Source organism: Manduca sexta, chromosome 26, assembly GCF_014839805.1.
Source record: "Manduca sexta isolate Smith_Timp_Sample1 chromosome 26, JHU_Msex_v1.0, whole genome shotgun sequence".
In the NCBI taxonomy this organism is placed as follows: Eukaryota; Metazoa; Arthropoda; class Insecta; order Lepidoptera; family Sphingidae; genus Manduca; species Manduca sexta.
The window spans coordinates 19092700-19381057 of NC_051140.1; the positions used below are offsets into that span (position 1 = coordinate 19092700).

At 35.4% G+C, this 288358-nt stretch overlaps 6 protein-coding genes and 1 long non-coding RNA gene across 12 annotated transcripts in view; 6 read left to right on the top strand and 1 right to left on the bottom strand.

Moving 5' to 3' along the window:
• Window positions 1-7639: 7639 nt before the first annotated feature.
• On the top strand, window positions 7640-7953 carry LOC119190788. Its single transcript, XR_005113101.1, has 2 exons — window positions 7640-7676; window positions 7823-7953. It is a non-coding gene; the product is annotated as an uncharacterized LOC119190788 (long non-coding RNA).
• A 22601-nt stretch (window positions 7954-30554) lies between these two features.
• Window positions 30555-190780, top strand: LOC115451336. Its single transcript, XM_037443175.1, has 7 exons — window positions 30555-31910; window positions 101788-102334; window positions 183028-183196; window positions 184897-185054; window positions 186084-186180; window positions 186953-187011; window positions 189907-190780. Exons 1-7 carry the CDS (start codon window positions 30555-30557, stop codon window positions 189927-189929), a joined length of 2409 nt encoding a protein of 802 aa, XP_037299072.1. The 3' UTR covers window positions 189930-190780.
• A 2068-nt stretch (window positions 190781-192848) lies between these two features.
• LOC119190793 (mitotic spindle assembly checkpoint protein MAD2A-like) lies at window positions 192849-195373 on the bottom strand. The gene is given in 4 exon segments (XM_037443679.1): window positions 192849-194689; window positions 194851-194877; window positions 194880-194996; window positions 195119-195373. Coding segments are annotated over 4 exon segments (621 nt in total). The 5' UTR covers window positions 195189-195373; the 3' UTR covers window positions 192849-194282.
• Window positions 195374-196503: 1130 nt separating this feature from the next.
• On the top strand, window positions 196504-198061 carry LOC115451341 (SET domain-containing protein 4). The gene has a single exon (XM_030179631.2). The coding sequence runs from the start codon at window positions 196681-196683 to the stop codon at window positions 198049-198051; it is 1371 nt and encodes a 456-aa protein (XP_030035491.1). The 5' UTR covers window positions 196504-196680; the 3' UTR covers window positions 198052-198061.
• A 639-nt stretch (window positions 198062-198700) lies between these two features.
• Window positions 198701-225875, top strand: LOC115451335 (ATP-binding cassette sub-family B member 7, mitochondrial). Of its 5 annotated transcripts, XR_005113070.1 has the most exons (16): window positions 198701-198878; window positions 198984-199089; window positions 200171-200301; window positions 201048-201255; window positions 202043-202209; window positions 202859-202988; window positions 215236-215384; window positions 215706-215880; window positions 218038-218060; window positions 218211-218645; window positions 219003-219166; window positions 219576-219705; window positions 220993-221121; window positions 222528-222674; window positions 223637-223911; window positions 223990-225875. XR_005113070.1 is itself a non-coding variant. In XM_037443215.1 (15 exons), exons 1-15 carry the CDS (start codon window positions 198723-198725, stop codon window positions 223850-223852), a joined length of 2466 nt encoding a protein of 821 aa, XP_037299112.1. In that variant the 5' UTR covers window positions 198701-198722; the 3' UTR covers window positions 223853-225875. The 5 variants fall into 5 exon arrangements, 4 of the variants coding, with proteins under 4 accessions (XP_037299112.1, XP_037299113.1, XP_037299114.1 ...); XM_037443215.1 differs by having other exon boundaries at window positions 223637-225875; XM_037443216.1 differs by having other exon boundaries at window positions 200201-200301; window positions 223637-225875.
• Window positions 225876-230344: 4469 nt separating this feature from the next.
• Window positions 230345-238591, top strand: LOC115451340 (lebercilin). Of its 2 annotated transcripts, none has more exons than XM_030179629.2 (7): window positions 230345-230528; window positions 231722-231935; window positions 232436-232500; window positions 232976-233167; window positions 233960-234179; window positions 234562-234711; window positions 237639-238591. In XM_030179629.2, exons 1-7 carry the CDS (start codon window positions 230482-230484, stop codon window positions 238563-238565), a joined length of 1815 nt encoding a protein of 604 aa, XP_030035489.2. In that variant the 5' UTR covers window positions 230345-230481; the 3' UTR covers window positions 238566-238591. The 2 variants fall into 2 exon arrangements, with proteins under 2 accessions (XP_030035489.2, XP_030035490.2); XM_030179630.2 differs by lacking the exon at window positions 230345-230528 and adding an exon at window positions 230811-230898.
• An 18851-nt stretch (window positions 238592-257442) lies between these two features.
• Window positions 257443-288358, top strand: part of LOC119190721 (QRFP-like peptide receptor) — a 102776-nt gene continuing 71860 nt past the window's right edge. Inside the window, exons 1-2 of the mRNA XM_037443176.1 lie at window positions 257443-257606; window positions 276904-277293. Of these exons, the coding sequence (XP_037299073.1) occupies window positions 277100-277293 (194 nt within the window). The 5' untranslated portion in view covers window positions 257443-257606; window positions 276904-277099. The remainder of the gene's footprint in view (window positions 257607-276903; window positions 277294-288358) is intronic.

Genomic DNA, 288358 nt, shown 5'->3' on the forward strand with positions numbered 1-288358 from the left:
TCACAGCTTTGACAGATAGATAGATAGATATTCATTTGTTTTAATTTAAATGTAATTATGTACTTATTAGTATATAAGTTTTTTTTTCCAAAGGCCTATATGTCTCTGCATTTCTATCTATGACAAATAAATTAAGTTTACTTTCTTCTTTTCCAACACAACCGTAAGTAATCGTGTCGGATCCGCCCCGTCTAATGCCGATCTCAAGTGTCCACTTGCCACTTGTCCATCCCGGTCACGTGTGGGAGACGATTGCGCGCTGAACATTCGCCAATTGTTCGAATCTTTGGGGCTTAACCGCATCAGGCGGTTGCTAGGACGGAAAACCGATTAACCACTTCAGTTGTAGCTGTTTTTGTACCGAAGGCGTAAGAGGTAACTTAGAACATATCTCTTGAATACAATGTATACCAATTATCCAGTTAGAGGTTTAGGTAGATCTCTTTTATGAGTGTATCACTGTATTTTTTTATTGCTTTGATTGTTGAGACGAGCTTGCCGTTCGCCTGATGGTAAGTGATACGACCGCCTATAAACAGTAGAAACACCACCCAACAATTGGAATTACAAAGTATTGTTTGGTAATCCACTGCGCTCGCCATCATAAGACATGAGATGTTAAATCTCATTACGTCCAGTAGTTACACTTGCTACAATTTCCTTCAAACCGGAAAACAACAGTGACCAGATACGGCTGCTTGGTGGCAGAAATAGATTTTGTGGTGACACCTACCCAGGCGAACTCGCACATATGAGAGACATACGGCTCTCATATGGTGGTGATAGCACCGATAATAGTTGAAACCACCAGTAATGTATGGACGTGTTCTAAGATGTTCAAGTAATTATTATCCAACAGTTAACATAATACAGTTAAATCATATAGTACTCTTTTGTTTACCATTTTTTATGGAAACTTGGCTTTTGTATTTGGTCGACTTATATTCGACGACTAGCATTTACTCAGACATCGCGAAACAGGCTATTAGTAAAATAAAACTGTTGTGTTTGAACATAAATTAGCCGGCATAATACTTTACACTCACAATTCTAAAAGAAGTTACGTGTGTGTTCACGTTTATTTTCTATAAAATTGCTGTGCTATAAAACGGTCGAGCCGGGCCCGTAGATTCTGTAGACAAATTAGTCTACAGCGTGGATATTACGTTTATTTACTTTCTTTCTTCGAATTGAAGAGTCTATATAATTTTGTATAAGTCAGGGGGATGAACACAAAAAAAATTTAACCCAATGCTTTTTAAAAAAAAAATCCTGTTGTTATTCGACTGTCGTATAGTTGACCATCAGGCGAGCGGACTCATCATTTGTACAAAAAGTCATGCAACACTGATTAGTTAATCACTTTTTATAATAAGACCCTCTATCTATTCCATCATTCACACGTGCAATGACTTATGCCTTAAAAAAAACAAATAACACTTTTCATAAAGAACCAGCGCAGCGTAAAAATGCCATCAGCTTAGTCGGAAAATAATAAAATATTATTCGCGTCCCAAAAACCGATACGAGATAATCAGATAAAGGTTTTAATTCTGAACGCTTAAAAAATAAAATTGTTATTGCTCATTCGAACTCTGGGAGTGTGGACACTTGCCGTTCAGAATTGCTCGGGCGTATTTTATAGTAGAGCAAGTTGCTCGAGAACTTTGAATTATACGAGTATAAAAACATTCGATTTAATTATGGTGGCTTTAATTTGTTTCATACATCGATATACCATTATACCTCGGAACGACAGTGATTGGACTTAGTGAAAAAGAAACAGTATTATTAGATCATGATATTATATAGAAGACAATTGAACCAAAATGAAAGTAAAAACGTGCCATTTTTACTAGACACTTAATTCAATGCGTTCATCAAAAAGTTATGGATACCTACAAGAAATTTCGGTTAGCGAAAAAACATCGTATTAAAAAATATATATTTTCTTATGATTCCAGATTGTGTTTATTATTTAATATTAATATATTTAATTAATGTAAACGTCTTAATTACAAGAAAAAAGAACAATATTTATTTTTGATATATTACAAAAATGAATTTCCATTTGAGCTTATAAAAGATAAAACTAAGGTGTGTGCACAGAGACGCTGTGAAGCGAGGTATAGCGTGTGAGTCGCGATGTGTGCGCGGTAATCCGCGAACATTCGTCTACCCTTTAACCAATACGTGACCACTGGTGTCGAGCGTGGAGCTGAGAAGGATGGATGCGGCATTTCAATCAACACAAAAGTATAATACTGGTTTATAATATTCATAAAATATACTTTAGAGTATTACAATAAAGTAGAGAGCGCCTTGGCAAATTATTTTTATTTTAGATGTTTCAAAGAAATACGGCGTTCGTAGATGGGGATATTTGGAGTTTCAGTGACTGATAGCTCATGTTGTTTTAACTAAAATATTTAGTGATAAGGCGGTCAAAGAGTGAAGATAGCTAATTTGATAAAGAACAACTCTTAACCTAACGAGTAACTATCACTATAATTATACGTAACTTCCGACTCTCTCTAATAAGCGTAATTACTGGGTACTCCTGATACTGTCTTTTTATACTTGGAAGTTCTAAGTCCAATCTCCAAGCCAAAAACAGCATGCAACTAAATAAAAACTGCCCTATCCAATAATTCTGACACAACGCGAACAACCACAGCAGGATTGTCTCGTGTCTCCCACAATCGGCTCAGAGTCCACCGTGCCGTAAAATTGTGTTTGACGTGCGCTCGGACGCGGCGGGCGGGCGCGGGGGCAGCGCGCGGCGGGAGAGGGAAATTAACTCGGCTTAGGACGAAATCTCCGTGTTATGATATTGCGTCGGGCGACCGTCCGCGTGATCGCTTTAAGTATGCCACCGGATTTACGTTGTTAGATTTTCGCGCTTACGTTTTTGGAGTTTAAATTAATATTTTGTTTATGAGCTTTTATTTTTAAATAGAGAATGTTGGTTCGAAATTCTAATGTTGTTTTTGATGTGTTTTAAGTAGCCTAATACTTTACAATAGAGTATATGATTCGAATTTAAATTTTTTTATGTTTTTCGAATCCAATTTCGGCACTAGTGGTCCTTTTACTTACCGCTAGGGAAATTCGAGCTTAAGCTGATATAGGTAATCATGAAGTATGGGTATTGTGATAATAATCAAATTAAATCTATCCCTATTCATCAGTAAGCCTATGCCCAATGGGCTACTGAATACAGAACACACCATTAAAGCCTTTAATCAAGTGAACTATAAATATCAATTGAGAATGCACTTTAGTACATAAAATAGTCCCATATTCCCGTCGCGAACAGTCTGCGGAGCGGGTCTCCTGGGGCCTGCAAAAAGTGGTGCTAAAACGTCTCTCATCCTGCGGGAGAGAAAATCATATTCTGTTAAACTCGTTATGTGTCCACGCCTTGTCGCGCTGACCTGGCACGCGGCAGACTAACGGGGACACGCGGGGTTCATTTTCAAAAGGCATCAAACATTTTAAAGTCTACGTCCATTCACCTAAGAGTACTCAAACTGTGCTTTTATATATACTTGCTATATGTAACTTTTACTTTCTAGAACACATGTTTTGGGTTATAATTATAGTGCAGGAATTATTGTTCATGTCATATGTTGCATACATGATTGTAACCTGTTTCATCTTTAATAAATGTATTTATTTATTTGGGCAACAAAACAGATTACAATTAGTATATTCTAATTTACATGTATATGCGGTTTTACTCTAAATTTCAGTACTGACTACAGATAACGTGTGTATTGGATTTTATTCTAGATTGCAGTCTATGTTGACACATCATTGTTAATTAGTTACTGAAGTGTTAAAGCAAGTTCTTGACGCATAATATATAGGACTTTGGTCTATAACATTTGAGTTTCAGGGTAACATTTTGTGTGGGATTTTCTAATACTAATATTAATAGGCAGTTGCTAAGTCGAGAGATTACAGTATCCAATACGCAGGTGTCTTCAGATATATACTGCAGGGACGTATACAAAAAATAATATTACCCTGGTTTATATCATTTGGAAGAAAAGTTTGAAAACTAGACATAAACAAGCAATTTTTAAGCTATTTTTGAGCGAAACATGACGGGTTATTTAAACATGAGTTTTGTCCAAAAGTCGGATACAAAATACTCTCAAATACGGGACCTTTTAAGTATTTAAACTTAAAAGGTCCCGTACTTTACTTTACTACTTTATATTTACTTTATATCACGCAAAAATAGACGAACACTGACGATGACGACGAACAAATGAGTAGTAGTAGAGTATTTTTATGCTGGTAATGTGGGATGTGGAATCTTAGGCTGATGCTATGCCATTGACTATGGATCCTTCGTCGTTCTTAAAGAAAAATAAACACATATTATAGAGATTGTTGTTTAAACATTGCAATATACCCAAAATTATTCAAAAGTGAAAAACTTTTTAAAGTCTGTCTCGGCAGCGTAGTTGTATTACGGTACGACTGTAGTGCTGAGGTGTCCGGTTGAATCTCCAGGTCGGACAGTGATATTGGATTTTTCTATTCAGTATCACCTCGGAGTGTGGAGTCTGTGTCCGATATGGAATAGGCTAGCCCCTTATCACATCATGGGTCGGAAACTCACGGCTGAAAATGGGTCCACTAGTTGCACCTATGCAGATAAAGACTTCGGAGTGTGTGTGTGAGTGCTATTTAAATTAAAAAAATTGATCTGGTCGGTCCATACAATTCCAAACGCTAGCACTTCGCTGTGAAAGCAATACTGTATTGAGTTTTTAGTGGCAGGGCTCCGCTGTGGCCGATAGCGCGAAATATTGAGTTGGGAACATTTTTAGAACCCGCTTCTCCTCACTTTATTACACAACATTTAGAATAAGCCTTATGAAATTTATAAAGCATTTGATAGTATAAGATTTGATGGCGCGCTTGTCGCGTCAACGATGTTTTTTAAAGATTGAGAAGAGAACTTCTTACTAAAAATCTTTGTTTTATTAAACGACAAGGTGTTCGCGGCTTCTTCGCGTGATAAACCTTTCCTGCTACATTTTTCTAAAACATAAGCAATTCATAGGTCCAGCTAGCTACATATACGAAGAATTATATTAAAAAATAAATAATTAAAAACCACGGGAAACATTTCAAACTACGGGGATAAAAGTAGCCTATGTATTAATCTAGGACATGGGAATTGGTTAAGAAACCTATGCGCCAAATACATCCAAATCCGTTCAGCCGTATCTGCGTTTACCTTTAAAAAATATCCAAACATTCTCACAACCTTTGGTATTATAGTGTTAGTAAGATAAAACGGTCAAAACTCAGTAAGGAGTGGAACAGCCTGCCCAGATCAATGTCCGCAGTTTCAAAACCCAAAGCCATCTACCAGCCATCAAACTCTGACTTCTAAAAGTTATGTGTGTATTTATAAATTATCGCTGAAAAAAAAATAGCGATGAAACTAGCATACCTGAGGATTTCTCCTCAAGAATTTCGAAGGTATGTCTGCCATCCCACACTAGACCAGCGCGGTCATCTAAGGCCTGAACCCTCTCAATAGTAGAGGAGGGACGTGCTTAACAGTAGGGCAGTATATAATACACGGCTGATTATAAAATAAGTTATATAAGTGCCTAACATATGAAGAATGTTTTTGCTTTTCGGTATGATTCTCGAGTATGAAAACACGCATCTATCACTTTGCTTTTTTTTATTTCTGTGATGCAGACGGTTATATTCCGATATTATGGCCAGTACAATCAATGATGAATGAAACCTAAAATTCGATGTGTTTACTTCTTAATGTGTATAGTAAATAAATATTGTCTTTTCATTATCCAGTTGCATAAAACATATTCTTCGTCTACAAAAACTGAACACGATGTGTCAACTTAATAAAGTTAGTCAAGAAATGTAAATACATTATAATTTGTTGTAACACTTATATCTTCCTTTATTTCTCTACATTGTCATCGACTCAACACATAATCCTTACAATATCGCCAACCAAATTAGTTAAAATCCAATATTCTCACGGAAAATCAGCCAACGGTCAGCTCTCAAACAGCAGGAGTTTGATATGGGAGAAAATAAAAACAATGTCATCTACAGAACGCAGTGATCCGATGTCTCTTGTAATTAATTCTTTGTTCATTTTATTTTGATCGGGCGGTCTATGAAGCACCTATCGCATTGCACGGTTGAGAGGTGCCAAATTGTATTTGCTAATAAGGAAATAAATCACTGCCTTAATAGTGTAGTATAAGGGTGATTTTTGCTTGGCGTATGTGTAATGGTAAGATTGTATGGGGGTGGTAAGTGGTAAAGGAAAGGCTTTGACTCAAGATATAAGTACACTTCAAATTACAATGGTTCGTGATTTTTATAAATTAATGCTGCATTGACTTTTGTTGTGGGAATTGATTTTCGATATCAATTATAAATATAGTATTATAATTTTATTGGTATATACGTTTGATATTATTAGAAGAATCTTTTATTCGTAATTCTATAATTAATGTAGACCAAGAAAGCGACATACAAATTTAGTACAAAATACTTTTATGTACAATCTCAAAATACAACGCCTACTTCGTTTAACAATAAATTTATAATATAGTTGCTTACATCTCAATATTTTCCAACTAGAAAAAAAAACATATCTTAACCGATTCTCACACCAATGTTCATATCAAAACCCGTCACTCCTGAAATAAGGCCCAGGGAGGGCTTTACAAAAATCCTGCTATCACCCGGCCCAGTTATTAATAAGCCAATATTTTTACGAGGTAATTTGGAGGAGAGAGGTTCCGCTATCGACCGCCGCCGTGGTTTGACCAACATATTCTTAAATGCTTAACCTTCTTACTCTTAGGAACAGAGAGATGTGTTGACCTGCTCTGGTATGTTTTGGTTCATAGTAGTGTAGAGAATGATAGAGACGTTATATAGAAATTATTGGCTATAGTATGAATATTATGTACTTTCCTAAAAAGGCTTTATTTAGCACCGTCTTACAGTAAATAGACGAGTAAAACAGTAGGTGTTACGTTATTCGTCCATCCCAATTGGGTAAGGCTCATATTTTTAGCGAATTTTGTAAAATGTTTGTGTCCGAAGAGTTAGACTCCAAAAAATATAAAAAAAATATAATAAATCTACTTTTTATAAAAATGAAATATAGTACGTACAATTTTTTATTATGTCAAATTTTTTCATAAACATATTTCTAGTATTTATTTTTCCACATTAAAATAAAAAAAGTTCGACTTTTTCCTTCCATACATTTTGTTGGTGTCTGCATACGCCCACTCCACACAAATCATTACACATATATTTTTTTATCATTATAACTTTTTATTTTTCGTATATATCTTATTCTATAGGATATTAACTACGAAAAAAAAACGACAACAACTACAATTAATCACCCCGTATTGTTTATATTAACAACTTAAGAGGTGTCCCAAATTTTATTCTCTTGTAACACGTCAGTTGTGTAACGAGATATTTCCTGGTCTTGTTTATAATCTACCATAAAGAATTAATTTATTTGAAGTGACAATACTAGCTCATCGTACTTGACACATTCCTGAACAATTCCGCCATCTTGTTTTCGTGTTAGTTGGATGAACGTGTTGGAGCAGACTGTTTGTCGTTAAGAAAAGGTAAGATTTATTCCTTGGAATTATCATTAATTAAATAGTTGTCCTGATTTTTTGTTTTAAATCATACAAAACAATAATTTCTTTGTTGAACTATGACAGTTTTTGAAGGCTATATTTATTACTTTACATGTTATGATTTTTTTTAGGTTAGTTCGTGTTGTAAATTACATCCGTTGTGCGACAGAGTGACACAAATTGTGCGACGTATTACAACGGAAATTATAAAGGAAAGTGTAGATTGTAATATTTTAGAACAATTAAATTTTTGATCACTACACAAACTGTATTTATTTTTCCACAACATTTATAAAACATAATTTAAAAATAAGTCAGCTGAATCTGAAAATAAACAACTTAATAATACGTCATATATAATAAAAATATATACAAAAAATCATGTTTTTAATTTAATATTATTATTTATTTTATCAATTTATTATACACAAAATAATTCGAAAACTAAATATACATACTAAATACAAACATACATAAAAAATGAAATATATATACCACTCACTTATTTAAAATGCAAAATAAGCTCTGTCAGTGTTACTGTGTAAAAAGGTTTACAAATTCTGTTGTAACACATTATTTCAGTTGTGACACCTTCTGTTGTGATCTCCTGTATAGCGCTAAAAATATGAGCCTTACCCAATTATCATTTTATATTTTGTGACAGTTTGAGTATTCCCGATTACTTCTTGGTTAATATCTACTTCTTTGTTACATACGTCCTGCTCCAAGTAGAGATTATTAAAATTCATTTGACACTATTTTTTTATGATGAAACAAGATTAATTAAATTTATAACTATATAAGCTATTTATCAGCCACTATGATTATAATAGAGGTGTTCCAATGTTACAATTCGCTGTCCGCTCTATATCTTTTCTATTTTAATAAAGGAATATATTTTTACGATTCTCGCGCCATCTCACACAATCCGATGAGTTAGTGTCTCGGAGCGTAGGCGACGTATGCTCTTATATATTCAAATTGAACGGCGCTGAGAACGCGCGAGCCGCCATTTTGTCGTCACGCGGTTCGAGAAAATGGCCGACCTTAAGCCGCTTAGCGCGGGAAATGTGCTCGACTTGTTATTTTCGTTACGTTGAAATATGTTTAAAATACGTTTGGCTGATAATTTAATGGGGAAGACGATTTGAGATATACATATTGAATAAGACAACAAAATTTAAATGGTTATTATTTTTTCTTAAGCGTGGTTTTTTGTGCGTCGTAAATAGCTGGTGAATGTTATGGGTACCTTTAAGTTTTGAGTTTGAAAGATGAGTTTCATAACTTATATTTTTATTTGGTTCTTGATCACTATGCAAGTCTTTTCTACGTTCGTTTTTCCACGGGGACACGAATCAAAAACAATCGGTTATATTGCGTTTTACAAGTTTTCCTCATATGAAATAAATAGAACTAACTTTTCCTCTGTGATATATAAAGACTTGTTTGATTTCAGGATTTTTTAAATTTCCTTGAACAGCTGCACTATTTTCAAAAATTATAATGTCACTAATAAGAAGGTAAATAATACTTGAGTTGTGCAGGCGTCTTTTCACTCGAAACCAACATTGAACCGTGAACAAAAGCTACTTCTTATAAATAATTGAAATAAAATTGTCTCGTCTAAAAGTAACCTCTACGTCTAAATATAAGTACTAAGCCTCGGGCGCATAGTTGTTATACGTACGCGGTACAGGTTGGTCAAGGTGATATTGGTTTGTTCTAGTCAGTATCAGCCCGGAGCCTGAAATTTGTGTCCTATATGTAGGTACCATCACTCCAATCACGTCTTAGGCCGGAAAATACTTGGTGAAAAGTAGGTGCCCGATTATTACCTCTACAAATATTCAATCAAATTTTAAACACAATAATGTTCATCGATCTAAAACTTATTGAAATTCGATTAAAAAGCTAACTTTAAACAGTTGTTCCGAAATTTATTCCGTATAATAAATACATTATGCCACGCTCGTTTGCCCGAGTCACGGGAACTGCAATCGATGGCGATTTTAATTCGATTATATAATCGTGATATTTTTTCATCGATTCAACAAATGGTTATTGGTTTGTGGGGTAATTTGTTTCTATAATTTCCACTATGCGCCCGAAATGGGTTTTTAAAATGTTTATTGAATAAAGCTTAACCATTGATGTTTTATTTCGTAGTTGTTGTGGCGTTATAGTTTAAGGCAGCTGTGGTTAAGTGCATATTTAATCTCTCTCCGGTCATATCAGATTGCCGTCTCACTGGACTATGAGAGTGAAGGAACAAGAAGTACCTATGTATTGCGCACACACTTGTGCACTATGATATTATGTCCTACGTACCTGACTAACTTTCGTTGAGATTGGCCGCCGTCGCCGAAGTTCGACAAAGAAGCATCCATTCATTCATTATACACGAAGATTTCTCGTCACCTTATTATTGATAAAAAATACCTGTTGACGTTGTTACACACTAGCGTGCTTGCTATGCTACTATGTTACTAGCAACTCCACTCGCATCATAGGCATGTTTAAACGTTTAACTAAAATTTATTTATCAATTAAATAAGAGTAAAGTGTTTTTGTAATCATTTAAACATAATCATGATTACTCTATTCAACCTAGTTGACATAATACGCCGCTCCAATATAAACGCTAATAACTAGTATTTTGGCGGATTATTGTTTTAGCATTATCATCATCATTTTATATATGTTAAATATGCATATTATTATTTTTCGACCGTCACCGAATCTAATGACCATAAGATTGTTATTGCTTAGTATCTCAGACCAGGATCTCTAATTAAGATGGCGGAGTGCGGACCGTCAGGTGCGCGGGCACATGTGGCTCCCACCGTCTTCGAGTTTACATAATCCTGATACCGGACGCGTCTTCAGTTATACAGGGTGCTACTTAAGAGAGATTAGTTGTTATTCATGAAAATGCACTAGGACAGTTTGGTGGACTAAGGCTTGGACCTTTAAATTAACATGCCGATTGTTTATCAAATATCTTTCGCTTTAACAGTGAGGAAAAACATAGCGAAGAAAATTTAGAATTCTTCATAAAATTTCATAGGTATCTCATGAGAGAGTCCGCCTGGATAGCTACCACCGCATTGCCTATTTCTTCCTCCAAGCAGCAGTGTGTAGTCACTGTTGTGTTGTGTACAACACTTTGTAATTCAAGGTGTTGCATGGTGTTTCTACTGTTTATGAGCGGTCGTATCGCTTACCATCAGGCAAAGGACAAGCTAGTCTCGTCAATCAAAGCAAAAAAAAAAAAAAAAATAGATGAGGTGCGTGCTCGGCAGTGGGCAGTATATAATACAGGCCTGATATTATTATATTTATTACTATTATAAATAATGTTCATTTTATGGAACACCCTATATACCCCTACATACATATGCGGGCGGTAAGGCGCTGAGCTCCGTACATGTCTAATCAATCTAGGATTAACATGTTGAATACTAAACCGTTCCTGCTGAACCGCACAAGTTTATTCACAGGGTAGACAGATTTAATAACAGTTGAGATCACTTTGTAATGCTGTTTGTGAGGCAGAATACGAGACAACGATAATTCGTCTTTCTTTTTTTTTTAAGATATAAACTTGCGATATGAACTCTTTGATTTACACATTAAAAATTATGAAAATGTATTTTAATTCATTACGAGTCAGCAATGCATCCCATTCTCGTGATGGGAAATGACCCCTTATCACGTAGCACAGAAATGCGATTTTCTCTTAAATAAAAAATCTTGTTAAGTCACAAAACTCATCCATAAACCTCGCATCTTTCAATACACATATCCAACTGTCAGCTAATTAAAAAATCCGCATCCGCCCGGGGCAGTGGTGTCCGCAATAAATTATCCGCGCGCGAGTTAATCCGCACTTTTGCGAACGTCCAGCACTATCTGTTGGGAGCACGCTGCAACCTTCCGCGCATCGCGGGGAATACGGACCGACCTCCGCGCGCGGATACTGCCTGCAAAAAAGTTCGGATATTACTAGTTGAATTGTAAAGGATTTGGTTGAGTTTATGATTTAGGGCGAGTATTTATTGCCGCTTTAATATATTAACTTTACTATATTTGTCTATCGTTATGACACATGCCAAGACCTAGAAAAAGGGGATCAGATGAATTAGACATGTGTTAGACAGTATGAAAAAAAGCTGTAAACAGCGATTTATGGCAGACTTATAAGGCACGCCGTATAGTGGGACGATAAATCCTGACGAATGAATCAATTTTAAAATATTATAAAAATCATGACTTGTATATAAATCTAAAAAAAATTACATGCCTTTCTTACTGTTACAGAAAATTTACCAAAATATTGCTGGCGGTAAATTATAACCGTACATAATGTTGTAATTCAAAATTCCGTGTTTATTTCGTTTACTGCCAATTTATTGATAGTACCTATTTTTAGGTCAGTAACTTGCTTACACCTTTATTCACATAGAAAATAATAAAATAATAAAAAAAATACGAAACGTCCTAATTTGCAGTCGGTACATGCTCGCCGGCGCGCCTATTAATCATGGTTTATCGAGTGCTAATCCAGGTTTAAATAGATAACTATTTGAGCCGCCCATTGTCAAGCTCAACGCTGGGATAGGGTTGCCATACTTATCATTTGTAAATTGTATTTTCGCTTTTATAGGGCATTGGGCAAACAAAACGTTTTCAATACGCGTATATATTTTTGTTGACAATATTTTTGTCAAAAGTAATTCTATTTAAGGCGATACCTCAAGGTCCATTTTCATACATTTTGTTTCACCTTTAATCTGGGTAACTAAACAAGTATTGGCAAGTAAAGAATTTAAATTCACGTCTAGTTAGTGATAAGTTCTCGCAGTTGAAAAAAAAACGTAAAAATAATTAATAATCATGGATATTTCGGCCTTTAAAATTTAATATGACGAAATTACCATATCTCGACGTGGTAAACGTAGTCTAATGCAACATGCAGTGTTTTATTTTGCTGTCACGGAAATATAACCCCACCATTGCCCTTCATGGTATGCGGAGCGAGGTCTAGATGCAATCAGATGACGGATGATAATCCCTCGCTCGACAAAATTATGCCGGCCTGATTGAACAGGATATACACAGGCTAACTTCAGAAAGCAGCATATGTGTGTGGGCCACGATGGCGGATTTTTCACGTTGTATAGTAGTCGCTATCCACATGGATACAAATATCCTAATACCACCATGATTTCCAAATGTGACGTCTCTTAAGTTGGAAGATACTCGATATATCTGATACCCAATTGGAAACCTAGGATTCGCACGAAACACATCTAAAAAATACCAAATAATGTATGGAATCAGTTTTAAAAATTAACTATATGCAAAAGGAGGTCAATAAAGTCTTGACCATCTTACACTCTATGGCCCGTATTAGATGCCACTAAATTCTGCTCGGGATTGCCATATCTTGAGATGCTGTCACGTTAAATACAATATCTTATGATCGTCGTTATATAAAGATCGAATCGTGAACCCTTTTGGGTATGGCAAAATTTCAAAAGACGGAGAAAGGAGATTAAGTAATCAGTTGTTTGGAATATAATGCGCTTTTTGTTAAGAAGACGAGCAAACCTCTCCCTAGTCAGCTACATTCGTCTGTATACAGTCTACGTGATATGTAGTACATGGCCCTCGACACCCTAAGACATTAGATGATAATGATAATTCATTATTCTGGATGCAATGCCCTAAAAACTGTAAAACATCGCATCCAAGACACATACTATCATGAGGATATTTGTATCTGGTTAAAAAGGTTAGATTCCAATAATTGTAGAATGCTATTATTTAAATTTTAATTTATTTGGTACCTGTGACTTTTCACTTAATATAATGTTGTCAATTATGAGTCCACCCGTTCAACCCAACCCTAATGCAAACTCCTTAACAAAACCATTGTTTTATTTTCCAATATTCCCGTTAACGTTAAAAGTTTTGATACTATTTACGTTTAGAATAACAATGTTTAAAAATAATCGAAATAGCTATTAAGTATATTTTTTTGTGATATCAAATATACGATTAGATCATTTTAATAAATAAATTTAAAAAACTATCACAACCGACCTGCAACTGGTAGGCTAAATAAAACATGTTATTTGGGGTTATGTACATACAGTAGTTATTAGAAGTATTACAAAGTAAGCTAGCTAATGAATTCAGAGCTATATCTTGAATACAGAAGGCATAGATGCTGCTAGTATCAAGCCACAGTTTTGTAAAGTTATTTCGGTGCACAAAATTTGAAAAGTCTATATATCTGCCATTAATTCCAAATTATTAAAATCATTAAAACAATGTAGGAAAAGAGTCCAAAATCTTAGCTATGCGTCCACTATTGAACATTTACAGGTAACAATATTTTATTTTTAAGTATTTTTTAAATTAAACTCCTAAAAAATTATTGATTTTTTTAACTATTTTTACACGAAATATCCACTCGCCATCACATACGGCTACATTAACTGCAGTATAACAGGGGTTGCGTTCCCCTCATGCTCAATCACTTGTAGCTCATTGGCCTTTCATATTGTCCACAATGTTTAGAGAACGACACCTGCCCTTTGCGACTGTTTTATGAAGAGAGCATTAGTTAACTAATGAAAGTTATTAATTACCATTACACTCTGTTCCTTATCCATACAATAATATATTTTTTTGGTTCATTTAAGTAACAGTGGTTTTTAAAGATATAGTCATATACATACATATAGTTTAAGCATAATTGATAAAAAAAATAAAGACAATTTATGTTTCTAAGAACTAAAATATTTCGATCTTATTATAATCGCTGGATTAATATAATGAAATTAAAACTTGTTGACCACTCCGTACGTAAGTAACGGTCAGAAGGTAAATTTATATTATAATGAAATCAAGTTCAATCTATACCTAGCTGATAACAACTTCATTAGATACAGGTCACTTCTTAACATTCGGCACAAATAAAGAGGTCTATTCAATCATTAGTGAACGAATTATTGTTATCTCCGCCTAAAAACCCGAAATGTTCCGAATCAAATCATTTGAAAAACACATCAAATAAATCATATTTAAAAAAGGAAGCTATCACAATCGAAACGGCGCATGCCGCTAAGCGCGATCAAATCTGCAAAGGCATAAATTTAAATTTAGAATACCCTTTAGAACCCTTTGTACATTTTAAAAATCATCAAGCGATGGAAACGCTTTAACTCATCACTATATCCAACCTTATTTGTATCGGAGTACAGTTGAAATTGCTGCGAAATGTAAAACGGATTGAAGCGCTTCAACAAAAAGAGTTTAATAGAACAGCCCGTATCTTACTAATGGAACGTTGGCGTAATGAAATAAGGTATTTTTGCTGGTAATGGCGAATGTTCCCGGGATGCGATTTGTTAAATTCTTTTTTTAATGCCAACTGGCAACTCGGAGCTTGTGTTTTATTCGATTATTGATTTCGGTCGATTATTTTTTATTGCGTCACACTGATCATGGATATTTCAGCTGCCGATTTCATAGTTTCACGTTGTGTATTAAAGCTGAAATATTATTTGTAGAATTGATATTATGATACGGATAAATTACTTGCCTGAAAACTGTCCTTAAACTATAGCAACACTACTAGTTTGGGACTATATTGTACTACATAACACTACACAGGTGAGTGATCTGCAGATCACGTTATTCTATTTCATAAAAAGTTTTCACTTTTCACAAAGCTACAATTTTTCATCTCAATATTTTTTTATTTCTGTCAACCCCACAAAGGACATGGAAGTCAAGTGAGCAGAAAAGAAACCAGCATTCGAGTGAAATAATTAAGCGACGTAAAAAACACCTCGAGAGCATTATCTTAATCTCAGTCCATATACCAACTGTCAGAGTGGAGGGAAAGTGGAAAAAATGTGAGATTCGCGCAGTACTCAGCGAGAAATGGAATGTTCCGTAGGATATTTTGAATTTGGAATGTGGTCGCCATGACAGTTTTAGACTGTACCCTAAATTGGGGTAAATACGAACGAAAGAGCTGAATAGAAAAGGCATTGTTCGTCTTAATACGTCGTTTCTGTAGTATTCAAAAATATTTAAAACAATATGAACTCGAAACTCATATCTGTAAAAGTAGAATTGTCATTAGAGTACCAGACTAATGAGAGAGAGACTACTTTCAACCTTGTTATGAAAGCTTATGAACATAATTACAAATTATAAGCCCGTCTACGCACTTATATTGAAGAACTCACAATAATTTCAGTTAAACATTCTAGAATTAAAACCCAGGCTTCTGCTGTTTTCTGAGCACGTTTAGAAACCAATAATACATCTAAAACAAAAAAATAATGAACAAAAACCATCCACAACAAATCTATCCAGAGAACCCCGAAAAAAATCCCCAACGCTTATCAAAGATCTCGCTTGAACAAAGGGGAGAGGATATTTAGCATAATGAGTGACATCGCCGCAACGTTTAGCGAGAGCGAGATACACATATCAAACACAACGAGTCAGAGCGAGACAGACAATGATTTAGAGAGAACAATAACGCAATCTTGTTTCTAGACCATTTCCTTTAATTAGTAGTAGAGGACAGCGAGTAATTTATTATAACGGTAATGGTTTAGATAGACGTTCGAATGTGTCGCTAAAGGGTTGTGAGTTGTCGTAGTTTTATGATACTATAACTTTTAGAAATTATAACTTGAGTCATTTACATGTATCTGAATTTTCAGTTATTGAGTTATGTGGTGGAGTAAGGTCCAGATAGTGTTGACGAGAAATTCCCCTTGCCAGTCGACATAATTATGTTGGCCCGGATGAATTACTTAGCATTAGGTTGTAGGTGGACTTTAATACACCCTTCCATTATTCTTGTTCTATAAGGCCAGCAATGCATCCATGGTTTATTTGGAGTTGTGGGTCATAATGAAAGATGAAGATCAGGCGACCTACTTGCTCGGATACAGAAAAACATGATAATACAATATCTTCATAAAAAATGCTATATAACAAGAAAAACTTGGACCAATGCGAGCTGGACTCGTGCACCGAGATTACGTACAAAGTATCTTTTTTTTGTTGTTAAAGTTTTTACATATGCAGAGTTTTCAGATTTTTTCTTTATATAAGCTGTAAGACGTTGCTTCTTGATAAAATATATGATTTTAAGACAACAGGAAGTATCTTTACAATATAAATTTTTTACAGCTGAAAAAGACCTTAGACCCGAGTATTTGATATAAATTTAAACTTGGTACCTCTGCGCGTACCTGAGTAATAAAGTAATCTTATATGAATTATAAACAGCGCACATCACTTTTATTTTTGAAGAAGTAGGCGGAAGTGCAACCACGGATCCCAGGCCATTTGCCTTCCATCCCATTATGACATAGAGAACAAGCTGATCGACACATCGATCACAAATTCCAGACTCCGGGCTAATACTAAGTAGAGAAACTGAATATCACTTTGCCCAACCTGGGATTGGAACCAGGACCTTAGCGATGGTCGTATTGTGCTCGCAATACTACACTACCGAGACCTTTCAAATACATATAGTAACCAGTGCACCTAGATGAACAGACTGGGTTGCACATTGTGTCCACGGTAAATCACTGAGGCCATAAGATGTGGTTCCGAGCGATGATAAACGACGCTCGCTTCGCTGGAGCTTCGCGGAGCGCTGACTAGCGGATTGTATCGGCCTCACTGAGTTTGAATAATATCAGCCCAGTATTATATACTGTCCCACTGTTGGGCACGGGCCTCCTCTACTACTGAGAGTTTGAATGGTACGTTTGTTTCAGGTATTAAATTAAACCGGAAAATGTGTTATCTAAACTTATTTCCACAACCAGTCGCACAAATTCAGCGGTATTTAGGTCTTAAGTTCTTTCATGGTGGAAGATATTTTAAATCATTTAGCACGGGCTTTGCCAATAGATATTTTATGATAATACCAGCCCTGAATTCTAATATATTGTCCCACTGTTGAGCACGGACTACTGATTGGGTTGGCTTTAATACACTACGCCGGTTGGCAAACTTCACGTACATACGTTCGAAATTCTTAAGAATTTTCAGTATCATGTGAATACCTACATACCTTCGAAATTCTTAAGAATTCTCAGGTATATCAGTTTCAGGTATTCTCATGATGTTTTAGTCACCGTTAAAGCGTACCATATTCATGATAAATACACCGATAACTTTGAAAAGTCAGAAATGTGTGCATGTGTGTGACTTTAAACCTGCAGAAATTCGTTTCGGCAGTCCCTTCCATTCCTGGCTGGTTGGAAGCTGTTACACTTTTAAAAGTATTAACATAATCATCGGATTGGCCATTTTTTTAAACAATTCAATAATTTGCCTGTCCAAGTACCACGACTATAAGCATACAGTAGCAACACACACAAAGGTAAATTTAATATTTATATAACTGTTTCCAAGTCTGATGTTTTCTGCACGTATGCTTTGCGCCTGCTCTGAAATAACTAGCGGTGGAATTGCTAATAGTTTTATTTTATTTCTAATGTGTAAACACCTGTATATTGTAATGATTGTAATTTCCGATGGTGATTACTAAATAAATAAATTTCAAAATTGCATTGCACTGAACTGTATAATATTAATAGTTCTAAAATGTTTAATTCTTTTGGTCTTATTCTGAAACACTGTTAATCATGTATTATTTACACATTTCACTGAATTAACCCTTTCGCGGAGTGGGTAATAAAGACCGCACGCTGTCCGACGCGGTTGTTACGATGAACTGAGACGTCAGCGCTGCTAATACGTCAAAGCAATGTCGCAAAAATTGATTATAAACGCTCACGTGGTTTGAACTCGACGGCAATCTAGTCAATTTTAATGAAGGGTTGATGTTTAATTTTGGAATGTTTATTTAAATTGATAAATTGGTAGATTTTTTGACTATTCATGTGTCGTGACTAGAAATATTATAATAATATTGCATATCTGATTTTTATAAGTAAGTCTGCATAAGTATTTCAAAGATGTCTGAAGTTTAACCAGTGTCAGAACATAGCGCACAAAAGCAGATATTCTCTTGTAAATTCATGACTAAAACATAATATGGACTTCATGAAAAATCTTACAAAGCAAAAAAATATTAAAACTCACGCCAAAAAACCGAATCGATTAACTCTGTTCTATCAATATGGTGTTGAATATAACGCGTTTGGCAGACGGCTAAAGAATCTTGGCTGTGGCGAGAGAAAAAACTACTTCATAAATCATATCGGCCCAGACGGCCCGGCCCGCTGGTTTGTATGCATAATGAGGCCCATTCATTTGAGGGTTACTTTTTTATCATTTCGTATGGATTTCCACACGCGAAAAATTCCGTATCTTGTTATGTATAATGTATGCCTTCCTGGGTTTAGTTATATTTGTAATGCCGACAATTCGTGTAACCATTGAGGTATGCAATATTTCTCATTGCCATCGTCTGTCTAGAAACAAAACACGACGCCGGTAATTGACAAGAAAGTTTTCAGTGTAAGAAAAACTGAAGAATTTCAACAAAAAATATTCCTTATAATTTATAATACAAAGACTATAACAAACACATATGTAATATCTGCACTGGTTAGAAGTAAGATCAAACCATGGTTTGGCGCTTCGTCTTATCATATATTTAGCTTCATCTAAATTATATCCGCCCGGATAGCGACAACCGTACATACGGTGTTTAAACTCACCATAATGGCACACGTTAGTGTGTCGTGTTGCGGGATCAGCCCATGTCTATCCGGTTCCAACAGGCCGGCATAATTATGTTGACTGCCAAGGGGTAATCATCTCTCGTCAGTTGACATTCTATTGGACCCCACTTTACTTAGCGTTAGATTCAGTGGGGTCACTTTGTAGTGCTCGTATACTCGTAAAAATGATCACTGGGTTTTCTAAAATGCTTACAATTTTCGATAGTAGCGTACTATACAAAAATGGCAGTAGCGGGCATTAGGGTGATAGATTCTTATTATCTATCTTCTCACGCCCAATAATATTCGAATTCACTACATCAAATATTACAGCAACATTAATTATATTACGGCACTCGCGATTCCATTAAACAAAAACGAAATTAAATATATAAATAACCGCTGAATATTAAGCAGGTAATTATAAGCTCGAAAAAGCCTTATAAAAGGCAACTTTGCCCACAATGGTGGGCAGTTATTCACGCAGTGCTTCCTGCCCTGTGTTCTGGCGACATTGTTTCTTTTACTTTGCTGCGGAACTTTTTCTGTTCATTTGTTTTCGTTTTTTTTACGCCAACAATGTTCAAAACTCAGGATTTCTCGAACCCATATTTCACGTTCATATTGTTCGCGATTTGCATCTGAGTTTGTGTCGCTTTTGTTATTTTACTTGTGTAATCTTGAGGGTTTTGTAAGAAAATGTAAGGTATTTTAAAACGTGATGTAGTGTGCCTTAAGAATATCTTAACTATTATCATATTAGATAACCCATATACTTAGTCTGGCCATAAATACTGTTACACTTAATTATAAAAAAATATTACATTTGAATTTCGAATCTGTCATTTTTATACGATTGTTCATTGTGTTTTCTCATTTTGGCGCCAATACATTGTAAAATATTTTGCGATATTAAAATGGTGTGGGGTGATAAAGAGAACCGAATCGCTGTGATAGCATTACACAAAGTAGGTATGGAGCCAAATGCAATTTTTAAAACTCTCCATACACTTGGTATTAGTAAAATGTTTGTGTACCGGGCTATTAATAGGTACAATGAGACCTCCTCTGTTTGTGACAGAAAAGATCTGGCCGTCCACGTAGTGTTCGTACGAAAAAGGTGGTCAAAGCAGTAAGGGAAAGAATTCGAAGAAATCCTGTCCGAAAGCAAAAGATTTTATCTCGGGAAATGAAGATAGCACCTAGAACCATGTCGCGTATTTTAAAAGATGACTTAGGACTTGCAGCCTATAAGAGACGCACTGGCCATTTCTTAACTGATAATTTAAAGAAGAATAGGGTGGTAAAATCGAAACAACTACTGAAGCGGTACGCAAAGGGAGGTCACAGAAAAATTTTGTTTACGGATGAGAAAATTTTTACAATTGAGCAACATTTTAACAAACAAAATGACCGTATTTATGCTCAAAGCTCTAAGGAAGCTTCCCAATTAGTCGACAGAGTGCAACGTGGACATTATCCGACTTCAGTGATGGTTTGGTGGGGTGTTAGCTATGAAGGAGTGACTGAGCCATATTTTTGTGAAAAAGGTATCAAAACATCGGCACAAGTGTATCAAGATACCATTCTTGAGAAGGTAGTTAAGCCCCTTAACATCACCATGTTCAATAACCAAGTATGGTCCTTCCAGCAAGACTCGGCGCCGGGTCATAAAGCTCGGTCCACGCAGTCTTGGTTGGAATCGAACGTTTCGGACTTCATCAGAGCTGAAGACTGGCCGTCGTCTAGTCCCGATCTTAATCCGCTGGATTATGATTTGTGGTCAGTTTTAGAGAGTACAGCTTGCTCTAAACGCCATGATAATTTGGAGTCCCTAAAACAATCTATACGATTGGCAGTGAAGAATTTTCCCATGGAAAGAGTGCGTGCTTCTATTGATAACTGGCCTCATCGTTTAAAGGACTGTATTGCAGCCAATGGAGACCACTTCGAATAAGCTTTTTATATTTTTAATTGTTTTATATTTATGTATTAAACTGACACACTGTAAAAGTAATAAATGTTATTTGCAGTTAACAATTTTCTTTTTTCTTTATTACAATATTTATGGCAAGACTAGGTAGATTACTAAACGACTATTCACGAAACTTCTGCATGAAATCGTCCTCAATGAGTATTATCAGAGATTATGTCGGATTCTGAAGAAAACTTAGCCACCAGAAGATACGTTCTACTAATGTTTTTATTATATTGCTTTGAGTGACGAGACGTGCTTGCCGTTCACCCGATATAAGCGGTAAGACCGCCCATAAACAGTAGAAACACCATCCAATACCTTGAATTACAAAGCATTGTTTGGTATTCCACTGCGCTCACGATCCTGAGACATGAGATGGTAAGTCTCATTATGTCCAGTGTTACACTAGCTTCAATGTTCGTCAAACTAGAACACAACATTGACTACACATTTCCGCTTGCCGACAGAAATAGACAATGTGGTGGTACCTACTCAGGCAACCTCTCAAATATGAGGAACTTACCACCAGTAAAACGTGTCAATTAGACTAAACATTTTATTCAGACACAGCATATTCATAAGCATATTAAGCGGCGATAGCCTAGTTGGGTGTGGAACGGACTGCCCAGACGAATGTCCGCAGGTTCAAATCCCAAGGGCACACACCTCTGACTTTTATAAAAAATCATGTGTGTATTCTTTGTGAATTTATCGTTCGCTTTAACGGTGAAGGAAAACATCGTGAGGAAACCTGCACATCTGAGAAGTTCTCTTTAGGAATTTCGAAGGTGTGTGAAGTCTACCAATCCGCACTAGGCCAGCGTGGTGGACTAAGGCCTAATCCCTCTCAGTAGTAGAGGAGGCCCGTGCTCAGCAGTGGGCAAGTATATAATACAGGGCTGATATTATTATTATTATTATTACAGCATATTTAGGAACTTCACTCTTCATGATTCATTTTGGTCCTTACCATATATTAATAAGGTCCAAGATCAAAAGCACTCCGTTGCAATTCATTCAGTTCCCAAAGTCCCCACAAAGACATTCAAAAGTATTGATTGTCTACGAATGGCGAGTGCAGTTACCACCACATATGTCTAAGTGGGATGTATAATTAAGCGCGTACTCTGGGGTAACTTAATGAAATTAGAGTAGAATTTTTCGCGGCATATGGCAGTACGAGTTGAACTTAGGGTGCGCGGTTTGCGTATTTGTGTTTTAAAGCTTTCACTGGTGGTTTTTTGTTGGGTATTTCGGTTCTTACGTGCTTTATTAAAAATCATGTATTGGGTTCTTAATATTTATTTATCGACATATGTTACTAAAATATACAAAGGATCCTTCTTCTTTCATCTTTCAAAGGAGCTTTTAAGTTTGGGATATTATCACAAGGTTTCAAATTAAAGAACTTGATATAACGCCTAAATAAGAATAAATCAATATAGAAGAAGCTTCTGGTAATTATTTATATTAACTATTAATAACCCAATTTTATGTCAAATGCAAATATGTACATTTTGAACTTTATCGATAAACAATCTAATCAAAAATATTTCATACCGAATCGATAGAATCCTCGAAAACGCTAAAATAAATAACGAAGACCAGAACACAACCATAGCGCATTAGGTCCACAGTCGAGTGCATTACCATAGCGCCTTGTCCCTGGAGAGATAAGCCGACGTGCATATGGCGAATAAATGCCCTTCGCATTGCCCTAGGGGACTTCAAATGCTTTTGATGAGTTCAGAATAATGCGGCTTACAAAATGGGATAAAGTTACTGAATCTTTAGTGTTAATATGGGACTCCTATTGAATCATATTGTCTACAGAGGACTACTGTGCGCTTGCGCATAATATAAACATAATTGTCAACATAAGTTTAATACTAAATAATTAGACAAGTAATCACTTTTTCAACAAACTATCCCAATCTCTTTTGTCGATTCGTTGCGAAAATGGACCAATCCAAGATTTTGACATGTTCACAAATAACTTATTTTAATTGATTCAATCTCGGGATTGGAGATTAAGTAAGAGTTCCATTTGCGACCATTTTTTTAAACTGCGCATAAATAGTAGGATCGGCCAGAGTTTTGTTTTACAACTATGTCTGAAACGAACTTCGAACTCCTTCCTATTTTTATATTTGATTAATTTCGTTGCGGGATAAAGACAAATAAGTATTCCCTGAGACTCGCCGAGCTTCACCACTCGGTGTCAAAATGCGTGCCACTGCTGATCCTGACTTACAGGAGTTGCATTAGTGGGTGTTAAGGCAGGAAAGGTCTCCAAACTATATAGGATAATACCATCAGTGTTATCCGACATTATGATAATCTAGAAACAAGAATTTAATTTGTATTTACTCCTAGAATCAATATAATAATAATATCAGCCCTGTTGTATACTTGCCCACTGCTGAGCGCGGGCCTCCTCTACTACTGAGAGCGATTAGGCCTTAGTCCACCACGCTGGCCAAGTGCAGATTGGTAGACTTCACACACCTTCGAAATTCCTATAGAGAACTTCTCAGATGTGCAGGTTTCATCACGATGTTTTCCTTCACCGTTAAAGCGAACGATAAATTCACAAAGAATACACACATGATTTTAGAAAATTCAGAGGTGTGTGTGTGTGTGCCCTTGGGATTTGCACTTGCGGAAATTCGTCTTGGCAGTCCATTCCACACCCAACTAGGCTATCGCCGCTTTTTTAAGCCTAGAATCAATGCTTTTTATCAAACATTCGTCAAATACTATAACCACAATCATTTAATTTCCATCATGCCATGTGAGTGCTGAATGGTCTGATTACGCAGATAGTGGCGGGGGATCAGAGCATCGGCTCATTGTGATCAGATGGCAGGTCGCCACTAGCGCATATGTTGTGTTGGTGAACCGACTGATTGAGCAGTCTTGGTCATTGAAGTAAGTGAATTGATAAGTTTGAATATAACAGGAGACCTTAGAGATTTTGGATATTTTTGGATTATATTTTTTCTTTGTTCTAAACTATTTTATAGATTAGCTTTGTTTTATTGAAAGTATTTTACTGTTTATCTCTATGAAACGATAGAAGGAATGAAAAAAAAACCTTCAATGATGAAAAAACTATACCGTCCCTATAAATTTATTTATTTTCATACTTAAGATTGACAAGTCATATTGCCAGCAAAATATTTTTTTAATTAAATCAAATTAGCTCGTTAATTATACATACATGACACACATCACTATCCAACTTTGTGCCCTTCAGAATAAATCTGCAATATATATTTGAAAAGTTACAACGCCGAATGCAAAATATATTTTAAAATCACAAGTACCAAAACAATCACCCCACGCTATAATCACAGAGTGGTGCCATACAATATGCATTATTGCATTTCTTTGTGCAGAATGTTTATTTGCGCGGGCGCATCGGCCCTCGTGACATAACAAGTGCCCTAGAGTAATATTGAATTATAATTAATATGTATTTTTGTAAATCATAGATGCATCTGAAATGTTCTTAGGCATAGACATTGGAACTAGTAATTCGACTAACATCATTACCAACTAAAATTGTCAGAATACCAAAAGAATTAACGTTTTCTCCATCTTCGAGAGACAAGCTTTGAGGTTCCTAAGTCATAAAGGAAGAAAAGAATAGAAGAGTCTGTAAATGCAAGCGAAAGTTAATTCCTTAACAACATAAGGGGTGTAAGGAATAAACCACAATTATCAATCGATACAAAGACCATACGCAATACAATTCTCTTAGAAAAGCATTTAACACATCCCATATGGTTAGTATGGCTCATAGGGGCGCATTGTCCACCATCGCTTTCACACCATATGCCATGGAAATTCATAAAACAAGTGTTCCAATCTTATTTTAATACTTTACGATTACTCGTAATCAGTAAAACTTAGACAATTTTGCACTTTATAATAATAGTGATAAAGTTGAAATATTGTTATATGACCATGATGAATCTAATAATGCAAATATAGACTCTATCGATGAAGTAATAAAAGCTATAGTTAACGATGGAAATTTTGATGTTAACGAAACCCTAGCTGTAAATCCAAGCGAACTACAATAAACAAGCTTGTAAAATTAATCGTTGTTACAAACAAAAATGAATCCAAATAGTGATTCAATAGAGTTAAACTCGCATCGAACGATCACAAAAGAGATTTTGACAATTAATAGGGTGAGTGAACTAAAAGAGTGAATGGGTATGATTGCAGTCCAGTCGAATCGACATTATTACCCATTGTCAGGGATCGGGACACCATATGTTGTGTTGGTATTAGCACTCTGTTGTGCTTTGAGGATTATGTTAAACATATTTTAATGCAGGGTACAGGTGATGCCCCATTCATGAGATGATGGACTATTCTGTTTTTTTTTCGATGCATTTATTTATTGTTGTGATTACAATACCAATATTTGAATGCTGCATTTTATACTATTATACTGTAATGGTACATTTTTTTTGTATACGTGGGTTGTCTTAAAATTAAGACGCTGGCCTATCTTAGACTTCAAAATCATTAAAAATTAATATAAAATAAAATACGAAATCTTCCTCCAAATTAGCGATAATTAGAGTCAGGCTTTAGATGGACAAAGATAATATCTCGTAAAATTCAAAAATAACTATATTAGAACAAATATAAAATCCTTTAATTGTTGTAATTAAACATTTTACATTTTTCAGAGTTTATAAACACGCATCAATAAATCTTAGTTATAATTCATGATAGACACTATGAGATCGCTACATAAGTAAAATGTAAAACGTTTCACGTATAATGAATCTGACAATTTCACAAAGCGGCGATGTTACTACAAAACCAAATTCCTGGAGATCCAAGGAAACTACACATTAATTGCAACACCAATCTTATAACAATAAGATAACAAAATTCCAACATCGATGGATCAATGTCACAGGTCCCAATACTAATCAAGACATCGCCTCGGGACAGGAACGATCGGCCCGTGACATCGTCCATCACGCGTCTCAACGGATTGAGCGCGACGCAATCAAACTTACAGATGCGGCCTGCAGTTATATTATTTGTATCTTCAGATTGATCTGTAAAATAATTGAACTTTATATATTAGACTGTAATACCTATTTTGTGTACCTTTTTTTTGTTTTTTGACTGCCTCGGTGGCGTAGTTGTATTGCATGTCCGGTACAATAGCACTCTGAGGTCCTGGGTTCGAATCCCGGGTCGGGCAAAGTGATATTTGGGTTTTTCTGCTCAGTATCAGCCCGGAGTCTGGAATTTGTGCCCGATATGGCGTTAGGCTCGCCCCCTATCACATCATGGGACGGAACATACTTGGCGAAAAGTGGGTGCCCTAGTTGCACCTCTGCAACCCCTTCGGGGATAAAATGCGTGATGTTATGTACCTATTTTTTGTGTTGGTGCGACTGCGACTTGCAGTTTTAATATTTGTAACTTAATATGACTGATCTGCAAAATAATTAAACTTTATCTATTAGACAACTGTAATACCTATTTTTTGTGTTGGTGCGACTGCGCCCTGCAGTTTTATTATTTGTATCTTTAGATTGATCTGCGAAATAATTCAACTTTATCTATTAGACGACTGTAATATATATTGTGGTGCGATAAAGTGATTACTGAATTTGATGTTAAGTATGGAATCAGTATTCGCATGTCGAGACGTCATTGTCGAATTGCAGTCATCAAAATCAATACAACTATTCTTACTGGATATGATTTCTAAGTGAGAATGATGCTATTCAAATCGAGTGATTATGGTGATTTTATTTCTATGTACAGTGACCGATGCAATTCTACTAACCAAAATTGAAATAGAAGAAATTTTCATCCATCAACCTAATAAACGTTGCATAGATCATTCAAAACAAAAAATCCAAAAACCATATAATTTAATCCATCACCCTTCCAAACCATAATTGATAGATAATACTAATAAATAAAAACATCCGGGTTTATCTTATCAGGCGCGTGCGAGCGACGCGTGCCGTCGATTACTTGGGTTCCCGGGAGTTAGCATTCGACGTATTGGATAATTAGATGATTGGGAGAAATATTGATATTCAATATTGGGGTTGAAGCTCATTGAAGCTAAGGTTATTATAAGAAGAAGAAGGTGTCCAGCGTGGTGGACTAAGGCCTAATCGCTTTTTATAGTAGAGGAGGCCCGTGCCCAGCAGTGGGACAGTATATAGTACAGGGCTCATTTTATTTAAGAAGATGTTACACAGTTAATTAAGTTTTTCTGCTCAGTATCAGTCGAAAGGCTAGAATTTGTCTCTGATATGGTAATATATACTTGGCCCTCATAACACGGGAAAAGGGAATACATATGATGAAAAGTGAGTTCACTGGTTGTACCTTTGCCTACCTCATCTGGGATAAAGGCGTGATGTATTCAACGAGTCTAGGTTTCGTAACATGGTGATGGGAGCAGCTGAGGTTATTCGCAGTACAGTGGAAAATTAGATCGTAAAAAAAATATAAGCACGCTTTTACTCTGAACATTATGTAGTTTAATGAGAGATTGAAACACGATCTCAACATTCTAGTCCAATAAGATATGTTAGATTATAATACCTTATTGGTTGGGAACGTGCCTAAGTCCACCACGGCTTCGTGAGATCTACGGTTGAGTGAGGTCTAAGGGTTTGGTTCTCATTTATACAATATGTTGATACGATCCTTAATTTCTGACGGTTTTCTATTCTAAAAATAATGACTTAGTTATTCGCTTTAAAATTCAAAGATACCAACTGAAAAGAAATCTCTGATGAAATTCAAAAACAGATCCTTCCTCAAGCTTAGCTAATAGAAATCTAAAGCCGAAAACACAAAGCAAATTACATAACATAAAAAATATCCACTAATTTTAAGAAGACCGTAAAAAATGTGTTCCAACGCGTAGAATCAGTTTTCCCTGCTCGCGGCGGATCATTTGTCTTGCCTCTGACATAAAAGACTGTAACCTCAGCCCAAGTGATTCCACCACGAATAATATGTTAGTTTTATTCCATGACTATTACTTTTTATAATAAAATAGGGTTATTATTCATTCATACTATTTTCTTAGCAATTCTTTTGTAATTGTACATTTTTATATAAAAAGGTTCTACAGTATTATCTTCTTTGATTAATTGGCTCATCATTGTAATGTATGCTTACATCAAGAGAATCCTTAAAACTAAATAGTTTAGATTTACCATTAATTAACTCCACCTCTGACTTTCAAAGTTACGTTAAGAATTTTTTATCATCTATGACTCGCTTTAATAGTGAATGTACACATCGTGAGGTATGCAAATAACAATCTGCACTTGATTTGCATCGTGCTGGATTAAAGCCTTAAACACTTTAGTACAAGAAGGTACCAATATTATTATTATAATAAGGAAATAATAAAAAAAATACTTCAAAAAGATTTGTGATCACAGTCAGAAGAAAAAGACGTTGCTATCCATCAGTGTGTAAGCGAAGTACCACTGTGAACATTTGTCCATTCTCGTTAATAAGGTGTCACTCTGACGGCCCCGCCTGGCCTCCAGATTGATGAATGTATCGCTTCAGGGCAGTGTCGAGAAATCTCTCTTGTGTAAGAAACTTCAATAGAATAATTACTTTTAAAACATCCTTAATTTTAATATCCATGATTTGATTTTATCTCTATTTAAGTATCCTTAATAAGTTTTTTACTATAACCAATAAAATAAGAAGTACTGACTTAACTTTTTTATTATTATCATTTGCAAGAGCAATGATGAAAGATAAAATCATAACAGACGCCCACAAATATATCAGAAAGTAAAAGATTTATATTTAAAAATCTGGCATTAAAAACGATTTACCCCGGTTTTAATCCAGCGAGCAATATCTGTAATTCAATCAGCTGATATCAAAAACATAAACGTTTGAGCCTCATCAGCGGTCCCCAGCTAAAATAAATGGAACAGATTTTCATTGAGCGCGAACGAATTGCCAAAAAATGGCCGAAGCCTTACAAATGGCTTTCCTTTAACTTCTGCACCCATCTTATTATCATTACCCGCTGCCGAACAGAACTCATTTGGATCTTCTTTTGCCTCGTACATTGCATTAACTTCATTGAAATTTGATCTTTCTTTTTCAAGTAATAGGATTCTATTTGGTGTGAATTCGTTTAGTCTATTAGCCTAGAAATATGCTTTGCTATTCTTTATCTTGTGCGCTTTAGGATTGAGTTCTATTTTGTTTGCAGCATTATTAAGAGGGATATCAATTTAAGAAGAAGCGTCTGTGTTAATAGCATTATACGCAATCTCATCCATACACTCGAGGGTTATGGCGGCTAAGATGGAATTATCATTTTTTATGCGACATATAAAACATATTTATTGCAATTGTAATAGTTTTAGTTTTTTCTATAGCCGTGTTTTTGCTAGATAAATAGATGATAATGGGTGAACAAACTTTTTTTTATTGATTAACTTATTTTTATAAGTCGTTCAGTCTCTACGATAACTGTATGCTTTAATCTTAGTTTGATATTAGTCGTAAACTTTTAGTACTACTTGTGAGTATTATTAAGTTATAAAAAATGTTTTTGCAATCTATACGTACTTGAGAAAGTACTCTTATGTTATGGGGTAGAATGAATGAGTTCATGAGGGTCTAGTGGGATTTGTTACATGCGTTCGACATTAATCTGCCGTCGGTACACATTTAGCGTCGAAATAAACCGCAGTTTTCAATATCACACAGCGACTGTAAAGCTGACCCTACCACAACTCAATGCGCTCTCAATTCACGCCAGTTATTATTATCTTGACCCGGTGATTGAGCTCTCCTGCTCTCGATCGTGTCGCACTCGCCGATTGGCCATCGCTTTCGTTTCCCGCCTCTCGCTCGGCGCTCATTGGCCGACCTCGCCACGCCTTCGCAACTTCAAAGGCTCTGCTAAGGGTAGTTCTGAACCCCAGTTATATATTTTTCACCCTTATGTTATTCCAGCACTCGTATTGTATCCGCCGGGTAGTACGCACGCGTCCCGCAGCCGCCGCCGCGATATAAGTGTCAAAAGTTTTCGTCTCGTGTGCAAATAAATTAAATGAGAAAACAATGACAATGGACGTTCAAAATAATTACCAAAATTATAAAGAAACATCGCCGGACTCTAAAGAGTCCAATTTGAGTGTAGAAAGTGCTAGAACTTCGCAGATTGGGAAAACTGAAATGTCTTCTGTAAATCAGAATAAAGGAGCGAAGAGATCCTTCGACGTCGCGTTCTTGATGATGCCAGATGACAAGCTCCAGCAAAAACATCCAGAGAAGCAACTTCGTGTCTCTAAGCAACTCTTCCATAGCGAGGAATGGGAACAGCCGCCGAAAAGGATCCCAGAAATTTACAAGCATAGTGAATATTCTTCGGACAACGCGATTGACCTGAAAGATCAAGATGATGATAGAGTTCGCATCAATAACAACATATCACCAAGTTTTAGCTCCGATATTAACATTGACGTTGGCACTGATGAATACCCGAGTAAGCCGATGTACTATAGTGATTCCGATAATTCTGAAAGGTCTCGTAGTCGCCCTAATTCCAACGAGAGCGCTACACGTCCTCCAAAGTTCCTTCCCGAGTATAAGAACAAGATTTTTGACGACCCCACTATAATCAGCATGCAGTCTCGAGCAAGGTATGAACGAACATCTGACGTATCTCCGAAAAGTGCGTTTACAAAAGTTTCGAGCTATGCTATACGGTCACCAAATCCATCAGTTAGTCCCGATAATTTGCTATACCAGAACTCTGTGAGTCCACCGCTGTCTGCCGCGAGCCCTCCGAGTTTTAATAAACCTCCAGGGTTCAACAACTTGTTAACTCCGGCTCATCTATTAAATGGCAACAATTTCTTCAAAGGGCAGAGCACTCCGTCGTCGTCGCCCAGTTATCCCGACTCTGCTCTGCAGCAACGTCCAGCAACATTCACTAAAGGTATGGAATATCCAGACAAGGCATCAGATCATAAAGCATCACCGAACAAACTAAGTTTTTTACCGTTCAGACCAGACATTCCATACTTGCAAGGGAGTTCTTCTTATCCATTCGGCGTGCAAAATTTTCAGCCGACAAATTCTGATTTTATGAAGTTTCCTGTACCTTCGAGAGAACCTGTGAATCCTCTGATAGCGAACCCTGCCGCTGCAATTCTCAGCACTCTACTGCCACCGACTCTCGCCGCGTTCTCTCTACCAGCACAGAATGTATGCGCGAAATGTAGCATCAGTTTCCGAATGACATCAGACCTGGTGTATCATATGCGAACACATCACAAGAGCGAGACAGCTACTGATCCTAACAGAAGAAAAAGGGAAGAGAAGTTAAAATGCCCCGTCTGCAACGAGAGCTTCAGAGAGAGGCATCATTTGACCAGACATATGACCGCTCACCAAGATAAAGAAGGGGACATGGATGACGTCAGTCCTTCGAATTTTAAGAAATCCAAACAATTTTATCCACACAACGGAGGATCGGTCGTACATAAATGAAAAATGTAAATTTAAATGATTTAAAATGTTTTTCTCGGACAATGTCGTTTGTATATTGCTCTAGGTCTCGATGGCGCAATTCCACGTTTACCAATAAATTGTTCTATTATAATTGTTGTTACTTACATATTTAATATCATCGATGTGCAATATTAGTTGTTAGTTATTTATTTTGTAAATATATAATTTAAGTAGTGAAACATTAAATTAATTGACAAATTAATTGTTCTTGATTTTATTTTCCTGTCTTTGTCATATCTCTACTGAACTTCACACAATAGAAAAAGATTTATTTTCCTTAAGCGGTCAGTGTCAGTAAATGAATATTGATAATATGCAGAATATAATATGAACACACATTTATATTGTGGGCTAAAATATTTTTTTTCTCATAAAATGTGTAATCTATTCACTTGAAAACAAAGTAAAATTTTCCGATTAATAAAAATCAATAAAAAAAATGAAATAAACTAGAGTTTATCGTTTGGTTCCTCATAATTAAATTTCATTGTAAAGACTATAAAATATGATTTTAATTACGTAAATAATAATATAATCACGATTGATTTTAATACAAGATGTGCGATGTAATTTATGATAGTTGTAATCGTGTTTTTAAAGTATGGTTTATGTGGGACAGTAGCTGAAGTAAATGTACCATAATATACCATATGGGATGAAAGACACTTAGCAAAAAGTGAGTGCCCTGGTTGCACCTCTGCCTACACTTTCGGGGATATAAGCGTGATGTATGTATGAATGCTTCAACACGCAATAAAAAAGAACCTAAAATGATTCCTATCTTATACTTTGAATAAAGATGTATGTATCTTGAAAATTAAATACCATTTTCATGAGAGCAATTTAAGAAACAAATAATTTTCAAAATATTGGAACACGAGTAAGTAGGTAATTATTCAAGTATTTTGGGATAATTGAAATCTAACTTCTTATATTCATGTGGAACTCTTAATAGTAATTTTTTTATGTCATCAAAAGCAGAACATATTATTTTAGTATTAAATTAAGGAAGATTTAAAGTGAATTTTATTTTCCTTCTGTAAAAAAAACATAAGACTATATCATTTATGTTTATAACAACACACTTTTTATTATTTCCATAAAACATCGAAATAAATAAATTCATTAATTTAGATTTTAAATAGTATTTAACCTTTTGAAAAAATACCTTATATACTTAGTTTATTATATAGTTATCAAATGTAGTATATACAATATTTTTGATTATTTCGAATGATCCATGAATGAATTTGACATTGAATGAACATTAAAATTTTTAATTGTTTTTACTAAATATTATAACCTTTCAAAAAATAAATTTGGCAAACAGATAATTATACATGTATATTGATAAATTCTAACTCGTTTCTAATATAATGTTTTTTTAATTAGAAAGGCTTTACTCGAGAATTTTTATAATATGTATCAAAACGATAAATTATATCATAGATTGGCATCTAAAACTAAAGGCCATGAGCGTAGTTTTTTTCATTAAATACTTTGTTATTCAAAGTGATTAGATTGACATCAGGCAAATTTAATTGCCCTGTCTCGTGGTAAATTTAATAAAAATCCCATAGACCTAATAATATCTTACAAGGCTAGCATAAAAAATATCCATTCCAAACTTTAAACATACGATAGCAACTATAAATTAAAATCAAAGTGATATTAATGCTCGAAATCTAGTTTAATATGATCCTGTATCCATAATTAAATAGATAGATCCTGAAGCGTGTCGGAGGGTGGATGATGGCTTTATCTCCTCGCCCTTCATTCACCACGCTACGCCTTGTTAGCGACATAAAGTGTAACTATTAGCAGAACTATACGCATGGGAACAAAAGACGCATTCAAATTGAGTGTAGCTAATCGCAATGAAAGAATAACACTCTGACTTTGTGGTGGATTAGTTTGGATCTGGTGATGTTGGATTTGGATTGTCAAGTTTGCTAAATAGAAGAGACGGAGGTATAACAATAATTTCGAGATATTTTATAAATTTTGAGATAATATTGAATACATACATCATATTATTATGTATCATTTTGCTTATATCTCTCGGGGTTTAAACTGATAGACATGATGTTTATATGATAATATAATTCAAGGTCAGTCCTAAAAAAAGAAAGCTTCATGCCTTCAATGGTTCCTTTGGAAAGTTTTACTATTTAATATTCTGATAAAATGAATTTTTGGTTTCAGTTGAACCAAACTATGTCGTCGGGTTGCTCTGGTCAAGTTACTCGCAATATCGAGAATAATTTGCTTTTAACAGATTTTAAAGACCTTAACCGAAAAACGTAGGTACATCTCTATTAAAAAAAAAAAAATAATATAATATCTAAACATTACAATGATTTGCAAATAATTAGGATGAATCACCATAATTTATCCATAACTCCAATACAAAAAATTAAATCATAACAAGACACAGCATGACTAAAGTCCATGTCGAAAGAGCTGCGAACGAGCCAGTTCCCATGTCAGTGGGTGCGTGGGCCACTGACTCGAAACCCGTGGAGAATGCCATGGGAAGCAGATTGTTTTGGAAGGGATGTAGTTTATGGAAGATTAATTTAATTATCACATTTAGGTTTTATTAGATTCTAAGTTGCAAAGGATGTATTAATATGTTTTCAGACACTACTGTTGGAGTATCTTTCTAACGAGTATAACTAATCAAAAAAGACTATTTGGCCCTTTTAAAAGATTTGTGATTTTTTAAAATAAATTAAAGTATATTTTTTATACTTACTGAAATATTTTTACTTTATAAGGATCCAATAATTTAACTGAATATATATTACAAAAAAAAGCGGATCAATTCTTATTTTATATCCAGAAACTCTAAAATTTTCCAGTCTTTTCTATTTAGTAGATACACCATGTTATCATGTAACATGCAAATTACAATAAGATTTTATCAAATTTTCTTTATCTTCATTTTTCCAAGTTTATGTACCGTGCATGTCCTGAAAACAAGTCGGTCATTACAAACACGATGGAGCGAAGTCGCGCGAATGCGAAAAGTTCGCGACACACAGATAACGACGAGCTGAACAATATTTTTGCTCGTCCGACGAACCGTGAGTAATTCAATAGAAAATATTCATATTGGGGACAAAACGCGGCGCCCCCTGACGTGTTTCCCGTATACATGGTGTTCTATTCCGTAAACTTTGACTTTCTTTGTGATCATACGTTGATAAAGTACTTAAATATGTGTTTTATTGCTTTGTTTTAAGGCAGCGTTATTGTCATTAACTTACAACATTTTAAAATCTACTTTAATAAACTACTTTCCAAACCAGTGACTATAAACCCGAACTCTTACAATCATTAAATCAATGCATGGAAATAATCCAAAATATGATCCTAACAAACCCGACCACCCTGTACACAGAAGCACGTTATAAGACGCCAGTCATGACGAATGCGTCGCGTAACACTCGCCGAGGCACATTTGAATACTCGCCACCGCCTGAAGATCTTCATTGTGAACGTACGGTGAACTGTCGTAAAAGTGGGTGAGTTCGGGTGGAATTATTTCGATATCTTGGGCTGCGTTAGCTTGGAAATTTTTGATGTCAACTTTTAGTTATTAAAAAGCTTTAGAGGTCTAAGGCTCATTGTTTGAATTAGTTAAACTATAATAATAATAATATCAGCCCTGTATTATATACTTGCCCACTGCTGAGCACGGGCCTCCTCTAGTACTGAGAGGGATTAGGCCTTAGTCCACCACGCTGGCCTAGTGCGGATTGGTAGACTTCACACGCCTTCGAAATTCCTATAGAGAACTTCTCAGATGTTCAGGTTTCCTCACAATGTTTTCCTTCACCGTTAAAGCGAACGATAAATTCACAAAGAATATACACATGATTTTTAGAAAAGTCACGGCAGTCCGTTCCACAACCTACTAGGCTATCGCCGCCTAGTTAAACTATAGTGTGTTTCTATTCCTTAAAAGAAGTGATCCCAAAATCTTCAATTTCAATCTGATTGGCAGCAAATACATGCTAAAATATATATAAAATTCGTGAACCCACATAACCGTACCAATATTTATGTGATTTTCATAAATAATTATAAAATCCCAAAGATTAAATTATGCAAATCCCAATACCGAAACATAAATCATATCTCTCGATACAGAACAACGAAAATCACGCGTGATCAATGAAAAAGAACAATATTTTCCACTCAAACGGCGACGGGGAATGAGTAACATCATAAACTAGATCTTACCCCCGACTTCGTTCGCATGTTTAACATAATTCTCGAATAACATTCGTAACGGTGAGACAAAATATGTGCTTCGATATAAACGGGGATATAAAATATTACTGAAAATAATTTAACTAGACTCGATGTTACTAATGCTATCTATTACAATGAATTAGAAATGGAAACATACCTTTCAATGTTTTAAACAGAAAATATATGTCGTCTGATGTTAAATCATCATGAATTTTGGTAAACTTATCGAAATTAAATAATTAGGAAGTAAGAAACGATTTTGTGGGTCTGGAAATTCACTGATAAACTACAAACCCCCACACTGACACTTCGTCTCTACGTTCTGTGGAACATTAGTATGCTTATTTTATGTAAGCTCACTTATAAAATAGACAAAATTTATTGTACTATAAATTAATGTTGTATAGAATCTTCCTTAAAGTCCAATATTGCCTACATCATATTAACTTTGCTATTATGTTAAAACGTAACGTTATTTTACTCTCAAAAATGGTTGTATGACCACAATCACATTATATTTGTAATTAGTATTGAACTTGAAACTTCTCCAAACAAGACTGGGCAGATAAATAATGTATACAGTTTTCATTTGCAACATTATGTAGTTGTTAGAGAGAGACGTCCGCACGGCACGGCCGCGTCATCACGAATGATGAATGGCGCGCACACTTCGATAATCAAATTCTAATTTGGAATCTGTTCTACCCTCCGTGACTTGTTTAGGGGTACGTGGTTTATTTTCGTAAACGTTTTTTCTTTATGTCTGTCATTGTTTCGTGATATAACATTATTTAACATGATTAATTAATGTCTATTGGTTTAGGAGTAGGTGTTTATACTTCCTCTTACCATTTGTTCTTTAGCTATTAAGTATAACTGATTAATAAATATCACAGCCTTTTATCCCCGAAGGGATAGGCAGAGACGCGACTGGTGTAGTCACTTACGACTGTGTGTATTCCCACAATGTGATAGGAGGTGCGCCAAGCGCCATATCGGGCACAGATTCCAGACTTCTGGCTGGTACCGAGTAGAGAGATTAATTATTTTGTCCGACCCGAGCATCGAACCCGAGCCCTCGGTACTGTAGTCGTATCGTAATACAACTACGCCATCTACCGGATTAATAAATAAATATATCTAATGATGCCCATGATAAGAAATAGTTTCCAGATATTTTTATACCACGATATTTTTGCCTGAAGCTGGATTCCAGAAACATAACTGACGTGAGACAGTTGATAAAACTAAGCAAAACTTATAAGCAACATCTTCGAAAGTACGTAACCTGGACCTTACATTAACCCCAGAGATAGTTTCAAAAACATTAAATATCCCACAGAACCCTAACCACTCGTTTCCCCAAGCTACGCATTGTGAAAAGCTTGTAGACTTTATTAACCGTGAAGGAATTCTGTTAACGGATCCGCCACGGAAGGCACGTGACCCGTTGTTACAAATCTGTACAAATTCACTTGGGGTGGGGTCATTTGTACCCGCTTTGTGAGCAATGTGAAGAGTGTTTAAACAATTGTGAATGTTGTAATTAGATCGTTGTTATGTAATGCAATAAGTTTAAAATCAATTGTAAGATGGTAGGTCTTTCGTATGTGAGGATTTGTATGGCTAAAATGTCTATTTCTATCGACAAGCAACTTTATAATTATTAAGTTATGACCTTATATCTAATATCTTAGAGTGCAGTGCAGTGTTTAATAATTTAATGTTCTAAACGTCAGAGATGCATAAAATTGTTCTTTTGTTATGAAAAGATCGAGTCTGTGACTTCGAAGGTTAATCTCCCTCAATAAATCTAAATATACTGTGGACCAATAGAAGATGTTACGTCTCCAGACTGTCGCCAGATGTATGCTTTTCTTTCTAGTTTTACACCTATTGACCTCGGAAACCATCACAGGGTTTTTACTATTCTATGTCGCTCTCCAGTTGCATACAAAATACACATGTTGCCCTTTTTCCAGTACTACTTCCTATTTTGAGTGCAAATATAAGCCATATTACTTTCGGTTTAAAGGACCACTTATTCATATACATTTTACAAATTAAAACAGCAATTTTATTTTACTTTCATAAGCTAATATTCCACGAGTACTATCGAGCATACCAGCATAATTCTTTGGACTAGTGAGGAATAATCTTTCGTCTAGCAATTCTTTATACGTCCCTCCACTGAACATAAAATGTAATGTTTTCCATGGACACATAAAAAGGTACAAAAATACAACAAATTTAGAAAATTATTTAACTCTTATTTTTTCCGGCTCGAAGGACCACGAATACACTATTAATTAGCACAATAATTTAAACAATACACAAGAGCAAGCCGGGTTGTTTCCTGCAGAGACATAGGGTAGAAGACAATGCTACTAGCAGACGGAAGACGTTGGCCATGCTCGCTGGGCACAGATTTCACTTATTTAAAATTATTCTCGCGGTTTAAAGTATTAAATGCAAAATTGGAGTATGGGTTTACCCATTTTTAATCGCTTAGACAATCTATTGTTTTGTAACCGAAATTTTTGATTTCAGTCAAGCCAATTTAAGACATAACGTAATACGCCGACGGGATAACCTCTTTGTACGTTAATTTCAGGATCCCTCTGTAGACTGTATTGAGTAAAGTAAGACCATCAAGTCAGAAGTAAGACAAGGCTATAGATCTATATAACGCCCAATAAAAGGAATTTCCATATTATATACGTTTTCTGTATCTCTATGACGGGAACTACATACATACATAACATCACGCATTTATCCCCGAAGGGGTATGCAGAGGCGCAACTAGGGCACCCACTTTTCGCCAAGTATGTTCCGTCCCATGATGTGATAGGCGGCGAGCCTATCGCCATATCGGGCACAAATTCCAGACCCCGGGCTGATACTGAGCAGAAAAACCCAAATATCACTTTGCCCGACCCGGGATTCGAACCCAGGACCTCAGAACGCTATTGTACCGGAAATGCAACTACATAATCCAAATTTACTTACCGTCAGATAACCACATGCTCAGGAATCCCTATTGGAATAAAAAGAATATACATCTACAAGTTAACCTATTAACCTAAGGTATATTAACAAATATATTACTTAAGGTATATTATTAAAGCTGTAGTGAAACGCTGAAAGTGTATCAGAGGCGAACTAAGACTCCGTTATAATGTATTCACTGAATATTGCCGCACGAGAATGCTTATTATTTTCAACTTACTTAACGTTTGTTCCGCTTGTGGCTTTATAAATGAATTGAGATTTTAACCTATATTATATGGAATATTGTATTATATTTTTAAGTCTTTTAATAGAAAATGAGCCTTAATTTTAGGTGCAGCATGAATCAAAATAGATGGACATTGAGCGTCCAAAAACCCCGCTGGATGATCGATACGAGTTGGCAAATTTGCTGCCATTTCCAATTTTCTAGGAGAGTTGAACCTCGATTGAATTAACCTATATATTTTATAGAATTTTGTATCTTCAGAGGTTACCTTTACTGTAATTGGCTGGTCGTATAGGTACCTACTACCGCAGCGTCTATTTCTATCGCCGAGCAGCAGTACGCTTGTCTTGTTGCATTGATGTTGCTATTTTTATGAGCGGTTTTATCAATTACTAGTAGAGCATACCATATGCTCATCTCGACAATGAACAAAAAAAAATATGACTCCTACATTTAAGTTTTCATTTTGCAAGAACCGAATATCTTTTATTAAAAGCAAGGTAAGTAGCCTATAACGTTCTGACATAATATAAGTTGGTAGACCTACGTTCTCGAGATCAGTTATACAACTTTCTAAAACATTGCTTTTACAGACCAAAAAATAATATTATAATTATTAATTAACACACACGCAAATTTATAATAAGAGCTCTGAAATATATTCAAAGAACTTCATTTAGGCAGTGAGTTCATATACTATGCTACTAATCAATTGTTTAGATTAATACGTATATATTAATTTGCTTAAAAATAAACAGCCCGCAGTGGAGTTGACCAGATGACGCTCGAAGCGGCGGCATATATCCATATTTATTTGAACCATATTTCATTTCACTTAATTCATATGCTAAATATATTCGGCGAGCTTTGTCAACTGTTCGCTATTTTGTATCGTTTTGTTACGAAATTTTGTATTTAATTGCTTATGTATTCAATAGGCGAATGGGATGAATTGGTAAATAGGGGCAAAGCTTATGGTGAGATTTGATAGAAATATAGTTACGGAGTTATTAAAAGCAATTTGTAGCCAAAAAAATATAATAGCAGATTATATAGTTTATTCGTTGAAAAATTATATATTTTGCGACTGCCTCTATGACGTATTTGTTATTTTACACAGTATGAGTGCGACAATCGCGCTGAGGTCCTGGATTTGGATCCCGGTTTGGGCCAAATAATTGTGACTGAGTTTTTGCATCTTAGAAAAAATCAGTTGCAGCTCAGAGTCACGAAGTTGGCGACGTGATACACCCTGAAAGCACGTAAAGCAATCATTTTTATGATTATTGAGAATTCTTAATTAAAATTTTGGGTATATACACATTTAATTATAATGTTACCTTCACCATTTAACGTACGACAATTATTCAATTACACATTTGAAGTAAAAGGTTACTTGGGAACTGATTCCCATAATATCTATAAAAACAAAAACCATTGAAACCTCAATGAAACATTAATCCGTAGCTAAGGGTGTAAGATATTCAAAATTACTGGATCCCTTCCTTGCAGCGGAAGGGCGCGTAGTGTTTTATACCCTATTGTCTAAGAGATGAGCGGATATGGCGGAAGTGCGTTAGTTTCTGTTATTTATTATACTATTGTTAGTTTAAAAACTGAGGGAGTTTCCACTTATGTACTACATTTGGTAGCACATATATAGTGATAGTTCGAGGCTATTAAAATTAAACTAGTTTTCGGATTTGATCGCGGTTTTTTATATTTTAGTTTTCCTCGACGTTTGGAGACTGCAGCCTTCATGGTCACGGGGGGGACCATCGTGGCTAGTTCGTTACATTTTTTGTACAGTTTTACAAGGGCTACCATGTCACTACAAAGTCGTTTGGGTAAGTTGAATGTGTTCTATCAGCAATCCGTCGGCAAGCGTTCGTTTTTATGCTACTTTTGTACGGTTAATAGACTGATAATATCTATGTCATTCTTCCTCCACAATTATTAAAAGTCCAGTGTTGATAATAATAAAATCATGAATATAATTTTAGATGTAGATCCACGATTTTGTTCATTTAAACAGCATAAGGTTTATTTTTAATTACCACGTACTGTAAATATGGAACCAATTCCCGCCGGCAACATTTCAGAACAGATACGACCTGGTGATCTTAAAAAATGTTGTATTAGCACCTAGAAGGCCGGCAACGCATTTCTTTGCCTCGTGGTATAGCAGATGTTCATGCCGGTGATCACTTACTGTCAGTTGAACCGTACATTCGTTTGCCTCCTATAACATAAAAAAGGTTATAAAACTTGTATAATAAATATTCATAACGAATTTTATAACCTCAAAAATGAAGTTTTATTAACAATATTTTGGCTTCGGTTAGTTTAATTTTTACAATACAAGTATAACTTTATTATATAAAAACCTCAAAAATGAGGCCTAACAATATTTTGGGTTCGGATAATCTAATATTTACAATCCAAGTATAATTTTATTATCACCGACTCTTAATTTACTGCACCTAAAATATTATGTTTTCTTCGAACCAATATTGATTGTAATAATTTTAAAAGCAGTCGAAGTTGAGGAAGCGAAGTGCAGTTCCATTTGTCGCCACTCGAATAAAACGTGGCGTCCATTAACTGACGATTTGGAATCATAAATCGGTTTTCACATTAGCTTGATGTATGGAGTGACGACGCGTTGAGATTATACTTATCTGTTAAGGCGCAGATGTTAAAGAAATCTTTGTAGTGTCTTTGTCTATCTATAAAGCGCAGTACAATCTACTAATCAAAGGCATTTTTAGTAGCTAAGGTCGCTATTTCAACCCGCTTTGAAGGCATTTTTAGTTTAGTAATTAAATATTGTGTTATTATATTATGATGTCACAATGCAGACAACAAACAAATGCTGTTCAGGGTTAGGTACAGGTTTTCAATTTAAAGTGTAGGTCGTGTATCATGGTTTATGTGCTGGCGCTTACCATACCACTGTTAAACATAAGCCTTATCTGAATATTTAAAAAATATGAACACCCATAGTAATAAACCCATTTTACCAGTTACCCATTTTACCAATACCAGTGATATTCTACAATTTTATACAAATATTAGATACCGAAGGGCTGATGCTTAAATAAGATGTGATTACCCGAGTGTCAAACGATATCGGCGAGGCGTCTGATCGTTGATTTATATTACGTGTAGCGCGCTCTCTTTGATTGCTTTCGAGACAAACTGCCGTCTTATTAGCGGGCAATGTATCACTTACTATGTTTTGAATCAGTTTTCACATGATTAGATTGTTTTCAAATTGATTTACTGTTTTCGTTGGTAAAAAATTTAAGAAGCAGCGAACTTAAGGCTAGCCCTTACCAAGTGGATGTCAGTTTAAAACAACTGCTCTAAGTTTTCGTGATGACCTTAGCCCTAAATTTTCTCATTAATCGAGGCTTGTTAGAGAGCGACATAAGGTATATAACACAGAGCTGCATACATGGATATGTTTGTACTATGTACTAGATTTGGCGTTCCGAACATTCACTATGTTCAACTGAATTGAACTGCAATCCATTCAAACTGACTTTAGTATCGTCAATATTGGCAGAATATGGTTGTGTACGGAGTGATGCTCATGATATAAGAAATCGAGTCTAAGTGTAAACCTGGATTTGAATAGAAATTACTAGGGAATTAAGTAAAATTATTTGTCGTAAAATTGAATAAACACGTTATTATAACAGTGATGTTTTGGTTGCCATTTTAATTCAGATTTTGAACCAATAGTTTATATGGACGTTCGTGTCTATAGAATATACGTCAATAGCTGACGAAACATTTTTGACCATCCAATTAGACCTCATTATCATCAGCCACATAGTGTACTGAACATAGGCTTCTCCTAAAGATGTTCCAATTAATTAAACATATTATAAAGAAGAAAGAAGATCTCTCAAATCTTTTAAAATACCACAGCTTCACACTCAGTTCGCAAACGTTTTATTGCTAACATATTATCAGTGGAATACTCCAATGGTTTTTATGTTCGGATTGAAGAACAAATCTACTCGAAACAATATTTCCCTGCGGTTAGATCTCTTCCTACGTCGTTTAGGATATTTTTTGCTTCGTACTAGCGGATGGTTTTATGCAAAAGTGGTAATAAATAGTACATAAAGTTAAGCATTAGGTGAGATTTTAGAGACTTTTCGATAGCGTCATAAAAATTAAAAAGGAAAAGAAAAATGTATTTACCACGAACACAAATCAACACATTAAGTATCAGCTTATAATAGAAACACATTATTTATTAAAAGAAAATAGCTATATATTCTTAAATAGCATGGACCATGCCACCAACCTGTCTTTTGAAGACTGGAAAAAGATATAACAAAAATACTTGCAATTAAGCTCTAATAAATAATATATTGTGAAATGTGTTGCCGTATTGCGTCATTAGCATAAGCTTTAACGTTTAGATCTTAAGCTATATAAAGCTCTAAAAATTTTTAAATGCCAGTATAATTGTACACAAAATAATTATTTCTCGTCAGTCGATACTCTATCTGGATTATGGACGTCACTTATTATTAGGCGCAATGGTCGAGTACCATGCCCGTATTAAAAAAACTCGTCTACAATGCAGCTTAATAAGAATCAGACAGAATTTTAGTACCAATACACAAGTAACTGTCATACAATCAACAGAATTCGTCATTATGACAGGTTGTGTCGAACTGCAAACTCATCCCTAATTGTATAGAGAAAATGTTCGCATGTTTTTTTGCATATTATCGTTATTATATACCGCGTCATACCTAAAAACTAAAAAAAATGCCAAAATAAACGGCCCATACATCACACAATACAGGAAAGTCCTGAAATCTTTTTTTCAGCTCTAAGCGGATGCGAACCGCCGGAAACGACTGCCGTATCCATGGCGACGGGCGCTCACTTAATATTCGCAATTGACGGATCTTGCCATCCCTCTCGCACAGTATGGAATAGAGAGAGAGGGGAGATCGGTTTTAAAGCGAAAATTGAGTGTGGTGTCGTTGATGGTGCCCCACAGGAAACAATACTCGATGCCATGAATTAATGACTCGCGGCGCGGCTGCCAGGGGCGCGCAACTTTTGGTACTACAGGTATATTTATTGAAAATTTTATTTTTATTTACTTTTAAGTACTAAAGACTGTAGTTTTGGTTTATTTGTGTATGACTGGGGCTTAATTCTACGTAGCTTAAAGTATTTTGAACTTAGGCTATTTGGTTTGATTTGACTTATGATTTCGCGTAAAATATTATGCGCCATATTAGCTGTATTTATGTTCACCTACTCTTATAGAAAAAACATGAAAAAGAACTCTAGATCATTTTCCGTTTTTATAAAACTTTGCATGTAGGTTGCTTTCGACAGGTCCGTCTGGGAATCTTAGAGAGAGGCTTATGTTCAGCAGTGGACTTTATTTAGCTGATGATGACGATGATGACGATGATGATGATGATAAAACTTTAAGTTTTAATTTTATTCTAATGAATCATAATGTTTAGATGAATAAAATATTCGTCTTTAAATAAACATGATGTAATTTTTCAACTTTTCTAATCTGTTGCCAAGCGGTTGGCGACCGCTGCGGCCGGCAATATTTCAGCGGGACAATAGACGCGGCCAGAGCGGTTCGTTTGGGCTCACCTGCGGATATTAGCGCCGATGGCTTTGTTGTTACACCGCCCTTGGAGTACATTCGATTACCGTTTTTGTCGTCTTACGTTTCCTTGTTTCTGTTGTGTAACTGATTAAGTGAAGTGGCTTTTGGAGATATCCACTTATTATGCTATCGAAATAGATAATATGTTTAGTAGCTTTAACTAATAGTTCGGATGCGGGAAAATCATTTTAATGAATGAAACAAACGTTGGCAAACCAATGTTTCAAATTCATCAATTTCAAATTATGAATTGTGGAAAAGAAAAAATACTTAAATGAAACATATTGATGACATAAATTGGCTCATTATTTATGTCAATCATTATTCATATATTAAATGCAGCATAATCTAAAGTGCTAGCCCAAGCAAGAAGGCCTATAGGGCTCATTTTTATTACAGGACAGGTCGGCAAACGAAAAAGTTACCCATCGGATCATTCCTACAATCCAAATAGATATTACAGGAGTGAGGAGAGCAATAAATATTTACATCTTGGCTCTACCACTTCAGTATTAATAAAAGCTCAGTTCCACACAAAGTGAAGCTTCCAATTCTAAAACAATCGAAGCCAGGTCGTCATTAGTGTTTTCCGGCGCGTGCGGTGATCCGTTGCACTCGTATATGTCTCCCGCCCGTTCCGGTGCGCCGGACAATTGTTTAGTTTCTAGTTTAGGTCGGTTTTGTTTTACGATCCGGTTTGTAAGTTTGATGGTTTTGTTGTTAAGGTAAACATTTGATGGTAGAGTCAGTCAGAATACTGCCTGTGGTGGGTCGAAATTGGCTTTTAATTTTTTTTTTATGTTTATTCTTATAGACAGCTGTGAGCTATCCAAATAAAGTAAAATATAATAAAAAGTCATTCAAAGATATTTGCATTTGCAAGACCATTAAGATACAAGGACATCCGTTTAAAGAAACGTACGTGATGGTAGTAATAGCCCAAAACAGTGGAAGTCCAGGCAATGTTCTGGGTAACGCACCATGGTTCTCGCTAGCACCAAAATTGCAGGCATAAAGTGCTAATGTACTAGATATATATTTATGAATTTGAAAAACAACAGCTTAGAATCTTTATTCCGCAAATATCATCTCTGTCATTATTGATATCCCTGACCGTTAATACAATGTTTATCAGAATTACATTTAGTGGTTAAAGCCGAATATTTTAAATTAAGAATTATTTAAATACGATTCTATAATTTAAACATGGAACTATTAGCGGAAAGGCGCGCGCTCATTCGCCGACGGCGCTATCTTATCGAGCGCACAACGAATCAGTGAGCACGCAAGTTACGGCCCGAACCGAACGCGGCCGAAGTTTCACTCGGCAACGTTTCAAAATTCGAATACGAAAAACTCTTGTTAAAGCGACGTCTCCAACCGATAAGTTCGTGTTCTTTTATTTTCCAAATCCTATTCATTTTTAGTTCATAAAAAATCGAATAAACGTATTTTTACTCAAAATTGAAGAAAAACGGCCCGCAGGTTTGTTTAAAAATCAAGCTTATTTAAAAATTAGCAAAGAGAACAAATAAAATTAAAAAAAATCAATTGGAGATCTCGAAAACTTTCAAAAGACGTTGTTCTGAAGGCATAGGAGAAAAATTTACAATATTTCATAAAAATAGGAGCAGGTGAAATAAAAGACGTTAAAAATGGAGGACTTTGCCACCCATCGACAAAAATATAATTCGTTTGTACTGTGTAAATGTTTTACATTCCAACCGAATAAAATGACATGTATGTCTCTGCATCACACCTAAATATGAGCTGTCAAGCTTATTACAGTTTCGTTCATGTCTAATTTTCAGAATTATATAAGCACATTGAGTTTAATCACTAAGGAATAGGAAACTAATATCCAATAACAATGCAATGGAATCATTTGTAAAACCTTAATCGCACTTAATAAAAGAATGACCTATTCCAAAATTTATAATTTGTGTGAATTGTCAAAAAACTCATTTCAGTTTGCGACCTTTTTATTTAATTCGCTACAAAATTGAACTTGTTAAAGATAAGTCAAAAATGAAACCTATAGCAAGAAAAAAATAAAAAAGGTCGCAAACAGAAATGAGTTTTGTGACGATTCCCACAAATTAACAATATTGGAATAGGTCATTATTTTATTAAGGCTTTACAAATGACTCCATTGCATTATTATTGGACATTTGTTTCTTATTTCTTAGTGATTAAACTCGATGTGCTTACATAATGCTGAAAGTTAGACATGAACAATTGTAGTTAGCTTGACAGTTCATATTCAAGAGGTCCGATACAGAGATTTGTTTGGCTACTATTAATAAAAGAAGCCCGTGACGTTGAATATGGAAACAAATTGCCCATCTTAAAAAACAATTGCCTTAGCACCTGTACCTTAATAGAAGATCACCTGCTAATGGCTTATGGAGCGTACATCAGTGTGGAGATACGACACCAGCCCAACGGTCCACGACTAATGATATGGAAAGGATTCGAGTGTAATTCCCAATGTTTATTCGGATTTAATTCCATTCGTCTAAGTCAGTAACGATTTCTTCCTCTTATCAGAAGAGGCATCGATTGAAGTCATCGACTCGATAATGATAAGAGAAAAAAGATGTGCCTGACCGGCAATATAATTCCAAAAACTTGTAGAAAAAAAAAACTGAACTGGAAATAAAATCCGATATCTCCAAGCCTATATCTCATCCACTAAAAGACAGAAGCGATCATGATTGTCATGTTTTTGAGGATGAGACGAGAAGCCTGGTTCCCAGGTATGCCACTGAACAGTTACAAGTCCAAACAATTTCAATAATTAATATTAAGTTTCATAATTCTCAGTACGACTACAATGACAATAAAAACAGCCTCCTTAGAATGTCCCATAAGACGCAACTCGTAAGTCGATGTATAATTGTAATGTTTGTGATTGATCGAGAGACCAATGCATCAGTATTTCTCTTCAGTCGCTCTCGTCGTCAGTTCTCTTAACCAAGCCGAATAAAACGACGCGAAGTCGTGTCCTGTTTTTCGCCATACTCTAAGCACCCTGATTCAATAAATAATGCTGCTTGACAACAGAAGTAGCCATTGCGATGCTATGCTACTAGTCTATTTATCTATTGTATCATGTGCATATCTATAATATATATCTGAATGTAATTCTTAAAAATCAATTGGCTGTCCTCTCCGAGAGGGGCGCTAAACGATAACTGCTTACCGTTTAATATTTATGAGTTTCGCAAAACGCATCAGCGTGCGGTTTGTTTAATAACGTTGTTTTTAAACCGCTCTCCGACGGGGCGCCAAACCCTTTAGGCTACGGGCGGGGTGCCGTAGGGCTGTCCGGTCCCGTTTCTTATTCACATAGGCCATTTTAAATAGTATTTGCAAATTCTAATTGTGGTAGGATATTTCAATATGATTAGTTTCCTGCTGTATAACGTCTAATGCATATGTTGGAACCTCTGGTGGTAGCGAGTATTTGTAAATTACTTTTTAGGTCAGGTGCATTATATTTTATTTGATATAGTCAACAATTATGGTTTAAGACTTTCACTGTTAAAAATAGTATAGGTATTGGCAGAACTGTCGACATCGGCACTAATTACCATAACAATAAAAAATATATATAGGTAACTTAATAATTACCAAACCTTCACCATTATCCACTCAGTCTTATAGGTCTATATGTATCGAGTAAAACAGGTCGACATATCTGTTGACCGATAGGGAACTCTTCTATCCCTGATCGATATATTTATTTTGACTCCACCGTACCAACAAATCAGTAGTTCAGAATAAAAAAGAACATTGTAGCCATTACCAGGCATTATCTAAAGTTCTATTTTCAAAATTATGCGAAGCGCTTGCAATGCCACGATTTTTTTAATCCGAACGTAACAAAGAAAATAACTAACTTACTATTGTTTGAGAAGACACCTTTTGACCATTATACGCCACGCTCACATATAAAAAATATAATTCCTTCCTAAATAAATTGCGTGGCAACCCTAAAATTGTTGGCGCAGTGTTTAACAGTAGCGCGGATGCTCACAAACCACGTTACGTCGTCATCAAGCGAAACAATCTTCGCTAACTGTTTTACGGAGATACAGCGCCCGCAAACGGTACATCAGATTTTCATTTACAATCAATGGGTTTGGAATTGGAGAGTTGGTGTAAGAAGTTGTGTTACATACTATCTATACGTATTTTCTGTCTGTCTGTATGTTATCGATTTTCCCAAAATCTACTGAACGGATTTTTATGAAATTTGGTATGGAGATAGTTCAAGACTCTGAGAAGGTTATAGGGTAATTTCTATTCCGTGAAGATATTAATAATAATAGCTTAACTTTTATGGCGGAAAACTCATTTATGCGGGTGAAACTACGAGTAAAAGCTAGTTAACTATATTAATTACGTTGTGCTGTAGCCTATCTATTTTCACTTATTGTGGTTCGGTTTGGAGGGCATTGTAGCCAGTGTAACTTCTACACATAATAAAACTTAAAATCTCATGTCTCAGAATGACGAGCGGAGTCGAATACCAAACGATACTTTGTAATTTAAGGTATTAGATGATATTTCTACTGTCTATGGGCGGTCGTTACGCTTACCATCAGGCAAACAGCAAGCTTGTCCCGTCATTCACAGCAATAAAAAAATAAACATTAAATAACTTTCTAAACCTAAGGAGGCGTAGAGCTAGAATGTACTTTCTCTAAAACAAACAAATATAGACTACAGTTAGTTATCGTAAGACAAGGTCTCATATCGATTAGTTATAAAACTCAAACTTAAACACTTATGGCAAAACAAGACAAAGCCGTAGGACTATCTCACAAAAAAAGTTAAAAAATTTAGAAAAGCCAGAGGTTTGTGCCCTTAGGATTTGAACCTGTGGACATTCGTCTCGGCAGTCCGTTCCACACCCAACTAGGCTATCGCCGGTTTAATTTTTAAGTATAGGTAAACATAACACAATTTGACCTAAAAATAAACGACTGATCTACAAAACAGATGGACAAGTTATCGCTAGTTATGTAACGTAGGTATATAACAATGTAAATAAGATAACGCGCGACCCAACTTTGTTAATTGTAGCGGGAAGTTGCGAAATCCGTGTTTTAGTCAAACATTTTATACAATTACTTCATTGATATTGAATATTTTTTCTTAAAAACTGTTATTTACTTTAAAATTATACATTATGAAACTCCCGTTATCGATAAAATCGATAACGGGAATGCAAATCCATCACATAAAGATATTAAGAATTACAACAACTGGATAAGCCGAATACCGCTTCCATAATATTGTATCGTCGGTAAACACCATCAGAGCAGTTGTCGAAGCTGAACCGGATCCTGTTTTGCATATTCCAATCCCGCTGCGCCCGAGGCTCGAACCTTGTACCGACAGCAGGAAAGAATAAATGTTTTTATAGTTATGGCAAATACGGGGATGTCTTTGTTATTTTTAAAATAGCGAGAGTACAGCAAAGGATTTTATGGAAAGGAGATGTTGCATACAATAGAATAAGGTACATAGTTCAGTCATATTTTAATGGTATGTCAAACTTAACCATAAGGAGAAACCACACTAGTGCAACAAATTATAAAGTACATATTAGAAACTAATCGTCTGATTGCTATTTACTTGTGAGCATATTTGACAATGTGACTTCTTTACGGTCGTCTCATATTTGATTGGATACGTCGTGAAATAAGAATTATTTACTAAGATTTATAATGACCAGTAAATATGGTAATGCCATCAAACACAAGTACATTACTACTTCGAATCATTATTTATTTAGATACCTCTTACAATGCATTAAAGGATACAACTCACGTTACACACTCAGTTTTAAACTTCCATCGTACATTATTACAAATGAACAAAACAATTTACAAACATTTGGACGACTCAGGTCCTAATTTTGCATATATTAATACACACAGACGGACGAATATCTTACACGACCATTTAAATAAAAACATGGACATTATGTCCTAATCTATCCCTATATTATCCTGAAAATGCCGATGCAGCCCCCGCCCATCGCTTCATTGCCCGCCCCAGGAAGGGTTGCCAATTAAACCGGTTTACACCAACTTACCTTCGTTTAACTGCTATAAAAATTTACATCACAATGGTCCCCTGTATCCTGGTTGTTTGGCGGGAATTTGGGAATTTTGATGATGGCGGAAATTTTGACTTAGTGCTACTGTATTTGGATTTAGGATGGTTAATTGATAGTGATAAAACTAATTATAGGGTTCTAACTATTTTTTAAATATATTATACTTAATAACAATCTTAAATAGTACAGTTTAATTCGTCATTACATTGAAAATAGCTTAGACGAAAATAAAAAAGGGTATTAAAACACAGACTACTTAATTGTTTTTAAATTATAATTTGCAACATTAAACGCATAGCTGTTAAGAGAAGAATCTCCAAAATTTATATACTTTAAGTATTAAATTGATTCAAATTAAATTTACAAAACACTTCCTACTTAAATGTGAAAACCAATTCCCACTTTATAAACTCAATGTCGAAACAACTAACGCCATCTGTTATTCAAACAATGTAAACGCTAACAATATTACCGTCCGGTATGATGAAATATAGCGAACCGAACGTCTTTTACGCTTCAACAGCCGCGCGTGAATCATACTGCGTTATGTAATGAAATGCGTCGCTACACTCGTATACGCACTGTACCCAGAAAACGTCAGGATAATATCAGACTTAATGTCTGGTTGCTGGATAATGATTTTATTCTTAATTACAAGTGTTTTGGACGGCTAAGACCTGATTTTGTGACGTAAGCTTAATGAAAATCTGTTTGAAATTACAAAATGTGAAAGGAGTTTGACGTCTAAAATACAAATCTCAGAATAAATTAGATATTTATCCATTGTCAGAAAATCATATTACTATAAAAATATCTATATATAATGTTGTGATTCTAAACCACATATCTAAACCTCGCTAAACCATTCTTTATTTTAGATAGTTACAATTGTAAACTTAACATACGAAATAAACGCTTTGGACAGCTGCCAGAAAAACGCGCGATTTCCCAGGCCAGTGCGTGGTCCACCCTCCGGCCATTAGCGGATGACACGATGGAACCGCATCAATCATAGGCCAGCCAATTCATTACCACCACTCGGCGCAGATTGCTACCACCGGCAGATTACATTTACTGTTATGGATATTGCAAATAAATGTTTTTTTATCTGAATGAAGAGATAAGCGTTCCGCTTGATGGTGAATGCCGTCACTGCACTCTAATAGAAGCAACCCTGACTTCAAATTACAAATAATAATTACTTTGGTATGTATTCTTTTTATCATAAGATATTGAAAGTTATGGCGCGTAATACCCAAAAATTATATAAGCTGCAATTTCCTTCAAATTGGGACTTAAAGTGAAATTATGAAAATTGCAATCATTATAACTAGTCATGTTCTATGAGTATGTATCGACGCTTTGTTTACTGCTGCTATCGAGCAACAGCGGCAAGCACTGTTGTATTAGAGAACTTAATTACTGTGTTCCATAAGACATGAAGTCTAATATCTCAGAATGACAATAGCATTACTTCAAAAGAACACTTCATTCAGAGAAATTGATATAGTTTCTAGAGACAAGTTCGTTTCTTGCTTTGATAAAAAGAACTTTAACCACATTTGCTATTGCTTCGACATCACTCTTAAGAGAAGTCAGCAGCTTGGCATACGCCATGTATCGTGTACGGCAAACACATCAATAATCGTCGTTCATATTGTCAGCGAACTTTGCCTTTCGCCCATATGTGTCAACTCTAGCCTCAGCCCGCAATCTTCTAATGGATACATTGAGGTAGAAAGATTTGCGGTCAGTTTTGTCGGAGATTTGCACACCTGATAAAGGTTTTTTTTATGTTGAGAAATGTTAGGCGGATTGCAGGTAGGTGGATGCTGTTTTGTTTGCTCACTATTTAGTAGAACTACAGATGGTAGTGGCAAGCTCATTGTATGGACATCTCCTTAAGGTCAGCAGGACTACACTGATTTTAAAATGAAGACATAATTTTAGATGTCATAGAAAGCCCTGGTACTATCTCATTTTAGTCTCCGGATTCAAACATGCTGGTAATTGTATCGACTAACATGGGTTCATCTTCTGTCGTCAGTCGACTCTATCTAGACCCTACTCTATATTCCAACAGGTACAGTGGAGGCATTTTGCTTTGCCTGCATAAAAATACAATATTTTATCATATAACCGCATTCTAATAACCTAGCAAATTGTATACTCAGATATTTGTTTCATTGTTCGCGCGGGCAAAATTACTTCACTGAGAATGATGTCAGTGAAATGAACTATATGACAAATATCAACTAGAAATTATGCATTGAATATAATAGAACTAATGATGTCTTGTGTTTAGACATTGAAATATAACTAGTTAGCGGATTTATCGCATTTTTTATATTATAATTTTGTCATTTGTTTGTAATTTGTAAATTTAAATCCGACCCTCGACCACGAAGGCTGAAGCCTTTAAAACGTTGGGAGAAAATTATAATATAAAAAACCGCGATAGAATCCGTTAAAAAGTTTTATTTAAATGTAATAGAATGTCCACTCCAAACATTTCGCTATTCCCCGTACACATCTCGTGTCGTGACAGGCGCACAGTGCGCCACTGTCCAATTTAATTATATCTGCCAAGTTTTCAGCAGATTTTAATATTTTTCCACATTTCTAGTGTCTCGCTGGCCAATTTCGTATTCGTTTCTGTTGTATGATTTAACTTTGCAAAAGCTTAGTTTAGACAAATATTTTGAATTCTTCTTACTATGGGAAAAAAGTACTAAACATAGACATATATCCGACCCAGGGATCGAACCCAAAACCTCAGCACTGCAGACATACCATAATTCAACTACAGTACCCAGACAGACGTATAAAATATTTCTAAATAGTATGAAATTTTCTCTGCCTACCTCTAAAGAACACATGCCTAAAATTATCTATTATATTAGTAAAAATGTTTTGTAACATTCCCACCTTTATAAAGTGATAATCACTAAGTAACCTGATATAAAGAAAAATCTGTTATAACTAAATGAAAACACTAAGCCAAATGTAATAACGGACATAACAGTAAATTTAATAACTAAAATGGCTTATTGTAACATTGTTACGGGCCCTCTGTTCAACGGAAAAGCAGTAAATTTTAATCAAAATGATGCTAGCTGCCGGACGAGTAGAAAGGTTTATTCTGGTGTGTGCAAGCGAAATCGAAACTGCATCGTTTGTGAAAATATGTATAAAACGATATAATATGTAATGTATTATTTTGTGGCCAATAATGAACAGCGTCACACAGGTCGATATTATACTATGACGTTTCTTACACAATAATAACTATATAGCTAAGTTAACCAGGATAGAATAATATAAATAATAAAATTCCAAAGTAGTATTGGAATTTCCGCAGGCTTAAACGCAAGGTCACGTACCTTTAACTTTACCAAATTAATGTGTGTATTGAACATAATAAAGGTCATGAGTTCTCCATAAGAATTATGAAGTTATGTGAAATCTGCCAACCCGCACTATGCCAGTGTGATAGGGTGAGTGTTCGAAGAAGTCCTTACCTTGTAGTTGGACAGTATATAATACAGTTCTGATATTACATTATTGGCATAGGTAATCTTTCGTATGCGAGAATCCGTCTGCTTGGGTAATACGTATACAACTATGTACACTTCTTCCAGGGAAAGTATACTTCTGTCATGTTTCTAACTCTTCTTAAAACAACTATAAGGCAATATTATTTGTATAGACTAGACCACGATAACGCATTATGATTTAGGATTGTGTTAGACTGGACCAGTGATTTAGAAAACGCATCAGATTTTGAATAAAAAAAATCAAAATACAAACTGCCAAGTTATTAATCCAAACTAACGTAACTTAAGTAAGCCTCAAGTAAATAATATACTTACAAATTTATAACTATTCTTTATTTCCTTTATATTTCTATTTATTTATTTAAAAACACAAACAACCATTACAGGGTACACCCAATTCTAACAAGCGGGACTATTAACAACAAGATGAATAATACAACTAAATACTAACTAAATAACTATTTATAATTTAATTATATAACATACTAGCTGACCCGACAGCCGTTGTTCCGTCTTAAATATGAATTTGCAGCGCGCATTCTGTCAATCGATGACAGTTATTTCAAACAATTGACAGTTATATAAAATTAATATTTTCGTTAAATTTTCTTAAATTTTCTAATTTGCCGCGCAATTTTTAGAATTTTTCTTTCATAAGAACCTTCTCCTGACAATAACAAACACAACAAAGAATAGTGAAGTCGGTCCAGCCGTTCATGCGTGATGGCGTGACCAAGGGAAACAAGGATACATTTTTATATATATAGATATTCTAATAGTTTATTACAGTTGGGTATAGAATAGTACCGCGGCGTAGTGCAGACGGCCGGATGAAATATGCGACGGGCGCAACAGAGTACACGACACAACACTTTAAAATATTAACCTCGTATCATATAAACTAATATCTTTAGTTATCGCATTGCGGGTTTAAGAAGTAGAGAAAATTTATAAAAGATTTTGACTCTTATTGGTTCCAAGGATATTAAAGATTTTATGGGATTATCGGAAGAAAACTTTGTATTTTTTTAGTACTAAATAATTTAATACAAGTGACTACTGATAGAGGAACTGCAACAGCTCTGAAAGATAAAGTGATAGAGGAAAAGACGAATATAGAGGTTTCCAGGATAGGGGAGAGGAGAAATATTTATGCCTTTATGTGCTTGGACTTGCTTAATATATCCCTAGATAAAAATATCCAACAAGCCGCGAAAATAACCAGGGCTTAATACTTACACACACACTCCTTTTTATACCCGAAGAGGTAGGCAGAAGAACTGGAGCCCACACCCATACCATTTATTACCCATAATGTGGTAGGGAGTCTATCGACATATCAGGCACAAATCCAGACTACGGGCTACCACCAAAAAATACAAATAATATCTTAATGTATTTTATTATACCACCATCATCATTACCACAGTTGTCTACTACTGAACATAGGTTCTTCCAAAACTTGCAAATTTACCATTATTTTACTTCCAAGCGACCACTTCCATACTTTCTAGGAATTTGGCAACAATATGCGCATCCAATCATATCTAAAAGCATTTCCTTATGTTAGTAATGTATGCACACTCTGCGCATAATGTTACACGGCACGCGTCGCTTTAATCATTTTAGTTATTGTTTAGTACTTTCCGCTACTATTTACTTGTGTTGTTAGTCTTATATTAAATTTAAAGGCTTATTATGGACTCGATGACGTAATAAACACACAACGCTTATCCCTGAAGGGGTCCGCAAAAGTCTTAACAGGGAATCCATACTTTACACTATGTATGTTCCGTCTCAGGATGTGATAGGGGAAGAGGCTGTCGCTACTTTGGCTAATTTCCTGAACTAGAGAACTAAATTACTGAGCAGATAAACCCAATATCACTTCACCGAGCCGGGATTTGATCCTGGGACTTTAGAGTGGTGTCGTACCCCGCAAATAATACTACACCACCAGGAAACAAACATTATATTTGCTATAATTCCTGTAAACCAGAACACATCGTTGCTATTACTGCTTAACGGCACAAATAGACAACACAATGGCACTTAACCCGATGGAGCTTCGCATACAAGGAACCTATCTTTTAATATCAAGTCTTACCTAAAATACATACATACATACATAACCCACCATATCCCCGAAGGGGTATGCAGAGGCGCAACTAAGGCACCCACTTTTCGCCAAGTATGTTCCGTCCCATGATGTGACAGGGGGCGAGCCTATCGCCATATCAGGCACAAATTCCAGACTCCGGGCTGATACTGAGCAGAAAAACCTAAATATCACTTTGCCCGACCCGGGATTCGAACCCAGGACCTCAGAACGCTATTGTACCGGACATGCAATACAACTACGCCACCGAGGCAGTACCTAAAATATGAAGATTTTTTTTACCTTTATTATACACATAGAGACAACGTCCCATAAACTACAACCTGCCGAAGGTTGTGGCGCCGCGCTTCCGGCGCTGGTCGCCGGTGCTTCCCCCGCTATGTAAATTCTGCCGATATCTTGTTCACATGATTTAATGCTGCTGATGAGCTTTATTTGTTTCCTGATTGTGACGTCATAGTTTGCGTATAACCTTATATGTTATATTAATTTGACAATAAGAATATATAACCCTGAGTCTATACACAATTTTTGAAGTCAGTCTGATAATTTTTCACTGCCGACCATAAGTTAAGTTTTGTACCTAAGATAAAATGTACGTACTAGAATTAAAACGTGCTCAACCGCGATATAAAATGATTTCAAAATGTAAAAACAACAATGTTTAGAATTTACCAGTGCCAATCGAAATGCTACAGTATAGTTTCTAATCGTTGATGTTTCATCCTCTCCAGTGGTCGTCCTGAGCTAAAGTTCGTAACCTATTAGAGAGTTAACCCACAGCATGATCGCTTAATTTACAAAAGTTTGTATAAATCTACTCTTGTCAGGCGACCAAGGGAAGACATGTAAAAACATACCTACAGCTACACTGCTGTTGGAAATAAACAGACAATGCAAACATATACACTGTTGCTACAAATAAATAGACAATGCGGTACCTACGCGCGGTACCTACTAAGTCTCTCACATATAAGAAACCTGAATAAAATCCAGAAAAACAAAGTAACTACATAACTACTTACGTTTATAAGGAAACTAGTAAGTAAAAATGCTAAAATATGTTATAAGGTTGTATTTGTAGGAAAATGAGCGGTCGGTAATATAAGGTGTACGCCCGGCGCCGCCCCTCTATTACCTTCCCGCCGCGGGCGACGCGAACGAAACAACTTCACAGCGATGTAGAGTTTGTGGAAGTGAATTTGTCGGTAAGAGAAACGATGTTTATTAGTTTGGTACATCGGCTGGTAAGTCTACGACCTTAGCTACAATATGGGATCGAAGAAACATGCTTTTCTGATCATTCTGCAGAAAGGAATCTGATTGGAAGATTTTTTGACCTCTCATAAAAGCTTTTAAGCACCTACACTATTAGTAAAGATTTTTTTTGTACGGGCGCGTCTAAGTATGAAGTGAAGTGAATGAAGTAGGGTCCAATAGAATTTCAGTCGACGAGAGATGATTACTTCTCGACAGTCGACACAATTATTAAGGCCTGTTGGAGCGAATATACAAAGTTCATCGATATAAATGTACTTAGAATATACGTCAATAACAAAATGAAATTATTCATTAATATAATTTTCATATATAATGTGCATAATCTATTTATAAAGAACTTCAATAAATAGAAACCCATTAATACTACATGACATCTCTATATATTCATTACTGAACTGCCGTTATGCTTATTTTCACTTCTTGATCCAGGTGTGGTACATAAATGTTTTCTTTCGAAGACACTATTCTCACTACCATAAGGACCTTATCTTCTTTCTTATACTTTCATAAATCTATTTTGAAATGTGTTGGTAGCATTTTCATAAAATGCCCACTACACAAAAGAATGGCAATAAAATTGTGTTCAACGAGCATTCAGATGCTTTGAATTTGAAGGTATACATTATGTCAACTTTTGTTTTAAAATTCGCACAATAAAAAGAATCTATTGTTCGAACAATAACTTTCTTTGTTCTAACAACTCTTTGTCATGCGGAAGAGGAAAATTGCGTGAAATACACTTCTAGTTTTTCTAAGGCCACGAGACCTGAGCGGAGGGATAAAAAATATGAAACGGTCCAGTGTGAAATATGTAATATCCATATTGGGAACGCGCTGCGAGCCCATATTGGGCGCTGTTCTACTTACAAGACACGCTTGCTTGGAGAAGGGTGGACAGATTAGTAACTATCGGTAATTTGAATTATGATACCGATAGATAGAAGAACAGCGACTGTCCACCTCATAGTGAGTGTCTAAATTAGCCTTTGCTGGTAGGTGCTCTCTATTCGAGTACCTTTTTTCCCTATATAAAAATCGTAGAAACTCGGATGCACGGCGCTATTAACAGGTTGATCTGGAAATCTTTAGGGGAGGCCTATAATATTTAACAGTGGACATCCAAAGGTTGAAGATGATGATTTTAAAATAGAAGCGCGGCGGTGGATACAGTTTTATCTGGGATATGCGTTCATATCTTGTCAAAATCAACGCGATTTGGAAGCATTTTTATTGCATTTCGCATGTTTAGTAAGATTTCAGAACTCATTTAAGTCCTTTCACTATCTCCATTCCTTCTTCAAGGTTTTAACATTTCTTTTAACTATGAACATGGTTAGTGGCGAAATTTTTACCACGAGATAGGACAGGATTTAAATAAATTGCCAGCCACTTCACTCGCTATAAAGGATTAAGTAACACGCTTACATATTAAAATGATACTCGAAACAATTCCATATCAAAATTACATTATTCTCTCTAAAAATCAGAAGGTCCCTTTTAAAAAGCTTTTCCCTTCACTTCTTTATAAAATATATGATCAGACAACGGACCGGCTTGCGATCCAATTTTCTCCCAATCGTACCCCAATATTGAGTTTTATAAGGACACACCTAGTAAACAAATTGACTAGAGAGTTGGTCATTCTACAAAGTTCTATATTTCTTTAAATATGGACGATGATGCTGAGCTGTGCGGTTTGTTAAAAGGATATTGGAGTATGTAGAACAATGGAACTACAAATGATCTTGTATTTTGCATTGTTCCTCCTAGCAACTAAGATGAATCAACGAAATTCCTTAATTACACATTTTCTTTGTAATTCCTTTAATCCTAGAATTTTATGATAGAACAGCTTCTTTGACTTTCTCTTATTCCACTTCAATATGACGACACGCCAAATTTTGGCTTAGATTTTACGACCGCCCATCGGCCTAACGTCAAAACTTTCTTAAAGATCTAGTACCGAGTAAATCATTAAAACGAACACAGTTTTGTCAGCATTATAATTCCAAATTAAGAGCTCCTTCTCTACAGCTCTTTAGAAAACCCTGACTAAATTTTTTCTCGAAATATGATTAGAATCCAGGACCTGCTGATATGTCTTCACTAGACCAAACAACGTTCTCTTATCCCACTTCATACTGACGACAACGCAAATTTTGGCTTAGATTTTACGACCGCCCATCGGCCTAACGTCAAAACTTTCTTAAAGATCTAGTACCGAGTAAATCATTAAAACGAACACAGTTTTGTCAGCATTATAATTCCAAATTAAGAGCTCCTTCTCTACAGCTCTTTAGAAAACCTGACTAAATTTTTCTCGAAATATGATTAGAATCCAGGACCTGCTGATATGTCTTCACTAGACCAAACAACGTTCTCTTATCCCACTTCATACTGACGACAACGCAAATTTTGGCTTAGATTTTACGACCGCCCATCGGCCTAACGTCAAAACTTTCTTAAAGATCTAGTACCGAGTAAATCATTAAAACGAACACAGTTTTGTCAGCATTATAATTCCAAATTAAGAGCTCCTTCTCTACAGCTCTTTAGAAAACCTGACTAAATTTTTCTCGAAATATGATTAGAATCCAGGACCTGCTGATATGTCTTCACTAGACCAAACAACGTTCTCTTATCCCACTTCATACTGACGACAACGCAAATTTTGGCTTAGATTTTACGACCGCCCATCGGCCTAACGTCAAAACTTTCTTAAAGATCTAGTACCGAGTAAATCATTAAAACGAACACAGTTTTGTCAGTATTATAATTCCAAATTAAGAGCTCCTTCTCTACAGCTTTTTAGAAAACATGACAAAATATTGCTCGAAATATGATTCGAATCCAAGACCTGCTGAATATGACTCCACTAGACCAAACAGACGTATATTACGCAATACTAACTCTTATCAAGACGGCGCCCTCCGACACAAACAAAATTATGCACACATCTAAGTTGAAGTGGAGTTATGTACAGCAGTTGTACCGGATGTGGGTGCGCGCACCGTGTCTTATGTTCAAGCGAGCGGATTTAACTGGAGCGTAGAAATTATGGAGGAGGCAGTTTACTCTGTTTTGGGAAATTGTGTATGAAATTGATAGTGCCAAATGTGAGAATAATAATGATTCCTACCTAACTGAATTTCGGCTACGGCGGCTAAATATTATAGTGCACAAGTGTGTGCGCAATACACAGGTGCACTCTCTGTTCCTTCACTTTGATAATCAGGTGAGACAACAACCAAAAACATAACCGGAGAGAGATCAGGCGCAGGACGAACGGCTTTAAGTGCTTTCCAAAGCACGGGGATATCACGCCGCCAACTTCCTGACTCTGAGCTGCGACTGAATATTTTTTTGATGGGAAAACCCATTCACAATTATTTTGAATTATCGTACTAGTACCGTGTACATTTACAACTACGCCACCGAAGCAGTCAGGACGGAATAATCATATTATATGCGTAAAGGTTGACAACAGGTAATACAAAGATGGTGACCTGAAGACAGCTAAACGTAATATAAGAAAGTTTTTATTTTAAATCACTCGTCTTACGATTGGCGAATGTCTATCAGTAACCTTAAGTCAGACGCTCTATATTTTGCAACACGACCAAGACCGTTGCGCTGGAGTCTACTAAATAAAACTACACTGAACTCATAATCCTGAGACTTAGACCAAAACCCAAACATATAATAATGCTCTTTGCTGTACAAGCAGAAAACTTTAACTACCTATAGTCCAAAACACACACAAAAGACCTATCATTTACTACACTCATAAATCATCTAAAACCATAACACAAACTATGCTATCCCCATTCTAACTATGCCACATCCACATGTTACTCGCTGAACGTGTAGCTTCCGCGGCACCCCAGTCGTAAAGTGAACTCACATTCGCCAGTATTTATCATCAAAGTTCAACAGATACGACGTCGCGAATCTGATTCCGTTTGCGTATCCGCGAGATTTATATAGGGAGGTGCCTTTATAGTACCTCCCCTAGATCGTGGTTCCATACTGTGGAGAGCACATATAATATGTGTATACCTAGTTTTCTAGATAAATAATCCAGATAGAAAATCATAAGGAAAGTTAAAAAAAGAAATAGAATATAAAGTACAAAAACTGTCTCTGGCCACAAAGCCAGCCGAAGGAGAGAAAAAAATATACTTAAAAGAAACTGATCAATGTGTTCTCGGGTTATTTAATGTTTTTGAATAAGGGAATTACCCTGTGTATTAAACATATAATGAAGTCTCAACTGACACGTTAGCCTAGTTGAGAATAGAACGGACTACTGAAACAAAGTTCAAAACCCAAAACACACATATTATTATTATGACTTTTCAAAATTGTGTATTGTTTCCGATCTTGTAGGAAACCATCGTGAAGAATACATACCTAAGAATTCTCTGTAAGAGTTTTTATGGTTTGTGAAGTTTGGCAGCCTGCACTAGATCAGCGTGGACAAAGGCTTCAAACCTCTTCAATAGTAGAGGAGGCCTTGCAGAATATAATACGGAACATGTATTATTATATTTCTTTATATTTTTAAAGTTATTTGTTTACTGTTTTATATATATTTCTTGAAAACATCAATGGATATAAAAATATTTAACAATCATCACCCTCCAATGCCGAGGCTCAAAACCCAAGTCACCAGAAGTAAGTGTGGAATCTCCTAAAAATGCGTCCCGTGTCCACAAATACTGTCTTCTTCTCCTGACTTTTATTTATTATAATCTCTACCAGCAAAAACTGTATTTTCTTCCATATTTTATCGATAAAATATTCCATATTAATTTTATTATCGAACCACAAAGATCGTAAAACCATCGTAAGTCGCTATCAAGTCTGAAAAAGAGTAATGCCAGTAGTTAAACGTTATCTCCTCTCTTGTATTCAGAAGGTGCTCTCACTCATTACTCGTTGCAATATAGATGTATAAACGTTTAATGTTTTATTCCGGCAAGATTCGCGCCGAGCGCTGACTTAGGGTTGACATTTTTCGTTATTTCTTATATCAATTTCTTGTAATTATTTCTAACATCTCTATTTATGTCCCCTTTTTTTTTGTCTGTGTGTTATCGATTTTCACAAATTCTACACAACAGATTTTTATGTAATTTGGTATAGAGATAGTTTCAGATCCTAGGAAGGTTATAGGCTATTTTCTATCCCGGGAAAATATATAGCGGGAATTTTGTCCCGGGAAACTTCTTCACGCGGGCGAAACCACGAGCAAAATGTAGTACGTACATATATAAGATCCAAATAGGTATCACTGTTTATTTTGCTGCTAAGCAACTTTGCATTGTTGTGTTCCAGCTGAAATATTATAATCAATTCCACTGCTGTAAGACGTGCAAACTTTCCGAGCATTAGCCGTTGTTAATATGATCGTCATTATCGTCAAAAATGTGGTTAGTTAGAAAAATAATCAATAAACCTACACTTAAGAGCCCCTGAGACAGTCACATGGTCTGTTTCCAAATCGTAAAATTTAATTATTCAATTCAAACTGATAAATTATGAAATACCTTCGGACAAGGATCGCGATTTCCTCACGTTTATAAGATAATGTCCTACTTCAAGAGAAATAAAAGAATATCGTCCCAGAATGATACAAATGAAGACATCGTTTCGTTCAAAACTGTGCCGTGTTTTTAAAACACAACAGAAATATGATATTTCACCAAATGAGCTCTAAACCCGTAAAAGTTTGAAAACCTCTCAATCTAGAAATGTTAACGATTGCAATAGTTTGAATCAAATGAAAATCTACGTGTTTTAATCAAACTATTTTATCGTCTCGGAGACCCTTTAGGCGAGCGAGAAACTACTTAATAAGTTTTATATAAAAAAAAAAATCATATATTTCTAACCTTAAATTCTCTTATTCAGTGACAACCCTATATCCTAAGACGCGCTCTGTAACCCGTTATCTAGATCACGTTTCAAGCAGCGCTCGCGTCTTGCATATTCGTGCCACTTAAAACCTTATCGTTTTATATAAATTAATTACTCGGAACAGAGATTTCGGCTCGTGTGCGCGGCGCCTTATCATTGTTTGCGTAATTGAAGTAGGGGGAGTTCTAACGCTTATCTTCTATGAAAGATGTTTCGTATTCTTCGGTCTTCTTAGACTATCCTTGTCTAATGTCTTTGTAACTTAAGAAACGAGCTAGTTGCTCGCCTGATAATGAGTATTAAGGCTATATATAATCAGTACCAATAGTTTATGAGACTAAATGACGAGCCGAGCAAATTGCTCGTCCGTTTGTAAGGACTTTAAGAAGCCTATATCTAGTAAGAGCATCAAGATGGCTGAGCTCTTCATCGCGAAACCGTACATGGATTCGAGGCATTAAATATTAAGTCTCATAATAACTTGTAAACTGTTTTCTTCAAACCATAATACTTGTAGTCGACATTCTATTGGACCCGACTTCACTTACCATCAGATGCAGGTCACAATGCCGTGTTGGTAGAAAAGAATATAAGCTCTGTTCCCAATTATAAAATGTTCACAAAATCTAAGTAATTCAAACATTAAAATTTAAATATCCCAAAACATCAGAATTATTCATCATATATTATTAAAAAAACTGAGTGTGAAGCTGTAAACAGTGCCCTGTCTCCCCTCCAGAGGCAATATCGCGTTTATAGTGGCAAAACAATCCCCCGAGGACCCACTGAGTGGCCAATGATTATTTTGTTCTATGCCGAGACGGCTTATTCTGGTAATAGGACAATATTAAACTTACCAAGTTTTTTTAAGGGTTTTGGTAAGGCGGTCACGTGATTTCAAGTGGGCATCACCGCCTATGGGTTGATAACTTTACTTTAAAAACATTTCAAATTTACTTTTAGAGTTAAAAATTTAATTCTCATTCGTGAAAATAATTTATTTGTTTAGGTGAAAACTTTATCTATACTTATAATAAATCTGTAGAGAGGTCAATTCTGTACATGAAATATATTTCCAAAATAACTACCAGGGGGTGATTAGGGATCGATACTGATGCCAAAAATGCAATTAGTAAAATTTTTGTCTGTCTGTCTTTCTGTCTGTCTGTCTGTCTGTCTGTCTGTCTGTCTGTCTGTCTGTATAACCGTTATAGAAACAAAAACTACTCGACGGATTTTAACGAAACTTGGTACAATTATTTGTCATACTCCTGTGCTGGTTATAGTATACTTTTCATCACGCTACAATTAATAGGAGCAGAGCAGTGAAGGGAAATGTTGGGAAAACGGGAGAAGTTACTCCATTTTTTAAGCTTCCGTCGCGTGTGCAACCTTAATGGTTAAAGCTACGCAGAAATCATGTATGACGGAAATGTTCTCCTTAAAATTATGTAAAAAATATCCCACGACAGCATATGTCTATCTTTTATGGTTGACTCACAATAACACGTGTAACTCCCGATAGCTTAGCAGTGCGAAGCTTTCTCATTATATTTGACTACTCTTACGTTTATAATACTCTCAGTCATCCCTAATTAAAAAAGTTAACATTATTAAATTTTCCATAAAAAAGAATCATAGAAATCGGTATAGAAACACCAAAGTTATACATGAAATACGCTAATAATAAGCCATCACGCGTGAATACTGAATCATGCTATAAGCTTCCTTCGATTTCACCAGGATCCCATCATCAGACCCTGACAGGACAATCGGACCACCTGCATACCACCATACTTAAAAAAACATCCCGACAAATTGAGCACCTCCTCCATTTTTGAAGTCCGAAATCCACGCGGGCGAAGCTGCGAGCGGAAGCTAGTACAATAATAAAAAGGTTCAATACTTAATTATAATGATTTAGAGATGTATATCAAAAAACACTATACAAAATACTACTTCCAATTAAGGTCATTATATTATAAGTCTATATTGTGTACCTAATATAACTATTTTATGCTTTTCAGACTCTCTCTTTGTTGAAACTGCTAGATTTCATAATAAACATACGACGAAGCTCACCAAAAAATGATTGATGTTACAATAAACAACATTAATCATAATAATATTTTTCTAACAAATAATTTGTCGCCTAATTCTTATTTCGAAATTTAAAAAAAAACGTTCTTTTTAATGACTCAAAGTATTTTTATAACTATACTTTATGTTTTACAATAGTATTTATTCCCAGAATACGGCGGTGAGCGCCCCAAACTCGCCCCTCTTAAGATTCTCATAAACATGTTTTTGACGCAATAAAAATGATAAATCAACCGTTTTTTATACGCTCAATCAGTAGATACAGTGTTTTCGCAGATATCACAAAATAACTCGTATTTGATTGATAACGTTGATAGTATACATGATTTAGGAGATGAAAGTTATGAGTTTTATCCTGATTAAGAGATACTGGACTTATAAGTACGATAGGGAATATGTAAACCAATTTTTTTAGTGACGATGAATATTTTTTTTAGTATTCTCTCACTTCAAAGTTGAAGTTTTGATGGTACATTCGCTTCGATAAAGCGACCACTGTACAGATGTTAAACCCACCATAACTGCCCAGATAAGTTTTGCATTCCGAAAGCAGTCTGTGTATATCTGGTTTTAAGTAAACCAAATTATATAGCGATTATGTAAAATTCTTTGGCATTCTGTCACTTCAAATTTGACGTTTTGATGATGGTTCATGTTCTACCCATATAGCAACCACCGTACCGATGTTAAACCCACCATAGTGGTCCAGGTAAATGACGCATTCCGGGATTAGTCTGTGTATATCTGGTTTTAAAGATGCCGGCATAATTGTGTCGACTGGAAAGTTAATCGTTTTTCGTCAGTTGTCATTATAGGCTCACTCCGCTTACCATCAGGTTCGCTTTGTTGTGCAGAAAGAAATCCAAAAGTATTTGGTTTAGTTTGAAGGACCACCTGACTAGCATCAACTCTCCAGCGCCTACAGTCCTTAGCAAACCGAGTTATGAAAACATATAATCACACGCCTTTATATCAAAAATAAAAAAGAGCTAACTCATCTAAAATGATTTTTGCACATATACCAAAAACATCTAAAGGATAAAAAATATCCCATTAGACATTAACATGAGTTATGTGATATCTCAAGCAAAGCTTACGTTATGCCTTATTGATTATGCGAGGAAAACAGAGTGAGTTATCGAGTAGTGCGTCGGCAACCTTACTCAGTATATCACATATTTAAATAAGGACATCTTATTTGTTTTTCGCAAAGATTTTTAAATCACAAGTTATTCGTAGAATACAATACAAGATGAATAAATTAAAAAAAGATATTTCTGTAATTACAGCTATCTCGCTTTTATATTTCATGAATTAATGGTTACTTAAAAAATAAGCTCTATAATAAGAATAAGTCGCTGTCTTGATGTGATATAATAACATTTAATTACGTTCTACAAACCTTTTATTTTTAACAGAACCACGTGGGAATTATCTGTTTTATTTCTTTATTCCAAAGACACATTTTAATTTGAAGTCATTTAAAGATCTGACCCATTTTTACGTCAAAGTAGGTCCTAAACACTCCAAAATAGAGAAATCGCGAGGAAAGAAACGAGTATAGGAAGGGGCATCTTTGGACTTCCATATATCTCACCAACTATGGGCATACAACAACAGTCATATATATATATATATATATATATATATATATATATATGACTGTTGTATATTATGCCACGTAGGATTTGGACTTTCGAAAGAGTAGAGAGAGATCATGTAGAGTCTACATGATGGAGCGCTTGTCATCCGAATACTGGTTGGAATATCAAAAATGAACTGCACTACACTTATCATAAAGTACAATATACGCCAAATCTTCATTACTATTGCTTTCTTTTTTATTTCCAAACCCTAGAATTTTTCAATACACAAACTGTCCTTAACTGTATTAACTGTAAATACCACAAATTTTTAAAGGCAACTAAAACTTAAGCAACTATAAACTAAACCAGAACGAACATAAGATTAAAAAAAGGAAAGAAGAGCCTAGCATACAAGCTGACCTAAAATAACAGAGAAACTTAAATTGAAGACCACAATGAAATCAAACAATAAAACAATTTCAAACAAGAAACAATTCATGATAATAACTTCTCATTTCCAAAACTAAACTAGTTAACGTAACGACACAATAAGTCGGTCCGATGAACTGACGACTCGAAATCATCGAGACAAAACAAGATAAAATGTAATTGTATTTCATATTTTTATTGTTTTACCACTTATCTGGTAAGCTTTCCTACCACTGTCTCACTGTGGTTAATTGTGTTGTAGGTATTTTTATAAATAAGGTGTTCGGAGAATTGTCTTTGTTTAATTTTTCATTCAGTTTGACAGTTATATAATAATTAAAATAACATTTAACTCTTAGGATTTTGTGATAAATTGTTTATAATTTAACATGCGGCAATATAGCATAGTTATTACAAAGACCTTTGATCGTTATTACAAATACATCGTTATTACATTAATTTTCTTTCGCTTCTTATAAAACATTGTAAATAACGAAAACAAAATCTCACGTCGTACAATAACTAGGTACTGCAAAAAAGCAACATCTCAGAATTTATTCAAGAATCCATTTCATTACCAACTAACAGCAACATGAAATAATTGCGTGCCAAAATAGTAAGTCCCCTGAGCTATAGCTAGTGTTTTTAACGCGACGTCGCTCGCATTATGGTGTTGGCTTCGTCGCCAACTTTTCATTACTATTGCTTTATTAACCAATATTGAGTGGCGTTTGACTTGGGCGGTTGTACGAACCTCCGTTAGGGATACGTTAGTTTTTAGTTAAAGACGGTGGAATAGTAACTTGCTCATATTACTAATAATAATGTTATTTTTATTGCTTTGAATGACGAGGCAATCTTGCCGTTCGCCTGATGGTAAGCGATACGCTCACCCAGATACATTAGCAACACCATCCAACTCCTTAAATTACAAAGCAATGTTAGGTATTCCACTGCGCTCGCCATCCTGAGACATGAGATGTTAAGTCTTATATATTTTATAGAACACAAAATTGTCGAGAATCAATATTTTTACTAATTATGACTAATATAAGCTGATAGTATATAGATAATATAATAATATTATTGTAATTAGTTTTTAGATTACTAAACTAAATCACAGGATCTTTCTCCGGTATAAGAAGATTATTGACAATTTCTTTATTGTCGCCATCCAAGTACGATTTTATAATTCCTACACTTAATAAAGCAATGTAAAATTACGTAATAATTATGAGAAATAAATGACAATAGCAATATTATTAAAAAAATATTATACCAAATAATTCCGATTGTTTTAACATATAACATGAAACTAGCTTTGACTTTAACATAAAACTAGCTTTGAGTTAACCAATGGTTAAAAAGTTAGTGTAATCGAGCTTTACAACCTCGTCCCTAGAGAGCGGCAGTTAGCAGCGGCGCCGCTCGATCGGGCCCGCTGTAAACCGATTCAGAACTGGTGATGTCGCGTGTCGATGTGGTGTAAAGCCTCGATGGAAATCTGGAAAAACAGTCTCTAATCATCAGTTCTGTTGTAAATGTGGTATATGTTCTTAGTAATTAAATAAAGTTAGTAAAAAGATGTTATTGACATGAGTGTTTATTTCGGACTAAAAAGAAGTAACTATGGCAAACAAAATACAATTAGTTCTAAAAATAGAACATATAAAAAATAATAAGTCACGACGAAGGTTACAATCTCCAACAGCCGCCCTTAATCGCAGTTGTGACAGAAACAAAACAAATAAAATAATTAAGTTTCTAAACCTAAGTTAACTACACATCGTTTGTGTGCTAGAGGTCCGAGGGCCTTCGTTAGTACATCAGCAGGCATATCGTTACTTTTTATATATTCTAACTTAACAATATTATTAGATACCTTTTCCCTAATAAAGTGAAACCTAGTATCTATATGCTTCGTCCTGCTGTGGTGTACAGGATTTCGAACAAGATTAATGGCACTTTGGCTGTCAGAAGCTAAGTTAATTGAACAAAGTATACCTGTTATCTCGTATATAAACCGACGTAAGTAACACGCTTCCTTCGTGGCAGACGCTAATGCCATATATTCTGACTCGGCCGAACTTAACGCAACAGTAGGTTGCTTCTTGGATTCCCATGATACTGGACCTCCACTTAACTTGTAAACATAACCGGTGTATGACCTTCTGTCGATTGGACAGTTTGCCCAGTCTGCGTCACAAAAACCCTTTAAATGGTTCTTCATTCTTATGACTTGACCATCCGTTCTTCTTGCCATATTATTTTAAACTAATGCAGTATCCACGGTCTTACACTCCTTCATATTAAACTTTTCTAATATAGAAAGAATATAATTCAGAGATCTTTTAATGAAAAATATCTCGACAAATCTTCTCAAAAATTCAAATTCTTGACAGTGTCAAATGTCAAATTAGATTTAAAGAAGACTATTATGTCATCAACAAAATTCCCAATATCATAAGTTCTTTACCATAGAGTTTGGTAGTTTAATTTTGTAAATCCATTTACATGGCATAACCTTTTTTAGGCTTATCTACTAAATTCCATGTATGGAGTTTCATTAAAGAACTATACTCACCAGCCATATTATGGTGCCACTTATCAGCATCATCGGCATGAGTAGCTTCGTAATATGTCGTAGGTTCATTAGAATCTACCATTGACGTATTGTAAGCTTTATAAAAATTTGTTGGTTTTCTGTCTCTGGAAGGGTATCTGCGCTCAGGGTGCGATTCCTGTTCCAAATTCGCTGTCTCTTTTTCCACACTAGGCATCCTTAAGTCACTGAGAGACTCTCGCTCTTCCAGAGTCACTGACTCTTTTGCACTTTCTAGATTTACTGGTAAAGTTGCTTCAGCCGCCGGGCTGATACTCTCATCACAGTCATAGAATTGACAGTCATGATCAAACTCAGAATCAATCTCTTTTGCTCATCAAATAACAATATAGATTCTGACTGTGCGACAGATTGCTTCTGCTTTAGCGCTGTAAAGCAATTTTCAAAAAGGTTGCATCTCTGGATATAATAACTTTTCGTGGGTTAGCAGGGTCCCTAAAAATATAAGTGCCTGGATTTTCAGAATAACCGACGAAAATTGCTTCCTGTGCCTTGACATCTAATTTCTTCCTGTGACACGAAGGTATATGGACTAGAGCTCTACAACCAAATACTTTTAGATGGCTAAGATCACCTTTTCGTCCATACCATTTGTCATAAGGAATTTGTCCACCTAAGGCTCGATGAGGAGACCTATTCTTAAGGTAAATGGCAACTTGGAATGCATCTTCCCAGAATGCTTTCGGTAGTGAACTTTCAGCTAGCAACGTTCTTGCCTTTTCTGTAACCGAACGATGGGTGCGTTCCGCTACTCCAACTTGTAGAGGACTATAAGGCGTCGTTGTTTGATGTTCAATACCTTTTGAAGCAAGATAATCAACAAACTCTTTATTCACGAACTCCTTACCTCCATCAGTCCTAATTGCTTTAATTGTTTTATCTAACTGATTTTCAACAAAACATTGAAACACACAAAATATATCTTTGACTTCTGTTTTAGAAGAAATAAAATAAGCAAACACTTTTCGCGTATAATCGTCTACTATTGTCAACATATATCTATTTCCTTGAAAAGAAGTTGTAGACACCGGTCCCATCAAATCCATATGGATCAGTTCCAAAGGGAAGTAGCCCTATTAAACGCTAACCTTTTGAAAGGTTTTCTTGCTTGTTTACCTTCCACGCAAGCGATACAACTAGTTTTATCTACTCCTGTATACTTTATACCTACCTTGTGATTTTTCAGTTGGTTCATGCCTATACGACACAAATGTCCTAACCTCTTATGCCAAATTTGATAACTATCCTGACAGCCAGAGTGCACATCTTGTGTCAAAAAATTATCCGCCACATTCTCGGAAACATTTACAGTTCCATCTAAAACGTACAGTCCACCACAGGGCGAGGCATGAGCAACAGATTCACCTGTAAAATTAAAAGTATCAGATTTATAAAAGTTACATCCATTTTTATCAAAAACACAAATAAAACCCTTTTCAACAGTTTTATATACAGATAACAAACTAGCTTTCAAATCTGGTATATAAGCAACATCACTAATATTGTTGACCACGTTCTCGGGCGTGTTTATTGAAATATTTCCAATTCCGCAGCACTTAATCTGTTCTCCATTTGCGACAGTAACAGAACCTTGATTCTGTATCGAGATATTCTGAAACCAGTCCCGTCTAGAAGTCATGTGTCTAGTACAACCTGAATCTACATAAATTATGTCCTTTCTTGGGTTTCCAGAAGTATTAAGACTTGTAAATATCGTATCATTGGTATTTACCGCATTGCCTTTCTCCTTCTTGTTTCTCAGTGGACAGTCTGGTCTCTTATGTCCAGGTGTCTTGCACTCATAACAAACTATATTCTTCTTCATTGACTTAGGCTTCTTCTTCGCATGAAAAACAGAGTCTAATGATGTAGCCACATCTTTGGACATTTCATTAAGCAGTTTTGTTTTCACCAACTCTGTAGTCACGTCTACATTGCAATTTTCTAAAGCCATAATGAGAGGTTCATACCTTGGAGTTAGACCTCCCAAAAGTATTGCAGCAATAGACTTGTCCTCTATGACTACATCAATATCCGCAAGATCCTGTGCGGTTGACATAACTGCGTTAATATATAGTTCAATATTTTTGAACTCTGATAGACTCAACCTGTACAGTCTACGCTCCAAAAATAATCTTCGTCCTATTCCCTTATCTTCAAAGGCTTTTTGCAAACAAGTCCATGCCTCAGATGCAGTTTTCGCACATCTTATATGGGTTATCGCTGCACCTTCTACTGATAAGCATATCTTTGCTAATGCCTTTGCGTCTTTGCGTACCTTTGTAGAGGCAGGGGTTGTGTCTCCATTTGGGTATCCACCGATTGTTTCCCACAGATCCTCATGCATAAGGTAATTGCGCATCTTAAATTTCCATGTAGGATATCCATCTTTATTCCTCAAACATGAAAATGTAAAAGATGAGCTCGACGACGGGGAATTTTTCACACTCGAAACATCTCCAGATTCATGTGACATTTTCAGACTATTACTATTTCCTAGTCACACAAAAAATATATACAACTTTATTTTACCAAATAACGTGAAAAAACTAAGAACTAAGCGTTCGTGCTGATAACGTGTTGTAAATGTGGTATATGTTCTTAGTAATTAAATAAAGTTAGTAAAAGATGTTATTGACATGAGTGTTTATTTCGGACTAAAAAGGGAAGTAACTATGGCAAACAAAATACAATTAGTTCTAAAAATAGAACATATAAAAAATAATAAGTCACGACGAAGGTTACAATCTCCAACAAGTTCATCATAGATTTACATTTCAAACATCGACGAAAAAATATTTATTTTTATGACGTAAGAGCATATTTCACGATGTCTAAGCAAACGCTTTTCCTTTAACACTTACTAAATCGTATAATTTTCGGGTATAATTCAATCACTGGGAGCATTCATAATATTATTTAAATGTCTCACTAAGAATACCTAGTGCATATCAGATTCACATCTAGTAGGTATTAACAAAATGATTGTACTGTTTAAAAGTTTTTACCTCATCTGTTCGGCACCTCGAGGTGTATAAATTACCAAAAAATATTTTACAAAATTACTTATCAATCGACTCGCTCTCATCTCTACTAGAAGCTTTGATTTGAACGGCGCGTCTTATATCTATGCTTTTTAGACTTTACGATAATATCGGCCCTGAAGTAACTATTACAGTGCTGTGCACAACTTCTATGTAAGAATAGACTTTATGTCATAATGGTTAGAATGACTTAACTCTATTTACCTATAAAAAAAGATATTCGAGATCTCGCAGACAATATTATTTGGCACTATTGTTCTGGGTGCTTCGTCTTAAAGGTAAGTAAATTTCACATTATTCAAAACTCATATTAGCTACTTTTTAAGTATACAATAATACAATACGATATGTCGTCAAATCGTATCGGATGTTTTAAAACTCGTGACTACAAACTTTGAATATTCCGCCAAACCTATGTATTTTGTTTGAAACTTATTGGCAGCGGGAACACTTTCATTGCCGCTGTTACAATACGAGCTGTTTGTTTTGTTACAAGACACTTTATTGTTTTGAGTTTATGGCTGTTCACCTATTTCACCGTTGTGGTTTGTCATAAATGTTTACAAAATTTTATAAATACGGAAATTACAATGTAGAGTAAAATTCAGACAGATAGAGTTTCTTGTATATGTTTATAAAACTGAGTTAAATCTAAAATGTACTTATAACTTTTAGCGTACATTTTTTTACTATTTATAAATTAATATAAAATAAATATTATTCAAATGACAATTATTGTATAAAAATTCTAAAACAATATTAACAATTTATTTAAAGATAAAAATGAAGAATTGAAGCTTTACGACTTACACAATATTATGTCTTAATTTAATGTATTTTGTTTTAGATAACAAACATTTTACTGTACCTTTGTTTAATATTGGGCATTCTAAACCTACAAAAGTTTGCTTGAAGTTTAAATGACAAAGCTAGCATTAGCGCCATCTATTACTCCAAGTAGTATTAACTACTGAATTTATAAAATTCAAACAGCGCCACCTATGATTTCATTAAACAACTTTTACACGAGTCTTACAATTGCCAAGTATATTTTAAAATGATAAATATAATAACCGCTAGATGGCGTTAAAATAAAAATTATTAGTGCAATTTATAAAGTTTTTTTAAAGATTCCTAAACAATAATACATGTGACTAATATTGACTGTATTTGCTTAATAAAGACGAAAATGGAATATCAATCGGAACGTCATTATTTGGGATTAATGATCATTCTAAAAGCCGTTAACCTACTCGAACACGTTGCAAAAGAGATAAATCAGCAGCATCCTATATTTGATGTAGAGGCAATATCGCCCATTATCCGACTGTTGACTAACTAACCGAGCCATAATTTTTTTTACCACCGCGGTGCGAGGATAAACTTTAACTGGAAGCGCGAACACTATTTTTTATTGGCAGGTTCTCGATATTTGATTTTTTTTTCCAAAGCTTCATCAATTGTTCACGGCACTTTATGAGTGCCTCAGTAGCATAGTCGCATGCTGCATGCACTATATGCGTATGACCACTACTCTGAGGTGGTGGGATCGAATGCCGTGTCGGGCAAAGTAATATTGGATTTTTCTGCTTAGTACTAGCCTACAAACTCGTGCCCGTTATGGCAATAGGGTTGTCCAGTATCACATCACAGGATGGAACACATAATATGGCGAAAAGTGGATGCACTTCTTGCACCTCTGCCTATTTCTTCGACGATAAAACTAATGAAGGGTGTGTGTTTTTTGAAACACCTAAACGGCTGCTCCACTAAGCGTTAGGTCTCTTTTATACTAGAGTGCTGCCTATATTATACATAATTAATTTAATTATTTCGCTACTAAATACTGTTAACTCCAGTTGTTTAAATGGTGCTGTAGCCTCTTTAATTACTAGGTATTTTTAAACTGGAACCTGACATATTTTTCTAGAATCATATTTTACAGTCACAGAATAACCAGCGCAGGTCAGTGCCATGTAAAGCTTTTTATTTCAATTTAATGAGTAGAGCAGGTTCCGTAAATCAACAATATTATAATTAGACGCAAATAGCATTTGACAGAACCCTAGTCTCATATAGTGACCAAATATAAAAAACTCAGATTACGAATTATTAGTTCTTACCACATGACTCATAATGCCATATGTTTTTTTAAAGTACAGGAGTGTATATTTCGATAATTTTCCGCTATTAAATTATGAAGGCAACTGTAAACCAATTAATTATACCTATGGCTTTCCTTAACCAGCAATCACCCCACGGAACCCCACAATCTAATGGGCCGTTATGGCGTCGACGCGATAAAATATCCACATATATGCAATCCACAACTTCCGTATACTCCGAACGGCGCCTTTGATCGTCCATTTATATATAGCTCACGTGGTCTAAATTGTGAAAATAGAAACGAGTTACGTTACCTACCACGTGTTGACTTAGATCGTCTGCATTTAAGGATACGTTGTTCGCGGAAATTGGTAATAGATGGCGCTGTAAGAGAGTGCGGCGCGCTTGTGAGGTCGTGAATTGGATTATTTAGTACCCTACCGTGTCGATGGAATTTAAATAGACTATTTATAATTGATTCTTTATTTAATTGTATTAGTGGTAATTATTAAAATATTATTAATAAATACCCACTTAAAAATAACTTTATTTGAAAAAGCCTCTGTAATATATTTAATGAATAATGATATGTTTGGCACTATTCAACATATACCTATAAAAAATATTTCAAATCGCTGCTCTATCTACGCGTGATTCGTGTAAGGAGGACAAACCAACAAACAAACGAGCTAACGATTAACACAGACGATTACTTTCAACGCAACGAGTCTATAAAATGTTCTTGTAATTAATTCATTGAATTTATGTTTCTCTTAAACACACATTGTCACACGAAAATAGATTACACACTAAAATATAAGACATTGAAATGTTCTTCGCAAATCTCTAAAATAAAATTATAAGTACGCTAGCTTTTGTTCGCGGCTTCGCCCGCGTGAAAGAGTTTTCCGGGATAAAAGTCCAGCTATATATTTTCCCGGAATAGAAAGACTTATAACCTTCCAGGGATCTTAAACTATCTTCATACCAAATTATATAAAAATCCGTTCAGTAGATTTTGAGAAAATTTATCACATACAGACAGACAGCTTTTGGAGACCTTATTCATAATATGTATAGATAAGAGAGTAAGTATAATGATTTCTTATGTTTATGTGTATATTAGACATTGAATTAAAATATTTTTCGAATTTTAATTATACAAATCATATAACTGTAAAATGTACGCAGACTATGAAGGCTGCAGTCTTGAAAACCGCAATAATATTCGAAAAATATTTTTATTCAAAGAGAGTAAGTAATAAATTACATGAAACAAGATTTCAAGGATAGACAGAAATAGTGATAAAAATCACAATGCATGCTGCAATGGGTGCCCCAGTTATTGTGGACGCGGACGAATATAGCCCGCGATGATCACAGGTGGCCCAATCAATAATACAATGATTTGGGGCGCTACTTGTACGGCGATTTTGAGTTAATCGTTGAATAATGATTACTTATATTTACGCGGAAATAAGATATAGAAATAAATTATTTTTCAGGATTTCATCGCGGTTATTTATATTCCAGACTTCAAGATACTGTGAGCTCATTCTGCGTAGAACGGAGCATCCACGACAAAAAAAAAAGTATAATTGTAAATTGTAGATAGATATTGGTAACTTACTTTTCGAACCACCAACACCTCAGTTCCCCTCTGTGAAATGAAGGCTGCATATAAAATTTCTCATGCCCAGAAGTTCACGCAAACAAAGTTGCGGAGACCGCGAACATAATTAGTTACTTATTTTACTCTCAAGTGTACGTATGAGTCTTTTTTCGGAATTAAACTCTTCTTGAACATTGTGACGAAATAAAAAATTCCTTTCACCTATGTTAACCTACGACATGATCTATCCCATCCCAAATTGCATCCAAATCCGCTCAATAGTTTTTGTATTTACTAAAAAAACAACACTTAAGTATTCGCAAAACCTAAAAGCGAATAGATAATTTTTCAAGTACAAAAAATAAATTCCCATCATTAATTATCTTTTATTTCAACAAATTATAGTTAAAATATTCACTATTTTCCGCAATACAAACAAACACTACACAAACTACCGTTAAGCCCAAATTACCCACATATTCACACCAAACTCCCAATAAAAAGTCAAGGAATGCGCTCCAGAATCTTCGTGTGATGCCGATGGCGCGACTCGCGTTTAATCAAAATAATTAACCACCCAAATGATTTATTGCCTGGCGGGTGGTACGGGGGGGGATGGCAGGTGATCCACCCGTACCACCTACGTAGAGACAGTTACTCTGATAACTGCATTATCTGACATTTTAATTTGGCACAGCCACTTCGACGGTGGTTGCCAGTTGTGTATTTATTGATAGCTTTTGATTTATATGAAATTGATTGTCGTGGTATTAGTATTGCATATGAGGGTAATATGTATGTAGATTTGAAGGTTTGTTAAGGAAAATGGTTTATGATAACTCCTGATGTAGGATAATAAGAAATTAAATGACACATTTATGTAAATAAAGCTAATAATTAAATATTAGTAGGAATTATGATGTTTTGCCTAAAAATTTTGATATTTAAGATAAATAATATTTAAATTTCAGGTATTAAAACTTAGGAATTAACAAGTAATTTTTTACATTCGTTACATTCTAAAAATTATAAAATATTCTATAATAATTAACTCACTATTATATTCTATTATGATCGCACATACTTAAACTTACATTTGCCTTTACTGTAATGTGATGTTTCCTATTAATATTACCCAAAATATTTCGCAGTTATCTTATTATACCAATAACCATTTGAAACGCAAACACTCGAAGTATCGAATAGAAAGTCTGACAACCGCTAATCGATTTTTTACAAACAATATCCTAATATTGTTTAAAATTGTTAGGCCCTGGTTAAAATGAGAAGCTGTCATGATTACACAAGGCCAAGAAAAAAAAGTCTTCTAAACCTGACATGGATGTTAAAATTGCGTCCTTTTATTAATCATTACGTACATCTTTACGTTTGTATGTTTGTATAAATGTTCAATAATTTTATTACCTAATATTATTAAACTGCCTTACTCGTTACTGACTGCCTCGGTGGCGTAGTTGTATTGCATGTCCGGTACAATAGCGCTCTGAGGTCCTGGGTTCGAATCCCGGGTCGGGCAAAGTGATATTTGGGTTTTTCTGCTCAGTATCAGCCCGGAGTCTGGAATTTGTGCCCGATATGGCGATAGGCTCGCCCCCTATCACATCATGGGACGGAACATACTTGGCGAAAAGTGGGTGCCCTAGTTGCGCCTCTGCGTACCCCTTCGGGGATAAATGCGTGATGTTATGTATGTATGTATGTAATATTATTAAAACTTACGCGAGACATATTAATTTAATTTTAACGATCTTTAATTTAAATACTTTTACGGATACAATTATTGCTGAATTAATTCTACAACTATAAAAATAAATGAACTAGATAATAAAAAGTTGTTGAAGACAAACATTTTCATTTTTAACCAAAGTTCTTTTTGGATTATTTTTATTTAATAGGTAATAAAATTAGTCGAAAGCAACACGATTTTACTCACGTACTAAAGTAGTCTGAATTACCGACCAGCAAAACCGTGTTGTTTTCAACTAATTTAATAGCCAATTGAAATTATATTCAAATTATAAATTTGTGATAATATTATAAAAAACATGAAATATTACCGTAAAAGGTCGTTAATGCAAATTATTATATAAAATTTAAATTAAATAAGCAATTAACGTTTAACCCATAATTATTATCTGGATTGTTGCTAAATGAAATGCAATTAACAAAATCTCTAGAAAAAACAACTCTCAACATTATTCTACTAAAATAAATTATTTAACCCTTCAAAAATTCTCACCTATCAAAAATATAACCGCACGGATATGAACCCGCGGGCGAACACAAGTCAATAAATAAATAAACATATAAGGTGATTACCGACGAGCCGACGACCGCCGCGGAGTTGCAAAAAGAAGCGAAAAAACTCCAAAGGCGTACAACTCAATTTTGGAGGCACAACGCGGTGGATATAAAGTTGGTAAAAAAATCAAACGGGCGTTTATTAGTGTGCCGAGCAACGGGACGGGAATATTTTTTTATAAGACTTAAAGGTTTGGTAATGGTGTGCTATATTAGATACTATACGAAGGTTAGGTTAGGATAGGTTAGGTCGTGAACAAGAATTTGTTTTTTCATTTGTATGGTATCCTGACTACTTTTATTTTATGAAAATTGTACGGAGAATAATTTAATTGCATGTTTCGCCTCCTTCATTAACTTCTTGAGTAAATTTTTATTATACAATATTCTTCACCTTTATAAGAAAGTTAACTCTACATGCAATTAGCATCAAAACTCAATACACTAATGGTAATAAATTCGTATTCATAATTTACTGGAATAAGTTCCAGATTTATAATAAAGAAAATGGGTACATTATGTACTTTAGCGTTCACAAATAATTTTAAATTTTATTTAAGTGTTAAAAAAATAAGATGATAAAATAGAGTTAGGTTATAAGAATATATTTTGATAGGCATCAAAAATAGCCGCTCAGTTCAAAAGAATATTTTACTTTAATTAAATATAATTTATTTTTTAATACCTAATATAAAATAATTAAAAAACGTACAACTAAAATGACAAAAATATATTTCGACATTCCATTTTCAAATAATATTTTGCCCTATTAAACGCAAAAACCGCAATATCTGAGTGCACGTTAATAAAGTGTCGGCGCAGAGCGCACTCAGATTACAGAGAGTGAAGCCGGCGTGCGCGGTGGTCTCCCTCCGAGCCCGCCGGAGCCCTCCCGAGCCCTCCCGCTCCCTCCCGCTCCCGCCCGCGCCCACCCGCGCCCGCCTAACGAGCCGGGATTACCTCCATTCGCTACACTTTGCTTGTGTTGATGGTTTTTGGGATACTATTTGCGCATAGCTCGGGACGGAGTGACGTGGACGGATTAAATGTAGTGTTAGATTTCTCTCCCAGGATGTCGAGTTCTTTTTGGTTTAAAAGATGGGAGTTGCCCAGGTTTGATCCATGGTGATGGACTTGCGTCATATCATAAGACGATAAACTCAATTGTAGACATTGGTTGCATCTTTATGAATTAATATTATTGAAGCTAAGTTTTCTCAATTTAGATTGTCATAATTAAACCTTTATTCCTGACCATAAAAATTTACTTCACAGTAGAAAAAAATATATTTTTGAAGTTTATTTTATAGCAAAGTCCATGTTACTATTATTCTTTTTTTTCTTTATAAAGTCCACTAAACTGATTACAAACAATTAAAATTCATAAAACAGTGTTATACAGTACACCTTAAAATTATTTGCAACCTTCTTAAAGCTAACGACATGCACAAATTAGAAATAGCAAAATTGATAAATCCGTATAAGGTGCGCGGTACAACTTGTATGTCTAGATTAAATTATATATTCAAATATGTTTACTATGAAAAATATTTAATGCAATTGAAAACAAAAACACAAAAAACAATAATTAAGTTCTTTTTATACACAGTACAAAATGACGTCCGTATTTTATTGTAATTAATTAGACTTACGCATGTCAAGAATTTTATAGGCATTTGAGAAATTAAATTAATAATTACAATACAAAAATTCTCACAATTAAACTGTGCATGAATAATATAATATTATTTTGTAAATCATAAGAAAATTGATAATCGTTGAAACTATACTATATAATAAAGTATAAACTGACAAATTGAAACTAGTATGCAATTTATATTTGTTGAAATTGACTTAAATATTTTTTTTTACTCAATATCTCAAATATCTCTGTATTATATACTGTCCCACTGCTGAGCACGGGCCTCCTCTACTACTGAGAGGGATTAGGCCGTAGTCCACCACGCTGGCCTAGTGCGGATTGATAGACTTCACACACCTTCGAAACTCCTGTAGAGAACTTCTCAGATGTGCAGGTTTCCTCACGATGTTTTCCTTCGCCGTTAACGCGAACTATAAATTCACAAAGAATACACACATGATTTTAGAAAAGTCAGAGGTGTGTGCCCTTGGGATTTGAACCTGCGGATATTCGTCTTGGCAGTCCGTTCCACACCCAACTAGGCTATCGCCACTTATTTTATTACATAAACATCAGCTTTATTTTTTTTTAATGTATTTTATAAATTACACCTCTAATTTGCAGTAAACCATAAAAAAATACATGTGTTTATAATGTGAGAGCTGACATCATGAAGCAATATAAAGTGGCGCCTATTTCGAAATGATAGACAGTATTGGCGAAGAATCCATACATCCTCATTCTTACCGGCTTCTCTTTCGTAATTTATGTAAAATCTAATTATCATTCGAACCATTTATAGACTGCATTTATATTAGTACTTATAAATTGTGTAGGGATCCCTGTCGGGAAACATCATCCATCGCCACTGATAGGCAGAGAATTAAAACGCCAAGGAAAACAGACATTTATAGCAGATAGGTTATGTCCTATAATTGTCAAACGCCACTCAAAAATTTTTTTGCAAATAACAATAGCGCGAAAACACTAACAAACTTTAAAGCACATTCGCAATAACTAGTAAGGATTAGTCACAAATTGCCCCCGCGGGAATCGATCCCGCTACCATCTCTCATACAGTTTTTTCTTCACATATAGAAACGTGTCGGTCTGTCAGTCACACAAGGGGTCCATAATCCTTTTCTAGGCGGGGTAGGCACGTATCATATTGTTCGGGTGGCAATTCGAAACACAGGTATTTTTATGACGCCGTGAGAATATATGTTTTTGGCTAAAATTTTGTGTTTATTTTTTCATACAGTCGAATGCCGACATAAAAGTATTTTTATACAATTAAAATAATAAAAAGATAAAGTTGTTGCTGTTATTACTTAGGGATTAATGTACCAACTATCCCAAGAAATTAAAATACGGTATAATTAAAACTCCAAATTAATGTCAATTTATGTTATCAAATTATAACGTCTGGTGATCATTCAGTGGCTACTTGTAACACATGATTTATTTTCTGCACTCCTCTATCCGTTGTTTCTAATAAACGATCCCAATCTCAATCAAAATAAGCTATTTGTAAGTAGTCGAGTACTGGTGGTAGGTCTCTCATATGTGAGAGTCCGCCTGGGGAGATACCACCGCAATGTCTATTTCTGCTGCCAAGCAGTGTGCGGTCACTGTTATGTCCAGTTTGAAGGACATTGTAACCAGTGTTATTCCTGGACATAATAAGACTTAACACCTCATGCCATCTTCATGTCTCAGGATGGCGAGCGCAGTGGAATACCAAACAATACTTTGTAATCCAAGGTATTGGATGGTGTTTCTACTGTTTATGGCGGTCGTATCGCTTACCATCAGGCGAATGGCAAGCTCGAATCGTCATTCAAAGCAAAAAAATAATAATAAAATCCTATGTTCTGATTGGTCCATGTTTGAGATAGTACGTAAAAATCGATACTTGAAAATAGCAGTACATGGATTCCAATCGTATAAAATCTCACACTCCGCCGAGAAATGTGCTTAAACAAGGATACGAAGTTTTCACTTCACATATTACTATAGATAAACTGTGTCTTCATACTTTTCGATCAACGCAATAATTAATGCCATAAAAGGTTAGCGGAATTGCTAAGATCTACAACCATATTATTACCAGCAACAACCGAATTTCTAGGTGCACCAGACGGGCATAATTGTATCGCCTACCACCTCTCGTCAGTCGACATTCTATTGGAACCCACTCCACTTACCATCAGAGGCAGTAGGGACACTATACCGTATTCACATTAAAAAATATTTAATCTAATGCGAGGATGACAAGAGCGGTACCATGTTGGTTTTTAATTCAAAGCTCCGAAAAGCTCTAATGCATGCATATGGTGTTAACCATCACACGAGCTTCTATCTCGTCTCGTTCAAAAACAAACCGACAGATAAGCTTTCATTATTTGAATAAAACTGAATATTTATTACCCATTATGAACAATTAAAATTAATTAGGCGTTAACGTTGTAGTTAACTTAAATATTAATATTGTAGTAATATCTATTCCCACGGTAACTTCAATGAATTATAAAGTTCATTGTACTTGGGATCATTGTAAGCCTCCTTGGCCGTGGCAGAGTATGTAGAGTCCCTAGTTCAATTCCAGGGACTACAATTTGCGGCCCTAAGCATTCATAACAGGTAACAGTTCAGTATGTATACCTCAAGCGGAGATAGCCTAGTTGGGTGTGGAACGGACTGCCAAGACGAATGTCCGCAGATTCGAATCCCAAGGGCACCTCTGACTTTTCTAAAAATCATGTGTGTATTCTTTATGAATTTATCGTTCGCTTGCCGGTGAAGGAAAACATCGTGAGGAAATCTGCACATCTGAGAAATTCTCTATAGGAATTTCGAAGGTGTGTGAAGTCTACCAATCCGCACTAGGCCAGCGTGGTGGACTAAGGCCTAATCCCTCTCAGTAGTAGAAGAGGCCCGTGCTCAGCAGTGGGCAAGTATATAATACAGGGCGGATATTATTATTATTATGTGTACCTCATGGTTGTAATAACACCTTGACATCTATGAGGGCTCGCAAACATTTCCTGGCCTTCATCCTAAGAAGGTTCCTTTACCTTCCTTCACGCTTCCTTCCTCAGGTGTCCCCTCCCAACATTCCTCCAGGGCCTTGCAGTTGCTAAACCAAGGAATTCCAGTATCTCATTTGCAGGTTTCCCCCGTTATCGACTGCGGGGTCCGATAATAAAAAAAACATCTTTGTCACTTGCGTACTGGTAAAATATTTACGAATCTTTTAGTATTGTAGATGTTTATCGGTGGTAGAAATTGTATTCTAATGTTATGACGTGATGGCTCATATGCTAAAATCCTAGAATAATCTATTTTACTTCTTGTTAATAATAAATGCACAAGTTTCTGAAATCGCTTAGATTTGAATGATATGTGGTACACAGTACATGTCCTAGATTAAGATAAAGGTTACTTTATATTCCAGTAAAGTACACAATGAGAATTTTAATTCCGTAAAGTTCATTATCGCGAGCAAAGCCTAGTTAGAAATATATCCGGTACCCGCCATATGGTTGGAAGTAGGTGATCTACCTATTCAGATAGTAATGTATAGTGTACATTAATGAGATACAAGTGACGTAAGAGCCAATGTCCAGAGGCTGCGACGCACCGGCTCCCATTCGATGCAAATGCTTACATCGGTCCTCCTTGGAGGGTGCAAGGGAGGGATATCTAGCGGGCTGGCGTGAAGCAAAAGTATCGTTCTGATAATATAAAAGAAGTTAAAAAACTATTTATTTCTGTTATCCTTTTATTTCCCCCTAATTGCCAACCCGAGCTGGCTACTTCGGTGTGTACCTTGTATTTCTTATAAATTTTATCCCTAATTAAAATCTCCATAGTTATATAAGTTATTTTAATTGATATTTAGAAATAATTATAATTATTCTTATACATTGTTTAACGTATCATAAGTGCAAATTTTTTCGCCTACGTGATAAATAAAGCATTTTATTTATTTTTGTATTATTAATGTTTCCTTAAATATTTAGGCAATTCTAATAATTAAATAGTGGGTAATTAATTTATAAAAAAAAAACATCGAAAGTCAACTTAGAGATTTAATTTAGTTTTGAGACAAATTTGTACCTAAGGAATTTTATTATATTTTCTTTTAATGAAATATGTATTTATTGTTCCCCGTCTCAAATATCTGCCCTGTAAAATCATTTTAATCTCCTTACTTGGTCACACCACGAGTAACCAGACCAAAACATTATACTTCAAATTGTATTATGAAGTTATACTAAACTAAACTCTTCCCAATTATCGACACGCGATAAGCTACCAACTTAACCCCCATCTCGAAGTATGCGAGGAATGCAATATTCACCGCAGCGTAAGGATATAGCGTTGCGAGTTAGCGCTGCGAGCCGATTGTTTGAACGTAATTATCTGTTAGCTGATAGATTTTATACTTGTGACGATCTATGGACTCCTGGTAGCCGAGGCTGTCAGTTGGACAATATACAAGGCTTTTGTGAACTTTATCTTACCTTTTTGGTACCGGTGCTTGGTGGAGTATTTGAACTGTAAATCGAAAGGTCCCGGGTTCAATTTTCCGATCAATACTTTTCTAATAGAATTTGTACAGACCTACTAAATATAATCTAATTTTTAGTGTTCCGACTCTGGCGTTAGATGTAATTATTCACCATCAGGTGATCCACCATTGTACCATAAAAATAGTACTTTATAACGAAGTACGCTACCACATTTCTAACATGGGATATAAATAAAGCATGCAAAGTAGTGGAAAGCATCTATAGAGTTTAATCTCGCGAGGTTCCCACGGCAGAGGGGATGTATTACGGACCACTCGATATTAAGTAGCGGTATCGCGACACTGTTCGAGATTGTTGCAAAACCTGTGGGTATTTTAGGAATTTGAGCAATATTGTGCAATAATTGGTGTGATATGAGGAATGTCTTTGAGTTTAGTTTGGTTACGTGTTTTTAAAGATTTGGTAAAATAAATAACGGAGATGGACTTTCGGATGCTTTGAAAATGTGGTGTTTTGGATTTAAGTTTCGTTAACAGAATAAATTTTAGAAGTAAACGGCTTCCATTATAATCTTAATTACTCAAACATATTTCTTTGAATTTGATAGGGCGAATTGTCACTTTGTTTCTTCATAATCTTAATCTCATTCACAGCTCAAACATATCCTACATATTTTATTTTACTCATTGGTAGTCTTTACAAATTCTTCAGCTAAAGACTGAAGAACTTGATTATGGAGACTCAATTTTCTCTTTTGCAACTTTACCAATAACCACCCCTCACCTCGATTAAATATCCTCTTTTTGCAACACATAGCATCATTGTTATTATATCAGAATCGATTGATTGAGAATACTTTATCATTGCTACAATTTTCGACATTTATCGAACCTCCCCTAATAGCCCATAAAATCTGCAAACGCACACAAGTGTAAATTGCCTGGTCGAACGACGGCGGGACAATGGCTCTGGGTGGTCGCCGGCCGGCGGGGGATAACGGACGACCGGGGAGAGGGGCGGGAGATCCGGGGTGCGGGAGGGGGGGACACCCGGCCGTTTCTGACTCTGCCCAATTCGACCACTGCGCGGCCACATTGGTATAGTCGTGGGAAAGCCGCGCGCTTTTTGCGATGGTCATACGTTACGATACGTCTTGATATTGTTTTTGTTTGTACATATTAAACAATTTATTCAACTAATGGCTAATTTTTTAATCGTAATAAAATTTATTTTTGAAATTATAATCTTACTGAATATAAAAAAGAAACAATTGAACAACTATATTAATACAGCATTCTCATTCGTTTGTATTGGACTTTATCATATGAATAAGTTTTATTTGATAATGAAAAATCACTCTTAATGGTATATGATAATGATGGTTTACCGCTAAGCGCTGCCACAGCTCTTAAAAATTGGCAAGACTTATAAAAAAAAATATAAATACTGCGTTATGCTGCGCTTGTCCTAAGCTACAATGTTTTCTATATATTTCTGTTCACTATGGTATTCTTTTCTCGTTAAGTTTACTAAAATCATATATTAGATCCACTACTTTTATCTTTAAAATGTTCTTTTTAATTTTATCCGTCAAGGTATAATTTATATAGATATTTTATTGATATATTTAAATTCCAGTAATTACACTATAATCAAAATATCTTGTCCTGTGGTTATTATATCATTATAATCTAGTTTATCCTTACTACCTCCGTGACTTAGTTATATAACATTTGCGATACGACCCCACTCTGAGATCCCGAGTTCGAATCCCGGGTCGGGCAAAGTGATAAGGAGATTTTCTGTACAGTATTAGCCCAGAGTCTAGAATTTAATAATATGGCGATGAGCTCGTCTACTGTCACACCATAGGACGAAACATACGTGACTAAAATTGAGCGTTCTTGCTTCTCTCCTTACCCCTGCAGAGATAGAGGCGTGATTCTATTGGTTTTTTATTAAAGTATTCTCGTATAAAAATATATCGTTTCGTAGAGTGACAGACGCTGTCATTTTATAAATTACCGTTTCTACAATCCATTTAAAGCGATATCATCGCTAAATAAAGATATAAAATATATGGAAATGGTCTTCCCAATACTACGTCAATAAAAATGTTTGTATGTTGTAAAGATTAGTGTCGGGTCTGTTATTGGACTAGTATAATTGATATCCATAAAAACAATTAACCCTTATATATTATTTGTGTGTTTATCATTAAGTCAATTGCCTATTATTTGTCTTTTTATGTGTCTTCTGATATAATATGTTTGATTGCGAGGGTATTACTAATTTCAATGAAATTCCAATCCTAAACAACTTCCTTCCCGAGACCCAAACCTAAAACCTCTAACTTCTCACCTCAATCAACCACTAAACCATAGACATCCCGTCCATTATATTATCGTCTGTGAGCAGGCGTCGCGGCGCCTGATCCGCCGCCGGCGCCACGAAGGCTGCCACTGCCCATAACCAGCTTAACGCGTTTGAGTCAATTAATTAATGGAATAATGATTAAAGTGTTTGAGGGTGCGTATACGGCTGGCGAATGCGCCTGTGATGCCCACCACAATTATTGCTAGCAATCATCGTCAGAATATTATTGCATATTGTTCAGATATAAATGAGAAATAAAGCATTTTGAATATTTTTCGAATCAAAGACTCGTATACGATTATGATTTTTCATGTTTACGCGAATGTTAGAATTAAAATTAAATTATTTTTTGGATTTTATCGCGGTTTTAATTACACGATTATTATGGCCAAGCAAGGATTGCCTGTCATTTCCATTGCTCATGTGCAGAAGGGGCAAAATTTGTATGTTCTTTCAAAAATTTTATGTGTTGGAAAAGAAAACTACTCCATCTAATGGAGTCTTTAGCGTGAACCTAGCCCGATAATCAAGCTACGTTTGATATGATCGAAAGCAACTTAAAACTAATTATACTTATTTGTTTATTTATAATTGGGACATTCAGTAGTTGTATTATAACTAGCTCCAATAATATGTAAAAATATTGAAAAAATTAAATTCACACCATTCTAATGCGTCACAGCGAGTATAGAAAATCAATAACATAAATATTAATATCATACAATGATATAACATTTTTATTTATGAAATAAAAGTAGCAACTATTTTAAATTCATATTATGATAAAGTGAATGAAACACAACTATACTTACCGGAGAATACAATAATTAAAGCGAACTGTACCCCGAGCAAGAACAATTTGCCCTATAGTTAGTTTCTTTAAACATTAATTTCTATGTTATTGGAAATGACAAAGAAAATAATATTTGATTTGTTTTTGTTTTTAATGAAACGGATCGTACTGTCTCCGTTTCTCAAATTGATAAACAATTGACAGCGTGAAAAAACAAAATTTATTTATACATAGATTATATCGTCTTCATTCAAACAACGTTTGTTTTTAAAAGTATAAAAAGCAACTACGTTTCAATTAAACTCATGTATATGAAGCTCTAACAAAGTCATTATCAAAGTACCTTTTCCCTTCCCAACACCTTTCACAATCCATCATCGATGAAGACATTAACAAACTCCAGAGACGAGTGCATCTGCCCATAACAATCTTTTATGATATAAAACCTCCCATCCGTGACTCTCGTTATCAGCGCCACGCTCTGCGGAACCTTGATTTGCAGCAGATAGGCCATGCCGCCTGGACTCTTATGTGCTTTGAACTGAGTAATAGTGTGGACGGCAATATTATGTACTTCTTTGATGACTAATCATGTCAAATAGTATGGATATGTTGTATTGAATTCATGGCTCGACTCTACTCTGAGGTCCTGGGTTTGAATCCCGGATCAGGCAGTTACATGGGGTTTTTCTACTACAGTATCAGCCTTTTGCGGATTGTGCCCGATATGGCGATAGGCTCACCTCTTATCACATCGTGGAACGAAATTGTACATGGCGAAAAATATATAAAAATTGTTGCCTCTGCCTGTCTTCGGGGATAAAATGCATGTGTACGAGCTTTCAAAAATAGTAATATTTTAGTCCGTAATACACACATAATCAGTATTTGTTTTGTGATTTTTTATTTATTCCATTCTCAATTTATATATATTTCGTTTCTCCTCATTACTTTTCCCAATCCTTTGCTTGCACCATTTGCTTCAATAATATTGTGAAAAACTGATTTAAATGGCAACTTCGCAATTCAACATCAACCAGGGACACCCGTATCTATAGTTGCCAGTATTCTACCAGCCTATCTAGTATCGCAGTGATCACAACTTCGAGCTTTTGCTGCACGAATATAATGAGTAGAAATGACAAAGGATGTTGATCAAGATGCGCGTTCCGGTCGGCTGTTCGCTGCACTGGTAATTAGTAACTCTGACGCCGCGGTGCGTGGCGAGTGCTGGTGGGAAGTACGTGGACTGTCATCGGATGTACTTTATAGAAGAAAGGAGGAAAACTATACTAGAGAAGTTGTGAGTAGGTTTATAGAATGGAGATTTTGAGCTTTTGGTGTTGTCAAAAAGGTCCAATTTCGCAACACGTTTTAAAATGAATCTCGATCGGAGTACAACTATTAGAAAAAACCAACGCGAAGTGAAATCATATTGTTATACGCAACATGAAAATTTTGGAAGCCCAAACTCTTTTCTCTTTTTTCTTCAAGCCCGGCAACATCCATGATCGTCACATTATGTGTGAGCTGTGATCAATTAACGCGCCTAGATTATTTTTTAATAGATGAAGCTATGTACAATTTTAATTTTCTCTAATGTTTTCCTTACATTGATTTTCAATATTGGGTATTATGGGTCATCCTGGCGCTTACTATGTCGCTGGTGATATAAAAAACGCAAGACATGAAGAGCAAAAGACCAGCATTAGTCACAATAACCGCCGCGGCAGAATGCATCCGCGCGGCTCCCACGCATTCCCTACGCCTTTTTGGACAGTCCTTATTTTGTTTATTTTCGTTGAATATTCACACCTTTGCAGTGTTTAGGTTTGCAAAATATCTAAATTTTGTTAAGGGTTAATTATTTTAACACTAACTTTATAACTGACCTTGCTTGATAATCTAAAAAAATTGGTAAAATATTAATAATGTATGTACCTATCTGGTGGTTGGTAAATTGTAGACGAGTATTAGTCTGGATTTACGAATTTCTAGCCTTGGTGAGTACAGCCACATATACGATTGAGTATATACCTATCCTCTAAGAAAGAATTTTCAGAGGAAGGAGATTATTAGGAATTTTACAATGATAATGACTACGAGACGAAAACTATCACTTCATGTCGACTTTCTGTAAGACAATATAAGCGTCAAGAGCGCCCACAGATAATATTGTTTAAAGAGAATGCCTTTTATACTCATAAAAAGTATATTAAACACACTATACAACGTAATTTATCAAAATTAACCTTCAGAATCAAACCGTGGCCTTAAGAGCCACCTACGTGTCAAAAAAAGTAAAGTAAAGATTTATTACGTCGCAAAGAGACCTAGTTTAGAACTGGATTTTAAATTGACCCAATGTTCTAAGAAACTGGCCACTTTTTACATTGTTTCAATTAAAAAAACAGTTGATTTATTAAAAATCCCGCGTTATATTTTTAATTAACGACCACCGACGTGTTGGCCAGTGGTTGTTAACGATCGGCTCGAAAAATAAAGTCTGAGAAGTATTTATTTTATCGTATCCAATGCGTGACCATGGTATATGCAAACAGCCATTTGGCTTGCAAAAGAATAATAAATTAAGGCGACATTTTACCTGCCTAATCGATGTTTTATCTCTTTCTTTATTATAATTTTAGAGTCAAGTGCAAAGCACTGATTCATTTAATCACAATTTAAAATTGTTTATTCATGGGGCTCATATTTTTAAGTCACTGCAAAGTTTTCAAATCAAACGCCAAAAACACTTAATCATTAAAAACAATGCAATTTAGCACACTTGCTAAGTGCTTCCTTTTATTTTTGTTAGGCCGATCGCACTTTATATACGAATTTAAATATGCTTTATAATATGATTCTTGTTATATAAATTGAGCTCAGTGTGTGCGTTTTTATCCATTATGATAATATTAATAAAACGGGATTCAAGTTGGGTGATACAACTTCACGCGTACGTAAAGGCACAAAATCATCTACCATTGAGAAGCTGTATTAGTGGTGAAAGGGGACGTGTTACAAAAAAAAACCGACACAACATATAATACTAATATGCATAAATGCGACTTTAAATCGTTCGAATGATAATTATATTTTACATAAGCAAGAAAGGAAACCGACAGCAATCGGGTAATATGGACCTTTCGACACTGAACTGTACTATATTTCGAGCATCGCGTCGAGAAGTGTCAGGAGTTATCGTACGAATTCGGACGAATCAATTTCGCACGAAAACGTGCGATCGGCCTAATATTGAAAATGCAATTCTTCAATCAAAAATAAACCGCGAAAGTCTAAACGGAACGAGACGGGTCGTTTCCATAAACAAACAAACATCAACGTCATTTTAAGTGGAATATGATTGAAATGATGTTTACTTACATTGACGTCACAGGGTCGATTTAATACAAATATTTTAAAAACAACATCAAAAGTAAAAGGAAATTTCGTTAGGATATTGACCTAGTAATGTCATGATTTGAAACGCGTCTTAAAATCTAAAACTGAGCCAAATCAAAATTCTATAAAGCTAAATTAAAAATCATAACCCAAACTATACAGGTTAAAATGATCTCACGTTATAGCATTTTGAAAATTGTGATTATTATTTTTTTACTGTGAAAAAGATTAATAGCAGAAAGTATACAAACATAATACAGGTCATCTGGTGTCCCCCGGGATGGACGGCAGCGTGTAGTTGGCCTCATGCTGCCGTAGAAGCCGAGGGCGTCCTTCGGTGCGTGGGGGCTTCTGAGCCCAATTGGTTATCGTTATTTCAATATCCAAACCACCAAAAAAGTAACATTGACTGGTAACGAGGAATGGTTTTCAAAAGAAACAGCGGTTAGTGGGTTATCTCAACTTAGATTAATATTTATTTTTTGTGTAATTACAGAAATAGATGAAATAATATTCACAAATTTTGTTACAATAGGTAAAACAGAATATGATGCAATATGACGTGGGGATTAATCATTGTCTCATTTAGAAGATTTTTATTCCCCATAAATTTCTGGAACCTAATAATAAGTACAATGTCCAGCAACGAAAGATGTGACACGTACATTTGAGAGACTTATTTCCGTTCTTGGCCTACAACATGGATATCAAACAGGCATAATTGTGTCGATCAGCGAGGGATACTTATATCTCGTCAGTTGATACTCACTCTTGACTCCACTTCGCTTACTATCAGGTGCAATGGATGCAGTGCCTCGCTAAAAATACACTAATTTTGCACAGGGGTGGTTTCAGAACTTTACATATTAATGATTGCTCGATCATCAAACCTCGGACCGCACAGGTTTCATCCAATGACTGTGATTATCCACATTACACCGCATTTCTCGCAATTCGGTAACACGTTGTAACTTGTCATAAACGTATTTATTATATGACATCCAAATAACGTACTTCGATGCAAAAAATCGATTTATAAAGTTTACATGACGTTTATCGATCAGATAAACTTACCGATTAATGCATTCTAAATAATATTACGGTTAACACTATGCACACTGAAAGCTAAGCTATTTCAGTAGTTTATAATATTTTTTTCGTTTTACTACGAAACGAAAGGGGAAGAGCAAGTCCATAATCTAAATAGTGAAAACTTCATCAAAATCTGTTTTGTAGTTTTACGGTAGAATAAAAATTCGAAACTTGTAATTATTATTTAGTAAAGAAATAAGTAGTAATAATTTGCTACCTATTTATTGATAATCTCTACTGTGTTTGTTGTCTTTTAAATTAACTTTTTACAAACATAAACAATATATTAAAGATGTTCCTATTTTCGAAAAGCTATAATGCAGTGTGCAACACCCTAATGTCAGTATAGCCCGGAGCAAATCTGCGGTCACCTGCCGAATTTATGAAAATAACTTCTTAAGGTATCATTCAATACAGTTTTCATTCGGAGTCCGTCATCATTCAATGTGCAGGTGTGTTCTAGACGTTTATGAATAAGAAATTATATGGAGTGGTATTACAGATAAAATTTTGTTGGTGATAATTTTTATATACGATAGATTGCTTTATAGTAATGGTAATTCGAAAATTGTATAATAATACCATTTTAATTATTATTCTTCGATTAAAGGCACGAATTTCATCTATTTACAACTAATTCAATAATAATTTATAATAAAATATTTAATATATAAATAAAATATAATAAAAAGATAAAGAAAAATCGTGTTATTGTTGAAAATGAAAACAAAGTCTTGCATTAAAACTTTAAAAATATATGTATTATATATTAAATTCATTGGTCGCGCTACTGGTCATCGATTCCTCTCGTATTATAAGTGAAGAGATGACGACGATCACTTCTTAACAGGGATCAAGCAAACCCTTGATCATATTACTCTCTTCAAATACATAAAATTAACCAGCCATACTTTAAAATTTCCCAGAACTATAACACACACCGACTCTACGGCATTCGTCTCGTCAAAGCTCGACGCGACACGCGCCCCGCGCACGGTCTGCGCCCGCGCACGCTGCGCCGCATGTGAACGCCCTTATTGTGTTCAATTTTTAATTACCCCTTTAATATCGCCGCCACTTGATAACCTTTGACGCACCGTCCACCGCTTTTGCCCGCATATGCACTTGTTTTTGCTCATAGTATTCTTAATTTAATTTAATTGCAACAAGCAATTGGTAAGTTGATGGTACATAACTCCCTCCCAGTATTTATAAATCTCACTCAGAATTTTGAAGTACCTAAGTCATCAAGCCCGCTTGGACTAAGGCCCAAACCCTCACAATAGTAAAGATTAATTCTCGGCAGTGTGTTACTATATTAAAAGAGCCAGTATTATTTGCGGAAGAGGGGTTTCTGAAAGGGAACGCCACACAATATGAGTACTAATTATATTCATAAATTTGGTTTGCAAACCGTTGTAACGATAACTACATTTTATTTAAATTACGAAAGGGAAGCCGGCAAGAATCGGGTTATATGGACTTTTCGCCACTGATATTTGTTATACAAAGGTATTTGACAATTTTGCAAACGTAAGCCGACAAATATATTATATGGAGCATGAATAGTTCCTCGCTGAAATAGACCCTTACTGTACCAGATAACTGGAGTAAAAATGTACTGATAAATTGTAAATGAAAAGATCAAAGCATACACAGTGAAACAGTTGCCTAGTTTGAAATATGCTTCAATCTAATACCCACTTATGGTTAATAAGCAGATGGAGATACGTCACAACATCACGTGGTGAAGGTGAGAGAACCACACTACCACGACAACTCGCTCAATACTCGCTTAACAAAATAAAATTAAACTCTCAATCAAAATAATATTTTTTTCTATCTTATTCCAGCTTAATGTCAGCATAAACGAATTTGTTTATAATAATGCCAGTGCCGAATTATATATATAACTCAATACCTACCGGCTTCCCTTTTTATAGAATTAATATAAAAGAGATCAGGTGTATGACGGCTTTACGTGCTTTCAGAGGCACGGGAGTAACACATCGCTAATTTCCTGACTCTGAGCTGCAACTAAATAAGTTTTATAAAAAAACTTACTCACACGGGAATCGAATCCTTAGCACGGTAGACGTACCGTGTATGTATTACAACTACGCCACCGTAGCAGTCGGCAGTCAATATTATATTCGAGTACGCGCACCGGTAGTAAGGATGCGATCGCTCGGTTATATTTACTTCGAGGCGTGAGAGAAATAAACCAAAGCTCCTACGCCTAGCGCTAAATGTAGGTGATGCTTGAGTACTGAACGGCAGTTACTACGGAAAGGGCAGTGTATGCCTTGTTAGTACACGCGAGGAGTAGGCAGAGATGGTCAGCTTTGAGCATATGCCAGCTAATGGGTCATCTATGTGGTCTCTATCTGCTTCAAGGTATAGATACATCTTATGGGAAAGGAAGAAGGTTAGTATTGTTCCGATGACATAGAGTGCCAGTTGTCCCTTTTTTTAAATTTTCTGTGATAATGTATATGTATGTATCTAACTTCCCAAGATAATCTGTGTCGCACATTATCTTGGGATTATCTTTAATCCGTACATTATCTTTTCATTTCAAGTCAGCTCTGAATGAAATGAATAATGAAATTAAATGAAAATGAAAAAGTAAATAGTTTTTTATTTGGATAAAGTAATAATTGAACTTGCTTATCTAGTCATATCACAGTTTAAAAAAAAATGTATATTCTCTATAAATTCTGACCCATATGGTATATGCGTGGTAGTTTATGTTATTAAGATTTGGTTATTTTCGCATGAATACGTCCTCAGCTCCAACATTACGTTCACACATTGTATAACATTATGCAATTTGGTCTAAATAAAAAGAGAGTCAAAATTGAATTAATTTATAAATGTCGCTCGTTAATTGAAAGGTGAGAAACTTTCTTATCTGAAATGTCATGCGAATCCAATGAAATGTATAATACTTATCTGATATTTTTAAAGTATTGAGTAATGAGACCTGCATGTCGAGGGCTTGTTTCATGATGTTCAAGTTAACTTCGTTTTTTTATCATTTATTTGGGAGTTAGATGATAGTTTGACTGAAGTTTTATGTTTAATCGTCTGATATTTGACGAGTTGCATTTACCTAGATGTCGTGAAACAGGCTGCAGTTTGTATAATAATTTTCTAGTTTAGAGAACTTTATAAACAGTTTTTTGGACATTGAGATATTAAATTAATGTGTTAAGGTTATAAACGAGGAGAGTTATACAATGCTTTGTAATTAATTTTTGAGTGGTTGTTACGGCTTAAACTGCATTTAAGTATATGCAGTTAGTAAGAATTTTGTTGACAAATTCTTAGTTCATCGAAACTCTACTATCAAACATATTTACCTAGAGGTTAGCCTAAAGCGTTTTTAGTAAAACCCAACTCTTTAAACTCTTTAAACATCTCGCTCAATACTGAAAATTCGGTGAATCCACCCTCACTTCCATAAACATATAATTTTCATTAAAAATCGGATTAATTAATCCCTTGATATTAAAGTTTATATCATTGGTTGCCAACATTTCAAATACTTGCTCGGCTGCTAATTTTTTGTACACTAATTCTAAGTAGCCAACGTCAATCAAAAAGTTGATTTTGTTGTAAATAAATCTTGAAAACGTCCGGTCACCGGCAATTACGTTTATCACAACGAAAACGATAAATAAATATTTATGTGGCAACATTATGCGGGCGAAATTATGACAATTTAAACAATTATACGCTTAACAAGAAACGGCGATCGCCGAGGGTGGCCGATACACCGGCGAGGAAGCTGCTCTACATAAGTTGTTGCAAATTTTAAACCACTTGTATGTGTGTAGCATTCTATAGAATCTATGTATAGCCTAACCAAGATAATAAAAAGCCTCATAAGGGTGCCATTTTTGCTTTTAAAGTTAAGATTATCAGTACAAGAAATCAGTGCCATTTTTTATCAACGTAGCGAGGTTTTTTGCTTTTCTAGTCCGACATACGAGTACATAGTACCCATGCGAAAAAAAATATTTACAACGTTAATATACTATAGGACATTTTAAAAACTATTTTTTGGATCAGGAGACTTTTATCAACGAAATACAATGATATTTTAATAAGTATTGTATAAAAGGTATTTCAATATTAAAGTTATTTATGCAATATAATTTAAATGAAAAATCTGACTTTCCAATATTGTCTGAATATCTATAAGACTAAACTAGATGTGATAGTCTATAATATGATATCAGGTATCACTGCTGTGCTGTTTTTTCGCCAAGCATCGTTTGTTCTAGTTTGAATGAAATTGAAGTGTAATTAGTGTAAATTACTGTTTAAAAAAAATTAATACAATTTATTCTAATATCGTGAACACCGCTTGTTAAATAAAAGTATGATAAATTTAAATACCATCTTTGGATTTGATATGAATAAAAAAATATATAAAAATTACCCAAGTAGAGCATACTTCAATCCATACAACCCAAACGTTACGTTCGCGTGGTGCGTAATTTATTTTGTCATTTTGTAACTCAGTGACTTACCACCAGGATAATGAAGTCATCACGATTTGCCAGCACTTTACCCCTTTAGGAAATCTAGGACATAGATCTAGTACGCAATAATAAATCTTGATAATGGCTTAGTCTATTCCTGCCGCGGAGCTACTGCTTTCTATTTTATTGTGAAGGACATTAGTCAAATATGTATTGACGAAGAAGATCCAGGTCATAGTTCTAATAATACATTCAGTCTATTTAATCAGCTATATCTTTCTCACAGTCGTGTTGACAAACATCAAGCTCCCTGTTTTAGTTCATATGACCATAGCCAGAATGAAAACTAAATATCGTGTGTCACTGTATTAGACTTAAACTTTGCTGGTAGAAGGATATATTTTTTATCCGCCCGGAACGTGACCACCGTACAAGGTATTAAAACCCGCCGTAATGGCCCTCGTAAGTGCGTCGCGTTCCGGGATCAGCCTGTGTATATCCGGTTCCAACAGGCCGGCATAAATGTGTCGACTGTCGAGAGTTAATCATCTTTCGTCAGTCAACATTCTATTGGACCTCCTCCACTTAGCTCTACATGTATACAATAAGTTAGAGGCTTCTAAAAAATCGAATCCTTGACTATCTGTCTGTGAGGTACATTTCCTTATTAGTCTCTTTTTCACGACACCTTTTCGGTGCTAAGTATAATTTATAAAAAAGAGCTATTCTTAACAGGTGCAAAAATGAAATTTCTCTATTCTCCTTTAGAAAGTTATTTTCTTAACAAAGGCATTTGGCAAGCATAACTACGGTCCCCACTAATTATTCTCACGTGCGCTGACAAAAGACTTGCGAGGATTACATGTTTTGTTCCTACAGGTATTTGAAAATGTTGTGGCTCATTTGTCAATTATTTAGACATTTGTAGCAGCGGACGCGAGTTACTATACTAAATAACTATTTTCCGATTAAATAAGGGAGATTTATATTAAAATTAATTTAATGTCGTACTAGTCGATATAGGCATTTTAAAATAATTAGCATTAAAAAGCCAAACGATACTAAAGCCATAATTCGCTTTATAATGGCATTGAAATATATACAAAATAAAATTCGGCAATTTGTTTCAGTAAAAACTCTCACGAATTCAATCATACCTCGTGATTTAAGTAAACTTCACACGTTCAAGTAATCTAACTCTACAGTTAAAGTAGATCCTGAGAGTACTCAGGATCTACTAACAATGAGATCAGATTCTGGTAATTAAAATTAGCAAATTGAGGCATTGTGTGGATTTAACTTCAAAGTGTAAAAAACAAGAGGACTGTCTTACCCTGCAATTGCTCACTTATAAATAAAGGTATTATTTCCGTAAAGCATTCGTTGTATTCGGCAAATTACTAAAAATTGCACCGACTGTATCGTTGTAGAGTCGTAAAAAGCTGGCCAAATTATTACCCAAGGAAAAAAATAGAAACGTATAAAAACATATAAATTACCTCACGCCGTGGCTGTTTGTGAGAAAAGCACGTGCGTGCACCCCGGTGTACTACAAAGGTAAGTTCCGGGCAGGGTCCGGGGCAAAAAATATGAGGTAGAGTCCGAACTTGGCATCAAGTATTTAAAAAAAGAATTCATGTGTACGATATATCAGTTTGTACGGTTGCATAATATTTTTATAAAAATTTTCAGCGGTATTATTTTTATTTATATTTTTAATAATAAAGAATTTAGCATATTCTTACAAAAAATATTAAAATTAAATAACTAGTTTTAACTGTGCGTTATTCCGTAAAATTATCATGAGTTAGCAGATCTATTTATTTAAAAAATATTATATTTAAGTAACATATAAAAATGCCAAAGTAAATAACTCAAAACGCCATTTACCACTGCACATCATGAATGAATTTGTAAAACATTAAAGAGTAGAACCCCAAATCCGTCGGTCATTCATAAGCGTTTATGAATGAGCCGTCTACCTGAGCTCTTAGGGTGCCGAAATAAGCTTGTTGTCATACTGTTTACCTTTTTTTGGCCGGATGTGAGGCAAATTGGTGCGGACACCGTTAGGTCTTGCATTTAGCCATTCATTTCGCTGTGGGAATGATTATTGTATGATTTTCGGAAACTATTTGTGAATGGAACGTATTTTTTTGTCACATCATAAATAGTTTTATTGTAAGTGAGAGTGAGAATGCTTGTATTTAGCGTTGTGTTAAATTCGCAAGTTGCTACTGCTGTGCCAGCGTTATATGTCACTGTTTAATGTGATGGAGAGTTCATCTGCTTCTTATGACGTACACGGCTATACACTGCGTCAATAGTAACGTCAGAGCGGTCATCAACTACGCCACGTGTGACATATATTGCTGAACGAGTACTAAACAAGTGTAGACAACTTGTTATTGTTATTACGTGTGCGTTATATCTTCTTAAAGATCTTAATTATGTTGTATACAGACATTAAATAATTGTCAGTATATCATGTCGCCGTGACAGTGATATTAAAATGATGTCAGAGAGTATCCTAAAAATCAATGTTATTTCTTGTCTTGTTAGTTAATATAACTTGCTTTAACTTTAAAAGAAACATCAAGGGAATCGTAATACCGGAGAAGTCTACATAAGAATTTTTAATGTAGCCAAAATTACTAATACCCATTGGAGCAACGCGGAGTGGTAGATCAACGGCTTAGTCCCTCTTTTTAATAGACCTCTGTGCCCACAATGTCTATAATATAGAGCTGATTATTGGTTATTTTTGACTCTTTAAAATCATCTTCATAGACACAGAAACGTGTGAATTTCATTTCGCTGGTAAGTGCGAAAGGAAACCCAAATGTAATCATATCACGTAACGTGTAGTCACAAGGTCGCGGGTCTACGTCAGAGGTCACAGCTACGAGACTACGCGCTACACGACGTAGACGTCGCTACGAGGCGAAAGTCGCCGATGGAAACCTTCGCTACAACATACCTCTCAGAACTAGCCTATACTTTCCTATTTTCACAAAACTAAACACTTGAAGAATTGTTTAAATCGTAATCTTATAAATGGTATTTAATTATATTTCATTAAAGATAACAGCATCAAAATATTTAAATGCGTTTGAATTAATTCCATAACTTAATTATAAACCATTAAGATGTTAATCATAAAACTGTTCACCCTAAACAGAACCGTTAACACACCCCTGCACGTTACAAAAAGCAGTATCCATTCCCTAACGCCGCCCCAGCGCGCTGCAGCGGCGCTGCGTCACCACAGTCGCACCCCCGCTAATCAGCAGTAACGAGTGCGAATTAATCATCGCACGAGATAAATGTTAACGCGTGTCGAGTGGCGGCGAGCGTCGACGAGTGGCGGCGAGTGGCGGCGCGGTGAGCGGTGGCGCGACTATTTCGGTGTGGGCGTAGAGTGATTCAGTAGCGGCGTAGCGGGGCCAGTCGCGCGCCGACCGCCGACGGAGACACAGAGCGGCAGACGCGCGGGCGTGCACTGTGCGAGCGCTGCGATGGCGCGATGAGGACTCGCGGGCGCGCGGCGGTGTGCTGGGCGCTGGTGTGGCTGGTGCGGCTCGTGTGGCTGGGCCGGCTGGCGGGCGCGGGCGCGCTGGCGCCGCGCCGGCTGTACTGCGAGCGCGCCGACGTCGCGTGGCGGGCGTACCGCGCGCCGGCCGCGTTCGAGGCGCGCGTGGTGTCGCTCGCGGCCGACGCTGCCGACGCCGCCACCGTGCAGGTGAAGCGGGTGCTGCGCCGGCAGGGACACTGGCCCAAGGACGACGCCGTCATCCGGCTGCGGCTGCCCGAGGACGACCTACAGTGCTTGGGACGGTTCGAAGTGCCATTGAAAAATAGACGGAACTATATCGTGTTCGCGGAGAGGCGAGGCCACTCGGCGGTCGCGCTCGGCCCGCCGCTGAAGAGGACCGGCAAGTTGCTTAAGAGGATCCGGGCGGTCTACAAGCCCGGTTACAGTGAGTGCTCGTTCCAGCGCGGCCGCGTGCCGTGCGATGCATGCTAGCCGTAAGCCGTGACTCGTGAGACGTCGATAGTGAGCGAGTACCGACCAGAGTATAAATAGATTTTGAGATACAAACGCATGTATCGGCTGTGTACGGCAGCAGGTGTACGGTCAGAACAAGTAGCCATTATGAGTCCATTTTAGGATCAGCAGTGAATAGTGGTCGAGGCGGCGTGCGCAGGCGCAACGGCGCAGCTCATTTATGCACCCCTCGGTCAGCTGCTGAGGGCTCGCCGCCGCCTCGCGCCGCCGCGCTGTGCGCCGGAGCCTTTGTTAATGTTACTAGTATAATTGAGCCGCGTGTTGTGATCCACTTGGTTATTTACGTTACCGACCATCTGTACGGGCCGCCTCGTCTATTGCGCAAGTCTTCTAAACATTACGTCTTACTTAATTTCTTTACTTTAAGGCTGGAATTTATAAAGCCACTTGTGACATTGAATCCGAGTCAAAAAAAGGTGAGAGCCACCTGTTTTGAATAGAAAATCGTTGTTCCTTCAAAAATTTACAGTATTAAAATATTTTTTTATATTATTATGAAGATATTTGTCAATTATCGACATGAAATTGTGGGAATAAGACAGTCCTAATCAGTTTGCTCATTCTTAAACATAAATCTAAGATTGATTTATAAATTTCAGCCTATGTTAAGGACTCTCTGTGCTCCACATTTTTTTTATTCTACAATATGTCCAGTCTAAATTATATAAAAAGTAGGTAACATTTCCAATCAATTACTTTAATCAACATTTTTTCATTGAAACTAACACATCTACCAAACATCATAAGTTAATTTGTAAAGTGCGCGTGCAAACGATACGATTAATACCCGCAATATTATAAAATTTCGAAAATACATTTTCAAAAATGGCTTCTGAAATATTACCAACTGCATCAAACCATAATGTTCTACGTACATCATAAGCATTCTAAGTACAATTTATTTACCTTTCTTTCTATATTGCTAATTAGCTCTTATTTCCACACATTGATTATTATCTGAATACACAAAAATCTTTTTCTCATATTACATATCCGAGAACATCTCACAAATTTTATAGTGTTATCTTAGTTTACGCGAATTGTAGTCATGAAATAAAACTAGCTTTCAGTTTTTATTGCGGTTTATTTATTTAAATTTTCGTTTCGTTTCGAAGACTTTACAGCCTTCATAGTCTTCGAAACGTCTGGAGGAAATTTAAATATAAAAATACGCGATATAAACAGTAAACTAGTTTTATTTCGAGGTTAAAAATCACAAGTCGCATACTTGCATCTGAACTCTAGAAATACCCTTAAATTTCTTATCTATCATAGATCAAATGAAATCTTAGACATTACGTATCAATACATTCAATTTAAAAAAACGGAAACACGCGAGGAATTAGTTATGGAACTTAAAATGTGAAATAATATTACTTCATTTATTATGAGAATAGGTTCGCTAGTGAACAAAAACCTGGATAAAAGCCATAATAAAGGCCTTATCAAGATAAAAGTACCCTATAATCATTAAGACAATGTTCTAAAAACGTGCCAAATGTCATCAAAAGCCGTTTAACGGCTTCTGTGTTTACTAACAATATCGAAACATCACAAACTTTCGTATTAATAATATTACTAATATTAATAGTAAGATTTGAAATAAGTTTACCCTTTCAAATAATTGAGTAAGACGTTTAAAAGCATTTTGACATATAACATTAGATTTATCAGTAATACTACCTCTATCTTGAGATTTTAATATCAACAGGACTTCAAATTAAAGAGTATCTTTAAAGATTACTTTTTAGATTCAAATTTCCTATACGGCTTTTAAAACTGCCTTTCGATTAGAAAGCTCGTGATTTAAAAAAAAAAACAGATACAAACGTCCCTGTGTTTTCTGACTATATGTAGCGTTTCATTGTCCCATCACCCTACACTTCAGGGTAATTCTTAGATTCATAATGACAAAATTTAACATCTAATGTGTTTTGAGAAATCAGTGTATTGCCCTGAGTAATACTGTTTGCGGGCAGTCATGCGGCTAGTCCGTCTGGCGTCTCGTTCAGTAAAACTATAGTAACTACAAATATTTTTGGCAAACTACGAAAAGGTAATTTTAAAAAGTTTTATGATCAAATTTGAAATAAGTTGTAAAGTGATGCATTAAATTTACTCATCTACATAAATTAATAAGTGAAGGTTGCCCCAAACTACATATTTTGTACGTATAAAAGTAAAAAAAATCTCGAAATTTTAAATAGGAACCCTAAAATGAATATTTCTTACGAACACGAATTGTTTAAAACAATATGTGAATATTTTCAAAGCAACTTAAATATGGATAGATTTTATACACTCAGATCTGCTCCTCATTTAAGATACAGTTCAGATAGCGCATGATGCATAAACGCAGCCATCCGTGCAACGTGACGTCATATACACTTAACTAAATTTATTGCGGCTTCTATAATTAAGTAATTAAAGGTGAATTTCCGTTTACAACAGTGTTTATTAATCTTAATTTAAGTGGCGTCAAAATCAGCGTACCATTTTTAAATAATGTGAAAACATGCGAATAACTGCGTGTACAATTAAAATAATGATCATTATATAATTCAATTAAATAAATGCGTAAAAAGAAAACGCCACGATCAATCAGCACATTCCAATTTCAAAATAAAAATACGCTGGACATAAATTCGAAAATCAAATCTGGCGAGCAATTAATCCAACACTGGAAATAGCCGGGCAAGTGTCAAAAAACAATAAGAACTCGACGCGATCTCGTAAGATGCCTCCACGGTACATTTGAGTGGCGAGTCCAAACAAGTCGCAACTAGAGCGTGCGGTGACGTCATCCATTGAAGCGCTGTCGCCAATGACATCAAATGATGATGACTACGATCGCTATCTGATATAACGCGATTGGTGGCGTTTTAAATCGGTCACATTGTACACACAATGGGACGAAATAGACGATAACCAGACTGATTAGGTAAAAACTTGAGGAAGTTGTTGAATGCGGTAGGTATAATTCTTTACTCATACTAATAATAGGTATGTCTGTCAAAATGTCCTTAAAGTCTTGTTTGGTAATAATTATAACTTGTTATATCGTTGTAAGCATAAAATAAAGTAATGTTCGTAATAAATTATAATAACTAAATTGTATAAATGCTGTAGATTTATAAAATAATTTAGTTAGTAATGAAATTAACCACAAAAAATGCCACACAGCAAACAAGAAACAAAAGCACTCGAATCACTGGCGAAATTAAAAATTGACACGAAATTATTCTTTTTACAAATGCGAAAGAATATCCAAATTTCAAATTTCGAATCGCGAATTCTAAAGAACACTATTTGAAATGTCGGTAGAACGGAGTGGCGCCACGTTCAGCTGTGTTTACAGTGAGTATAGCCGCTGGCACAATGTTTACCGGTCTGGACATCGTCCGTTGCTTTTCTTTTGTTAGGCACGGTCGCTTTCTTGCGTTCGTAAATTTACGTCTTCATAATTTTATTGTAATGTTTATTGATTCCTTGGATTGGATTTTTACGGAATTTTTCTTGTAAGAGAAATAGGTGCCTGCTAGTATTTTGAGCTCTAGAGAACATTATTATCTCGATTAAAAATTATGTTTGATTCGAGGAATTGTCTGTTTCAAGCTTTTTTTTTTCTCTTACAAACATTTACAAATGCACATACAAAATTATTGTAGTCGATTCTCGAACAGTGCGACATGAACTTTTGGCTTGTTCTCAGATTTTAGGCAACAATTGGCATAATTTCTTAAAATCACAAATCCACAAATCATACAAAACTTGCAATAAAACAACAAGGAACAAAATATACCGAAATGCAATAAAATTAATATAGAATATTGCCGAAAACACAAATCAATATCCGCGTACGATTCTCAGACGCGAAAACGCATTAGTCACGAGATATTCTCGAAAATAATAGAGAATAAGTCAATCCACTGATTCACAATGAGTACTCGCGGGAACAATTTAATTTCGTACGTTGGCTTGATGCCTGTTGCGTACCAGGGCAACAGAGACGCTGATAGCTGTCATTTACTAGTGAAGGAAGATGAATGTAAATATTACACTAACACCTGAGATTTCAACAATTATGTGTTATTTTTGCACAAAACGAAGATAAAAAGATATCTATGTGGTGTTGGATTCGAACATCATAAGAGAAATTCTTTGAAGGAAACTATATCTATATATCCTCTTATACTTACATATTTCGATACAGATAGTAAATATATTATTATTAACATTAATGTTTTTATTTTAAATTTATTTCCATGAAATAGCATTAGAATTTTCACATTGGTAGATTTGTATCACATCTACATGACGTCAATTATATAATAAACTAGCTTTTGCTCGCGGCTTCGCCCGCGTGAAGGTGTTTTCCAGGATAAAATTCCACTGTTTGATAAAAGTCTTGCTACATATTTTCCCGGTACTTATAGGTTCAAACTAATTTTATCCCCAATCTATAATTTCAGTTCAATCAGTCGAAAATCTAAGAACATTTATACAAACTTTCATCCCCTATTTTATCCCCTTAAGGGTAGAATTTATCAAAATCCTTTCTTAGGGGATGCCTACGTCATAGTAGCTTTATGCATGTAAAGTCTTAGCCCGATCCGTCCAATAGTTTGGGCTGTTCCTTGATATATCACTGTCAGTCACCTTTGAGTTATATATTATATTAACAACTGAAGTTAGCTAAAATTGAGTTTCTCGAAGCCGACCACTATTTATGTACTATGTATTTTGAGACTATGCAATTTTGTCGCGTTCGCGATTCACTTTCACTTTTGTTGAGTTTCAGAACGCGATATTAGATCCTCCAACGCGCACGCGAATTTGAACTTTATGCAGCGGTAATAAATTACAAATTGACTCTCCATTTTATTTAGAAAACGTTTGTATGGGAAATAGAAAAATGCTGTTTTGAGGATTTTCCCGGCAATTATTCGAATTTTTCTCACCTTTTAAATCTTCCCTAGACCTCCACGAATAATTCAAGACCAAGATAAGATAAATCCGTTCAGCCGTTCTCGAGTTTTAGCGAGACTAACGAACAGCAATTGATTTTTATATATATAGATAATCCCACGTAAGGGAAAAGGTCCTATCATCTTTTACCTAAGATCGAATCCAAAACCACGTCAGTCTTATCATGCAGTCCACTGAGACATTTAAAAAATATTTTACACAAATTTATTGGTAGTTTGAAAAATGCACGAACTCTGAAAACGAACCTGCGACCTCAAACAATTTATATTTTTTTCCAACTCCTAGCTTCGTTACGGTTTGGCTGCCATTCATTATGGACGACGCGCTTCGGTGAATTTTATGTACTGTATTATCTTAGTTTGAATTTTATTGTCCGATTGTTGGCTCACTTCAAAGCTTACTAGGCTCTCAACGCCATTTTTATCACTTACAAGGGACTTAGATTTGAAAATCTAATTACGATCTTTCTGCTTTTTAAACAAATATTTTATCTTTGAACTCATTATTAATTCTGGAATTTGGTCGTTAATTTAAAAATATGTCTTCAAATACCCCAGTTGCCGTTTTAGATCTCGCAGTGACCTGGGTAACCCAAAACTTATATAGTATAGCGTTCGGAATTACCGTCTAAATGTACGCTTTGAGGCCCAAGTCCTTGCGCAGATGCTGTTTTTTTGTAGTACATTATTTAAGTTTTAATTTCCTAAGAAAGGTACGACAGTGGTACACTCTCTTGAACTAAATTTAAAGTTCAATACTAGACAGTTGGCTAAGTGGCCATTTTTGACGAGAAAATCTAACCAAAAATTGTAACTTGTGTAATGGTATTAATATATATTTTGGTGGTGGTAGGATATATTGTACATCCGCGCAGTCAGCGACTACCGTACGCAAGGTGTTCAAACCCGCCATAGTGGCCTAGTTATGTGCGCCGCGTTCCGGGATCAGCCTGTATATCCGGTACCAACAGGCCGGCATAACTGTGTCGCCTGCTGAGGAGTAATCATCTCTCGTCAGTCGACATTACATTGGACACCACTCCACTTACCTACAAGTGCAGTGAAGTCTTTATACCGTGTCTCTATAAAACAAAATTGTCATAGAAAGTAATCTCACACAAGCTAAATTTAATGGCATGCAGAGTTTCCTAATGCAAAGTTTACAGGCGATCAACTCGCTAGACAGTTGTAAAAAAATTACTGATCATAAAACATAAACGATTAAATACAATTGTTATGGTCGCCTGCAGAAATCCTCATGACATGTCATAAACGCAGCATCAAAGCTCCCGAAAAGCTCTTAATAAGCAAAAACTTGGCAGCTACAAGTAGGACATGAAAAAAGAGTTCCGCGCCTAGATTTACCTTCATTAGTTTCGTTGAAATGACCCATTCAGGCGTATTTTAAAAATATAAACCCTCTGCTTCAGAGGTTACTAAATTTTCTCACTGTTCCTCATTTTCTTACAGGCCACTTCCTAAATATTACTGATTCCGGTGGTCTGGACAGTTTTATTGGTGTTTTCACAATGATAGATGAAGTCATACTAATATTTTAGTACTTTACCTTTCAAACCAAATAAATTTTTAAGGACCCCCGCTTACGAATTGTGGACCGCCATTTTTGGGTCTCGCCAAGATAGACCCTGGGGGTCCACATGGACTACTTTGGGAATCAATACTCTACTAATTACCGTTCAAATGACCCCTTGAAGTTCACATAGATCACAATATTATCTTTAATAGGGTTTCAAATAAAGTTTGTATCCATTTCTGGATACAGAACCCTAAAAAAATTGGCATGCGTTCCCAAATCAGGTATATCTCAAGATTTATTAGCACCGTTTAAATTCACTTTCGCAGACATTTAACATTATAAACAGCGGATTGTAAAGAATAGAAAAATGTTCAACGTTAATAAGTTAATGCGTATGTAATTAGGGGATAAAAAGAGATCTATGCTGTACTAAAAATGTTTATTTACATGTAATTATAATTTCAAAGGAGTTTAAAGCGTTGTTCTTGGGAGTACCGACTCTATTTTTAGTTAATAGCTGACTTTATTGTACTAATTATAGAATTTATTTTACGTTCGCAGATCAGTAGGGGTTCGAAAATTATATTCAAATGGGATTATTGAACCTTTAAAATGTTTAGGTTAATGTTTTATTGCACATAAAGTATAAATTTTGTGGCAAGGAATATTTGAATATAGGAAATGTTAGAGTTTTTGTTGCTTTATTATAGTATATTCCCAAAAGAATCGATCTCAAGGAGATGGTAGTCGAAAAATCTAGAAGTGGATAAGTTATAATGCTTATTTCTAATACAGAATGACAAAACGATATCAGACAGTAAGTAAGCATCGTTGCTTCCAATTAACACCTGTAACAGCACTCAGAACTTTGAAGTATGCTCTATTATAAGGATTTAAGTATTTCCTAGCTTTGACTTTCGCAGTTATATACTTGTTATCTCATTATTGTTTATAGTCGCATTAGGGTAGAAAAGGGTAATGGGAGTCACTTAAGCAAGTTTTCAAATAAAAGCTTATTTCAATATCAAATATTTATTGCTTATGTTTTATAACAAAAAACACTTATTTGTCTAACAATTGAGATCAGTTTTAATCATTTGGTACATTAAACTTTGGGAAAAAATTAAGATTAAAAAAAAAATAGGTTTGACTCCCATTGCACTTACTTCGGGGCAATGGTGGTCAGCCTGTGGGAAATGAAGATCAAGTAAAACTAACACATATCGCAGACGTACCCTTCGGCAGAATCCCATCCAGTGCATTCTGCGTGTGCCTATTAATCCACATGTGGTACAGCGGTACCACATCTCATTGTTTCGTCCAAATTCACAGCATATCAAGCATCTATTTCCTGCGTCTTCTGCGTCATCATTTTCGTCATCCTGGCACAAGTCGTTAGTGTTAGTGTCTGAGACTGATGTATCGTTTGAATCTTGAAGAACCTGTCTCTTTGCCCTTTGGGGACCATCACCCTTCTGCACCTTAGTCTTCTTCCCCTGACCCTTACCTTTCCATTTCTTTTTTTTCCTTTCTCTTGCTCTTTCTGTATTTTTGTTATCTTTTTATTTTCCTTTTCTATCAAATCTTTCTTCAGTGGAGTTGAGGTTAATACAGTAGCATGCTGCTTCTTTCGACGCTGTTTCTCTTTAGCCACAGTTGTTTTCTCTGGTAATTTTATAAAATCGGAAAATTGAACATTTGACGTAGGATCAGACGACTCTTTGTCTTGTGATGTCGGGGAAGAGATAACTACTTGCGCTGATTCACTTACAGCTGATAAATCTAATAGTTTTGATGTGCTCCTTACTCGTACTTTCGGCATCTAGAAACAATAATATTAACATTAGTCTTTTGCGGACAATGGGGGTCACTTGACTCTTATTAGCCGCTACTATACTGCCAACAAAATAATAACAATATAAAAAAAAACCTAAGTTTGAATCGTAATATAAGACGCTTATCACAATTTTAAACATACAGACTACCTTTCTACAATATACAAAATTTGGTAAACTTAAAAAAACGACACTCACCTCTAATAATATTTTTACGTAATATTACATTGACAACGCGCGAAAACAACACACTACTATCTCTCAGCGACGGGCAGCGGTAACTGGCGGGGGGCGTTCGCGACGGGGCCGGCGGGTGTAGAGGGGGGTGTTATAGGCATGTTCCTAGGTTTCGGGTGCGTAGTTTCGTAGGTATGCGTGTGATTCCGATTGCCCGCTGACTCCAATTACCCGCCCTTCCCCTACTATCGCAAATACAAATTGTTGGTAAACTAATAATTTCGACGTTATATGTCCACAAACCTGTATTTAGGCAACGTGATACAAGAAATCAACATCTCTCCCAATAAATATAGCCTATCCATCTGAAAAATATAATTTTAATAATTTATTTTGACTTTTAAGAAATATCCAACCTTCTTCACGGAACTCTACATTTATCATTATAATCAACATGAAGTTAACGGCTAAATATCTTCCCTAAAGATTTCCAAACGGATCTGTCAAAAGCACGTTTACATAGTAGAATGACTAGGCAGTTTCTCCCCTATAATCCAAAGTTACCAACGTCAGACAAGACCCATTTTACCTCATATACACACAAAATAATTTAGCATTAAGTAATGTCGGATCCCCGCCGCGCTGCGCCCGCGCCGGGGCGACAGCGTTCACTGATCAGCATTGTATCGGCGGCCTTGTCATTAACGCGTGCATCCGCACTCGCCCAGTCTCGATTCGATGCCCGGTTAATAACATAATAGACTATCGGAGCCGCTGTCAATGTACTGCGCTGTATGGTTTTCAGTTATTTAACTTTGTTCGTTTGTAAATTTTGATAGTAATACCCATTTTGCTCTACTAATACAGAATGTGTTTATAGGGACTTTACGTTAGCGAAATCGTTAACAAAAACATATTTTAAATTAACATATATCGTGAATAATATATTTTTTAACAACTAAATATCGAGGCAAGAAGCTACTAATCTTGTGATAAGCATTTTCATTTACACTAAGAGAACACTATACAGAACATTATATTACAAACCGCATGGAACCTTACTACGCTTGGCACATTATAAGTTCAATATTTTAATTTTCTTCGAAACGATACACCTTGCACACTTCTCAATGTCAGAAATAGACAAAACAGCGACACATACCTAGGTTTCGATATACGAGAACATGATGTGTTTATTGCTGAAGGTCTAAGTCGTATTATTACTGTTTATGGGAAGCTAAATGGCAGCTGGCACACACGTTCGTTTATCAAAGATTTAGGAAACGCTGCGTTTAATTTATGCTCTATCATGAATTCTATTCAATAATTTAAATCAAGAACTAAACCAGTGGCAAATTTTGGCACAAGAAGCGCAATATATTATCAATAACTGGCACTGCACTTTAATACTAATAAAATAGAAAACATATTGCTATTTGCAAAAAATTCAGCACCTATTTATGTTATGACATAACGCGATCTGGTAATCTCTAGGATAATGTCAGCCAAAAAGCAGCGTAAATAAAACGTTCAAACCCGGCGAAAGAATCTTTAGTTAGGGTTATCAGCTGTTGAGTCCAGAATTTGTTTCTAAGTGACGAACTCATGAGGTCTCGCCTCACTGGTTTTAAAATATTAAGTTTTATAAGAGAGGGATCTTCGAGGAATCTTACCCCATGCAGATCTGTTTTTACAAAAATTTACAAGTTTGGTAGTAAATGCGATGCAGTCCAATTATATAAGGAAAATCAAAGTCAACGTCTTTTGAATGGACATAAATCTAGTAATAGAATGCCTTGGATCTAGCAAGTTAAGTCTAATCCTGTGAGGGAATCCCAAGAGTGCGTTTAATATTGGTAATAAATATATCGGTATCTTTTCAAAGCTGATCTATTAAAGCATATGTAACTGTATGTAGTCTAACTGACCTTGACGCCATCCACTAAAAATTTTAACCATGTATACGATCGTTATCTAATTTCAAATAATATTAGTCAATATTAATTTTATGACTCAAGGATTTTGAATAACTTATTCAAATAACAAAACTCACCAACAGCCATAAACCGTACACTATATTTTAATAGTGTTTCTTTGTTTTATTAAATATAGTGACCCGCCCCGGCTCCGCACGGGTGCAATATTTCTCCACTATTTAATGGATGTTATTATACATATAAACCTTTCTCTTGAGTCACTCTATCTATTAAAAAAAACCGCATCAAAATCCGTTGCGTAGTTTTAAAGATTTAAGCATACAAAGGTAGGAGCAGAGAAAGCGACTTTGTTTTATACTATGTAGTAATTCGCTGATGGTAGAATATATTTTTTATTCGCCATTATAGCGACCGCCGTACAAGATGTAAAACCCATCCAACAACAACGCAGTGTTGCACATTGGGTGAAGAGGGGAGGTTTCGCTGTTGGATATGTAATTTGCTTCACCCATAGTGGATTACGAAATTACTTGCATTTCGGGATTAGCCTGCGTACATCTGGCTTCAAACGGATCTGCATAATTATGTCGACTGGCAAGGGATAATCAACTCTCGTCAGTCAACATTCTATCTGTACCCTACTCTCTTACTTATCAGTGCGGTCACTTTGCCGTTTTAAAAAATGAGATGAACTTAGTTGACAACCCTATAGCAGCAGACAATCTCCCGATTATATTTATATTGTGGAATTTTTATCTGACGCGCAAGTCCGTCTAGACATTCCTCACAATTAGACTGCGGGACGTCTGTCTCGTTGATACAGTTTTAGTTTTATAAACAAACTGTTGGCTATTGACTCTCAACTTCTGTTCGTTAATAGAGAGAAACCTAACAGGAATGAGCGGTTAATTTTACATGATCTGATAAAAGGAAAAAATATTAAAAGGGTTGGAGTTATGTAAATTATAACTATAATTTCAACATTGCTATGAATTGCTTTAGTTTTTAATACTTCAGAATTATTGTCAACTGTGGTTTATTTCAACTTCTTATAATAATTTCAACAACACTTATGATATTAATATAACAGACTAGCTTTTGCTCGTATTGCTCGCATAAGAACTTCAAACGTGACGATAGAAAATCTAAATGAAATATATCCCATACTCCAAGAACAGTGCTCATCAATATTATATTCAGTACCTAGATATAAAGATTATTTCCAAGAAACACAAAAACTCATCACAATCAGTCATAAAATCGAACATAAACACAATAACATCGACTTCAGTTTTATATTGTCAACAATAAATAGTGTATTTAAAACTGTCAATTGAGAATAATGAACAAATTGCGTATCCAACTCCCACGACAATCAACGAGATAGTTTTACTACAGTAATATAAAGGATCGTTTGGTGCAATTGTGTGCTAGGTCATTATCAGTGATGGTGACGTGGCTAAAGAAATATGCATCGAGCAAGAGCAAGATGTAAACCGAAGTTGATGGTACGCATTGATGTTTCTAAGCTGAGGTTTGTTGAGCTGAAGTATATGACAGAAGTTAATTTCGTTAATCGTCTATATAAATATCTCTTTTTGTATAAATGTAAAGCGACCCCACTGCACTTGATGGTAAGTGTAGTGGGACTAATACTATGTCAACTGACGAGAGATCCCTGACAGTCTAAACAATTGTGTCTATTGGAACCGGATATACACAGACTAATCCTGGAACGCGACACACTTACGTGGGCCACTATGGCGGGTTTTAACACCTTGGGTACGGTGGTCGCTATCCGCGGATATAAAATATATTCTACCGCCAGCAAAATCCACCACCTCTAATGAAAGGCAGTAAAATAATGGAATTCCCGTTGGAGGGATTTTTGTCTTTTACAAAGGGCTAGCTAAACTCCGGTAACATAGTCTTATCACTCATGCGCACTAGAAGCTGTTTCATTTGTAACATTCAGTAAGGTTTACGTCGCCCTACTCACATATTTTTTAAGGTCAACAGTAAATCTATAATTCTTCTGATATTAGACGTATATCCATTAACCTGAGGTGATCGCCGTACTTTCAGACCACATCCCAAATATTTTGGGACCTTGTCGAGGACTATCTAAATCAATGTTTTATCATTAACCAAATCGCACCACTTTCGTACCGCATCCCAAATATTTCGCAATATTTTTGAGCATTGTCTAATTCAGTGTTCCATCTTTAATTTTATGTCATCAAAATTGAATATAATTATTATGATTATTGAATAACTTGGTCTTGTAGAAGACTTATGTGGTTAAATAATTGCCATAAAACAATCTACTTGCTTGTTCATCTCTCCTAAAAAGGTAGAAACTGTCAAGCAGAAGTTAAACAAATCCACAGCACTTATTGGTAAGGGGGTAAATGTGTATTAGAGCAGAGCAACACAATCATTGGAAGACATGCCGCATGTAGACCGACCACGGCCGATCAATAATCACTCGCTAATATGGCGACTGCAAGTTTTTGTAAACGCGCTGCCTCTGCCACAAATACTTAGCGCGGCCGTACCGTTAATACGCTAAGATTTTATTAATTCACACGTCATTTACAACTTTCGACCTTAAGAGCAAGCATTTAGTGCACACAGGAGAGTATGTTGAAGGATCCTTTTCTTCTGCTAAGATCCTTCCTAGGGTTGCTTTTGTAGCATGGGTCTCAAACGAGCTAGTAGGTCATTCGATGTCAATTAACCATTAAGAGTCAAGAACACTCTCAATATCAGAAGAATCGTGGACGTGCTATGAGCCTAAAGATCATAAGGATTAGAGAAAGGGGGAGGAGAGGAATATAACCAGAGACGTAAATAAGGCAAGATGTCACTTAATGTTATTTTACTTGAATATTAGTAGTAGGAAAGAAATGGGTTATCATATTTTTAGTATTAGTTATAACCCCTCATCTAGAATACATAATATATCAGTCTTATATAATTTAACCAGCCTAATGCTGAATACAGATTTACTAAGATAAGAAGACAACAAGCTCTTGCGCACATAGCTTAATAGTAGGTACTCTTCATATAATCGTTATTCCTCTTAATATATAAGGTACAGAATTTACCTCAGATTTCCTTATATTTGACACATGAATACCATAAGAAACGTGATAAGGAATCAATTGTAGAACTATGTTTCATTCTTGTAAAGCTAAATTAACCATTAATTATAAAGTACCATTAGCTAACCCATGTAAAATATGGTTAAATCATAGTTCATCGCGTCAACTAAATACTATCATATACTTTAGTAAATGACTAGGCAAGCAAGTCGGTCACCTTATTGTAAAACATCATCACTACCTACAACCAGTATCAACACGTCCAGAACTTTACAAACCACTCCGAGGCGCCACACGTCACTCGCTATAATTTCTCAAAGTATCTTTACCCGAAAACACTTATTTTAACAGACACTTCCCCAAACCTCACCTTACGATCTATCCGTCGGTCCCAATCCAGCGTCAAACTTTTTTTCTTATTAAAAGTCCAAAAGGAAGCGTCTCGCTGAGTGATATGCGACATATGATGCCCTCTTATTTACAAAGGACACAAGCGACTCACCCATCCATATTGCGAAATAAATTTTATGTGTACGTATAAAAGGTCGAGAGTTGTTTGTGACGGCACCCGATCTCCCTCTTAAAATAATATTTTCAGTTTAAGCCCACTTCAGATGTTACGTAAGCGGTGTTATAATTATAAAATGCTAGATGTTTAAAGGCAACGCAAATTGTAAGCGTTTTGTTGATGGTACAGAGAACAAGATATATTCAGTTTACAACCTATATCATGATATAGTTTTAGGGCAATGATAATGATATATGTTCTAACGCCTATGTATTTAGGACAATAGCCCATGTCGCTTAGCATGTTCTAGGTTAACATTTGAATGATGAGATGAACGTAAACTTAATGGTAAATCATTGACCATAAACAGAAGTTAAGGAAGAACTGTAAATGTCGTATCGTCTCCACAATTCGCTCATAAGTCATAGGATAATTCTTAGATGTTAAATACCGTAGTACGCGGTTAGGAGTGAGCCCTTCTATACCCTTCTATGTAACTAATATTATTAACATAATTAATTTTTATAGCAGCATTAGCGTATAAACAGTACATCATTCGTGATATTTCACAGCTCAAATTCTCATGCATTCATGGCGTTAGGAAATGTTAATTATTTGGTGTGCCTCTTTTGTTTGATAATGATTGTACCATTTTATTAAAATTATTTGAGCAATCTAATCTCTTTTACTGGATTTTGAATCTCCTATCTGAGAATCCGATAGACTTCACTGGTATATCTAATTTTAACTGTAGTCAGCAAAATCAGTGCTATGAGACATATTATAATGTTTTTGAATTGTCGTAAGCGCATTTTGTATTCTAACGTCATTAATAGAGAATCTATAACTTCTCATTGCTAAGCGCTATACATTATCATTTTTACCCAAGTGCAGATATTGCTATTGCCTTCAGATTATTATGAGGCAAACGGCTCGACGGTCTCGTCTTTAATTGTATAAATCTGAGTACTGGCTTTGATTCGCAGATCGGCCAACCATTTGTTTAGACACGTGTTGTTCCCGGCTGATTTGTGGTGTTTATTATACAAACGAGTATCTTAGAGGGGATATCCCTTCATACATTCATATTGAGAATACGTATTCAGCACATGTATTCCAGTGTAAGATACGTAAAACCAAACCCATCGTAAATTCAGGCATTCCCCCGTCGCACATAGGCACTAGTACTTTACTAAGCACTTCTGCCCCATTCGACCTATTACGTCATGACGTCATTGGCAAGTTAGTCGTTTAAAATGACTACCGGCTAAAATTCAAAACAATTCGATTTTCAAATATCTGCCCCAACCTGGAGATCTAATCCAGGACCGTACAATCGAAGTACGCTTCGAATGAAGATAATAACAATAAATACTCAAGGCACGTACGTCGCCGTGGCGCCTCGCCATACGCGGCAGCATGGTCTAACGACTCGAAAATTAGTCTTGACATTAATGGAAAAGGATAGGAAAATGCGAGGTTTATGAACTCTAGTACTAACGTACTATAAACCTACGTATCGTGATGCCATATACGCCGAATGTCTGGCTGGCTAAAAAAAGTTATACAGAAGACTTTTTTGTGATGATGACATTCTTGATTTAAATTTCATATTGTTCTTATTTCAATTTCTTTATGTTTTCTTTAACATATTGGCTATTTTAGGACCGCAATTGTATATTATTATTTCCATATTTCTTTCTTGAAGCAATATTTCATGAATTTTATATTTTGTGTAAAAAAGTCACTGAATGACATTTTTATCTTTCAACTCTTATCTTAACTATCCAAAGAAAATTGCACAAATCGTTTTTTGAATTAAATATATTGTTACATGTTGTAGTAGTTGTTGCATATCGAGATATTTTTTTATGATGCGACCGAATAGGAAAAGCAAACCACACCGAAACGAAAAACTAAAAAGGGGCATAAACAGTTCCAACCCTAGATCTTTAAATTAGCATTACACTTTTCAACCTGTGACATAAAATTAACGTTGATTTTGGGTGTTTCATTTTTTAGTACTGGTGGTGTAGCGTAACCTTGTAAACTCATAAATATAACTTAATGTGGGGTCTGGACGTGTTTGTTATTATCGAAAACAAATTCAAAATTTCCAATTTTGGCACCGCAACCTTAATTATTCGTACGTTATCTTGAAATTAATCTTTGACATTTCAAATATGAAAGTAAAATATATCACCTTTCAATAAAACACCGACATTTAACCGACATCCCCCCTCTCCCGGTGTCCCGCTTGGTAACAAAATTGACCACTTTCTTCCATGACACCGACCTACATTTTCACTCTTCGGACCGCGCCCTCCAATTAATTCTAAATGTCATATCGGTTGTTTACGCGTGGTGTGTTGTGTGAGATGCGAGCGACTAACTCTACCTACCCATAAAAAATACATTTACTGCTACATATTATAATAACTCAATCAAAGTTGCTAGTTCCCTCGTATAGTTAGAATTCTGCTGGTTTTAGAAATATAGTTACAATCCATAGAAAAGAGAACTACAGAAAATACAATCCTTACTACCCCCCAGGGTTTTACAGTTCTGTGCAGCAACAAAGCACAAGCACGATATTTACGTTATAGTATAATATGTTAAGTTATGGAGCCGTTTAAATAATGTATATGTGGAAATTTGAACAGCGCCCCGTGAGCATATTCAGAATTAAACTCAGCATGAACATTGAGCGCGTGAAAACTTCGAAAAGTAAATCGTGTTACCATGATAACAGTAACTTCATTTGGAATTGACAGTACGAGTCTCTTGTTTGACGGATAGTATTGTCAATCTATAGAACAAAACTGAAACATCAACTTAATCTATACATAATACACTTCAAACTCACAATTTCCAACACTCATCCATTTGTTTTTAATTAAACCGCCATCTCCCCTCCCTTGAATTCCCGTACCATGCCCTCGACATTTGCACGTGGTAAATTTTACCGAAACCAGCCCATAGGTCGCCGTTACGCAATATGTCGGCCGATTATCATTCATTAAAACCATGTAAAAATAGAGTGATATGCAAATACTCGTAAACTTATATAAACATTGGTATTTTAATTGCCTTCTTCACTTGGTATTCTAAATTTATTTTATTTCATAACTACGGTAATAAAACAATAGTTTATGGATGTAAAAATACTGAACGAATTTCGATGTAGAATTCTTTGTTAAACGTAACCTAAGTCCTTGTTTAGTCAAATTACAAGAAGAGGGATGGAGAAAATACACAATGTAAATAATAGTTCATACACGAATTTGCTACCATAATTAGTTGTTAAACTATCTTAATGGCGTCATACACCCTACGATAGATTATAATTATTTAAGATATCTTTGTTTAACTCCTCAAAAGTTTAATATATGATAAATGACTACGCACGGCTCAGTTTGAAAAGGCGGAGATATTTACTGGATGAAATTTTGAGATTGATAAAAATCGTTTATATCGTAGTTTGCATTATAGTTGAAAATGTAATAGTATGTGTTTACAAATCCAAATTCAAAATTTTGTAAATTTGAATTTTGTTCTCTTTCTTTTATCTTTATTTTTACATTACCATGTGTTATTGAAATGTATTAATATTTTTTGTTTAAAATGATGTATAATTAATGGGAAAATACAAGCTATAATATTCATTATAATATTTTAATAGAATAATTAACAAGATGCATCGTAGTTTAGATGTATTTTGATCGTATTTATTGTATGGAAATTTGATGGATTATAAAAAAAAAATATTTGAATACTTAGTACTTAACGCATAAACAGCAAACTATAAAAACATATAATTAACTGGATAAGAATATTAACAATAACTACCATGGTAGCTGAGTATAAAAATATCTAGATAATATTGTTAAAGTTTTGTTTATTAATTTTTATAATATGCAAACATTTTAGGCACCACTCCAATATGAAGTATTTTCTAATACTTTTTTATCTTACTGGAAATGCTCAATGCTCATGTTACGAGATTCCGCGGAATACCTTTCGAAGTTTAACATATCCTCTGAAACTACGAACTCTGATAAGCAAATCCAACTGCATAAGTCTAGCGAAATTGTCTAATATATTGACATAGCTTTTGCTCGCGGCTTTACCCGCCGGAAAAAGTACAGTAAAGTACGATACGGTACAGTAAAGTAAGTAGCCTATAGCCCTCAGGAGTAATGTAACCTATTAGTGAAATAATTATCAAAATCGGTTCAGTAGTTCCAGAAATTAATCCCTACAAACAAACAAACTTTTCCTCTTCATAATATGGCATACAGCGCGATAGCCTAGTTGGATGTGGAACGAACTGCTAAGACGAATGTCCGCAGGTTCAAATCCCAAGGGCACACACCTCTGACTTTCTAAAAAATCATGTGTGTATTCTTTGTGAATTTATCGTTCGCTTTAACGGTGAAGGAAAACATCGTGAGGAAACCTGCACATCTGAGAAGTTCTCTATAGGAATTTCGAAGGTTTGTGAAGTCTACCAATCCGCACTAGGCCAGCGTGGTGGACTAAGGCCTAATCCCTCTCAGTAGTAGAGGAGGCCCGTGCTCAGCAGTGGGCAAGTATATAATACGGGGCTGATATTATTATATTATTATTATCATAATATCAGTATAGATGTCGAGAATATAGTTCCTTGCAGTTCTTAATTCAAAATTCCGTTTAGCTTTTTGACATTAGACTAGCGAAACGATATAATGGTTTCTCTTAATTATAATACAGCTTTTAATTCTCTAAATTCTGAATACTTACTACTGTTGGCGAAATAATACACTCTCTGCATATAAAAATAATTTTCCTTACGCAATTCTATTCCGCTCACGCGAAATGGCCACACAATAACCCTTAATTTTGCCGTTCAGTTATCTTACCTGCGCATTAACTGTTCGCGACGACTTAATCATGAAGTTCTCAATTAAAACATGCGGGAGCGGCGAGCGCCCGTGGCGGCGCGCGGGTGGCCGTGTCCGACGCTCAGTGTTGCACGCGTTAAAAACACTTCAGCGTTTTATTTAAATATTTATTGTGATCTATATGATGATAGGTATAGACTGTTCAGGGATTTAAGGTCGCTACTGTGCTTAATTACCTCTTCTGTCCAATTCAAATGTTTCTATACAAAAAACCTTAAAAATAACACGCAAGATCGTTTATAACAAGGCAATACATGACAAATGTGTTTAACAGTTACCCAATGGTGGGGAAGGGTTGCTATTTAAAATTCGAAAGTTAGTTCACTTTTCGGCCACGACGGTTCTCATTCTGAACAAACTATAAACACTATCTTATCATGGGTCGGAATACATATAGCGAAAAGAAGGTGTATTAGTTGTGTCTGCCTTTTGTAGATAAACGCCGCGAATGTAAATATTATAGAAAAAGAAATATTATTTATCTGTTAATAGGGATTGCTAGATAGACGAAAAGGATTATGTTATTTTGTTTATGGTAAATGAGTCAGTCTCTAGCCAGTATTACTTACAATAATATGATTGTTGTAAAGAGTTGTATAACTTTAATAAATTTCGAGTATAGATCGCGTATTTGGAATTCCAATTTTTTTATTAGTGGATAATTAAGGCATTTGGTGAATTCATGGGAAAAACTACCCTAATTACTTATTCATATACCTTTTCTATGTATATTTACTATCTGCTAATATTATTATATTATTTAGAAACTTTCAGGTAACGAATTCGTGATTAAAATCAGTTAAAATACAAGTGGCGTAATATAATGAACATCCAATGTGACATTATGATTTTTTTCATATCAGAATCTGAATGACACCTGTTATACGCTCGCCCACTCGCCTCATGCATCATGCGATTTTTGTTCAATGACACATTTTTTAATACCATCTATTATTTTCAAGCTTTAAGATCCAAATTTAAATGATTATATTTGCGATTAAACCAATGATTAATAAGGCAAGTTAAATCTCTGAACATAGATAGATTTCAACAGATATATCTTGTTAAATAAGTAGAGATGAAAACGCAAATATAGGTGTAGTATAATATTTTATCAAAAATAAATAACGATTTAATTTTAAAAAGCCAATGACCACTTAATAACGCACATAGTTTTTATTCCAAAAGTCGTTGAACTCATAACATGCACTTTAAACGTAAAAAAATGTTTACTGGCATGTTTTTTCCAAATTTAAAACGTGTAACTCCTCATGCAATAAATTAATTCTCTAAAAAATATTTAAATAGTGAATTATTTGCATAAATATTTTATAATTTATCTGGCAACACCGCCGGCCGCACTATGCGCAAGCGCATGATGTACGGCGCGTATCACCTCGTTTATCCCATGTTACAAACATTATGTCATTTCGCATTTTCCCACAAACGCATACGAGTACGTCCACATTCTTTGTTCACAAGTTGTGTGAAGTTTAAAACTTATTATATTAGCAAGCCGCGCCACTTGTTCAGCAACATTGTTTGACGACATAATTAGATATAAGCTTTTTTTTAAATTCAATGGTGAGATTAGCAAGTCTCTCGCATGATATTATAAGTCCTACTATTATGGAAGTTTAATTTACAAAGCATTGCATTGCGCTCATCACTCTTATACATTAGACCTTAAGTTTCAATAGTATTAATGTCGTTCAGACTAGGACATAGTGCCTGCACATTGCGTGGTGGCAGAAATAGGCATAGCTGCGTATCATTATCATCAGCCTTTATCTTTGTCCACTGCTGGACAGGCGCCTCCTCCAATATACGCCATATTAACCTGTCTTTAGCCTAGCTGCGAATCTAGGAAACTAATTCGCATCCGCTCATCGATTTAACGATGTTGCAAGACATCGAATGAATACACAACGAGTAAGTTCAATCGGTATCGACTACTCATAAACTAGATGCAAAGACATTAACCCAGTATCAACATACAGATGACCGTTGAACCATTTTACTGATGCGATGAGTAATAGAATTTATAATTGGTAATCATCCGAAATTAAAATACTAGATATACTGTGATAAGTAAGGAAAGTGTTGTGTTATTAAATCGTGAGAGGCCATAATAACGAAACTAGACCTAGAGTTTAGTATATTTTGGTCCAATGTTGATTATCGGGTATGATCGGGACTGTCTTATTGGAAGTACATCTGCTGAACCCAGGACACGACTTTTAAACAGCAATTATAGTATGTATGATTTACATGGGTACAGTGCCTTAAATGTTTTGTAAAATTCGTGAAGGGTTTAGAATTTACAAAGAATTCGCTTGTTAATAACTAGGAGATGTTTAAGCGTGAAGTAGAATAATTAAATGTCACATGGACGTATTTATTGTCGGTGCTATCAAATAACTTTGTCAAATTAGATTTACTTAGAAATGAGACTAAAGACCTTAACAGTAAAATCATGAACAACAAATTAAGAAACTGTTTATTATTGATAAATTATAATTGTCATGGTAAATTAATGCTCAATACCTATCGTAGTATTTTTTTTTTCTACTATTATCATGTATCATTTTTGCCAACAAACTGTATGTACTATTTGGCAATTTTCTTTAAATTGTTATTACTAATTAATCTATAAAAATAAAATCAATACTGGATAATTATATTTCGCGTAATCGCGTTCCGGCTCAGCCGTACATTGCGACTCAACGTCACAATCAATATTACTCGTACCATCAAGTTAGTTCTTACAATAAAGAAATAAACACGTAATTTCAACACAGAGCGGTCAAGATGAAACAAAGCTTACAAATCAATACAACAATAGCACAATTGCGGAATGAATCAAGCTTCCCTCGTTTACTAAAAGGTATTTTATGGTCGTCATCCATCACCTCAGATCATGACATCAGAGTGCCGCCACAAGCTGACTACAAGTAAATACACGCCTACTGTACAGATAGGGTTGCCAGGTAGTATGTCCAGTAGCTTTATTTGGTAAAAACGTAGAGAAAGAGGTGATAGCACAGTTTGGTATTAACCGTACTGCTGAGACCAATGATACAGGTTCAAAACACTAAGACATTCTTCACTTTTGGAATATAAGTGTATTTTGTCTTTATAACTTAAAAAGGTATTTGTATTGTATTTTATAATTTGTCCTCAGTATGGAACTCGGCTTGATCAGGATAGATTTCGCGGAAAATAGCGTGAAGCGGCTTTAATTATGTTTCTCGGACGGTAGTGTCAATATTTAAAACTCTGTTAATTTATTGAGGATGGGAATCTATTTTTTTCTACAGAAAGAAAAAAATAGATTCCCGTCCTCAATAAATTAACAGAGTTATTTTACAAGATAAAAATTAATTTAACACTGCATTTCATTGCGGTCTTGTTTTTAAAAACGTCGAATTTATGTCTATATTCAACAATGTCATAGCAAATAATAATAAACACACTTTATTTCTAATTTATGCGTCTGAAAGTGTCTATAGCAGACACCAATGACCAATCCAAGCATTTTTGTTTTACGGGCAAAGTAACCCCACTGTACCTGATACTAAGCAGACGGGGGACTACTGGGGACCATATCAAAATTCGACTGACGAGAGGTGACACCCCTTGCCAGTCAACACAATTATGCCGGCCTGTTTGAACAGGATACACACAGGTTGATCCCGGAACACGACACACTTACTTGAGCCTCTATGGCAGGCTTTAACATCTGTATGGTGGTCGCTTCAGACGAATACAGAATATATCCTAACACCAGCAAAACCCACACGTTCAAATCTTCTTCCGAGAAAGGCCACAATACGAATAACAAATCTTCTAAGAGCCTTCTACTGGACCTATCTCCCGTGCTTTTCCCCTACTCGCCCCTCCCACTGGACCTATCTCCCATGCTTTTCCCCTACTCGCCGAAGCTGGCAACCCTAAATCCGATACAATCGCGGAGTGAGTACGCTCATTGCTCACACAAGTCACACACGCCTCAACGCCTAATATGTAGCGACCTCGGCCACTCTCAGCAGCAAGTCATGGTAGATTAGCGGTTAATCGCAACCACCCTGTAACCTCCTTGGGTTTGACTGTGTGTTATGAATTATGTATTTAAAGGCAATCTTTCAATCGTTCTGTTTTGTGCTAACACCTCTATTTTTATACAACTTAATCTGGAAATATGTATAGCTTGATGGAAAGAATCCTATCTGCCGTTAAATTATAGCATCAACACTCAGCTATAAGGTCTACCAATTGGCGGAGGGAAACATTCTCGGCAAAATGATTCCACTGCATCTGATGAAAAGAACAGTGAAGTAGATAGAATGTTGACTGATGACATATTACCCCTTTCTAGTCGGCACAAATATGCTATGTTTGAACCGGATATACACAAACGCATCCCGAAACGCGACACACGTGAGCAACCATGGTGGGTTTTACACCTTGTGGAGGATGGTCGCTATCCGGGCGGATACATAATATCCTACCACTAGTAATGACATTTCTCACGCTTTTATAACCCATAATCACATTTATCGCGTATAATAGTGTCATCGACACGAATGAAATCATTGATTAAATCAGTCTATGGTCAACATACTCTTATCCATGCGAAATCTCGTTACCTGAAATTTCCTAGCTTCATTATTAAACTTTGCAAGTGTTTATTTATTTATTTGCTCTTTATACACATGTAAAAGCGGACTTAATGCCATTCTAAGTGCCAAGACATTCTCTAGAGTCTCTCGGTCCACCTGAGACGGTACCGAGACAAAGTTTGAGTTTTACGAATACCTTTTAGAAAACTTGCTGTGGGTACAGTGCTCAATGTAGGCGAATGCACGCTGTACGCCGTTATTTAAGTATGAATCTATGTTCTCTTTTATTTGCTATCGCTAATTTTATTTTATGCCGCTCCAGGTTTAGTCGATTGGATTTCATCTTATCCCATGTTAACGGTGATGTGCGTGCATTAGCTTATATAACTATTGTGACTATGTACAAGAAAGACTTGGAAAAAATACAAAAGAAGTACTGAACAATTGATGACAAAAAGCAAGCCCGGAGTTTCGTTCTGCCCTACTTCGCCGGGTAGTCCTCACTTAGGTAGCTAGTGAAAGGCTGGTAGGTTAGCTAGGCTAGGGCTCATGTCCTCACCGGTGAGGATCGCGACGCGTTACCCTTCTATTTCACCCTACTTGCCAGCCCGAGCTGGTTACTTCGTACTTTTGTACCTAGTCTTTTGTATAAACTTTATCCCTAATTTAAAATCTCCATAGTTATATAAGTGATTTTAATAGTTGTTTAGAAATAATAATTATTCTTATTCTTTGTTTTGACGTATCATAAGTGCAACTTTGTTCGCCTACGTGATAAATAAAGTATTTTATTTTTATTTATTTATTTTTAATGCGTCTTCGACAGTTCCCGAATTTTGGCACATTTATTATTAGCCTTATTTTTCGAGGTAATAAACGTGGATATTAACATAACTATCTCCTTAGTTACTTAGGATTCCGATAAGAGTATAAGGTCCCTGTATTGCTACGATTTGCATGTCCCGGGGGAACTTTAGTTATTCCCAAGCGTTAATTCATCACGCTTGGCTGCTCGTCTGTGGCGCAGATAACAAATAAATTAACTTTTAGATTTATATCATTATTGTTTTTATTATGCCGCGTGAAATCGCTAGTTGCTAGGTCTTATTTGCGAATGTGCAGACTTTAGGTACCCATGTACTATTGCTGTATACTTCTATCAGGCATCTATTCCTAAATCATTTGTAAAATGAAATAGTTTCGTTTGTGTGTTATGGCTTCAAACTCTGTCTTTTCCTTAGAGTGGACATCTACCATCAGTCTTATAACAGTTTATAAGTGATTGTCATTTCTTTCTGTTAAAAACTATTTTATACGCAATGTCATTACCTATTCCGCATGACTTTAAATTTTTATGTTGGTTTATTTTCCATCGCTGAAACTTGTTCTTTACACCACACAAACAAGTTCTAATCAATCTGCTGTTTATAGAATTACAAGTTGACATTAAAACATTAATCTTTTATAAATAAGAAATGTTTGTCTCATCGGAACGATTTTCAACAAATTATCGGAATGTTTGGAATCGTTTCCCATACAATCTGAATATGGGATAGGTCAGCAGTGTCTAATGCGTCAGTTCATGACGTAAACTGTTGTGTTTTAGTGTTTATGACAATATTGAGGTATATTTTATTACCCGATCCCGCTACTTTTGATCGACAGTAAATTTAATCAATTAAAATAATTTTAGAAAGAAAGAAAGAGAAACATTTATTCGCATGATTCGCGCGTAATTGAAGGTTTTCTTACACACGTTTGGCTTTATACGTTATACAGAATTATGTTATAATTGATGTATATGCTCATTTATGGCAAAAATTGCTCTTTATAGGACAATGTGGACGTTCCTTTAAGTTTCCTATGAATAGTAAATATACGAGTATTAGGCCATGTCCGCAATAGCAGCATGCTTAGCTTCTAGACCTCTGTGAATCACCTGTCGTGTAACGATGTAAAACAAATGTTCCAGATTTTTTTGTGCTAATATAACTTTATATGCATTAAAATAAAGTACAAATTACAAAGTTCATTTTGTTAAAATGTCAAAATTTTTAGACTCAGATTTTTGTAATGTAACTCAGATGCGTTTTACCAAAACTAAGTTATATTGGGCGAAAGTTTGTAAGATATATGTAATCTCTGAAACTACTGAGCTGATTGTAATTTTTTTTTCCAATAATAAGAAGATTTATTAATTATTTTTATGAGTGCGATAACCTATTCTTTATGAAACAGACGCAAATCAGCAAAATGACTTCAATATTTAGGAGGAGAAGGCATAAAATATGGCGAAAGGTTTAGCCACAGCCTTTTTCGAAACTAAGCTTTAATAGCCATCACTATAAATCGTTGCCGAAAGGTGAATCTCTACTTACCTTACAACAATACAGTGTACCATCAGGTGTGAGTAATATAACAAGCTTATTAGTAATCAGAACATTTGGCACACCAAATGATTCAGATGAGGATAATGTTTTATCGGAAAATTTGAACACGCAAATATTGTAATGTGTTATAAATATAAGTGTTTTGTTACATTTTTCTAATCTATACTAATATAAAGCTGTAAAATATGTTTTTAAGTTAACATGTTACTATCTATGAAAATGCGAACTCAACTTTGAAACCTTTCATAAATAGAAAATGGATTAAGCATCCCAAAGTGATACTTTATTCCAGAACAGACTTTAATACTAGCAGAAAGAATACGTCAATTTATTTATTGAATTTGGAAGTCAATATGAAACACTGACTCAAATTATTGTCTTTTTCACAACTTCTGAGTAAAATCTATTTATGAAAATAACTGGATGGTTGTAAGAAGTAAACGGAATAAATAGAAAATTAAAAATAAATAAAATGAAACACACCAAGCGTAGCACACATGAAGTAGAAACAAATTAGTTGTTTTTATTATATTCGTAGCAAATATTTATAAACAATTGAGAAGACATAAAAATCATAACTAATATATTATAAATGTAAAGTATAGATCTAAATATAGATCTCAATTAACAACGCACAAAAGATACATCAGTCAGTGTGTTTACGCGTACAGCAGAGCAGTCTGCAGGGCCGATGTTTAGTCTAGACTGGCGGAGTCTAGGATGTCAGGAAATCGTCTGTTGATGTCAGAAGACATTGAACTTGAAACTATATTCGATGGGATGATTGATGTGTATACGAATAAAATCACAACACTGGCGGCGTGCTACTGGAAATATGCAAAATTATAGTGCATACCTTGTTGCTAACTTAAATATGATTTTACACCAAATTTTTCAATTTCAAATTAATAACTAAAGTACGCTATGAGAATTGCCACAATACTTTACTTTCAGCCTCTGAAAGTCCACTGAACAGATTTTTATACCAACGTCCTTATTTGACCAAAAGTAACAATAGATTTGAATGGTTACGTGAATTAAAACTGGCCGTTACTCATGCAATGCTTCTTTTCTATAACTCAAATAACTCTTTTTTTCTACTTAAACCCCAATATATCAAGTCAATATTAGTATACGATTCCTTTGGAATAAACGATCTCAATCTTAATCTTCGAACCGATCTCGAGAATAAAACAATCAAAATAATCATTTGGAAGCGTATCAAAAAACTAAGTGGTAAGTTTTCGCAATGAATAAAAAAGCGATTGGGATCATTTGTTGAAAACTACGATCAATCATTAATCTCGTTCCGATTCAGAAACTTCTATATTCTTTAAAAGTAAACGATGAAAATGAAAATTCTAACCATCTGTTGAGCCAACACGAGTTAACAATGTTTAGAATTGGGTTGATCGTAAATGTAATGTGAAATTGGGCCAGCCCACTCGAGCCCCGAACGGTGTATAAAATTAATCGCCTTTCTAGTCTAGTGTATGCAATGTTTTCATCTTGAAATATAAACACGGCCGAATAAATTACAAAATGTTCTAATTGTTAAAAAAATACTGTCTCTAGTGCGAGGTTTTGTCTGGTTTAAACCGATTTGTCTAAATACTTTTATTTAGTACTGGCTTTTGCTCGCGGCTTCGCCCACGGGAGAAAGTTTTTCTGGGAAAAAAGACCCGCTTTATATTTTCCCCAGATATAAAGTAGCCTATATTCTTCCCAGGATATCAAGCCATCTCCATAAAAAAAATTATCCATATCCGTCGGATAGTTTTTAAGTTTATTGCGATTAGACAGAAAAAGATAGACGTAGCGGGGGACATTGTTATATAATATTATGTAAGGATTGTGAACTGTTTAAATATGTAGCCAATATTTCTTGATCTTTGATTTATTCAGTGATTGTAAAGTGTTCGTGAACAGACTGCCGTTCTAGGCGGTTATGTAGTTATGTTGGATTCTTCTATTCAGTACCAGATCGCCATTAACTTTCCGTAAATAACAATTATTGATAGAAACAGCTTCTTCAAGACCAGTTAAATTGAAATATTGGGTGTTATTACTCTCTAAGGCCCAGCGTTTACAATGAAACTAGATTTTTTATATCAGTTGTTATACTACGGTTGTAATTCTGCCCTATACTAAGTAAAACCAGGTCTCTACCACATTAGAAACTACCAAGATAATATCGGCGCGAAATAGTTCAAAGAGTATTTGTTTGTACAGCCACAGAATGTTGGCGCCGGCTAAATTCTCGGAACATAGCGCGCTATATCATACCTTAGCGCTGTAGAATTAGGAACTTATATAGCAAATTAGCGACTCGATGTTTTGTCAAGTGTTGTTTATTGTAAGGTTCGGTTCCCATGTTGAGAAATCTTTTAAGATATTTTAAAAAGATTTGTCATTAATTAATTTAATTACATAATTCAAATCTGAGAATGCAACCCCGTATGTGAAGTTTTTTGAAACATTAATTTCCGTCTCATTAAATGTTTCGTTTATGAAAAAAAGGTCAGTTTCACTGGAAAATGTCCCAAAGAATACCAGTATTTATATTTTATTTTTGTACAATTTTTTTTCTGAAAACCTAATGTCCCTTTAATTTAGTTTAGCAGTGACCTTTGAGGCGACAAATTATGACCCCAGAAATACACGAAATAACTAACTTAACGGTCAAATGCGTGATATATCTAACCATAATAACTAACTTCTCAATTACATATAATAAACGCTACAATTTCTCCATAGTGTTAAATAACATTGTAACGCGCGAAACAGACAATATATCATGTATAATGAGGTAATGAAGACAATTCCTCAGTCGACGATAATTTTATGTGGGTGAAGGGCACAGCTCGCCCATAAATTGTGATCGAATTGGGATCAACTAAACTGATACCTATCAAAGGTAATCGCGTCATTAAAGTAACGGATAACTTGGTCGTGTGCCACGAGGTTCAGGGTTCGATTTGTTGATCAAATTCTGTATCAGAAAGTTTTTTTTTAAGGTTCGCCAACATGAAATACAATAAAATTAGTAATGAGTATATCAGTTAATAATAGTCACAATTTATAGGCGAACGGCATGCACACGAAGAATAATAAATGTTAGAGTTGAAAATTACTAACAAAACAATTTTGATTTTTTGGATAAATAAAGACTATATTATTATCCCTACCGATCCATATATAGATGAGAAGGGTCTAGATTATACATGGTATATTCCTTTATATTTTGTTTTACTTTAACTCAAATATATTATAAATAATAAATCTTTCTTCCTTTTATCTCGATACACAAGTTTTTAATGATATCATGGGACGGAAATAAGCTCTACTAATTGTAGACGCACTAATTGCTTTACCTAACCCTTCTAGGATACAAGTCGTGACATTATGTTATGTGATCGTAAGGACTACGTATAGGCTTGGTATTTGAACTCATTACAAGTGTTTGATGCTTTGTGTTGGTTGAAACCCTTGAAGAGTTCGTAAAATTATATCTTAAACTTAAGTAACGCTTTTACTTGTATATTTTTTGTGCGTTTAAGTCCAGATGGGCTATGCATTATTTAGCAGATCAAAAGTTTAACACGATGGTTGATAAATATATATTATATCCTGTGTTATTCGGAATCATACAATGAATATCTAATATATAAGTTTAAATAATTCAGAGTTATTTGCAGCATTATTTCCATTGAGGTTTTTTTAATAAACGTTATACACACATCATTACACTACAAACGCGTAACGCGACCGTGTCATGTTATCTTCGTGAAATTTGTGTGGAATGGTATTCTGTATACCAATTTCTATTGTAATGAACGTGACGCGATGCGTTACCAACTTGTTACGCACTGTAAAAATAACGTGTCGCATAGAGAATAAGGTCCCAGTAGTTACACTGGCTACAATAAATGGCACTAAGCAAGACAAAATACTCTATGAGATAATGCATTATAGTAAGACAATAAATAACTGTAGACCATACCAGATCAGTTCAGTTCTAATATTGGTTAGCTTCAGTAAAGAACACTGTATTTATCAGGTTAGCGTTCCGTATAATAACACTGTCGCTCTGCTGCAATAGACAAAATGCAATAGTATTTAAAGAACAATCGACAAGTCACATAACGATAAAAATAATGCAATGGTGCATAGATAGATGTGCATGAACAATTGTGTTAGTCAGTACTGGTTGGATGACTAGTGGGGTATTATTAGCTGGTAGCGGTTCACGAAGTATTTATAGTGCGTGGACCGCTGAAATGCATTGCGATTTTTCGATAGAGGATAGGTCAAGAGCTTTGACAGAGTTTTGAGGTTATCGTCGGAGTGTAACACGTGTTTTACACGTTTTGCAAAAGTGATTCAGAATTTACGTAACGCTTGTGGCGTACATTGTGGAATTGTTAAGAGTTTTCGATTCAATTATAAGGGATGTATTTAGAATATTTTTAATTGTTGCTCGGCTTGAAAATTTAATCCAAAACTTTTCATAGCACTGTGTACGCCGCTATATATATATATATATATGTGATAAGCTCAGCTTTTAATTGTAACTTTAATATGGATAGCTAATTGTCTATTTATTCTCAATAATATTGCCTTAATCAGTAAAAACAAGTATCAAAAGGAGAAATAACCTCTCTGCTTGCCTGGAACATGATTTGGCTTATGTCCAGAACGCACATCTTCCACTCAATGTAGAAAATTCCCTTGAAATGACTAGCTAAAACGATATCAGGCACGTCTCTAAGCGTTATAGTTTATGCCCAATAAAGGAATCCTAGAACTATAGACAGTTATATCTATAGCTCTAGGATTCCTTATAAGACGTTCGCCTTTCTACAATCGTTACCCCTAAAAAATGTGTCGGAATAATATATGCTAATGATGGTCTTATAGATCGGAGGAAACTTGTCTATAACATGTTGTTTCATTACCGAAAATGACGTATTATGACGTACGCCATACGTATTCTTATGGCTGACTAGCTTTTGCACGCGACGCCGCGCACGTGAAAAGGTTTTTGGAGATAAAAGTCCCGCTTTATATTTGCCTTGATAAAATGGATCCTATATTTTAAGTTAGACCTCTAACAAAACATTATTGAAAATTTAATGCTGTAGTTATTGCGAGATGCCGGTACAGACAGACAAAGAATTAAAAACGGTTATTTGGCTTCATTTACTCTAATAACGCCCTCTCCCTCCTATTTTAGTATTTCTTCAATATCTATATTGAACAGACATCGGCCTGTTATAATTTTGTTATATATAAAGTTATCCAAACGTATTTGTCAAAACATTCCATCATAGTTTCCACCATATACAACTATCCCGTCACATAAGTAATTTATCCTATTATGTACAGTCCAATAGTGATGCAACACGCATGTCCGTACATCGACTCCGAATTTTATTTAGTCTACCGATGGGTGCTTCTCTACGCATTATAGTTCAGCTGGTTTGAAAAATATATTTCCTACGCGTGTTATTTATGTTTGGATCAAACTCAGTGCAAATACCGAGAAATAGTGGAAATAGTTGTTGGTTTACATGTTGGAACGGTTTGGCATGTGATTCTGGTTCAAGGGCAGTCAACTTGGTGCATTTGATGCCCACACTTGGATGATTAAGCTTTTGGTAGCGTGCTAAAGACTTCTTGTGATTTGTAAATTTTAGATTACGTAACATCAAACTTATGACCATAAACACGAAATGCACAATGTAAACACAAGTATTATAGAAATTAAAATTGCTGTCATATATTTTGACGCTGGAATCTTTCCACAAGTTCCACAAACTTTAGTTTCTCAAGACATAAATCGCGGGCACTACCGTGTCTGTCGTCCCTAAAATCTAAACAGAAGACTTTGATATCTATAATGTCAATGTCCTTTGCCATAATAAATAAGGGCGAAAATACTGCAAATCACGACCCAAATTCAATATCAAATCTACATCAATAGATGTTAATGATTACAAAACACTACTCAGCTAACTTATCAAACCCATGACTCAAATGCACTCATATCAGCAATCCCTCCAAATCGACTGAGACTTGACTGTCTTCCCAATCTCACAAACGTCAGTGAAAGCCCCACATCCAAAAATACTCGGTTTATACGAAGTGCGAACATGTCCCACCCACACCCTCGCGGCCGACTGATCAAAGCGCGCGTGCGAATCACGATAACACGCCACGTGGCTTCATTCTTAAGGTTCATAATAGCCGGCAAACAACTTGAGCACACTGTCGAAAGATTAGTGTTCCCTGAGACTGCGAGCCTCACCACACGGTGGTTTGACCCTGGCTTACAAGAGGTGCTGTAGGCGATGTGATGGCGGGAAAAGTCTAATACCGCGTAGTAAGTGTGTGTGTTTTATAGTGTAGCTACACTTATGTACAAAAAGTCTCGTACTACGGTACTGAGTTGTTTGCTGGAACATACTATTTTAAATCTCAAGTAGCTGTAATTGTTTTGATGTCTTGAAATATAGTCGGATAAATAAATTATTTCTTATTTCCTCGCATTAATTAACTAACCTTCATGACCTAAATTATGACTTTTTAAAAACTAATGTCAATTTTGCTACCTGGGTTATTTATGAGTTCGTTTGGTCTCTTTTGGTTTTTGTATACGTTGTCTCATTTCTACATCACCAGAAGACAGGATCTTTTTAGACATGATTAAATTAACTATATAATAATTACATAAAACACCTAATCTACAAAGTTAATCAACCTAGCAACTAAATAGATTAAATTAACTTGGTCTGCCTCAAAAACGAACACAGTTTATCAGTTAAACTGCTATATAAATGCAGAAATATTCACGTAATGTGATTTTCCACTGCTTTCAATACACATTAAGATGTTTCGAGAAATGTAAAAATTCATTCAGTATTTTCGTATGTTCCCACGATATATTTACATAAAATGTTTCATTATACGTTGGCTAAATTTCTTTTTTAACTATTTAGGTGGCATGGGGTTAGTCTATTTTGCAACAGTCTGGATTAGTCTATTCCTGGTAACGAGACGAGCAAGTCTCTCGCCTGATAAATGACACCAATAGTAGCATCATAACCGGAACTTTGAATCACAAAGCACGGATATTTCACTGCGCTTGTCAACGTAAGACATAAGATGTATGGTCTCAAAATGCTTAGTAATTGCATTGGCTATAAAGTCCGTCATGCCAGAGCACAAGGACTCGTTCATTATTTGGCAGTAGAAATAGAATGTGAGGAGGTTGGTACAGCCTCTGGGTAGGTACCCCAGTCGATCGCATATGTGAAATCTACCACCAGCCATTGGAATTTAAATCTTCTGCAAACTGGATTTTTGGATATTTTATTACCAATGCATAATGTGACTTGTATTCCGGGAGCCGCGGACATCCAGTAGTTTATAAATGACAAAATCCAGTGAATAGAGCGATACAAGCCGAACAAAAAGTGATGCGCCACGGTCCGCCGCGTCGACTATCGATTTCGTTCGTCGGTCGCCGTTCAACAAAAACCATCGACCATCCGGCCGCGCGGCAGCTGAGACAATGCTTTCATTACCATTGGGTTAAATTGTTATGCTACTAAAGTGCAAGAGACTTGATAATGTATTTCTGTAAAGCGATGTCACTATAATTGCGAGTATTTTCTTTGCCCTTTAATTCAGTGTGGACGCAACACGCTTTTTCATGCATGGTATAGAAAGGTTTGCTTATTATTCAACTATCATTATGTCTTGATGTCCTGAGCGCATTGAATCGATATTTCCTGTTAGTATTTCAACCGATTAATTTGCACTGTTTTGTTTTAATCTGAAAGACTCGTTATAATTACTAGACATTATCAGATGTCTAACGTCTCAGGATGACGGACACATTACAGCACCATAATAAAGCTCTGTAATTACGAAGTCCTGCATGCTACTGTAATTCGAGGTACTGGATGTTTATAAGCAGTCGTGACGCTTGATAATAGGCGAATGACCTTTCTGTGTAGTCCAAAATATTATAGTTTAATTATGTCAGATGTAACCTACGACTGTTTATTTATCATTACCATCACTTTATCCATGTTTAATATCTGATCTCACTTTAATAAAATACTCGTTATATTTATACACATTTAAACAAATACCTTTAGAATAATGTTTCCGATACACCAAGTTGTATTTTTAGCGGTTATATATTTTTGTAATGGGCAGTTATGTTTATATTAAATTCATTACCCTCATTAATTCCTTTATTGCATTGCTTTGATTACATAATCGACAACCACCATCGCAGCTGGCTGAGTCGAGAGGCCGAAATTTCCTGTAAAGAGACAATAAATACTTGCAAATATTGTTAGATTATAAATGATGTATGGTTTCTAAAAGTTTCTTATACCTCTCCTGGATAGCGACCACCGTACACAAGGTGTTAATACTCGCCATAATGGGCCATGTAATTGTGCATTTCGGGGTTAGCCTGTGTATATCCCATTCCAACAGGCAAGCATAATTATGTCAACTACCGAGGGGTAATCATTTGTCGTTAGTGGAAATTCTGTCGGACCGTACTCCACTCATCATCAGGTACAATGCGGTCACTTGCCTTGCTAGTAAATAAAAACCTCATAGATACGTTAATGTTCGTATTTTTTCAGCACTAGGTGAAATTTTACGTTGATAAGTTGCCTGATTTTAAAAAGTATGAGTTTCGTGCCTTAGATTTAAAGTGATTGACACGTATTGCTGAAATATTATGATTCCTTGTATTGTTTATCATAAAAATAGTTTCGTTGATCCGTTACTGCGTGAAAGAAGAAACCAGCGAACTTACTTTTTTTATTTCATAAAATTACTTATTAACCTATGAAAGATGGTACAAATTATGTCGGCATGACACAAACCTTAGCGTAAATAGTAAAAAGGATGTGTACAACTAGCAGACTAACAAACGCGACCTACCTAGTTACCAGGCAGGTACAAACAAATAGTTATAACATAATTACAAATGAGTTTTGATAAGTTGAGCGTCGATTAAGCTCGGCCATTAGTGGCGGCGGGCGGGTGGTAATTAGTGCCGGCCCGGTGGCTCACGGTCGCGCGTTTCCGGTCGTGCGAAAAAACGTCCGTGCAGTCACAACACTAGTGATGGGACGCTGTCGATGTGGAAAGGTGTTTGTTGAGGTATTAATGTGTTATCAGGGGTTTTGGGTTCCTGTTTGGTCGGAATTGGATTCAGTAGTTCGATCTTAACTAGTTTAATAATTTTATTATTTACAGTAAGTATTCAGTATAAATACCTGCAAAATACTAACATACTCACAATATTACATCTAATGTAAAACAAGAAAAAAGTTTATCTTAAATAGTAGCTTCAAGTTCTCATTATCAATAGCACTTAATTTCGCTTTGGCATGGAAGGCCGTACTTTCATTTCATTTCCATAATTTTGTGAATACGTACACACATTGTTTTTTAGTGTTCTTAGCAAAATTATAAAAATAATAGATTGAATAAGTATATTTCGAAATAAAAATATACAGCTAACCTCGTTTGAGAAAAGTAACTAAAATAATAAATGCGTCTGACTAAGCCTAAATAATGACATGTATTGAAAGGTGTTTTCCAAATAAATTTTAGCCAATTACTCACTTGTTACTTGGAACGTAAGTGTTATATTTTTATTAACAAATTCTGATTGCAATGAGTCATTTGATAGCTCAACCGTATTCTTCTTTATAAATAAAACAAAACACCTTTACCTCAAAGCGGCAGACGTGCGAGTATGGTTTTTATTGCTTATAAAAATTTATAAGAATAAGCATAGTACCATACCTGAAATAAGCTCTAAACCATTGATTTTTTTGAACTCTAAAACAAACAATACAGATCTGGAGATAACACAGAATATCACCTATTTCGCAAGATACATCGTCAGTACACCAAGGTGACCCTTATAAATAATTGTGGCAATATAAATCTTAATTGTATGTTAATTAGTACTAAAGAATGTTAGATCGCGTTCCTGCAATCTCTTAAGTGATAAAATGAGACAATTAACTGAAATCATCGCTGTAGGTAACTAAAATTAGACGTGATATATGGGTAAGATTTTGCTAGGAAACTGTGATGGTTGGTTGATTCAGCACTTTTAAGAAATTTTATATTTCAGACATATGTATTCATACTTCCATACTACAAATGCGAATGAGTCCCGATACGTTTTACTAATCCACAGTAAAGCCGTCGGGGAATGAAAGATTATAGGTTTTAACCGGTACAATTCCGCAATATTTTATTTGAAACGTTCATAAGATTTTGGCAGCTGTATCGGCAACATCAAATCAAATATGATAGGTCAACGTATGAAATTTTTCAAATTCCTATAAAACACCGAACCAGTTTGTTTGGTAAACACAGACGTATTATAGACCTTTGTTTATAGTTTTTTGGTATTTTTTATATTCGCACTTTGTTAATAATTTAGCATTCTGTAGATGGACGAACTGTCTGTCTGGAATCTGATATTAATGATTGTTGACGTTTTGTTTACGAGAATAAAAACTGCTAATGGTCGGTTGTAATTAAAATTGTTTCTTTACATTCCACATGTCACGTGTGTTTGGAAATATTCCACAAATGTTTGATATTGTAATTTTTTTGTGAACAATGCTATGATAGCCTTGAGTTGGTTCGTAAAGATTTTAGGCGATAATTTTTCGCTATGTTCTCATAAAATCTTAAAACGTAAATGATAGGGTCATTATTATATTTCTTAAGTCAAATAATTAATAACAAAATGAAAACAATGATAAAAAGTGTAAATGAATAATTTAGTACGTGGTTAGATTATTTGAAGTACTGTAATGTCAGCAAATCTCACATTACAAAAATTAAAATGATCGTAAAAAAGTGATAAATCTCGAAATATCTTCTAAAAATAATAACATCTCTGACGTAAAGAATTATGTTACACAGTAATTTACCGTTTTTCCCATAAAGCCCCCAGGCAAGGCCAAATGCCGCGAATTGCTACGCAGTGAGTACAGCTAATACGCATGTGGATTAGACTATAGAACTTTCTATTTTAACTCTGGCCTCCGAAAGGTCATGACCTACAGGGTATAATGGCCAATTAAATAAATTCACAAGTATGTTATATGTTAATGGTTTCCGAATTATTCCCTTGGTTTCGATTTTTGCAATGTTTTCTACATTCTATCATATCTAGTTTTATGTTTAACGAACTTTTTGTAACATAGCATAATGATAATATCAGCTCTGTATTAATTACTGTCCCACTGCTGTGCACAGACCTCCTCTACTGAGAGGAATTAGGCCTTAATCCATCATTCTGACCTACTGTAGATTAGGAGATTTCACATACTCTCTAAATTCTTATAGAAAACTTCTCAGATATGCAGGTTTCGCGACGATGTTTTCCTTCACCGTTAAAGGAAGCGATAATTCATAAAGTATACTCACATAACCTCAGAAAAGTCAATGATGCGCTTGGGTTTTGAACCTGCAGACATTCGTCTAGGCAGTCCGTTACACTCTCGACTAGGCTATCGCCGAACATTGCATTACTTGCATCGAAATCGAACATTGGAAGCTCCTTATGCTTCCTGATAGCCACTACAGAAGTCATATTACTATTGAGTCGGTGTGACTGTGAAACGTATTTATTTACTTCATTTATTTCTGAGAAGCTGTGTGAACCAAATGAGACTAATAAATTATGTTTAGAATGGTTAGTTGTCTTTCCTGTTAAATATAGTGAATCAATTTCAGTGATTAATATTTTGGCGCCATGTCAAGACACTGTTTGGTTTACAATACTAACATCGGCTGAATCGATTGTAATCATTCTCCTGCTGTGGTCCCATTTTATTTGAGGTCGACGTCTTTCTCCTTACTTATTTTGTTTTTGTTTATATATCAATAACAATAAATTACAACATAAAGTTTTTTCAAATGTAATTTATGGATCGCAATAGAATTTACTCCTCAACATTATATTGTAATGATTTTATTTATACCTTGCATAATTTATCATTCAATCTGCTGATCATGGTCTACAAATTACCGTAATTTATCTCTTAAATATCTAAAATCATATGTAATAAAACGTCAGAACTCATATCATAAAAATGATGGCTACTCAAACAAATTCATTCATACTGAAATAAAACCACTTAATAAATATTAAATTATAAGTACGTTATCGACAAAACACTTCATCTCGCAATCACATCAATCCGTCATCGTCCGAAGCAATCCACTCGAGCTTTTATCGACAGTCGATATCGGCGCGCGCGCATCACTACTCGCGGCTCGATAAAATTGATGACTGATCCCCGAACGGGTGTTGAATCATTGTTTGTCATTATGAGATTAATTCTATTAAGATGTTACGTTTAATATGGTTTATGCGTTATTGCAAACTATTTTGATGGATGGCGGGAAGAAAACGAAATTCGTATATTTTCTTTTAAATATAGGCAGGCAATGTATTTATGTTTACTTAATATTATTTTTCACGCATTAGTTTTATTTAGATGTTTCGTTTAAATATTTTGATAGGCATTTCGTTTGGTTATTGCAAATAATTTTGATGAATGGCGCGAAGAAAAATCGAAATACAAATTATTTTTTTCAAACTTACTAATTATTTTGAATGATATTGATATGATATTCGAAAGTTTCCTTTTCTTTATGTACCCACTTAGTGAAAAAATACAATATCAATATAAGATTAATTTTCTTTAGACGTTCCATTTCGAGAATAGTTTATGCGATTCGTTTTGTTATTACAAACTATGTAGTTTGATGGATGGCGCGAAATGAATTTGAATTACGAATTTGTTTATTTTTTAAACAGATGTACTTGGTGAGAAGGTATACTGCCGAACTAGTTATCGATTTATGAAATAACCAAAATATTTAAGTAACCTCGAAACTCGGACCTCATTGGAGATGCTTATACAGAAACGAAGGGTTGGGAGAGAAGTAATTAGAATAGAACATAATACCTTGTCAATTTCATTATGTGCCACCGTTGGACTAATAGTCATCTAATTATATAAATATCAATACACGTGGGACTTTATCCCGAAACATCACATGTGTTTAAAATCCGGATCTAGGGGTTCTTGACTTTAGAATAGGCTATTCATTACAAACAATAATTTTCAGAAGCCATCCCGGATAGCATATAACACATGTTACAACTATTAATTAATTGACTATAATAAAAAGCGATAATTTAATGTCACGATTTTGTTCGTGCTGGTTTTCAAACCGAAAACCAGCGCGACAACGCTTGCCATGTTGCAGCATTTTAAGCTGAGGTGGGACTTGCTGACTCACACAACTCTTCAATAGGTATTATTCACATTGCCTGGTTTACCTGTTAGGCTTTTAGTGTCTTATCGTTTTTTATTTCTTTTATTTTAAATTACTATAATTTCTGTTCATACTTAAAATTTATGTTTAGTGTGAGTTACCGCAATAAAGGTATTTTCTTTTATGCTTTCAAACCTGACTGGGATTGTGTCTGTAGTAATAGGTGACAAATTTAGGTTGAGCATAAATATTTAGAGCATTTTTTTATTTAATTTAATCGCCATTGATGGTGACACATTAAAAACTAAACAAAAGAAACAAGCACTTAAACCATACTATCCAGTTACAGTCAACTAAAACTAACTATGAATATGATAACATAATGGCCTCCCGAAGATCCTATTTACTTACATATTGCTTAACGACAGAAATACACAATCCAATAGCACATATCAATACTCGCTTACCGAAGCCTACCGCGCAATAGAATTACATTAAATCACTTTTATTACAACCGACAGTTTATAAAACATTACGCACGCGGATTGGTAATAAAACATGAGTGTTAATATTAATTGGTTATAAACTATGAAAATATCGTGATGGCACGCGCTTATATCTTTGCTTTTAAGGAATAGATGGAGTATTAACCATTGTACAACGTAATTATTAAGTACAAGTTCTCTAGTTTAGTCAGACGCAGATTTCGAAGGTAGCGGACTGGGTAATCGCCCATGGCTTTGCGTTTGTAAGAGCTACAAAGAAAAAATTCAGGCTCCTTCGGAAATTAAGTGTAAACTCCAATGATCGTTTTTCTATCCTTTGTTGTAAGAACTAGGTTCTTAGCCATCAATTAGAATCTTTTCTATATTTCTATAAGCAATATTATTGTGTAAAGATTTCTTATGTTTACGCGAATGTTAGACATTGAAATAAAACTATTTTACAGTTTCCATATTATAAAGATGATATAAAAACTGTTATCGGTATCGGGTTTTATACTATCGCTATAAAATCCACAAAGTAGATTTATTATCATATTATTGTATCTTAATTTTCCAGGTGATAAGTTTACTGTAACGAAGATAAATGTTTTTGGCACTTTCATAGTCTGTTAGCAAGCATCTGCCGCTTTGAACTGCGCATTAGTTAACGCCAATACTGCGTGTATTCTACCTTGATAAAAAACCCATTCGATGACCTTCAATCTGCAAGCACTGTTGTGTTTAATTGAAAGACATTATAGGCTGTTAAGCAGCGATAGCCGAGTTGGGACAACGGACTGCTGAGACGAATGTCCGCATGTTCAAAACCCAAAACACCTCTGACATTTCTAAAATTATGTGTGCATTCTCTATGAATTATCGCTTGCTGTAACGGTGAAGGAAACATCGTGGGTAAACCTGCATACCTAAGAAGTTCTCTATAAGAATTTTGAGGGTATGTAAAGTCATCCGCACTAGGCCAGCTAGGTTGACTATGGCCTAATCCCTCTCAGTAATAGAGGCATGTGTCCAGTGGGACAGTATATAGAACAGGGCTGATATTATTATTATCTGTATTGGCGGAAATTCTGATCGTTATAAAAGTTATCCAATGTCTAATAATAGTGAGTGCAGTACTTTTAATTTAAATTCTGCTATTATTTATAGCAAATTATGGCGTTAACGGACAAGCAACGTGCTAGTCTAAGTTTTTCAGTTGACTAAACTATTGAAGAAGGTTACTTCCTCCGTGGCGTAGTCGTATTACAGTACAACTGCAGTGCTGAGGTCATGGATTCGATCTACGGGTTCAGCAAAGTATATAACTTTGTTGAACCAGGATTTTGCTGGTCAGTGTCAGCCCGGAGTCTGGAATTTTTGCCCGATATGGCGAAAAGCTCGCCCCCATCACATAATGTGTCTGTTCCAATAAGGTATATTGAATTCGTGTTTGATATATCAATTGGTATGAGATGATTATTAATATGTCGAGTTACTTGCAATATAATCGTACTATTTTTGAATAGAAACAAGACCATCTGATAATTTAATTAATAATCGTCATTAGATAACAAAAATACAATTTATCGTAGTAGTATAATTAAGCATAAAACCGTGTAGATATTTATCAAATATAATTTAATTTAAAATAAATGGGTGTGGGAATAATTTTTTCGGGAATTGTGAATACAATCCGTTGAAAAAATATATTAAAAATATTAAATACACAAAAACGCCAGAATAATGTTTATTTACCACCGCGAGTGCAAATTAAAATGGAATTATGATATTTAAATTTAGAATAGAACATCAAACGAAGCGCCGTTCACTCAGAAACATGCCAGATTTTATACAATGGAGGGGTTAAGAACCTTTTATCATTCGTTCGCGTTAAATTTATTTCACATTTTTAAGTTATGACTTGTAAAAAAATAAAATCCGTCAAAAACTTTACACGTGGCGGAATTTGATTAATTATAATTAAGATTGATAGTGTATTTATTCTGTTAATTCTGAATATTTAACACAAATTATATCTTTACATATTCATTGCGTTTAATTTAATATATAAATATGAAATAAGAATATGTAAAGTAGCAGGCTTTTCACGCAGCGTTGAGCGTTGACTTCAAACTCAAATTCAAAATTATCTTTATTCTTATATTCTTAGAAGCCCTTTTCAATCGTCATGAATTTACTACCGCTTCGGAACATGTTATCGCTAGGAAAAAATCTCTCGATAATACGATCTGTCAAAATTACATTACAATATTTTTTTTTCTAAAATAGACTATCACAATATTTAAACAAAACTATAAATAAATAGCATAATAATACAATCAAAACAAAATAATCTAAAATATTGTACGACGCTAGCCCCAAAAATGACCGGGATAAAAAGTAGTCTAACTGTTAATTCAGAACATAATCTACCCGTGTCGCAAATTTCATTCAAATCCGTTTAGTCGTTAGTGCGTTTACTAATAACAAACATCCAAAGATTTCCAGAATTTTTCCCATTAATATTAGTAAATAGTAAGATTATGAAAATCAATACGTAATACTTAAAGTTTTGCAGTATTTTGGTATTACTAATTATAACGTAGTTGTATGACTTATGAAATGATTATGTAATAAAAAAAAATTATAAATAAAATATTCATTCTATTTATATTTCTTGTACAGAGTTTATAATTAAATTATACATATTGCAAACGCAAGGCAGTTCATTATACCTTACGATTTTGTTGAGACGATTCTTAATGTTTGTATTTATTTGTAGAGGATAGGCAGTATTAATGTTTTATTAAATAAATTTGAGAAAACGTAAGTAATATGTAGCTATAAATATCATAAAACTCAATGCTTTCAGACCACAATCATAAAATAATTACCCTTATGCAATAAGCACAAAACAAAATAACACAATTCACACCGATATCTAAGAATGGGACAGCAGAGATGCAATTAGACACTGTATTGCGAACGAGCCTATCATAAGCTCCAGGCCCCGGGCTGACAATGACCACAAAAACAATAATATAAAAGCACCCCATCATTATTAAAGTCATCTTACGTCATTAATTCTCCCCTAGAAGAGTTTATGGAAACCGTTAAATAAGGTTGTTGAACTTAGGATCGTTTTATGGGAACATCAAAATCAATAATTCTGAAGCGAGAGCCACCGACGTTGATTAATTTTGGGTGGATTTTTTATGAGTAAACTAGCTTTTGCTCGCGGCTTCGCCCGCGTGAAAGAGTTGTTCGGGATAAAAGTCCCGCTATATGCTTTCCCGGGATAGAAAGTAAATTAACCTTCCCAGAGTCTTAAACTATCTCCATACCAAATTTCATAAAAATCCGTTATTATATTATCAATGTTCTACCCAGGTTAAAGTTTGGATACAAAAGGCCAATAAAATTGGAATTAACGATTGATAAATGAAATTATTATTTAAACTATACTGTTATCAAACATCTAACTAGTCACGTTTGTGAGGATATAGTTCTTGCTCTGGTAACTCGGTTGTAACAGCAGTTATAGCAATCTTTACATTATGATTTTATTTAAGTAATTTTTTACTTGGAAAGTTAAACAGCACCCTGCTACGGTATTTCGCAGTAAAAGCTACCGTAGTAGCATGAACTTTGGGTTCGTGTCATAGTAAACACAAGTTTAGGTATTGGCAATACGAATCTCTTACTTAACGTATAACAATCGACCGTCAATAGTTAAATATAAAAAACAAAATTACATAATTGTAAAATGTAGATAGATGTGACTGACTTCGGATAACCAACACCTCAGACCGCCCCGTGACTACTAACACTGCAGAGACTTCGAAACGTCGGGAGAAACTTATAATATAAAAACCGCTATTAAATCCGAAAAATAGTATTAATTTAATGTCTAACATTCGCGTAAATATAAGAAATCATTGCGTATAGTATTGTAAAAAGACTATAGAGAAATTCTCAAACGTCAACTTACTTGATACAAATATTTGACTCATTTTTTTATTATTCGTGCTCGAGGTACTGATCATCAGAACCTGAATCATCAGCAGATAAGCAGTGTAAACATTAAGTGCGTGTCAAGTGTCTGCCGTACATCATGAGTGTTCAGTAAGGCAACACGGATTGATATTGTTTGTTAGTGGGTTGAACTATCGTATTGGTTTATTTTATTGTATTGATTTCCGGCAAAACAAGTGATAAATTCGTAAAATGTCTGTCTGTTAATTTTGTATATAGCACAATCTTGAAAAAACGTTTTTTTATCATTTATAAAAACCAATATATCTTATAATTTGTTCTAATATAAAAAGTAGTTTGTTCATACGTTTTAGGTAATTAACTTTGTTATTGTTGGATCGATTTTAAATGCACTCAGTAACGCCTTACAAACTACAAACCGATTCTTTACTAGTGTAGATTTAGATTTAGCAACACTTTGATACACATTAATATTTTCGTTTCTCTAAATAATTTGACAAATCTCTTTGTAACTCATTTACGACTTACATTGCTGGTGGTAGGATATATTTTATATCCGCCCAGATACCGACCATCGTACACAAGGTGTTAAAACCTGCCAGAGTGGCCCACGTAGGTGTGTCGCGTTCCGAGATCGACCTGTGTATATCCGGTCCAACAGGCCGGCATAACTGTGTAAACTGTGCGGGCTAATCATCTCCCATAAGTCGACTTTCTATTGGGCCCCCTCCAATTACCATCAGGTGCAGAAGGATCACTTCGCCCTGATCGTATAAAAATACAATCAAAAGCCAGTTGCGATACTGTCACTTACAATGTGCGTTAGGTGTCGTATGAAACGCGCTGTGAACTTTAGAATGGGACGTTTTAATTTCCTGTCTGTGGCGCGTCTAGACCGTCCTTGTTTACAATAACGCGTAGAAACATACTTACTATATACGTACATAGTCGCTATAAGAAAAAATATTGCACAAAGATCATTAAGAATGGACGTACTTGTGTTATATATGTAGTAATATGTTTAGAGTTACTGTTTATAGCAGAAATGTATGATATGTTGGAAAATTATTAGAAGTAAGATTACACAAGTAATTTGACTGGGTTGGAATTTATGCTCAAAATTTTACTTCAATCAGTGACAGAAACTAATGGCAAAGGGTCCATATAATCGGATTCCTGCCGGCTTACCTTTCGTTTTCATATGAAATCTAATTATCATTAGAATGATTTGCAAACCGTATTTATGTATACTGTACTTATGTTGTGTCGGATTACCTGTCGGAAAATTTCACTCTTCGCGACTGGCACAAGCTACGAAAATGTATTAAGAGTTTGCACCGACGATTATTTTTACAGCTAATAGTTATTCGAGTCACGCAGTCATGAATTGGCAAAGGTATATATAAATGAGATCCTTCCTATAACCTATTTATATGTTTATCAATGATTTTTGTAGTTTTTAAAATAAAAACTACGCACGCGCAAAAAACGCAAGCACGCATAGAAATAATTTAATCATATCAAATTATTTTTTACTTAAAGAAACAAAAATACTTTTTTGCTAAAAAGAAAATTATAAAAACACTGAACAACTGCTGATAAATTAATCTCTTCCTACCCATTTCCTACAGGTGACCCTATTACTCTCTCAAAACAAACGCGAAATATTTATTTACCGTTGTTTCAATGATTTTTTAAACGGTCTCTAATTATACCCAGTAGATGGGCCAAGGATGCTAGTACACGAACGTGCCAATAGAGACGACACGAATCACTAGGGACGCATGAACCACTGGAGTAACTCAAAAATATACACACACACATCACGCATTTTATCCCCGAAGGGGTATGCAGAGGCGCAACCAGGGCACCCACTTTTCGCCAAGTATGTTCCGTCCCATGATGTGATAGAGGGCGAGCCTATCGCCATATCGGGCACAAATTCCAGATTCCGGGCTGATATTGAACAGAAAAACCCAAATATCACTTTGCCCGACCCGGGATTCGAACCCAGGACCTCAAAGCACTGCCGTACCGCGAATGCAGTACAACTACGCCACCGAGGCAGTCTCAAAAATATAATATACGAAAATTACTAGCTGGTGTCACATAAGTGCGCCACAGCCTAGTTGGGTGTGGAACGGGCTGCCGAGACGAATGTCCGCAGGTTCAAATCCCAAAGGCACACACCTCTGACTTTTCTAAAAATCATGTGTGTATTCTTTGTGAATTATCGCTTACTTTAACGGTGAATGAAAACATCGTGAGGAAACCTGCATACCTGAGAAATTCTCTATTAGGGATTTTCGAGGGTGTGTGAAGTCTACCAACCCGCAGTAGGCCAGTGTGATGGACTAAGGCCTATTCCCTCTCAGTAGTAGAGGAGGCCCGTGCCCAACAGTGGGACAGTATATAATACATTGCTGATATTATTACATATTTACACTATATAACAATCAAAATTTGTTCCGCAAATTTCACTTACGCATGGGATTAATGAAGCTTAGAAAAAATTTGCCAGATTAGAAAAAATAACGCATTATTCCACCATACATTTTTCGCTAAAATAGTACCTTATCTATCTAAGCATTGGAGCATTAAATGTGTGAATTTATTTCACATTACCAAGGTTAACTTGAACATTAAAAGTTACATAACAACTTGACCATGACACGGGACACAAAAATATAACCCTTCAAACACAATATTATATAAAACAATCCGGAAACGGCTCAATAACATACCTAACCCTATAACAAGGCATAAATTATACATGGTTTTAAAACCAACAAGAAATTATAACCATAACTTGTCCGCCGTGGGAAAGCTAGCATAGACAATGGCCCCGCTCTGTAAATACTTCGCACTACTTTTCTGCTAATTAGCTCGGATTGGAGGGCATGTAGACGCGGGCCGATTAACGCTGCGGCTTTAAAAACGTATGTTAAAATGACTATTACGTTAATGACTAGTATGAAAATATAACAATCCAACGACTTACATATTAATCATTGTCTCACATATAGTGGCCCTCCAGTAAAACGTCATACAGGCAGAGAGTTTGCAAGGAAAGACAGCATAGAAAGAATTACTTGACCATTGTGGCTACAAATAGCCAAATGTAAAATTATTGAAAATTGATTTATTAAATTAATTGTTTTTTTATTAAATTAGAGAAAAATAATAATAATTAATTCCTAAATTATGTAATTTTTTATAATTTTTACTTTCTAGAAAATAATAAAATAATAGTTGTCAAATGTGAAATTAATTAGTGTAAGTAATTATTAGCGTGAAATTTAAGGATTTATATTTGATTGTTTATTAATCGTATATTGGCATTTTATACTAATTATTATAACATAGTTGAATTGTACGGAAATTGTTATCGTGCCTGCATAGTGTAAAAATATTTTATCTTACGCAACAAATAATATTAAATTATTTAATTAAATATAAAGAGAAATCAAAATGATATAAAATAACCAAATATCATTTAAGTGTTCAATGCGTCTTTTTGTACAAAGTTTTATATAATAAGAATAAAAAAATACATTTATATTCTTATTAAAGCACATACAAAAACAATAAAGTACACACATCTTACTATCAACCAGCTGAAAGATTTAAAAGCCTAAAAAACGTTATTACAAGCGGAAAATATAACAATCCAACGTTTTACAATTATGATTTAATTGTATGCTATATTTATGCTAATATAATTATGTTATTAACAACGCGAAAGCCCGTGTACCGTGCTATAATTATTATACAATTAATATTTCCTATTTAATTAGTAACTATATCTATACGAATCTAAATAGTGTAATAAATGCATTATAAAACATAAAATACTTTATGTGCCAGCAAACAAAATTCCTCTACAATTTTGAAGGAAACAATATTCGGATATTTATTTGATATAACGGACTTACAATCATTGCAGTGCTCATTAATATAAATACAAATTGATTTATTTATGTGAGTAATTAAGAGTTAATTGAAATATTAAAAAGCTACTCGATGTGACGTCATTTTGTTTTATTGTTCGTAATGAGCGGAGGTAAGATGCGCATGAGTGGGCGGGACGCACCTGCTAACTCTGCCCACTATTATAGTAAGTTTTAATAAAAATCCTCATAGTATTTTGTCTTGTTGGTCTAGTGGCAGTTTATATGGACTGTGGATCGAAAGGTCCTGGCTTCGAATTCAAGGTTGGGTAGCAATTTGTGTGGGTTTTTTACACGATTAACCCAGGCCGAAACTCTCGATAGAATTAAGAAGGCAGTTAGTCGTAAAATATAAGCCAATTGCTTTCTGCAATACATAATATATTTGTCAAGGTACGCATTTTTTTATTGGTTCACGGTTAATTTGTTTTAATGAATTGCTTTTTTTTAATTTCCCACTTTGCTTTATAATTTGAATTCCATCCCAATATGAGAAAATAAAATAAAATTATAAATCAGCTTTCTTGTCCATGAACAATGTTCTTAGGTTGAAACATTAGTTTCCATTACATCAATTTCAACAGTTAAAATCTACGTAAGTTTTTCATTTGAAATTCTATTTCATGCCGCGGTTAAATTTTATTCCCAACGTGAGTTCATCCATATCACATCGAAATAGGAATCAACGAACTTCACAACTTCACACTAGTTGTCAGCCTACCCCTCGGGGCAGGCGTGTGCCTACAAAAAAACACAGAATTCGCCCGAGCCAACTGGCAGACTGCAGCTGTGAGCGCATCTGTCGCGTGCTGGGCAAAAAACATCTTCCGATTAGTAGGGGTGCTCGAACTCCGATGACTGGCCGAAACGCGACCTTTTCGCTTGGTTGACCGAATCGAGTGGTTTAAAGGAGTCATGAGCTATGTAGAATAGTATTTACTATTTTTTTTATTTATAGAAGACATAAAACGGAACACAATTAAACATTTATCAAACGATTTTCAATTGTTCTGAACGCAAACATTTATTAAAATATTTTTAATTATTCTAATATAGATTCTCTTCCTTACTTATATACCATAATTAAGTTTAAAGCGGAAAATGTCAAAGAAACATTAAACTATTGTCAACTAGAAATAAATATGTTACCCATATCGTACGCTCTATCCCAAAAATATATGAAAAATAAAAAATTACCAATCCATGTATTCTTAATCTTATAATGATATGTCTCTAATGCTCCGCAAGAATGGTTTAATTACATTTACTTTATACATAGTGTTTTTATATCGACTTTAGTAGGGATATCACTTCATGGCGTCCTTACTTTTCATTAACACTAAGACTACTTCGCAGACCTTCGAGTATCAACTGCATTGTACTACATAACCCTAGACACGCTTATCTATTCTTTTTTTTTTCATAATATCCCGTAACTAAAGCTTCAATGGCCTTCGTATGGTATTACTAACCCAAACGATATTTCACCAACAGGAAACATTCCATCTATAAAAATTTCAAATCCAAACTATATACACACATATATATGTATATAACATCACAGCTTTCCCTTATCAGAGGAGATTACATTTGACTTAGATAAACACTGATTCAGTTTACGCGCGTAGTCTAAGCCGACCCGGTGCAAAATAAATGTTTTAAGGCGTGTTCAACAATAACATGAGCAGCAATAAGGAATATTTACCAAAAGGCGGGTAACACGATAGCCACTCGGCTCCCATTTGTGTGAAAACATGTAATGTCTCAATCTGAGTGCAAACTATGGGAAAAAGAAAAGAAACACCGTACCGTCCGCATAAAAACTTTTTGTTCTTTTTGTTGAGATTTTCAAGCATTTTTTCTTAATGATTGATAGCTAGTAATACTACATATCGTTAAAATTCGTAGTCAAATTAATAACAATTTTAACAAAATAAAATTAATGACATTATTTCCTTTACTCGTTGGCATTATTTATAATTTTTATGGTGTTATAGAAATAATACATTGCACTGATGATTAAAATTGATACCTTTATCTAATTCATGGCGTCTTGTTTCAGCAACAGCTTATATGTATAAAGTCAGGGGCCTAATCCGTCCACGGAGGCATATCCGTATTTTTGCAATAAAATCGTTCTAATCGAAAAACAGTTTTGAAAGCTGTAAATAGATGATTATCTATCTTTTTTACAAGCAAAAAGATGAATTCCCGTAGGTGAAATAGATAATAGGGCCCCCAGATCTTACCATAGAATTTAACTTATACAAAACATTATTAACAATCATAATCAATCATAATCCCAATGAACATAGTGTAGTGTTATGCTGACGGTACGCGTCTCGCCGTCTCGCGCGCGCTATTTCTAGAGCCGCCCGCCCAGACAAGTTTATTGACACCTGACGTTCTGTATGTACCCGGATTTTACTGCCGCGGCCACTTCGCGCCACTTCACCCCGGTTCTACCACTCACTAAGTTACACTACGGCGTATCACAAACGTTACTTACATAAGTACGGAGCAGTGATGTGATAATAAGACTGTGTGTTACTTTCGGTATGACTGTTTTCGCAGTGTGAAGGCGTAGGGAAGCTGTGATTGGCTAATACTGTGATAGAACTTTACTTCAGTTATCAAAGCTGAAGAAGGCCAAAGAAAACTATTAAATTGCCAATACTATGAGTATGGATGTATGTCAGTAATTTTGTTTATAAGAACGCACAGAGAGCCTGAATGTAGAGTCGACAATTTCATAACGTCCTTTGGCCTTATTATAGAAGTTATGTATTAATAATATATAGATATTTGGATACTCGGTTACAGTATTTTCTTGCTTACTAGCAATATAGGTCGTTTGTAGGCATATGATTTACTAATCTCAGCATTTAGTAATAAAAAAATTAGTTTACTTGATAACTCAGCATAATTTATAATCATCTTATTAATTCGATTACGTGTTAAAGACAAGACTAAACACTCGCTGAGGTTCAGTTCTCGATCTGGTTTTAATACGCGCCGTATGTCCCAGCTTACAGGACTAATACTATAAAGGTGGGTAGGCTTGGATGTCGTCATAGTAATCCAAATAATCTGTATTCTTAATAGCAAGCAATTTACGCACACAAAAATAAATTAAGAGTATTTTCAGCTGCATGACTCCATTATAAAGTATCACTCATTGGTTTTGAAAGTAATCCCCGACGCTTAAGTGAAATAAATAGCTCGGATTTGAAGATTAAGCGAACACATCTCCCCTAAATATCAAACATTTAATAACTCAGAATTCCGTCATTTTTCCGAAAATTTGGCGTCATCTCAATATAAATAAAAAAAAATCGGGTCACGCGTACAGTCGTGCGGAACGGTTTTAAATGGTTTAATTATTTTTGGTGTAAATTAATTTGGTATTTCAAAATTGTTGATGTAAGCTATTTATCTGTTTTTTTCTGGTGTAATGAATGTCGGCGATGCAGGATAATGAACATCCGCCCTGTGGAATGGGGGCGTTTGGAGAATTCCACCACGGTATCCCCTGCTTGTCGTAAAAGGCGACTAATAGGGGCCATCGGGGGATCGTCGGCGGGCGGCTGGGGGCCGTCCGCCCTTAGTGCACATCTCGCACAATGTGATGACCCCCGGGATGGACGGCAGTGTGGAAGGTAGGCCTCATGCTACCGTTGACGCCGAGAGCGTCCTTCGGTTACGCGGGGGCTTCTGAGCCCCCCCCCATAGGAGACGGGCCGCAAAAGGCGGCATCGCGCAGGGACGACTGCGGACGAAAACTTAGGCATCTCAGTCAGAGGAAGCCCACAGTCGTCCCTAATGCGCCGAAGAGGGCCACCGCGGAGTCTTAGTTGGTATGCCGTGCGTTATATAGGTTAGGGACTCGGCCCGGCGGTCACCCGAAGGTAAAGATCAAATCCGGGTGGCTCAACGCCGGGCCGTAAGGCACGGTGACCCCAACATAACCGCTCAGTCGCTCCCCCCGAAGGCTGGGCGGTAGTCATAAGGCACTTTCTCCGCGAAAACAAAAAAAAAAGGATAATGAACATACAAAAGCTCACACATTTTATATCCCTAAAGTATCGAGAAAATAATCAGCTAGTATTTTCACTTATCACTAAGCTTATTTATATGAGGCACGTGTATTGTTATATCGGGCTAATTCCCAGACAACTTAACAAATATTTACAAGCTTGCGGGTTACTTATAGTAAGCAATCACCACATACAACAAGATATCAAAGATGTGGACGTCAAAGTATGAAAATGAGAATTAGTCCTTCTCGACTTCTCCCACACAATACAATTTTACGTTATTTTGTTTAAAATAGTACAATCTGACCCGGTCCATTCATGCGACGGATAGATCTCGCAACAGCGTGACTCTTTCACCTACAAAAATACACTGAAATATTATCGTTTTTTGACTGTCATGATGAACGTACCATCCGGTTAGTTGAGATATATTATATAATAAAACGGTATTAACTGAAATATGGCTTAGTGGAATTTATATTGTTTTACGGTAAATATACGTGTTGTTTATTATTTAATTACCTAGTGTAAAGTAATATGTAGTACATTACAAATGTTTTTGTGAAATATATTTAACCAACGTTTTATTATTTTCTCTACACCCCATTAACACTAGAAGATAATTAAAAAAAGAGCGTAGGGTGACTTCGAGTAAAAAATAGACATAGCTTTTACTTACTCATCATAACTAAACAAACATAATAAAAAAGATGAATCTTAGCTCAAATTACGAAGCCTAGTCATTAAAATTAAACTATTTTTCTGATTTTATCGCGGTTTTAATATTTTAGTTTTCTCCCAACGTTTCAAAGACTTTGCAGCCTTCATGATCACGGGGGGACCACGTCTAACATTCGCGTAAACATAAGAAATCATTATACAAAGCCTAGTATTTACCTAAATTAAACAATCATCACGTGAGATGAAACATGACGTTCGACACGTAATCGTAGATTTTCACGATAGATACACAGAAAGTGTATACTGGTCTGAAAATACATTGACGGAGACAAAAAAAGGTGGCTCTAAATATAAATCGTCTGGAGTTGTGACCGAGACGGCATTTAACGGAATATGCACTCGGCATTTGGTATTTTACTCACGGAATTTGAGTGGATTGATATTTTCAGTTTTGCCTTGTTCGGGGGAAAAGTTTGCTAGTATTCCTATCATTAACTAAATGTTTCGTTAGGTGGATGGAACTTTGGCGATTATAGATCTATAATATCTTTTATACAAAAAAAAATACTGAACCATCAAAGCCAATGCATCCTATCTGTGATATCGACAAAAGTCTCTGTTTAATTCACTATGTGTTGTTAGATTGTTATAAATTAAAAGTAGTCAATAATATATTGTGCAGATATAAGAAAAATGTAGCAAATTTAAGGCGACTCTAATTCTTTTTATAGTGGTTTATAAATATGAATTACTTCGAACATCACTAGTTCATTTTTAGTACACACAACAGTTGTTTTCGATTTCTCATATATTTTTAGCACGAAAACCGAAATATTGAAAAATATAATCACATTAAAACATAGCGTAGTAAACTTTACAGTTCTAATTACATTCGTACTACTACGCAAACTCCAATATATCAAAGAAAAATATAAACCCTAGCGTAGGTTTTAATTTTACCGTCACAATAAAATTCAAAACAGTTTTATTAATATAAAATATGGCGGCTGGCATTAATTCCAGGTAACGCTATTTGGCAATAATATTTACAAATAATTTTATTTGTTTACATTAACACTTTTTCGTATGAATGTACTCGCACGACTTTAGATATTGTATATTCGCGTTTATTAGGCCGACTTGGATAAAATTTCAGTATATTTTTATCAATAATGATTACCTCGTAATATAGCTACAGTGGCTTGTGCCCAACAGTGGACACGTCCTTGGCTGATATGACGATTACTACTCACGCATCGACACCAGTTAGCAGAAGATCCAACCACTATCAAGTTTACCAAACAATGTGCAAGCATTGTTTCCAGTTTCATCATTATATACGACTCGGTGTCATTTCATTTGGATTGATTGAAAGATTTACACGTGACTGATGTATTGGTCTCTCGATCAGTCACAAAACATCAAGTTAAACATGGACACAAGGCACGTCTTTTGAGACATACCAAGTTGAGCATAATTAGGCTTAACAACTAATGATTCAATTTTAGTAGTTTTAGACACGATCTCATAGAAATTGTACTTCAACATTCTGGGTACATGGATAGTAAGAGATTAAGAAAATAAAAGATCTAAGATAAATTTCAGATAAATGGTATCGTCATCAGCTAAGTAAGAAGTCATAGACACTATGGAGTAGTGCGTCTGCTCATGGATAGGTCACCTTGTAGGTCCCACCTCTCACCTGTCTCAAAGAAAGCCGGTGTGACGCAAACTTGCAGTTAATTTCGTAATATTTTCGGAAATTCATACACCTTCCTTAATCTCTTCCTATTTTAAACCGATAGTGAATCTATGATTGACCTCTGGTTAATTTCGTTGCAGTAAGTCAAATTAAATAGTTTATTTAGTTTATTACAGCATCCTTACATAATGTCTACAAGTCTTATTATTAATTAAATAATACTAGTCATTAAAAGTACATAACTAGTGAATTCTATGAAACTCGCCAAACTCCTTCCATCGGTGTCATAAAATGCGCGTCACTGCCGATCTTGGCTTACAGGAGTGGCAATGGAGGATATGAAGACACCAAAACTCTGTCTCCTTTGATCGGTGTCATAAATTTCGCGTCACTGCCGATCTTGGCTTACAGGAGTGGCAATGGAGGATATAAAGAGTCCAAAAGTCTATCTAACTGACCCACTTGTCTGCCTCCCAGCTCTTAAAAACCAATACAACAAAGATGCACTCCTCCAATTACCCCCCAATAACTGATTCCAAACACTATTCTGTAACAAATCAACGCGCAACCACTTTGATCTATTGTTTATTATATTCATAGATTTCTACACTTTATTTTTAAATGTGTTTAACCCACATTTCCCACAAAAATGACTCACTCGCTGAATCCGACCGATGATAACCAAACCACAATTGTTTATTCGAAAACATAGAAAAATATAAATTGTAATTACTTGGATAGTGTGTGTGTTGTATACTGGCCGGCGTTGTGAGGGCAACTAGCGATTCTTTTGTTATTTAGTTGGAATTTGATGTTTTTATCAATGGCTTAGGGGTAAAGGTTGCTTTTCAATATAAGTTCCATTTTAATTCTACTTATTAAAATACTTAAAATTTCATAACTATTTATGTGATTTTACCGTATTTACATTATTTTTGCGGGTGGTCGGTTTTATTTTACTAATTTTTATGATCATTATATTACAGTTATCAAAATAGTTATCATTTATAATATAATTTAAATAATTCAAAGAATTAATTGACCACAAACTCTAAATCCTTCCGGTGTTATATTAAAAGTTATATACATTTGATGCCCAACATCCGCTCAATTATAACTCAAAGAAATATATAATGATTAAAGCCTGTAACTTATTTAGCAACAGCATAATATTATGACTACAAAAATTCTAAACGGTAAAACATAAGTAGGTCTAAAAACATAATGAAATAAATACAAAGCCAAAATAAATTAGTAATAATTATGTAGTAATTAACAATTTTGTTTTTCAATAGATTATTAACGATAACCATAAAAAATATATCACATTCCACTTTTAAAAACTGTAATTAAAAATATAGACGACTATAACAGCCAGTACCTACGAACAATTGTGAAGTGATACATTCGATTTTTAAAAAGTATAATTAAAACGTAGCGAAATATAACAGCCAGTACGAACAATTGTGAAGTTATACGTTCGATTTTTAAAAAATATAATTAAAACATAGCGAAATATAACAGCCAGTACGAACAATTGTGAAGTGATACGTTCGATTTTTAAAAGATGTAATTAAAACATAGCCGAGTATAACAGCCAGTACGATTGTGAAGTGATCCCAGACGGGCTAGCGGCCGGTAGGGTGAACAGACGAAGTTCTGCACCTGTCTGCCGACCACCTGTTCTATAATTGTGTATCGGGCACGCGATAGACAGTAGTAACAAGTAACACTGCGCGTAGCGTTGCTTATACAATTTGAAGTCTAAGTATACAAGTTTAAAGTCTAATTAATATGGTGTAAAATGTGATGCCTTACATGATTAGCCTTTTTGGTTGAATGATCTACATTGCATTTTTAGTCTCCTAATTATCTTCTAAAAATTAATTATTGCTGTTCTGTTATCCATCAGGAGCTATGTAGTGGTTCTTAATGGTTTTCAATAAATTCTTAGTAGGTAATGCGTGAATTGTAGCCAATGTAACGACTGGACATAATAAGGCTTAACATTTCATATCAGGATGGCGAGCACAGTGGAATAAACAATACTTTGAAATTCAAGATGTTGGATGGTGTTTCTTCTGTTTATGGGCGGTCGTATCGCTTACCAACAGGCAAACGGCAAGGTCGAACTTTAGATTAAAATTCCATTAAAATGATCTGATTATGGCCCTTATGAACCTTACATTTAATATCATACAGTAACGAGATCAGTGCAATGCCATACATTACATTGTAATTCATATTTCTGGCATTGCTCCAGTTTATAACAACTTTGGCGCTAATCGAGCGAGCAATCTGCTCGTCTCTTGATGAGATTATGTCATTAAAATTACGCAACACGCCTTTATCTCCTAAGGAGCACGCAGAGGTGAAACCAGAGTGCCATATCACGAGCTGGGGAGCCTATTCCCATATCGGCCACACATTCCAAATACCGGAATTCACAATTCCCATACTTAGCAGAAAACTGAATATCACTTTTTGCCGGCTCGGGATTTGAACCTGGGACCTCAGAACGGTGGTCGTACGAAATGTGTATTATAAATTTGTGATATCTATTTTTTACTAAATTAAATGCAGAGAAAATTCGTCGCTTGCCGTTTATAAACTATAGCCATACAATACGTACTTTGAAGTGCATACAAAGCATTGCATAGAACAGCTGTTACTGTGATACGTTAAATTTGATTTGGCTTCATTTTTTTGATAAACCCCCTGTTTTACATTAACCTGTAGAAGATACGATCTCAAACAATACTAGAAAAATACATACTAATTACTACCAGAATTATCAAACTTTACCTCCTCCGAACCTCTAGATATGCAAATACGCTAAAACCAAGGCGATACTACGCAGTTTTCACCTGCCACTAACAACACTACGCATTAATTGCTGTTAATTTTCACCTGCCGCTAATAATTTTCCATATAATTCCATATTGATTGTTTATGAGAGATGCGCGAACACTCGCTCTTCAATTGCATAGCGTATACAAACAATTTGCACAAACATTACAGTTCTGATGCGAAAATTGTTTACAACTACCAACAGGTGGTGGAAGTATTAGTAAACGAGTTCTTAAGAATTGGATTACTAAAGCTAATGTGATTCGTGATTCCTTCTTAGCCGAATTTCGGCCACAGCGGCCAATCTGAACGGAGATCAGCCAAGTATGTAGTAGATATTGTAGTGAAGAAATGTGTGCGAAATACACAAGTGCACTCTCTGTTCCCGCGCTCTGATAGTTTGGTGAAGCGGCAAACAAAAGAGAAAAGTCTCTTTACATTTGCAAGTACCCGAAGCAGATCGAGAGTCTTGGCGACTATTCGTTATTTCGTCCGCCATTAAAAAAAATAGAAAGTCATATAGTTTAGAAAAAACGGTACCGCAAAAATGAAACAACATTAAACATAATGCACTAGATTATGATAACCCAAAATACACTAACAGACTCTATCATAAACATTTGACCGAATTCCCGTGTCACAGCAAAGTCGAAAGCAGTAAAACAGATTAACGCAATTCTTTAAAATATTTTGTATAATATATTTTATTCTATTCCAACAGTTTGCATGATTTATGGACACACAATGCACGTATATTTACGTAATGGCGCGGAAGAGTCGTAATGAGGATCATCGGATCTCGACTGTTTGCCAAAAGGGAGAAGGGTGTAAACACTGACCACCTAATAATATCGTAAATATAAAAGTTTGTAAATATGGTTGAATGTTTAGAAGTTAACACAAACTGCTAATAGGATTAGTGTTTAAAATAAATAAAAAAGAGGACTTAGCTGAAGAACCCTGTTAAGACTTTTTTAAAGCATTTGAGTGTAAAAAAAGAAGGAATAAAAATATGTGGGACAAAAGGAAAATTCAAAGAATGTATCCTAAATCAATCGATTTGCGGCAAGAGCTAAAATAGGTGTTTAAGGCATTTTAGGTCTCATGCGGAAGAACAGACATTATATAAAGTTATATGTTAACAGATTCAGATCCCAATGGGTAGGCAAAGGTGCAACGCTCTGGTTGCCCCGTAGTAGGTACCTCCTAAAGTGGTACCCCTACTTATCGCCTAGTATGTTCCGTCTCATTGTGTCATAAGTGGCGAGTTTATCACCATATCGGATACAAATTCGAAATACCAAGTTAATAGAGCAGAAAAAGCCAGAATAACTGCCCGACCGGGATTCAAACCCGTGATCTCAGAGCGCTGTCGCGCCGCACATGCATATACACCACAGAGGCAGTCATAAAAGATAATAACTCAAATACCTAAATCTGTTCGGTTGCCGTAGTTAATTTATAAAGTAAACAGTGTCAACAACACGGTCCCACACCCTCCCAGCGCGTTGCCAATGAGATCCGTACGCCGAGTTGAGTCATCGCGGTGTGCCCCTGATTTTTATAGCTTACAACGCATTTAAAAATATTTCTCTACATGCTGTTACTATCTTCACATGCCGTGGAAAGCATTGTGATTCATTACGAAAATATATACAGTTTTGTCTCTGAAGGAGTAGTATATGTGTATATTTCGTGCATTATTTCCTTGTTACCTTTATCAATCAGATGGGCCGTATCCATGTCTGGAATTTTTATCTCTAACCATTTACGTGATCGAAAATATAGATTAATTTTAACTGTCTGCTTCAGGAATCGAATTCAGACCTGCCTTCAGAGCAATGACGCAATAAATCTATTAAAATTACAAGTTCGGTCAAAGAAAGTTTGATAATGTAACAACGTAGTCGAAATTAAATAGCAATCACAGAGAGAGGACGCTTCCTTCGATGAACGTTACTTAACATGCTGCTCTTGTCACGACTAGATAGGTACTAGGTACCATTATGGTACCACCAGGTAATAGGGGGCGATATTGACATTCTCTATGTATAAAAATTATCTATCAAAACATTGACTAGATCTCAAGCGACCTTACACTAATGTCAAACATTAGATACACAATGTCAAACGCGTCAGTTGTTTATTTCAGTTCGGGCTTCACTCAGCGATTTTAAGGCCATGCATTCTATCCTTACATCATATATTCTCTGTATTAAATACTGCCCTACTCCTGTGTAAGGCCTCCTCTACTAATAAGAGGTTAGGCCTTAGTTAACAACACTTGCCTAGAGCTGATCGGGTAAACTGTTTATAGAGAACTTCTTAGGTATGCAGGTTTCCTCACAATGTTTTTCTTCACCGCTAAAGCTTGCGATAAATCACAAAGTATACAAATGTAACTTAGAAAAGTCAGAGGTGTGTCTCTTAGGTTTTGAACTTGCGGCCAGTCGTTTCTGCAGTTCCACTACCGCCTAGGCTATGGTCACTTTTATTTGTGATTATCTTACTTTTTACCAATATTATGAATACAAAAGTTTGAGATGTTAAGAAGTTAGAATTGTACAGAAACTGCTGAAGGAATTTGAATGAACGGCATTAATATACCCCATGTACTGCATTAACATAGGTTGTTTATTGCAAGAGACATAAGATATCTTTATTATTTCATTTTCAACGAATAATACAAAATGCTGTTATTTCTATAACGAAACTCATTTGACTTCTCTATTTATTCGAATTATATTTTTTTGGTAAAATTATAATCTTTAGACCATAATAAATTGATTCCATGTTTTGTTTACAAACTGATAAATAAAATGTCACTGTAAGTCTGCAGTTCGTCTCGGCTAATTAACACTGAGCTTGTGCAGACTTCGTGCCTTGAACGTGGTGCATCACAGGGACAGGCAGAGAAATCAATTAAGAACTTAAAATACAAGACACTGTCTCATTGGTATCAAGAGGGTCTCTCAGACATAAGAGTTATAGATGTCACTGACATCGGAAATCACAGGTTTGTTGACAAAGTCGGATTTTTATAGCAGAAGGTACATACGCACGAAACACCAGATGAGAAGATTAGTAGTCATTATCAATCGCAGTAACTATAAATGTAAAGTAGCATTCTACTCCGGATTTTGTAATGGTACTAGCCCGGTCGAGCCGTTGCACTCCCGCAGCAAACAAAACTGCACAGGTTTACCACTTAAAACTCACTTAACAGCCGACTATTGACTCTCAACTCAATATCGTCGATCGCAAAACAAAACGTGGCAAACGCAAAAATCGTAAATTTAAAATTCACTCTGTTTTGTTTGCTACACATTCTGGCGCCGGCTTCTGACAGTCGGCCCCTTTGCTGATTTCCAAATGTCAGAATCTAATTACCAAACACGCTCGCGTTTTTTACATTGACAACATTCTTGTTATCTACAACACAGAGGCGAGTTTCGATTGGCCAACGGCAGGTCTGTGTTGCCAGAAATATTAAGGTTTTTGTTACCCATTCTTTATAGTAGCGTGGTTGTTTTTTTATTTTTATAGGGTGTTGGGGTCAGTGAAAGACGGCGCCGCGCCCGTTAAGATTGATGACCTGTTTCGGTTCCTCCCGGTTTAAATGGTAAATTATTGCATACTAGTTTTTGTTCGCGGGTCCGGGCGTGCGCATTTCTGCAAATATAATTTCATATTTTGGAAGTATACTGGTTTGAGAATCCATAATGTATTTTAAATGTACTTTTTACTAATTGTTGAATAAAGATATGATAAACGTAGAAATGTTAACTGTACGTTACATTCTTCGGTAGGTTCAAAAATTAAATTTAAATTGAAATAAAATAGCCCTGCATATATTTGGACTGGAATAATGAATGAGGCAATAAAAAATATAGGAGCTCCTAAAATGTAATTTATGGGATATCTATTTCGTCTTTGCGTATATTAATATTTAACTACTTTAAAATTATTGTTTTTTTAAATCTACTTCTTAAACCTCCTCTTTAGTAGTTACATAGTATATCAATATAAAATATAATAAATATAAAATAATATATAACTAATGGAGTAGTGTTTTCGAACCTGATTGCGTACCATTCAAATTGCATTCATTTTCAATGTAATTTTTTGAGTAGACACTGATTGTAATTTATGCAAAATTTTACAATAGATTTACTTTCATTACATTATACTTATACTTAACTTCTGTTCCGAGGATACATATATTTACGTTACATAACTCCATAAAACAATCAATTTTACACAATACCCACATTCCCAATCAACAAACCAGCATTCCAATAATAACCAACAACCGTTACCGCCGACACAAACTTTCGAAACTGCGTGCAAAAACAGAAAACAAATAAAGCTTACGAGATTACCATTTAAGTTCATACAAGGGCCTTACACGCGGCCGGCTCGCTCCCTATGCGGCGCCTTAGTGGCTGAACAAAGGGCGATTGGCATTTATGTAAATGGCTGAATACCGAAAATGACCGCAACGTACGCGCAAAAACACGCGGGCACGCAAAAAACCCGTGGGAGGCGAAAGTTGGTGTTTTTCGGGTTTGCACGTTTTGCACCAGTGGCGACCTTTTATGGGACGGGGTTGGGTTGCTATATCACAATTAATTTATACACAGATAGTTACATATTAAATTTACCTATTGGTTTTCTAATACTATTTTAAATAAAAAAGTAATTTTTAAATTTCAACATTGTGATAGAATTAACGTTGCTGAAAGTTTGCGTCGATTTTTCCCCCAATAAAATCTATTTTAGTATACCTGATTATATAACATTAATGTAAAATTTTCTAATTCTCAGTATTTTATGAGTATTATAATTACTAATTGTGTAATATTATTTATGTGGAGTGTGAAGAAAATGGCATGGATAAGTCTTAATAAGATAGCGCTCAAAGCTCCACTTCTCTTGTTGGTAGTCATTATATTAAAAATATATAAACCACCTAATCCATGCTTTGTAAATCCTAAAATATTTTAATAAAATTGTTAGTGTCGAAGATGAAATGTAATAAGATTGTCTCTTTAAATAATAATTTCACTGTCAAGCAATAAACCCGTAATAGTCGATAGAATACTAAGTTGCACAGTTTACCGTCCAAATTGATATAATTTTAAAATCCATCACTTTATAAATCAACAATGGAGATGAAAAAATTCGCCCTCGCCTCAGTTTGGCGAGCGTCACTCAGGCGCCGCTAGAGACGCGATCAAATGAAATCTGTCGACGTTTAACTTTTAATTCTTTTCATGTAATCACCGATGAAAAGATTTACATTATTTCACATTAAAACTATAAATAAACCCAAAATGACTATAGGAACCAAAAAAAAAGTTTATTCGTCAAATACTGTCAGCATTTAAAATGCAGTCTATTTCCAGTACTTAAAAAATAATGATTATAATATTTTAATTTTAGTTCTTTGACAGAATTATAAAAAAATACATATTAATTTCCACAAAATATCCATAAAAATATCGATATCGATAAACCTCGTGTCATCTAAAAGTATCGATAGTTTTTCAGTGTCCCTAGGCGTCGCCGGGAAGGACTAACGGAATGCTTTTTGCTCGGTCTAACAGTAACTCAATTTTGTCCGCGATTCTTTTGTTGTGTTTTGTTGGCGCACTCCGTTTTAGGGATTTATTAAATACCATTTATTTTTCTGTTAGTCCCGGAATTGGATATTGATATTTATTATAAGAAACAATGTCAATGCTGAAGACTCTACTATGACAAAGGATGTGTTTTCGGTTTCAACACGAGGTTCTTACGGTTACTCGACACTCAGAATTTGAATAATGGCAACCACTTGACGTGAACCAGTAACTTCATTGATTCAGTATGGGAATCAAAGTAACGTTCTCATTTTATGTCCATTGCTATACCATGGAAACTGATGTTTTTTTTTTATTAAAAAAATTATCAATATTTTCGTTTATTATCGGTGTAATTTTTTCATTTAAAGAGATATACTGTAAAATAACAAGTTAATCATTCGAATACTCTCCGTTAAATAAAAGTCAAACAATGCTAATCATAAAACAATCAATAAATATTTTATTATGTCACAGTGACTGAAACACACGCATGTAGAGTCAAGGCCCCGTTTCAAAACTAGGTTACACTATTTTCAATGTTCGCAAGTTTCACAATAAATTGGGGTTCGCGCACCTGCCAAAATAATTTTAAATCCAATTAGATTTTATTTATCGCTAAATATACGATAATTTCTATGTATTTGTGCGTAATATGTGATTTTGCGAAGATTTGTTTAATGACCCTAATAGTAAGATTTAGTTCTACATATTTTATAAATGGGAAATGTTTTCTTTTGCTTAGCAATAAGCTGAGTTTCCTTAAATATTCTACAGATATTGGAGTCAGTCCCGGCAAAATTTATACCTAAATCCAGATATTATACAATAAAAAAGGATTACGTGAAATATGTCGCTGAACCTGTTAGCTTATTATCAGCCTATCTTTTCTCGAACGTAATTGGTTTGTTGTGTGGCTTTCATGATATATGAAATAATTAAATTAATAGGAAACTCAATACTTCTTAGTGCTATAGGCATACCGGGAAAATATTTATCCTGGAAAAAGGAAATAAAAAAAGCATACAGAACCACATCTCAAACTTCAGAATACAACATAATTTTAACTCATAAACAATGTTTACATTCGCGTTTCGGTCGCGTGTAAAAATATTACGGAACCCTCACGTAATGTCTTCGTTTACGATTATTGTTTCCTCTTTTCTTTTGAAAAGCTATTTCGCATTACCTTCTCGTTTTTTCGTGTAAAAACTAATTAAAACTTCGTGCATTAAAGACCTTCATACTTTTGTTTTGTTTTTTCAAGGCCTCCGGGATTTTTGGTAGATTAATGTTTAATAATTGCGAGAATAAAACTATTGTTTCGGAATTTTGCGCGTTTTTTATATTATAATTTTCTCCAGAAGTTTCGAAGACTTCGCAGCCTTCATAATCACGGGGGGAATGAGGTGTTGGTCATCCGAAAAATCGAACCTACCTACATTTTACATAGAACTTTTCAAATTTTAGCCGTTGGTGGTCGGATCAACGCAGAATGAGCATGAGAAATGAATAGTTTTATTTTAATGTTTTACATTCGCGTAAACATAAAAAATCATAATTACGAGAACTTATGCTATTTTGTTAAATCATTATTTATAAAGTTGTCTTCAGAACAGAATAGAAAAAAATGTTACATCACTAATTATAAAGAAAAATTCACACAAACATCCTTAACTATTGTTACAAAAGGCGATCTTATCTCCTCTAGATAATCTTAGAGCAGAAATATTTTAATCTAAAGTTAGTGATATTTCGAAGAGATACATCTTAAGATATTATTGGTCTTCACAATTTTTTTTTAAATTTCCTTCGTCACTTTTCCTTACTTCAGTCGAGAAACAAAATATTTAATTTGTGTACCGTAATTCCTATGGAAAGCAACTAAAATTAAAGAATATACTTTTATGCTTACTATGGAAAATCTCGACAGAATTAACTTGACGAAAATACCCAGTTACATTTCTACCTACCCCTACAAATAACGCGTGATTAACAACAATAAAAAGAGTTTGCAAGGGTAATTCCTTACTATGTATTTAAGCGGTAATATGGTTGTTATTTTTTTGCGATGGTGCAATTAAAGCGGTTTGTATCGATTGTGTCTCGCTGGAGATGCCTTCACGGACCCTGGCTCAAACGATCGCCTTTTAAACTTAAACATTTGAATCGTTGTTTTTATTGTTTGTAATAGAAATTTTTGTGTTAAATTTATATAAATATAATAAAATTTTATTTGGTACTTGATATTTGATTCGTATACAAGTCTGGATGGTTGGATACTGTCACTTTATGCCAGAGTATGATATAGTGGTTCAATCGGTCAAGACTTAGCCAAATGATTCATGCCATAGACATAAACAAACAGCGTGATTCTACCTTTCTTGACTTCTACTATAACTATAAGGGTAGTCAAGATGTTATCCACTGAAACACTTAACAAAATACATCCTTCATTTAATTTCATCGATTATGATTTAATGTTAGATATTAAAATAAAACTATATTTCTTAATTAATCGCGGTTTTCATGTTATAATGTTCTTCCAACGTTTCGAAGACTGCTTTCATGGTCCCTTCCGTGACCGTTATTTCAAACTTCGATTATGTTTTCGCATCAAATCATTTGCATAGCTATGCTGTAATTGTAGCAACCAGCGTATTCACCTTTTAACCCACATGTTGGCATCCACATTGTCGGCACTCATTTGTATTCGACAAGCGCTTTCATCACAGCCCGATGTGGTCACAAGTGTTCAACGGTCTCTCACTTTCTTGACTTAAGGCTGGGATATTGGAGAAGGTACCTTTTTATTTTTGTATAATTTTCAAAGGTAGTTAATCGAACTTTTCGGACGATCCATACTTCAGTCCATCCCGTGACTATGATCGCTGGGAATCCATCGAAACTGCAAGGTTAAAAGGGAAGAAAAACACGCGATAAAATTTTATACTTAGGTGAAAAAAACTGAAAATATTACTTTTCGTAGTAAGCATTACTTAATAAAATATACAGCTTACAATTTTTATAAATTGCAGCAAATCTAAGAATGAGTTATTTTTAACTAAGCACTGTTTTACCACTTTCCTTCCTATATGAAAGACAGAATCAAACTATTAACTATAAATTCATCAATGCTCTTTATAATTTTCTTAATTTGCAGTTTTAACTTTTTATCAATAGTCACATAATTTATTTTGTAAACCATTACCATATTATGTTTAAACTGACAAAGATTTTAATCGATAAAAACTATCCTATTAATGAACAAGCCGATGTTCTTTACTTTCGCAAATATTTGAAGTCCTTACAAATTAAATTATATCAAAAGTTTTGCATTCTTACCCTTAACCATTCCCGTCACATAATACTCCCAATCCGTAACACGAAATAAGCCAAACTTGATCCAACAAACTCTACAATAGAATGCTTGCATAGAAATGCTTCTTATCTGACCGATGTTTGTCTTCTCTGTTTGCACAATTGGTTCCTTACTTCTTTATTTATTTTAATTGTTATGTCTTTACCTTTTATTGTATGAAAGTATTGTATTAGAATTTCTTATCTTCATTTTTGTTGAATTTTTATTACGGCCATTGAAAATCCTTCTCAGAGCGAAAGATTTACAGAGCTTATTGTCAATTAAATGTAATTTAGTAACTTTTGCTTGCACTTTCACCTCGCCTTATTGTAACCCTCCAGGGAATGAATTTCCAAAAATAACCTCTTACTGGTTACTTACGTAAATTTGGGGAATATTTGCGGATTTCATATTTCTGGACTTAGCTGTTTCACATCAGTCAACATTCCAAGCATCAAAATTCTATCATGCAACACCCAGTGCTGTTTTTCGAAAACCCTGAATTCCACTAGAAGAATGGTTCACCCAGAACTTTACGTGACGCTTCTGTTTACGATCAGATATTGCCAGTCAGTTATTGTCTCCTTAAAAACATCCTTAACAAGCGAAAGCTACACTCCAAAGTATGGGTGACGTTTATTCCTCAGTCTTATATTCAGAAGAAGTCATCTCATTCAAATAAAACATATAGACGTAAACAAAAACACAATCGAATATACGAAGCAAAATACATAATCCCTTCACTCCTGTGCCAAGTCTATATCAGTAATTGGGCAGGTGTGTGACGTGCAGAGAGCATCCTGGCGTCGCATGCGACCTCTAAAGTCATCGAACTTTATTAATTTCCTAAAACGGTTAACGTCCCGATATGGTTCCCATGCTCCTTGTGGTAGTTGGGACATCGTAAACGTTGTAGAGAGATATAACTAAAACGGAAACTATTAGGGATAAAAGCATTATGATTTCTTATGATTATGCGAATGTTAGACATTACAATTAAATTATTTTATGGATTTTATCAGTCTATCTACAGCTAAATCTAAAAAACAAAATTGTATAATTGCAATATGGAGGTAGATATTGTAACTTTGACTTTTAGAATGACCAACACCGTAGTCGGCCGGGTGACTACGTAGTACGAAGGCTGCAAAGTCTTTGAAACGTCACGAGTAAATTATAATATATAAACCGCGGTAAAATCTGAAAAACAGTTTTATTTTAATGATGAAAGCATTGTCAAGTTTGAGAATGTGAAACCCTATTTGTTTCACTAGTAATATTTATTCTACACAACTTATTACCCCAGCGAAATACAGTTTCTTACTTCCAAATCAGATATGATCTATGTTTATCCCGTGTATCTTATAAATATAGTAAACGCATCCCGTTTATTGGACTAATAGCCGAATTCATTGTTGTTGAGAATGAATGCATCAAAATAAATTATTTGTAAGAATGTCAAAAATAGGTTGAAATGGTCAAATTTCGTAACGGATAGAAAAAGCACTTGGGACAGTTTATTGAAAACTGCAGGATATTGACTAGAAATATATAGTCTTTCAAACCAAGATTATAGTATTCTGGATTAAAAGAATCTTCAGTTTGTCCACCAATATTTTTATGTGCCGCAAATAGAAGCGACCACAAAATATCCTTCCTTGCTACCATGGTCACCCTAGCTACGTCATCACGCGACGTCTAGATCCCAAAATGCAGGAATGATAGGAATTATCAGTAAATCCGCTACCACACGCCTTGATCGCTCGCAGCCCGGAGGTTGCATACATAATGCGTCTAACATCTGCGCAGGGGCAGCTCATGCCAAACGCATACGAGTTAATGCAGCTCCTAGTTTAGTTAGCCAGACGAAATATGGACAGATGTTTTTTAGTTGCGTTTAAACAATTTTTGTAGAGAATTTTAAGTAAATCGAAATAATCACAAAAAATGTGATCTCGTGATAGTCTAAAGATAACTTACGAGCAATTAATTTCAATCACAAAATTCTTTTTTTTATTAAACCCTTTGAAATTGAAAATAGTAAAGAAACAACGACTAATGATAGGGACACAAAAGTTTAAAGGTGATACAATATTTTGATTTCTTCAACTAGTTTTGTGTCTGACTATACATAAAAGTTCGGTGTCAGAAATAAAGAAAGTGATACCCAAAGATTTATAATAGATATACCTACCAAACTACCTAATCGCTTTTTCAACTCTAATAGCAGACCTTAAACAGTGGAGTCACGTGACCGATAATGACCACAACCATGCGATGACTCCAATTCACCAGACTTTGAACCAATCTTATGTTAATTTGGACATATTTGAAATTATTGAACACATTTTTGAGCTGCGTGTTTGTGAGACTGTGCTGTTGCTAAGTGGAATTGAGCTCTGATCCCAGATTAAGCACCTAACGTTTGTGTTTCAATTAAGTAATATACACCGAACTGCTACGGATTAGAGTTTTTTATCGAAAAAATAGTTCTTGCATCGCATAAAAACTTAAACACATTTTAATACCTGAGCAGATTAATTTCTTTTTTATGTCATGAATTAAAACAATAGTTTCTCAGGATCATTTTGCTGATGCGAATCTGTTATAAATAAAATGCTTCCACTAAAATAAAGAAAAACCTCATCAACCCCATATTAATTCGCAATGACACATACATGAAGATGTTGAGAAATAAATAAAGATTATGTATGAACAAGGAAAATATGATAATGTATTGAAGTAAAAAATGAAATGGCCCAACGGAGTCCACAGCTGACGGCTATCGTACCTTCTGTGGACTCACAAAACGATTGTATTTGTCTCCTATAGGTCGATGGCTCGATTGTTGTGCGAGCTGGCGTAAATTTACGATATTAAAAGTAATTTCGCTGTTGACTATGATCCGATAAATGATCTAGAAAATATTTTGGTATATTAATGTGATAAATAAATAAGTTAGTTTAGACGCAATGATGATAAATCATTGTAATCACTATAAACCACAGGCAGCTGTGATGATTAGACAAAATATAAAAAAAAAGAATAGTCGAAATTTACATACATCCCAAAACTGTTACACAGCATCAAATATTTCCCCCATCAAAGTGTTATCGGCTAATAAATTTCTTTAATACTACACATTGAAAAATACGTTAACATGCACCAAGTGCATCCAGTAAATTACACACAACGATCCGAACGTTGTTTATTGTTAACAAAACACCTAAACTGCAGGTGTTGGAGTTATGTTTTGCGTATAATATGCAGCGCTACTCGTTCTACTGAACTATAGTTACGTGTTTTCTCACATAACGGGCCTTAACACTTTTAACTATACACAAACTCCCATTTTACGCGCATCATGCCTTTATCTCGGGGTTAGCAAATTACCAGGGCATCAACTTTCCCTCATGTGTGTTGTGTCCCATTATATTTTGGAGGACGAGCCTGTTGCCATATTAGACACAAGTTCCGATCCTGGGCTGACCTGACCAGAAAAACCCAACATCACTGCCTGACGCGGGATTCAAATCCAAGAATTTATCAACGCCGCACACAATAGATATAACTACGGCACCGAAGCAGTCCAAGAAAGATTTAACGTTAATCATGTCACTTCTAAATCCTTACGTACTTACCTATCTATTCACAAGCAATACTATTAGGACGTGCATGCTTGTAATTTTATTGTCTGCTTTGGCCTTGTTTACTTTTATTTATCTGGCAGCCAATTGAAATAAAGTTATATTATCTCAATTTTAGCCAATCAAATGTCTTAGTTCTACGAATGTTCTCATGCCAAAAGTACTGCGAAACAGACTTTTAATCATAGCGTTGCTCCGAAGTTACTTTGTGAACAGGGGTCTTAGTCTGTACGAGAGTTTCTGGGTTTATCTCCCCAGATTAGAGTTTCCTTTTGAATAAACCCACCTAACTTGCCCGGTATACCTCTCATTATAAGATACGTAAAAACTTGGCAAAATGTAGGTGCACTAGTTGTTCCTCATTTCAGATACTTTGAAGAAAAGGCGTCAGTTTATCTTATAATATCCTAGGGACCATGCCAAGACGCATGTCACATAGTGACTAGTGTTTGACAAGAAACATTTGACTAGCGAAACATAATGACCTACACCTGAACGAACATTTATTATTGTGACATAATTATCAGACTTTCAGTTTCACTACATCCCAGTCGCGAAGCGTAGCTACAACCCGATTCCTACCGGCTTCCCTTTTAGGTTTATTTAAGTTTGTCTTAGTCTTTAATTTTTGTTAAATTCACCGCGATATGTTAACTACGGCATTTTTTTTGCATCGGGTTACCTTTAGAAGAGTTTCACGTTTCGCCACTGCTACATCCACATTTTTAACTTAAAATATCTATAAATATTCAATAATGCAAATATTTGTGTTCATCCATCTTTAGATTTACAGCTAAATCACCAACTGCGTCATATAAAACTTACCCCATCATTGTAAACATTTTCAATATATTCCCGTCATTTCTGTGAGCGAAAGAGACAATACAATGAGGTTAATTAATACTAATCATTTAATCAATACTGATTTTTCTCTATACTGAACATGGAAACCGATCTAATACCTAATCAGTGCGTTAAACAATTATAAAGCGTACGAGCTAATCAAAAGGCGGCACCGTGTTGGTTCGCACACCGCGTCCGCCATTTAAAACAATTCACTGGGGTTGCCTCGCGTCCATAACTGTATAAGGAGTTGTTGCGCCAAACTGGGCGCTAAATAAAAAACAAGACGTTTGTATCAAAAGGAAACCCGAAAGATGTAAAAAAGGAATCCATCGCCGACGTAGCTAGGGTTGCGTTCCAAATTTGAAGTTCTAAATGGTTTCGAAATGGATATTTTGAAACAAAACAATGTCGCGTGCGCAGTATATTTTACGATGATAATAAATGATTTAGTAATAATTAAGAATAATATTTTTTTTATTAAATCAATGCTTCAAATGCTCTTGCACACGTTTCCACATAATTTAATCAAGGTAGCAAAAGATTCTTAACCAAATTTTAACGATTAACTCCATTTAACGCTATAATAAATGCAATTAACAGCTCCTTAAAACCAATCAAATAAAAAGTATTCGATTACCTTTCCTTTCCTCCACGGAGCGGACAAGTCCTTCAGTTGGTAACCCTGGTTGTATCGTAGTAGGATTCCAGCGGTCCCGCCCCGCTCCCCGGCCGCGTACTACGCCCGTTTTTTCCCCCTATACGAGTAAACAGTTGTGAGTTGCATACGTGTTTGTCGTACGATGTTTACAGTTTTAATTTTACTCGTGTGCCCGATGGCGTAAATTGTTTTAGATCGCGGTTTGTATTTGGGTTATGTATAGCGAAGTCTGAACGCCCTTAATTGGAGATTAATCTGAGCAGTACTTTGTCTCTATAATGTTGACGTTAAATAAACAATGACACGTTAAAATTTGATTAATTTATTGCACTTTTAGTTGCATAATATTTTCTTAGTGTAAGTCGAGTTTTTCTAAACAAAAAAGTAATGTTTATTCACACGTAATTTAAGTAGAAAAATACCTTTTCCTTTATTAGCATTTTATGGGTTAACAACCATCCTTGTATAAGATAGCCGGTGTAAATACTCTATCATACTTAACATGTCACTGAGAATAGAATTGAACATATCCCATTAATATACATGATGAATAAAGAAAAATCTTCAAACAATATCTAAACTAGAAAAAAATACGTCATATTGTGTATCTGAACACATTTATTATGTAAGTCATGCTAGATATCTTTTGATTTCTATACTCTAAAAATTGTATAGCCAAAATCTTATTAGTGTCAGTATTGTTCTTTTAAATTGTGTCTAATTATCTCCTACGCGTCTCAAAAATATATTTCGTGTCCTTTAGTGCAATGACCTTAAAAGTGGCTTTCCCGAAACACCTTAATTCGATTGATGATGCTCATAAGTCTGGCAAGTGGAAGATGCCAAGGTGACGATGGTTTAGGAGCTCTACTTGCCAAACATTTAGGTGGAGGATACAAAAATATCACTTCAGGGTTATAGTAACTTATTGAGTTGCAATAATAATGTTTGTTCGTTTTAATCCCAAATTGGACAACACGGTGGGTTTTCCTTACACAATTTGCCTCGAATTAGACCACACTGAAGGATTGACATAAGAGAGTCAGCTGATCGCGTAAAGCGAAGTCAAATTGTTTCTAAAACTTGCTAGAAAAATAATGTTACATCGACTCGAAATACTTCTTTATTAATACTTTATATAAATAAGATAAAGTAGCACAACAAACATCAGCTCTCGGACAACATAAAAGAAAACTCAGAGGAAAATTTGGCACATCCAATCGGAATGAAGAAAAATTGCGATTGCATCGATTCGTGGAATCTGACTCACTCTTTATTGTTATGTGTTAATCAAAGTGATTTAATTGTTTCGTGACCTGTCCCACCCCGCACACGCGAGCGTGGATGTATAAATGTCGCACTCCAACACGATTGGAAGGATTCACAAAAATAGATCACAATATTTTTACGCTAGAGTTTGCTAATAGTTTATATGCGTAAAAGATTTTAGACAGAATAGGAATTCTGCTATGCACTTTTATAATATAAAAAATGACTATAATGTATTAAATCGGGATAAAATGTTTTGTATGTGAATTCCCGGCAACTGCGAAAATATCGTTTTTTTAAAAGGAATTACGTGAGACAGTATTCTTGACTGTTGTTACTTGATGGCTTGCTTTAAATATTGCTATCAGCGACAAACCTCAACGGTATATCTCTTAAGATTTGAAAAACAAAACAATGATTAGTTAGAAGTTAAAACCCTTAACTATTCTTGTCTATTATTCTAAGTTTTTCTTTCTATCTAGTATAAAAATCCTCCTCAATGTTTTTGTTCCCAACATAACATAACTTTTTAACTGCATATAAAATATAATGAACATCGAAGTATAAAGCGGCGATTATGAATCCGACGGCACTGAATGGACCAATCGACAGTTAAAATTTAACTGCGGAATTGAACCGGCGACCACCGGCGGTTCATATTTACATTCAACTCCACTAAACGACTATAAATCTATATGACTGCTGATGATTTTTATATTTTAATATCAACTATTGACATCGTAATTAGGGGTTGCGTGGGATGAAGGATTTGTGAGGTCGATATTAATAACATATAAAATATAAAGTTCTGAATCGGGCAGAGTGATATTTGGGTTTTCCTGCTCAGTATCAGCCCGGAGTCTGGAATTTGTGCCCGATATGGCGGTAGTCTCGCCCCCTATAGGAACACCCTTGGCGAAAAGTGGATGCCTTGGTGGCGCCTCTGCATACCCCTAATAAATGCGTGATGTTGTGTGTGTGTACACTCCTGAATCCAGACTTCTGACTAACGAGTCCTTAGTAATGTATATTTGAAACACATAAATGTAAATTCGGTTTAGCAAACATACCTTAAACCTTAGTACAAACACATTTGCAAATTAAATACTTGTTTGAGTAGGCTACTTTTTTGTCATTTCCACCTCTAGGCATTACATTATTGTATTCATACAGATATTTTGGGGTATGTAGGAATTTACTTCTAACTTCTCTGGGTGCATCTATCAAGCATCATTTAGTTTTAATTCAGAGTTCTCAAGGTGTTGCTGTTTTCATATTATTAGGCGGATTAATTATTCGTTCCTTACAACCGCCAAGAGCAATGCTTTGTAAAATTCCAATGCTACCAATGATAGACAGACGAATCAACTAGTCAAAAAACAAATACATACATCGAAAATAAAATTACATGTTCATATATACAATAAACACAAACCTGTTTGGCAATAAATCGAACACTAACACCCAATCATGGCCGATGAAGATATAAAGGGATTTTTATGGCAATTGAAGGAACACACACGCAGCGAGCTCCCGTGCACTTTACATTTCGTGCCGTGTGGGTTTAGTTGTAGTCAGTAGTCTTCAAGTAGGTTAGCTTATAGATAATGAATAAAGGGAGCTAAAAATCATGCTCGAATTTAAATAATTTATTGAACCGTAAATAAAAATATGAAATCTATTTTAAACTGATTATAAATGCTTGTCATTTCTAAGAAATTTATGAAAGTATTTTTATAATAAAAATAATTGTGCAATAAGAAAGATTATCAGCAAAAAATTAAAATATCAAAAATTATTTAAACCTTGGTAATTTTCCATCGACGGATAAATGTATTCCAAATGTAATTATCAGACTTAATTATTCGGCAAATTTAATGCAGAACTTGTCAACGTTACATAATTTTTTATTCAAATGGCAAAACAGCTGTCAAATTATAACAACTAAAACGGAGAAATTAAACACGTCGTATTTCGTAAGCGTCGCGTCCAAAGGAAATCCTTAGCATGAAGAGCGCAGTAAAAAGCCCGCACTGCCTATTGTGGCGGCAGCTTTAAAAATAAAAGCGGTTTATTTTGAATCACTCGGCTCATCTGCTCGCGCTTTAATTACAAACTGTCGCGGAGACGATAATGTTTGGTGTGACATGATCGTAATCAGGAATTTGTATACATGGAACGAAATACACGCGGTAAAAAGTTAGTTGAAATAGTTGCGCTGTGTAGTGTCTACCCTTACGGCTATTAAAGATTAGAATGTGAGTATATACAAATACAAGGGCGTTAGTACGACATTTCGTACACATGGTCTATGTCCGAATTAAATTTTCGCTTTATCGGTTGTTCTTTATTTAATAATAGTTTTTACTTACCATATTTATTATTTTATAATTTTTGTTTATATGTAAATGAGAAAGCTATGACGAGTAAAATTTGTCATATATTCTGTATAAAATTATTGAGACCACACGTGGTAAGTAACTAATACTATGTAGGTCACACGTCAGATTGACATTCATCAATGAATACCAAAGGGGCGCAAGAAACGATTATTTAATGGACAACAAAAAGTCATAGTAAAATCTATTAAGTTGTTTACATTAACTAATGGACGCTAGGAAACCAGAATTATAAATGCATGTAACTTTTGCCCAAAATTTACCCTTTTAGTTATACCTTTTTGTATATTTGTTGGTTGTGGAAGCGGTAATGCGTTTATCCCCGTTAAAAAAAGGATTTCCAAGTTCTATATACACATCCCCTAAAATTAGGAAGGTGATAATAATCTTTTCGTCTTATTATATTACAAAAACATATAACCTCTTTCATTACATGTTTTTGTAATCTATGAAAACTGTTGTGGATTATTTATTTCTATTTGATTCTTTTATTATATAAGTAAAATTGTACTCTATTTTTTCCCAAATAAACTAAAATAAATAAATAACTTCGATTATAGCAAAATAATACAGCGTAGATAAAGTAACGCCCGCGATGTCGACTGCTGTCCTACAGAAGAGATATTTATACCTTCTTTGAGAACACTAGCGCCCTCGCTGTTACCATTGCTGTACAAACAAATTGTTTTATTGTCTTTGATACGGGAAATAAATAAATCTTTGACGATTAGATGCGGTTCGATAAAACTTAGCAGTATGAGAGTTAGACTGGCAGTTACTGTTTTGTTTATTTTTGTCAAGCAACAGTATCACTTTTGTGTTTCAGTATAAAGGCTATAGCCAGGGTTATTACTAAATGACAAGCGCGCAGGGGGTTATGCAATTCGTAATTTAGTTCTGGAAAGCGTTGCTGTTTAATTTTTACCAGTGTTATCATCTGCCGAGTTAATTACTCGTCCTCTTAATAAGTTTTATAATAATCTAAGCCATTTTACCTTTTTATATGTCAAAATGACTTTATTGGATCCATATTGAGGTTAAAATAGTGTAGTCCAACTAGTAGGTATAGTTCTTCAACTTCAACTGCCACCAGAATTCTGTCTTAGTAAGATGCACTCTATCTTATCCCGGAAAGCGACTCTTCAGTACAACTTAATTGATATTTCAATGATAGCTATCTGCTGATCCCGAAAACCCAAATTTACACATATGCTAAACGAGCAAACCGTTTGCTTGATGGTAAGCGTCTCCACACGATACAAAATAAGAACACCAGCCAAACTTTGATCAGCTACCCAGTGTAGAAAGCGAGCAGAACCGTAGTAGCTACTATCCTAGTAGGTAGGCCCCCGAATTCTGACCACCACTGTGTGTAAAATAATAAAGAATTCATACGGGTACCTTGCTTCTTACGCTCTCACCCACTGGTTGTGTACAACAACTTCTTTTTGTTTTTGTACTGAGTCCTTGGTTGCCTAGCTAGGGTAACGTGCACATAAACCTTACTCCAGATTACTTCCATTAGCTCACCAGCTATTATCACTTACGCATTCGATACTTCAGTCATGCCTCGTGGACCACTGAGTCAGCTGGAAGTCGGCCAGCTCGCCTCACCTGCGCCGACTCGCAGGATGTCTGCTATTTATACAACATTTTTTGATACTAGACGAGGGCTTGTCTCCAGTATTTATATCGTGCGTAAATTTATAGTATTATGTAGCTCGCATGTAGTGTTCTTATGAAGAAAAACTCGTCTGCCGTTGTCGATTGGAAGTGCTACGTCAACCAGTAAATATCAGTATCTGAAAATATTAGATGAGCGGTCTAATTACGAAAGTCACCAGAGTAATTACCCTAATAGCACATGGAAATTGGTACTTGATTGCAGAAACAGAGAGAGAGCTTTGGCAACTGCCAATTACCAAGTACTACAGGTATAAAGGTGATCATTATGTGATCACGAGTGAAATGCAATTCCACACATTTTAGTATTGTTTGTAACGGGCAATAAACATGTTTCCGGGCTATAATATAATTATTTGATGCTTACTATAATATAATTATTTGATGCTTACTTATTCATCTCGCTATTTCAAAAAAATAAACAAAATACATAGTTAATTAATTCCAACTAACAGCTTAATATTTGCACGAATTTTCCTTATCGTCGTATTGTGAATGCATTCTTTCCACCCACATTACAGACGTGGGAAACTCATTAACGGATAACCTGAAACAATAAGCTACGTCAAGATAGGGGTGCGTCACCCTCTCGCGTCATTGTCACCTGAGATGTAACCACGATTCCCGGTATCATTTGTCCATGATGCGTCATTGACGAGGTGCAATCATGTGACCCGATTAATAAGTTTTGCTTTTTAATTGACATATTTTTTCCGGTCTAGTTTTAAACGTGCACACGTATATCTTTCATCCTCAATTGGAGAGAAAGAATCACATCCAGTAAGCACACAAGGCGACTTTAGATCAGTCTAAATTCAGGTCCGTTCCCTATCACCCAAATTCCAGCTATGGCCGATAATATACATTTTCGTATGCTTATTAATCGAACTCAGAACCCCACGGTTTGCAGCCGAAATATATCCTGCTATCACTAATCAAATGCGGATTTGATACGGTAATTTACTTTTCCAATATCCATCTTCACCTCATGATAAATTCCATTCAAAACCCACACGGCATACCGGAAACCACGTGTTTTCACTACTACACGTAACTGCCTGCGTCATTCTAGTAATTTGAGTGTTTACCTCCATTCATAGTTCTGGAGTCATTGTCCTGGCTATTGGCAGTGACACAACTCTCGGTCATCACCTGATGTCAAAAAAGTCCACTTCTTAAAACCACAATGCTGCTAGAAAGGTATTAGATTTATTTCCTACCCGACTGATATGAAAAGTGGAAGATCTAGCCTGTTCCAAGCCAGAAAAGAAGTTCGTCACAATCCTGTCAACCATTAAAAGTAATATATCATGGTTGTTGATTACACCGCACCGTGCCTACAGATAAAGTCGTTTTGCTCAGCCAGAGTAAAAGTTACTTTTCAATATATTCCCTATGCTAGTACGAATTATGAGTACCATGGAAATCTCTTTAACCCATTTATAGCAGCGACAGATGAGTTGATTATGCAACAAGAAGCTGCAGTTGATCCCCGTAGCAAGACCACCGTGACCTGCAAATCTTTTAGAGCCTGGGTCGTAAAAATCACAATCTCGTAGACGACACCAACGACACTTAGACTGACTGTTGGGTTTATTTATATCCGAACTGTAACGTGTCGCGTTATCCACCAACGCCTAGTTTCATTCAGAAAACCAATTTAAAGTGGATGCCAAATATTTGTACGTAACCAATCCATTGCCACTTTTGTGCGATTTTTAGTACTCTCCAAATAGTTATTCTCCAAATAGATTTATTGATAGATGGTTATATTTTCGTATATTGACTTCTCTATTTGTATCTCTCGCTCCTGCTTCTATTCATGGTTTTAGTTTTAAATTTTTAGCTGATCGTAAGCTTTAAATGATTCGCCCATAAAATGAGGTGAGATCGTCTAGATTACTTAATTATTTATTTCCGTCATGCATTGTTGCTTCGGTTTAAAGGGTATCGTAGCATTATAATACTTAGCATCTAATTCCAATTCATGTCCTGTTACTGATACATACATAACATCACGCATGTATCCCCGAAGGGGTATGCAGAGGCGCAACTAGGGCACCCACTTTTCGCCAAGTATGTTCCGTCCCATGATGTGATAGGGGGCGAGCCTATCGCCATATCGGGCACAAATTCCAGACTCCGGGCTGATACTGAGCAGAAAAACCCAAATATCACTTTGCCCGACCCGGGATTCCAACCCAGGACCTCAGAACGCTATTGTACCGGACATGCAATACAACTACGCCACCGAGGCAGTCACTGATATTGTACTGATATTGTAGGTTATACTGTTGAAAGGCAACCATGGGATTCGTCGCCTACTTCAATTGTAGCAGAACAATTATCAGGGCTACAGATTGAGAAAAATACATACTCAACCGCCACTGATCCTACAAGTTTGCTTTAAATAGGTCTACTTAAGCCGTAAAACAGGACGTTTTTTTTTTCAAATATTTTCCCTGACAATGTAACATTCTCATTACTTGTCTTCTGTATTCTACTGGCATTATAACCTCGTTTTATCAAATTCCTTTAACTCCATAACTTCCAATGTCTCCATTCATATCTCCGTCGTTGAAACACCTTTAATTTTATTTATATCTGGAGACAACTATAAAAATTGTCATCGGACGACTAGGTCCGGTGTAAAAAAACATGTAAAACACATAATATATGATGTTTCGCAACAGATCCATTCCAGTTATTAGGGAGACACATCCTGGACGCGCAGGGTGATTTACAACTGTCGAATAGATTTTAGAGATCCGCAGTGTAAAGAAAACGGGATTATTCAGTATATTTTACCGCCAGCATATTTGTCCATAATGTGTGATTTTTGATAATTTTTGATCACCTAACGCATAGATTTGAGTTAGAGGTTTAGAGTTTTTTAAACTACCCTTATTATTCTGAAATCTGATTTTTTTAAACATAAGCTATCTGAATACATATTAGACTGACTGTTCTTTAACACAAATACAGATAAGAAAATAAACAGACCTAAAGACTGATAGATAACCTACATACTTTACCTTTCTTTAATGACATTAAGTTAGACATATTAAGTATACGTTCACCAAATATAATGTACCCATTTTAATTCCCTTGCATCCTATTACAATGAAACTAAATTTCTAAAAGACTGTTTACTATACTGAACATTGGTTTGGAACTTAAATTTAATCATCGTATTTTTCTTTTCATACTGAAACTTGGCCAAATTTCTTGTCGCCCGACCGTCCGCCCCGTGGACTCGAAACGAATGAGTTTAGATAACACGATGTTTATTTCTGTTCTTACATATGTTACTCGTCGCACCGAATAATAAGGCCATTGGCCTAATGACAGCCATTTATTTTTAACAACATCCACCCGCGACTTGGTTTACAAGGCTTAATCAGAAACGGTTGTAGACAGTTTGTGACAACCAACTTTAATGACAATTGAAGTGATGAACTCAGCTTATCCAATTTGAATCAGAAAACATAATCTTTGTCGTTTTGCTTATTATTCTAAGATAGGGCCACTAAGATATTTCAGTTCTGTTATACTGCTTACAGACATATCTAAAGATACCAACAGTCAAGCAATTTGCTCATTTGCTCTCTTAAATACGGCTAAGGACAACAAATGCTATCTTAAGATTGATCGTAGGACCCTTCAGAAGAATTAATTCAACACGCGTGCACTGCACCATACACGGCTATATACATCATATTTCATACTTCTACTCTGGTCTGCGTCGCGTTTATTGCAAAAATTATCATAGTTTGTACTCAACTCTGATTCTCGAAATCTAAATGTATAGTGTTTTTATACTCTGCTCTTTATGTTTGTAATTTCACAAGTTGCTTCAATATCTATCCCATCTCATTTATCGTCTACTGGTGCTTATATATTCAACATATCTTGCTATCATAGCTAACTTACATAAGCTCTTATTATCTGCTTCTTGTCTCTTATCCATCAGTTAATTTTCATTACTAACGTGTTACATTTGTGTGCAGTTAGTCAAGCCCGCGTGGAACCGATGCAGTCGGTGCGAACGACGCGCGGGAGCCGCGTGCGGCTCGAGTGCAAGGCTAGCGCGCGCCCGCCGCCGCGCATCTCCTGGTACAAAGACGGCCGGCCCGTCGCTGACATCGCGCTCAGGCGATTCCGGGTGCAGAATTATAGGTAAATATACTATATTATTAATAAAAATAATATTTGCTAACATTCATGACCAACGATGTGGCATGAATGTTAGCAAGCTCATACAGTAGTCCTTCATTGTAAGTTTATGAGAGAAAACTGAGGGTGTATACATACCACTTTACGCAGAACAAGTCCACATGAGTTTTTCATTATGTGTATGGCGGTCGCTATACAGTTCAGTACACTATATAGCTGGCACCTTCCCACTATCAAAAGCCTACTCTATCTGACGCTCTATTTGTCTAAAATGAAATCTAAATAACTGAAAATTCAATGCAACAACTGAAACGAATGTAGAAACCTCAGTAACAAGAACAATCAGTTCCCAAGGTTGTGTAAAGTCCAGAGCAATGATTGATTCGTAACGATTAGCTGATCCATTTGACCCCATCTGAAACTAGACCGCGCAATCAGGCCGCCAGGACGAGCTTCGTGTTTGTTTAGACAGTATAGGGTTGGACGTGAGATGGAGGCAAATATCAAGGGTTTTAAAGAGATGGCATCATACTTAATTTCATTTTTAGTAATATAGCAGAATAGGTAGATAATTACTATCGATAGAAGAGTCATGACTGCGCGTTCGGTCTTGAAAAATGGGAATATGGAATGGGTGCGGTAGAAGGGACGTTTCAACCTTCATAAATCTCGTTCATCATACCAAACTCTACAGTAATTTGTCTCTTACGTCGGTACTAGAGGTGAAAATCGACCTAGAGATTGAGCCGGCCCGATCATATTATGAACATAATATATGAATACAACAGGACGCTATCACTCATCAGAAATTTAGTAATAAGTATGTCTGTCCTAATAAAAACTAAAATGTCCTTAGCCTTAGGATTGGTACAGACGATGTTTGGGATGTTAAAGCTCTTTAATTGGAACTTAGATACGACAAAACAGATAGATATAGATAGATAGAACAGATTCAGAGACAGCCCTGATCGATTAACAAACAGATTACTGCACTAATCGCGAATGCAGACGCTGTCATTGACCTACCTACACAAAATACCAAATGCTACGCGAGTGTGCCCCTTAACACATCGCCATAAAGCATGCTGTTCATATAGGTTCGTGTAATTACAAAGCGGATTGCTGTTACGGGTCGTTGCGCGTTCAGTACTTTGATATTTTATGGTCTAATAACACAGTGACTTTTAAAATGATGATTTAGTGACTTGAATTGTTTTTGTTCTTATACCTAATGTTACAATAGACAGGACTGGGCTTTTTATGGTTCTGTATGACTGACCAGCATACACATTAACACCTGCCTATAAACAGTAGACAACAATAAGCTGGTAGTTCCACTCAGATAGCGACCAACGTATACAAGGTGTTAAAATCCGCCCTATTCGCCCATGACGTGGTAGTATCACAGTATTAACCTGTGTTTATCGGACAAAAATACTATTATAATTGTATCAAATGCACCTTACTTATTATTACATGCAACGGGGTCACTTCACCCTCTATGTGTAAAAGAAAATCATATTTTCACTGCTCTGCACTCAACATCTTCCATTAAATAGTATCACAGTAATATTTGTTATGCGAGGCCCAAATACTATTTGGGAATAAAACACTCCGTTCCATACTATGCACGCTAGCTTCATAGTTTATTATATTTATATATGTTTTATTAGTAGCAGCATTAAATGAATCTACAATGTCAGTGATGATTACAGAAGGCGCTCGGTTCTAGTAATAAGACATGCGAGGAACGAAGACTCTGCGACGTATGAGTGCAGGGCTCAGGGCGCTGTGGGGCCGCCGGCCGTCGCCGCTGCGAATGTCAGCGTGCTGCCGCCTGTGGTCACACCTCCTGACACAAGTAAGTACTTTAAATGACTCCAAGAATGGACGAAGTAACAGTTTGCTGGTGATTCGAAAGCCGTCTTCAATGCTTGAAAATTAATGTAACCTAATCTTCGCGCCTTTCTTAAAGATTAAAATAATGTTACACAAGATCTTTTGGATACCTGCAGTCTGTTTTGAATATTATATATGCAGCTGCATTTTTCTACATCTCTATAATGGCATTGTATATGGCCTGTAGATTAGAATATCCTAGATTCAGTTGCCAGATCGGGAACAAAGTCTAAAATAATAAATATATAATTGCTCGGGATTGGATTCTCCCAAAAGGTTGATACCAGGTGAGTAAGCTAAATAATTTCTACAAAACGCGTTGAAAAGTATATTGCACCTATCCCACTTTGAATAATCGCAGGTAAAAAATCTGCAGGACTTTTTATTTAATCTAACCTATCAACGAGATCACCTAATTAAAGCATTATGAATCAGTTTGTAACAGTTAGCATTACCACAATGTCATTGTTAGCGTAGAGTACGCACTGTATGCAGTGGGAAGTCATCGCTTCCGAGAAGCCGACAATACAATCGAGGCCAATAAGGTGCTCTGTTACAACGTACTTGCTTTATGTATCATTTTCTTTCATCATACAAACAATTTTTCTACAACTGAACGGGACGAGTAAGCTGCTCTCATGAGGCTCACGACCACCTATAGTGGCAACTCCATCGGAAAATTAAATCATACGTAGAATTGTATTGGGATTCTCACATTACGTCAACTCATAATGCACCCAGATACTATAAAATTATAAATCAGTTTAACCGTGATAAATTCACAGCGCAGATAGCCGAGACATCCAGTATGTCTCTTCTAACTCTACTATTACTCTATCTTTCTGATTTATAGTGTGCAGCCAGCTATTATTTGTTTCAATTTAAAGGATTTATCTACAGCTAGTGTAAGACGAAATTGGCACATTGAATCAAAGCACGAATAACTTTTAATGATACATAATAAATAATATTTGTGACAATTTGTCCACAGCGACTGGGTCGCCGTGTCCGATGCCGGACCCCTCGTCATACTGCCTCAATGGCGGTACCTGTCTCTTCTTTGAGATTGTACAGGAGCAAGCGTGCAAGTAAGTATATACCTTGTCTTCCAAATAATATAAACCATAACCATTTGTCCTCATATGAACTGGAGAGAGGGTATAAAATAATCTTTGTATAATAACGCTAATGTATCTCTAGATCTAGTTGGTGCTCATTCATTTAGTCTCCCAAAAATGTGATGATCATCGAAGATAGTAACGTTATGTTAGACATCTGAAATAATCCTGCTCTACGTCAAATCTCACGTATCTCCTAGATGAAACTCTACTGCTGAAAATGACAGTCATCACAAGACTCTTATAAAGAAGAATTACTTTCTCGATAACATAATAAAGTGGAGTTTTATTTTCGAATCTTGTTTATTTTCTGTTGTCAAGAACAGAAAAGTTGGTCTTTATCAATGTTTTACGTACGAAATAGACTTAGCGAAAATAGAGTTGAGTTTTTAGATTTAGTTTACTAATAAACGATCTACATTTTAGAAATACGATTCATCTTCTTCTGTTTATTTTATCTCAACAATCGTCGGTTGGCATATACTGGTTAATTAGAAGCACTCTTAAAATTCCTTTGGTAGTCAACTATGATTCACTGTTTCAAATTAAAGAAAGGTAGAGTTAACATCAAACGTAATAGTTCATCCAGGACTTGGTCTTTGCATTAAATTTTATGATCATTCATTTAATAGTTTCGTCTTCTTACGAGCATCTGAGCAAATATCGAAATACTTGGTAATCTTTCATATTTATATTTTTTGTAGCTTTAAAACTTATTAAATGATTTTTAATTTATTTTCAGATGTCCAGAAGGCTTCACCGGGCAGCGGTGCGAGACGAAGGATGTTTCGAACAGAAGTAGTATGTCGCATTCGTACACGTGCAAACTGGGCCTCTCGACCACCTACTACTGTTAGCGACCGATGCGCCGGCGCATAACCCACCTTGTTCCAATTTTAAATACAAAATTTTAGCTCGCGACTTACGACGCGCACCGGCCGGCGGACTGTGGCCAGCTTTCGTTTTTACAAATTAAAAATATATGCTACAGGATAAACATTCTTACCTGCCAGCTATAAAACATCATAAAACTGAATAAATAGGAAGGGTTATAGGTTAGGTATCGGAGACGGTATTTTTTTTAAATATAACAGTTATTTTACAAAGTTATATAGAATCAATTCATTTTTTAAACATTTTAAATTCATTAGAATAATTTTCATTAGTCACATTATATTTAGTAGAATTATCACCGCAAGACCGCGCAACTGCGTCTGATTAGTAATTTTAAGTCGCAGACATGACTGAATCTATGGACATGCCAGACACAAATTAAGTTCCTTTTAGAATTAAAATATATTTTTAGGATTTTATTCCAAGTGAACTGAACTGAGTCTCGATTATTGTCGATATAAACAATTCATTTGAACCCCAAGCATGATTTAGGCCTAGCCGTATATTGCAGCGCAGACTTTGAGCCTGCACAGATGTGTGGCAAAAGCTATTAATATGCTGAGATCTATAAAACTAATTGTGAGAAGCCTTATTAAAAATAAAATACAATTAGTTATTCATGGCAGAGTGTTAATATTTAATAATTAAAAAAGTATCATTTTTTTTTTCCCTTTTCGAAAGAAACTCTTAGAACTTAGATATATGCCACAATTTGCTTTATATATCTTAGCAAAAATATCAAATAGGGGCTTAAACGGGAAGTATTCCAAAGAAGATTTAAGTTCGTCAATCGATTTGTTTGTAATTTTTGATTGAAGGTCCCACAGTCCGCTCCACGGTCACGAACAATACGTTATTGTGACAAAAAACGCACACTGTTCCCTTACAGTGGAGTTTTGTTGCATTTATAATCGTTAAATGCGTAATTAGTATTAAAATAAGTGCCGGACTAAAACGGCCGTTGTAAATAAATATTTAAAAACCGAATCCTACGTTTCTCGTTTAGGGAGAAAACATAGTGATTCTAATTTATTATATTTTTTTTATCTGCTTCTATTTGCGTCATTCGATATTCAAAGCTTTAAAATTCGTATTTTTTTTATTTATTCTGGCACAGAGCCCGAATTCATTGATAAATTCGATAGCGTAGTTAGCGGGTAGTGTTCACTATGCTTAATAATTTCGGAGCAAAAACTATTTATCTAATTTAAAGGTTTCCTTTTATTTTAAAACCACTACTATAATTGAAGTTGTAAATATTTTAAACATATTTGTAATATTGCGTTTTATTTGTTATTAACTTTAAGGTTTGAACAATAGTATATAATATTCTAATGAAGAGACTTGCAAGTTATGTACATATCTATTAGGGTAAGGGATTTATATATACAAACATAATTTAAACTAAACTGATTTACTATTTGATATTACTTGCTATGCCAGTTTTAGCCATAGCAACATTTATGTCATAGTGAAATAGGTTGCCAGTAATAAATTGGAACAAGCGCTCAAATATTAAAAAAAATAATATATAAAACAGGGAAACGCATAGCAAGTCCAGTGGAAAAAATAAATACTTAAATTCCGATTTATGCGGTCCGTCACACATCACCTAGTCATAAAGCAGTTTTAATTATTAGCTAGGTAGAACTAAATGAATTAATTTATAAAATTATATAATTTTTGTATGAGTGTGAATTGATTGGATGTATGACTTGTATGGTTCAGGAAATATGTGATTAATATATGAACTCACGTAGTTGAATAGTACGCATTATATTTCCTAAACTATACATATACTGTACTTATTTCTCACGTTTTCACTGTATGGGACCGAAAGATCGACTTTTCAGTTGTTTCCTTTCTTTGTAAAAAGATTTCTCTCTTCCTAAGTTCATTATTTATATGTAATTAAAAATGTAGCAAAGGGAATATTTATTTTAATGATTTGAGGATTTTAGGGCATTTAAAGTTGAGGTGCCGTGACGTTTTTACGGAAAAGAAATGCCTTTTTATTTTTTATTTAATTTTCGGTCTGATCGACATAAAAATTCTAATTGTGGTGAATGAATGACGTCATAGCACCTTAATAGATGTGTTTGTAGTCTCACAACAAATATTAAGGCTCGAATTATCATTTTAAGTGAATGTAACAATGGTCATACCAAAATCACAATAAAAGAATGAGTGTTGGAATTAACAGAAAGGCGACAATTTGTTTTCTTTTTCACGTGCTCCTTTAATCCTGAGAAAAATCCTTAATTATGTTCCAATTATCAACTATTAGTAACGGATCAAAACCGGACAGTTTATATACGGTACGTATTTTCGAAATTATTATTTATTTGTCGTGCACTGAATTAACAATCCGCACTCATTTTCATAAGTGAAAAAATGTAACCTTTTCATTTGAATATTCATTTGATGTTACATTTTTTCATTTCATCCCATCAAGTGACTAACGCTTCATTCCAGGCACTAATATGAAGACAGCATGCTACACGCATGAGAAAAATGTAACTTATTATTTGTTGTGAGATAACGTAACAAAATAGGTTAAGGGGCTCTCCACACGTGTACTGTACGCAATTTGCGCCGCCGATCGCAAAAATATCAGAATAATAATATGTCTAGTAACCTCAACAAAACTCAACCATGAACTTGTTTGATATTGTATTTGGCTTTATGCTAAAGGAAATTGGTAACGCAAATTACGTTGTAGTGTGGCAAGGCTCTATAGCATGCTTAAGTGTAACTAGACTACCTAAAACAAATAGGTTAATTTTTTTTTCTCTTTGACAGGTAAAGGAGAGCCTCTTTGGTGAGGAACTGAGGACTGAACGAATGGATTGAACGATATCTATTCTTAGATAAGCATTCCGGTGTTAAACGAATTTTGTACAGCCATTATCATTTTACTGTAATGATTATGTAATTGTACGCTAACATAAGGTTTGACGACTGATATCTTAAAAATATTTTAGCCAGGGTTGTTCTGCTCATTTTGTGCGCCACCCTGGCCCCTCAACTACTACACTAACGCATTTTGCGCCGCACATGTTTACATATTAACGCTTTCTGTTTACATAAAAAAAATACAAATTTCAAAATATTTGCAACAACCTAAGTAAGTTGTAAAAGTATTTGCTAAAACAACTAAAGAGCGATATAGAAAAATAACATGAAATAAATTTGAAGAAATACTGAAGTTTACTCCCACCATTGCCTCTACCTGGCTTGATTCTACATCTAGAACTTAAGATATTCTATAATCCTATACAGGTGAACTATGATTCTCATCTAGATGGAAAGCGAGCTCATAAACTTTTGTATTTAACCTTCATCCTTACGCTTGGCTAGCTTTTGTATAGTTACAACTCTTAATTTAGGTTATATGGTGCTTAAAATGACTTGTACGAATTCAAAATTGATGTTCCTAATACCATAATATGTATGTTACGATGAATGCCTACTTAAAACAAATGAAGAGGTATTAAGTATAATTTTTTTATTTCATATAAATTTAAATATTGGCTAAGTCATCAATCCAATATTTAAAAAAAATATCGAATCTAACAGTCACACACAGTTTTGACTAAATATTATAAGTCTTAAAACCCTAAACCCCAACGTAATATTTTTGAATAACCTGAGATTTTATTAAAAACCGAATTATCGTCACAGCAAGTATTCACAAGTTATTCGTTTCGAAAAAAAACCCGTGAGTTGTGAAATATTTGTAACGTAATAAAACGTTTATAGCCTGGCTCAGTTCATGCCTATCCTTAGGCTTTTAGGGTATCAGACGTGCGATATTTCAATTAATCTATTTGCTCAATAAGTCCCTCCACAGTAAGACAGATTCGACGTCACATAATGCCCATCATTTCATTTTCTGCATTACTTTTATATTACATTATTCACTACTAACAGAAACAAAACGTAGGTAATTAATATTAAAAGTTTAAATGCCATCCGAGTACAATATGGTAAGGCCATATTAATGAAGAAAAAATATATATTTTTTATATTTTATACTATTTTTCGCCATTTTTAATAAATAAAGGTGAATATAAAAATACAATTCATGAAACTTTTCAGTACAAACAGTAAAATGATTTAGTACCCACTAAACTAATATGAATTATCCACCCCAACAAATATGTCTTATATTCACATGTTTACTTTGGTCACATATTTACCAGGAAACTGGACTCTGGTTTCCCTTCAAAAGGTATAAATCTTTCGATTGTGTGCCAGGAAATCGGTGTTAAAAATGTTTAATATATCTGTTAGCAAGCTTAATTAACGGATATATTATCACTTCGCCGATCTTTTACCAACTTTTACAACTCTGTTTCAATGAACATACTCCATCTTTAATTTTACACATTGTATAGAATCACTTTGCCATACAAAATTCATCCTATTTTTAATTGTTAGTAAATAACATCCACCGATACTAATACTCAGTTTTGGGCCGTAGTTCCCTAAAAACCACAAACGTCATATTCGTATTATTTTAACTTAAAACCGCAGAAAAAATTGCATATTGTTTAAATAAATGAATCCTCACAGAAATATTCTTACTTAAAAATACATATTTCTAAAATCTAAAGCAAGTTGCAGTTTACGTAGCAGATTCCACAAAAAATATTATGTGAAAGTCCTCTACTAAACGCAAGTCCATCAATGAATCTAACTATAATAAAAAATACTCATAGAAATTTCATGATTCCCTCATAACATGAGTACTAAAACGTGCAAGGAAAACAATACAATAATTGAATCTTAAAAATCTAATTTGCGCACTTTATGTGATGATAACTCTACCATCTTACTACGCCTACGCACTTACGATAAATTAGAAAGTTTGTCCATATTAAATGAGTCGAATAATTTTAAGTTGTATTAATAAATGTACAGTATTATTTTTGCTAAATAGTTGTTATTTATTGTACCTTATAATCGATATTTTGTAAGCGCTTTGTTATATTAAATGAATTGTGAAAATTGCATTTAAGTTTTTTATTTTCCTTTTATAGTTTAAAGATTTAAAAGAGGTTTTGCGATATAAGTACATTTCGCGGAGAAAGTGCCTTATTACTACCGCCCAGCCTTCGTGGAGGGGCGACGGAGCGGTTATGCTGGGGTAACCGTGCCTTACGGCCCGGCGTTGAGTCGCCCGGATTTGATGGTGACCTTCGAGCGACCGCCGGGCCGAGTCCCTAACCCTATATACAACTTAAGCCTATGCACGGCCTACCAGCTAAAACTCCGCGGTGGCCCTCTTCGGTGCATTTGGGACGGCTGCGGGCTTCCTCTGACGTTGACGCGTCTAAGTCTGCGACCGCAGCATACACCTGCTATCATAGTAACACAATCCATTTAGCTGATACTGAACCAAAAACCTAACAAACTAATATCAAGTGACAAGCCGTTTACCCCTACAAAATTAAATTACACAAAAGCATTTTAGTACCTAAAGTAGTTAATTACGTGTTGTTATATCTAGTATATGGCGATAGGCTCCCCATAACATCATGGGCCAAAATACACATGGGGAAAGTGAGTGCAATACTTGCGTTGCTGCCTACCCTAACAGGGGTAACAAAGCCAAGCGCGTTTTCATTACTTTTTCTGCAAAGAGAATTTTTATGCCGGCAGGCTCGTTAATAAATATAAAACACCATATATTTATCCCTTTAATAGACTTTTAGGGCAGGAATATTAAAAGGCAGACATATAGAAAAAAAAAAACATTTTATTTAACACTTACTTAAAGCTACTTACTGTCATCTAAAAATGAATGTATGGTATTTTACTTCGCTACCTACCTACTTAAGTTAATATTTACAATACTGTATAAGATTGAATAAAGTAAAAATTTCAAACTTTATTGAGTATGTTTATCCTATATTTAGTACTATATGAAAATGATTCAGAATTACCATAAAAACATTTAAATTGTGTGTTTTACTATCAATGTATATTAATTCGTTAAAATCTTTGTGAAGAAAAACGGAACAAGAGGCTTTATTTTCACATTTGTTTCAAAAGCCATTGCCTTCTAATAACTAATAAGTGATTTTATTTCTTACTACAATAGTAAAATTTTAATATTATAATGTCAAGTGGTAAAAAAATACCAATTAAATATTATTTATACACTGGTTCCTTTTAACATCTTCAAGTAGTTAAAACAGAATTAAAACATTATGATAGTTTAATTTTAGGAAAGTGAAGAAGTGGTTTTTTTGAATTATAATTTGGCTCCAAGTTTCCTAATTTATTTAATGCTTTACACAGAATCTACCTTTACAAAAATATGATTTAGATCATAGTACTATTTTAAAAAATGGTCCCATATTGATACTAATATCAAATGTGTGTGTAATTAAAAAGTGAGATATTGTGATTGCATCCTTTGAGCCTAAAAACATTAGATACATCACACAGTACAAAAACATTTTTATCAATAGAACTTACAGACAAACCCTTATATCACCTTTAATAGCACAACATTTAATCCATACATAAGCGGAAAACAATCTGTAGATATGACAAGATTTTATTGGCAATTATGGTTCATAGGCCCCTCAGTTTTCATCGTGTTTCAAAGATGACTTGTGATCTAGTATTTTGATTTTTATCCTTTGATAATAAACTGTATTTCTATATATCATGCAAAGAAATTAAGCTTAAGGGTCTTGCGACCTTTATGAGGTTATCTGTTTACATTGTAGGACATGCAATGATGTAGTAGCTGGTACATGGTACTTTGCTCAATATCTTTTCTACCCAATCTGTTCAGTCTTATAAGCTATTAACTCTACCTCTAACACTTTAGCTAGCTGAACTATCTGTGCTTTTCTTAGGAAATTAATCTTGAAACATAATTAATAAAAACTGCAGATTTACATCTCATATAAGTTCTATTGAAAAATGTGTAGATTTTATTGTGCAAAAAACTGGCATGTAACCACATTGACTATGGCACCAATAGAATGAAGTATCCACCAAAGCAGCCACCACAAGCAATCTGTGTGTCTCACTGGCATTTTGTTGAGCAATGTGAATGAGTGAGATAGATATAAGAGAACACTTCAGCTGTCTGCTAGACACACGCACATTACGTCCACAATAAAACAACTTTTGCACAAACCGCAGTCAACATCTTAATCTACAAGTTTATAGCTAACTACTGTCTCCATCTTGTGTAAGCTGGTAGAGAAGGATTTGAGCTGAACATTCTGAGCATTTGCTATCGCTACAGGCTCAGCCTCAGCCCATTTCTCAGGTATATCACAATCTGTCCTTGCATGAACTAGAACATCAAACGAACACCTACAGTCTAAGAATGGCAAGTATGATATAGTTGCTGCTACTTGCAACATAACATCTCTAATTTCCTGTTGGATTTTCTTCAAGTCTTTGCTTCCAACAGTTTCGTTTTTCTCTTTGGACAGTGCGGTGTCTCCATCTTCATATTGAACATTGAAATCCCAGCATTCAAGGACCTCTTTGTTGGCCACATTTAATATAATGAGAGACAGTTTGCTCACTTTCTTATTTACTATCCATTCTGAAATTTAAAAACAAATAATTGGTTTAATTATTAAATAAATTAGATTAAATATTGCTTTATTATTCAGAATAAAGGGAGTTATATAAAATTTAATCATTTATATACAGTGACACTGGCAGAAGTTGAAGTATGCATGGAAATTAAAATGAAATATATACCTTCACTCTGGGTGAGTAAATTTGTTAAAAGTTCTTAATTTGTTGGTCTTCAGATATTAAAAGCGTTAGACCATACTGCTGCTCGGCTTTAAAACTTTCTGGTGGATATAAGCCTCTTTGGAACAATACAGAGTTGATAGCGAATTCTAAAACAACACATCAATAATATAAATTACATTTATAAGTACATACTTAATATAAAATTGCAATAAAGTACTGTGTATTTTTCTAAAATAAGTTATTTTAAAAGGAACTCAGGTAAACTTACTCAGGTATTCGCAAATAATTTGTGCGGAACCACGCAGGGTTATGCAGTTTTTGGTTTGTTGTTGCGACATTTCACTGGATTTATAGTTTGTACAATAAGAATATAAAAAAATTAATAAACCATACACAGACTAATACTTTCAAGCAGTTGTTTTACGTTCATTTAGTTCTAAATCCCTTGATAAATCACAGATTTGAATAGTCCGTTAGCTTCAAACAGCTTCAAACAAAACTTTTCAAGTTGCTACTTGCAAGTTGCAACCGACAAGTCATTTTATGAACTGTTTCTGAACGAATTTTAGAAAATCGTATATTTAATTTCATATTATGTTGTTATCTAAATAGTTTTGTTTATAATAATTAAATTAAAATATAATAAAACTATAAAATCTGTAATATTTTATTTTTCCTCCAGGTAATTTCCAAATGATTAGCGTGAAAAAATGGCTTTATAAATTCCGTCTCCGATTTCAGAACGTCGAACTATATATATATATATATATATATATATATATATATATTACAAGTGCGGCGTCTGCAGGGTCGTAGCTAAGAGGGGGCATTGAGGGGCAATGCCCTACCTTAAAATGCTAATGCCCTATCTTAAAATACTAATGCCCTACCTTAATAATGAACTAAATTGTACATTACGATTCAATGAATATATATGGAGCAGCGGTTTTATTTTACGATTTGGAAGTTGGTCCCATAGTAAGTTATTCGTATTGTGGGGTGAAATACCTTCTTTCGAAATTTAGGGGATTTTTGTTACAATCTGTATATTAGCTTAAAAATTACGTAAGTTACATTTTTTTTTCCTCACTCCCACAAGTTAAGGAAACCAAAAATCGATTGAGCAGATCAGAGCTAGTAACATTTTTATTTCCGCCCTGCTTGTAAAAACAGCTGCCCTACCTTAAATTCAAGTCTAGCTACGGCCCTGGGCGTCTGTGACTTGGTCTTGTGAGAAACATGATTTCAATGTTATGCATTTTATAAACTTTCAATTGGTTTCAATGTTCAGTAAAATTAATATTTGTGGTTACGATAAAAAAATATTGCTATTCTCAACAAAAAGATAAACGTCAATAGAAAAATGTATAGCTTATTCCTAATTCATTCCGAATATAAAAAATCTGCCACAGTTGAAATGTAGGGTTTCCCTCAAATTCGGAAGGATTTTAACGTCAAACAGAGCTTAAGAAAGTTTTGCGTGTAAGAAAATGATCGTAAAAGCATTTTGTATAATTTGTACAAAGTACCCTTTTCAAAAGAAAATCTATTACATATTTTTGAAGAGTATGTTTTTCAAAAATTCAATATTTTGGGAGTTTCTAAATACGTTTTTAGCTTTTATAAAATATACACTGGCAACACTGTCACTAACAGCAATAATGTCAAAATAAATTTATAATGGGGAGTGGAGGTATTATCAACAAACAATTTTCAATTTTATGCGTAACACCGCCTAATTAAATTAAAGGCATATACTTCAAGTAATAGGTATAATAATCGCCTAATATCTGAAAGGGTCTGGATAACTTGAGTTAATTTCTGTGAATTATGGGAAGGACCAAACGTAAACGGTGTGTAGTGAAACCGCGAAATTTTTACCTGAGTGATGATAATGAAGATTCCGTTTTATTGAATACATGGCTTGCAAAAAATGGCCTGCGACGTAATAAAAAGCTAGCATTAGCGGTGTTCGATGATACTGGTCGCGGAGTTATTACAAAAAAGAAGATAAAATGTGGCGAAGAACTTATTACTCTCCCGTTAAATTTAACAATAAATGTTAGCACGCTGTTGATGGACAAAGCATTCTGTAGCATATTTTTAGATAACAGCGTAGATTGTTTGCGGGAATACAAGCAAGGAGTGTCGTTTCAGTCATTAATGTCTTTTTATTTGGCATTTTTAAGAGTTCTATCTGTAAATTCAAAATGGCATGTTTACCTGGAAAGTTTGCCTAAAGATTATACAGTGCCATATTTTTTGCCATATGAAACTCAATGTAACATAGACACTGACATTCTCTCTATAATTATAAAACAAAAAGATACCATAGAATCATCATACAAAATTTTTAGAGATATTTTAAAAACATCAAGCAAAGAAAGCAGTGTTCATATTTTAAAATCATTTACATTGCCATTGTACGAATGGGCCTATTTTACTGTCAATACTAGATGTGTGTATATGGATTTATCAAAAGTAATAGATTTAAAAAACATAGAAAATACAATATTAAATTTAATTTGTGATAATACTAAAATATCTTTATGTCCATATTTAGATATGATAAACCACAGCCCAGATGCAAGAAATGAGACTAAATTACTAGTTAGTAGAGATATAGAGAACCTAAATATTAAAGACTTGAACGAAGATCTATTTTTAGACATATCATTTTCTATATACACAAAAAACAATTTTGATCCATATTCTCAAGTGTTTATCTGCTATGGTGATAGTCATAACTTAAAACTGATCACTGAATATGGTTTTTACCTACCAGATAATGAGTTAGACTGTGTTTCATTTAATTTTGATAATATTAAATCGTATTTTACAACTAATTCCATAAAACTGTCCCAAGAACAGGCCAATTTCATATCAAACCATAGTCTAAACAAAGATTTGTATATAGATAATAAGGGTCTTAGTTTTAACCTATATGGTCTATTGATGGTTGTAAAGTATTATTATAGAAAAGATATGGATGTTAGTAGACTAATATACTCTGCAGCAATATGTTCAAACGATAGAAACCTCAATGAATTGATAATGCCTCTGGTTATGAATAAACTGAAGGAAATTAGCGATTCAATAAATATATTAAGAAGTACTGAAAATAGATGTGTTATTTTAGATAATTGTATAGCTCTTATGTGTCAGTATGTTTGTATATTGGAGAAATTTATTAAATGTTAAATGTGTCAGCTGTTTTTTTTTCTCATGCTACTCTGATGCATTTGTAAGAACCAGGTAAGTTTAAAAATCCCGTTCGATTTCAATACTTATTTCTTGAGAGATCAGATATAAACTAATATTGCCTATATGATTAATGGCTGGGCGTTGGAATATTAATTTTTAATTAGCGTAAGGGGTGTTTCACAAGGTAGGTGTGTAGTGTGAAGAGTACCTAAACTCCCATGGTCAGTGTCGAATGTCAGTTACTGCCACTGTCAACGGACTTCTTTCAATATTGCCAGGTTGGGAAAATTCCCGTCTAACTCGGAGTTGCTTTAGCGTTAATTACAGATGAGAGTTGAGTTTATGAAAGCAGAATTACGGAAAAACATTAAATCATTTCAAGTGACTACACCAATAGTTGTGAAATAACTAATATTTGTCTTTAATCCTAGTTTTCAATATAATGTGTGAAAAAAATACATAGTGTATTTAACAACAATAAAAATATATTTTTGATAATATCTTTAAGCCCAAAGATAAATGAATAATATAAATATTAACAAATTATTTTAAAACAAATATATTATTTAGATAGTTTGGTCATGGTGAGGAAGGTAATTCCCAATTCTTTAATTGGGCAACATAATTACTATTTTGTCATTATTGATAACATTTGTCAAATTGTCACCATGGCGGCTGCGCTGCTGTCAAATAGGAGATTCGATAAAATAATTCGAAATCACGCCAAATTTACAAAATCGTATTCAAGTAACAAATCTGTAATATTAAATAAGCCCCAATTGAACATAATATGCAAACAATGCGCGGCGGCGAGTTACTTCCGGGTGCGTTTTTATGTTGCAGTAGTGATGGAATTTTCTTGATTTTTCTTAAATATTTAAAAGTGTTTTACTTAATTGCTAAGTTTTATATGGTAAATCTGCTTTTAGTTATATACAACGCAGGCTCCAAGCAATGCTGGGGCTTCAGATCCGGCGAAAAATGTATTGGCAGCAGTGTTGGCAAACAAACCAAAGACAGGAAAAATACCAGTTGGTGAGTCAATGTAGCGATTAATGCTACTTAATATGTCGTTAAATAAATAGGGACTTTTCTGAAAAATATATTCTTTTTCTTTGTTACATAAGTCTTGTTAGCAACTTAACATGCTAATTTTTATCAGTACTAAATGTAAATAATTTGAAATTCTAATAAGATTCTAATACAGAAAGTCATATGTAAATATACACGAAATTTAATAATACATACATTTGACAAAGATGTCGAAAAAAATATTGTCATGATGAAATATTGATATGATAAAAAGATGTTGCAATATGCTGAAATATTTAAATGAAAAAAGCATAATAAACATGTGGCAGATGAATGTCTTACCATTGGCTGTTCTGCACGGTCCATGGTCTCCACTGTAAAGAAAATAAAAAGGAGTAAAAAAAGTAATAAATGAGATTTATGGACTGAGAATCAAGCATAATCATTAATAAAAAAATACAGTAAAATGAAATTTATTATTTAAAATAGTTACAATTAAACACTTTTTATAAAAAATATTAGACACCTAACACATGTACATTTTTTTTCATCAGTATAGATGTTAATTCATAAAATTATGTCAATGAAATTTAGAAACATACTAATACCCTATATTTCTTTAAAATATTCATGTAGAAATATATACAAATTGCTAATTTTTGTTGCCATTGTCATTTTAATTTTTATATCATCTATAATTATTTTGCTGACTCTACTGTTCATACACACATTATACTTAATGTATGAAATTATAAAATGTATGTATATTAAAAAAATCATTTTTTTGATATAGGATGTGTGTTTTTTGTCAAAATTTTTAAGTTTTTTTTTGGAACATTACCCTATGCACAAATTATTTTTTATTACAGCACTAAAAAACCCAATTGGCAGTTAGTCAAGATCAGTAGATATCACAATTGCTTGTTTATTGAACTATGTTTTATTTCATCTTGTTTTGTTACTAATACTTGGTTGGAATGCAGTCTTCATTCCCCTTTCCGCGACATTTCCCTCCTGCTTGCCTGCTAACACCTTCCTCTATATGTCCTGTGACTGGTCCTAAAATGTCCCATTCTCTTCCTAGGAATCCAAAAAAGAGACTGTTTTCACCCAGGTGCCTCTGTTTTGTCTCGTGAAGATATAAATTTGGGTGATGCGAAGCCAGTGACGGGGACGGATATGGTACGGGGGATGCTGGAGTATGTGTGGCCCAAGGTGAGTACTTCTCATTTATTCAGTTGCCTTTTAACAATTTTTTAAATCAATCAATACATTGTCTGGTTTGAAACAGGTCGGCATAATTGCATTGACTGATGACACACTTCATTTACCATTATGTGGAGTGGTGTCACATTGCTGCCTTGTATAAAAAAAAGGATGAATATTTTTTAGAAACAAGGAAATGTAGAATATCATTTAAATGTAATAGGGTAATAATTTAAATTTGTCACAATCATTGATATGGATGTCCATAAAGTGTGATTGACAAAAGCCTGCATAATTGCATTTGCAAACATTTTCTAATTTAATAGACATTATAAGTGTATTGTAATTTTTTTATTATTTTATCATGTTATATTTTGCTCATGATGTAAAAAGGATTTTGATGCAAGTAACACTACTGGAAACAAAAATCTTAAGGAACATCAACTGTAAAGGTAAATAGAATGACTAAAATTTGGCTTCACTGGTGCACATATACATAGATTAAAACAGTAAAACCTGTTGTCTGTATGCTGAAAGAAAAGTAATAAATAAGAAAGGGGTGACTAAAGAACAGTAGAGAGACAGAGGGCATAGCACACAAATAAGCATTATTTTGAGTTCTTATTTGTCTGTCTGTTCATCAGTTTGTTTGTTGGTCCACATCTCAAAGTGAACAGATTTGTACTTATTACACATATCACAGGTGGACAGAGTACAAATATTTTGTTATCTTTTTTATATTTAATAAATTCCAGGACAATGAAATGATCCGCAACAGAGTGATGCTGTCTCTCTCGCTGCTGTTCGGTGCCAAAGTGATGAACGTGACGGTGCCGTTCCTGTTCAAGTACGCGGTGGATGAGGTGAACCAGGCGGCCACCACGCCCGCAGGCGACGCGCTGTTGGGCATGGCTACTGTACCACAGGCGCTAGGGACTACAGCGTTCAGCTTGTTGTTGGGATGTTAGTATAGACTATAGAAAGCATTGTGTTGATTTACAAATGCAGTATTCCATATTGTTAAGTTTTGTAAGCCACTTGCTTCAAATAAGTAAGTTTATCGTGGCGGTCTTCATTGTCACAATATTTTTGAACAGCTGTGTTTAACAATTTTAGAGCTTACAATGTAATTTAATGTGTAAATAAAATTATCAGTAAATAAAAAATTACCTAATTAAGAAATAAAACACATTACAATATCAATGAAATTTACCAGTATTAATTAGAATAAGCGCTAAAATAAATAAAATAATGACAAAAAATGCAAGTCATCGGCCTCGACCCAAAAATTATTCGGCCTTGTGACGTCACTCAGAGACGATGCGCCTGAAATACGTACGGCCTTGTATTACTTGTATACAGCCTATATTTTTATCTGTTCCGTGAGCATAAAATGAACGTGTTAATGTTTAGACTATGCATTTATATTAGAACGAGCATTATTTTCATCACACTAAACTGTAGCTACTTCTTATAATATAATTAGCCAGGTTAGGTTTCACTATATTTATTTCTGTTTACTTTTATGTATTTTTTATTTCATTAATTAAATTCACCTGATGGTAGTGAACTCTATCCATGAAAACTTATGCAAAGAACATTATAGGTGCATTGCAGATCAGTGGGATTAGAATGGCAAGGGTAATATATGATCCAATTTTCTTTGTGTTACTTCTTAGACAAAAATGTCAGCCAATATGAATTCTATATGATAATTTGTAAATAATGAGTATAATTCCTCACTTTATAGACGGTATAGCTCGCGCCACAGCGGCCGGCTTCAACGAGCTTCGGAACGCAGTGTTCGCGAAGGTGGCGCAGCACTCCATCAGGAGGCTCGCCTGCAACGTCTTCACACATCTGCACAACCTAGACCTCAGCTTCCACCTGGGACGGCAGACCGGAGCGCTGTCTAAGGTAATGAGGGACTTTACAAATACTACTGATGATGAGAGACTTTTATTGGGCAAGAATAAGACGATATTTGAGATATTATGATAGAAATGGGTATGTACATGCATAAATGTAAAAAAAATACATTTCCTCGCTTCGTCGTTATCTGTATCGTTAATTAAGCCCGTATATCGTGTTATCGGTGCTATTTTATAAAATTAAATCATAACAGATACTACATGTTAAGCGCTGATAGCCAAGTTGGTTGTGGAACAGATTGCCAATTGCCAAAAGGCACACACCTGTAACTTTTCTAAAAAAAATATGTGTGTATTCTTTGTGATTTATCACTTGCTTTAACGGTGAAGGAAACTATATCGTAAGGAGACCTGCATACCAGAGATGTTCTCTACAAGAATTTCAAGAGTGTGTGAAGTCTATCGATACGCACTAGGCCAGTGTGGTGGACTAAGGCCTAATCCCTCTCAATAGTAGGCGACGCCCAGCAGTGGGACAGTATATAATACAGGGCTGATATTATTATACTACATGTTGCAAACGTTTTAATCCTCAAATATAATCCCATCAGTTTTACCGCCCAAAGTCAGTTTTGAGGCAATGAAAATTTCTAGAAACACACAAAAAATAATAATTGTGATTTTTGTTTTTGCAGACCATAGACCGTGGCTCCCGCGCCATCAACTTCGTGTTGTCCGCCATGGTGTTCAACATAGTGCCCACTATATTCGAACTGACGCTGGTCTCCAGCATACTGGGGCTGAAAGGAGGCTTCGCTTTTGCGGGTGAGTTTTGACAAATTATGTCATTATTAAATAGCTTTTGTTATTAATGTATGTAACGCGCCGGCATACATCGCGATCCATTCTCGCGGTTCCGTGCTTACCCCGCATTCAGTCTCCCGTTCCTGCGCCTGCGCCGCGTCGGCAGTCGGCCCGCAACAACACGACGCCACGTGTCTATGCACCTACTTACAGCCTTGAACCAATTACGACGCGTTACCCTTCTATTTCCCCCTACTTGCCAGCCCGAGCTGGTTACTTCGGTTTGTACCTTGTCTTTTGTATAAACTTTATCCCTAATTTAAAATGTCCATAGTTATATAAGTAATTTTAATAGTTGTTTAGAAATAATAATAATTATTCTTATGCTTTGTTTTGACGTATCATAAGTGCAACTTTGTTCGCCTACGTGATAAATAAAGTATTTTATTTTATTTTTTATTTTAAATTAAGTTTAATAAATTCACACCAGCGTACTTTTATTTTACGCCCGCTAACAACACATGTAGCTTTTAAGGAGCTATAAGTCTACTGTTGATGGGATATTGTATGTGTGGCGTTCCGGGACCAGCCTACGTATATTCAGTTTCAAACAGGCCGGCATAATTGCGTCGACTGGCGAGTTATAACTACCTCTCGTCAGTCAACTTTCTATCTGGACCTCGTACCATTTACCAGGTGCATTCCAGTCACTTTGCCATGCTCGAATAAAATTGTTGTTATTAAACCATTTATACTTTGTGTAATGTCTTTAGGAGCGTAAAGAGACACAGCGTGTAGTTGATAGAACGGTTTATTTTCAACTGCCGTATTACAATGACATTCTTACAAACTACCGCCGAAGTTACAATAATATTCCGCTTAGTGTTGCATACACTACATCTCTCCCGACTTAATTTAACTTCAACAATCTATTCCTTATAACTAACAATTTTCTCTAACCTACATTTCCGCAATGGTCGTAACTGGGATAGTACAGGCGCAGTGGGCGGCGTACTGAGTTTCTGTTCTTGTTCCTGCGTTTGAAGCTTATCCGCACTCAAAATGTTCGGTGACGATATTTTCACGCCGAGCTGTCGCCCTGCCGATGGCGACGCCGGAGCGTCCGTTACGACTAAACGTTCTTGAACTGGGGTCGCCTCATTCTCACGACCTGAACCTACTCTGAAGGTCTGGACTCCCTAGAACTCGTAGGGACAACAAGCGACCCCCTAGACCTCGGCTTAAGCTGATCGATGTGTCTATGTATTTCGTTGCTATTCTTGTCTAAGACCTTGAAGTCCCTAATACCCGTAGCCTTAACCACAGTACCCGGAGCCCACTTCTCCGTCATCAAATGCTGCCGGTACCAGACATCCTCCCCGATTTTTAATCCTCTATTTTCACCCCGAGCGTCGTTAGTTCGACGTTGTTGCGCTCGATACACATTATTTTCTCGGTCTGGCTTAATAATATCTAACGGAGTTCGCAACCTTCTATTCATTAATAATACCGCTGGACTTTCTTTTGTTGTAGAATTTTCGATATTTCGATAATGTAATAAGAATGTATTCAAAGTCTGAGCCACATTTTGACGTTCTAACACCGCCTTTTTTATTACTTTCTTTAAGGTTCTCACTGCATTTTCTGCCGCCCCGTTAGATGAAGGATGATACGGAGCTGTAAATATGTGCTCCGTACCATTCCGCCTAACAAAATTTGCAAACTCACTACTGGTAAATGGAGGTCCGTTATCCGTTACTATTTGTTTTGGAATACCGAACCTGCTCCATAATTCATGTAGTTTCGCAATAGTGCTACCTGCCGCTGTACTTGGTACACTGAACACTTCTAGCCATTTGGACATAGCGTCAACAACCACCAAATATAATTTCCCTGCTATAGGTCCCATATAATCCAGGTGCACTCTTGTCCACGGCCGAGTCGGCCAAGGCCAATGTTGCGATGTGGCGCGCGGTGGTGCATCCGAAAGCGCGGCGCACGTTCCACACGCGCCGCAAGCTTGCTCCAACGCCTCGTCAATACCGGGCCACCACACGTAGCTGCGAGCCAAGGCTTTCGATTTGACTATCCCCATGTGAGGCTCATGGATTATTTTTAATACTTTTCCGCGGCAACCTACAGGTATTAGTACTCTATGCCCCCACATCACACACCCTAGCTCTTCGTACAATTCGGACTTTCTATTGAAATACGGTCGCATAGCGGTATTCTCGCAAGCTTCAGGCCAACCATCGCGAATAAACGTTAATATCCTAGCTAAAATGACGTCATTTGCCGTTTGTATTTTGACCTCTTTGTAATTTAACAATAACGCCTAATGAATTTAGCATAGAAATTAACCATTCCCAAAAATGATCGGAGTTCACTCACATTTTGAGGTCGATTAAGCTTTAATATAGCCTCGATCTTTGATTTATCGGCCTTAATACCATCCTTTGATACGACGAACCCTAAATACGTAACCTCTTCTGCGAGGAAAACACATTTATTCTTCCTGACTTTTAACCCGTGGTTACATAACCGTTTGAAAACTTCTTCGAGGGCAGATAAATGCTCGCTCTTTGTTTTCCCCCCAATAATGACGTCGTCCAAGAATACCTGTACATTTGGTATACCTTGCAACAAATTGGTCATAATACGTTGGAACACTCCTACGCTTGATGCCAACCCGTAAACTAGCCTATTGTAGCAGAATAACCCTCGGTGAGTATTAATTACCGTATATTTCCGAGACTCATCTAGTTCTACTTGATTGTATGCATGTGATAAATCTATTTTACTATAGAATTGCGACCCGTTTAAACCTACTAAAACATCCTCAATCTTTGGTAGAGGGTAACGATCAATCAGCAAAACCGGGTTCAGGGTCGCTTTATAATCAGCACAAATTCTCAGTGTACCGTCAGCCTTATAAACAGGCACCAGAGGAGAGGCCCAGTCGGAGCATTCGATGGGCTCGATGACGCCGTCGCGTAGCATACGGTCCAACTCCGCGTCGACGCGCTCGCGCAGTGCATACGGCAGCGGCCGCGCACGATGATATACCGGCGCCGCCCCCTCTCGCACCCGCAACGTCGCCCTTCCGCCCGTGTACCGTCCCAGCCCGCCACTAAATACTTCTTTATATCTGTCGAGAATGCAACATATTTCTTTGTTAACATTAGTATTACTATATCGCTGTATCCGATTACAACTGAACAGAGGAATATCTATTTGTAATTCTGCTAACCATTGTCTACCTAATAGCGACGTCATACCACCGTCAATAATAAATAATTCGAGCCGCTTATTGATCTTATTAAAATTTACAGCAGGTTTTATAATGCCCAAAGGCTTAATTTTAGAACCGTCATAAAATCTTAATACTGTATTATCACTCTCGATGGGTAAATGAGTGAAAAATCTGTCATACGTCTTTTTACTTATGCATGATATGGCGGTACCTGTGTCTATTTCCATATTAACTATAGTGCCTTCAATACATAACGGTAAACTTACTGCCTTATTATTATTTAACGTTAACAAATTTAATTGCTCCTCGATGTCTCCATCCTCTCTGCTGCTGTTGTGAATGACATCATATACGTCATCCGGAAACTCTTCAGCCTCCGCTCCTCCGAAGTAGGTGCCATACTCCTGTGATATTCGGGCCGAACCTGCACGTCCCGCGGGACACACCCATCGCAAATGACCAACTCGTCGGCACTTGCTGCAAGTGAAGTTCCGGAATCGGCAATCGGTGAAAGTATGGGACGTCCTTCCGCACGCCGTACATTTCCCGTACTGACGAACAGACGCCCTCGGCTCCGCTGCCAACGCACCTGCTCCACCGCTGCCGGCTCGCTCCCCCGCAGCTCTGGTCATCGTGCTTTGTGTACCGTGTGATCCTCTGCGCGCCCATCCTTTGCTGCCCGTGCTTTGCTTCATCGCATGCAACGCCTCCGCCCCTTTGGTTGTCTCCACGATTGCTGCGTCCCGTTCTGCCGCCTCCAAGGATTGTGCTAATTTAACCGCCTCAGCGAACGTTATTGTGTCCTCTTCCGCAAAAAGCCGTTGTCGAATGACGTCACTATTAAGACCACATATGAATTGATCGCGCAAATTTTCATTCAATTTTTCTTTAAATTTGCAATCCCGCGATGATTTTTTCAATTCCGCCACGAAAGTGGCTATGTCTTCTCCCGATCCTTGACGTTTTTGGCGGAATCGGTATCTTTCCGCCAACGATGATGGCGTCGGCTGTAAATGCTGACGCAACAGTTCGCATACCTGGGTGTATTGTAATTCGGACGGCTTACTCGGACTGGCGAGATTTACGAGTAGTTCATACGCCTCGTCTCCCATCGTAGCGATCAAAGTTGGTAATTTCAATTCGTCCGTTACTTTGTTGACTTTAAAATACATGTTCAATCTGTCTATATAAGAACTCCACACCCCTGACCGCACGTCAAACTCCCGTACTTTGCCGATCGACATCGTTTAAATAGCACTATTGACACTATTCGCGCACAAGATTTAACTGTCCACTAATTATTATTATGATTATTTTATTCCTCGTCGCCACTGTAATGTCTTTAGGAGCGTAAAGAGACACAGCGTGTAGTTGATAGAACAGTTTATTTTCAACTGCCGTATTACAATGACATTCTTACAAACTACCGCCGAAGTTACAATAATATTCCGCTTAGTGTTGCATACACTACACTTTGCATGAATGCTGCAAAGTCTTCGAAACGTCAGGAGAAAATAGTAATATAAATCACCGCGATAAAATCCGTAAATAATTTTATATCAATAAACCAATAAACGTTATAAGCAACGATAGCCTAGTTGGTTGTGGAACGGTCTGCCGAGACGAATGTCCGCAGGTTCAAATCCCAAGGGCGCACACCTCCGATTTTTGTAAAAAAAAATATGTGTGTATTCTTTGTGAATTATCGCTTGCTTTAACGGTGAAGGAAAACAACGTGAGCAAACCTGCATACCTGAGAAGTTCTCTATAGGAATTTCGAAGGTGTGTGAAGTCTACCAATCCGCACTAGGCCAGCTTGGTAGACTAAGACCTAATCCCTCTCAGTAGTAGAGGAGGCCCATGCTCAGCAGTAGGCAAGTATATAATACAGGGCTGATATTATTATTATTATTATTATATTTTAAGTTTTTAAACTTCTCCCATTTCTGGGGTATTTCACCAGAGCTGCGGGCTTTTGGCCAAACAACTTCGGCGGTTGATATGTTAATCTATTGCTAGAAACTTTCTGACGATTCTGCACGTGTTTAGTATGACTGCCTTCTGCATTAGCGTGAATGTGAGTGGATGAATGTTTAGGGTTTTCAGGCTAGTGTGCAGTGTTTTAGGGATTACGCCGGTGCTGGATATAACGATGGGGACTGTCTTCACAGATTGCACTCTCCATTGAGTTTTCAATTCAATGGTCAGGTCTGCATATTTTGTGAGTTTATTAGTATGTGTGGCCGTGAGATTGTGTGTGTTGGGGATTGCGATGTCTATGAGGTAAACTGTCTTACTATGTTTATCGTGTAGTGTGATATCAGGCCGGTTGTGATGTACGGTCTTGTCTGTAAGTATAGTTCTGTCCCAGTATAGTTTGTAGTCAGGTGATTCTAGGATAATTTGAGGTGTATATTTATAATATGTTGTTTTTTCTGTGATGAGTTTGTGCTTGTATGCGAGTGTCTGGTGTATGATTGCCGCTACCTGATCGTGTCTGTGCTTGTAGTCTGTCTGTGTGATGGAGGAGCATGCGCCTGTGATGTGTTGGATGGTTTCTGGGTGTTTATGACAGTGTCGGCAATGATCACTACTTAGACTACTGTCTCGGATTATGTGTTTCCTATAGTTTTTAGTGTCTATAACCTGATCTTGAATGGCCTGCATGAATCCTTCTGTTTCAGGAAACAGCTCGCCACGCTTTAACCATGCGTTTGACGCTATTTTGTCAACATTAGGGTTAGTTAAATCGTGACGATGACGGCCGTGCAGAGATTTTTGTGTCCAGATGTCAATCTTTTGTTGTTTGGTGGTTATAGGCATTTCTTTTGTGTGATCCGCGAGAAATAGTGGCGTGTATTTATCTACTTCACAGATAGCTTTGTGCAGTGTGTAATGCAGTGAACGATTGTGGAAGAATGATCTGAGCGACATGATTTGTTTACTGTGTAAGTTTGTTATATCTATTAAACCCCTGCCACCTTCGCATTTAGGTAGGGTCATTCTCTGTATACAAGCTCTTGGGTGGTGTTTTCTATGTTTAGTCATTGCAGTGTTAATGATTCTTTGAAGGTTTTTTAAATCTGTTTGTGTCCAGCGTATTACACCAAACGAGTAAGTTAGAATAGGGACGGCAAAGGTGTTTATAGCTTTGATGGTGTTGCGAGCATTTAGGTGGGTGTGTAGTACTTTATGTAGTCTAGTCCTGAAATTTTGTTGCAGTAGCTGTTTAATGTTCTTGTGGTGGAGCTCCTGTGACTGATGATATCCTAGGTACTTATATCCTTCCACTGGGTCTACAGCATCTATTACCTCTTGATTTGCCAATTTGTAAGAGGCGGGTACTATTGTTCCTTTGTGGACTGATTGAATCTTGCATTTATCTACGCCAAATTCCATGTGTATATCGTGTGAAAATGTTTGAACGATGTCAGCTAGGGTGCGTAGGTCCTTTAGAGTGTTACTGAAAAGCTTTATATCGTCCATGTACATGAGATGAGATAGTGAAATTTGATGTGTGTCATGTTTAATTTTGTATCCGAAATTATTTTTATTAAGCATATTAGATAATGGGTTAAGGGCTAGACAGAACCAAAGGGGCTTAAGGCGTCACCCTGGAATATGCCTCTTTTTATGGAGATGGATTCGGTTTCAGTAGTTTTGCCAGAATTACATATTTTTAGTTTAGTACTCCAGTTTAACATTGTTTTTTCCAAAAAACTTATAATTGGGTATTTGACAATTTTTTGTAAATTACTTTAAAATGTTCTGGAGTCTCTAAAGATACGCTTTACAATTATTTTTTTTTATATTTTGAGCCATTTTAATAGCAAAAAGACAGTTTTAATAAATACATTTTGTGTTTCCCGCTGAAACGCTAAGTCACGTGACAAATAAATGGTGTGACGTCATGATGTAATAGTCTTAATGTAAACAATACGTGAGATTCGTTTATTATTCAGATTATAAAAAGGCTAATACAATAAAATACCTTATAAGTAGCACACCTGATGGTATTATTAACTACATTTCTCCTGGTTATGGTGGCAGGATTAGCGATGTGTGTTTGGTTGAAAATTGCAACTTTTTAGATCATTGGGAACCTGGTGCGATTATACTAGCTGATAGAGGATTCAAGCATATTGAGCAACTGTTATTACAAAAGGGATGTAGTTTAGTGAGACCGCCAAGTGTATCAGTTAAGTCCAATTAAACCAAAGTTGAAGTTCGAAAAACTAAGGAGATAGCAAGTTTACCGATACACATTGAAAGAGTCATCCGACGTCTAAGGGAGTTCTCAATGTTAAAACCGCATTCAGTTGTCAATACAAATTTAATTAAGTTTTTGGACGATTGCATTGTTATTGCATGTGCCTTAATTAATTTACAAGGCTCCTTAATTAAAAACGTTTGACGAATAAAAACAAAATTTAGAATAAAATGTTTTATTTTCCTATATTAAGTTATAAAAATAAGTTTTTACAATAGATTGTAAACATTATTCTTCCAAAACTTTACAACTTTAGATAAAATACCATTTACTTTGATCTCATCATACTCTATTGATATTACATGGACTATTATTTTTTTCAAATTCCCAATCTGCCACACAAAATAAACCTTTTGTGAAATTACTCACATACATTTGCAAAAGAACTTAGACTGCAAACTTTTCTGGAATTGTTTTGTTACATATATAATATATAAAACTTTTTTGGCTCATTGGACATTTAATTTCAATAACTGTGTCACTCTTTAAAATACCATCTGGCGATGCAGCTACCATTGGGAATTTTTGGCTGATAATAAAACCATATTCTGCAATCTTGCCGTATTTTTTTTCCAACTCCTTTCTTACTACTACTTCCAATGATTTTCCTCTTTTTATGGTTGGAGTATCTGGTACTTTAGCTCCCATTATTAAGGCAACCAAGGATCCAACAGTTGTTTTGCATCGTGAAACATCAAATGCTTTTGATGCTTTTATTCCTGAAAAGAAAATTCATTTTTTTTAAATGTTAAACTAATGACTGCCTGGTGGCCACATATACATTTATAGCCCCACTAGAATGCCCTATAGAATGGGTGCCCAACACATATGAATGTGAACACAAACATCAAAGACTAGTAAAGCTACAAGACTAATTTACATTTTGAGATTGCATATCACATGGAAACATATAATTCCAATATATATTACTCTAAGACAGCATTTTCCAACCTTTCTTAGCTATGGACCACTAAATGAGCAAAGATGATCACCACAGACCTCCTTAAATCACAATAAAATGCTTCTCTTAAGCACAACCTGAAACTTCATATAGCTTTAACATTGAAATCAGCCGACTCTAGATATGTCCACCGACCCCAAGTTGGGAATTTTGCTCTAGAACATTGATTTTAAATATCTTATTAGTTCAATCCTTACAGTATGAAATCACATTTAAAAGGGCAACATCACATTTAAAATACAATCAAATACCTATAAATAAATAATACCTTAACTCATGCCATGCTTGAGTTTTGTGTTGTGCTCGGGTCAGACTTTCCACAAAATTTATATTTTCTTGTGTAAAAACACCATTAATTTTGGCTAAAAACGTTTCACAGTCACTTCCTTTCTTATACTTGATGCTCTAATAATGCATCGAGAACTGAAGAATGTCGGGCACTTTGTAATCAGCTTGATGTTTTAGGATTTTAGTTAGCATATGAATTAGCATCATCACCATACAACTGTCTTGATGATCTGTAAAAATAGAAATAAAGCATCACAGATAGCCACAATACGAGAAACTTTTCGTTGAAAAGATTTTACACAAATAACAGGTACCTAATCAGAGTAAGATTCCTCATAAGTTACGAAGATTGGTAACGTAATAATGCATTATTTGTATTTATAGTCTACAAAGTAAACATGTACCTATCACATGCATGACACAAAGGTTATTTTATAGCAAAAAAAATAAGGCTAAGTACATAAATCAGACTGTAATCTATTGTGAATTGAACAAAATATCAGAAAAGGACAGTTTTGTACCTACAATGAAGTTTCCGCGTTCCTAAATTCTGCAGAACAAAAGTCCGGGTTTGAGGCAAAGAAATTTGCGATCATAAAAGACTCAATTTTTGGCAAATTTGCACTGTCAGCTTTAATAAAACCAATTTCCATGTGTTTTTCGGTAAAGTGCACCTTGGACACGAATTAATCATATAAATATTAATGAAACCTGCGAATGAAACGCGCCAAAATCTTTTCGGAATGACAAGACCAAAAGACAAGACATCACATATAATACATCGTGACGTCACGTTCTCTAGTCTTGGTCGCTTGAGACGTTTCTTGTAAATGATGCACAGATTCAAAAACTCTTATTTTTATTTAGGAAAATAAAATATTTAATAATTTTTATTTGTAATTTAAGTCAAATATTCTTATTTAGCACCTTAAATTATATAATCTTCAATACCAAATTTATTTATTTCTTTACTATGTCAAATACCCAATTGCAGGGTTAATTTTATAGTGTTTTAAGATATATATTAGCCAGGTGTGTGGTACTGAGTCGAAAGCCTTCTTATAATCTATGTACATGGTGTGGATGTCTAGTTTTTGAATAACTGCTTGTTTTGAAACTACTGCGTCGATGGTGAGCTGTTCTTTACATCCCTGACTATTTTTCGACAACCCTTTTGTTCTTCTGCCAAGATTTGTTGTTCCTGTGTGTATTTGTAAATGGTTTCGCTTAAACAAGCTGTAATTATTTTATAAATGTTTTGGAGACAAGTGATTGGTCGATATTTGGCGGGGTTTTCAGTATCGGATAAATCTTTTGGTAGCATATATGTTACGCCTTGCGTGATGAAGGCCGGCATTGTATAAGGTAAATTGATGAATGAATTTATGTGTTTTAGAAGTAGTGAGTGTACGGAAGTTAACTTTTTATACCAAAAATTGTGTATGTTATCAGATCCGGGAGCTTTCCAGTTATGGGTTTTTGATATTACAGCTTTTAAAAGATCTATGGGGATATCAAATTCCATTTCTGGGATATTCTTAAGTATTTGTCTATCTTCCGTAATCCACGTGTTTTCTATGTGCTCAACTGGGTTCGACCAAATATTGGACCAAAAGGCGTGTAAAGTTTCTGGAGTTGGCAAAGGTGAATTATTTTCTGGCGAGCTATTAGGCGATGTGAGATTTCTATAGAATAATTTTTCATTGTTACCAAAGTGCTTATTTTGTACTTTCCTGAGTGTAGTCTCCTTATATCTGCGCAACCGACTTGCGAGAGCGTTTAATTTTGCTTGAGAGTATCTAAGTAGTGGCTAAGGTCATTGTTTAGTGTCTCGTGTTGTGAATGGATTTTATACTGTTCTTTTATTTTATTTATATGCTTTTCCAAAGCTGTCGATCGGACGCCCCTTATATATTCTGTCAGACGCCCTATATTTGCTCTTAATTCGCTTATTCTGCCTTCTAGCCGTTTTTGCCACCTGGGTTTTCTTTCTAAGTTACTGTTTAGATTGCATGTGTCTAGGATTTTAACGCCATTAAATTTTGTAGCAGTATAAGCTGCGCAGTATATGATTGCATGAGTCGTTTTAAAATCAGTGTCAATAGTTACTATTTTTGTAAGTATATCAGTATTGAGGTAGTTGATTATAGATGCTAGTCTCTTTGAAGGTTTTAACTTTGGAAGGTAGGGTCGATTTGTAGGGTGTGTGTCTTTGAAAGTATGAAATGTTTCCCAGAACATTTCTTCTAATTGTTGTTGTAATTCTATTGATAGACTTGGTTGATCATTGCTATTTGTTGTTTGTCTTGGAGATAAGTCTATCTGTATGGTTATTGTTTCTATAGGGTCTGTAGAGATTACTGATGTGTCTTGTGCAAGCTGGGTTGAGTCTTCGAGAGCGCATGCGGTGTCAGAGATTAGTTCGTTTTGAACTTCTTGTCGAATTCTATTTAGTTGATCAGTTGATAGTAATCGGTTATTTACAATAGACCTACGCTGATCAGCAATCCTTTGTGCAGAGAGGTGGGAAATTGAAGGGCATTTACTAACGATATCTTGGTGTAAGAGGGGTCTGTATGTAGTTAGGTCAGTTTCGAGCTTTGTTAATCTATAGTAACTACGCATTATAGTTTCATTTAACTCGTTGGTCCATCTTATTCTATTGGATTGTGTGTGCTGTATGTCTGTGTTTGTGTTTAATGATAAGTGTTGGTTTTAGACAGTAAATTTCTAACTTCTTCTTTGATATTTCTAATTTCCTCTTTAGTCAAAAGTTTCGTTGAACTATAGCACGGCGTTGATCTCCTACCCGTTGTTTTCCTACTTCCATATTAGGGAATTGTGCATTAAAGCGTGCGTGTAATGGTGTGAGGTAAGTTTTAGTGTTTGTTTCTAGATCAGTGAGGATGAAATAGTGGCGCATTATGAAAATGTTCATTTCTTTAGTCCATTTTTGTGCGTGCGCCTTCCGTCATTGGCGGGTGCAGTAACATTGGCTGGAGTAGCCTCCTGCACAACATCCAAATCGGATTGAAGTAATGATGAGGGTGAGGGTGATGAATTTGATGAATGAGACTCTTCAATTCTATCAAGATACGAGGGTGGTGATGAAGGGATGGATGAAAATAATGAAGTTGGTGAGGAACATGACGATGATGGTGGGTCATGTTGGACTGCAACAGTTTGAAACCGGGCAGATTGGTGCGATACGGTGCCCTCCCCAGAATACGCAGGGCAGCCCGGGCTTAAAGGCCCGGGGCGGGATTCTCCATCGCGGTTAGCTCCGGTACCCGCCTGGGGTATTGTCCTGTTTCTTAGACGCATCGCATGTATATTGTTTTAATACTAGTGCTTCGTTAGTCATTGGTAAGTATATAGCTAAAAACTGCCAATGTCCGCCCCCCGCGTGGCATCAGATGTTCGTGCCGGACGTGAAGTTAGATTTGTGAGGGGCTTATTATTATTATTATTAAACCATTTATATGTAATATTGCAGGGCTGGCGTTCAGTTGCGTGGGAGTGTACGCGGCGTTCACTCTCGCCATCACGCAGTGGCGCACCAAGTTCCGCGTCTATATGAACAAGGCGGAGAACGAGGCCGGCAACAAGGCCATCGACTCGCTCATCAACTACGAGACTGTTAAGGTTATAATCATCACCATTATCGACAACATTAATATCGTTAACATCATCATTATGATGAAAGCGGTGATGATTGTCAATATTTATTATTACCAACATAAAGAAAATAACCATAAGTACAATTGGAATCATCGTTACCTCTCGTTACTACTCACTACCATTGCCACTATAAATCATCCCCAAATACACTTTTCTATGAATAACAACACAGTAGCCAAATTCCAATTATAATACATTAAGTAGATTAAGTATATAGTAGTAATTTCTCGACATCATTTTTTGCTAAACTTCTGAAATCTGAATTCTATTTCTACACGTTTCCAGTACTTCAACAACGAGAAGTACGAGCTAGAGAAGTACGACGTGAGCCTCAAGAAGTACGAGGACGCGTCGCTGAAGACCGCGTCGAGTCTCGCCGTGTTGAACTTCGGACAACACGCCATCTTCAGCGGCGGCCTCAGTCTCATCATGATCATGGCTGCCAACGAGATCGCTAAAGGTGTGGCGAGTAATAAATATAATATCAGTATTATATACTGTTCCACTGCTGGGCACGAGCCTTCTTTACTACTGAGAGGGAATAGGTCTTAGTCCACCACGCTAGCCTAGTGCGGTTTGGTAGACTTCACACAGTGTTTAGATAGTGTCGAATGGCATTAAATTATTTTTCATGAAACTTACTATTATCACAATTTATTGTGACTGCGTAGTTTTTCTTCTTAAAAACAAAATGCTCTTCGCACTGTTTTTCATGCTTCAACTTGTGTAATTCCTAATAAAAAATTAATCTATAACACCGGTCAACACGATTTATACTTTCTCTGTAATTTTATTTAAAATTACGATAAAAAAAGTTTTTATTGAACATCAAAGTCTTTTTTATACAAGAATTATGACTAATAATAGCAAACAAATAGAAAATAACAAAAAATCATGTTCAAGAATGTTTTTTTTTTTAATGGATCTTTTATGTTTGTGTGCGTTTTAATCCCCAAATGTAATCTCCCATCATACTCTCGTTGTACTGCCCTTGGTAATATCGTTCAAAGTCCATCACATCTTGGTAAAAACGTTCTCCCTGCTCCTCTGAATAGGCACCAATATTATCTTTAAATTTGTCCAGGTGAGCATGTAGCATATGGAGTTTATGGGACATTCTGCAGCCCATCAATTTAAAACTTTCTAGCATAGTTTCAATGAACTCTTCATAATTGTCGACTCTGTGATTTCCAAAAAAATAATTGACTACTGCTTATAGACGCTTCCAGGATTATTTTTCATGATGGCAATAAGGAATTTTGTGAAACCATCGCTTCTCATTATTTGTTTTATTTGTGGTCCAACGAAAATACCAGTTTTAACTTTTGCTTCAGATAATTTTGGAAAAAATCTCTTTAAATATTCAATAGCTTCAGAATTATGATCTAGAGCTTACACAAATTGCTTCATTAGCCCTAACTTTATATGTAACGGTAGCATCAATATTTATTTAGGCTCTACTATTGCTTTCATTTTCACATTATATTTTCCAATTTGAAATTAACACAAGCACCGTGAGGCACCCATTTCTTATCTTAATTCCGTATTTTGAGGTTATAATAAGCCTCATAGGCTTCGCAATGCTTCAAAATCGTTGCCAAAGCAAATTTTTTGCTTCTTACTTTAATAAATTCACCGCAAATAAAACAGAATTAATCAACATTCTGTTTACACTTTCTTGGTGCCATTTTCTAACCAAGTACGACATAAAAGTCGGTTGTTACAACTCAAATATACTTTTTTTTAAATAGTAATAGAGTAGTAGTATAACTAGTAAACACTCACTACTGCCGTTCAGACATAATTCACAATTTGCAATTAAAATGATCAAAATGCTACCGCCTATTGCTCATAAGAATCAATTAAAATCTTCAAAACGTACTTATCAACATAAATCAGACAAAAGCAAACTTTAAGAGTTAAAAATGGATATCCGAGTGTTTTTCGATGTTTGGAATCAGAATTCAAGCATTAGAACAGAAACACAAAAAGAAAATAATTTTTTGTCGACTTGTGTAATATAAAAATGAATCGCTGAATGTCTTTCTAAACGCAAATTTCGAGAGGAGCTGAACCGATTGCTCTAATTATTTTTTTTAATATTCCTTGAAGTACGAGAATGGTTCTTATGGAGAAAAAAAATGCCTGAAAAAGTCTAAAAACAACAATTTTCTATATTCCCATACAAAAGATTTGTAATAATACTTAAAAGTATATTTGAACTTTAATACCATACCATAAAGTTTAAGTGTTAGTGGAGGGGTTCAGGGAAGGCAAAACAATTCAGTGACGTTAGATGGAATGATGGAAACAATTTTAAGTGTTTTATAATTCTTATTTTTGACATAATGTAATTGTTGACATATCAACTTTCTTTTTCCTTTTTTATCTTACTAGCTGACCCGGTGTCCCAAATAGCAGAATAAGTATTAAAAAAAATAAAGAATCGACTGTTAGGCGGTACGAAGTCCGACAGGGCAGCTAGTTTGATATAATTTCAATTTAATTCTTTTAGAATGAAGGTTGCGTTCATATTTGTTCACGCCTTTCGATACAATTATGCCTGCTTATTTGTGGGGACAATAATGATAATAGTTATGGTGTTTGTTGTTCGCAGGCAACATGACGGTGGGCGACCTGGTGATGGTGAACGGTCTGCTGTTCCAGCTGTCGATCCCGCTGGGGTTCCTGGGCTCGGTGTACCGCGAGGTCCGGCAGGCGCTCATCGACATGCAGACCATGTTCACGCTCATGACCGTGCAGTCTAGGATTAAGGTAACTACCGACCTGGTGATGGTGAACGGTCTGCTGTTCCAGCTGTCGATCCCGCTGGGGTTCCTGGGCTCGGTGTACCGCGAGGTCCGGCAGGCGCTCATCGACATGCAGACCATGTTCACGCTCATGACCGTGCAGTCTAGGATTAAGGTAACTACCGACCTGGTGATGGTGAACGGTCTGCTGTTCCAGCTGTCGATCCCGCTGGGGTTCCTGGGCTCGGTGTACCGCGAGGTCCGGCAGGCGCTCATCGACATGCAGACCATGTTCACGCTCATGACCGTGCAGTCTAGGATTAAGGTAACTACCGACCTGGTGATGGTGAACGGTCTGCTGTTCCAGCTGTCGATCCCGCTGGGGTTCCTGGGCTCGGTGTACCGCGAGGTCCGGCAGGCGCTCATCGACATGCAGACCATGTTCACGCTCATGACCGTGCAGTCTAGGATTAAGGTAACTACCGACCTGGTGATGGTGAACGGTCTGCTGTTCCAGCTGTCGATCCCGCTGTCTGTGTCTGTCTCTATTTTGTCTGTACATGAGCATCTCTAGAACAGGTTTTATTTTGAATATCTACACGAATGGAAAGGTAAAAGCTAGGATAAGAGATTATATTTTAGTGCTATGGATAGCTTTTACACTAACGAACGGATTTTTCGATATACCGAGCCGCAAGCAAAGACTCTTCGTTGATAAATACACAATGGTTAATTACACCAATGTATTGTTTATTTATTTTTAACGTATTCCGAAATGTTAATGTTTGCTTTTTTTTCCTTTTAACTTATTGTTTCCTTATATATGTTCCAGGAGATAGACAAAGCCCCACCGCTAATAGTTGACGCGAAGACAGCCACAATTGACTTCAAAGACGTCAGCTTTAAATACGTTAACGGGAAGCCGATATTCAACAATTTGACGTTCTCGATACCGGCGGGAAAGAAGATTGGTATCGTAGGCGGTTCTGGTTCGGGGTAAGTTAATATAAAATTTAACCTTTTTTGAGGCTTTTGTCTTTCAGTTCGCCAGGATTTAGTGTAAAGTGATACAAGTAAAGTGTTGCGTCACCGAATGAAGAGACAAGTGAAACGATTGCTTGCTAATGACAGACTGTTCAATCCATGATATTAGGAGCGGGGCGCAGCCAAGTAACTAAACTACGTAGGTACATACAACACTACGAACCTTTTTTTTACACGACCAGAAAACCCAGGAGACATAGTTGCGGGCCTGACACCAGTTACATAAAAATAGACATCTTCAGATCGATTGGGGATATCGATAAATCGGAATGAAGTTTGATAGTGACACTTTCATATCACTTTATTTTCTGAATCCAGAGATAGATATGTTAGCATAAGGCTTGTGTTGTATATGTTTCAGTAAATCGACGATGGTGCGGTTGCTGTTCAGATTTTTCGAGCCGCAGTCTGGCACCATCACGATCGCGGGACAGAATATCAGAGATCTGGACCTCGCCAGCTTGAGGAGAGCCATAGCTGTTGTACCACAGGTAACATTTTGAACCAGATCCTTATCCTTAGGTAAATTGTCACTTCATAATTTTTAGTCTTGTCGCCTTAAACGGCAATTTCGCATTCCTTTTCTAAGTATCGAGCATTACCGCGCAGATTTTTTTAACGGTTAATCCGTTTACGGATTCCTGCTAGACTCATTGGTTTGAACTCCTTTATACACTGTTTCCCTTATATCAAAGGTTGTGAGTTGTGTATGCAATAGCAACGCAGGAGTCCGCTCTTTGGCAAAGCCAATCGCAGTCCGATGAATAGTTGTTTCCGGTAAGATATTTTATCCGTCTGGATAGCGACCACAGCCCACAAGGTGTAAAATCCGTCATAGTGTCCCACCTGAGTCGCATATTGGGATCAGTTTATGTATATTTGGTTTTAAATAGCCATTATTGTATTGACTGGCGAAGTGTAATCATCTCTCATCAGTCCACACTCTTGATTCTACTATGCTTACCATTAAGTGTTGCTGTGCTTGTAGACATATATAAAAGAAGACCTAGGAAAAAATGTTACTAGCTGTCAGAGGCGGCTCGGGAAATTTTTTGATGGGGGTTCACAAAAAAATAATTGAAAGACTAGAGCTTACTATTTATTTTATTTGTATATCTTATCTTTTCACACTGTTTAAGAAAAAATATACTGTATTGTTCCATTTTAACACAAAATATCGCGCACAAACTATTTTTTAATACTAATTTAAAAAAACTGCGTATTAACTGACGAAGTCGACGAGCTTGCTTGAAGTTGTTTGTATACATAAGAACGACAACTGCGCATACGTAGCATATTCCCTCGGCCCGGCTGGCTGAACCACAACCGAGTGACGCGTGCGCGGCGCTCCAGACTACGCTAATTTCTCATACGATATCTTTTGTTTCACGCGTCAGCCCGAGTCGATCTCTCTCTTTCGCACTCATTGAATACAGTACTAAGAGTCGTACTAAACTTCGTTTCATAGGAGCACAATCGCTGGCGCTCCACTCGTTACAAATTGACGCTACATGTACCTATATAGGTAATATAATAGACTTTTTATAGGCATAGTAAAATATAAAGAATGTAATGTAAGGATCTTATGTATTATAAATATATATAAATTATTAAATTAGCTAAGTATGTAATTTTCGTGGGTGTGCACTGCACCAGCGCTCTTTCGGATGAGCCGCCTCTGCTAGCTGTGTATTGGCCACTGCTTCCGACTCTCTTAGTCCCTAGCAGCAAATTGACCTTCGACAGCTTCAATTGAAACTCAATATGAATGTGTTCAGGACTGCGTGCTGTTCCACGACACGATCTTCCACAACCTGCACTACGGCGACCTCGCCAAGCCCGAGGAGGAGGTGTACCGCGCCAGCCGCATGGCCGAGCTGCACGACTCCGTACAGACGTGGCCCAAGGTATGTGATCAGAAAACGATTTTTAACCGACTTCAAAAAAGAAGATTCTCAATTCGACTTTATTTTTTTATGATTGTTACCTCAGAACTTTTTTCGTATAATTAAATGGCGAGAGTTATACCATCTATACTATTATATAAAGCTGAAGAGTTTGTTTGTTTGTTTGTTTGTTTGTTTGAACGCGCTAAACTCAGGAACTACCGGTCCAAACCGAAAAATTCTTTTTACGTTGGATAGCCCTTTGTTCGTGGAGTGCTATAGGCTATATATCATCACGCTATACCCAATAGGAGCGGAGCAGTAATGGCTAATCTCAGGAACTACCGATTCGAACTGAAAACATATTTTTGTGCTGAATAGTCCTTTGTTTGTGGAGTGCTCAAAGTTATATATCATCACGCTATGACCAATAGGAGCGGATCAGTAATGGATAATCTTAGGAACTACCGGTTTCAACCAAAAAATTCGTTTTGTGTTGGATAGCCCTTTATTTGTGGACCGCTATAAGCTATATATCATCACGCTATGACCAATAGGAGCGGAGCAGTAATGAAACATGTTGCAAAAACGGGGAAAATTATGAGTTTTGAGAGCTTCCGTTGCCTGCGCTGCGTAAACGGTTAAAGTTATGCAACAATGATGTATGACGGGATTGTTTCACTTAAAAAGTTCTAAATAATATAACAAAAGTCCCCCGCTGCATCTGTCTGTTACGTGTTAAACTCAAAAACTACTCAACGTATTAAGATGAAATTTGGTATGGAGACAGTTTGAGACTCTGGGAAGAACATAGGCTCCCGGGAAACTACTATTTTTATAACGGAAAACTTTAGCTTGAAAAACTTTATAACGCGGGCGGAGCCGCGAGCAAAAGCTAGTAGATAATAAAGCTACGATTCTTTAATTATTAACAACAATATCCAAAATAAATATTATAATGGTTTATAAAACATTATGTCAAGCTCGTCATCCTTCGTTGGCAGAGTAACCCTCGTGGTAACCGCAGTGGTTACCCTCCAAAAACACTGACAGATGAGCGGTTAGGTCTTCGACACTTCTTGCGGTTAGTTTTTAGATGTCGGTTATCTATGACGTCATCTTGTAGTCCCAGTGACGATAACTAGATGGCGTTGTATATCAATTGAGCCGCTGAAGAGCTACAAAGTCATTTAAAATACGACAGTGTGTGCACTTGGCTGTTTGAAGTCGGATCGGATAATTCAGCGATCCTGAGACAATTGGACATTTTCACACGAAAGTTAGCCACCGTTCCATCTCATGCTTCAGCAAAACTTTTATGTAAAACAAATATTTTTAAAAACAATCGAGCCCTAATTCTTTGTACAGAACCAACTTTTCCTAACTACTCGACAAAGCTTTCACTTTTAATTAATTTATGTGACTAGGGTTACCAGACGCAAGTGGGTGAGCGTGGGCTGAAATTGTCCGGTGGTGAGAAGCAACGCGTGGCCATCGCGCGAGCCATCCTCAAGGACTCGCCCATCATCGTGTTCGACGAGGCCACGTCCAGCCTCGACAGCCTCACTGAACATGTTAGTATCGGTCTCCGGTGCCTTTGAAGTATATTCAAAGGCACCGGACCAGTGTATACCCAGTACCCAGTTGTGCCCAAACCTGGTTACCTATTAATATACATTATGTAATATATTTAAATTTATAGGGTAATGTTCGAATGAAGTGTGGAAGGAATAACAGTATGGAGATAAGAAAATTTATTCACTAAACACACAGAACAGTTCACACAGAATACAGTACTAAGAAATAGAAGGAGACAAGAAGAGCGACAGCAATAGCACAGTGATAGTTTACGAATACAAAACGACTGATAAATGGCGGCCGCTGCCCGCCGGCAGTTATCGCTAGGCGCGTGACGTAGTGCAGAGAACAATAGGGTCTGGTTTATGAATCGCGTTTCCATTGCACTAATTTGAGGTCACTTAATATTGTGTTGACTAGAAGAATGTATGTAATGTGAATGTGTGTGTGTGTGTAATATATGTTCTTGTGTATGCGTAGATGTGTGTATGCAATGTAGGGGTAGCCTACAAATTTAATACTTTGATTTTGAATTTTGATACTTGATTTAATAGATGTACATTTTATTAATGGGTTTAATTTTTTAGTTTGTCAAACATCATTGCTTCTCATAATTTGATCCTTATTAGTGATACTACCCAATGCTGTGATAATATAGCGTCTGTTTTTTCAATATGAACAGTTTAGATTTTTGCCTAAACATCGATTTATTAAAAAAGTAATAATGCGATTCAAGTTTCTATTAAAATTGGTTCCAAGAGATTTTTTTGAGTATTTTTTGCTTTTATCAGTTTCTGATTTGGCCTTCCACATCTACTTAAAAAATCATCCTCTATATAACATACGGCAATATTACCTGCTTACTGTTGCATTACAATCCGTCCGTCCGTCCAATATTTTATCTTTTCGTTATGCTCCCCCCTCACGAGCTGCCAGTAAGTCCGTGCCGGCTGCGCAGGCGATCCTGCAGGCGCTGAAGGCGGCGACGGTGGGCCGCACGTCGATCTGCATCGCGCACCGCCTGTCCACGGTGGCCGACGCCGACGAGATCCTCGTGCTGGAGCGCGGCAACGTCTCCGAACGCGGCACCCACCACCAGCTCATCGCCAACCCGCACTCCTTGTACTCCAGGCTGTGGGACAAGCAGAACCGGGACGCGGGACTTGTTAAGTAGATCCTTGTGGACAAATGTAAAGGGTAGATGAGCAAGAACGGTTTCATTACAGCCAATGATTGATCTGTAATGTGCAATGCAAATTACAGGAAAGTCGATTTTGCATTCGATAGTTTGTCACTTTTAAATGATGGTGGTTTTCGGTTTGTGCACTTGCGTCATTGTAATTCTAAAGGTGAGATATATCGATATGTCATATAGTATATCACATGAAAATGTGTTCCATACACACATACATTCTTGACGTGTCAAGTGAGAGTTGACATAATTAATCCAGCCATGAAACTTTTAATATCGTGTATATTGATAATCAGTAGCAATGTACAATAAGACCTTGCTCTTTTATCCTAGAACGCAAGTTCTCCGCCACATTAGACTACATCGTACCTAATTGTTAAGCCTCCACATTGATTATCTCGGAAGAAAAAACGCATGTATTTTAACTGAGGTAGAATTCAGTTTGTATTGAAACGCGTTGTATATAATAACAATGTTATGTTAAATCATAAATAACAGACAAGTAGCCTAGTTGAGAGTGGAACGGACTGCCGAAACGAATGTCTGCAGGTTCAAAACCCAATACACACTGATCTGACTTTTCGTAGTTAACGTGTTGTTGATGTGAACTTTTAACTTTGAAGAAAACATCGTGAAAGTTAGGAGAGGTAACATACCTGAGAATTTTCGATAAGAATTTAAAGGATAAATGAATTTTGCCCGCACTAGGTCAGCGTGATGGACTAAAGCTTAAACTCTCCCAGTAATATAATAGGCCCGCACCCAGCGATAGGCAGTATATTATAATGTATGCAGGTACAGCTGCCGTGCTGGTCTCAGTTTCGATTTGCGGGTCAAGTCGATATTGAGGGTGGTCTCCACAGTGTCCGCTCTCACTCTTTCCCTCATTCCATGGGAGTTAATATAGTTGTCGGAATTTGGGTATGTTACATTGAGCTCGCAATAAAACGGGAAAAACAGTGCGATATCATGTACAGTCCCCGCGCAAGCTTCGAGGAATCTCTAGGCATATGTGATGACATAGCGCAGGCATAGTCGATATTACGTTATCGATGTACGATCAAGCGATGACATTGTGAAACAAAATTTATTACATCGATAACGTAATATGAAATATCGTCAAAATCTCTACGTAATAATAATTACTGGTGATTACCTTCAGACCAGAGAAACATTAATAAATAACAATAGTTATAAACATGTACCTCATTATAACAGTATTAATAATACTAGATATGCGCGTGCGTCGATAAGTAGGAATCGATTGCGCGACCTCTAAACTGTACCGCGTAAACCAGGATTCGAGGTTTAAACATAGATTACGTTAGCAATGTATATCTTTAACGTATTTTATTACTTATCTTTATCTTTGTTAAGATTGCTTAATTGTCTGCGGGCATGACTATAACTTTATTAAAGTAAATAATTGTCCAGTCTGAAGTTAGTCACTTTACAAATGTCACATTTAGCTCTAGAAAAAATGTGTACAGTCGCAAACATCTACGATTATCAACTAACTGCGGATGGCATTAAACGATCTCAATCGCTTTTTTCGATCTATCGCCAAAATATTTATAAATGACTGTTGTTATTATAATATAAATAACAACAATAATTTATAAATATTTCCTATATAAATAAATGACGTTTATAAATGACTTATTTTGATTGGTTAATTCTCGGGATCGGATCGAAGATTTACATTCGGACTGTTTACTGTCACATTGTAATGCATGTTCGATTCTCAGGTCTGGCTACTGTTTGGGAATATTTAGATTTGAAGGAACATTTGAATAATGCTTGATGTATCGATAATCTCTCATATCAGGTTGTGGATGCAAGGCTGCAAGACCGTCGGTGCTTAGGTTTGTCTTTGCCTAACCTACGCAATAACGTCGTGAGCTTATGTACGTAGTAGTAAGACAAGTGTGGAGGCGATTAGAATAATTATGTATGTATATACATTGTACAGGTTACTTGTTGAATAAGTATATTATTTTGTTGCTATGGTGTTTTATTTTAACCTTTAACACAAAAAAGAGAATAGAACAGTGTTGGCGACTAAAGCCTGAAATTAATAAGTGACTGAGTGCTGCACGCGGCTTCTCCCGCGTGGAAAGACTTTTGTGCTTATAACGTAGCGATTCGTAGCGCTACATCGATATATATCGATACCGGAAATTTCAATTGGCGTAAGGGACATTTTGGCGAAAATGAGTTATATATATTGCCGGATTCGGCTTTTCGAGCTCTATCGATTGGTATATATGAAATTGCTCTATCTTTAAAAAAAAATCCCTTACGCCCTGACAAATTTGATATTTTGAAGCTAAATATTTGAGAAAATAGGTCTTATGAGACATGTAAATACTTCAAGCTGGCTTAAGGTACATTTTTCCAAATAACCTAGGTAACTTTGGACCACTATATTGAAAAGTGCATTTACGTCCTTAATTTTTTTTCCAATATCAAAAACAAGTTGGTCATATTTGTAACCTTACATATTATTGTCCGTTACGACCCTGTTAATAATTATAATGTCGTAATTTAATAAGGACTTAAAGGTCTAATATTTTTTTTTTATGTCCGTTACGACCTTACATCACGGGTATCGGAGGCAATTATTTAGAGATCCTTTGGCGTCAAGGAGGGCGCTATGCTTGCAGTTGCATCTTATATTAGCGAATTGGCAGCGAGGACTGTTTTGCGAGAGACAGTTGTTATTGTTGTTGAACCTCTAAGATTTCATCAGCTTGTAGGCTCTGTGCTTTTATCGGAACCTTATATTGATAGAGCTTCTCACATTATTCTACCTACCAACATCATTTTATCTATGCGTACCATTGATTGCTATCAAATTGAATCTGTTTCAAAGATCGACACTTGGGATTAGGGAAAGTTTCCAGGATGAAAAACTAGTTCAGACACTTAGCAGTAACAAGTATCCGCCTACACAAGACATCGGCTTCTGCCTTGCTCCCGGTCACTCTTCATGGTGTGATTCAACACCCAAAGTAAATAGCTCGATTGATGTCGAATTTAGAACTACTACTAAAAAAAGGTGCAAGAAATACATTTTAATTTCACGTTGATTTTCTTTCTGTTGACGAAGACTATTCTTTCGGCAGTTCTGGAGTCTGGTTCACCAAAAACTTGCAAATAACGAAAAAAAAAATGAAATGATTAAGAACTAAGTCAATTACTATATGCGCATATATTACATTAAATAGGCGCTTAAGAATACCAAACAAAGTTAAATTACATAAAAAAACGCAAGGATGCTGGACTGAGTTATGAAATTAAATTAGATCAAGTAAAAGAAGAAGAAAAAATTATAGAATATTCGTATTTACCAGATAAATGCTATGAAATATCATAAAATAAAAGACAAAAGTTATTTGAGCATTTTTTGAACCTCGATGCCGGCGAGATTAGATTGTAAGATGTAAATAACCAAGCTTAGAAAAGCTAAGAGATGAAAATGCTAAACTAGTAGAAAGTAGAAGAAGCCTAACATAAGAATATTATATAAATAAAGGTAAAAGATCTAGACGTAAAGCACCAATATTATAGTGAAGAAGCAAAAGCTTATTTTGACTCTTTTAAAACACTATGTGTAGTTTCATCGCACTAATGCCAGAAGAATAGTTAATGTCTTTTATTGGCACAAGAATATAGAAATATCACACTTTTATATAGAATCTATCTAGAAAACTGTCCAGAAAATTCTAGACTTCATGTGAGAAAGAAAGTATTCATTGCTATATTTAATAATAATTATAATATACGTTTCCATACGCATTTAATATTCACTTGATCACAGATTCTGATCTCAAAAATATACTAACAGTCATTATTGGTTAACACGAAGTGCTAAATGCCTCATATTTATGGGGAGAGCATGGTTCTATACTACTCCAGAAAATATGCCCTTTATAACTGCTCCTACATTCTATGAGAGCTAAACTAACATTGGACATTGTTTTTGTGAGAGAGAGAGTGATAGACGTGATAAACGTGGGGGTAACGACATTGCCACTTGTGTTTGTTAATTCCTTCTTGAAATTAATAACCGTTCCATCGAAAATGTTTATTGTATTGCGATTCTTGCCCAGGGAAGAATAAAAAATAAATAATACTTACTCACCGCAATCAGTCATTTTTTGAAAATTACTGTAAATATTCAAGGAGTACAGATATATTATTTACTACCTAGGCATCAATACATGCCAGTTGTTTGTATGTATGCTGTTATTGAACGGGAGACCAAGCGAATTATCATTTGGGCTACAAGCTAATGGCCAGCATACGCAGTATCGGTAAGAAAACGGACAAAACCATACCAAATAAATATTTTCGAACATTTCTAAACATAATTTCAGAACAGAAGATAATATGATGGCCAAAATTTTCACTGACATTACTCAAAAACACATTTAAAAAAGATACAAACAGTGACTTTGAAGAATCATAAAGATAACATTTAAGAAGTGAAGTATTCTATAAGAGAGGATGAAAATCCCCAAATAATAGCCTTAGGTTAGAGAAGAAGAAGGATTTTATAGTAATGGGATTTCAAGGTAAAAGATCAAAGAGAAGGAAAGGAAAAGACGAAGAAACAATTGCTGAAGTTGTAGAAAACCAAGATCCTAAGAACATAGTTTTCCCGACATTGTATGGAAATCGTCTTCCTATATCAGTAGATAAATTTTTGGCTTTCGTTAGAGATGCTCTTCCCGAGATTAATGCGGAGAAGGCTAAGGCTAAGGCTAAGGCGATGTATAAGTATTTTCATACTTTAGAGTATATTTTGATCTCTCGGTACCAAATATGGGTACAGTGTGCCAGAGACTCCATTGATTTATAATTATTATTGTTTCTGTATTATGTTACTAGTCATACTTAATTGTTTTTATGATAGACATATTTAAAACTTTTGTTATTTTGATACTTGAGATTATTTTAGAAAATATGAAAAAATATTCTGAAATTTTTTACGAAATACTGGATTACAAATTTTTTAATTTTTTTTTTTTATACAGGAACATTATTTTTCATTATAAGACTTGGATTTTTTCTTCGAATGTTATTTATTTTATTCGATTTACTCTAATAAAAAGATAATAAAAATGTAGTAAGGGTTTTATTTCTTAAAATTTTATAAGTTTGGACCTTCTATTACCCTTCACATTTAGGTAATGTGACATTTATTACCTAAAACGCTAGTATAATTTGTGTAAAAATGTCCTTTACAACCTGTGCAACCTTACTAAGCTAAGGGTGTATAGGCGTTTTATTCATTTTTGGTGGGATGTAAGGGACATCTATCTTTGAAAGTAGTGGACCTACGTTAATTTGGATAAAGCTTATAGAAAGAGCACAAAAAAATAGATCAGTGGTCCCTAGACACCTTTAAAATCCGTTTACAAATGAAAAAGTTACAACGAATTTAAGACAAAAAAATATGTTTTTTGGCTCTCCTGAAAAGTTATGGTTTGTCCCTTACGACAATTGAAATTTCCGGTATCGATATTATGTACTACGTTACGTAAATATAGCGCCATCTTTACGACGACAGCGCCATCTAGTTAAACCTTTCAATTATTGCCCACAGGAGCATTTATTTGTCTATGACGTCTTAACTTGCCTACAGTAAATAGGACGATAGTCAGGGTAGAAATGTAAGTAATTTGTACGAAAGATTGTCTTTAAAGTTGTAAGTAAATGACTCGAGAACAACGGCATGCGAATAGGGTGAAGTTGTACCTACCCTAAACCACCCTAAACTTAAATATTATCGTATTTAGGTTAATGTTTACAACCCCAGCGATCTTGGCAAAAGTTTATTTAGTTTTAATTAGAATTTTGAAGATAAATTTTAAATAAAGTGAATAGATGAACACGTAGAGAGAATAAGACGCAGATTACTCTTAATCACGCGGTTCGTTCAATACAACGCAGTGATTTTGAGTTCCATTGATTATTTGGTACATCCATAGCAGGTGGGCCATTCGCAAAGATTTTGCGGGCTACGTGTGGCGTACGGGCTGGACCCTTATTCTGTATGATAGTGTAAACGCGTTACGCGGCCGTGTCATGTTATCTTCGAGAAATGTGCGTGGAATGGTATTCTGTAAGCCAAATTTCTATAGTCCTAAACATGATGCGTTGTGTTACGTGCTTGTTACACACTGTCAAAATAACGTGCGGGATAGAGAATAAGGCCCCAGCACGATGAGATTTGGGTATAAACAAGCTTCACATTGTAGACTGAGGATACGAGCCGCTCCGATACAGACAACGGAAGAAAAATCATAATCTCTTTTTGTCTCTAAAGTAGATTTATCAATTTCAAAAATACAAATATGTATAATAATTATATATTTGACGCACGTTTTGAAATATTATTTTATTAATTAATTCATTACGAAACTTTTTGGTAAAGTAACCAGCCAGTCCTAAAATATTTCAAAAATCGTCTGACATGCGTTACCATGGCAACGCGCACCACAACAATCACGGATAGTCATTGGAATTATTGAATTTTATATCGTATTCGAGAAGTTTTTATATTGTGCGTAGTTTTATTTATTTTTGCATGTGACCAAACAATGTCAGTGTTGAGTCTACTGCCTGAAGATAAACGGAAGGATCAAAGGTAATACGAGAAAATATTGTTAGCCATTGTAATTAATGGATGCTAAGTATTCGTAACATGTCAGGGTCAAAGAGTTCTAAGTTTATATACAGCGGACATTGGAAAGATTGTCATACAATAATTTGGCAATCATACGACGGTTATTCACTCTACCGTGTAATAGCAAAACGCCAATGTAAAAAATACATTTTTTTTATGTTTTTAGTGCGTATATAAACATATTTTCTATAAAATATGTCATTTTTACATTATTATAATAATAACGATATGACATCTTGTCACACCGATATTTCAAATAGGACGACGACTTATTACCAATAGGGAATAATTTGGTATGTCCGGTCTAAAACTAACTATACTGTTTAATACGGTAAGCAAAATTCTGTATGTAAAGCTTCGAAATTATATTTTATCTATAGCGTTGTCCATGTTTATATATAATCTGAGCATTTATCATGAAGTGAATGATTACTTCGTTTGTTTTTTAATTCTAAGTATTGTATCGTTGAGTAGTAAGTATTTTTAAGATCTTTGGTAGGATAAAAAATTTAGAAATCACTTTACCTTATTTAATTGATGGTTCCGTATGTATAATTTTTTATATTATGGCCTATTATCAACCAGAATCCGTCTGGAAAACTATGTCAATTTTGCCACCAAGTACTTAACCTATGCAAATATGGTATTCCGATATGAAGAGCCCAACTTGTTTTATTAAAAAGGACTTAGAACCTCTTTTACAACTTCTAAGAAAATAATACCTACTAGTCATATAAATGTATAGGTATCTACGACTAAGCCGACTAACTAAATGCAAAACTCACACTTTCATCTAATGGTACCGAGTATATGGTCTTAAAATGAGTACTGTTTATATCAGATGTTTAATACAATAACTATCAAATAAAATTTACTTGTAACTTCTGATACAAGCTCTAAAGTCTAAACTACCTGGCCGTTGTAATCCTTTGGTTACAAGTTCATACTCAGGTTAGTGCTTTGTAATTCAAAGATATGAGTGTTTTGCAGTTGCATTGTTTACGAGCAGTCGTAACTCAGATCTGAGACACAAACTAATATAAAGTTTAAAAAATGTCACAGTTGGTACTGAAATAAACTAACTTAGGAACTGTTACGTCGACAATATTTTAGATTAATATAAGTGCAGTTGAAACAATTTGAATGATCAACAGAAAAGAGTCCCTAGAGACGGTGTACAGCAGCAACTCCCGTCTGAATCTGTTGAACAAGCGAAAGCGCCTGAACCCGCTCGTGTCAGAGATGTCGCACCAGACGTTGAGCAGCAAGGCCGGCGACAGGTATGTGGCGCAGCGAGTGCTGTCAGCGAAGACGCACCGCGTGAAGCAACTGCAGAACCAGTTGGCGGACGCGCATTATCATTTGCAGGTGAATATTAAACATATTAACTTTGCAGTGTTCATTATATTATAATTGTCTAATTCCTAAAAAAATATAAAATAGTCTTGATTTTTGTGTGACAGTAGCTTTTGCTTGCGGCTCCGCAAAATATATTTTTCCACGATAAACATTAATAAGCCTTAAAGGAAATTTGAAGGAATGAGTTAGTGGAAGTGGATAGTGAATAATATGAAACTTTACAAGAAAACTGCCTTTTAAACCGACCGTCTATGACGCAGTGATTTTATTCTTCTCAAGTTTTTTCTCTTATACAAAAAACAGCCTGATAATTATTTGAAATTATATGTCAGAGGAAATGAATCGTATGTTTCGGGGAAGTTCAAAGCAGACCTACATCATGTCGCTCAATTAGCTAAATTGTATTCAACAATAATTGTCTTCAGTCACCCGCGAACGTAATCAAGTGATATTACAAAGCGTTTTGAATTTATATTAATTACCGCAGTATTTATAATATATATCTGCAGGAACTAAGCAATGAGAATCGTGTACTGCGCGCGGTTCAAAAGAAACAAGAGATCGCGTTGCAAAGGTTTGTGGATTACGTTCTCTTTGTGTTTTAATTTCTTTTCTAACCATAAAGGAACGGCTTGTTCAAAGAGCGCTAGATTAGCTATTCTTTTACGATAAGCAATTTCGTGTGCCTTTTGTCTTCAAATTACAAAAGTAGTAAAAGTCATTAGGTATGTATGATCTATATGTGAAATATATAAACAACAGACATTTATTTTTAGTATACAATAATTGCTTGTATGCGAGGTATACTTTTTGTAATCCAGAAAGTCATTGTAGCTAGTGTCATTATAAAGCATTATGGCACATATGCATTACTGCATAATTCAATCTTCTAGTGTTAAAGTGGTATGTGGGTATTCGTAACGCTAGCGTAAGGTGAGTTCGTACGCCACATCATATTATAGTGGTTTATGAATACTCAGAGCGGTTACATTCAGCCAAGTAGCTTGCTTGTTTCGGCGTTTTCATCATTACATAATAACATTTCTCAGATATGAGAACTCAAACGCAGAACTACCTCAAGTGCTAAACTCACATACAGAAGAGATGAGGATCCAGCAAAGCAAGTACAAACAGCTAAAACAGCAGTACAAAGAGGTAACGCAGAAGCTGAAGGAGAAAGACTTGCAGTTACAGCAGTTGAGAGATGAACACCAGCACCTGTTGGACCTCAGCAAGGATCGGTAAGTATATTAATAACAGGTTATGTTATTTTGGTTGCTTTCGTCAAGCATATAAAAGTCATTGATCACCATTCCCAATAAGATAACTGACAAACGGAAAATTGGCAATAGTGGTGTTTTGACGACGGCTCTGCTAATTGGCAAGTCTAGATAAATCTCAGGCACATCAGCTTAGAATACAAAAACACATCTTTGGATTTAATAACGGATAATAATTATTACATTGGTTAAGAATTCTCGAGATACACTAAAGAGGCGATTGTTAAATACACAGTTCGCGTTTCAATAAATGTAACTTAATATCGTCTTAAAATTATTTTAGCCACACACCCCTCGTAAAACATAATAGAAATCTGGTATATTTTGACTGAGAAATTATTATATGCTTGCATATTTTGTTTTACTAAGTCAAAGTGAAAGTCTTTGTTATAGCAATTAACAGCGCGAACGCACAGTACGTTTTGTATTTTTTATTTGAACTTTGGTAATACAGTTGACTTGGCGACAGGGCGTCATGACGCTGGCAGGACGTGGACATTTGTAATGTACTAGTTAATATAGACTATGGCCGTCGCGATCGGTCCTCGCCTTCGTATAGACTCGAGCGCCAGCGCTACCAGTACTGCCCATTCCGCCCGGTTCGCTGATGCACGGAAACTTGGGAGATAGATCAAAAGGACTATCATAGCACATATTAGAATTGTACGAGTGTATAGTTAAATTTTGTATATACCGCCTGTTATATTTTAATTTTACAGTTAGTATTTAATAAAACATCTTGAATTTTGTTAGAAATCTGCTAGAACGTGAGAAACTTCAAGCTCAAGTGACGGATCTGACAGCGAAGGTGCAACAGCAGAATGAGACGATCACGATGCTGCAGCGGCGGATAGCGCTCGAAGCTAAGAACTTCAAGCATCAGCTGCAGAACGAGATCAACAAGCATAAGGACACCCGTCATGACCTTGACCTGGCCATCAGCAATGCGGACAAACTGTCCAGTATCATCGAGGTGGGCTACATATTGGTTTAGGTTTATCCTAGAAGGGGTAGCGCCACTAGAAGGGTAATGTTAGCGTCAATTAGAGTGTTTTAAAGACAATATGGTATATCTACAAGTTTTATGAATGCATGAGCAATTACTAGAGTATCCTGGGTCAGAGAGAAATAAAAAATACCATTCGGTAAATAATAAGTCACTAAGATGGAGGCTCGTCTACTATAAATTAATTATCTGTAATTCATTTGTAATTTGAGTAGGTAAACTTAAATGTTAAGTCTATTTCATTATTCACCGTGTTTTATTAAACCCCGTTTCACTCTATGCATAAAATTCGAGTTCATTTGCGCTCCTTAATATTTTTATATAATGGGCTATATTGTGTATATTCTAGATGAAAGAGAAGATGTTAAGCACAGCGGCAAGCCGTCCAGTCAAGTCGCCCACAAAACTGACATCCACGATGAACCCAGGAAGATCACCACCCATTAAAATGAAGCCACCAGAACCGAGTATACACAGAAGCAATGACGACAGATTGACTGTGAGTACTATTCCTAGAAGAAAGTTTTTTGTAAGCGAGTGACCTGATGCATAGTGATCCCTTAATACTGCTACGGAATTTATAGGATCGTTGCTAAGCGTCAAGGGAAATGTGAGAAATAATTATTATTATGGTCTATCATAGCTTACGAGTCCGTTCCAGTACAATGCCGTTACTTCATCTAGATTGGTTGTAACATACTAGTAGTAGTTTCGTTTTTATCATGCCGGACCAGTGAAAAGGGAAAGCAAATTGATGCATATTTTCCTCATGGTTCGACTAACTTTATTGTTTATGAAGCCCAAACATTAACAATGTATCCGTGCCGGAACGAATCAAAATCTCAATCGAATTGCGAATAGAATATTTTGCGATAAGTTATGCCGAAAGTAAAAAAATCCAAGGGGAAATTAAGTTTGTATGATACTCTCCTGGGATGACGAGCTTATTGCATCAATCGCGAGTAAATAGCCGACGAACAAATATTAGTTTTTGTCTTCCTTATTTATGTAGTATACTAGCTTTTGCTCGCGGCTTCGCCCGCGTGAAGGTGTTTTCCAGGATAAAATTCCACTGTTTGATAAAAGTCTTACTACATATTTTCCCGGTACTTATAGGTTCAAACTAATTTTATCCCCAATCTATAATTTCAGTTCAATCAGTCGAAAATCTAAGAACATTTATACAAACTTTCATCCCCTATTTTATCCCCTTAAGGGTAGAATTTATCAAAATCCTTTCTTAGGGGATGCCTACGTCATAGTAGCTTTATGCATGTAAAGTCTTAGCCCGATCCGTCCAATGGTTTGGGCTGTTCCTTGATATATCACTGTCAGTCACCTTTGAGTTATACTTAGTCTGGCCATAAATACTGTTACACTTAATTATAAAAAAATATTACATTTGAATTTCGAATCTGTCATTTTTATACGATTGTTCATTGTGTTTTCTCATTTTGGCGCCAATACATTGTAAAATATTTTGCGATATTAAAATGGTGTGGGGTGATAAAGAGAACCGAATCGCTGTGATAGCATTACACAAAGTAGGTATGGAGCCAAATGCAATTTTTAAAACTCTCCATACACTTGGTATTAGTAAAATGTTTGTGTACCGGGCTATTAATAGGTACAATGAGACCTCCTCTGTTTGTGACAGAAAAGATCTGGCCGTCCACGTAGTGTTCGTACGAAAAAGGTGGTCAAAGCAGTAAGGGAAAGAATTCGAAGAAATCCTGTCCGAAAGCAAAAGATTTTATCTCGGGAAATGAAGATAGCACCTAGAACCATGTCGCGTATTTTAAAAGATGACTTAGGACTTGCAGCCTATAAGAGACGCACTGGCCATTTCTTAACTGATAATTTAAAGAAGAATAGGGTGGTAAAATCGAAACAACTACTGAAGCGGTACGCAAAGGGAGGTCACAGAAAAATTTTGTTTACGGATGAGAAAATTTTTACAATTGAGCAACATTTTAACAAACAAAATGACCGTATTTATGCTCAAAGCTCTAAGGAAGCTTCCCAATTAGTCGACAGAGTGCAACGTGGACATTATCCGACTTCAGTGATGGTTTGGTGGGGTGTTAGCTATGAAGGAGTGACTGAGCCATATTTTTGTGAAAAGGTATCAAAACATCGGCACAAGTGTATCAAGATACCATTCTTGAGAAGGTAGTTAAGCCCCTTAACATCACCATGTTCAATAACCAAGTATGGTCCTTCCAGCAAGACTCGGCGCCGGGTCATAAAGCTCGGTCCACGCAGTCTTGGTTGGAATCGAACGTTTCGGACTTCATCAGAGCTGAAGACTGGCCGTCGTCTAGTCCCGATCTTAATCCGCTGGATTATGATTTGTGGTCAGTTTTAGAGAGTACAGCTTGCTCTAAACGCCATGATAATTTGGAGTCCCTAAAACAATCTATACGATTCGCAGTGAAGAATTTTCCCATGGAAAGAGTGCGTGCTTCTATTGATAACTGGCCTCATCGTTTAAAGGACTGTATTGCAGCCAATGGAGACCACTTCGAATAAGCTTTTTATATTTTTAATTGTTTTATATTTATGTATTAAACTGACACACTGTAAAAGTAATAAATGTTATTTGCAGTTAACAATTTTCTTTTTTCTTTATTACAATATTTATGGCAAGACTAGGTATATTATATTAACAACTGAAGTTAGCTAAAATTGAGTTTCTCGAAGCCGACCACTATTTATGTACTATGTATTTTGAGACTATGCAATTTTGTCGCGTTCGCGATTCACTTTCACTTTTGTTGAGTTTCAGAACGCGATATTAGATCCTCCAACGCGCACGCGAATTTGAACTTTATGCAGCGGTAATAAATTACAAATTGACTCTCCATTTTATTTAGAAAACGTTTGTATGGGAAATAGAAAAATGCTGTTTTGAGGATTTTCCCGGCAATTATTCGAATTTTTCTCACCTTTTAAATCTTCCCTAGACCTCCACGAATAATTCAAGACCAAGATAAGATAAATCCGTTCAGCCGTTCTCGAGTTTTAGCGAGACTAACGAACAGCAATTGATTTTTATATATATAGATGAAAAGATTAAACAGAAAATAACTTACTGATTTTGGAAATTGACTGGATGCATCATTTCATTAATGCGTTAGATAACAGTTCTGTAATAGTCATAATAATAGTTTATTGTTTTTTTTATATTGGGTGTCGCATTATTTTTTTTTATTAAAAAAAAATTCACATGTCGTTATATTTAAGTACTATATTCTGAAATAGGGTAGGTATCCTGAACCACATATTCTAAGTTTTCTATATTAAATACAAGATGTTTCTTATAAAGTTTGACATAATATTATTACGACATTCAATAAGATATTAATGATATAATCCATAAAGTGTAGGGCTGTTATAAAAGTATGTCTGTTGATTTATTTTTAGATGGATCAAACTATCCTGGCCAAGCTTTGCGAGAATTCTCGCAGCATCAGTAGTGCCCTCTCCCACGACGAAGAAACCTCATCGTCGATTGAACCTCGCTCCAGGTATGCCAGAAGCAGGACCACGTCGAACAGCACCCGCTCCACCCCCATCCCCACTAGGAAGAGTTCCAAAGGTTCAGACGACATAATCGAACTTGCCAAAACAGTACAAGACGGCATGGCTGACCTCGCGATTTTCGACGATGATCTAGATACAAAGAATTCTACGCCAGATGAAGTTGCGAAGAAAATGGAAGCAATGAAAGCTGAGTTGATTAAAAAGATTAAAGATGAAGAGCCTGCGTCACGAAAAACTAGTGCTTTGTTACGTAGGAGGTCTACAGAAGAATCAATTGAGGAACAAATAGTTGAGGAAGAACCCGAACGACCAAAGTCTAAAGGAAGACGAAGCTCCAACGTGTCATTTTATGACAATGCTGGAGGCGACGATGTGTCTGTTGGAAATGAATACAAAATGGCCGAAGAGAGAATAAAAAGAGAGAACAGCGTGCTAGAACGAAAGTTGTCTACAAAACCAATAGACAAATACTGCAAAGACATCATCCAAGACATAGAGAAGAGTAGTAAAGTCATAGATAAGCACGTGAAGCAGTTTAACCATTCGAGGTTTGAAGGCGATAAAATAGTGGAACAACTGCAAGTTGTGGACAAATTAAACGAGTACGTCAATTCTAAAGGTGAGATATCGGAGACAGCTTTGACAGAACTGAATAATAATTTTAAAGTGTTGACTGAATCGGTACTGGAGGCTGCGCCTACCAGAAAGAGGTCAGTGTCAGGCAGAAGGAACTCAAGATGTAACCTACTTGGTGATTCGAATCTGAGCAACCAGGATTTGTTGGACGACTTGTTGGGTAAGAAATGATATACGGTCTTATGTTAGATGGTTTATTTTTGTAGTGGTGGTCGGAATCGACTTTCTGATACTACCCGTTTCTAAAATATCTTGTTAATTATGAATGAAATTTTGAGATGTTCAGTGAACTAGTCTTTTATTATTATTATCATGAATTATGAATTATAAAGTTAATTTTGATTTTAAATCCGAGTGTTTGTATTAGCTGCAGTTTACTGGCTTGAATATGAACATCGAAGTTGCATCTAGTATTTAAAAAATGTCTCTTTTGTAAAAAGAGCTACTTCATCATAAAATAGTAATTGCTTTAATGTGGAAATACACAGAAACGAAGTTATAGCATTTCTGTGGTAACATACTAACGTCGCTTTTTGTTCGTCTATTCTTGTAAATATAAATTACAGGAAACCACGGAAACATTATAATTACCACCACTCAAGAGCCTAAACATGACAAATGATGGATCGGTTGTTCTTGTACACTTTGTTCAGGCTGTTGCCTGAACGATGATGAAATTTGTAAATGTATGATGTCTGTTATAGATGTTTTACGTCGAATTTTATTTGCATTGTTTACTCCTACTCGATTTTTTTTAATAATCCGGTATGAAAACTATAAGCTAGGTAAATTGAATTTTCGCCTATTTAAAACCTGCGCATTTAGTTTAAATTCTTCGAAAGGGCTTTCCAAAGTCAATGACTTAAGGCCATATTTATAAACCGCTTTCACCTTTACAATTTTAAGTAGACATTTAATGTATTGAACAATTTAATAAACAAAACTTGAGCTGTAATTGAATTGTCTGTTTTTGGCTGAGTCGGCGCAATTGAATAAACGAAACTCAGCTGCCAAAATCTGTCGTTTGTAATGACTTAAGATATCATTTGAGACGTTAATAATTAATATCTGACTTGACAGCATCTACGCTGATACTGCTACGGCTGATACACTTTTCTGGTAGTAGATCTTTTATATGTAAGAGTCCGCCTGGATAGGTACCTTTGCAAAGCCGGGGTGGGATATTAGTTAAATATTTACTGGTGGTAGGTCTCCCGTATATAAGAGTCCGCCTGGGTACCTCCATATTGTCTATTTCTGCTGCCAAGCAGTAGTGTGTAGTCACTGTTGTGTTCCGGTTTCAAGGACATTGTAGCCAGTGTAACTACTGGACATAATAAGACTTAACATTTCATGTCTTAGGATGACGAGCGCAGTGGAATACCAAACAATCACTTTGTAATTGACGGCGTTTCTACTGTTTATGGACAGTCGTATCGCTTACCATCAGGCAAATGGCAAGCTCGTTTCGTCATTGAAAGCAATAAAAAAATAAAAATATATCGCACTTCTGAACGATACATAAAATACAATGTATAAAATATTTCGCAGCAATATGTATAAACCAACCCCCTTCGCAGCTGATATTTCACATTCCAGCTCCTTACACAGATTCTTCCGAACATCGCCCCTAACTTCCTCTTACTGAATTGTTTTAAGAGCTCACTTGAAACTTGATCTTTCCGAGATCGCGGCGCGTAACAATGCCATTTTGGAATCCAATTTGACATCGGCATGTCGAGCGCTAATTACGCGAACAATTCGACGTTGCCGCGTCGAGATATTTCCAGTTAATTAATTTGTAGGCCCGAGTTCATTTGGCTATGTCAATATGGCGTGTAAGATGGAGCCTGTGCAAGTCAATTTAGTTTACACATTGATAGGGAGATGTACTAATGATATATTTGTGTTGTCGTTAGTTGTCAAGGAAGTATGTTATTTGTTTAGAGATTATTATACTGCCGTGCTAAGCGCAAAAGCGGTATATCGAGGAAACCTTATTTCGAGATAATCGAAGTTTTGTAAATATAGTTTTATAGTTTTGTACGTAAAAATGAGATAGACAGACTCTTGTAAGTTTTTTTTTAATAAGTTCTAAACAAGAAGCAAGATACCGTTATTTAGGTAAGCTTATTGGATGATCTTTAAGCTATCTGACGACATAAAAATCAAGATTTTGATATTTTTTGAGATAGCGCTTTTGAGCTTAGCACGGCAGTATAGGTGGTTTAGTTGCAGCGTTGGGCAAAGTATAATTATTAAACGTATCGATCAAAATTTGCAATAAAATCGGGGGTGTATCTATTTCAATCTAATTTGCCACAAAAATAGTGACATTTATCATCGTTCATAGGTATAGCGCGTGTCTAGAGCTAACCGACAACGATATTTTATTTTATGCGACGTGAATAAATTAATGTTTTAACTGGTGTTGCACACGAGTTAGTTTTAATAGCATGTGTTTTTAAGATTGATTGCTTCCGCGCCACGGTAGCGGAATTGCTATAATTCATTATACAGAGGGAAAAAACAAATTGTCCGTCTAGCAGATTAATGTTATATTAAAAGATATCGAGATAATTTTATTTCAATTTATTTATATTTTTTCTTTATTTACAAGGTATCAAGTTGGTGTGATTTTACAAAGTACTACTGTTCTGTATGATATAATGGTAATATCTAGCTCCGTTTCCATTCCCTTATTCTAGAATTCGCTCGAACCTTATACATTTTTACATTCAATAACGATGACCAGTCCCTTAACGTTTATTTAGGGTCATCACCTTCTAATTATTGTAATTTTTTGCGTCACATGTCAGTTTCGCGCCTTTTTTCACTTTTGAAATATAAGTAGCATGGCGACATTATTAGTGTGTCGAGGAGGGCGTAGTCAGGGAATATTTTAAATTCTACTGCTTCTTTAGGGGTAGGATATGTGTATCCGTCCCGGGAACAACCACCGTACACACAGTATAACACCCGACATACTGGCCTATGTGAGTTGTCGCGTTCTTGGATCAGCATGTGTATATTCGGTTCCAAACCGGCCGACATAAACGTGTCGACTGGCGATGGATTACCATTTCTCGCTAATCGACGCTCCATCTGGACCCCACTCTCCATACCCTTAGGTCCAGTGGGAGTATTTTTTCGTGCCCGTATACATAAAAAGAACTTTCTATGTCAGGCACTTTTTAAGGGTCAGTGTAATAGATAGGAATGTTTTTATTATGTCGGCCTGTTTGAAATCGGATATAGTTATTTATAAATATATTTTATGTATTATTCATTTATTTATTGCAAATATTATTTTGCGTTCCAAGTTTGAAACAAATATCACGATATTTATAATTATGTTTATGTTAATTAATATAAACGATAATATGCAAACAGGGAAGTAGGGGTATGATCTAATTAATAGGTTAGTTAGAGGTGTAAACTTTTTGTTCATTACCTATTTTGCTTAAAAGAAAATGAAATATATATTAACATTTTTTCCTCCATTCACAAATATTAGTGCAGTCAAAAAAGTATTTTTTTACGACATTTTTTACTGTAACGGAACAACTCCTATATCACGGAGGTACTCGCATTATTATTATTTTTTATAAAGACGGCTGATGTTACTGACAACCCTAATGAAATCAAATATTATTTTAAATTTTGAACCAATGAGAGTCTAGTTTTGTGCTTGATGGACTATGATTTCGTTTCAAATGCTTTTATTACTAATATTTGTAGAAAATCAAATAGCTTTCAAACATCTGTAAGCTTGACTTAGTTACCGTATTATTTAATTTTTAAAAAAGTCTTGAAGAACTGGTTAAAGGCGAATCAAAGTGGACATGCATTTATAAAATAAAATATATGATGAAAATAATATTAAGCGTTATTAAGCGTTCACTGAAAGCTTGAAAATAGAAGTTATAGTGAATGAAACGAAAGTACGCGACTTCTATTGCTCAATTATGTTAACCGCCATAATTCAAGCGAGGGACGGAACGTACCACGTTAGTTGACGGTAACACTGTTCTTAACACCAAGTCTAGGGCTGCCACTGACCGTGGTTAGTATAAAAAATGTTATTTAGTAAAATATACAATTCGTGTCTTATAGTTAGAACGTAGTAACCGACATTGCGGACTTTTTACTGAAGCGGTTTTTTTTATTAATTATAAATTATTTATGGAATGATTATTTTTTGTAACAAAATACTACAAATATACCATAAAGATTATTGAATTAATAAATAAAAAATCAAATGTGCGAAATGGCGCTTTGGATGTTTTTCCTGAAAATGCTCGATTTATACTGAATATAGAGTCCAGGGTAGCTATTTTAACGTGGATGTGATGCGAGTGCTAGTCAATAATGTATATATTACCAGTAAATTCACTGGAATGTTCATTTAGCTACTAGACAACTGTTTTGCTGATATTGAGGCCGGTGTGGGTTCGGGTTGATACTAGATAGATTAATTTGTAGAGAATCAGAATGTCAAGGCTAATGTAGACACTCATACAATAAAATTGCCTCTTTCTATTGCGTTCGCACTATGTCACTGCTCTAAGGCCATGGGTCCAAATCCGGTGTCGGGCAGGGATATTGAATTTTTCTTCTCAGTATGTGTGCCAGATAAGGCGACTGGCCCACTCGCTATCACATCATGGGTCGGAACACACTTTGCGAAAACTGAGTGCTCGAGTTGCACATCCGCTTACTCCTTCGGGGATGAAGGTGTCATATGTGATAAGCGAATAGAATGTAATTTGAATTAATACAAAAAGAAAAATAATTCTACATGACACCATTCAAAAGGTAATTGAAAAATTACATAAAATTCGCGAAATTTGGTCATTTGCTTTTTTAAAGTCGGATAAAAGCAATAAACATAATAGTATACAAAACATGTTTACCAATAAAAATAAGTTAACTAGACACTACATCGTCATTATTATTTATCTTCAATTATTAGGACTATCAACGACCGATTTCAGATAGCGATACCTACCGTTAAGTCAGTTGGAAACATGCCGTATGCTTTATTCTGATGGGTCCATTTTCTCTGTCGATCCGGATATAGGGTTAAGATCGTTCTGAAATCAGCCGTAGGTAGAATTTGGTTTTATAGATCTATATAAAATACTAGAGCAAATTGCAAGAGACGCTTGTACTAATTTTAGAATGACAATATATAGTTGTTTATATTGAATTGAATAATAGATAATAAATATTTTATTTTGTGTAATGTGTTTTTTATTGACCCATTATTTTTTGTTGGAGACAGATCTTGATTCTTGTAAATAGAGATCAATATTATACTGCCAGGCGCAGTGTTTCTAAACTTATGGGAACGTCCCCCCGAGGTAATTCTTGTGCGTTCGGTTGCTACACCGAATGCACGGCCATGCACAGGAGGATATTTGTCGCGGCCCTAGGCAGTCCAGTCTGTGTACCTCATGGTTGCCAATTCACATTGAGGCCTATCGGCTCGCAACCATTTCCTGGCTTTCTCCCCTTCTTCTATTCTAAAAGGGTTCCTTCTTCCCCTACATTTTCTTCCCCAGATATCCCCTCCCAACTTTCCTCCAGGTCCCTGCAGTCGCAAAGCCGGGGAATCCCAGTATCTCAACCTCCAATTATTAAAAACATGAAGACTGTTGTAAAATATTGTGAACTTGTGTAAATCATTTAAAAAAAGAAAAATAACCTTATGAAGCCTCAGGGAATTCAGTCTCGTACTACCTTCTTATTGATTTAATGTTATAACTTGACTTGGCGAGGGTCTTGTCACTTCTTATTTAGATGTAAGTATTTTTTAATTTGCCTTTGTTTGAGAGATACTTTTTTTATATAAGCTGTTCTTATATTTATTTGCACTTTATATACAAAATTGTACATAGGCGGACTTAATGCCGTAGGCATTCTCAGTCAACCTTAGGGTGGAGCAGAGATAATCATGGTAGGTGCATTAAAGAAATCTGTTGCAGTGAGCAAATACAACAGCTAATATAAATAATACGATATATACAAATATTAATGAGTTATAAATAAATTAAATGTAGACACATAAGATACAAAAATAATAATAATAATATACCAATACATAAAATGCATACTATAAATTTATATATTAATTACGAAGGTGACACTTCCAAACCATTCAGTAATAGATGTCGTACCCTCAATTTGAAGGCCAACCGAGTAGTAGCCGTTCTTATTTCGAGAGGGAGTGAACTCAATTTACAATTAAAAAAAACTCAAACAGCCATATAGCATGAATTTTATCCCAACATGGCATTGAACCTGGTGGTAAATGCAGTATAGAAAATGTCGACCGAAATCAAAAGACTTATCTCCTTGTAAATATATAAAGGCATTTAGATATACCGTACCATTGAAATCACTTATCATTTAAACATTAGAAATAGAATGGCCGAAATACTTGACACATTTCGCATTCGGACATTTTAATAGTAAAGGTTTTCGCGTGAAATTGCAGCCATTATGTCGGCCGCAGAGCAACGTGTGTTCATTAAAAACAAGAATTCAGGAGCGAACCGCTTTGAGAGAGCGTATTGTTCTATTCTACCTTCCTACTGCCGGTAATGAATGCTTTTCGAAATAATTCTTTGGTTATAGTACTGGAATATAAACATATAATTGATGATAAGATAAAAATAAGCGTACAAACAACTTGAGCAAATTACTCTATAGTAGGGGTTCTTTATGTAAGTATGTTAGTGCTTTTTTAGTGTTTACATCTGTTCTTAAATTTATTCACATTTTTATAACTTATGTTATACTCGGTTTTGTTTCTCATAGAGTTGTGGAAGAGGGGGGGGGGGGGGGGGGCTTCCCTTATTTGATACGTAATTCGTCACCCTGTGTTAGTGTATTTACACTTCATATCGGGCACAAATTCCAACCACTGTGCTGATAGTGAATAGAAAAACCTAATATCACTGCCCGACTCAGGGATTGAACCGAAACCTCAGCAATACAGTCGTACTGATACAAATAAGTCACTTAGCATTCTGAACAAATATTTCTTTTACTTTTTTTTATTCACCTAACTGTTTCTGAATCTGGCGTTTACTTCGTCCCGTAAGTAAGTGTTTCCTGGAAAAAGTATCATTACATTTTTTACGATTAAAAAGTATTCCATGTAAACGTATACCAATTTGGATATTATGGTTATCTTTTCGAACATTCAAATTCATTTAAGTTAATGTAGGTTTAGCTAATAAACATTTTCACAAACTGAACGGTTATGGATAAAATTTGGCACACAGACTAATTCATGGAGTAATATGCTAATGCCATACTAATGAAACGTCCAAAGCAATCAATATGGCGTAAAAATATTTCGTTAAATCGTCGAATGTGTTTATCCAAAACGTAATAGGTGTTGTTAAATATTGCGTTTATTCAGCTTTATTTTGATTTCACTAATATAAAATTAATGAGATTCGACATATGGTTAGAGCATTACTCCAATTACTCCAGAAAAATGTGGAATTTCACCCTGTAGCAAAAGCAAATAGTATCAAAATTAACTATGACACCTAAACCAACACTACACATATGAACGAGAAACTTTGCACAATTTGCATATACGTGAACTATAGAAGTGCACCGTGCAACAGCAATCTTCCAGCTCCCAATATTACGAAACTAGAAAACTAAAAGACCACTTGAATTCCGCTCAAAATTACGGATTGGTCTTCGGATGAGTGGTACTTGTTAGAGAGTGTAGACGTGTACGTGTGTAGCGTAGTGTTTGACCGTCTAACAGTGTTCTAACAATGTTCTCTTCTGGGTTTAATGATATTGTCGCTAGTAATTACTGGCCATTATGGGAATTAACATCTAATGGCACAGAATGACGAGCTCAGAGCGTGACGACTTCGAGTAATTTTATTCACATTTCTGGTTTAGTGTGCATTGTTTGCCCTTAAAAATGATTTACGCACTTAAAAATGACACGCGTATTTCGTACTTTCGTATTTTATTGAACGCCACAAAACACGTCAAATTACCTTAATAAAAGAGGGTTATTGTAATAGATAACTTGACACTTCGATGGGGAGCAATTCAAAGTTTCTATAAGCATTTAATTTTGGTGAGAGCTCTAAAACATTTTACATGAAACTCAAATTACAAACTATATTATTATGAAAAAGGGAATTTACAGAAAGGCCTTTTAAATTGTTTTATGAATTTTAGCGCATTTTGTAAGTAGTTACCACAAGGAAAGTTAAATTGATGGCTTAAATTAAGGACCACTTAAGGTCATTGTTATTAATATTCAAATAAGATTTTTACTTAGAGTTAAGTTTGTCGGATCCGATCAAATTACGTTACTATTATGTTTCTTCGAAAACAACTGACACTAATTATAACTTTTAATAGAGATACTTTAATACAAAATTAATTTTAATGTGCTGGTGGTAGGATATATTTTATATCGGCCCGGATAGCTGCCACCGTACACAAGGTGTTAAAACCCGCCATAGTAGCCCACGTAAGTGTGTCGTGTTCCAGGATCAGCCTGTGTATATCCGGTTCCAACAGGCCGGCATAATTGTATCCACTGCCGAGGGGTAATCATCTCTCGTCAGTTGACATTCTATTATACCGTACCAATAAAAAATAAGAAAATATTTAAACATATTATAATCTGTGAGAAACTACAAAATTAAGTTTAAAGCTTATATTGGATAAATAAAATCCCACAAAAAATCATCTCAACCCTCTCGGAAGTTTATATAAAAACCTAATTGATAAATACACATTGGCACTCGTTGGCAGAAAGTTGAGCCCGCTCGAGGACACACATCAGCGACTTTTGAGTGAGATCGGAATAATTAATGAGTTTGGCCTTTAGGGCCCTTCACTCATACATCGCATTAGGGTTAACGCGGCTTATAATGATACTTTATCAATATCTACGTAAGGGTTGAAATAGAAGTTTGCACGACAAATGATATTATAAACTTGTATTATTTTAAGTATTTGTGGCTGAAATTTGTGCCCGATAGGCTCGCTATCTATCACACCATGGGATGGAACACGCTTGCCGAAAGTAAGTGCCCTGGTTGCACCTCTGTCTACCCCTTTCGGGGATAAAGGCGTGATATGTGTTGTTATAAAGTTCGGCGTGGTAGCCGGTTCGACCGGAGAGATACCTCAGTGATAGTGCGTTTAAATATACGGCTTTTAGTATATTATTTTATATATTAAGATGCAAATCAGATTTGCTCTCAAGTGCGATATTAGCTGATCAAATACAAGTCAACAGTTTTAAAACGTTGCTATTTAATAAACAAATATCAACAACTTCCCAAGATATCTGAGCCACAGTATAATATGAAGAATTTTGACAGCTGAGTTTTGATTATTAAACAACACCGACTCAGCTGAGATCAAGCTCTTAAATAACAGTCGAATTGGGTGTAACTTGTAATGGCTGTGTGTTGATATGTAATTAAATAAATAAACAAAAAAAAAAACCTAAAACTTTGTTTATGAAATAGTTCAATACATTGAATGTCTACTTGAGATCCTACTTAAAGATGAGATTGGTTTAATAATTCTATTTTAACAGTTATTGCAACTGAGTAATTAGGTGTAGTACATTGCAGTTGGCACTCATGGGTATGTTTAGTGAATAAGGTTTGAATTTAATATTTTGTAATATAAAGGACAAATCAAATTTCCGAATAAGGAGCATCTCAGTAGGCTTGTTTCGTATTAATGTATAAATCAGTATTAACAATAATTAACTTGTGAAAGTTACATTAGCAATTTCCGCTTAGATTCTGTATCAATTTAGATTCCACAAGGATTTTGGCAACGTTTAATCTTTATTAAATTTCTTCAAACGAGATGCCGCATCGCATGGTTATTATAACTTCTTTGATTTCTGCCGCCATACGGATTATGCAAGCAGTATTGAATTAGAGACTTCGAGACAAATTCATGATTACTTATAAAGGACGCCTCGTTTTTAAATCGCGTGGAATCCACGAGGTTTCTTGTAGAAGTATAATCTTCATAACGAAGTAATTAAATCCTCTTCGATATAATGATTTTAATTACGTATAAGTAACATACTAAACAAGATATCTTCGGCAACCTACGTGGTAGGGCGAATGATGAGCCGGCTGTTAGATAGGTCGTGAGTTCAGTTAAAATAGATTTATAGGTTTGGGCTGTGAATATTACTTGAGTCAAGTAGGTCCATCCATCAATTTTTAATATCTACCTTTTAGGATCATTATACCAACACTTTTGTTTACTAATATCTCGAGACAACAAGTTCAGTGCCCCGGGGCATTTTAGAATTAAAATAAGTATTCTAAGACCTCGCTTATCACATAATGGGAAGGAATACACACGGTGAAGAGTGTTTGCATCAGTTGCGCCCCTACCTACTTCTTTGGGGATTTTAAGCTGTGACATTATAATATTGTAAGTATATCAAAATCATTCATCAATTTGACATTATTGTATAATTTGTTTTTCGACACATTATAATGAAGCCAAGTATTAATTTCCATGATATACTATTAAATAATCTTACTCTCGAAATCAGATAATCTTACTCTTACTAATATTGTAAATTCGAATGTTTGGATGTTTGTTACGAGTAAACGCAATAACAACTGAACGGATTGGGATAAAATTTGGCACACGGGTAGACCATGTCCTGGATTAACACATGGCTTTTTATGTCTGTAATTTGCTCCCGTAGGAAATATTTGTATTTTTATTTGTTTTGTCAAGTAGATAGAAAAAGACTTTCACGCGGGCGAAGTCGCGAGCAACATCTCGTCCTTAATAGTAAATATTAATTACAATTGTTACAAAGTTCTTTAACAAGTAATCGTTTGAGAGTAACGTCAAACTAATTGCTATTGTCAAAACAGAATTTAGTTTGATGCGAATAAATTAGTGGAGTTTATAAACAAATTACTTTGTTAACAAGATTGTGAGTGCTGTGACGTCGTTATTGCTGCGGTTGTTTCAAGTTATTTGTGATCGTTAAAAGCATAAGTGAGTGCTGCCGTCCCACTAGTGGGACCTTACTAACTATATGAAGTAAGGAGTTAGGTTAACTATCCAGCAAGTTAGTTTAATCCGGGAAGATTTTTAACCCGGGGAAATCTGTTTACGGATATCTACCGGACTCGCCGGAATAAATCATCCTACCGACTAAAACCCAGCCATTCGACTCTCGTTCCCTGATATCGAAGATCGTGAGGTGTGCAAGTGCATGCAACCTCAACCCACGCAAGAGTCGGCTCTTGAGCAGAGGCTCTCATTATCCAAGGAATGATAGCTTGGTAAAATCACACGCGTGCATATAATACTGCACGCCAGCCTCTTAGACATTATTTACTCAGCATAGGGTCACCCGTCCGCCAACTAAAGGCCCGCTTAGGAAGGTTTAGAGCTCGTGTCTACGATGTCTGCGGGAAGATCGGCTTCACATAATTTCGACATTATTAACACGTGTACGTTTACTCTTCAGAATTATTTTTCACTGTGAAACCCAACCACGTGAAGTTTGTGTTTAAATTATTAGATTAAAGAAATTGCCGAATGGCAAGTTATTAATTTCGTCATATTAAATTTTAAAGGCCGAAATATCCATGATTATTAATTATTTTTACGTTTTTCTTTCAACTGCGAGAACTAATCACTAACTAGACGTGAATTTAAATTCTTTACTTGCCAATACTTGTTTAGTTACCCAGATTAAAGGTGAAACAAAATGTATGAAAATGGACCTTGAGGTATCGCCTTAAGAAACAAAACCCAGCTGTCGAAATTTGTCATACGCTATGACTTAAGATATCGTTTGAGATGTTGATATTTGTTTAGAAATAGCGACGATTTTAAATTGCTGACTTTAATTTAACAGATTCTAATCTGATCTCATTTGAGTAGCATCTATTATTGCGGTGCTAAGAGCCTTGAAGCGACGATAACCTAGTTGGGTGTGGAACGGACTGCTGAGACGAATATCCGCAGGTTAAAATCCCAAGGGTACACACCTCTGACTTTTCTAAAATTAACGGAGAAAGAAAACATCTTGATGAAACCTGCATACCTGAGATTATAGGAATTTTGAGGGTGTGTGAAGTCTACCAATCCGCAATAAGCCAGCGTGGTGGACAAAGGCCTAATCCCTCTCAGTAGTAGATGAGGCCCGTGCCCAGCATTGGGACATTATAAAATAAAGGGCTAATATTATTATTATATTACAAGAGCTCTGCATGTACTAGTTGCGTTCTGTCTACCCTCTGGGATATAGCGTGGGTTTATGTATCGCTTCATATTGTCTAATATCGGAGTGCTAATCAATAGTACACAAAGCATTACGGACGGCGTTCATCATCGTAAAACAGCCTGTTCTAATTATGTTTGTCCTCTCGTACGTGATCTGTTTACGATGGGTTAGCTGTATCAATATTTTTTATTGTTAGTTTTGCGGCTTATTGGTTTAGTCGCGGTATATATGGTCTGTGAAGAGCCTTGGTTCGATTCCAGAATGGACAAGGTCTTGTTTGGGTTTTTATACGTTTAGTAACGAATGGATGTCCTAGAGCGCATTGACGATAGACAGGTGGTCGTAAAAGGTAAGATAAATTGCATGAAAAATTGCATTGCGTCGACTCCTCTCTGGTGTATGATTGAGATAAGAAACAGTAGAAGAAGATTCATTTAAATAATATGAAAACTGTAATCCATGAGGTTTACTACAAATAAATACATATCAGACAGCTTGTCGTAAAAACCGAGCCTAATCATTTCTGCAACGAGCATGTAAGTGAGTCCGCCCTGCGACCATAAAGTCTGCAAAGTCTTCGAAACGTCGGAAGAAAATTATAATATAAAAAACCGCGATAAAACCCGTAAACTGGTTTTATTCCGATGTCTAACTTTCGCGTAAACTCAAGAAATCATTAAGCATGTAACAATTATGTTGTGCTGACTCCGAGCTGGAATGAGATATAAGCAGGTGAAAGACTATTTATTTTTTATATCAAAATGTTGTAAAGTTTTTTTGAGTATACATAATCAAATAAGAATGAGCAAAACGCCAGTTTTGTCGTGAGATTTAATAATTATTAAACAATACTGCACGGCATGGCTTTGCTTTTATCACTATCCGACATTAGGTCGTCTTATAACAGTTATGAAAAGTTGTTACAATGCTCTTTTACTGAGAAATTAGGAGCTTGTAGTCTGTTTAGTAGAAATAAACGAAATGGAAGTCTACACGCATAAGTTGATGATACCTGTGATGGCAGTTACCACTAGCTTTGGAGAGGAGCGTAATATAGGCTTTCAAATAACTTAACAACATAAGGATGCAAATCGTTTAGGAAAGTCCTTACATTTTTGGGGAACAGTCTTGGTCACCCCTGATTGAATTTATCCATTCAGTTAGTCAGCTATTTGCTTGGTCCACTGTTCAAAACAAAAATGACAAAATACGTTAATATTTTTTCAATATTTGTATTATTGTTTTTTTTTTATTGCTACGAAGGACGAGACGAGCTTGCCGTTCGCCTGATGGTAAGCAATACAACCGCCCATAAATAGTGGAAACACCATCCAACACCTTGAAATACAAAATATTGTTTGGTATCAGATGTGAAGTCTCATTATGTCCAGTAGTTACTCTGGCTACAATGTCCTTCAAAAAGGAACACAACAATGACTACACACTGTGTCTTGGTGGCAGAAATAGACATGGCGGTGGTACCTACCCAGGTACAGGTACAGATACCGAGACTCTCACATATGAGAGGCCTACCACCAGTTTTGATCTGTATGGACAGAGGAGGATGAAGAAGCGGCCCAACTTTCTAGACAATATTCGGTGAGCTATTCATTAGATAAACACAGTTGAACGCTCCCGCAGAAATGATAAACAAATACTTTGTTGTACTGTTGCTCTTTACTATGTGCGAAAGCGTTAATCAACGCTTAGGAACAGTTCAATTAGAAACCACACACTAATTTATACCTCATAGGCACTGTTTTACAATTACACAGTGCCCGTCGAACCAGATCACAATAGTGCTTGTATACAGATTAACAATGTCGATGACTATTTAAATAGCCTATATATGAGATAGCTTCCTAAGGTTATTGTCTTACTACATTTACGTATTTAATTCTAACCAACACTTTTTTCATTTTTTATGATCCTAATAAGTCGAGAAACTATGGACTTTAACAATGCGAAGGACACGAGGCTAATACCTACCATGAGGACAATACTTAAAAAACAACTACTTTTATCCCATTCTTTAATATTTTCTTCAAAGTTGTCAAACTATTTTAGTATTGCGGATGTTTTAAGTGAAAATCAAATAAACCACTGGATAAATTATCAGAATAGATTTAAAATTCATACGCTGTAACGCATTACAATAAAACACTTGAATGAAACTATATTTAGTCGGAGCGTAACACTAGCCTTGACATGCGTTCGTTCGTGATTTATCGCGGATAAACATCCCATACGTAGAACACGTGGCAGCGATGTTGAGTTATACTAATATATTCTTTACTTTGTAATATTTATGATTATTAATTACTAGTTTGTTACTCACTTGATGAGTATAGTTATAGTATGATATGATATGAGTATAATTCGTTTCCTAAGTAAAATAAAAATCACATCCATCGCTGCAACTCTTGTAAGCCAGGATCAGCAGTAGCGCGCATGCTATGATACTGTTGTAGGTGCATCTCGGTGAGTTCCAGAGAGTACTAATTAGTTTTAAACCGGCAATAAAAATAATCAAATAGCAAACTAGACAGCTGTCGGAAATATTTATTTTTTCTACTTTCGTCTATATTACTATGAAGAATTGACCTTCGTAGGTACGAAATCTTGTTACTCATGGTTGCCCTATGAAATAAGTATTATAAAAATGAACTTCCAAAAAAAAATACGCAACCTACATTTGATAATATATCTATAACATTTTGCAAAAATGTGATAAAATTTATTTACTTGTTTACCCCAACTCTACAATAAAAAGTTCATGGTTTATTAGATTGACTATTTATTGCGACTTTCACCAAATATAATAACAACTTAACTTCATACTCTCCCAGTAAGTAATATTTGAAACTAACTAACACAATTAATTCTTGAATCAACTCATATTTCTAATTGAAGTATATAATAAATATGTTGAAGTTTGCATTTTATTACACGATATTAAGGTCGTGTTATTTTTTATGCAAAACTATGACGTGATCACGACTTACGCTTTGTTATAAGCGCCGCGTTTTCTTACTTCATAAACAGCTGCAACCCAGAATTTTGAATTAAAAAGTTGTCGGTGCATTGTGAACACCACCATACTATGCTGACTTAAGTCTCATAATGCTTAATCATTGCTAGAATATTCTGTATACAAGTGGTGAAAGGTCCATATAACCCGATTCCTACCGCCTTGTCTTTATGTAGAATCTAATTATCATTAGAACAGTTTGTAGACTGCATTCAAGCGTGTTAGTACTTAATTTCGGAAGGGAAACCTACGTGTTCTGTAGGGTTTTCTTTCGGAAGATTTCACCTTTCGCCACTGCAGTACACAATAGTATGTTCATACAAAGAGCTATACAGGGTAATTTTGATATTGCGTTACTAAATCAAACCACATGCTTATCTACGTGGAAATAACACTTTACAATAAGTTACTTGAGCCGTAGATGTAAAATAAAAAAGTGTAAATTTCGAACCAAATAAATATTAATAAAAGGTAATTTTAATTTTATGCGCCCTAATGCCACTACTTCTACTGTAAGAGAATTCGTAACAGTTGCAACATCATACTTTCAGTCAGAAATACACTCTCGCACAAGCCATTTCTGCATTAAACTACAAAATGAGCAAAAAATCAGAAAACTAAAATCAGGATTTTTGGTGGAAATATACGTTATTAATGGATGATTTTTGGCACAATGTCAGCAAAGATGAAAACGAATATGTGGTTTGATTTAGTAACGCAATGTCAAAATGACCCTGTATAAGATGATACTCACTTCAGCAGTAAACCACTTAAGAGAAACAGATAATCGTTTAGTTTTGACTTTCCAGCCAGGACTTACATACATACCTCATATCTAACTAACATTTGTCATTGACTTGTAAATTCTCTGTATTACACGTATAATATTTATTATTCAGTAGAGTAGTTATAAAATTATTGTATATTTCAAGCATTTCTTACTTTACAAGTATGAAAAAAATATCAGAGATATGATTGCAGGAATATTATAGATAGATCTTAGTAATATACTGTACACGTACTAACTTTATTAGTTTTTTATTTTTGAAATAAAATGTAATCCATCTTATACTTTAAAAGAAGCAAAAAGCTTTGAAAATAACTCTCGTGACGAGGGACATGTCCCCAGGACTATAAATGTTGCATGCATATAAAGAATGTAGAATGTGTAATACTGTTTTAAATTGAATTAATGTTTTAATGTACATAAAAGTAATGTATTTATTTTTATTGCTATGTTACATATACATATTATATGATATGATCTTGTTCTTATATTTACAGTAAGGATATAGCGACCGATATGTACAACATATGCCGAACTTGACAATCGTGAAATTAAATGATTATAATTAATAATAATTATGATGATCTTGGTTGATTGAAAAATCGACCGTATTAATATTGAATAAAACTTTATAATGTGTGTATGTAATATCATTCCCACACACTCTTGCACTGTATTCTATTTGTAAAAACTTTGAAATGGTCTCATATTTACATCCCTCTACTATTATTTAATCTGGCTGTACGTTTTTAGAAAATAGTGAAATGGAAGAAGGTTATAATGTTGAGACACAAATTATATATGGTTGGAGTTCGTCTCTACTAAGTAGCTTTAAAGGTATCTAATAACAAATAATACAAGAAGTAAAAAAAATGAAAGAAATGTTTTACATAAGATTAGATTTAATAATATGCTGTCTACATTCATAAAAGAGATTATAGATCGAGGATCACGAAAGTAATCAGACACATTGATAAATGAGGTATACAAGTACTAAATTCTTCACGTGTTTTCGTCACAGTATAGATTTTTATGAAAGGCATGACGTACGAAACGGTAAATGTCGAAGCCGATTTTAATTTGGAAAGGAACAGATTTTCGTCACGTTTTTATTACAAGCTCATTTCCGACGCGTCATATACACGAAGAATGCCTCGGGGCTGGTAATAAGGATCTCGCAGTTATTATTCTATTTTTTTACAAGGCTAATATACTTAACGATTGTGTAACTAGAATGGTAACCGTTTTTATCTTCTTATTATAAGGCATGTATGGAATGTATGGAAAACTTTATTGACAGAATGAAAATGAATTTTTAGATATTTCGGGATTTAGCGATAAACTGGTGCCTTATTGGCCCCTTATCGGATGGCGAATAGTAGGTGTTGCACCCTCTTTCGAACTCTTAGAGGTTAATAAACTTAACATTGAAAATGTTTTAGAAACATGAAAATAAGTAAGTTATTACTTACCACACCATGAGACAGAATGAGCTTGGTGAAAAGTGGGTGCACTAATTAGTAGTTAGTGCGTAAGTATATAAACTTGATATTAAAAATGTTTGTGAAGCATGAAAATGAACAAATTGTATAATGTGGAAGGAGGTTTACACGAAAGAAAACGTCCAGAGTCCAAAAGGTACGGCGGTAAAAACTCATAATAGCCGAGTGGCCCGCAACCACATTGCTATCTAAAACAATGTCATTCACAGAGCTCCTTTGTAAAAAGTTTGAAAACAATGAAAAACTAACTGGATTTTTGAAATAATATTGCATAAAGCTTTGTGAGTAATCATATTAAAATACTAAAGCAGTGTCCACTCACATTCTTAAGCCTGTCGAAAATAATATCTGAGGAAAAGGCAGACGTGTCAAATATATATTTATAAGAGATGACAAGTCTGCCTTCTTTTTTATTGAAATGGCAACAAATTCTTTTACTTAAAATGGTTGCACTCGTGTCACATCATGGAACAGAAAATAAGTTACTATTTGAGCTTCTGTCTACCGCTGCGGGTTAGATATAGATGCATGCAGCATATTTCCTTAATTATAAACGAGCAATGAACAAACTTTTGTTTGACGCCTATAACCAGTTACAATAAAATAAATTGAAATCACGAAAATATATTATGGGACTTAAAAATGCCGTTAACAAAAGTATCTTAACTCAATTCATATGTAAAAATATTTGAATGATATGTCATAGATAAGTAATATATTCATGACCCGCCTATATAGGTATGAAATTTTATCTTTATCGAGGATTCGTTGATGTAATCGTTAAAATGTTCATTCATAAGAATTTAAAATATATACTACCGCATTAGTTCAGTGTGGAAGGCCTAATCTTAATGTCTTATGCAATATATATCTAGCACGAAGAGCGATCAATGCGCCACAAAACACTTTTACAGGCTTGCTGCAGACGGAACATTTAATATGATAACATGCCCTTTGTTTGACACAAACCCTACTGAAGACTTTATCTTTCTTAATCTCGTCTTATAAATCGAAGTGTTGCGCGAGACTCGAAGCTAGAATCCCTCCGTAACTTATATATTATGATGAGCGTGGGTAAGTCTATAATAAAAGTAAATATATCATTTTCAAAGTATGTTACGAAAGAAGTAAAGCACTCTGAAGTTTATTCCCTGTAACTTATCTTTTAGTCTAGATTAATATGAAACTGTGGCAGAAATTCCTAGAAGTAGCTTAATAATTTAAGCAAGAAATGGAGCGAAAGCTAAAATGGTAAAAAAATCTAATTAGAATAAGTTTATAGAGGTTCTTGATTATTGTACTGACATATAAAATCTGGTAACCTTTAAACATTACCAGGTGTTTAGATATTTTAAATTTCACTTCTATTACAGAATTAATGATCAAAAACACATTTTGAATGTGGCTTTCTGAGGAGTTGTTCAGTCAATCGGAGTTTGTCGGAGGGTGCAGGCGCGCCGCGCGATTGCTAAGTTTTACTAACATCGAGTGGAGTGACTAGTGAACGTGTTCTTTTTTGAATTGTAAAAATAAATAAAAATTACTTGAGTGTTAAGTGGGACAAAATTTGTGCATATATTTATGAATTTTGGTACGTATTAGAAAATAATAACTTTTTAACTTGGCTAATTTAAAAAGTTAGGTAGAAGATTTTTATGGGTATTTGCGATTTTTAGTAGATATTAGAAAACAATTTTAGTTTTATGTTGTTAGTATAATAAAAGTTAATTCAGCGATTTCGGTTTTCCTGTGGACTAACTGACTAATGAATTATTTTATAGATCTCATATTGTTTTCCATAAAATAGTCTCAAATATATTACAAATATCGCTGCCTATTTTATTTATATAATATTAATAAACGATAACAATAAAATCCCTTTCACTGGCGTAGTTAGAGCACTAAGGAACAGAGCTCCTGAATACTGTTTAGCCGGGCAATCTGTGTACAAGTTTTGAAAGCATCCAGTTTCGTGCCATTAAAATCTCCTCGATATAATTATGATTGTACTGATGGAAAATATGTCTACATTATGGGCAATCGTCTTCATTTTGAAAATACAGAAGTGAAACTTTGTTGATATTTTATGTCATTCATCATTAGGGTCCCCTTGTTGCGACGGGCCGTTCTGCAATGATTTTCCATTTCGTTGGATCTCGACTCCTTGAGCTTCTCCTTTGATTTCGCTCCCAATTCTTTCGTGTATTAAAGTGCGTTGCCAGGTTTGTTTGGAATATTTTATATAGTGTAAATTATTTAAATTTATTATACTAATGGTTATATCAATTAAAACTTTTTCCTGGTTGAGATCTAATACGGGTTGTAGCCTGCAGGGTCTTCGATTCGATTATCGTTTTTTCAATTTAATTTTTCCCATATTTTCTGCCACGATAATGTCAAGTAGGTGGCCTATGGTAAAAACTTTTAATTTCTTAAACTAGGGCGAATACATAGTAGAGTAGGTAAAAAAGGTAGAAGAATTAATTATTAATACCTATATCTCAACATTTTCTTAAGTTTTAGACAGATTTATTTGTCTGCAATACGAATGCACCCTTCACAGTAGTGTTTCTGTTTTTTTATATAACACGGCTAGGCTCCCCACTGCACCTGATGATAAACGAAGTGGGATCTAGATAGAATGTTGACTGGAGAGAAAGTCAATGCTTGCTAATTTACATAATTATGTAGGCCTATTTTGAAACTAAATATGTATACTCCAGAACCCAACATTTACGTGGGCCACTAAGAGGGCAAAAGAGATGCTCCATCCCGGCATCTAGTCCCATTATTACATAATTGATAATATTACGTATTTAAAAGCCAGAATTCAATAAATTTCAAAATCCAATAATATTGCTAATTCAAAATTAAGAAGTTATCCATTCTAAACAGGGAGATAAAGCACTTAAGTATGTTTATAGCAAATCTATTCAAGATTCTTAAAAAGATTACAAAATTTCTTAATATAATATCAACTTCCACTATTCTCAATTATCATAATTCATGTTCGCTTAATTACTTTATAAATAGATTATATCTTAAATAATTTGAACACCTTTGAAGTCTCTAATCTAACATGACTTAAAGGAATACCTATTTTCGAAACCTAAACAGAATGTATCCGTCAACATCTATTTGAAGTATTAACACCGCCCTCAAAAACATCTGCGTTTGATGGCTAGGACTTCTGCAATCTATCCGCATTGCTACATCGTACTAGCGGTTCGAAATTCTCTTTCACTCTGAACATTGTATACATTCAGGTGCTTTGGGTTTACCTTATTCGTAATTTAGATTTATGTGGGGCAAATCCAATTACAGATCAATTCTAGAAGTTCTCGGAAAAGGTCACATTGTTAATATCACTTTTTTAAATAACGTTAAAGTTTTTACAAAGGTCGATGCAGATTCAAGCTAATTTTATGAAAGTTAGAATCCTATTTTGTATGTGATTTCATTGAGTTGTGTTATCATGTATCGTTGGAAAACTTTTGACAACTTTTTTAATTTTATATTTCTAATTTTAACGTGTTTTTAGTTAAACATTTAATATATTTACTTGAAGTACTGTTGTATTCTAAATTGAAGAATATTTTACTTATCAGTGTAGTTAAGCAGTAGGAAGGTATTACTAGAGTCTAGATTTATTCTAATGAAAGGGCAATCGGAGGGTGCGAAGGCATTCTATATTATGTAATTTAAGGTTCATGCCATCACCCAAACGGCTTGTTCGTTTCGTTATACAGTAATTTAAACATTCATTTATGGGAATCAGCGTCTCGGGTCGCAATGTAATCAATTATAGTTAGAATAAATCGTACGCAATTATTGCTTAAAGCTACCCCGTCTGAACGTGTGCGATGGCGAATCAATTATCGCCGGCATCTATTAACAGATATTCATTGCCAATTATTGCTTGCAATAATTACTTCGTCTAAATCAGGCTTGCAAATGAGCTATGCTCGCAAACGGTAAACGTATTTATAGGTGACCTGTTACGTGAACTCCACTTCCTAGGTATAGGTAAACAGCCATTATGCATTAAGATGCTCTGAGGCATTGCAAGCCTTAAATAGAGATTAGGCAGAAGTGGTATATTTGTATCCGTACGGATACAATATAATACCCGTCATAGTGGCCCAAATAAAGATGGCGTATCCGTGATCAGTCGTATACAGGGTCATTTTGAGATTGTGTTTCTAAATGAAACCCTATACATCTACTTGGAAATAACAATTTACAATAAGTTACATAAGCTGTAAATGAAAAAAGTATAAGTTTCGAGCTAAATAAATATTAATAAAAAGTAACTTAAATTTTAAGCGCCCTAATACTGCCGCCACTAACACTAAACTCACGCACATACCATATTCACATTAAACTATAAAATGATCCAAAAATCAGAAAACTAAAACCAGGATATTTGGTGAAAATATTCGTTATTAATGAAAGATTTGTGGCCCAATGTCAGCAAAGTTAAAGACGAGTATGTGGTTTCATTTAGTAACGATATATCAAAATGACCCAATATATCCAATCTCGAACAGGCCGGCATAATTGTGTCGTCTGGAGAGGGATAATCACCTTTCCTGAGTCGACACTATCTAGACCTAAGTCCACTTACCATCAGGTGGAGTGACGTCACTTTGCCGTCCCTTTTAACAAGGCCGAGAAGGTGTTTAAGTCTCTAAAATTTATCTTGTATATTGTGTGCACGAAGTATAAAACTATTGTATTTTCTTAGAACTATGATATGTATAAAGTATATTGCCATTTGGGTGCGGTCCTTTGCACGTATCCAATATCTAAGCAAACATTTTAGGTAGAAGGTTATCCAATAGTATTTTTACTGAATGACGACCCGCACATGTGTCATACTCGTGAATGAGAGCGTTTTGGAAAAGTCTAGCTAATTTACATTACCTTACAGAAGTTCTAACTTTAAAGGCATCAATTAATTTTAAACTCAAGTAAACTGTTTTGTTCTAATCTATACTGTTATATAAAGCTGAAGAGTTTGTTTGTTTGAACGCGCTTATCTCAGGAACTACCGGTTCGAATTGAAAAAATATTTTAGTTTTGTATAGCCTATTTATAGGGATTGCAATCCGGTCCGGCGGATCCGGTAATCCGGCGGATCCGGTACGTTTTCGTTGCCTACCGGATCCAACAATATCACCGGATCCGGTGGCCGGTTCCGATATATTAAGAAAAACGTAATTTCTCTTATCAAAACCGTGCGAAAGTACTAAAAACTTAAGAAAGAAATGAGCGCTTATGAAACTGAAGGAGATAGAGGGAAATACTTGTCTCTAATATATGACTTTTTGACTTTAGTGAAACCAACCAGTGTTGAAGCTGAAAGGGCTTTTTCGGTCGCTGGTTGTATTTGCAGTTCCTTGAGAAGTAGGCTAAAGGATGATACTATTAATACAATTTGTTTTCTAAGAGCGTATTTCCAACAAGAAAAGTGATCTGTGCTGTAATGAATGCATGGGTATAGTATCCATAAGCTGCTGATTTTGAATTTTTTTATTTGGATTATAGAAGAATATGATGTTGATTTAATTTAGTTTTTATGAACGGGTTTAGCTTAATTTAAATCATAAATAATTCACTGTTGTTTGTAATCTTTGAGACTGATTATTATATAATAACTGACTGATAATAATTATAAATAAATAAGAGTTGATTTTCGCACAAAATCGTTTCTATTTTTCCCCGTAGATAATTATTCCTTATATTATGCCATGAAGTTAGAAATATGCGCTATGTTGAACACCCAAATAACCAATCCGGATCCGGCGGAATTCTCGTGGTTCCGGCTGAATCCGGTCGGATTTAAGTTTGTACCGGATTGCAATCCCTACCTATTTATTAAGGAAGGCTATATATCTTCACGCTTTGACCAAAAGGGCGGAGCAGTAATGAAAAATGTTGCAAAAACGGGGAATATTTATTCATCTTGAGAGCTTCCGTTGCGCGCGCTGAGTGAACAGTTAGTTATGAAAAAATATGTATGACGGAAATGTTCCTCTTAAAAGTTCTAAAACAGTATAATATAAAACAAAGTCCCCGTCTGTCTGCCTGTCTGGCGTGTTAAACTCAAAAATATACAACGGATTTAGAATAAATTTGATATGGAGATAGTTTAAGACCTTGGGAAGAAAATTGTCAACTTTCTATTCCGGAAAAATATTATATAGCGGGAATTTTATTACGGAAAACTTTATCCTAGAAAATATTAGAAAAACTGCCGCGGTGGCGTAGATGTAACTGTGACCGCGCTGAGGTCTTGGGTTTGGATCCCGGGTCGGGCCAAAATAATTATGACTGGGTTTTTCCATCTTAAAAATTAATTAGTCACGGCTCGGAGTCAGGAAGTTGGCCGTGTAATATCCCCGTGCCTCGGGATGCACGTAAAGCCATTGATCCTGCGCCTGATTTCTCGCCGATCATGTCGGATTGCCGTCTCACTGGATTATAAGAGTGAAGGAACAGAGAGTGCACCTGTGTATTGCGCACATACTTTTGTATTGTAATATTATCTCTTGCGTGCTTGTCTGATCTCCGTTGTGATTGGCCGCCGTGGTCGTAATTCGGTTAGGAAAGAAAAAAAATCAAGGACTTGGGGATAAATAAACGAGTTGCTCTTTACAAATCGAATTACAAATTTGTTCTAGCAACTGTATGTGTTTGAGTGAACGTTAGCCTAGTTGGGTATGGCACAGTCTGGCGAGAGGGATGTCTGTAGGTTCGAAAGTCGTAGGTTTTTAATTTATATATGTAACAGCTTTTGCTCACGGCTTCGCCCGCGTGAAGGAGTTTTCCGGATAATATATTTTCTGACTTATTTTATATTTATCGTTATATTATGACCAAATTACACAAAATCATTATAACTTGTAGCCAATGTGTTATTCTGATGTATAACTAATATTACTGTAAAGTTTCATCTCAATCGGTTCAGTAGTTTTTTCGTGAAAGAGGAACAAACATACATCCATCCTCACAAATTTTCGAGTTTATAATATTCGTAGGATTTTTTATCAATTATTAATCGCTTTAACAGTGTAGGAAAATCTCCTAAAGTAACCTACATGATAATCTGCCGATCCGCACTAGGCCAGCATGGTGGACTACGGCCAAAACTTCTCAGTAGTAGCGAAGGCCTGGGGTCATCAGTGGACAGTATATAATGCAGGGCTGGTATTATTATTTATCATAACCGGGATTTCAAGTGGTTTCAAAGGAGCAATATAGTTTCATGCTCGATCATTTTTACTACAAACTGCTTTTCAAAGTGGCGACGGATGAAATTGGGGATACTTAAATAATTTTTATTTTATGGGTTCAATAAATAATTTTCATTTTCATATTGTAGAGATCTATTATAAATATATCTTTTAAAAGTATCAATACAATAGAAGTTTGAAATACAATGTAATATATTGCTTAGTACCTCGCTTATACTCTGAGTCATTTGTAAGTCTAATAATGTCTTAAATAAAAATAGTTTATTTTATTTTTCATTTATTTGCATATTTAACATACCAATAACACAGGTCGACAAAAAAAAAAATTTTTTTTGTGTTTCTGTTCTAATGCTTGAATTCTGATTCCAAACATCGAAAAACACTCGGATATCCATTTTTAACTCTTAAAGTTTGCTTTTGTCTGATTTATGTTCATAAGTACGTTTTGAAGATTTTAATTGATTCTTATGAGCAATAGACGGTAGCATTTTGATAATTTTAATTGTAAATTGTGAATTATGTCTGAACGGCAGTAGTGAGTGTTTAGACTAGCTATTACTATTTTAAAAAAAGTATATTTGGGTTGTAACAACCGACTTTTATGTCGTACTTGGTTAGAAAACGGCACCAAGAAAGTGTAAACAGGATGTTGATTAATTCTGTTTTATTTGCGGTGAATTTATTAAAGTAAGAAGTAAAAGTTTGCTTTGGCAACGATTTTGAAGCATTGCGAAGCCTATGACGCTTATTATAATCTCAAAATACGGAATCAAGATAAGTAATGGGTGCCTCACGGTGCTTGTGTTAATTTCAAATTGGAAAATATAATGTGAAAGTGAAACCAATAGTAGAGCCTAATATAAATATTGATGCTTCCATTACATATAAAGTTAGGGCTAATGAAGCAATTTGTGTAAGCTCTAGATCATAATTCTGAAGCTATTGAATATTTAAAAGATTTTTTCCCAAATTATCTGAAGCTAAAGTTAAAACTGATATTTTCGTTGGACCACAAATAAAACAAATAATGAGCAGCGATGATTTCACAAAATTCCTTATTGCTCATGAAAAATAATCCTGAAAGCGTCTGAAAGCTGTAGTCAATTGTTTTTTTGGAAATCACAGAGTCGACAATTATGAAGAGTTCATTGAAACTATGCTTGAAAGTTTTAAATTGATGGGCTGCAGAATAGAGTTTATGGGACATAAACTTCATATGCTACATGCTCACCTGGACAAATTTAATGATAATATGGGTGTCTATGTAGAAGAGCAGGGAGAACGTTTTACCAAGATGTGATGGACTTTGTACGACATTACCAAGGGCAGTACAACGAGAGTATGATGGGAGATTACATTTGGGGATTAATACGCACACAAACATAAAAGATCCATAACAAAAAAATTCTGAACATCATTTTTTGTTATTTCCTATTTGTTTGCTATTATTAGTCATAATTCTTGTATAAAAAAGACTTTGATGTTCAATAAAAACTTTCTTTATCGTAATTTTAAATAAAATTACAGAGAAAGTATAAAAATTTGTATGTGTTTTTGAAATTCAGTAAAATTGCTCTAGTTTCTACAAAAGCAAACTTTGATCGGAACAGTTATTTTTTTATTTATTTGTAACATAGAAGAAACCAAAATTTTACATTCAGGAGCCAGACTCAAAAATCGTGTTGACCGGTGTAATCTATATATAAATGTGCGTGCGCATTTTACCTATGGACTCCAAAACGGTTCGACTGATATAAATTATTTAGGTGATTTTCAAATAAGGCGAGTGATTTTGCGACTTTCGCTTATTTTCGGAGGATGTTTTTTTTTACTTTTTGACAATGTCATTTCATCATTGACGTCAGCCTTTAGCTAATTAATCTTATTGATGTGAAGTTGGGCGGGTCTCTAGGATAATATTAAAAAAATTACAATCTATTAAACCGCCTTTAAACATCACTAAAAACTAAGAAATCATCGGTTACTAATTTTGGAGTCGCTGGCTAATTAAAAATGCTAGGTAAGCTAGTTAAATAAATTAACAAATGTACGAAGATAATGTATGGGCCCAATCTGGAGGTATTTCTTTAGAATTAATGAATAATTTTCCAAATCGGTCCATAAATGTACCGAGTTTTGAGGTAACAAACAATAAAGAAAAAACACGTCGAATTGATAACCTTCTTTCTTTGAAATCGGTTAAAAAGGAAAAAAGGCGGCTGGCCGGGACAGTACTTCCGAGCAGCGCTGCTTTCAGTCTCTACTAATTTCCTGAGGAGTTATGCGGAAATAACGGCAGCCTACCAAGAGACAATACTAGAGAAATGACCTTTTGATTGGCTAAGGTAAGGATAATAAGAATTTAATTAAAATATATGTATGATGAAAAAAAGCGGCGATGGCATAGTTGGGCGTGGAATGGACTGCCGAGTCGAATGTCCGCAGGTTCAAAACCGAAAGGCACACACCTCTCACTTTTCTAGGATTATGTGCGTATTCTTTGTAAATTATCGCTTGCTTTAACGGTGAAGGAAAACATCGTGAGGAAACCTGTATACCTGAAAAGTTCTCTATAGGTATTTTGAGGGTGTGTGAAGTCTACCTAAGTCTAATCTGAAACTCAGTCTAATCTGTCTCAGTACAGGAGAAAGACCGTGGCTGGCAGTGGGACAGTATATAATACAGGGCTGATATTATATTATTATAAAGGTATATAATAAATCATACACACTTTTAATTTTTTTTTCATTTATTTAAAAACACAGTCAGTATTCAGTCCCATATCTCCTTACGCCTTGGTTTATCGTGATTTAATTATATTTCGCTCACACGTACCCGCCTAGCTTCTAGAATGTAATATTAAATTTTTCCTTTACGGAAACAAAGAAAGTTCTCGGGTGTGATCGCGACTTGAATTTTAAAGATCTGTTCAAGAAATGTGCTTGGTAATGCAATGCAAGGTCTACAGGTTCAAAACCTAAGGCCTTAATACTGATTCTGCGAAGTTACATAATATATATTATTTATTTATCATTCGCTTTAACGATAAAGGAAGGCGTCGTGAGGACGCCTATATATCTGAGAATTTCCCGAATTTTTTTTTAGTGTATCTACCAAGTCCCACTAGGCCAGAGTGGCTATGGTTTAATCCCTCTCAATAATAAAGGAGTCTCAATAGTGAGTGATATTATTAAAAAATATCTTTAATAACTATTTTTCATTTGTTCGTTGTGTTTTAACATCAAGCGAGCGAATGTTGTACTTCGTTCTAAATTTGAATAAAAATGTTAACACAGTAACTCTTGTAGATAAGTGATTCACCGAACCATTACAATTGTCAACATATGCTAACAACAAAACCTTAATTTGAATGTAACAATTCTTAAAATAAACTAAACCAATATTAAATAAATCCTTTAACGCAATAACAGAGGCTTACGAGTAAAGCGGCGACGCGAAGTTAACGAATTTAATAACGTAAGCCACTTACTGAAAGCCATCGCATCGTTTCGAACAACAATGTAATAAGTTTCACTCGATCCGTTTCTTTACATAGGCTGTCAAACGAAACAATGAAAAAAAGAACTTAAAAACACCCACAGTCTCGAAAAATGATGTATGTGCTTCCGGTCTCAAGAGAGTATAGATAAGAGACTATCCCGCCCTCGCACTCGCCACTGTAGCACCTGTAAACAAAGATCAGCAGTGCATTTTATGACGCCGAGGGACGAAGCTTGTCGAGTCTCAAGGAACACTAATCAATGTATGATGATTTCTTATGTTTACGCGAATGTTAGACATTGAAATTAAACTAATTTTCGGATTCTATCGCGGTTTTTTATATTTTAGTTTTCTCCCGACGTTTCGAAGACCCTCCGTGACCGTGAAAGCTGCAAAGTATTCGAAAATTAGTTTAATTTCAACTAATCAACGTATTTAGAATGTTGTAAAATACACTATATGACTCAGTGTTATTGGAATTGTTTGAGAGACTAACACGTAGGTAACTGACGTATTCCCATAGGAAACGGAATGCATCGTGCAGCACTGCGCAGGGGCCGCTGTGGACGAAGGACTTAGACATTTCCGTCAGAGGAGGTCCGTAGCCATCCCTCAAGCACCGAAGAGGCCACCGCGGAGTTTTAGTTGGTAGGCCGTTGCGTATGTTAAGTTGTACATAGGGTTAGGGACTCGGCCCGGCGGTCCCCGAAGGCCACCAACTAATCCGGGCGGCTGTTCCCCGGGGCGTAACGCAACGGTTACCCCAATATGACCATTCAGTCGTCCCCCAAGAAGGCTAGGCGGTAGCAATCTACATCATCGTGACTGCTACTTTTAAATTAGCTTTTAGTTGAGTTACTAAGTTCGTGTTTTACAATGTCTGAGTATACGCTAGTCCTCGAATATAATACGGAGATCGAAAACACAAGTCAAGCTCTCAAATAAATGGTAAAAAAGTGCATTTAGGAATAACTATTTTCTACGATAACTGGTTTCTTTTACGTCAATTTACTTGAACATTCTGAAATAGGTCTTTTTTCGTAAGATTTCCTTAGATTTCATAAAACATAGTTCCCCGCTGCGTCTATCTGTCTCTCTACACGCGATAATGTCAATAACTACCCAAAGAATTTCGATAAAATTCAGTAAACAGATAGTTTAAGACCTTGGGAAGGCCAAATTACATTACTGCTACATTTTATCCCGAGAATATATATAGTGGGAATTTTATTTCGCAAAATCTTTTTTACTCAGACTCACTCTTTGCCGCGTGCAAAAGCTAATTTACGATAATAATAAAAAAATATTATGTTTAAAACTAAATAAAAATCGAATGCCCTATCAACCGCGCGCAATATATTGCAAACAATATTCAGCTTCCAAGGTTTTATTGAATATCTGTTTGTTCATGCAAATAATTTTCGATCCATTGTCGACTGCGCGGTCATTTGACCCTCTTTGTTTTACTAACTAGAGTTTAGTTCACTCTTTTCTGTGGTACTGCAGTTAGCAGTTGTTTGTCCTGAGTCACAAAGTTTTGACAATTTGTCTTTATATAAATGAGGCGACTTCGTTTGTTGGCACAAGCGTGGCATAACCCGAGATCATTTATGCTAATGCGAGTTGCAGACAGAAAGCTAAACTAAATTTGGTTATCTCGCATAGCTGAGATATTTTTCATATAATTTTGTAGAGCTCAAACTACATAAACCAACCTATTATTTGTAGTTTTGTCATTTATGCGACCTACTCCCCCCGAGCCAATTCTTATGTTCTCCCTATGCACGCCCATTCTCGGGGGATATTTGTCGCAGTCCTAGGCACACAGTCCAGCGTGTATACCTCATGGTTGTAACAATAAATTGAGGTTTAGGCCTCATAGGAAGGCTCTCGAAATTTCCTGGCATTTTCTCCTCCTAGGGGTTCTATTTTCTTTCCACACTTTCTTATGTCTGAGAAAAAAAAGTAAGAAATATATTTTTTAAACATTTATTTTTTATTTATATGCTATTATGGTAATTGAAGTTTGGTCCAATTGAATGTCGACTAACGAGAGATGATTACGCCTTGGTAGTCGATATAACTTGTTGGAATCGGATATACACAGGCTGATCCCAGAACGTGGGCCATTATGGCGGGTTTTAACACTTTGTGTCGATATCCGAGCGGGTACAAAATATATCCTACTGCAAACCGATACTTTGTTAAGATCAGATAAGTATAATCACAAAAAAATTTGAAGCGTATTTAGATTAATAAGAAAACTTGCATAAATCCGGTAACAGACAGAAACAGCAAGCATTTGTTTACCGACTAAACAGTCACAGCAAGCTGATTTCTATAAATTTTGAACCTTGCAGTACTTGCAGGAAGTCGCATGTGTATAGAACCAGGGATGTTATGGGTATGAAATTTCGGATATGGATATAGGAATAAAATTATATCGGTTTCGGATACGGTTACGGATATGTAATTATTTCGGATTATCCGGTAGTTTCGGATAGTTTCGGTTACGGATATTAGATTAAAGTAAAATAAATATAATGTAATACAGTTGGGCGACGAATACTAACTATCGTTCGTCGTCATCGTCGATTATTAATTATAATCGATGAACTAATTGGGGGGCATGGGTGTTCGGAAAACCTCTGTGTTTTAATTTGACATGAAGTTTCAGTGAAGTAGTACCACCTCCTCTGCGTGAAAAGTTTTTATCACACCGTTTACATTTAGCAAAATTACCTTTAACATGACCAAAAAAAAAACCTCCAAATTAATTTACTTTGAACGCATTTTGTCCTAATAAATGAATTTAGTACATAACACAAAACTTTTCCTTGACTTTACTAAATAAAAAAAAATACTATTTATGAATGAGGTTATGTTATGATTAAAAATAACAAACAAACTATACAAAATTTATGTAGCGCGTGAGCGGTGAAACAAAAACCTGTCGGAACATATTATCCGTAACTTATCCGAAACTTTTATAACGGATACTGTTACGGATATATATTTATTTCGGATATCCGATAGTTTCGGTTACGGTTACGGAGCTCCATAACATCCCTGTATAGAACTATTGAAACATTGCCCGTAATGTAAACGCACCTGAAAGTTTTTGGTAATATATAACTGCAAGAACCTGCTAGTCTAAACTTTACATAATAGATATGGTTAACACATTTCATTGTATCATTCCTTTAATAATAGTAGTATTCAAATATTATTTGATAGGTTCGCCTCCTATCACATCATGGGACGGAACACTCAAAGCGAAGTAAGTGCCCTAGTTGCACCTCTGGCCACCCCTACGGGGATAAAGACGTTGTGAATATTTGTCTGTTTTTGTAAAATATTGTTGTCATAACATGTTAAAGTTATGCTTATTCTCGGGACAGTTATTTTTTGCCGAATTTAATGGGTATAAAAACGATGCTAGCTAGTAGATTGGGAAATTCCTTTACCACGAACTACGAGTAAATCTCTTCTTATTACTTCTGAGAGGTAATTATTTAAACTTTTTGGAGGGCAAAACTTGGAAATGAAGTCACCCTCGATCTAGAGGAGTATAAAATTTCCTATACTATTAATCCGATTTTCAAAATTCTTTTGTAATAGGGAATTACAGTCCCGGAGTTGATTACACTAGTTCCACCCAAAACTTTGTCTGCGTGGACTTAGATTTATCTGAGTTTGAGGAAAGTTAAAGTAAATTGCAAATATCTTAAAATGACATACAAATCTATGTCCATTTTTAACAAAACAAAGTCTATATTCTCCTTCCAAATATACTTACTCTGTCCACTTGTGAAAACTACACAAAAAATAGTTTAGTAGTTTCGGAAATGTGCGCTAACAAATAAACCGAGAAGAATTCTACAAATCGATGATTAGTATTCCGTTACTCTTCTTTAATTTCCCGCTTTTTATTATTTTTTTAATGTACAAATACACCGAGATTTTCCTGTTCTCTTCTTTTTATATTTATAGACAGATTGTCCCGTTACGCACATACATGTCAGAAACGTTAATGAAATCATTAGGAGCGTAATAAACATTTCATTAATCATTTACCTGTACCATTTCGTGCTTGACAACGCGTCCTAAATAAAGGTAATTAGATCTGTAACTGTTAAGGTTTAATGCATCAGACCATTGTACAATCTAAAATTGCGCCATATAAACTGAGCTCGTGTTTTTGTATATTTAAGGGTCGTTTTACATTGTACCTTGAGCTGTCATGACCGTATTGATTTTTCTGATATGGGTAAATAGTTTCAACTTTCAGTGAAATGGGTAGACTATAGGTTCACTGCTGTTTTCAATAAATAATCCCAATCCCCTTTATTACGATCCATCGCAAAAATAGACCAGTAAGAAAAAGTTTTCATGTTTATAAATGACGTATTTTGATTTGATAATTCTCGAGATCGGATTGAAGATTAGAATTGAACCCGTTAATTGTTATTTCGTTCGTGACGCACTGTTATTCAAAGTGCAACTGTTATTCATAAACGTTTTTTATCTAAGGACGGAGTGCCCAACGGCACTGTCGTTGTGATTGGTTATTATTGTTGTATTTCAATATTAGCCAATCACAACTAACTGCGAAGACTGCCATGCCGTCAGCACTGAGAAACAGACTTGTTATCACAGCCTTACTCGGTCGTTAGATAAAAAACGTTTATGAATAAGGGGGTTAGTCATCGACTCGAGTGTTAACTTACCCAATAAATCTTCGCGCTGCCTTCATGGAAAAATAATCTGTTAACCACAATTAAATAAAAATATAAAACAATGGAAAGCAGCTAGCGTAAAACATTTCGTCGGGTAATGGACTGGCCTATCCAAATATTTATATCCGCGTATGATGCTTTTAAACTGTTACGAGCATTCACATACAAATGCGTGTGTTTGATGTGTGCACGCGCTGGGATTCGACGATCGTAAAAACATTGCCTTTATATAAACGCTTTGATATTTCATTTATTTGTAATTGCGTTATTGGAGTAACAAGTTACTAATTTATTAAATAGTAGCATATTACGTTACGTCGAGGAAGAAATGATATTTAATATCAATTAAATATTTATCTCTTTCAATTCAAATAATTTGATGATCTTTATACCTCAAAGGCGCGCAATCGAATAAAACATAACACATGAATGTAAAATACGCCTGACCACATTTACACTTCATATATTGAGAGCAGACATTTATTAGTCATAGACATGTTGAGATAAGTTAACGCGGTTTTTATATTTTGTTTTTCTTCCAGCATAGTGTTCAAACCAGTAATTTGTATGTGTAAACTATGGACCTAATGTTAATAGATATACGTGGTATCATTACGCAAACGACTACTTGTATAAAAATGAAATCGTAATGGCTTCTCGAAAATCTGGTGAGAATATATGAATCACAAGGTGATTCAGTTTACAGAATAATCTCGTTTCGCTCCTCGCCTGTAACAGCGCGTAATTTCTTTATACCAAACAAATAATTATTTAACTCCATCGTGCTACTGTTTATATTGCCTATTGACTTAGAGTTGCTTCTGTAAACGTTAGGCGCGCCGCAGACGGATTTATTTCCGAAAAAACGCACGACAGGAAAAATCGTACGGACGTCCACGTTGCAGCAACACGCAAAGGTTTCTATTTTCGAAGATATATTGCTATTGACATGCTAGCGTATATAAATATGACAGGGTTACAACTGTAAAATATATTTCTTACAATAATGTTACAACATTCATTCTCAGTTGTCACTAAATACGTAGCATTCAATGGTTTTTTTGAACACTTTTTGCTTTAGTTTACAGGTAATTTGAATTACCTAAGAGAGTTCTTTGCGCAATATATTTATAAGCGACTTTTTGTAGCAGAGATTGTTAACTATAATAGGTAATTATTGAATTGTAACACAGCGTAGAGAAAACATCGTGGGAGTTAGTTCATTCCATTTCAGTCTATAGTATATTTTACTGTTTGATTTATCGAAGTGTTTTTGCTTTTGTGTGTATATAAGTTAATAATTAATATTTATTTTATATTTATAGTTTTATTTGTTATTTATCTTTAGTTGTCATTGTCATAAATACTTTAATAAGGTATTTGACAACTTTTTGAAAATACATATATTAAAACTGATTTTTATCCAAAATCTATCGGAAAAAGATTTTTTAAAATCCACGCGATAATAAATAACTTATAAAGCTTTGAAATTTGGTGGAAAGGGAAACTGTCAAATTATAGTACTATTGAAACGTGACGTCACCTAGTGCCACCGGCCATAACGCTGCGTGAGTGAGAAAAGGACAGCGCGTTATCCCCTCCACGCCCCCACTATTGCTCTCAACAATATGTCAAATATGCATAACTGTTTTATTCCTCAACCAATTTTGATGCTGATTTCACAGAAGAATTTCTTTTTCATATTATTTTCTGTTACATTTAAAATAATAAACTAAATCAAACATAGGAAACTAACCTATTAGGCACACATAGGTTTATGTTTCTGATTTGGATTAGGTCACATGGTTTGGAGTATAATCTGATTTAACTAATTACTAAGTAAATCTACTCTGTTTTGTGCCTTTTATTTATTTATTTATAACACTTTATTGTAGACCAGAGACAAAAATCATAGAATAAGAAAAGAGAAAAAAGTACAAATGGCGGTCTTATCGCCCAAGGCAATCTCTCCCAGACAACCATGCCTTTATTAATGAAATAAAAAAGGTTTAAACGACGTGCATGTAAACTGCTCAAAAGAAATACGATAGACATCCATGTTCGACAGAATTAAATCCAGATATTATGTTCTCGTAAAAAGATCAATATAGCGCTTGTATTTATTGATAATAGTAGTATTTTGTATTAAAAGTGAGGAATTTCGTAGACATCTGCTAATTGAACTAAGCTATAATTATATTTAGATTTCATTTGTGACGCAAATAACGTTTCGTACCGTGTTGTCTTTGTAATACAATGGTAGAGATAGTTCATTTGCTCATAATGTACAAATAGCTAAACTAAATTCGATCATTATTAAGCTATACAGTAAAATAAGACATAAAACAATACATACATACATACATAGTATAACGTCTCTATCCCATAGGGGTAGGCACAGACTATCGATTGCCATTTTTGCATGATTCTGGCATACTTCTCGCGCTAACTCCACCTTCATCAGTCTTTTCATGCATTCCTGTCGGTTCAGGGTATTTTTGACCTGGCCTTTACTAAGAATGTCAGATATCTGACATTCGAATGTTCGGTGCGGTCGACCCCTACCTCTTCCATCCACATTTGCTTTATAAACCCTCTTTGTCAGTCTCTTATCGTCCATCCTCTTCAAATGCCCAAACAACCTTAGCATACCCTTAGAAGGGTACTGGTAAGGGACTGACATAAAACAATGCATGTATATTATTATGAAAAATAATGCAAATATACTTATTTCACGCGATAAACCGGTTAATAAATTATAAAATGGAAATAACACTAAGTCATTTGATTAGGGTACGATCTTAATCCTTAATGATGTATTGCTATTGATTTAGCACGCAGTTTCTCAGGAAATGCCCGCTTGACAAATCGACCAGTGTTTACAAAAACTCCAGAGGCGACAATGAACGATGGTCCAGTTATAAATTGTACTGCGGTCTGATGTTACATCTAAGCCGTTATAAGTAAAGCGGTGTCATTTCAAGGCGAAGAAAGAACAAAAATAATAAACATTGTATAGGAACTTGAATATAAATAGTCCGGTTTAAACTGCTAACGTCAATTTATTATGTTTTATTTCAAGGAAATTTATCTAAAACTAGCGACTCGCCTCAGGGTCGCACTGGTAGCATTAATCATCTATAGCTTGATGCCGATGATCACACAAAATTATCAAAAAGCATAATAATAGTTTTGTAGATCGGATCACAACCAAATGTTATATGATCACTTACTGGGCCAATTTACAGATTACCTTTCTAAGTATTCTAATCGATTCAGTCGTTTTGGAGGGACGAAACTTGTATCTACACATTTATTTTTAGATTATAAATATATATATTCTAATCTCTGACTCAGTATACCTTAAGGAGATTGTACGGCAAAAATCCTTAATCCGATTGTATTAATTCAGTTTTTTATAAACCGTACGTGAGTCTTGGAACTTTGTGCGAGGAAAAATCAATTTATTTTTTAGCGTGTTGTATTTATGTGCATATTTTGTCAATACAATGCTGCCTAACGAAGTTTAGGGCGTTATTTCCCCACAAATTCTTGCAGTTTAATAAATAGTTTATATGAAAAAATGTTGAGAATTTATAAAAATGGAAAAGGGGTTTAAAGGACCAGTACTCAGCGCCTTAAAATAAATTATAAAAATATCTGTAGCCAATTCGTAAAAGCTTAATGCTTCTTTTTTGTTTTTCATAGATATTTTCTTAAGTGCTATTGAGATGTTATTATTCTTCAAAGGGTTTGTATTTCAACAGGTTATTGTATTCATTTAACATTAGCTGTTGAGGGATAGAATACGTTGTTGATTGGTGATATGATGGATAGGCTCAAAAATAGTTTTACATTGAGTCATTGATAAGTGATGCCTGACCATGAAAATATGCGATGTATATTTTTTCTTTAAGAATCGGTGATAGCCTAGTTGGGTATGGAACGGACTGTCAAGACGAATGTCCGCAGGTTCAAATCCAAAAGGCACACACCTCTGACTTTTCTAAAATCATGTGTGTAGTCTTTGTGAATTTATCGTTCGCTTTAACGGTGAAGGAAAACATCGTGAGGAAACCTGCTCATCTGAGAAGTTCTCTATAGGAATTTCAAAGGTGTGTGTAGTCTACCAATCTGCACTAGGCCAGCGTGGTGAACTAAGGCCTAATTCCTCTCAGTAGTAGAGGCGGCCCGTGTTAAGCTGTGAGCAAGTATATAATACAGGGCCGATATTATTATATTATTATTTTTTTAAGTCATAGTTTTTTTATGCATTCGAATGATGAGACACCATTAGAACTTGGAATTACATTACACTTACTTTCTATTTAAGAGGAATAAGTTGGTAATTATTAATCTTGAAGAAGGAACCTTCGGAGATTGTGATGCATCACGACAAAGAATAATTAAAGCGATTATTGATTATGTAAATCCACAAAGAAATTGTAGATGCGTTACTGTTTAAAGGAGTGGTACATTATTGGCATGGAAACTATAGGCCTCCACTACATTTCATGAACCCCATTTTAGCAATAACAGCTCGTTATCTATCCAACAGAATGCCATATTGTTTATGATAGTACAGTCGTCATACACGATAATGTTCTATTTATAATCCGTACGCATTGTTTATTCCCAGGCCATATGGTTTGATAAGGAAGCGGTAGTTATGGTATTGCTTACCAAAAAAAAAAACTTTTCGTTTTTTTGTTACCAATGTTAAGTGCTCCGAGGAAAACGAAGCGCTTACTTTATTTTCGAAGCTTACTATTTAAAATTTATAATACATACAAGGAAAAAGAATTAAATATTTTATTCCTACAATATGATATCTTATTTTTGTTGTTTAATTTTTTTTAATGTGGGTATTTTTTCATTAATTTCATGACAAAAATGTTACTAAAATTGTTGATTTCATGCATTTCCTAAAGCACACACATCAATTCGCAACCAAACCTATTAGATAGACAATTTAATAAAGAACATTTTGGCAGTTTAAAATTTGAAAAAGACCCAAAAATCATATTTTTTGTAAATTCCCGCCGTAACTCGTACGCCTTAAATGTATAGAACGAATGCCCAAGGCTGTTTGCTCGGGAGAGAACCTTAACTACTCGACTTATCTGAACTACCCATGATTAGATCTTTATATTTACGACTGTTCAAGATCGAGCGAAGTGAAAATATCTTAGACGAAGGGCAGATGGTGGCATTAGGCCGGGATTATGCCTCTTTCAAAGTTTTGTATTACAACAGTCTTAGTTTCTTGATTATAGATCTCTCGAGCTTTATCTCTGAATCAAACTAGGAAGCATTCTTAATTAAACCTTTGTAGAGTTATCTTAGTAGATTTCTATACGTTTTATTTTAATTAATGTTATTATTCCAGGTAAACACGAAATAAAATAATACCGAACATAAGATGCAGTGAAAATAGATAAAAGAGTTTCAAAATAAACATTGCAAACTTCAAAATCTGACGTAAAAATGAAACAATACATACATAAATAAAAAGGTGCAATAAAAACTAAAATGGAAACCAACTGCACAATTTATAAGCCACAAATGTTGAAAGATTAGCAAACATGTCGCAAGAGAACACAACTTACCTTCCGTGGAACAGTTCTGAGGCGGACGAGGGCGTCCCGCACTTGGATCTGGACGTGTTCTACCGGCCCGACGTGGTGATCATCGTGCTGTACGTGGTGGTACTGACGGCATCACTGTCTGCCAACACGCTGCTCATCTTCATAGTGATCAAGTTCCAGTACATGCGGAGGTAAGAGATTTATTTATACTTACAGAAATTATTTAGAAATATACTCAAATTGAGAGACTATGAAATTCATGAAATTAACGTGTTTAAAGAATGTTGATCCATGTCAAAGGAAAGGAATGTATGTAAAGCAATGAGGCTGATCCTTATTGATGGCTAGGAATTTGGTCAGGTTATGGAAGAATACGGGGTGATAACACTAAATCATCAAAATCTTCAGCTACAGGAAATACTCTGCTATACATAAACCTAAAATAATATGTACATTTGTTATAATAGAAGCATTAATAAAAAACCAGCATCAGAAAAATACACTGCCTCTAAGAACATTACTTAAGTTCATATTGTTTTGTTCACCTGTATTCAAAGAAAATACTGACGCGAGAGAAGTTATAGCAAAAATTATTTAGCATGTTGTACTTTACGCCATAATGAAACAATTTGGCACTCTAGTCTGTCTCGAATCGGTATTTAAACTAAAGAACTTAACAATTCCATTGTAATCTATGTTTCACGACGCAAAATCAACTTTAATAATAGGATTCTTTTAAATACAAAATATTTCATGCGTACTCTGCTCAATTCTGCGTCACTGGATAAAGACTACATGATGTCATGCTGAATATCTCTTTAAGCAGAGTGTAATAACTATATTTGGCTTTATGTCCTTATAATTTAGATTCTAAACTACAAACATAACATGTTTCAAAGTAGAATAGTCGTCCGTGCCCGCAAATTAATTCTTTTGATTGATTGTTATCATTGATTTTAAGTTATGGATTAGATTCGTTTATTGAATTTTATTTCGTAATATTATGGTTACCGGAATACCGAAATAAGCCCTAAATGTGTCACACATATCACACTTTTATCTTAGAAGGGGTAGACAGAGGTGAAACAAGGATGCCCATTTTTCGCCTATGTGTTCCGTCCTATGATGTGATAGGGGGCGAGTCTCTCGCCATACCGGATAAAATTTCCAGACTCCAGTGTGACATTGATCCAATGTTACTTTGACCTGGGATCGAACTAAGGATCTCAGAGCGGTGTCGTATTACACCCGTCATACAATTTTATAAGTATTTGGACATTTAACGTATCAACGATCCGATACTTCTTTGTCTAGATTGGTCAACTATCTGACATGCACGACAATTAATTACATAATTCTAAATATTCAGTATTTATAAATGAACATTATAATAGCTGGGTGTCACGCAACCCTATCATGATACCCTCGGTCTCTGTGTTGATTTCAAATCTAATTCATCTTGTCAGCGGTTCGATTAATATACAATAGGCTGTGTTGAGATTTGAATTTTGAAATTGCTATTGTAAGGGAAAGGTCGAGATTCGAGAGCCGATGACTTGATATCCATTTATAATTGGCAAACTGTCTGAATTAAAAGGGTTTCAAAATGTAGTGATGAGAATGATAAGGTAAAGTATTTTTTTAAATGTTATATTGTTACGATTAAAGTGATTTTGATTAAAATAAAAAAGAACTATCACTGCCTACAGAAATATTCCACCAACCAAACGACTTGTACGACTTGTTAATGACCAATGCCTCGGTCTGACAAATGCTCAGTGTTTTATAGCAAAAGGTGTCACAAATACTCCCACAAGAATATTTTTATCTTAACTATATTTGATTATACGTGCTAAACAAGCGGAATCGCTAAGTGCGCTTTGTGGGAGTACCTGATCCAGATTGCTCCTGTTACGCCTGTTGTTGTTGGTCACACCTGTTACAGATTCCAAACTAACTCCAAGGCACATACCACCGCTGTCCTCTAAGTTACGTTTGTAATATTTGTTAAATATTGTTCCCTTTATTGGTAAAGAAAGGCTTAGTGCAGAAACCTACACACCTTAAAATTTTCTGAGTAATATAGTCAGCTCGTGTTATTTTGCTGGATGTATTTTGAAATTTTTGTCCAATATGTCGATGAGCGTCACATCCCATGGTGTGATTGGGAGTGACCCTATCACACCATGGGATGAACACACGAAAATTTCCCTGGTTGCATCTCTGCTTATCCTGCCTATCTATAACGTGTGTATGAAATTAATACAGATTTTATAAGTATGACGTAAGGTCGAAATTAACGCGATAGCAGTGATTGCATTGATAAGCCGTTATCAATGGTCGTGGTTAATCTTCGCCGAGCTAAACCCCTGGTAATCAATCGAATTACTGGAAATCCGCGATGTTCCTGTTGAGTGGAATTTTTGATAAAATTTCGTTTGCAAGGTATTAAGGGTTTTTATGGCACCGAGTAATTTCACTACATGGTGATTGCTTTCTAATGGAATGTTCATTAGCGGGAGAGGCAGCGTTAATGAATAAATTGGGAATGAAAATTATGGGGTGTATACATTTTTAGGTCCAATAGTGTTCCGACTTGTGGGTTGGGGGCGTTTTGAGAATTCCACCACGGTATCCTTTGCCTGTCGTAAAAGACGACTAATAGGGGTCATCCCGATGTCCATTCACATACTCGTTACACCTTTTATTCCATAACATATACTTAGATGAGAGTTATTAGGCTGCCTTAGTGGGCACCCACATTTTACCATATCCCATATTGCCATAGGTGGTAAGCCTATTTCTATTAAGCACAAATTCCAGACTCCAGGCTGATAATCAATATCACTTTGCGTGACGTGGGATTCGAACTAGAGACCAAGCGATGGTCGTACCGAAGCAAACCTCATTCATTTCCTAGCACGTAAAGGTTAGAGATCTACTTAAAATCTAAGGTTGTGTAAGCATTGATTACTATGAAACAAGAGGTTTAATTTTTGCCTGGATTTAAAAAAGGGTGTATTGATTCAATAAATTATCATAATATTCAATATTAGTTTCAATGTCAAACAACCAAACTTCATTCAGGTCTAAAATGTTATGATCTCTTAAACTGGAATAGCTATCGACGGTTGGGACCCAAAAGTTATGCCCTTTTATTTGAAGTGGTAGTTGCTTTGGGTTGTGATCGGATTAAAGCTTACTGAACTTGTGGAAAAACTTTTACTCTCTTATTTATAGACGTTTGGGTTAACGATTTAATTAGTATAGTCTTTTAAATTCTAAAAGAGGAGGTTAAGAACCCTTGTTTAATCAAATTTTGATCAATTTTAATTAGTATTGTTTTTATTTAATTCTTCATAAAGCAGACAAATGCTATGCAATAATTTCATTTGTTTTAAAAGACATCGCGTACACGCTTTTAAAGTATTGCGCTTTAGTTAATGCAAAATGAAGATAAAGATTTATCGGCACTATGTAAACTGATCAACAATTAATTAATAAACAAGGTAAATGCTTTTATTGCAACGTCCTTATCAAGAATGATTTAGTAAAGATACACTGAACTCTGCCTACATAATAGCTGCAGCTTAGTTCTGTCACTTTGTCAAATCATATTCACAGAGCCAATTTGTATTATAATAACCGGCAAATAAGTTGAGCGCAGCTACATTAGCATACAAAAAGAACCCCGCCATGCGGTAGTGTGTTCAAGTTGTTTGCCTACTTATAGTTGGTGATGCTACAACCAGGATGGGACCTATTTAGAATACCTAATATAAACCAAGATAAAAGTTATAACTTTTGAGAAATGGTACATTATAACGTGATTGAGGTAATTTATAGACCGCGAGCATTGATGTTCGGCGCAGGTGTAAACAATATCCATAACACTTACAAACACTTGCATTCCATTTAGAACATCAAAGTGAACGGCTTAAACTGTTATATTTAAAATATAAAAACTTGTTTCAAGGTTAGGTTGAGATGCCTCTATTCTTAACAAACAAGACTTTAGCTTTATAATATCCGTATAAAGGTGTGTCAGGCTGGTTTCGAACCAGCGAATTCTCTCACCAATTCGTGACTCTCATTTAGGCTATCTCTGCTTAATACATTACTTATATTTGCGGGATAATTTAGTATACGCTCGATAGCGTTTGGCCGGCCGAATATAAAATATCTGGTTGGTCGGTGTGCGGCCAGCCTTATCAATAATTAAAATGAATGGCCCAATCCTTCTGGGTAGATAAGCGACCTTTGTATTTGACGTGGGATTAATCGATTTTCAAGTAATATTTTACGGTCTGTGTAATCAAGTGTAATAGAAGCTTTGTAATTTTATGGGATTGAATATTAATATATAAAATACGATTGTGTCTCCTTGCCTTTTTTGAAGGTCAATGTTTTTTTTAACGTAACAATGTCAATGGAATTTATAAAGATCTGACGTTGTAGACTTATGTATGCTCTACGTTGGCTGGCCAATATGTGAGTGGATATGTGTGCCAATGTTGGCTAACATGTAGGGCTTTACTGCCATTATTTAGGAAATATACTTTGATATTTGTTAAAAGTCCAACAACAAGTGGATCTCGCGCCAACCGTATATGTGCTACCACCAAACTCCAAATAAGTAACGTGACTATAAATCTCTTTCTACATAACGCCACAGGTGTTGGCCACACCCATTGGCAAATAATTATCATTTATTGACCAACAAGCAAAGGACAATAAATAGGTAAAGTTTGTGAGTTTGTTTGTAAGTTTGTGTGGGCTAATCTCTGAGACTGCTCGATCGCTTTTGAAAATTCTTTCCTTAATTGGAAGCTATATTAATCTTGAGTGCTATAGACTGCTTATTATCCCAGGAAAATATTTATCCTGGAAAAAAAAATACATGCGGAACTGCGGTCAAAGGTTAGCTTCTTATAAAGAAACGATATTTCCTAAGTGATTAGGGTTGACACTCGCGTTTAATATTAAAGTTCCTTTCCTGCTACGGGGAATCGGCAGAAAAAATGTATTTATTACACCCGACAAAGTTTCCGAACATTGTTGTACATGTAAATTCTATTTGTTGTTACATACATTACTCCTTTACACCCCTAGAAGGGACACTAAGGCACCCATTTTAAAAAATTACGGTTTATGCACATCTGTTTTTTTCCTATCATAATGTTTTAATAATTTATGAATCGTAATTATCGGAACAGTTAAGATATAGCCTAAATACGATAGTTTTGACAGTATGTTTCCTTCCAATAAATATTTCATTAAAGCCAGCGACAGCCCTTATATTGATGTCCTTAACATTTATGCCAAATGACGCGATCAGTCAACTCTGACCCGCTGAATAATGATCGTGTAACAGCGGCCTAACATCCCCCGTCACCGTCGACTGATCTGTTGTTTTGCTGTCAATTTCGCTCGTCAATTTTTTTCTCTTCAATTTTATATATAGAACGCGTAGGTGTTGGAAATGGATAACCGCGTAGTAATATTTCTGTCTACTGGAAAAAGAGGCATGAATATTGTTAGTATTAATTGAACGCAGCATAATATAATGTTCATTTTTGCCACCGGGAGCGCTGCTCTCTGTTCCCTCCTCTACTCACTGTGACGTGTAATTTTTCCAATATATATATAATTGTTTTCTTATTGAACCACTTACAATTCCTTCAAATATGCTTCATTTTTTTTGGAGCACCATGGCTGTCACCGTTGGTACCATGCTAACGGTGTACAAGCGATCCCCCGGCTTAACAACCATAGCGTTCCTTTAAGAATGCGGGGTGGGGTTTATGAGACGGGAGAAGACGAATTTTACACATTGTAATATGTTTATATGGTACATATAAGATATGTATTAGTTACACAGTACTGATCACTACAATACAACACTTGTTTGTCTATCAGAATGGGTATGACAGGAATCAGCTTAAGTAAAATATGCATTCCAAACTGACAATAGTCCGGTGCCATATAGAATTCAATTTCTCGAGCTCAAGCCACACTAAAGTCACGCCTTTTATTTCAATTAATAAAGCGCGAAAGTGCTGTGATGTATCAAACTGAAATATGAAATAATTTATATTAACTGCCTTTAATGCCAAATTATCTCGCATAAGTTAAAGCTATAAGGGCTACCCGAAAGTAATACAATTAAGTCAATGTGTCCCTACATCGGATCCGTGGATTCTCATTTCCAAAAACCCATTTTTATTCCATTAATATTGTACTTAGGGACGGAACATAAAGCATTAATTGGTTCTGGGGAAAATCGAATTATTAGATATATAAGTTATTTTAAATGGTTATTTAAGTTAACCGACGTTTCCGGACGGCAGTTGCCAACGTCTTAGGGCGATTAGCGCCGTTCAATGACGTCGAGTACAATACTTAATTTAAAGTTCTGGGTGTTACTTTTTATACGAAGGATGTCGTTAGTGGTACAACCTAATTTGGTTATTAAGCTACACTAAATACAATGTCCTTCAATCGGAACACAATATACAATAGAATACGTACAATGTTTGGCAGCAGGAATATAGAATGCGTTAGTACTTACCCAGAAGTACCCAGAAGGACTCTCGAGTACGAGAGAATTACCGCCTAGTGATCACCACCATATATTATAACTTTGATTTTTCAAATGACCATTGATACCTTAGTCCGCCCCGTGACCACGAAAGCTGCAGTTTTCGAAACGTCGGGACAAAATAATGATATAAAGAACTGCGATAGAATCCGTGAAATAGTTTTATTTCAATGTCTAACGCGTAAAACATAAGAAATCATAGTTAATTATTTTGGATGAGTTAAATTAAAAATTATAATTTTTTATGATCATCTCTAAGTCGATCCGTGTGAACTTTGCAACATATCCTGCCTTACCACCTATCAATCAATGATCCCAAAACCTTTTTTTAATAAATTGCGAAAGGATCAATCAGAATAAAGATTTTTTGAAATGCTTACTAATGATCTTCATTTAGATAATCCCGAGAATAGGATCGAAAATGGATGGTTAGTTTATTGAAATTGGCCATTAAATTGTCGCAATATAAAACTGTAAGGCAATCTGTGCGAACTTCGCAACGTGTGACCGACCTTTGTGTGTTTCGAGGGTGACATCAAATTAATCGTTTTAAGGATATTGCTATTGCCTTGGGTTAGCATTTTGTGTACAAACGTTATGTAAATTGGAATAGGGCCCTAACCTTCATCGAGGCGTGCTTGTTTCAAGAGAATTTGTAAATAATTCGTATGGACCATTGGTTTAATGACAATGTACTTCATAATTTACTCTGTCTAATAGCATAAATGAGAATATTTGTGGATTTTTTTTAATGTTTGTTAGAAGTAAATAAAAACGGATTAATTAATTTTAATGAAATTTGCCACACGGATAGACCATTCCCTAAGTGGGCTATTTTGAGTCCGGTCATTTACTCCTGTGGGAAATATTTGTAGATTTACTCATCGTTGTGAAGAGTCGCTACAGCGATTAAAGGTTTTTTTTTTTACTAAATGACGAGCTAATAGCCTTAAAAGCAGACATTACCCGAACTTTGAATAATTACGCACTGCTCGATGGTAAATGCATGAGAAAATTTGTTAATGTGTCCTCAGTGTACTAATTTGAACAATGCTTTTGGGGTACATAAAATATTTTTTATTGATGCAACCGATAATTGACAAATATCTGAAAGGGCGTTAGACAGCCTACACTAATGGAGGTGGGTTTAAACGTAGTGATACGGGTGGAATGACTTTGATTTACGGTCAAACATCTGGGGGCCAATGACTGGATGTAGGCTTATAAATACTAGCTTTCACTCGCGGGTTCCTCCGCGAGAAATAGTTTTCCCAAAGGTCCCACTTTATATATTTTGGTGTCGATAGTCATTCTGTAGGTAGAAGCGATCTATTTTTATAAAACTATTAGGTATTATGCACGGGGCAGTTCGCTTCTGAGAAAAGCGATGCATGTATTAAGGCCTGACGTCACCGGTATTTACATTGTGTGCGTAAGAAAGACAAATACTAGAATAGACTCTTCCTCGTTGCAACATTTAAACACGAATTTCTCTTTCATTTCCCCACAAATTTTGTTGCTGTTTTCACAGAAGGGTGCATTTTTCATATACTACTAAAATACATACTGGAATCAACTATTTTAGTTCTGACAAATCTAGTGTTACTCAAATTCACAAATCAGATTATTATTAAAATAGGGCATCGAATCTACCTCATGAATTGCAGAACCCTAGATTTAAAGAAGGTAAATTTAATAAACGACCCACTAAAGTATTGAATAGTAGTATACTATGGTAGGTCTCTCATATGTAGGTACCACCGCTGTGTCTATTTCAGCCAAGCAGCAGTGTGTGGTCACTGTTGTGCTCCGGTTAAAGTACATTCTAGTCAGTGTAACTTATGTCTCAGGATGGCGAGAGCAGTGGAATACCAACAATACTTTGTAATTCAAGTTATTTTTGTTTCTACTGCTTATAGGCGGTCGTATCGCTTACCATCAGGCGAACGGTAAGCTCGTCTCGTCATTTAATGCAATAAAAAGAATACCCAATCATGGATCCGATTATTTACGGTCGTCTGCTCGGCGTAAATAAGACAAGGTTATGTCTGGATGTAAAACATTTCTGTAAAGAAACAATTTGTTTAGTTAAGACGACGATACTAAAAAACAATGTAATAGTGACGTGATATTATGAATAGACAAAACAATGTCGATTATACTTGGAAAAAGAAAAACTACATATATTACCACGAAAACACAGTCAGTTAACACTACAACAATAAAGTACTCAAATACACTACAAACATTACGCGGCTAGACAGTATTCACGTCATCACTACGAAGTCTCTCATAACTATTGCACTTGATCGCGTCGTAAACAAGAATGACTCGCGGCGGCCGCGCGAGCTCCTTTTATACCCGGTCGTATGAACCATGGATGTTTGTGGAACATTCTCGTAAGATAAGGAATGTTTGGGAACTCTCTACTAAAATTTAGGTCCGTTATCAAGTTTCCATGACTTTCTCGAAACATCTTGATCTTTTGAGAACATTTCATGACCGAACCTTCCAAATTCAGGGAGGCGCTTATTGGAAAATGCCAGTGGCCGTAACAATAGTATAGTAACATACATTTTAAGTTCCATAAATAGGTTTATGCGCTGATACACCCTCACACACACACTCACGGCTGAGCTGCCTGCATGAAAATGTTTTTCCAAGACTAAATTGCCGCTACATATTTTACTGATATAAAAAGTTGTTTATAATATCTTTCCCAGGGTCTCAAACTATCTCAATACCAAATTTCATCGAAATCCGATAGTGTTTAAGTTTATCGCGTTCAGACGTAAAGACGCGGCGTGAGACTGTTTTATAATATGTAAAGAAGTGTGTGTGTATGTCTCCGTTTTCACTTGAAGTGTGTTTGCGTCTGTGAAAGCGTCATTGGCTCAGTAGTTAAGTTATAAATAGGTCCTCAAGTAACTCCCGTATCAGGTAAAAGAGTTGATTAAATATTTTATTGGCCCAGGATTTGAATTTGTGACTGATCCGGATGGTCTCTCTTCCTATACGGCTTATGTCAGCGAGGTGTGGGTTGTTCTACTAACATCATTTGAATGATGGCGTTGGAGTATAATAGTTCGTGGGCTCATTACTAAAAGTACAAGTCTCAGATAAGCTGCAGATCGCAGCCGCAGGCCCCAGGTGGCGTGCTGCAGCCGCAAGCTGTAGTGTTGCTCTGAATCGTTAAAAATAAATCATAAATACGGGTGTTGTTGCCATCTGTGTTCTGTTGCTCGTCTTGGACTTGTTGACCTTTACTACAGTGCCTCCTAACACCGTCCAGGATAGGCACGTCAATATTACGATAATTAATTAATTGACTGCCTCGGTGGCTTTATTTTAATTGTACACGGAACGAGTACCACTACCACGTTGAGGTCCTGGATTCGAATCCCACGTCGGTCCAAAATAATTGTGGCTGGGTTTTTCCATCTTAAAAATTATTCAGTCGCAGCTTGGAGCCAGGAAGTTGGTAGTGTGACACCCCTATTCCTCGGAAAGCACGTAAAGCCGTTGGTCCTGCGCCTAATCCCACTCCGGGCATGTGGGATTACCGTTAAACCGGATTATGAGAGTGCACCTGTATATTGCACACACATATACATTGTCATATCTCCTGTTCTAGGCTGGTCTTCATTGATATTGGCTGTCGTGGCCGAAATAGCGCTAGGAGGTAATCAAATTACGGTAATTAATGAAGTCAACAAATCAAAGTTAATTTATAGGCTTTTCGAAGAATTATCACTGGCACGCCTTTTCAATCGGTAAAATCAGCAATAAAATTGAGTGCGTATTGTTTTCTGAAATGTAATAAATCGTTCGGTTGGAACCGCAGATATTACAGTTCGCTAATTTGAATTATTCATTGTTATCAGAAACATTTTAAAGGTAAACTGGAAATGTATTAATATAATTCAATTATTTAATTAGCATAATAAGTACGTTCTTACTTCGATTGTATCAGGAAGTACGAGTAAAATTTACATTTCGACACTCAAACTCAAAACAATTAATGTTTGCGGATCACGTTTACATTTGTGTTTATGCGGGGATTGAAGCTGTTACCTCTAATCTTAGTAGATTTGATGCATACTGCACCACAGAGACTTTTAATCGTTAGGAAAAATTCTTAAATATTCGAACGCGCTTTGAAGTTTTGCTTTTTTAGTAAGTGGAAAACAAGATTTTGAATGACTTGATCAAGTTAAACATGTGATAGTATGTCGCATATTTATAAACTATAGCAAAAGATTCTTGGTTTTTGCAGTATGTACTACATGCCACCATGTTGTACTCATCGACCTTAATTATTCTCTAGACCAACAATGTCCAGTAATGACTGACCAAAATGCCCTTCAAACCAGTACAGAGGTAACTATACAGTATCATTGTGACATTGCGTTGTTAAATGTGACTACATAATCGTCTTTGCCTCTGCTAACATTGTGCCAAAAATCATCCATGGATATTTTTACCAAAAATCCTGGTTTTAATTTTCTGATTTTTTTATTTTTGTATTTTAGTTCGAGTATGGCGTCTGCGGGAGTGTACCGCTAAATTCGCTTAGAGTAGTAGAGTAGTAGCATTAGTGTGAAATTAAAAATACTTTTTATAGTTAATATTTATTTTGTTTGAAACTTACACTT

Bases quoted from the DNA above. Each gene is read 5' to 3' on its own strand.
- LOC115451336 (XM_037443175.1), top strand. From the start codon at position 30,555: ATGGACGTTCAAAATAATTACCAAAATTATAAAGAAACATCGCCGGAC. The intron at 183,197-184,896 runs GTAAATATACTA...CTACAATGTCAG, and splicing joins TTCCGGGTGCAGAATTATAG to TGATGATTACAGAAGGCGCT. The intron at 187,012-189,906 runs GTATGTCGCATT...TCTCTTTGACAG, and splicing joins GGATGTTTCGAACAGAAGTA to GTAAAGGAGAGCCTCTTTGG.
- LOC115451341 (XM_030179631.2), top strand. From the start codon at position 196,681: ATGGGAAGGACCAAACGTAAACGGTGTGTAGTGAAACCGCGAAATTTT.
- LOC115451340 (XM_030179629.2), top strand. From the start codon at position 230,482: ATGTCAGTGTTGAGTCTACTGCCTGAAGATAAACGGAAGGATCAAAG. The intron at 233,168-233,959 runs GTAAGTATATTA...GAATTTTGTTAG, and splicing joins TTGGACCTCAGCAAGGATCG to AAATCTGCTAGAACGTGAGA. The intron at 234,712-237,638 runs GTGAGTACTATT...ATTTATTTTTAG, and splicing joins GCAATGACGACAGATTGACT to ATGGATCAAACTATCCTGGC.
- LOC115451335 (XM_037443215.1), top strand. From the start codon at position 198,723: ATGGCGGCTGCGCTGCTGTCAAATAGGAGATTCGATAAAATAATTCGA. The intron at 215,385-215,705 runs GTTATAATCATC...ACACGTTTCCAG, and splicing joins TCAACTACGAGACTGTTAAG to TACTTCAACAACGAGAAGTA. The intron at 219,167-219,575 runs GTAAGTTAATAT...TATATGTTTCAG, and splicing joins GTAGGCGGTTCTGGTTCGGG to TAAATCGACGATGGTGCGGT.